The 288,358-nt window shown below is 38.4% G+C and overlaps 5 protein-coding genes across 7 annotated transcripts; 3 read left to right on the top strand and 2 right to left on the bottom strand.

Moving 5' to 3' along the window:
• Positions 1-99,435: 99,435 nt before the first annotated feature.
• Positions 99,436-101,460, top strand: LOC123835924 (CCA tRNA nucleotidyltransferase 1, mitochondrial-like). Its single transcript, XM_045865104.3, is given in 2 exon segments — positions 99,436-99,857; positions 99,860-101,460. Coding segments are annotated over 2 exon segments (1,311 nt in total). The 5' UTR covers positions 99,436-99,482; the 3' UTR covers positions 100,796-101,460.
• Positions 101,461-114,620: 13,160 nt separating this feature from the next.
• IQUB (IQ motif and ubiquitin domain containing) lies at positions 114,621-178,990 on the bottom strand. The gene is made up of 13 exons (XM_045864331.3): positions 178,850-178,990; positions 172,809-173,242; positions 169,600-169,734; positions 166,250-166,411; positions 165,991-166,163; positions 165,272-165,427; positions 154,296-154,506; positions 140,919-141,094; positions 132,913-133,083; positions 130,095-130,271; positions 126,460-126,708; positions 118,752-118,937; positions 114,621-115,045 (listed from the first exon to the last, which is right to left on the bottom strand). Exons 2-13 carry the CDS (start codon positions 173,236-173,238, stop codon positions 114,863-114,865), a joined length of 2,409 nt encoding a protein of 802 aa, XP_045720287.1. The 5' UTR covers positions 173,239-173,242; positions 178,850-178,990; the 3' UTR covers positions 114,621-114,862.
• A 5,079-nt stretch (positions 178,991-184,069) lies between these two features.
• NDUFA5 (NADH:ubiquinone oxidoreductase subunit A5) lies at positions 184,070-216,366 on the bottom strand. 3 transcript variants are annotated; one of them, XM_045864327.3, is made up of 6 exons: positions 216,246-216,362; positions 201,094-201,273; positions 200,730-200,774; positions 194,810-194,926; positions 189,368-189,433; positions 184,070-186,244 (listed from the first exon to the last, which is right to left on the bottom strand). In XM_045864327.3, the coding sequence occupies exons 2-6, from the start codon at positions 201,112-201,114 to the stop codon at positions 186,143-186,145; spliced, it is 351 nt and encodes a 116-aa protein (XP_045720283.1). In that variant the 5' UTR covers positions 201,115-201,273; positions 216,246-216,362; the 3' UTR covers positions 184,070-186,142. The 3 variants fall into 3 exon arrangements, with proteins under 3 accessions (XP_045720283.1, XP_045720286.1, XP_045720285.1); XM_045864330.3 differs by lacking the exon at positions 200,730-200,774 and having other exon boundaries at positions 216,246-216,366; XM_045864329.3 differs by lacking the exons at positions 200,730-200,774; positions 201,094-201,273 and having other exon boundaries at positions 216,246-216,356.
• Positions 216,367-224,968: 8,602 nt separating this feature from the next.
• Positions 224,969-255,456, top strand: ASB15 (ankyrin repeat and SOCS box containing 15). Its single transcript, XM_045864326.2, has 11 exons — positions 224,969-225,054; positions 230,250-230,322; positions 236,536-236,644; positions 238,457-238,509; positions 238,600-238,731; positions 240,234-240,392; positions 244,761-245,006; positions 247,129-247,300; positions 248,940-249,510; positions 250,030-250,183; positions 255,274-255,456. The coding sequence occupies exons 3-11, from the start codon at positions 236,538-236,540 to the stop codon at positions 255,444-255,446; spliced, it is 1,767 nt and encodes a 588-aa protein (XP_045720282.1). The 5' UTR covers positions 224,969-225,054; positions 230,250-230,322; positions 236,536-236,537; the 3' UTR covers positions 255,447-255,456.
• A 15,327-nt stretch (positions 255,457-270,783) lies between these two features.
• On the top strand, positions 270,784-277,280 carry LMOD2 (leiomodin 2). The gene is made up of 3 exons (XM_045864325.3): positions 270,784-271,134; positions 275,048-276,373; positions 276,899-277,280. Exons 1-3 carry the CDS (start codon positions 270,862-270,864, stop codon positions 276,923-276,925), a joined length of 1,626 nt encoding a protein of 541 aa, XP_045720281.2. The 5' UTR covers positions 270,784-270,861; the 3' UTR covers positions 276,926-277,280.
• The last annotated feature ends 11,078 nt before the right edge of the window (positions 277,281-288,358 follow it).

Below are 288,358 nucleotides of genomic sequence, written 5' to 3'. Positions count from 1 at the left end.
TACTATATCCAGAATCTCAACACTTTCAGCATTTCCATAGCCTTCATGCTGGTCCAAGCCACTTTCAATCCTGACTGGATTATTGCAATTATTTCCTAATAGGGCTTCCTGCTTCCACCCTCACCGCCCGCACCCCCCCCCGCCCCGCCCAGTTTCCTTCAGTCTGTTCTCTACAGAGTAGCTGGAGAGATCCTCGTAATGCATCAGTCGGATCATGTTACTCCTCCACCCAAAAACCCTCCATTGGTGTCCCATTTGCACTCAGAGTAAAAGCCAAAGTATTTTTTTAAGATTACTTATTCATTTATTTGACAGAGAGAGAGAGAGAGAGAACACAAGCAGGGGGAGGGGGAGAGGGAGAAGCAGGCTCCCCACTGGGCAGGGAGTCTGATGCAGGGCTCAATCCTAGGACCTCGGGATCACAACCTCAGCTGAAGGAAGATGCTTAACTGACTGAGCCACCCAGGTGCCCAAAGCCAAAGTCTTTAAATTGGTCTAAAGACTCGGTGTGTTCTGCTTGCCCCCCACTCTCCGCATTGCTGACCTCATTTCTTTCACAGGTCTTCTTGCTGCTCATAAAACAATATGACTATGATCCTGCCTCTGGGACTTTGCACTTGCTGTTCCCTCTGCCTGGAATCCTCTTCCCTCAGATGCCTTCTTTTCTCTCTCTTTCCCCTCCTCACTGGACACCTTAACAGTGAGGCTTCATCAGATTTTTCTCTATAAAATCCAGGATTTGTTTTTTTACATAATGAATCAACACAATCTATTCTTAAAGGTCCATTATAATGCTAAGTTAAAGCTCCTTTCTTCCAGTCTGTCTTTTCAGATCTTCCTAACTGGAGAGTAACTTTGTGTTAGGAAGCACGGGAGTGCACCATTCAATTTACATCTCTAAGTTTCTTTCTAGCTCAATTCTTTTGATACTCTCCTTAGTCTTTAGTGTCTCTTCCATATTACATTAGTACAATGCTATATTTGCAGAATTTCCTTATGCAAAGGAATGTTATTTCTGCTGCGTGCCCCACCTGACAGCCCCAGCCTATGTTGGACCCATCCCTGCTGACTGTATTGACATATGCAGTTATCTGCAGGCTGATCTACTCCTATTATGGAACCAGTAAGGGTCAGTCAGGCAGGAGAGCAGCAGTCTTCATCAAATAATTAATAATAATAATAATAATAATAATAATAAATTCCACACACCTCATGCTCTCCGTCCTGCTTTATTTTTCTCTATTACAATGTCACCATCTGATATACTGTATATTTACTGGTTTATTGATCGCCCTCCCCTAGGATGTAAACCAGGAAAGGAACTTTGTGTTTCTTTTCACTGCGGTATACCCAGTGGCTGGAACAGTGGACTTAGTAGACCCTCAACAGCCATTTATGACAATATTTTAAAATAAATGAATAAATATTACTTATGAATGGAAATTTTCAGGAAGCCAACACAATAGACTTATAAAAAAGATTTATAAACCTTTATATGTATTCCTCCTACTCCTTTAAAAGTACCTTTCCCCTCCTGTTTCATTCTTTCTTTGGAATTGTGCTGAAGATCACCTCTGAAGGGAAAATTAAAGCACCGACACACACATCCACACACACAAACACTCTGAGAAGACACGGAATGGGATCATCATTTTGATCTACCAGTCACAGGATGCTGAAAATAGAATAGGTACTGTGCTGAGCATTTAATATGGTTACTCTCATAGCATCTCTAGTAAAAAGAGTGACTAACATCCCCAAGGCTCCAGGGAGAATGGATGTGATTTGGCAGTCTGACCCCACAACCCACGCTAGTAAGTGCCATACCACCTACCTTACCTATCTTACCACCTACCTCATGCTTGAGATCTCTTCTTGGATACATAGCAAAAGGCCACTGAGTTTGTTTTTATGCTGGTAAAACCTATGTCTCTGTATTGACTTAAGTGGAATTAAAGAATCATTAGCAACTAGGGCTTCTGCATATGTCACTTGATCTTCTAGATGTGTGTGAAACCAGAGGGTTTAACTGCACAGACTAATTTTAATTGGGAAACAGAAAATCAATAATTTGGGAATTCAGTAAAACTGTGCTCAAAAAATGATTTTAACTAATTAATTCTCATATTAGGATTTTGTTTTTCAGCTATCCTGTAATGGAAAGAAAGATAAGGACTTTCTATGAAGTGAAGGGAAGACAGAGAGAGCAACTGTGTTAGGAAAGAAGGAAAGCTCTTAACCCAGAAATTCGAGAGACAGTGTGTGCAGGAGAATGGGAGAAAAGCAGAGACCCAGGGCAGGAGAGGCAAATGTGACACTAGAGCAGGAGAGAGGAATGGGGACGAATGAAGAGTCTGGAGGTTTTCAAGAGTTGTAACCAATGAAATTGTCTGAGTTCACAGTTGGGGTGAAGAGCAGGGAGGGAGTGAGAAATATCTCAGAGGCCCAAGAGGTTCCTACTTGCATGACTGGGTGGGTGTTAAGATGGTGCCATTAGTTGAGCTGAAGCAGATCCTAATTAGTGAGTTCAATTTCACTAATGTCAACTAGTTATCTAAGGGTTAATCATCTCACCATACTGACCTATCAACCTGCAGGTTTGGAGTTTATTTACATTAATATTATTAAAGTATCTCTCAAATGTTAGCTGAAATCTAGATACCCTTTGTCTATTCATCTCTGTTGTGTATCTCTTATAATTGGAATAAAGTTACTTTATAACAATATATCATTTAATATAATGTAATATAGTGTGATATGTAATAATATAATGTAATCCTTGCTATTATTAATAGCTAACCACCACTGAGCATTTATGTGCCAGAAATGTTGTCTACTTCTATCCTCACAACAAACATATAAGTTGGGTAGCGCTGAAATAAGGCTTTGAACAATTAAATAATTGCCCAGTTCACATACAAGTGGCTGAGCCAAGATTCAACTCATGTTATTTGATTCCAACTCAAGTCCCTAACAATTAAGGTATCTTGCTTTTCTTTTTGCTTTCTTTACTCAGTCTCCCCCCAAAATTTGTTAAATAGTTAGAGACATTCAACACTTTTAACTATTTTTCATGTAATTTCTACTAACTATACTTGCTTTAATATGTGTGCATACAAAACATCATTTTTAAATACATGAAAAACAAATTTATTCTTTTAATTCAGTCAAAGGAATTAGAATCATATAGGTTAGCAGATTGGTATAATAAGAATATTTCTTCTTATCCTCCCTCTCTAAATTATGTTTACTTTTTTCTTATTTCTTGCAGTTGAAATTTTCAGACTTAAATATTTGTCTTGACACACATAATTAAATTTAGAACAACTCAAGCTTAAATGGCTAAATCTTGGCAGTACTAAATTTAATGCATGAATTACAGGGATGGCCTAAGATGGCATATAATTTTTGAATATTACTACTGAAACTCCACTCTGTTGCCTGAGTCCACCATGCTAATTTGATAGATTTAGAAAGAAAAAGTTCTTTGATTTGGAAGGACACAGCAGAAAATTGATGAGCATGATTCTGGCATTTTGTCACTCAAGTGAATATGATAATGATGGTATCATTAGGCAAAATAATAATGTGACAGTTTCATATGATGAAGGAACACTTCTGCCACAGAGAATTTAAATGTCGAGCACCTGGATTCCCAGATGTTTACCAGTTTCAGCCACACAAAACCCTCTGTTAACCTGTAACTCTGAATAATAACTTTAAAAGATGTTGGGTAGTTATAGAAAAGAGGCCAAAACACATAATCACTGCTAGTGGTGGAGGAAGTAATATTCCTTCGCCCATTTGTTAAAATCAATTTGTATTTGCTCAATGAGCCTACCATAATGTGGATTACTGTACTTCAGACAAACTGAGAAAATGGAATTCAGTTGTGACCTTCATTTTTGAATAGTTTCAAGTATTCCTTTATAAAGGATGCTTTCATCTCCTGTGCATATCAATTTCTTCAAATGTAGAGTCGTGTGTGTGGGGGGGGGTGTACTGGGGTGGGAGTATCTTTCTAATGGGAGTGGATTTTTCTCCCCAATTAGAAACAATCCCAGCCTCCTCCTTTGTCCCATGATCATTGGTTTATAGAAGCACTGGGTTTTGTGTGGAAGCCAAGTTCCTGAGTACCCAGTGTTTGTTCACCCACTTTTAGGTGTCTTGAAACTTGGTGGAACAGGTAAGTAATTACTAAGCTTCCTCTTTTATTGTACTTCTAAGGTCTTGCCTTCTTTGTAATAACCAAGCAGGTCTGACCTATGGAGAAAGTGGCTTTGTTCGGGGGGTGGTGAGTTGTTTTTAGCCACGTCTTCAAAGCAATCACGTGGTACACACCTTCTTTCTAACAGTAAGCAGCAAATAGTGCCAACTTCCTTGTACCCTTGATGGAATGAACTTCTCATCCAGACAGTTATGAATTCCAGTTCTCTAAGATTCATGTAAGTTTGGAGAAAACACCTAAGTAATCCTGATATGTCTGAAAGTAAAATATCATTGATCATGCAGCCGTGGTTCCATCTTGGCTGCATTTCGGGAGCATTGGAAAAACTCAAAAACAATCAGGCCCGGTCCCTCGTCTAGAGGTTCTGCTTATTTGGTCTGGAGTATGGCCCAAGACTCAGCATTTTTCAAAGCTGCCCAAGGGATTCTAATGTGCAGCCATGGTTGAACTCTTCCACTCAAGAGGCTTAGAGGCCATTCAGTTAACAGGCACTCACTGAGTCACCTTCTGGGCATTGGTTATTTTCCACATGTGTACAGGCTTACTTCACTGACTTAATTACTTATTTAAAATTCTTAGAACACAACAAAGCACTCTTTGTGAATGTCAATTTGTTGAAGAGTACTGTTGTAGGGGAAAACATTTGATTTTGTTTACGTTAAAAAAAAATCAATCTAAGCTTATTTGGAAGATAAGATTTAGAAAGGACGTTCAAGTTTTCTTTCTTGTGACTACTCTCTATTGTTATCATTTTTAGAGGTTTTTAAAAACCAGCAATTCTTTTCTTTTTGGCAATCAGTTAGAATACTTTTAATGTAGAAAAATGATGAATCCTACCAATTGTTTTAGTAGGTGTAGAGACTTTCAAATAAACTGAAATTCAACATGTGAAGCATATTTTGCTTAACTCAATGATATATCAGTTTTCTAGATTTTCTTAAGCTTGAGATAGCATCATTTAAATCTCAGAGCTCAAAATAAGTTCAAACAAAAACTGATTTTCTATAAGTCAAGATTTATGTAAACATTCCTGTCAGATTTCCAAGCTTTTCTGGAAGGGCTCATGGGTTATAGGTATTTACTGCAGAGCTGAAAGCAGGCAGGATTCCACCTGGCCTGCCTGAGTGGTGACTCAAGAGTCAGAGCTCCGGCACTGGGAATAGTAGGAGAAAGGATATTCTGGGGGACAGGACAGCAAAGGGATGGGCTTCTCCAGCTTTGTTGAGAGGCCCAGTTTTACGCTTCCGACACTGAGATCAACAGTCAGTCTTGATTTAAATGTTGTCAAGATTTTCATACTATATGTACCTCTGCCATGATATTTAGGGCTTTTTCCTTGTGCTAAACATGATTTATGTTAAGTTGGAGCTCCCCATTTCACTAAATTACACTAATATTATGCCCAACATAACATCATAACCCTTTTCTTTAAGACCTGGATAAAATGCTGTTTCCAAAGTCTATCCTGACTCCATCCCCTTCTCTAGTTCACTGCTACCACCTTAGCTGAAGCCACCACTCTGTCGTCTGGATTGCCTCATACAGCTTCCCTACTAAAGTTCTCCTCTCATCCACGCCTGCTTACTGCCCACTGCCCACCCACACCCAATCTATTCTTTACACAGTAGTCAAGTGATCTTTTGCTCCAATCATGTTTCTTTTCTCCCTAATTCTCTCCTCTTGGAATAAAACCCAAACTCATTATCACAGGCCTGCCTTCTCCTTCAGCCTGACCTGTGTTCTCTCTCAAACCTCTCAACCATGCAGGCTTTTCAGGGTCTCGAACTGGCAAGCATCTCAGAGCCTCCAGCCCTGACCTCCAGGCTATTGATTTAAAATACCATGTTATCACCGGTAGGTCAGACACAGAGATAAACCCACAGAAATTATGCACTTAGTAGTCTCTCACTTATCTCACAGGATCCTAGTGAATATTAAATATATACTGAATAGCTGACAGATGATGCATTCATATTATGTTCAACCCTCTGAAAAACCAAGAGTATTAGAAAAAAATACATACGTATGTGTGCGTGTATCACTCAGAATATATTTTCTGAATTCAATTAAATATAATTTTAAGTTACTTTTTAACAAGTTTGGTTATAAGCAGATTAGCATTATTGGGCATGGCTGGTAGAAATTTATGAACAGCAAGCAGCAAGAAAGAAGTGACAAGGAGAAATGAGACTCAAGAACTAAAAAAAAAGAAAGAAAGGAAGGAAGGAAGAAGAAAGAAAGAAAGGAAGGAAGGAAGGAAGGAAGGAAGGAAGAAAGAGAAAGAAAGAAAGAAAGAAAGAGAGAAAGAAAGAGAGAGAGAGAAAGAAAGAAAGAAAGAAAGAAAGAAAGAAAGAAAGAAAGAAAGAAAGAAAGAAAGAAAGAAAGAAAGAAAGAAAGAAAAGAACTGGGCTAGGCTTATTTAGTATAATGGCCAACAGCCCTTCCTACATCAATAGCTCCAGGAATTCATCTCTACTATTGCAGCCTCAAGTTTTTATGTTCATAACTATGCTCCACAATTATTAGGAAAGCTAAATTATGATCAGTGTATCCTGTTTAATGCAGTAGAGAAATGTAAAATATATTTAACAGATATTTCCATCTAAAGGATTAAAACTGTCAATCAAACTATTATACTGTAATTACCTAGACCATTCACTTGTGTGGAAAAATCTGTCCGTTTTTATGGCTGCTGTAACAAATTACCTCAAACTTAAAACAGTGCAAATTTATTGCCTTACCGTTTTGTAGGTTAGCGGACTTGCACAAGTTTAATTGGGCTAAAATCAACATGTCAGTAAGACTATGTTCCCCTCTGGAAGTGCTAGAGAATCTGTTCTCTTGCCTTTTCTGGCTTCTAGAAGCCACCCACATTCTCTGGCTCTTGAGCCCATTCCTTCATCTTCAAAGCCAGCAACAGGGGGTCTGGTCTTTCTCAGCACCACTCTGACCTCTTATGCCCATTCTTTTACTTCTAAACTCCCTGTGTTTATAATGAGCCCACCCAAATAATTCAGGATAAACTCCCAATTTTCAGGGATTAGTAGCTGATTTAGCAACCTTAATTTCATCTGCAATCTTAATTCCCTTTTGCTATGTAACCTTAACAAATTCACAACCTCCAGGGATTAGGATGATGATGTCTTTGGGGCAGTATGTCTTGGGGTAGGTCTGCAGGCCACAGGTGTTATGCTAAATTATGTTTGTTTGTTGAAACAACATGGAAGAAAAAAAGTACATTTGAGGCATCATCAGCAAAATAACAAGATAGTCTTCAAAATAATTCACCCCATAGGGTTATTCACCCCATAGGGTTATTGTGAAAATTAAATGAGGGAACACTCGTGAAAAACTTTCTGCAAATTATAAATAACCCTTAAAGTTAAGTGCATGTCATGAGTCTAGACAGGGCAAAGAAAGTCATGGAATCCACACCAGTGTACATTTTAGACTTGCCCCATTGCCTGCTCTTGTGGTGGGGTTCCAGGGTACGAGGTTCTACGGCTCTACAACCATTGTTTTAGCGGTTCAGACTGCACCCCTACCGTTAACACTCCCTTGGGAGGAGGAGCCAGCCGCTGAGAGCAGGGTGGGGTCACAGAAGGATCTTCTACATGAAGGCCTCCCGATTGAGTGGGTCCACACCCAAAGCCCTCCTAGCTCCCTGCCTGCCCAGTAGCAAGGTATCCAATATGATATGCAGTAGCCGTACCTTAGCCAAGTATCAACTGCCCAAAGTGACACGGCTTGTGGTCCGTTCTGAAGGCACAGGTTTCTACCCAGTACGCGGCGGCACGTATGTGACAAAGATGCCAAAACAGAGATCTCTTCAATCCCAGCGTGCTCTCCATATACAATCAGTTTCTATGTGGACTTTGATGCCGAGAAAAAAACCCCACAAAAGCTGGCTAATACTGCAAAGTCAGATGGACAGGTGGTGCCCTCCCTCACCCCCATTTAGCAACCTTAGTGACTGTCAGAGAGAGCCCCATGCAGCTCTCCAGGAGTTTCGGATGGAATCTTTTCTCCTACCTTTCTTCCCCCCAATTCTCTCGTATGTACTGCGGGAAAACATAAAAGATACCTCAGACACGGAGCCCACTTTGAAAACGATTGGGTGGATTTGCATCACCCCCAAAGAAGCCTTGCCGCCACGGTCTTTGGGCCCTGGAGCCGTTAGTGAGGCTGGTATTTCAGCCACGGGAGCAAACCAGAGATGAACTATCTTTGAATGAGCCCTGCCATGTCTGTGAGCTTTTCTCCACTTCAAGGCTGCCTTGGATGTTAGTTCCAGTTTCATCCACAGCTTTAGACTTTCACTGACATAAAGAACAGAACATAAAGAATAGAAGTTACAAGATACGTATTCAACAATCCATTAGGCCAGTTTTAATGACTGTTCCCGAGGAGGAGTTATTTTGAAAATCTGGCTTTTAAGGGTCAGATTCCCTAGTCACCATATAAGAACAACTCCAAAGGAGAGTCAAATGCACGTTGAGGCCGTATAATTTCTATATGTGTTTCTGCCTCCAAACTCCTGCTGAGTAGTTTCCTGGTAAGGAATGCAGGATCAGCCCTCACCTAGTGACTTGCCTTAAGATGTAAAATAGCTAACTAACACTTGCACTCTAAAAGCTGCCTTCTGTATAAAAGCAGCAAATTACAAACCGCCCATAATGATTACTTGGGGGCAGATGTATGTATGTATTTATGTTCATACACATGTATTATACACCTAGTGAACATTGGAAAAATAAAAAAACACATTTAACAGACACGACTTAGCCCCACCTCCATTGAGGTGGCTAAATGAATGCATTGCTTCTTGTTTCATGAGTTCCAGGTGTGTTTTAATATCCTCGGATATATTTCTGGGACACATCCAGAAAGGGTAGGGCTACATTTAGACTCATGCTCTGTTCACCCTAGCAGCAGGCAACCTACCAAATTTAAAATTGAGTTTCTCCCCTAGACTCTAACTTCTACATTTCCACTCCCACTGCAACTGTTACATAGAATTAGGTATGAGACTCATTTTTTCTGCATTCTCCTGTGAAGTATTGTACTATGAATTCTGAAGGAGTGATCCAAATCCCTTAACACTGCTCAGATGGCAGGAATGAAATTCCATACCTTAGGGAAATTACCGTGGAGGAGAGCAAGTGTATTTCCATGTTCTATAGCCACTCAGAAGAAGGCCCGAAGTTTCAGGAGAAGCGACAGAGGAAAATAAAAAGCAACTTTCAGATCTCAGAGCCAGTGAGGGGAAGGAAAGTGTTCTGGGCCTGAGAGAAGAGCAAAGTGACCCATTATGAGGTCATTATTTTACTGTGAGTCCCAAAGGGAGAATTTGGTCTTTCTAGGATAGGGAAAAAATTTTTCTTTAATTACTATAGAACATAATAAAAATGACCTTATATTTCTCATATGAATGATGGGACTTGAGAGAGAAAAATAAATAAATATTTTAAGTAAATGACAGGGTGATGTGGCTAAGTAAATTCTATCATACAGCATTTCATTGTATAAACTCAGAAATCAATTGTGAGACTAAGAGGCCAAAAAATGCTTTCCTTAGCATTTCCTCAGTTTCTTTTGAGCCCTCCCACCTTCTCCTTACATAGTATTAAATCATGCAATTTAAATAGCCTTGGAATTATATTTAAGAACCTAATTTCTATGTGTGTCTCTTTTCTCTGACCTGCAAAGTGCCTCAAAACTGAGGACATCACTAAACAATTTGAAATGTAGTCTCCTCCTACTTCCTTGCATTCCACTGAAAACAATCAGACCTAAATCAGACCGGATAGTGTTTTTCAGGCCAGGTCTTTAAAGGACTAAAAACAAAACAAAATAAAACAACAACAAACAAACAAACAAAAAACCTCTACACTTTACAAAAGGCCAAGCCCACTTGGTTTCAACAGATTTGCTCTGGGAGACCTGGTGGCACAGCTTGAAGCGTGTGGTCCCGTCTTCTAATTTGGTTTCCCTATTGCTGTGGGATTCTGGGCTTGTTTGTTCTTTATTAAAATGAAAGGAATGAACTAAACGATATCTAAATTTTTTTTAGGCTCAAAAATTTAAAGATTCTAGAAAGCTTAAGACTTGTTTTCCTCCAGCCCACCCACTCTCACACACAAATATAAGGGATCTGGCTTTTGTATGGTGTCATTGATTAGAATTGTCTGATTCCAGACAAACACCCCAGGAGCACTGGATCATATGAAGTCAATGGATTAGGAAATTTATTAGCAGCTAAAAGAACAATTTGGGGAAGCTCTGAAAAGAGAGTAATTTACCCATCAGCCCATTATTCATAAACACTGGGGAGTAGAGAAAAAATCATATTTATGAATAGACAGAGGATTGTCAATAAAACAGATGATTAAGATTGAGGAGACAGGGACAAGTGAAAGAGTTCTGAGGACAAAGGGAGAGATTGGACTGGGCAAAAAATGAGGCAAATCAGGATTGTACATGATGACAATGTGAAAAGAGTCAAGAAAACAAGTTTGTTTTTACATTCCTCACTTAGAAGATGACGTTCCTCAGGGCACCTGGGTGGCACAGTCGGTTAAGCATCTGACTCTTGGTTTCACCTCAGGTGGTGATCTCAGGGTCGTAGGATGGAGGCCCATGTTGGCCTCTGAGCTCAGCGCAAAGTCTGTTTAGAACTTGCTCCTCTGCCCCTCTTCCCTGCACACCCACGCTCTCTCTCTCAAATAAATAAATAAATCTTAAAAAAAAAAAAAAAAGATGATGTTCCTCAAGCTGAAAGAAATAGCTGTATTTCACAAACTTTCACTGATTGGGGGATAAAAGATAACATTTCTAAAGACCCTTCAGTGATGAGGAAAGGAAGATCAGAAAGGAAGTAGTGTCTTGAAATCTTAGAATCTTGAAAGGATAATTACAATTTGCCAGGAGGTCTGGGTGGGTAAGTTTATCATCATAAATGGTCAATTTGCAACTCAACCATTACACTTCAGTACATCCTGAGCTTTCTACCTTCCCAATTAAAATACTTACATTTGCAACATATAGGACAAACAATCCTGAAATATGCTTCATGAAACAGATAAATGTCCTTACGCGTGACCAGTAGAAAACAATGAGAAATCATCCACAATTCTCTCATGGATCTGTATTATTGCAAAAGGCCTTGCAAGTGTATATCCTCCTGAGACATCAGAAGCATTAAATTAGTGATGCTGATACAAAAATAAAAAGTCACTTGTCTCAGAGTAGTGATCAGTTTTCAGGCAAGGCAGATTTGTTCTATTTTCTCTCTGTATATTGATATGTTAACATCTCATTCTTTTCTCTATGGTTGAAATCAGCTTCCATACCCAGACTACCTAGAAAAATTGTTCAATTCATCCTTTAAATCTCTGCACAGACACTACTTCCTGTCTGACATTCCTCCCTTACTACTCCCAAACTCCCCACATGAGAGTTTTTGTCTGACATGTTCACTTGTCATCATTTGTTTATCATCCCATCCACTCAGCTATGAGCAACTTGAGGCCAAGGAAGACTTTTTTTAAAGATTTATTTATTAGAGAGAGAGAGCAAGGAGGAGCGGCAGGGGGAGAGGGAGAGAGAGAATCTTTTTTTTTTTTAAGATTTTATTTATTTATTTGACAGAGAGAGAGAGAGCACAAGCAGGGGGAGTGGCAGGCAGAGGCAGAGAGAGAAGCAGGCTCCCCACTGAGCAGGGGCAGCCCTATGTGGGACTCCATCCCAGGATCCCGGGATCATGACCTGAGCTGAAGGCAGTCACTTAACCAACTGAGCCACCCAGGTGCCCGAGAGAGAGAATCTTGAGCAGACTCCGTGCTGAGCGTGAAGCCCAACACAGGGCTTGACCTGATGACCCTGAGATCACCACCTGAGCTGAAACCAAGAATCAGATGCTTACCGACCATGCCACTCTGGTGTCCCGAGGTCAAGGAAGATGTTTTAAGTCATCTCTGTATGTCTGTAACTTGGCATGGTGTGTGGTCAAAGTTGGCATTCAATAAGGATTTTTTTTGAATGAATGAATAAACGTAAAATAAAAAATAGGCATATTTGCCATTTTTGCGGGGTGAACTCTGAGACTCTGGGATACAGCAGAATACACAAGGAGTGAAATAAGTTATCACTCCAGGGCATCTACTAGAGGCAAGGCAAGAATCATACATGATAAATTTTCAAATACATCCACCCACTCTATTTACTTTGATAAATATTCTTGCAGAAGCACCCAGTCATTTGCATAAGTAAATTTCATCAATTCCTTTTGATCACTTTCTAGAGTTTGGAATCAAACAGCCTATCATTTAAACCCTGGACTGCCCACCATTATGAACTTTTAAAAATTTCTGAGCCCAGTTGAAAGAACAAAAAATTATTGGACAATTCTATCATTCCATCACTCACTCAAAATCCTTTCATCCCCATTTCCTCACCTGTAAAATGAAAATAACACCTACAGAACAGGCTATTGTGAGAATTAAATGAGAAATATATAGAAAACATGCATTATATTGCCTAGCACATAAAAGATGCTTTATGTAAATGGTAGCTATCAATGTTATTGCAAAGTTCAGCAGAGGGGTTTGGCCTGAACCAAAAGATACTATATCTCCCTTCTTTGTTCCTTCTTATTTAGGTAAAACATTGCTCAGTCCCTTTTCCCTGAACCTAATTATGTATTAAAGGTTTCATCGGGGCGCTTGGGTGGCTCAGTTGTTACGCGTCTGCCTTGGGCTTGGGATGTGTTCCTGGGGTCCTGGGATCCAGCCCTGCATGGCGGGGAGCCGGCTTCTTCCTCTCCCACTCCCCCTGCTTGTGCTCTCTCTCTCGCTGTGTCTCTCTCTGTCAAATAAATAAATAAAAAATCTTAAAAAAAAAAAAGAAGGGTTTCATCATCCCTCATTAAAATGGGATATCACACTACTTACAGCATGGTCTATCATAATTCTTAGATGGTGATCCTCTAGATAACAAACCAAATAAATTACCATTGGCTAGAGTAAACAAACAGTACTGTTTACATTACCAGCTATGTGATTTGAGGCAAGTTACTGAAATTCTCTGTTCCTTGTAAATTGTGGATAATAATAGTACCTATTTCATAAAGTATTGTCACAATAAAGTGAATGAGAACACACACACACCTCCCAGAATATTGTTTGCATGTTGTGAGCTCTGTGTAAATGTTTACTATTATTACTATTCGCTTTTAGTCGATAAATACTAAAAATACCAAAACAGACAAGGACATACAATATAATCTGGTTAGCAGTCCACTTCTTCCTCAACAGTCTAACTTTGGCAGCCAAAGAGTCAAGGATAGTGAGATCCATTCCTGACTACTTTACTCTTAGAACCACAGCTGGAACCAAAGAATGTTATCTTGCACAAGATACCACATGTCCCCTTAAGTGAGTCAGGAATTATAAGCCTGCCATGTTTTGTTTTACTAAAAATACTTCACTCTGCAACAACTAACTTTTTAATAGAAGAAAAGAATAGATGGTATTTCAAATTTAAGAACCACAGTAACAAATAACTTTCAAAGAGGAATTTCACATTAAGAACAGAAGTGGAGGAGAAAATTATTTACATGGAAACAATTTTCTTACTTTGCTAGTAACTTTGAATTACCATTACCATATCTCTGAGCTATTTTTGATTTCTCCATCAAGTCCCTCTGTTTGTTATATCAAGAGCTTGTTGCTATGGAGATGACAGAGATGGCACAGATTCACCAGCATAACCATTTTCCAAACAACCAAGCATCTATCCCTCCCACAAAAGAAATATATGCCTATCTCAGACATCCCTTGTGTTTGCATTCTGAGAAATAAAAATAGATCCCACATTTTCCAATGAATTGGGGCATTCAGTAGTGTGAATTTCTTATTAAAACATTAGCTACATTTAAAGAAGGTGGATCTACTGATACTTTGATATATATTCAGCATAAATCTTTACTAACCACTATATTTAATAGAACTTTTACAACTCACAAAATTATTAACACATACACTATATTATTTGATCCATGCAGCCTCCAGTGACGTAAGAAGATGTGACTTATCCTCCCCTCTTATAAGTGAGCATATGGCGGCCCCAAGAGACTAATCTGCCCAAATGAAAATGGCAAATATTGGAACTTGCCCCGAAGCCCCCTGAATGTTCCTCTTCAACTTCCTGCACCTCCCCATATCTCAGGGTACAGCTATTTTCTAATCTAGTAGTTAATTACAGTTCTCTGACTCTATCATCTTAACCTTCCTCCTTCTCCTAACTTTTATTGACTGGTCACATGTACAGACAGTGTTTCAAGTACTACTTATGTATCATAGTCATCACATGGAGGTAAATGAAGAAGTCATAACTGCTGGGAAAAGCAACACATTAAATTCAAATATATTTGTAGTATATTTCCTTTTTCTGTTTGCTGCTAAGTACTTTAAGGAAAGCAGAAAAGCTTACTTAAAAACCAAAAGCTCTATAATAAAAGTGTAAGCAAATACACTCTAAGCTATATTTGTCTTATCTATAGTTCCATCTCCAACACCTAACATAGTGCCTGGCTTGTAACAAATGCCCCATAAATATTTGTTGAGTACTAGTTTTGTCACAATTAATGCTTCTGACACACACACACACACAACTTATTTATACAATACACCCATTATATGTTATATGTGCATTTCTACAGCTCTACGTCCTAAAAAATGAAGTGATGCTATATGTTTGAAAGTGAAGTTCCAAGCAATGCATGTGGGTCCCGGAGACGGGTGGTTCGGCAGGCTTCAGCTAGTCCATTTGTTTGGAAAATCAACAGAGAAACATCACTTCTTGAGAGACTTTTATACAGTAGAATATTTGCTTGTTGCAGACTTTAATTTCTCCTTCTGTGTCTTTTCCCTTTCTATACTTCTTATCCCTGCTCTAGGAATATCTCCTTCAAGCACCCTTAGTACTTTGAAGAGCTGCTGGGAAAAGCTGCTTATAGCTATACCAGGCAGAGTAAAAAACAAGGTGAGCCATTAACTTGGGTTTAAGGAGGACATCTAAAAGAGATCAAGTTTGTCCTGGCCCTTTTAGGGGAAGGGAGAATGGGTGGAGATTCAAGCCTACAACAAAAATGTCAGAGAAAAAACATTCAAGATAGACGAGGAGAAGAAATGTGAGAGATCAAGGGGGAAAGAACAAAGTTCTTATATTGTAGCAAAGCTAGTAAATGCCTTCTGGTGCATATTTTGAATGGCTCTGCTAAATGTTGATAACATACAATTTTTTTATTTGTTTTTTAAAGATTTATTTATTTATTTGAGAGAGAGACACACACACAGAGCGAGCACAAGCAGGGGTAGAGGCAGAGGAAGAGGGAGAAGCAGACTCCCTGCTGAGCTGGGAGCCTGATGTGGGGCTGGATCCCAGGACGCTGGGATCATGACCTGAGGCGAAGGCAGACGCTTAACCATCTGAGCCACCCAGGCACCCCGATAACATACAATTTTTAAGTCCAAACTAAAATCAATTTGGTATTCAATTCAATGTTTGACTTTTTACTTTCCCTCATTTTTGTCCGTGTGCGCCCTATGTTTCCCTCTAATCAGGGAAGTGTGTTGGTTAGCTAGTGCGGGTGACTACATGTTGTTTAAGGAGAGGAAGAAGAGCCTAGAAAGAGCAGACCTAACACAGGACTCCCTAACAGGCACCCTCTGCTTAAAGGCTTTCTCAGCCTATGGACCCATGCTCAGTGCTTGGTTAATATGAACACATTCCTTTTGTATACTGGCAGATTTTAAGCCTTTCATATCGATTCTTAGTAGATCCTTTTGAAAATCCGTGAGGTCAACACAGCAGGAACCATTCTCTTCCTTTTACAGATGAATAAACTGAAGACCTCAAAGGTGAAATAATGTGTTCAAATTGCCATTAATAAGTATCAGAGTCAGGTAAAACCGAAGTGTCATTACCTACATGCTCCTGGGGAAATGGAAGTGAGCAGAAGAGCAGCCAGACCTGTTTAACAAACTGTTAAAAGACTGTTCAGAATATGACAAGATAAAGCATAAAGAAATCAATGTGTTGCCTGAAGTTATGCTATTTGCTTTTTCATTCATTCAGTCAGTATCTTTATTTTACTTGAAACACAGAGACCACTGTATTACATATACAAGGGGATATAGTGATGTTAGCACATGGCCCCTACCAAGGAGGTTATATATGTGTTTCAGAAGTAGGTTGAAATGTAGGAGGGAAAACTGTGTTTCAGGGGCCCTTGAAATTGAGGGCTTGAAATACTCCGAGACACAGGTCCCAAGTTCAAAGAGACCTTCTGTTTTCCTTGAATAGACTTTTCTTGGTTCTGAATTTTTTTTCCTCTCAAAAAAAAAAAACAAAAAACAACCCATAATGTAAATAATTTTTTTATTTGACCTTAAATGGTATATGCCGCTAATTCATGTTATGCTAACCTCTGGAGACAGGAGACTCCAGATATAAGCAGCTGTTCCTATTGTAATACAGGGATTGGTTCTTCTAGATCTTAGGACTCAAGACCTTAAAAATATTATATTTACCTCCTAGAGAATGACACGCCACATTGTATCTTTAAATCAGATGAAGAACCAATAATTAGAGTTGTGGAGAAGAGTTTAAAAGGGATTAAAAGAGTAGTATAATTTTTTCTTGTCTTCTTTGTCTGTTTCTCAGCTACCAGACATATACACTTGTAGTTATTTATTTTGGGCATAAGGGGGGCTGAATATGAGTTGGTAGAACTGATCAGGTTTGTGCAAATCCATGCCCACTAAGGGGAAAGAGAAAGGGAAACAAAAGTTTAGTATACATATCTAGTGATATACATGTCCTGTAAATTTTGTATGTGATGGGTAGTGCATTTAGTGAACATTTTGAATTTTCCTACTGTCCTTTTTGCAAAATGTAAAATTACACTGAGAACTACAAAGACACTCAGAAGTCTTTACATTAAATTGCTGAAAGTTTGTGTACATCTGGAGAAAGCATAGTTAATTCTGGTAGCACTGATTCAAAACAGAAACCAACTAACCAACCAAAGAAGGAAATAGAGCATAACCCACCAAAGATGAAGATTTAGTGGCTACTGTGAAAATCTTTTTTTATTATTAAAAAATATTTTATTAGGCAATAAAAAATAACATGTCATTTACTGTAAGCCCAGTGCTTATTTGAATTATTTTGATTTTCATGACAACCTTATAAAATATATACTACCACTATTCCTATTTAGAAGATGGAAAAAGAAGATTTGAGTATTTAGGTAACTTGACTGAGGTTACAGCTAAATCATAAGTCTCTGGCCTACCTCACTGTCTTGAAACACAAGAAACAATAAGTGTTGGTGAGAATGTAAAGAAAAAGGAACTCTTGTGCTCTACTGGTGGGAATGCAAACTGATGCAGCCACTGTGGAAAACAGTATGGATGTTTCTCAAAAAATTAAAAATAGAATTACCAAATGAGCCAGTAATTCCACTACTATTTACCCAAAGAATACAAAAACACTGGGGTGCCTGGGTGGCTCAGTTGTTAAGCATCTGCCTTCGGCTTGGGTCATGATCCCAGGGTGTTGCAATCCAGCCCTGCTGGAAACCTGCTTCTCCCTCTCCCACTCCCCCTGCTTGTGTTCCCTCTCTCGCTGTGTCTCTCTCTGTCAAATAAATAAATAAAATCTTAGGGGGAAAAAAAGCATACAAAAACACTAATTCAAAAAGATACCTGCACCCCTGTGTTTACTGCAGCATTATTTACAATAGCCAAATTATGGAAGCAACACAAGTGTCCTTCAACTGATGAATGGATAGAGAAGAGGTGGTACACATATACAATGGCAGCCATAAAAAAGAATGAAATCTTGCCATTTGCAACAACACTGATGGATCTAGAGGATATAATGCCAAATAAGTCAGTCAGAGAAAGAGAAATACCATAGATTTCACTCACATATGGAATTGAATAAAACAGACAAAAAAATAAAGAAGAGATAACCAAAAAAACCAGACTCTTAACTATAGAGAACAAACTGGTGGTTACCAGAGTGATGAGTGAGATAAGTTAACAGGATTAAGAGTACACTTATTGTGATGAGCAGTGAGTAATGTATAAAATTGTTAAATTACTACATTGTACTCCTAAAACTACTATAACATTGTATGTTAATTATATGGAAATTTAAAGAAAAAGAAATAAGGCAGATTACCTTCAAAATTACAGGTTACTTCTCAGCAGGAACAATGGAAGCTAGAAGAACTTAAAGTGACATTTCCCAAGTTCTTGAATGAAGTGTAGCTACTTACAAGAACATAGATTATTTCACAGAAAATAATGTTACATTGAAGAATCCAGACACAGAAGAATGTTTTCATTTCTAAAAATGCAAAAATAGGAAAAGCCAATCTGCAATGGTAGAAGCAAGAATAGTGGTTATCTTTGGAGAGCAGAAGGACGCTTTGGGGATTGGGAGGAAGCACAGGAAGCGTTCCTATGATGCTGGTAATATTCTGTTCCTTGACCTGGGTTGTGGCTACTTGGGTGAGTTCCCTTTATGATAATTTATTGATCTGTACTCATGATTCAATATTTTTCTGAATGAAGGTTTCTTTCTCCCCTTCCTCTTTCCTGCTTCCTGGAATGCAGTTGTCATGAATACATCTCCAGAAGCCACCTTGGTCCTTGAGGAGGAGGGCAACACACTGGCATGACAAAACAGTGATTTAAAAGGCATAGGATTCTGGGGCGCCTGGGTGGCTCAGATGGTTGAGCGTCTGCCTTCGGCTCAGGTCATGATCCCAGGGTCCTGGGATCGAGTCCCGCATCGGGCTCCCTGCTCCTTGGGAGCCTGCTTCTCCCTCTGCCTCTCTCTCTCTCTGTCTCTCATGAATAAATAAATAAAATCTTAAAAAAAAAAAAAAAAAGGCATAGGATTCCAAGTACTTGATGGAACTTCCAGATCAATCTGGGCAATCCATCTCCCAAACTCATTTACCTGAGAGGAAATAAGCCTACAATCTATTTAAGTCTATCTCCTTTGTATTTCCATTTTATATACAACCAAACCTAATCTTAACAGATAAAACTGATATGGCACTCTTACACCATGACACCTATTTCTCCTTTCCCCATTTTCCCAATTTAGTTACATCTCAATTTTTTATCAGTTCAGTACCAGCATTTACATTATCATTACCATAGAAATACTATAAGAAAATACACTTCATTCTCTATGGCACAGCATAAATTGGGGTATTTGCTCACTTCCTCTCTGGCCATACTAATGCCTCAGCACAGAGTTGTCCTTTCTTTTAGTTGTCTAATTATGGTGTTCCATCAAAGAACCATAATTTCAGTGCCTAGAAACTGCTAGGTCAGATTGTTGGCTCACCAATGGCAATGACTGAGTAGTAAACAAGCAAGCAATCTAACTTCAGGAACTTATTATAGTAGTCCAAGTACTAGTCAGGGTTCCTTTCTGTACACTTAAGGCTACCAATTTATTGAAAAGTAATTTATCATAAAGTATGTTTGACAGTAATAGACTGGTGGTTTTTAAAAATTTTTTTTAAGTTTTTTTTTTAAATTTTTATTTGACGGAGAGAGACACAGCGAGAGAGTGAACACAAGCAGGGGGAGTGGGAGAGGGAGAAGCAGGCTTGCCTCTAAGCAGGGAGCCTGATGCGGGGCTCGATCCCAGGACCCTGGGATCATGACCTGAGCTGAAGGCAGATGCTTAACAACTGAGCCCACCCAGGCACCCCTACACTGGTGTTTATAAGGATATGAGTAAGAAAAAGTCCTTTATATCCAAAACAAAGAACGTCAAAATTATATCAAAATTTTCTTCAATAAGAAAATATTGAAAATGCTATTGTAGAATATTTAAGAACTCAAAAATGTTTCACATATGCATTTAAGTAGAAGGAAGAAAATGATAAAACAAAAAGTTTTATTAAAAAAATGGAAGAATATATTCCTAAAACATTAATGATGATATCTCTGAATTATAAGTTATAGTTAAATTTTATTTCCTTATTAATGCTTTTTAATGTTTTCCATTTTTTTTTTACAGCAATTGTTTTCCATTTGAAAGCAGGAAAATATGTTATCACAGAAAACTGGGCAGAAATTATGAAGAAAGTTCTCAATGTTAACATAACCACTTTGGACTCCGTGGTAAAACAAGAGTGAAGGCTAAAACACTGCTCTGTATATCCCTGTTGTTTTATGTAATAATTAGAAAATGCCAAGGGAAAGCATTTAAATACTTGAAACAAAAGCAATCAGAATCTTAAACGCCAGGATGGAAATGCCCAATTAACTTAAAAATAAAAAAACAAAACAAAACTTCCCCATTGAATTTCATGTTGTGATTAGAACAAATGTAACACTTATTGTGTGCTTGGATTTTAAAAGACATAATGTAGCAACCCAAACCATAAAAACAGTGTGAATTCAAATTAATTTGCATAAGTACATGCAGTAAACATCAGCTGAAAGACATTGAGAAGAAAAAACACAGACTGTGTGTTAGGTTGAATGGCAATATTTCTAGAGGCATTTGCACAGTTTACTACAAATATCCATAATAATGTAATTCCCACATATATAACAAGTTCCTACTGTGTGAAAAGCATTATGCTAGTCCCTGTGGAAAATGCAAAGCTGCATATCCTCTGCCCTAAAGATGCTTATAATCTCTTAAGGAAAATAAACACAACCAATCACGTACAAGGCTGTCTGGGAGGTGTTAAGAGAGCAGTGTAAGCAAAATTCTGTAAGAGTTAGAAGGGAAGAAAACCTTGTCTTCATTAATCATCTGAAATAAGAGATGAACTTCTCAAAAACAATGTTGGCTGATGACTCCTAATTGAAGTTGTTAAACAAACCTAGTGTGGAAAGAAAGATGATGTAAATTTCCCAAAAGAGTCTGGAAATGGGGACAGAAATTAACAAAGTAAGATTCAGTTTGTTGGGGAAAAAAAGGGGGGGTGGGGGGGTGGAGAAGACACATCTAAAAAGTAATTTAAGAGCATTCAGTTTCCAGTGGGCAGAGTCCTAGAAAACAGCTTTACCTAAAACCTATGTGCTAATGGATCACACATTATTGCAACTCAATGTTACAGCCCAAAGGCCTAAAGTCAGGGTATTCTGTGGGTGAAGAAGATAAAGGGGCCTCCAGAACAAAACAGGAAAAGATTTATTCTAGTGAAATCACAATTAGGAAAAACATTACATTACCTCAGAAAAAGGCAATAACCACCAAGATAACCAAGATAATGGTAGTACTTAAATAAAAACAAAGTGTAAATATAGTGGAAGGAAGAAGTTGAAAAAGCCAAAATTATATGAGGAAGAAAAGAAACCAACCAATGGTATTATGCCTACCAGCTAAGACAATAACAAAACCATGTACAAGAACCTGGTAGCTTTATTAATTATTGATGAAATTGGACTGCTGTTGAAGCAACCAAATCAAGGACAGAATAAACCAAACCTACTGTACTCTTGCTGATTGAACTGTTTTTTTTTTAAAGACATGCATTTAATGGTATCAAATTAAGTAAAGTTTTGATTCCTAAGTCAGGAAATTACCTGAAACAGTAAAGCATGGAGTAAACTGTCTTTAATCATGGTATCTAAAAGTATCTGGAATAGTTCTTGGCTGGTAAGTAGTCTTTTTTTTTTTTTTTTTTGAGAGTACCCCAGTACTCATTTCTCTATGCACTTCAATTCACTGCTGCATGGCTGCAAGCTTCTAGCTCTGGTGAACTTTCTAACAAAGGTATTGGTTGGGAGTAGCTTGATCTCTCTGGCCAAGTAAAGTAGGGGACTCAAGCACTCCATTTTTCTTATTGGGAGATTTTTTTTTCTTTCTTTGCCCTGCCATCTATATTATGCTTTTTTTATTGCAAAATAATATTAGCCTAACTTCCATATATTATTTAGAAAGAAAAGGTTAAACTGATACTTGAGATTTAAACATCTTTGTGGTCATGCCATATGGCCAATTTAAAATTATCTTTGATTCACTCACTCAACCTAAACAATTACTTAGTTAATGGCAGATGTACATCATTATACATTTGTCAAAACTGTAGAACTTTCTGTGCAATAGGAAGAGTTAACCCTGATGTAAACTATGGAGTTTAATTAGAAACAAGGTATTGATATTGGTTCACTGATGGTAACAAAAGCACCACATTTAATGTAAGATGGCAATAACAGCAGAAATTACAAGCATGGGAGAAAGGAGGTACATGGGAACCCTCTGTGCTATCTGCTCAATTTATAAACTTAAAACTAGTCTAAAACTAGTCTATCATTTTTTTAAAAATAAAAGTAAGTTCACTGAAAATAACATTCAATAAAATATTCTTAGGCTGTTCCCTGAGCCCATTCAGCAAAAGAGAGAGATTTATAAGCCAAACTTTAAGTAGTGTCCAAGTTTGAGAAAGGTGAATGCATCTAAAACCCCTCCATATTCAGTATTAACCTCAGACCACCAGGATAGGACTCGGAAGCACCAGATGAATTTCAGAGCATCTGCCTAATTTTAACTAAAGTAGAACTGAGCAGCTCTTTATGTCCTGGATGTCCCAAATATCATCCAGGATCAGCTCCGTTTGGTATATTAAAGTCTTCTCCTTATTTCAGAAGAATCTGAACTACCATCCTACCTTCTGCTTCTGCTGTATATTTTTTCTAGTTGCTTATATCTAAACCTCTGGTTCTGACTTCTTATCTGAGTCACCTCGACATCAGACCTCGAAAACATGGTTTCCACAGAGCACTTTTTGTGGTCCTGAGATGGTTCACAGGATATAACAGTACTACCAGTTTACAGTGAGTCTTTAACATTCCTTAACTATGTTGCAAATAATTAGTGGTCAACATAGATGAAAATATAGTCACTCTCCACATTTTAACAACTTGACAATAAGGTAAAAATTTATTAGTTTAATTTCTATTAGGTCAGACAGTAAGATAGAAATTTTTTTAAAAACAAAAATGGGGGGAAATGTTACAAGTTTCTTAAGCAGACATACAACTCGAATTAAAATGAGAAGTCTTTACAAGAGTGTAGAATATGTATAGTTATAACAGATGTAACAGATGCTAATCTATTCCCAGATATCAGATCCTAGGGTATGACTTTGTTGAAAAGAAGACCTTAATTCTGGGTGCCATGGCTAGGGATTTTAAATAATCACTTGGTTGAAATAATAGCATAAAAAGGGCTAGACAAACCAGGAGAATTCTAGAAATAAGCTCAGATAGTGAAGTAATGCCAGCCAATGTTGGTTTATTACATGTCCTGGTGATTCACAAGGTCAGTGCCTGTCCCGTCTGCCAGTGGGCCAATCCCCTGGACACTGTAGCCCACTGTTGTCAAAGCTCATTCTTTTCTTAGACCTCCTGTCTGAGGTTTTCCTTTCTACACCTCAGACTTGAGCGTTTTCTCCTCACTTTTTGTATTATGCTTGCTGATGCTTCCAGTTTTTAATATCACAAATCTTTATAAATTTCCAAGATACTTGCTTCGAGCTTAAAATCTTTTTAATTAGTCAGGAGTTGGAACATGTTCCAGCATATCACTTGTTAATGATTACCTTATTTCCTATGAAATAATAACCCTCAAGGAATTACTACCTCTGATAATAGAAATAAATCTGTAGGCTGATGCCACTGGTTGTTTTAATAACTGACTAGATTAAGAAAAGCTATTGACTTCATTTTAGGACCGTGATTAACTCTTAGGTAACAGATGGCCAGACTGTCATTGTCATGACCAAGAGGTTATCATTGTGGAGTTGCTATTATGTCCAGGACCATACTATTTCTATGTCTGATTTTTGAGGATTTTAAGCTCATAAGCAATTAGAAAATAGGTCTTTGCTCTCTAACATACCAAACCAAAAATCATGCATTCATTCACAACACAATACTAAGAAACTACATACAAAGGTAAGCCAGACGAGACTACATTTTCTGAAAAATTGACCAAGTTGAGTCTCCTGGGTCATCTACTCTACAGTTTACTGTAAGATGTAAAATCATGTGGATTGTATACATCAGGCTCCAAAGTGAGTTTATTAATGTTCTCTAGCTATCCAAATATCAGGAGAGAGGAAAGAGTCAATGCATGTAAATGCAGGGTGTTTCTGACACCAAAGCCTGGAATCTACAAACAGAAGAGCTGTGGAGGCACAGAAAAATTCCCAGGAGGTTTGCTCTGCTAATGTTAGTTTTTAGATAAACACCACAGACATTCTTTTTCACTTCAATCAATTCCTTTTCCTCTGAGGATGCATAGATCTTTACTAATATAATCTTTATTTACCAGCAGCACTCTCCATTTTGCAAATTCTACCCTATTGAAATATAATATCAGGAATAAAAATATTGAGGAAACTGCCATGATCAGCCCACGTTTTCTTGAAACCAGTATGAAATTCACCATCTGTAAATGTTAGAGGAAGATATAAAAATAAAGTTACCAGACCATCCATTGAAGTTATTAGAAAACTTGGTAGTTGTCAGATTAGAGATGACAAGACTGAGTAATATCAGAGCAGAAAATAAGTTCTACTCTGAAAAACAGAAGTGTCAGTTTCTGTCTTCTTAGTCCTAAAATGTTGATCTGTCTCCCTCACCTTTTGATTTATAGAGACAAGAGGCACTGTGCCTGTTGAATAAGCTTCCATCTATAGTTTAGGAGGATAATTAAAACATGAGTAAGAGTTTAACTTTGATTATTAAAGCCCCATATTTCTAGTTCTCACACTGATTAAAAAATAAAACAAAACAGTGCTTGGCAGAGAAAACTCCTACTTGCTCTACTAAGAGGCTGAACCACGGGGAATTGTAAATAATCAATGTATATATAATATCCTAACAGAGGTGTAGTACTGACCTCTCTTAGATCCACTTGAATGACTGAAGACAATACAGTATTGGTATGAAGCGAAATCAGAGGCAATGATTGTAATCTCTGTACACATAATGCTCATTTGGTGGTAGTAGCAGAACTGAAGCCTATGTGTTTTGATATATGGATTTTTAATTATTATTCAGTTATGCCAAGGCCAGCAGATTAGGAGATCACTGCCAATGAAAAGATAGTTTGTTCTGTTCATAGGTCCCAAAAGACAGGGCATCACCATATCATGGGGTGGGGGTGGGGCACACGGAGAGGCAGCAGGATCAGTCAGGAGCCACAGTGGGAGGGGGATATATGAGGACAAGCTTTTACTGTGCTTTTCATGGGAAGGAGCAGGTGAGATAGGGTAAGCAGGTTTGAGATTGAATAATTTCAGTGGACTCTGGGGCACAGGGCCTCTCTCTTATTGTCTGATACCTGGTCCTCTGGTTCCTGGGGTGATTAGGGCAGATGGATAGTGACTGAGAGTGTGAGAGCCTAATAAAGCAGGTGGTCAGGGATGTGGGCTCTCGGGTGGTTAGTTTGCAACTGACAAGTGTGCTGATAAGCAAGTTCTTTACTATCTCTATAAGTTGGCTAACTCTATAAGGCACAGGCTCTCCGGGCTCAGAAAGGCCCCAGATGTCAAAGTGTCAGAATACAGAAAATAAAACAGAGAGCTAATACATTATATATTGTCCAGTAGACCCCCTAGGTGTCAAGAGTCATGTGTTCCTATCACAGCTCTGTCAGTAATTATTTATGCAATCTTTTTTTTTTAAAGATTTTATTTATATATTTGAGACAGAGAGAATGAGAGACAGAGCATGAGAGGGGGAGGGTCAGAGGGAGAAGCAGACTCCCTGCTGAGCAGGGAGTCCGATGCGGGACTTGATCCTGGCACTCCAGGATCATGACCTGAGCTGAAGGCAGTCGCTTAATCAACTGAGCCACCCAGGCGCCCTATTTATGCAATCTTGAAAGGTCACTTCTCTAGCCTTTAATTCTTCCACTGGTAAATTAAACATTATTTGACTAGATAAATCTTTAATATATTTAAGTATGTATTTAACATTCTTTAACCTATGATCGCATGTCAAAAGGAGATGCTTATTACATTCAACAAGATAACACTCTTGCTCAGGACAAAAATTTGGACTATAAATCCCTGGTAAATTTAGTCTGATATAGGAAAATCAGGTTTGAGGACACCTTTTATTTTATTTTATTTTTTTAGCCAATCTCAGAGTAGACAGGTTGTTACTGCAACATGCAGTCTAAAAATCCTGCAACTTAAAAGCTAGAGTACCTCCTCATGTCTCAAGGTTTCCTGTAACCACATTGAACTTGACTGCCAAGGTTTGTAAGCACCACCAGGTCTGGGCCTCCTTCAGTAGCCCTATCTCATTTTCCCTGATTGCTGACATAAATAAGCAGCAACTATATTTTATCTTCTTATTCAGCTTTTATATAGCAACAAGGATATGGAGAGCTCACCATAAAATTGGTAACTAATAAACTTATGCATAGCTACTCCTAACTAGCCCAGCAATAAAGTGTCTTAAAGCAAAATACAAATATAGACTTGAAACTGTAACATGGAATTCAGAATTGTTCTCAACCACATGGGAAGGTCCTATTGTATTCTGTATCACACCTGAAATGACATATTCCTCAAAACTCTGCTTGGTGCCTCTGCCATGTTAGCCCAGGTTTGTGATCCTTGGGAAAACATACACACTTCTGTTATTTCTTTTTTTTTTTTTTTAAAGATTTTATTTATTTATGCATGAGAGACAGAGAGAGAGAGGCAGAGGGAGAAGCAGGCTCCCAAGGAGCAGGGAGCCCAATGCGGGACTCTATCCCAGGACCCTGGATCATGACCTGAGCCAAAGGCAGACGCTTAACGACTGAGCCACCCAGGCGTCCCCACTTCTGTTATTTCTAATAGTTAAGTAGTAATCCTTCATCTTTCCTACTCCTAAACAGAAAATCCTCAGCTTAGGGCGCCTGGGTGGCTCAGTTGGTTAAGCAACTGCCTTCGGCTCAGGTCATGATCCTGGAGTCCCGGGATCGAGTCCCACATCGGGCTCCCTGCTCAGCGGGGGGTCTGCTTCTCCCTCTGACCCTCTTCCCTCTCGTGCTCCCTGTCTCTCATTCTCTCTCTCTTTCAAATAAATAAATAAAATCTTTAAAAAAAAAAAAAGAAAGAAAAGAAAATCCTCAGCTTAGACATTATTCAACCTCTTTAGGTTTAGGTTATATATAAGCACATTTTTGAAATAGAAAGTCCCAGTGGGGGGGGGTGTGTGGGGGGGGGGTTAAGGGGCAGCAGGGGGTAGGGGTTGGCGAATCAGGTCACAAAACAGTATATATGATCATATTTTTGTAAGAACAAGTAGTAGATATATTTAAGAGTCTGAAAAAATACATAGCCAATTATTAATAGAAATTATCTTTTAGTGATGAGATTGTGATTTTAATTCTCTTTTTTATATGTTTTGTATTTTCTGAATTATTTGAAATGAATATATACTTTTTTAGTATAGAAAAAATGAAGTTATTTCTATTTTGCAAAAAAATATTCCTACATCTTAGAAAATTGAAGATATTATTGAATATTATAAAACTTGGGTCAAATGTAAAATGTTAACTTTCTTTTAGATTTATAGATCACTATGTCCCTCCATCCCACTTTCTTTAGGACTTTCAGTCCCTAATTATTAAAATCTTTGGCATATGGATAATATTGAAGGCAACAAAACTAGATGGAGACTATACATAGAGATGGTTCTTGATCATAGCTCAGTAAAGCAGCCCTCTATTCTTTAGGCCACAAGAGGTGAACTAAAAAGAGAATTTCAGTAGTAAAAAGAATTAAAATAGTTCATCAGCTACGGCCAAGGTCTCAGTTCAAACAATTTCTCAGCCCTCAGCTCCTCAGAAGTTGCCTAGCAGGCAACTGGGTCTGATGGTTGTACTTAAAAGTTTCATTTGTTTGCTTAGCGTATCACAGTAATCAGGTCATGGTCCCAAGAACACTCCTTTTACCAGATAGTTTTATATCAGGCACGACAGTTTTGCAGCCACAGACTGTGCTGGTAGATTCAGCCAGGCCTTCTTCTGCAAACCCAGGGTTCACAAACAGAGGAGCCTGGGAGAAGGCACATGACTAAAGCATCACAAATCTGTAACCACTACTTTCACAGTATCTTCAGATTTGCTCCTGTGGTGATGGCTCAAATACTCCAGTGACAACAGCTTTACATACAAATACTAGGATTTCTAAGGTGGGATTAAAGTATAGACAAATCATTCTAAATATGGCATTTAAGTAAACCATCTACACCTCCCTGCTGAAAGCTATGGGGAAGCTCATATGGCCCAGCAACTTCTACCATCTGATATCAAAGGTGCAAAATAACTTGTTACCTTGATGCTTTGATGTCCATCCTAGCTTCAAAGTCCTAGGATTAAGGTGGTATGTAAAATTTGAAAAGTCAGAGAATAAAATAAGGTCCTCTATAAGTCACTGAAGTGGCAGTCAGTCTTCATTTAATGTCCTTGTGCTCATTCCTATTTGTTATCTACGTTAGATTCTGCTGTTCTCACTTATTTCTGTGAGTTGTTATAAAAGAAAAGATGAGAGATATTACTTTAAATTGGAAACTTTTGCAAGGAGCCATATTATAGGAGCACTCATTGCCTATAACACAGCAAACCTTCAAAGTCTGTATTTTAACTGTGAAGCATGTCAAGAACATATATCACAAATATTTGACCATATGTGCTTAGGGTTGAAATTATTTTCTCTAATTAATTTTACTTTGAAATCACCAGTCAAAGCTTAATGTCAAGGATGAAAACATGTTTAAATGTGCTAATCTGCATAATTCTCCTTTACCTGAGTTTTATTGGCCCTGTTCCAAAAAAAAAATGAGACAACTGAATGGCCTTAAAAGAATGCATTTTGTGGTGGGGGGTGGGAGGGATGGGGTGGCTGGGTGATAGACACTGGGGAGGGTATGTGCTATGGTGAGCGCTGTGAATTGTGTAAGACTGTTGAATCACAGACCTGTACCTCTGAAACAAATAATACATTATGTGTTAAAAAAAAATAAATAAAGGAGAAGATAGCAGGAAGGGAAGAATGAAGGGGGAGAATTGGAGGGGGAGACAAACCATGAGAGACTATGGACTCTGAGAAACAAACTGAGGGTTCTAGAAGGGAGGGGGGGTGGGTGGATGGGTTAGCCTGGTGATGGGTATTAAGGAGGGCACGTACTGAATGGAGCACTGGGTGTTACATGTTACATGAATCATGGAACACTACATCAAAAACTAATGATGTATTGTGATCAACATAACATAATAACAAAAAAAAGGAAAAAAAAGAATGCATTTTGATAAGTGGAGCCGAGGCTATAATGCAGGTATAATGAGTCATAGACCACAGGGCTAAGTTTTATCTAGTCAGTATTTTTATAAATTTTAAGATTAAAGATCTCTTAGGTATGTCAACCATGGCATAATTTTATCGGATAGAATGAAGAGATAATTGGTGTGTTGATAATTAAACTTGAGGTCTCTGCCAATGAATTCAATTTATGACATAAGAGTGTCATCATGGGGTAAAATCATTACCTATAAAGTAAAAAGGTAAATGTTTTAATGAGAATTGTGGACAATATACTGGCTGACCAGATTACATAAAATATCTGAAAAGATTATAACTAATGTAAAAAAAATAATGATATTTGATAGAGTCATCACTTAAATTATTCATTCATCATCAAAATATGCAAAATGGTGACATATCTTTGTTTTAAATCCATGCAATACTGTACTGTTAACCACAAGGCACAATGTTGTCCTGCAGGTATCTAGACATTTTACAACTTGAATAGCTGAAACTTTTTCTGTTGAACAGCAACTCCCCATTTCCACTGCCCCACCCCTTCCCCTGGCAACCACCTTCCTACTTTCTGCTTGTGTGAGTTTGACTGCATTAGGTACCTCATCTCAACGGAACTATGCAGTATTTGTCCTGTGATGGGTTCATTTCACTTAGCATAACATCCCCAAATTTTGAGATATTTATACTCCTGTGTTCACCACAGCGTTATTCATACTAGCCTAGATGTGGAAGCAACCTAAATGTCTACTGATAGATAAATGGATAAAGAAAATGTGTTATATACATACAATAGAATATTATTCAGACTTAAAAAAAAGGCATTTATTTTTAACTTTAACTTTTTATTATGGAAAATTTCAAACCACAGAGCAAGATAAATCCCCATGCTCCCAGCATTCTGATTCAATAATCATCAACCCATGGCCAAAATGGTTTCATCTCTCTCTTTCTGTACTGAAAGCAAATCTCAGTTGTCTTACGATTTCATCCATTAACATTTCATATGTATGAATGTATGTACCTAAAAGATAAAGAATATTTTTATATATATAACCATAATACAATTATAATTTCTACAAAATGAGGTAACAAACCCTCAATATCATCAAATATCTTGGAAGTTTCATATTTCTAATTATTTATTTAAAAAAAATATGTTTTACAGTTGCTTCTCTGGATTAGAGTCCAACTCCATATATGGATTCATGTTCCCCTGAAGTCCATAGTTCTTGAACTGGTAGTTGGAAACCCTTTCCATGTCTTGCTCATGCTGCAGCACTTACCTATTTATCATACTCGTTTCACCAAATGCTATCTCTGATTCTTCTACTCTTAAGCCACAATTAATATCCCCCTTGTAGTAGCTGGAATAATGACCCCCCCCAAAGACATCCACATCGTAATCCCCCAAAACCAGTGAATATGTTGCCTTACATGTGAAAGGGGAATTAAGTTTGCTAATCAACTGACTTTAAAATAGAGAGATTATCCTGGATTATCCCCCTGGGCTCAATGTAATCACCAGAGTCCTTAAAAGCAAAAGAGGAAAGCCCAAGGGTAGGTCAGAGTGATGGGATGTGAGAAGAACCTGACTCATCTTTGTTGGTTTTGAAGCTGGAGGAAGGAGGACACAAGCTAAGGAAAGAGGACAGCCTCTTACAGATGGAAAACTCTGCAAGGAAACTGATTTTCCCAGAGAGCCTCCAGAAAGGAATATACACCTGCTGACACCTTGATTTTTAGCCCATGAGTCCTGTGCTGGACTTCTAACCTAGAGAACTGTAAAATAATATATTGTGTTGTTTTAAGCTACTAAATTTGTGGTAATTTGTTACAGCAGTCATAGAAAATTAATACACGATTCTTTTTGTTCATGTGGTACTTTGTGCCACTATTTAGTTGGAGGTGGTAAATGTAGTGCATCAGAGTAAGATTATACCTGCATTCAAATTTCTGCTCTGCTACTTCTAAACTGTATGATCTTTGGCAATTAAAGGAACCTTGCTGGAGCACCTGGGTGGCTTAGTTGGTTGGGTGACCGACTCTTGATTTGGGCTCAGGTCATGATCTCAGGGTCGTGAGATCAAGCCCCACATGGTGCCTGCTTAGGATTCTCTCTCTTCCTCTGCCGCCCCCCCCCCCACCAACTCTCTCTCTCTCTAAGTGAACAAAACACAACGAACCTTACTTAACCTCACTTTATATCAGATTGTCTGTTTATAGCCTTCCATGGCATATAGCTCTTTTGAGGTATTTATCACAATTATAACTAAATAATCAATTGAGTACTCAATTAAATGTCTCTTTCTCTCCTAAGATAATGGTCTCCCCAAAGGAAGGAGCCCTAACTATTTTGCTAATTACTTGTATCCTTAGCACAAAGTCCAGTGCTAAGAAAAAACAAGCCTTCGAAAATATTTGCCAACTGAATGATTTGATTAAAAGTCCACCTTGGGTGTGATGTAGACAATACTGCCCAGTAAAATACCAGTACATTCAGAATGTACAAATGAATTCATTGTACTAGTATAATCCAGGGACTTAAAAAGCCATGACTCAGGAGATTTCACACTCTCCTCTTTTCAACCCCCATTTTCTAAATTATTTTATTTTGTCCCCTGACCCCCACCTTGGCCCTACCTTTGCTTTCCTAACAAGGAGGATTTTCCTGGTAGGTGTATCTAGGACAGATGGAAGAGTATCCTCACCTTGATAAGCTCCCCATAAGTCTAGGGTCTGATACTCGTATTTATAGATAAAAAATATAAATTTAATGTGATAAATTCTAAGGGACTGATTCAGGTCAATCAAACAAAAGATCATTCATTGGTTTACAATAAGAACTAATCTAGGGGCAAAAAAATTTTTTTTCCACACTGGATCACCTCTTTTTTACCCAGTAGGAAAATTTACTAGGGAAAAGTATTTTTAAGTTTTAAAAAAGTGAAGAAGAAACAAGTACTATGTACCTAACAACTTATAAATACAAAGCATATATAAAGGGTACTCTTACAAGAAAGTAATACTCATAAAAGAATGATTCTTACTTTTATTTGAATGTATGCAGAATTGGTATTTGCTGGTCAGTGTTCAGGTATAAATGGTTAATAGATCATATACATAATTGTCTTGCATCCAGTCCAAAGGAAAAAAAGAAGAAAAATCTTTTAAAATTTATAACATTGTCAACTTTGTACAGTACATCTTGTTTCTACATCTTAAAGACCTTCCTTTCAATCAACACTTAACTTCAGCCATTCTCTAGAAAGCTTTGTTATAAATGGATCCCTGCAGAGCTCTTGATATAAGCCTTATTGAGACTGTTAGTAGAGACTCTATAGAACATGCTGGTGATTCATTGCTCTAGATTTCTGGAATTCTAGCCTTGAACTGAGCCCAACCTCCAAGAAGCCACATACTTGAGTCCTTATAGAAACAGTTTGCTTTCACTGTGTTGGCTCTTCAGCAGCTATGAAGGTCGTCTATAAGGAATAGTTAAGGGAAGAAAGTGGCAGCATCCTTTCTAAAAGAAAGTGGGAGATGCTGTTGCTTATACTGTTCAGTATTCTGCACAATCACAAAGGCCTGAATTATCAATCAGTGAAATACGAGTCTTTCGCAGCCTCAAGCTTTATTAATGATTAATGATTAGCAAAAAAATCAAAGCAATAATACAAGCAGCATCTATGAAGCTCCAAATATCAGATGCAGCTCTTAGAGGACACTTTTCTGCACCTGGGTTCATTTGGTTTCAGAATTATGCCATCTATTAGGTGTCAGCCAAACACAGGAAAACCACTGAGCTTGGGATCTCTTATATATCTCATTAATCACATAGATCTGTTCTAGCTACATAATTAAATCCTATTCTTCATCACAGCTACAGCACAGAATTCCATAAATTTCAGATTTATTAATAAGAAAATAGATAAACCACGTATACCCTTCGGAAAGTATTCCTGTTAAACTCTCATTTGTCTTTTAGCTGTATATTCCATAAGTCATTGTAAAAGTTCAGGTCAATCTTACCTCAGGAAGCCCTGAGGAAAGAGGAAACTAGTCACAGACCCACTGTTAATGTTTCCTTCCCTGTTCCCATATAAGGATCCTTCCAATAAACAAACTTCTCAAAGAATTTAACAATAGGGAAAAAAAACACTCTCTCTCCTAAAAAGATGTTCCATAAATAAATAAATAAATAAATAAATAAATAAATAAATAAATAAAAGTAGAACTATTACTTCAAAAAAAAAGAGATATGCTTATTTTTCTTTTTCTTATTTTTTTTTAAGAGAAGAATGGGGTAGAAGGGGCAGAGGGAGAGGGAGGCCCCATGCCTAGTGCAGAGCCCGACACAGGGCTTGATCTCACAATCCTGAGATCATGACCTGAGCCAAAATCAAGAGTCGGACGTTTAACCATTTGAGCCACCCAGGCACGCCAGGATGTGCTTACTTTTAAATGACAATGAGAATTACATAACTCAATATATTTCTCTCCTCTTTTTTGGCTTTTGCTTTTACAATATCACGCCTAATATGAGCACATAACCTTTAAACTGTTTATACCCAAGGTATTACGTATAATTATCCTCAATCTCATACACCATTATGGTTTTTTTCTTTGTAAATGCATCTTTTATTTTAAGCAAACTCAAAAAATTTTGGAATAAATATATTACAAATAGCTAAAAGTTGTATATTTATCTAGGAAAAAATATAATTAGCTTCCTTTTTTCCTTCATGAAAGCTCTTGTAACTACAGTCATTATCACTGACAAAACTAATTTCTGATAGAAATAGTGCTTCTTTTCACCTGTGTCTCTTCACCCTCTTACACTTCCTAATCACCAATTACCATCTATAAACACAGAGTCAAAGGTCATGGAACTTACTTCCTGTTACTGGATATTGTCCTTTCCTACCACCTTTCCCCAGGCTAAAGTTCTCTGAATTAACTATATTACCCTGCACTCCACAAACCCAGGGACCTTAATCAGCTGTTGTCTGTTCACTCTGAAGTTCCAAAGTTCCTGGACGCTAAAAGACATGAGGAAACAGAAATTCTAATTCATGAGGCTTGAGTAGCTGCTTATGGGCCGATGGCATGATCATCATATTGAGAGGAATGAAGAGTGAAGTCTATCAGTGAGTGCCACACAAAAAGAAGGAAGAGTAGGAATACGTCCTATAGTTTATGATTGGGCAAAGAGATTAAACAGAAGTAGATTATCAGAAAGAAAAAAGAGAGACCAAGATTCATTCTAAGAATATAACTTTTCTCTTTTAGGTAGTCCATGCATACCAGAATTCTAAAATACTGAGATTAAAGGGATTTTAGACATCATTTTATCCAGCCTCCTTACTTAAAACCATTAAAAAAAATTTTTTTTATTAACATAATGTATTACTTGTTGCAGGTGTACAGATCTGTGATTCATCAGTCTTACACAATTCACAGTGCTCACCATTGCACATACCCTCCCCAGTGTCCATCACCCAGCCACCCCATCCCTCCCACCCCCCTCCACTCCAGCAACCCTCAGTTTGTTTCCTGAGATTAAGAGTCTCTTATGGTCTGTCTCCCCCTCTGGTTTCATCTTGTTTCATTTTTCTCTCCCTTCTCAAAACCATTTTAGATCAAATTGAGATGAAGAAAGATAATAGAGGCAAGGCAAATCTTTCCCTGTACTTTATAAATCTTTTATAGTTCTTTTTAATTTAGTTTTGTTTTTTCTTTGTCTTACAGATTTTTGAGGGCAAATTTATCAATCTTTTCCCTAATAATTTCAAGGTAAGGTTTAGGCATAATTAGGAAAGTTTTTCCATTTTATAGAGGAATTCCTTTTTTGTTAAGTACATGTATAGTTTCTTTTTCATTTTCATTATTTAAAATATTCAGATCTCTGATAAATCAGAGGAGTTTATTCTTTTTTTAAGATTTTAACATTATTTGAGAAAGAGAGAGAGGGAGAGAGAGAGCACAGTGGGGAGGGGCTGAGGGAGAGAGAGAGAGAGAATCCAAGCAGACTCCCCACTGAGCACAGAGCCCCTCTTGGAGCTCGAGCTCAGGACCCTGAGATCAGGACCCAAGTAGAAATCAAGAGTCAGATGCTTAACCAACTAAGCCACTCAGGCACCCTGAGAAATTTATTCTTGTATATGGTTTGAGATAAGGATCCAACTTAATTTTTTTCCAACATTTCTCCAGTTAACCCAATATAATTTGTTGAATTATCTTTTCCCCAGTGATTTAAGATGCATATGTAGGCTACATAGTATGTTTTAGAATCTACTAGTGCTGGCCTCCTCACTTCCCATTGCCCTTTTCTTCCTTTACCCCTCTTTATAACTATCAGAGCTTGATTGATTTTTTTCATATGAACTTCAGATTCAATTTATCTAATTCTGTTTTTTAAAAAACCTGGTATTTTTATTTGGGTCTTATTTTTATCTTGGATTGATGATCTTGTCATCCTTCCTTTCTAAGAAAATGGAATACCTTTCCATTTGTTTAAATATATTTCATAAGTGCTTTATGTTTTCCTTATACATTTTATACAGTTGTTAGCTTTATACCTTCCTCTCTCATTTTTTAGTTGTGATATTTCTATTTATTCAGAGGACTTAGCATTTACATTCTAATCTTATCTTTATTTTACTCTTAGATGTACAATTAAATATATGCAAAAATACACACTAGAAGCATTTTGGCTAAAATTACCTCTTGATTGGATGAAGACTGTTCTCTAGCAGATTCCTCAGGAAGAAAGAACTTGTGAATGCAATATTCCCTGAGTTCTTACATGGTTAAAATGAGTTTTCTATAGCTGTGAAAATTGAAGGACAGCATATAAAACTCCTGGACCACACATTCTCCCTTGAACTTCTTAAAAATGTTACTCTACTTTTATCTAACATCATATACAGTTGTTGACAATTTCAGAGTTTTTGAATTTCTGATTTGTGGTTGTCTTTTATATCTTCAATTACTTGTTTAACCATATTAAATTCACTTTTCAATATTGTGTTACAATATTCCTTTGCTTTATGGTTTTTTCTCAGGGCAAGGCAATTATTATCTTACACAATTTTTCATTTTCTTTTCCTTTATTTTTTTTAACAAGATAATAGTGCTCACCATCTCATTTAGAGCAGGGTAAGAAATGTTTCAGAATCAAAGTCAAAAGTTGCACAATTTTCCATTATTACTGCATGGTAGCACTTCGCCTCTCTTACAACTTGATTTTCTCTCCCTGGGACTCCAACATCTCTTTGCTATCAAATAAACCCTCTGGCTGATTGTCCATTACTTATTTTCAATTATTGTTTCTAATGCTGTCTTCAGTTTCAGAAATGATGAGAAATTGAGCATTTTTCCCTTGGGGAATACAACTTGATGCTATCTTTCTAGCTGAGCTCTACATATCCAAAATCGATACCCCAGTTTCTTCCTACTTTCCCTAAGTTTTAAAGAAAAATTAGAATGCTGTAAATAAATGTGGTACCAGATGCACTCCAGCAAATGATAGCTCTTAGAATAGCATCTGAAATGACAATATGTACTCACTTGGAATTCAGAAATGAAAATGTCCCAGTGCCTTGCTTCATTACTGAAGGGAATCAGCCTTAGAGCACAGCAATTGCCTGTTCCCACCAGCTGACAATGAAATGAATACTCTGTAGGAGCTGAGATGATTGTGGCATTAAACTTAGCAGTCTCTCCATGATCCTGCAAGATTGCTACTGAATCTAAACTAAATCAGTTCTGAGAAGAGTCTGTACAGAACTTGTTCATCATTTAAAATCTGGAGAGGGAAAAATGACTGAAATCAAATGAGTTAGGAAAGATATTATCAACTAAGAGACAACTCAGGATCTGTTTTAGATCAAACTGAGAAAATAGGGCAGAAACAGCCAAACAGCCTGAGGAGAGTTGACATTGTGTGCAAAAGCCTAAGAGATTGTTTTATTATTGTCATCAGTTGCAATGATGATGATAATAATAGTGATCTGGTATTCAGTGAACACAAAACAATGCAATAACAACAGCATTGGCCATAGAAATTAAAGCATAATGCGGCTTCCCTGGCTGGTAAGCTTGGCATCTAAGTTACCCAGACTATAACCCATAGCAGAGACACCAAGGGAATGAAGAGTAGGTGCCTAAGTTAGGGTGAGCATATAACATGACATCACACGGAGAACATCAGTCTTAGCCTCTTATCTATTCTCTTGCTGATAAGGGTAATGAGTCAAAAGATAAGTCCTGGGGTATTAGGAGTAAGAGGAGCAAGGTGGTGGTGGTAGGAGGAAGAGAGAAGAATGCTGATATCTCTGGGTAAAGCTTTTTGAATACGTCTCACTTAAAATTCACAACAATGAATCATTTAGATACTATGACTTCCATTCTACATAGAAAGTAACTGATGTTCAGAGAAGTTAAAACTGTCAAAGTGCCAGGCAGTGAAGTGAGTAGAGTGTCAACTGGAAGCCCAACGAGGCAGAGCCATGACATTTCAGATGAAGGGCTTGAGCTGAAGCTGAACAGGGAGATGAAATAGAAGACACCTGAGGATGGGATCTCCTCCATTTGGAACTTCCTCACCAATGTGGCCCTGATGCAAGTCCTCCTTTTGTCTTAAAGAAATTGGAGAGTATATAAAGATTGTGCATCCCATGTGAATACATGACATGAAGAATCTTGTTACAGCTTTTATTCTTATCTGCAAAATGAATAGGCCCCAGAAAGCTTATGTAAGAGATTCTTTGAATGTACATACATAAAAAGTTTACTTGTTAAAACCAACTTTGGCTCTGGTAACTAATCTTCCTAGCTAAAATACAAAACTATTTGCAAAGTATGAAAAAACTTCTTGTGGTCATAGTGCACCTTACATCTATGGTATTCAGCCTCTATGAATGTTGACCAAATTGTAAATTATGCCAACTCCATTTTCCAACAACTATTAATTAAGTGAATTGTGTCTGATATGGCACTGTCTTGTCTGTGTCTGTTTATTTGTTTACTTCTGTCCAGAGTGTATTTGTACAAGTCTCTTGCAATTAGTTATGTTTTGTGAAAACACACAACTACAATGACACTTAAGCATAGGACCATTAGTCTACATTTTTAATAAAGGTATGATTTTTTTGTACACTTGATTCATCAAGTACTGACAAATATGACTAAATGTCCCATTATGCTTTGGATTTGTCTATTTCTTTTGCAGATCTGTCAATTCTTGCTTAGTATATTTTGAAGCTTCATTATTTGATACATCCAAGTTTAAAATATGGTGTATTAATACTTTTAAAAATTATACTCTGATCTTGTTTATCTTTTTTTAAAAGATTTATTTATTTATTTGAGAGAGAGAGAGAGAGAGAGAGACAGTGTATGAGCAGGGGAAGGGACAGAGGGAGAGGGAGACAGACTCCCCACTGAACAGGGAGCTCCATCCCAGGACCCTGAGATCATGACCTGAGCCAAAATCAAGAGTTGGACACTTAAACACTGGGCGACTCAGGCACCCCTTGTTTATCTTTAATAATTTTTTTTTTGTCTTTCAGCTTTCTCTGTATGTTAATGTAAGTATACTAATTTTCATTTTGTTAGGAATATCTTTTTCTACTCTTGACTTTTAAATTTTCTTTGTATGATACTGATATTAAAGTACACCAGCTTTTGGTTGGTTAGAATCTTTTTCTATTTTTTGGTTTTCAGAACTTTTGGATCATTATGTTTTAGATGTACTTCTTATCGATAAGATATAGTAAGTTGCCTATATGTGTGTTTTTAAATCTAGTCTGAGGAAAAAAAAAACTAACTGGTTCAATCTGCCAGTTTTTCAACTGAAGCATTTATCCATTTATATCCATGATAATTATTGATATATTTGAATTTATTTCTGTGGTCTTAATTTTGCTTTTAATGTTGCTTTTTCCTCCTTTCTTGCTTTTCCCCCTCTTTGGATTATGTTTTTTTATTCCATCTCTTTTAACTACAAATTTGGAGAATATATACCACAATCCAATTCTGTTCGTAGTTATTTTAAACTTTCTATCATGAGCTATTAGCTTCATCTAGTCTGAAATCAATAAAAAGTCTCTATCATCCTCTCAAATAATGTAAACACCTTAGAACTCCAAACATGTCTGACCTATATGATACTGTCATTGAGTGTTTTAGTTTTTTGTGGCTTTCCTTGTATCCCACAGTATTACTGTTGTTGTTCCTGGCTTATATTAGGTGTTTGGTGATTATTTGTTAAATTAACGATTAACAGTTAAATGTATGGTACACTGAGAGCAGCATAATGTCCACTAAGTTGTAAATCTTGATATGAGTCTGCTCTGGGTCGCCTGTGTCTGCTCATCTCCTCTGTTCCCCACTTTATTTTTCTGGTTCTTTCTTTTACTATCTCTTCAATAACCATTCTGTTGTCTTCTCCCATCTTTTTCTATTCTCTGTCTCTCAGACAAAATCAATAAAACTCTGCAACATTTATGTAGCAATGCTGGAAAAAGGCAGGGTTGGTTGATTCGGTACAGCACTTGAGCACCAACGTTGTGCTGGCCTCTGCGTTAGCACTGGGACTATTATACTTACCTAATATTGCCTATTGAAATCTTGATTTACAACCTTAATTTCAGCTCTTCAAAATGCTAAGCGTTACTTAAATGAAGTTCAGTACTTATAAGGTATTTAGTAAAACTGCTTAATTCAAACGATACACACTGGTGACTATTTTAAAGGTACTATCCCCTGACAGTAGTAATGAAGCTCAGTGTCTACATCTATCCATATTAAAGTGTCTTTGAAGAGCATTTTTGTCCTACTTGTATATACCAAACCTGTGTCTGAAAGAAATCAAGTTCAATCCCAGGTAAATGAGGTTGGAAACATTCAGGGTGGTATGGTGATAGAGCAATTTGTAAGGCCTAGAGTTAAAAATTATTAAAGGTATATTATTCAATTTTTTTTGAAATTGCTTGCTGGCTAGAGTCTAGTGTATTTTGTTTTAGGTCTAACTGGATTTTTTAAACACCCAAAGATGGGAATTTGTAATGTCAACACTGACACGACAATAGCTCTATTGGACCCAACTATTCAATCTTCCAACTGAATTTCTTGTTTTCCCTCTTATTTTGTTATACCTTTCAACACTATGACTTACCAAAAATAAATAAATAAATTAATTAATTAATTTTAAAAAGCTCTCTTCCTTTACTGGACTTAGAAATATTATTTTATGGGGCGCCTGGGTGGCTCAGTCGTTAAGCGTCTGCCTTCGGCTCAGGTCGTGATCCCAGGGTCCTGGGATCGAGCCCCGCATCAGGCTCCCTGCTCAGTGGGGAGTCTGCTTCTCCCTCTCCCCCCCCCCGCTTGTGTTCCCTCTCTTCTATGTCTCTCTCTGTCAAATAAATAAATAAAAAATCTTAAAAAAAAATATTATTTTATGTCATATCTCCTTTTTCTAAAAAATAAAACCAAGAGCCCTTTGCCCTTCATCTTCTCAGATTCCTAGATTCCTTAAACAAGGTCTGTCTTCATCCAAGCATAGCCAACAGAAAGTAATCTGCATTTCTTATGGCAGCAATCATGCCTGGTGGATTTGATATTGACTGTGGCAGATTTGATAGATTTACAGGTGCTTCACTGAAAGTACATCATATCTCATCAATGTTTTAAAACAACAGAACTGCATGAAATACAAAAGAGAGGCTTGAGGTATAGAGTAGCTATGGTGTGCACAGATCAAACAGAAACAAAATCATAGGGGCCAATGGTTAATTATGCTTGCTAACAATTTACCTTCATGTAGGCAGGCTGAATAGCTGCCTGCATAAAGCCATTATTAGATTTCCATGGTGCCTTTCCTGTCCCCCAAAATACTGCCCTCATATATTGCCATTTTACCAACATTCCTGTCTCCTCCATAGCCTGAAATTCCCACTATCTCTTTGGGGTTATACAACTAATTAGTTATTTTCCTTGAGGCACTATGAAGATTTATGAGAGAGTTAAATGAAATGGAAGAAAACTTCTCCTCATATATTAGCATGAATTATTATGTGAAATTACCTCGCATCACCTTGAATACATTGGAGGTCCTAGGGAGAATGAGGGCACTAGGGTACTCACAGGTTAACAAAAGGTGGGGATTTGATAACTCCAATAACTGAAATTGCTAAAGATCTTTACTAGTATCTTATTTTTTTTTCCTAGTTCTTGTTTCCTATAGCTTGGTAAAGTTATAAATGAATGCTGCACATAGGGTATGAAAAGTTCTAGAGACATTTGGCTTCTAGTAGGTAGTTAGGATAAAGGAAATTCACCTTAATCCAGTCTCAAGTTGAAATTGAGCTAGTGTGAAGCAGACTTTAGCCTGTGTGTGAGCCAGTCTATTTCTGGTTTGTCCTTACTATTACGGAGTTATTCCTCAGGAGTTACAACTGAAATCCTGGGTTGTTAACTAGGTCTGTCCTCCTTAGTTATCTCTGAATTCCATTTTTGTCTCAAAGCTCTGGTCAGATTTCAACCATCATTTACAAACTGGCAGATGCCTGAGGGGAAAAGCAGCACTAAGTGTTGCATGCACTCACTTTTCCGTCTCTTCAGCAGCCTGGCCCTCAAATCCTTGCTACCTTGGAATCTCTAATGTCTTCAAACAGATAATGTATGTGCGTGTTTTAATCCAGCTTTTCACCTTCTTTGTTTTTCTTGGGAGAATGATTGGTCTGCTATAAGCTAGTCTGCCGTAGCTGGAAGCAGAAGTTGTGGTGGGTAACTGGAATTAACATAGCATACTGAGAGAGCAGTGTGGAAAAGGAAAGACGGAATTAGTTTTCATTTTAAATCACTATTATGTTAATCTGTAATCTGATAAAAAAAAATATTGTTATCTGTCATTCAACCCTGTCATGTGGTCTCTGGAGTTCTCACTGAAGACACCTATAAAGAAATAAGTATTGTCCTAATAATTTGTTGTATATTTGTTGGTCTTTTAGAGGGGGGAGGGGCAGAGGGAGAAGGAGAGAGAGAATCCCAAGTGGGCTCCATGCTGAGCGGGGCTCAATCTCATAACCCTGAGATCATGACCTGAGCTGAAATCAAGAGTCTAACACTTAACGTACTGAACCACCCCAGATGCCCCTCTCCTAATAATTTTTAACAGCTAAGTATGAGTAGTACTTCTTTCATAAGCTTGGAAAAAATCATAGATCTGTGGAATTGGAAGAGACCTTAGAGAACACACTCTAGTCTCTCATGAAGAAGCCAACTTGCCCAGGGTCCCACATTGTTTGGAGGAATGAACAGTAAGTGTCTTCTTCTTGTCCAGAGCTCTTTCAACAACACTCTATTGCTTGCAGCAAATCAGTTATGTCATGGAAAGATTTCTGTTGACTGACAATTCTTGGATTCTATAGCTCTAATGTACCCCCCTCCGGGAGAAAAAAACTTTTATGGTTGTTGCCTATTAATCTCACTCCATCCCATACCCTAAACTTTCTCTTTGAAATACTGGTCTAGGGTGTCAAAAGATGACTGTGATTTTCAAACTTGCATGGTACTGTATATAAGAGGGTGTTGTATGTAGGAATTTGAATAGAATGGTTTGTAAGACAGCATAAGAAGACTGGGTGGAGAGAATGTTTTCACTGGATGAAGCCATAACAAAGGCTAAAGAGCTATCATGTTAATATACTTGTTGAATTAGTTTAAGAGCATGAATCAAGCACATCATCTCTAAAATTGTCAATTCCAAAATTTTGAAAACAATTTCAATGATAAATAGGTAAATTTTTTATAATGGCTTATTTATACATATTTTCAATTTTTTCAGTTCCAGCTGATTGAAAATGAAAGTAAGTTTTTATTGCCATCTTCAAGTTCTAAGGCATATCTCCTATTAGTCCTTAAATTACCTCCAATTAGGTGTGGGTATGTGTGCAGTGATTCTTAGAAGTCAAGCTGAACAGGCTAAGTATTTGAAGTCATTATGTCCTTAAAATGGAGAACAAATATTTCTATGTGGGAACATCAAAAAAGAAATTAAAGATCAATTTACAGGATGAAAAAAAAAATCTTATTAATCCACAACTCTTTCAACCTGCCTGAGAATCCAGATTTTTTCCTCAGTATAATAAAAAAACAAACACTGGTGATTGGAAGACCATAAAGCCATCTGATTTTGTGTGTGTGTGTGTGTGTTCTCAAAGTCTGTCATGGATAAAGCTACATAAAATTAGCAGATATATATGAACAGTGTGATTCAAGGAAAGTTGTAAGGCTATACCTTTTGGTATCTATCCCCTAAAAAGCTCCCAAAGTTTTACTGTTTTAATATGTCCAGAAATCCCTTCTATTGGAGGAATAAATGGAAATCCTAATACCACTAAACATGGGACCTGGAACAGGTCATTTTTATGCACTTAGTTTCTTGCACATATTTGATGCTTAGATATTTTTGTTGTTAACACAGAGCAATTTGGCAAGTTCTGTATTGCAGAGTTCTGAGATGATAGAAGAAAGGAAATACTTTTCAGTTAGAAAGGACTATGAAAAGGTTGGCAGGGAGGAGCATTTGAGGGAGGAAGCCTGAGTATACATGGCCAGGAGATGAACAGAACATAAAGACATGCACTTCCTCATTTTCCCTGGTGCCAACTCTGCTAGGTGGTCTCCTATTTTGTAATGTTCTCTCAAGTAATAACTTTCTCTGACTTACACTGTGGGTTCCTTGCACCTTTTTATACTTTCATATTTAAGAATCTTAACAGCTTCCAGTTCCTTTCTCTTCTTAGTTCTAAAGACCTTTATTTATTCCCAAGCACAACCAGGGACCACACTAAGAAGTGAAAAGTTAAAATGTAAAAAAAAAAATAAAAGAAAATGTTAAAATGTTGCCACTTATGAGCAAAGTATTAGTTACTTATGTTTTACTATCAATGAAAGAAGAAATAACATTAGGGGCAAAGGAATAGGTGTTGTCTTCTATTTCTGAGCTAAATATGTATTCTTTCCTCATTCATTCTGAACAGGGTTCCTGGGAGACAAACGGATATAATTATACCTTGTAACTATTACCATTTTTGTGGTGTAATATTCTTTTAAAAATTTCTCTGATGATTCTAATAATTGCTCTTTTCATATTAAGATCCTCTGGTTCTAAATATTTGATAAACATTGCATCAAAGCTTTTATTATTTTTGGTGAGTAACTGGGAGAACAGTTGGTGATTAACCAGTCTAAAACTCAAAGATAGATTTTAAAGTAATTATGGCCTTCATAAGAGTATTTTTGCAATGAAATCCATAATATACATTTCATTCTGGATATAGTGAGTCTCTTCTGTAGTTGTAGCCTTCTTTTATGTGAGGGTTGTTAGTTTGTTAGCTGGTTATACAAAAGTAATCTGAGCACTGATTCTGACTCCTTGATACATTTTACTTAAAATATTCCACGTGTATCTGTATAGTAAAGGAAATAAAATTCTGGAGAAAAGGTTGTGTGTGTGTGTGTGTGTGTGTGTAAATGGGCATATATACTAGGGCATACCTATTCATGCAAATACTGTAAAATAAGAATTTTTAATGAGCATACCTCAAGAAACCGAATACTTATCTAGAGATAGCATCTAAACATGAATTTCCAACATGCTTCTTCAAAGTCCATTACTGTTTAAACCCTAGAAGTAGAAAGCCTTTTGCTTATATAGTATTGCTTCCTGTTAGGTATTTGACCACTACCTAAAGTTCTAAGAGCTAAACTTCAGAGGCACATTAGAATTTTGAATGTTCTGAGATTTAATATGAGCAATTACCTTGCTCTTCTGCCTGGCTGATAAATCATTTACTCCAGCGGGAAAATTTTTCTTAAAAATGTTTCTTTTGAAAAAAAAATCTCAGAGTTGAAATAGAAGCACTGTGTACTTGCTCCAGATACAAACCTACGAAAATAGAAAAGTGGTTGTCTTTTTAACTTAAAACCCAGTGGGAAAGTGGGGGAAATGAGTTTAAAGTAAGAAAGATAGATCTAAAATTCTTCCTGCTATATAAAGGAACAGAACAAATTACTGGACGGAGAGAGTTAAACTTCGGTATTAGCGCAAGTGTATAAATATATTCTATGCCAAAAGGCCTGGAGGGCAAAGTAACACTTTGTCCTGGAGCTGAAGAGCCATTCCTATCCACTCCCCACCCCCAAGGTTTAGCAACAGGACAGCGCTTTGGGGGTCTGACAGTCCTGAGTCCAGGTTAGAGGCATTCCAATGATAACCTATGTGTATTTCTTATACAGAACGGAGAGAAAAATGGTTTTCAGAACCAAAATCATAACCAGAAAGATGTGTTCCATAAAAGAGGGAGCCAAACTGACCCCATACCTGGAAGTTTCTCTTCCTGTCTCAAAAGGAAAAGTTAGTATCGATTTTCCTTTTCATCCTGTCAACCTAAACAATGAAATAAACTAAGGTAAATTCAAAATTGTCCAAAAAAGAGAAGTTTCTTCAGGAAATAGAAGAGGAATTGCAAATTGAAACACACGAACTGTAGCGAGCTACTGGGAGTCCTTTGAGGGTTTGGTGTAGGCTGCACTTCTGGGCAGGAAATGTAAAGAGAGGAGAGTTCGGTAGAGTTTATAATATTAGGATCTTCTTCAGTGATAATGAATTGATCAGTGGTTACCTCCAATCAACCTTGGGAAACAGTCTGAGTTTCTCTTATGATTTCCAGAGGCACAAGCAAAACTGATCCAGGTCAAGTTAGCCTTGCAAAACAGACTAAATTAAGCTTTGTTTATATGACTACACTGGTTTTATCTGCTCAGGAGTTTTTCAGGGCTGGTTTCCATTTGGTTTTGACTTTAACAATTCTATTAACTCACAGACTTCCGTATCTCTCAACAGAACGTTGCATGTTTACCCCCACACGTGCATCGATGCTCTCACGACATTTCCTTGGCTTGTAGATGCATTCCTGTCCATCTCCGCCTTCATCTTCCTGTGGCCCACGCCATTGCACGGTGATGCTCAGGAGACTGGCCTTGGACTGGACCCTGTGTCCAGCAGATGACCACGAGAACCACTTCTAAAAGTGGCTTCCCCTTCATATCTGTGGAGTGGGTCACCACGCCTCCCTTGAGGCCATCAGTCAGCATCATTATGTTTGGTGTTCATTATCTAAACTCTCCAAACTCTTCAAGAAGAGCTTTAGTGCTTACTATGTATCTACAAACACACAGTTTGTGTGTTTCAATTTGCAATTCCTCTTCTATTTCCTGAAGAAACTTCTCTTTTTTGGACAATTTTGAATTTGCCTTAGTTTATTTCATTGTTTAGGTTGACAGGATGAAAAGGAAAATAGATACTAACTTTTCCTTTTGAGACAGGAAGAGAAACTTCCAGGTATGGGGTCAGTTTGGCTCCCTCTTTCGACTTGCAGTAATCTACAGCAAGCAAGACACCCATGAGCACTGACCCTTTAGGGACATCCAAAGGGATATTAAAGTGCTGTCACTGAAGGTTTAAACTTTGAAATGTAATAGAAACATTATTGCCAGTGTAATGCAATTCTCAGGATATAAACATGAACTTACATTCTCAGCATTTAAGCCCACTTTATGCAAAGGTCTAGACTGAAGTGTCCCCAAAATTGAGAAGGAAACAAAGAAAAAGAAATACAATAGGAAAATTCATTATCTTAGTTATTACAGCAAAACTATACTGGTTTGTGACTTATCAATCACCGATGAAAGATGTGAACACCACCAGAAATCATCCTTTCTGCAGAGACGTCAGTCATAAATGAGGTTTCATCATTTATATGCTTGTCCAAAGTGCTAATTAAAAATACAGCTACCGGCTCTGGCTGTCTCCAGAATGCTAATTATGAATTAAGTGGTGAGCAGATGCTTGGAAATAAAAGTTCGCCCTGTGCTGCCAGGAGCCTAAGGACAAAGCTAACAGTCATGATAAAACAGTAGTAGTTTAAGCACAAGATTGTCAATACAGCCACAGTTGACCAATTTGCTAAGCATCGATGGAGATCAGCCATGACATACAAATATGGATGATTTTAAGAGAAGAAACTGTCTCTGATACATCATCCTTTTTTGCTTTTCTTTATCTGGGTCTGTGCCTCCTCTGAATATCTTAAAGTAGCAACCCAAAATTAATTCACAGGAAAAAAAGAAACAGGCTAGTAAAAATTGTATTTATAAGCTCACAGCAAGAAATATGTGCTTAAAATGGGATTTATTCTTTCTTATTGCTATTGGAACGGACACTTAATTTTCTCCCTAAGATGAAATGAAACTTTTAGAAAATTTACAGCTGCTGAGAGAACAGTTTCTCACATGCCAGGCTATGTTAGTCAAGTTGAGAATAAATCATCAAAGAAATCTGACTAGTATTACAATGCTGTTCATGCAAAGTAGTATTTAACTTTCTACCCACATAAAGCAACTATAGGACAGCTATCATGAATGAATTCACTGCATTCTGTAAAATAATATCCCAGAATCACTGACAATTAGCATTCTTTCTCTTTCCTTTTGCTTATTCTTTTTGTACCTTCCCTTTTCCTCATCCTCTCTCCATTGCTACTTCTCTAAAAATATTTTCCTTATCCTGACATTGGAAGGTTGGCTTGGCTACCCTCCTGCCCTCAGTTGTCTTCCCCCCTCATTTTCCCTCTGTCACTGGGATTAACTCTGCTTCCTTGGAAGCCCCTGTAGGTGATAATACCAAGGATCACAGATGTGGCCTCCACCTTTCCATGCTGTAGATATGACATTATTAAATGGTATTATTCATTTAGATTGAGAACGATGACTGATATTCTTCCTACAAATATGCTTAGATTCTTTCTACAAACGCCCTTTTTGCTTGAATGCATATTGAGATTTTTTTATCCAAACAAATTGAAAATTATCTAATAATTACATAATTTAAAAGCTTTGAGATGAGGATTATCTTTGTCATTTTGTGGCCTCTAATAAATGCTTCACCATTGATTGGGAAAAGAGATTTCTGGTTAATAAATTATGAGCCCACATTATAATAAAAAAAAACCTTCAGTCAATTAAACACACCATTATGATGTAAAAACAAAATGTAATAATATTATTTTTTTAGTGCTTACTATGTGTCAGAGACTTTGCTTTGGTTATTGTGCTATCTCTGTGGCAGCAATGAGCACACTCAGGCTCCAAGAAGACACATCAGTTGTTCATGTTCTACTGTCCTCAGCCTCTCAGAGCCTCAGGCAGCAAATCCATTCTGTTTGCTCCCCGTGACTTAATGATATATCAGACTAACATGAGGGACATGATTTTCTTTTGATAGAACATAATCCATTGTATAGCCAAATATTTTATCACAGACTTTTACTATATTTTTATATCATTCCTCTAGTTCTCCCTAGTAACTGGCTCTGGGTTTCAGATTCTTAAACCATATGACTAAAATCTACACTTCTTTTTCTTTTGTGCTGCGTAAACCTCTGTTTGCAAAGCTTACATATATCAGGAGAGGCCAAACTGCCACCTTGGTAGCAGATTCTGCTAAAAATTCTTTGCTAACTCATGTTCTGTTTAATCCAAGGGACTTTTTCTTAGTCATCAGGGTGGCGATTCTGAGGGTGAGGAAATGCTGTTATTAAGGGAAAAGTCTAGCTGAGCACCTAATAGCTGCCCTCTGGAAGGAAAATGACACATGTTTTTATTTTAGGAATTCAACTTATCACAGGATAGTCATGTGAAAATGAAATCAAGTTAATCATCTCTTTCTATGAAAATGTGCTCCTGGTCATACTAGTTAAACATTAGGACTTACAGAAATCAATTTTCTAAACTGCCTACTTCAGGAATTATAGCAGAGGGGGAAAAGTATATTGAAATCATTCAGAGGTAAAGTTGTGTAAAGAGAAGGGTCCTTGTGCTCACATGGGAAGTGTGGATCACTTGAGGGAAGACTCCATTATCAATCTGATTCCTCATATTCACTGTCTACAAGGCTCAGAGAGTCAGTGGTGATTCAGAGGATTAAAATCAATCAAGAGAGGCATGAAGTGTTGTTTGCCTTGGCAGAACCCTTAACCCCTTAACATCACAAACCTTGTCTTGTTAATCTTAGCCATCACCAGAGTCCAGGAGAGAACTTAGGTAGCTACTCAACTTATATTTGTTGAGCTGAAACAAAGTGAGAACTAAATGAGTTAACCATAGTAAATGCTTTTTTAAGCATGAAATTATATATGTGTGTGATATTACAATTTAGAATATATAATTCTAGAATATATAGAATACATATTATAATTTAGAATACATAATTCTCTTTTTAAGATTTTTAAGATTTATTTATTTATTTGAGAGAGAGAGAAAGAAAGTGTGTGCGAATGGGGGTTGGGGGAAAAGGGACAGAGAGAGAGAGAGAGAATCCCAAGCAGACTCCATGCTGAGACCCATGCAAGGCTAGATCTCAGATCCTGAGATCATGGCCTGAGCTGAAACCAAGAGTCAGATGCTTAACAACTGAACCACCCCAGTGCCCCTAGAATACATAATTCTTATTGTAACTTTATATGCATTTGGTTACATAATTTCTACAACCCTGGAATGTGTACTATTTTTATCCTCCACTTTATAGGTGGGAAAACTGAGGCACAGTGAGTTTAAGTAATTTTCCCAAAGTCACATAGCTAGTAATGGACTCAGCCAGGATCTGAACCCAGGATTCTCTTGCCCCAGAGTCCATGCTCTTAACCATTGAGCAATACTTGTCCTGCATAAAGTCTCATAAGACACTTAAGGCACTGTGTACTTGGTCATACATACAGTTGTCATTTCCCTAATTATGCCGTGAACTCTTGAACTCTTTCAGAAAGCATCTGAGGACTACTCACTTTGAATCTGATCCAGCAAACCCTTGAACATACTGGTCTGTTCACAGTTGAATAAATATATCAAAAGAAAATCCTCATGTAAGGGGAAAAGATAACCACAGTGGGAATCTTCAGAGGTAGCTCAGAGGTATGGAGAGAGGTTATGCTTGAGTTCTGGAGTCTCAGAGACAAAGGCATCATTCACACAAACATTTTATGACTATAATCCCCTAAGAAAGGGAAAGTAGGATCATTTACCCAAACTAGAACCTAGGCCAAAGCAAGGGACCCTGAGCTCTTTGGGTAGAGCTTGAAGCACCGGAAAGGAAAGGAAAGTCTTCTCAGGGTAAGGCTTAATTTGTGGTAACACTCCAAAAATGTTTGGAGCAAGGACAACAGTGGCCTGCTCAGAAATTTCTGCCAAGCGTTAACATATAGAGGAATCTTTTCCTATTCGGGCCTTTCATCTTCCGCATTAGCAGGTCGATTACTAATTTATCAGATTAGTCAATTCGCATCTGTGGAATAACATACAGAAGGGGAAGGCTGTAGAGGGTGAATGGAAGAGGGAATGTAAATGGCATGAGAATAATGGCTTTCAGATATCAATGAGCCTGATGGTGGGAGGTGGCCTGCAGGGCTGAGCATGCCTCTGGTGATAGGGAACCTGAAGAGATACCTAGCCCTTACTTGTAAGTGTAGGTTATGAAGGTATTTTTGGTAATGTACATAGTGAATAAAATATTTTACTAGGTATAGAACAAGTAGCTATGCTTCCTTGGATCTTGGTTTTCTCATCTGTAAATAGGAGGGGATTGGACTAGATGACTTGTATGGCTCCTTCCAGCTCTAACGTGTAGAATCTACTACAAGGTCATCAGGGCCATAGTCAGCTTGAATCACTCAGCCGTCAAAAACAAACAAAAAACCTTTGCCAAGAGCTTGCAGACTGAGAAGTTTGAAGGCTTACCCCAGCCCACTCCCTATCCAGTACACCCTTTGCCCTTCAATAACCATGAAGGCACGCATTTTATCTTCAAAAGCTACCCAGAGTCAAGGTATCTTAAGTACTCAAAATCATAAAATTAAATTCAAAATCAGTAAAAATATCCTTAAGGAATTTAAAAAGGATATGAATGGTTACACTCATTTTAGAGATCCCTTCAATTACTAAAATCCAAACACTGTAAAATCAAAAAATAACTCTCTGTTGTACAGTATTCTGCCACACTGAGGTTTAGCACTGTATCAAACAGGAAAACAAACATACTGAAAAATTATCTTATGGGTTTCCTAAGGGACCAAAGTTGTCTGAATTCAAGTCCACCTTCTCTTCCAGGAGAGTTATAAATCTGAGATGAAAACAAGTCACATACATAGAAGGAATCTAGAATCACAGGCAATTTATTTACAAATATGTACTGTTTCTACACCATATGATCTGAACGAAGACATCAAAAAGTGAAAACAACAGCAGGTCTTGGGCATAGCCATCATAGAGATAGCTCCGTTTCCAGGTCTGGGCTGCTCTTAGTGGAACATGCACTCACAGTCTATTCCATCACAGGCACAGGCACTCCTGGCTCATTCAGTTGGACATCTGACTCTTGATTTTGGCTCAGGTCTTGATCTCGGGGTCACGAGTTCAAGCCCCGCCCTGGGCTCCACCCTGGGTGTGGAGACTACTTAGGACTCTTACAGTAGGGGAGATAGGGTGAACTCAACTCCTCTAAAACAGAAAGTGGTTGGTTTTAAGGTACTGGGGTAAGCGAGCTAGTGGGAAAATGCTGGTGGACATTAGCTGAGAGACTGTCAATATGATTAGGACATCTGTTAACTGGCACCTAACAAAGTTAGGCTCCTACTCTTCCACAGAGACTAGGAGACAGGGGCCCTAACTTACTTGATGATTACATTTCAAAGGTCCCAAGTCACTGAGGAAGATATTCCTGGGTTGTACAACTGGCAAATCTAGGAGAAGATTTATATCTCAAAGGGGCAGAGGAAGAATTTATAATTGCAAGGTTTCTAAAGTAAATGCTCTAAGAAAAGGGCAGTCAGGGGCCCATAATCAGGAAGACTGTCTAAAGTTTAATCAAGCTGAGGGGAATGTTAAGGCCATTTTAGTCACTATGACTAGGGACACCAGATAATTAGGTCCCTTTTTTTTAGACACTCATCCTAGGAAACTCTCTCCTCTTCATTCAATCCAGGCTGGTTGCTCTCTAGGTCTAATGGCACAGCTGTCAACCTGGGACTTTACCTTTCCTCTTTCTCCTTACCTGGAGATCCCAATTTAGTAGAATATATTGATTTGGTAACATACACATACATCCTTCATTAACAACTAAGACACGGCAAAAAAAAAAAAAAAAGTTTTTGAGACTTTAAATGTCTGAAAGTGTGGTTTCCTATTGTCACTCTTGACAAATCACTTGGATGGGTCCAGAATTCTAAATTAAAAATCATTTTTCCCTCATAATTTTGAAGATACCCTTTCCACTGTCTTCTAACTTCCGATGTTGCTGTTGAGAAGTCTAATGCCACTTTGCCCTCAGTTCCTTGAATATCAATTTTTTTGACCTCTAAAGGATTTTAGCAAATTCCTGTTATCCCTGGTGGTCTGAAATCATGTTTGTTGCATCGGACTCTCAATGATCCTTTCCCTCTGAAGTCACACATTCTTCAGTGATGCAGATGTTATTGGATAAATTCTTTGAAAATTTCCTGCCCTCTCTTTTTCTTTTTTCACTCTTTTGGGAACTCTTATGAGTCAGATGTTAGAGCTCATTGATTTATCATCTAATGTCCTCTCTTCCTTTAAATTTCTTTGCCTTTTTGCTCCACTTTCTCAATTATTTCCTGACTTTGTAACTCTTTTATTGATTTATTTTTTGTATTTTTCATTTCTGAAAGCTCGATGTTTCTATTGCTGCTTTAAAAATATTCTGGTTTTGTTTTATGAATGAAATATAATCAATTCTCTGAGAATACAGACTTAAATATACTGTTTTCAAAGTCCCCTGTTTTTTTTTTCCTCTGGAGTTTCTTATTTTTGACTAAGTATTTGGTTGATTTGTCTTTCAACTGTCTTTTAAGTTGGAGACCTTATCAAACTGTTGGGTAATCCTTGACTGACCAACCATATTTACGAATGTGGCACTACAGAGCTACCTGGAAGTTCACTTTAGCAGACTTCTGGAGTGTTAAAATTGGAGCACAGAGGTTGCATTAGAAAACCTCCAAGTATCAATATCTTTGCTAGATATTTTTCGTGCACTGTTCCTTGTCATGTCTTTTTGCTATTCTTCCCTTCCCATTCTGTGTCCCCAGAGGCTGACCCTGAGAACTACACACCAGGGCTCCCTAAACAATCAGACTCAGGGTATTTTCCTCTGCTTCAGCAAGGGGTCTCTAGCAGTATCTGTAACTCTCCACACTTCAGTTTACGCCGAGAGGGCTCTGTTGCACTGTTTTACTCTTCACTAGCCTTCATTTCCCTCCATTGTGTCTTTAACTCTGGGGATATAATGACTTCTTACTGTTGCTAGTTGCTAGGTGACTCAACATTCCTCATTTGTTCATGTACAGAGTATAAGTAGTTCCTTCATTAATGTCTCTTCATTTGAATCATCTAGAGTGAATCTGCTCTCCCGCTAGGATAGCATCCATGGGTCTTTTCTTCAGAACACTTCAGTTTCTCCAGAGAAGAATTCTGTTAATATTTATCCAGGAAAAAGGGAAAGCATATATTTGACTTTGAATGCTCACACAGCAAGTAGCAGTGGGGTGGGAGTTCAAGTGTCCATATACAGTCTTTATTATTAGTTTATCATTTACCATTTTATTGCAGTCGCTCTTCCCTATCTGCTGTTATCCCTGGTATTTTTGAGATTGACTCTCTACAAAGAAAATTTCCAGTTTCTTGGTAGGGTTAAACTACTGGAAATGGAAGAAAGGATCATTAGGCCTAATTGACTCTCAAAGAGGCTTTTAACCAATTCTTTTTGTTTTCAGCCCCATGTTTCATCCCCATCTTGTGTAGTAATGGGTGTCTCTAAGTCCTGAATCTTTGCCAAGTTCCATGATGTGGGTTTATCTGCTTCTTATTGATATATGCATCCAATGCTATAAATTTCCCTCTAAGCACTGCTTTCTCAGGATCCCCAAATTTTGATAAGTTATGTGTTCATTGGGGTGCCTGGATGGCTCAGTCATTAAGCGACTGCCTTCAGCTCAGGTCATGATCCCGGGGTCCTGGGATAGAGCCCCGAGTTGGGCTCCTTGCTCAGCAGGAAGCCCGCTTCTCCCTCTCCCACTCCCCTTGTTTGTGTTCCCTCTCCCCTGTCTCTCTCTCTCTGTCAAATAAATAAATAAAATCTTTAAAAAAAAGTTATGTGTTCATTTTTATTTATCTCAAAATATTTTTAAATTTCTTTTGAGTTTTTTTCTTTGACCCATGCATTATTTAGAAGTATGTTGTTTAATTGCTAAGTATTTGGGGATTTTCCAGCTATCTTTCTGTTACTGATTTCTTGTTTAATTCCATTATGATCTGAGAGTAGATAGACATTGTATAATTTCCACTCTTTTAAATTTGCTAAAGTGCATTTTATGGCCTACAATGTGGTCTATCTTGGTGAATGCTCCATGTGGCTTTGAGAAGAATGTATATTCTGCTATTGCTGGATGAAGTACTCTATAGATGTCCATTATGTCCAGTTGATTGATAGTGTTTTGAGTTCAACTATGTCCTTACTGATTTCCTGCCTGCTGGATCTGTCCGTTTCTGAATAGAGCAGTGTTGAAGTCTTCAACTATAATAATGGGTTAATCTATTTCGCCTTGTAATTCTATCAGTTTTTGCCTCATATATTTTGATGCTATGTTTTATGTGCATGTATGTTAAGGATTGCTGTGTCTTCTTGGAGCAGAGGGGAAAAACAAAAAGATCAAATCGTGACTTTTATGAAGTTTACCAAGTGTTTTGTGTTATAAAGTCTCTCCTTTATGTTCTCCAAAAATTTTCCAAACAACACTATAAAACGTTTTATTCACTTATGCTTTCTGGCATGAACAGCATTTTAAGGGCAAAGTGCTGAATCCCACTATGAGTTCATGCTGCACATGGAGACAAGCAGCATTTGGGTTCTGCTGCTCTTTATTTTCCTTTCTTCATTTCTCTTTCCTTCTCTTCCATTCAACAAATACTAAAGACATTTACTTAGTTATCATACTAGCTGCTATTAATCATAAAATCTGTGTTTTCAATGCATTTACAATATAGTTGTAGATACTGAGAATTGCATTGACATTATGGAAAATGGAGGAAAGTGTCTGAAGTTTTGCAGCAGAGTAATGAACAGAGCACTTGGTGTGGAGATGAACAAATGATAGTCTCCATCCACAAAGGGCCTACATTCCAGACAAGGGAGGTTAGAACATAAGGATTAATAAAAGAAAAAAGTAGAAAAGAACATTCTATATAATGCAAAGGTATGTGCAGGGACAGTGAACCTGAAGCTGAGTGACCCATTCAGGGCAGACAAGCCAGTTAGTGTGGGTGCAGGGAAGGGTACAAGTGAGGAATTGTGCAAGGTGAGCCCAAGGGCAGACTGTAGAGAAACTAGTACATTTTGAACTTCATCCTGAAAACTGTGGAGAGATTTTTAAGAATTTTAAGACGAGGGGTGGGATATAAACAGATTGAGATTATTAGAAGACCACTTGGGAGCATTACTGGGGACAATGAAGTGGGGCAAGATGGGAGGCAGGGGACCAGAGGAGAAGTAATTGCAGTCTGGTCATCATAACTACTCCCATGTTGAAGGGGCACTCACAGTGGTAGGGGATATAGAGATGAAGGAGAGAGTAGGAAAGATATTGCAGTGGGTGCTTAAAATCTATAAAATCTGGTAATGGGCTATTGGGGCAAAAGAGAAAGGAAAATAAAACCATGAAGAAAGATCTAAGATGATTCTTGGATTTCTGGCTTTGGTAACTGATTTCAAGGGATTCAAAGGTCTTTTAGAGATCTTAAGTTGCACACAAATGATGTTTGGAGAAATGAGATTCAAGAACAAAGAGAAAAATCAGATTGAAGTAACAGGACTAATGAATATTTGCTTATGTGAGAAGATTAGAGGCTAAACATTTCTAGTTATGACTCAAATTTAATTGAGTTCCTAATGCTTTTTCTAATACCCACAACTCAGGGAGTCAAAGGAAGCTTATAAACTCCAGGAGAAAATGTAATCCCTGTGCTGGAACTGAGGCTGGGTACATTTAAGGGGGCGTGGGGAAATTACACTAGGTCCCTCACTTTAACACCTGGGAAAATAACCTACTGGACTGCCCAGTGCCCACATGGGGGCAATATTAATAGTAACAGGAAATGTCATCAAGTGTTGGCCTTGTAATTGCATATAAAATGTAGCTAGATAGGCAAATCTGTAGAGGCAGAAGGTAGAATTGTGGTTGCAAAGAACTGGAGGGGAGGCAGAAATAAGGAGTGATTGTTAATGAGTAATGGGATTTCTTTTTGAGGTTATGAAATATTCTAGAATATTCTAGAATTCAAGAGTGATGATGGTTGCACGACCTTGTGAATACACTAAAAACCACTCAAATGCATACTTTAAAAGGGTACATTTCATGGAATGTGAGTTATATCTCAATTTTTTAAAAAAGGAAAAAGCCAAGTCTCAGGGCCTACATGCCACCAACCAGACCAGTTGAGGCATCCTCTCTGGTCCTAGGACCTTTGAATTACAGCACTATTCTCTGAGCTAGGCTCAGCTCCTTTTACTAGAGACCTTCTGTCTACTTTAAACAAAGTAGAAGCTTTGTTTAAAGTAATGACCTTTATAACACTCCTAGTCACCTATAGCTTTGCTTGTCCTTAGGTGGGAGATTATTATCCAAGAACCAAAATAGAAGGGACAGGGAGAGAATCATTCCAACCAGCCCAGATGAAATGTATCTGCAGCTTCTAGCTGATGAGTGGCCTTTTTCTGTAGGACGCAGTGACACACACACACACACACACACACATCCCAAGCATATATATACGAAGAAACTGCAATCTCCATTTCCTTTATCTTCATTATGTCTGAAACCTAATCAATTTTTCAATTAGGTTAGAAAGTAATGATGTATTGAAATTTTGTTTTAGTAAGACTAGAATGGATTTTCCTTACCAAAAATTAGATACTGCATGTCTTTAGCTAGCATGACACAATGAAAAGATCATAGGCTTCAAAGTAAAAAAGATATGTTGTTGACCTGGTAGTGTGTGGCCTTGGACAAGTTGTTTGGAACACTGTAAGCCTTTGTTTCTTTAACTCTAAATTGAAGACAAAACACCTCAAAGGATTACATGCCATTAAATATGCCAAGTATCCAGCAGCAACTGGTAATATGTTTTCAATCAACATAACTCCATTCTCTGTTATAACAAGGTATAGTTCTCTGGTCTTTTCACCTACTCTCTCTGTCTCTCTCGCTCTCTCTTTTACCCTTTCTATCTACCTTTCTCTCATTCTCCTCTTCCCTCCATCCCTCTTCCCCTCTCTTTCTCTCTTTTACATTCCTTAACAAAATCTAGGGTGTCTGACTCTTGTGCCAACAAAGAGACACCAAAATCTCAGATTCTGTAAGATTCTTTGAACGTCTTCTTTTGCAAAAAGCAGAAAATCATCCACCACATTTTAATGTTTACTTGTTTCTCTGAGTCATATAAGCATGAACTAGAGGAACATGCTGGTAGCTCAGTGATTTTCCACTGCTTAGGCATAATAATGCAGCTGATAGTTCTCTCTGGCCCTTCCATCATCACTTTCAGCCAAGCCATGTTCAGTTAGCATATCATTTCCTTGTTGGCAAGATGGGTACTTTAATATGCAGTAATAAAAAAAACAGACAGAACCCAAACAGGAAAATAGAACACCTTTTTAATAACTGAAGCATTAAATGAGGAAGCGTGTTCTTTCATGAGAGTATATTACTTGACCTTCTACAGAGACAAGTTCATTGGATTTAATTTTAAGGAACCAATCACATTTTTTTATAGCCAGAAATGGTTTGATTTGACTGAAGTCTGGTTAGGATGAAAAGAGGCTATTAAAATGATTCTTAGCATTTTTTTCTAAAGAATGGTACATTAATTGCCTGCGGATATTTATCCCTCAAATCTCCTACTCTATTAGGCTCAAACCAGAGTTGTAACATTATGATGTTTTTATTGATGTAATTAGTAACAAATGTTACTCGTTAACTTGGTTATAACCAAATTGGACATTTGACAAATGTACTCAGGGCCTTGCTCCAGTGAATTAATACAGATATAAGGCAACATATTGACCTCAAAAGATGAAATAAAGAATATTACTGTGGAAAGAAAAAAAAATGAAGAAAGCACTTTACCAACTTTTGGAAAAGCAATAAATAATGATTTTTAAAACTAATTCTTTTTAGGTTTCTCTGAACACTATGCTGAAATAACTTAAGACATCTATTCAATATACAACATCAATTGAAATATTAAAAGATAGTTTAAAATACCAGGAGCAAGAAGAACACTATGAAGAGCAATAATACATTACATGCAGAGATTAGATCATGAACAAAATAAATAACCCACCACTTTGCTCCACTCCTCATTCTTCAACCAGCTCCTGTTTAATCAGAAAATCTAAGGAGTAACAGCAATGAAACTTTCTGCCCTATTGTAATTCTACAAATTGTAACTTTGAAAATCATACTCAGATGTGTACCAATGGATCTCAAATGTGAAAAGGCACAGGGAACTAGCTTCACACATGTAGTCTAAGGAGCCAGAATAAGATTTTAAATTAGGCTACACTCAGCAATGTCCACAATAGCCAAACTGTGGAAAGAGCCAAGATGTCCATTGACAGATGAATGGATAAAGAAGATGTGGTATATATATACAATGGAATATTATGCAGCCATCAAAAGGAATGAGATCTTGCCATTTGCAACGACATGGATGGAACTGGAGGGTATTATGTTGAGCGAAATAAGTCAATCAGAGAAAGACATGTATCATATGACCTCACTGATATGAGGAATTCTTAATTGCAGGAAACAAACTGAGGGTTGCTGGAGTGGGGGGTGGGGTTGGAGGGAGGGGGTGACTGGGTGATAGACACTGGGGAGGGTATGTGCTCTGGTAAGCGCTGTGAATTGTGCAAGACTGTTGAATCTCAGATCTGTACCTCTGAAACAAATAATGCAATATATGTTAAGAAAAAAAAAAAGAAGAAGAAGAGGGTAGCGGGAGGGGAAGAGTGAAGCGGGGGAAATCGGAGGGGTAGACGAACCATGAGAGATGATAGACTCTGAAAAACAAACTGAGGGTTCTAGAGGGGAGGGGGGTGGGAGGATGGGTTAGCCTGGTGATGGGTATTAAAGAGGGCACATACTGAAGGGAGCACTGGGTGTTATATGCAAACAATGAATCATGGAACACTACATCAAAAACTAATGATGTTGTATCATATGATCTCACTGATATGAGGAATTCTTAATTGCAGGAAACAAACTGAGGGTTGCTGGAGTAGGGGGTGGGGTGGGAGGGATGGGGTGACTGGGTGATAGACACTGGGGAGGGTATGTGCTCTGGTAAGCGCTGTGAATTGTGCAAGACTGTTGAATCTCAGATCTGTACCTCTGAAACGAATAATGCAATATATGTAAAGAAAAAAAAAAAAGAAGACGAAGAAGAAGGTAGCAGGAGGGGAAGAATGAAGGGAGGGAAATCGGAGGGGTAGATGAACCATGAGAGACAATGGACTCTGAAAAACAAACTGAGGGTTCTAGAGGGGAGGGGGGTGGGAGGATGGGTTAGCCTGGTGGTGGGTATTGAGGAGGGCACATTCTGCATGGAGCACTGGGTGTTATGCACAAACAATGAATCATGGAACACTACATCTAAAACTAATGATGTAATGTATGGGGATTAACATAAGAGTAAAAAAATTAAAAAAAAAAAAAGAAATACAACAAGCCACAAAAAAGAAAAAATAAATAAATAAATAAATTAGGCTACACTAACTTGGAATTTGTCCATGGGCTGAGTTGATATTTACCTTCATGTTATTTGAAATCAGACTGTAGCAAGGATTTTTCTTTTATTTAAATAAATGGTTAATTTTCAAGCTTTAAGCAATATCCATTACTGTGCTAATCCCTGACCCACATGAACAGGTGGGGGGGGATGGTAGGGAAGTGAGGAGCAGTAAAGGAGGTGGACACTCGTGTCAACCAGACATAATCATTAGGTAGCTTGAGAAGAAATTGAATTCCACAAGGCTAGAGTAGTTACTGTTTTATCCCATTTTATAGATAGGAACTGAAGCTGAGAGGGTGCTTGTGCAAAGTCCTATAGCTAGGAATCAATTTTTTCTGCCTCCCAAGCCCACATTTTTCCCATTAGGCCACCTTCAGAAAGACAATGCAAGATTCTGATCAATGCAACAGTACCTGATCAACAAAACACCTTTATGAGAAACCCTCCTCTAACAAGAAAATTGAGAGCAAGCCAGGGTGGCCCAAGGTTCCCCACTCCTACTCTCACTAGTACTCCTCCACGGAGGCTGTACTTCTCTCTCCTTGGTGCCTCTTGGATAGCAATGTGAGCTGAGGTCTCAACAGGTAGAAATGAAGATGCCCCATTTTTCTTCATATGAAAAGGTCACCTGTTATGCACTATGTGAGGGTTCAGAGAAATAGGATACAAACCTTGTTAACCAGATGCTTATAGGCTGATTAGAAGAAAAGGGCAGGATCATCCTTGCTTTTATCCTCCCAAAATAAATATAATGAGAATTTCAGGCAATTATGGAGGAACATCAGAAGGGATGTTTTGGGGCAAGAGTACTTTCAGTGGTCCTACATATTAAAGCACACAGGTGCGAGTCAAATTCAAAATGCATGTGGGTATGTAGATCCATGTAGATGTGAAAGCATTACTCCATTCCTTTTTCTGTACCCCCTTTCTTGTTTTTAGTACTTTCACACCTCCTGTCCTATTGCCCATCTAGGGTCTCCAGCTGCCTATGCCTTACCTTGACCGTGCAGGGCAATTGGTCCTCAACATCTTTTGTCTTATTCCTCATTCTCAGTACTCTACTCTCTCTTGAAAATTCAAACTTGGGGTGCCTGGGTGGCTCAGTCGTTAAGCGTCTGCCTTCGGCTCAGGTCATGATCTCAGGGTCCTGGGATCGAGCCCCACATCGGGCTCCCTGCTCGGCAGGAAGCCTGCTTCTCCCTCTCCCACTCCCCCTGCTTGTGTTCCCTCTCTCACTGTGCCTCTCTCTGTCAAATAAATAAATAAAATCTTTAAAAAAAAAAAAAAAAAAAAGAAAATTCAAACTTAAGTGTCGACTCTCCCAGATAAAAATTATGCTTTAACAGGATCAATGTTGCCGGCAATATTAGCCATCACGTTAAGCTATGTGGATATTTTTAAAAGATGACAAAAATCACTTTCAAAGGAGTGCTTATTATGTATTCTTGCTCAGACCATATCCTAAGACAATGGTTCCTAAACCAAACTATCTTAGGATTTTTTAAATTAATTTTAACTTCAAAAACAGTGAATACAATCAATATTTTTAGCCAAATAACTAACTTGTAGAGACCTAAACAGCCTTGCTTAAATTGGTCGAAAAAAATCATTTTAGACACTATAAATGTTTCAATGTTTTGCCCATGATTCAATCTGCCTAGTTAAAAAGAAATTTATGTTGGCTTTATGTTCAAACTTTTACTGTATTTTACAATTACTGACCTTTAATACATATTGAAAACTGGGAGTTACATGGATTTGAGGTCCTACTATACCTGCACACATATGAAACAAATAAAGCCTTGTCAGTGAATCCTGCCTTATAGAAAACTGAAAAAATAGAAGTCTAAACTATGGTTGCCATCTAGCAAAATTGCAGCAAATCCTTGATAACACAGCATGTAGGTAAGTTATTTAACCTGATAGAACCAATCTCAGCCACTCAATAGATTTGCAAAAGGGTTTCAGATCCAAAACAAGGTACATTTACAAACATTGGTAAGAAACAAGTGCTAACTATAACCTGCATAAACATGATTGGCTTTGGCATTTTCTTAAGAAATACCCCTCCAAGGAAAAGATTTCTAAATAGGTTGCTCAGACAACTATATTCCCTAAATCTCAATAAGCAACTCCCTATGCCTTATAAAGCAAAGCATTTTGAAATATAATTAAGTTGGGAGAACCATAATCTTGGAAATTCTTTAATGAGAAAGTACAGTATCATAAGGACTAAAGTTTTGGTGACTACAGCATTCCAAATATATTCAATAGTAAAAATTCACCAGTGTGTTTCCATCACTGTCTAAGGTCTGGTTAATTCTCATTTAGAAATAAAGGCTAATAATAGAGATTGGTGATAATATTCCTCAATGTTAACTATTATTATAATTGTCCCAGGAGATTGTATGACACCCTACTCTGTAACATCATAGTTACTGAGGAACCTTCTAATATTGATTTAATTTTGTAAAAAACTCTCCTATAAGAAACAAAATTTGCTGACCAGCTCCATGGGATTTTAGTCTACTTCTCAGTTGTTTTTTGTCATAAATTAACAAGTTGGCATTATTGTATACAAACCAATTCCTTCCAGATGACTCAATCTTCTAGAACTTACTTACCCCTAACTAGAGTGAGAAAATTGGGTTTTAGTACTGCAAATTGGAGGACATGTGATAACCCCATCCAGGAGCACTCTCAGAAGCACTGAGACTCAGGCTCTGAAAAGCAGCTCAGTCTTTTGCTTGCACTTTCCTCATTACCACAGCAAATGTTAATTTTATGATTAAGCGTCATTATTTTCATCTCTTTTGCATTCATGTTTTGGACTAATTTCTATTGTCTTGGTCTCACTTTTGGAAGAATAAATTGCACACTTATTTACACTGATGTCTTAAGAAAGCAAATTCGAAATTCTCTTACTTTGAATAATACGTGCCAGGCACAATTTTAGAAGTAATGCCCTGAATTCAATCAGCAAATGAAAGGGAATAAGTCCAAAAACATTATGGAGCTCCCATTTCTGAAATGATAAGGACTGTTTGTGCGATGACAGCTGGTGTCTCTCATAATGCAAACATTTAGGGCATTTAGGGTGACAGAGCCCAGGCTGGGACTTTTGGTCAGGCAGAACATGTTCAATTCATAACCTGTGTAGGGGCCAAGGGCAGGCCACCCCAAGACAGTTCATTTCGCATGAACATTATTTTGCATGAAAAGCAACCAAAACTCAGCAGATTCAGGAAAAGCTTTTAACTTCCCCTTCAACTGTCAGCTTATACCAGGAAGAGAGCTATTGACAGAGATTCCTCTTTACCTAAGAAATGTATCTGCATAATTAGGCAGCCCTTGTTATCTAAACATCTCCTCTCACCTTCCTGCTAATCGACTCTCTTCCCTTTGGATCCTCAGACTCCTACCTCTCTCCTTACCTCATATTAAGTGTCATGTTGCCTCACTGTCTTTGGAATTTCATGTTTGTGTGTATTCTAAATTTGACTTTCTCTTGTTAATCTGTCTCATGTCAATTTGATTCTTAGTCCAGCTAGACGGATCTTAAAGGGCAGAAGAAAATTCTTCCTCTTCAACACCTGCTTACTCACAACTACCAAAACCTATGGAAAGCCTTTTAAAAAAATTGTAGAATTTTGGAACCAGGTAAAACTTTAGTGGTGAGCTAAGTCAAATGCTTAATACTTCTGATGAGAAAAAGTTTTGCCAGAAGTTCCAGGATGTGCCTGCCATCACACAGTTTCATAGGAGAAAGCTGGGACCTTCGGACTGTTGGTTTAAAGCTCCCTATAGCTCCACCCTCGTTTCCATTTTAACTTGCACTGAGGGGCAGAACTCATGCCCTTTAATCCTTGCTGCGGTTTCATCACTTAGAAGCACTGTATTAAGCAAAGGTAAATAATTATTTTATGTAGATTTAATTAACCTCAAATTGACCAGCACAGGCCCCAAACTTTATTCCCCTGAGTCAGTCTAATACGAGCAATTGACTTTTCAGTTCAACATGTGTTTTGGGGGGTATATACATCTTCTTAGGTTAGGAGAGAAGGAACCACTACTCTGCTGAGCAGAAAGTTTCAACTGCTAGAAAGAAGCAGAAAGGAACCAGAGCTATCCCTATGAATAGGATAAAGGAATTGCTCACAGGAAAGATAGTTGGAAACCAGGTTGACATGTACCGTCTTTACTTTTAGGTTAAAAAAAAAAGTCTCTGAAGAATTACTATCCTGAGGGGAACTGAACATGTGCTTCTTCATTTTAAATAGTTGCAAATTGTATCTGAAGAATCTTTTTCCACAATAGATAAACATTAAATGAAGAATGATTCTCATCTGGTATGTATCCTACCATATGTAAAAACAACTTACAAGGAACAACAGCTTTCAAAATGTTTGAGATCTTTTAATTAATTAACTACAGGTTATTTTTTTTTTAATGGCATCATAGACTGTTTTCTTTGAGAAATAGGTTTTTCATGGGATGTCTGGATGGCTCAGTTGGTTAAGCGTCTGCCTTCAGCTCAGGTCATGATCCCGGGGTCCTGGGTTTGAGTCCCGCATTGGGCTCCCTGCTCAGCAGGGAGCCTGCTTCTCCCTCTGCCCCTGCCTGCCGCTCCCCCTGCTTGTGCTCTCTCTCTCTAACAAATAAATTAAAAATTCTAAAAAAAAAAAAAAAAGAAAGAAAGGTTTTTCTACTATGTGTTCTTCCACAGATCCAATGTAATTAACCCATTCTGTCATTTGAAAATACATCAGGAAAGTGTGAGAGACCAGATAGCCCAGGGCGATTTGCCTGTGGGGACAATTCAATGCATAGATCCTGTGGACCTTGCCATTAGGATCACTCATATGCGGAACAACACACTTGCCTCAAGCTAAATGAATGTCTAAGGTTAAATGGTGCCAGGCAATCCCAAAGTCACTACTGAGATTTCAGGGTTTGTTCTGGAATTAACGCATAACTTTTCTTGATATCTCATTCATTCATTTGTAAAACATTTGTCTATCAATCAAATGCCAAGTACTGTGCTTGGTCCTAAGAATACCAAGTTATTCAGAAGTCCTGTACTTAATGAGCTCAGAGGCTAGTTTGAAGAGTTCTTATTTAGCACCAATATACCAGTGTTATTTCAAGCTAGTTTCCATTCTGATTGGTCAACACCTGTACTCTGCTGGTTTTTAAATGTTTTGAATATCCTCTATCACCTTGTTGTTTGTAATTATAAATCTAAGGAACATGGAAGAACTTAAAACTATGCCACTGCATGAGTTTTAATAGAGGTATATACAAGGGCCAGTGAGAAAACCCAGCAAGGAGTATGAAATTCACATGATGGCATTTGAGAAACCTTCATAGCGAAGACATTGGAGCCTTAAAGAATAAGGTTTGGGAGTGGGGGAAGGAATGGTGAAAGGGACTCAAAGGACTAGGGTAAATCTGGGTACTACTGGAATTACCAGGGCATACTCTTTCTAACCAAGTAATATTTGGATGCAGCTCAAGTCATACTACCACACAATATATAATTAAATATAGCAACTCATTTGGATGTTTAGATGTTAAAATGTTTTAAGCATTTAGATGTTTAAAAGATAAGACTACTATTCATATTTTTCCAAAATATTTAAAGATATCTGGGTGCACTGTATAAACATAAATAAATAAAAATGGGAAGAAAGCAGAAAATAGCTAAATAATAGGAAAGCATGTAGCTCCAAAAATTGGTAAAGAGCTTCTTAGATACAGAGTCTTCCTCTAATTCCCTCTTTCTGGATGCCAGCCTTCACTAGTCATTAAATTGTGGAGTATGCACAGGAGGGACTATGGGGAGGATGGATGTCTTTTGGCTGCCTGCCATTCTCTGAATTGGGGCTGATAAAACACTAAATACAATAATAATGGTAAATTATTCTGTCTTGTTCCAAATGATTTTTTAAATTTTTGGAGAGCTTTCAAATGCTTTTGAATTAAAAGAATGATTGCAATCCTAAATTTTAGGAACGTGAGAAAACTTAAAATGATCCTATTATTTTAAACTTGAGGTACCTTCATTCTTAATACATATTATTTTACAAATCCTTCCATATTTCGAGATCTAAATAGATTTTTTAAATGTTCTTTGAGACTTAACTTCTTTATTTTAATAGAAATTAATATAGATGCTTACTTAATATAGACTCTTATTTAAATGTATAAATTAAAATATATGCAAATATCCAGTAACAGAGAATATTGCATATTAGCTTGTTGGTTGAATTGTCTTCTATGAGTAAACAAACTTAGAGCTCATGAATGATACCAGATGGAGAACCAAAAGTATCAGTGTTTGCTGTATTTTGACTGCAAAGACAGTGAACCAAGGAGCTTAACGACGCACCATGCCTCAACCCTGACCTCCAGAGGCCATTCTAAGAATGGCAGAGGGTTTCTAAGATTTAACCATTGAGTGAACTTTATTAAAACTATCTAATTTGTCCATGTGCTTTAGTTAACCTGTCCCAGATCACAACAAACAAATCAGAAAGCTGCCCCATCTTAATCCAGAAAGAACAATTCTAAATTTCTTTCATTTCCAAAGTAATCCTCAATATTTTCGAACTGGCTGAAATTTCTGACCCATTCAAGTACTGCCATCAACACTTTATTCTCTCTTCCTTCTATTATTTATGAAGAACAATAATTCTCCTTTATGAAGAATGACCAACATTCTCCTTATTTTATTACCAGCAAAATTAAGATTATCAGTAAAAAGGGTTCTCAGTTTTCCTGAATGAACTTTTAATCTTTTCCCACAGGTCTCATTTTCTAATCTTTACTTATTTTTATGAGTCTACTCTAAGACATTTATTAGATTATTGGCATTAAAGATCACGTGTCAATGATGAAAGAGATGAATTTATTTATCATACTTTAGGGAAATTTCATATTTCTATACCCATAAGCTACCAAAAGACCATCCTGGAAAAGTACAGTTTATTAAATGAATTAGCTCCTAATGCTATTTTAACAAACAAACAAGTTACTAATAAGAATTAAATGACATGAAGAAATGTTAAAGTGTTACTCTGACATATAATATGAACAGGAAAGTGTCAGATGCCACATAGGATCTTATTTTCCAGGAATTGACAACTAAAGCTTATCCTGGGCACATATGGCCTGTATTTTAAGAATAGAAAACTTAGAAATATCAGGACCAACACTTTTCTGAAAGGTTGTTCAGAAGCAACATTATGACAAAACTCCACATAACTACCACCATACCTCTATCACTACCCACCCATCCCCAAGATACATAGAATATGAGTCCCATAAGTGATCAGATTTGAGGGCTGCAGAAGGTGGTGTTATTAGAATCTACCACCTTGCAGAGTGTGATATTTATAAGAAATATATGTAGAACCAAAACAAAAACAGTCATTTATGTTGGTGACAAAATGGAGTTGACCAACACAGGTCCATTAAAGAAAAATAAAACTTAACCTTACCTAACATAAATTGCAGGAATTTACAGCTTTTCTCAGAAATCAACAGAGGATACCAGTCAATCCCCAGATGCCAGCCACTCCCCAAACACCAAGTCTGCTCGCGTCATCTTTCGACTTCCTTGTTCCCCTCAGTTACCCTAATGCAAATAAAGAAGAAGACCACTAGGCAACCAATCAGCTGAAAAAGCCAAATAACTTCCACATTTACCCCATAAAAACCCTTTAGTCTGTGAGCAACTCAGAACTCACAGCTCCCATAGCCTGTAGTTTCCCAACTTGCAGGTCAAAACCCTTGCAATAAACTTATCTTTCTGCTTTGTTTTACTCTGAGTGCAGCTCGCTTTTTGACATATATTTCTGTTCATTCAGATGACTAATATATATTTCTCATGTATATTTGGTCTTCATCTATGGTTCCTGGCTCATTGCTCCCAAAACCTCTAGAATTTCCTGAGGGATAAGAGCAATGAAAGCACCTTTTGTTATAATATTTGGTCTCCTGTTACCAGTTCCTGAAATTGATTCAGAGCCATAAAGGTGAAATGGGCATTTTATTATTCATAATAAGCCTCTTTCCACCACAACTGGGTTTATGTTTATGAGGTAACTTTTGGAAAGCACCTAGAGATGGGGATTGGTTACCAGGGAACCCAACCACGTGATTAAGGTTTGGGACTTCCAGTCTTACCCCATGATTTCCAGGGAGTAGGGAGGGAACTAGAGGTTGAATCAATCAGCAATTGCCAATGATTTAATCAATAATGCCTATGTAATGAAGCCTATATAAAAGCCAAAAGGAGAGGATTCAGCGAACTTATGGCTTGGTGAACATGAGGAGATTCAGGGAGAGTGGTGTGCCTGGTAAGGGTATGGACGCTCTGTGCCCCTTTCCCATACCTTGCCCTATGTACCTTTCCATTTGGCTGTTGATTCGTATCCTTTAATATCCTATGTAATAAACTAGTAATCTAATGAGTTAACAGGTTCCCTGAGTTCTTAAAGCTGCTCTAGCAAATTAATCAATACCAAGGAGGGGGTCATGGGAACTTCTAATTTACCAGTAAGTCAGAAGTATAGCCAACAACCTGGACTTGCAACTGGTACCTGAAGTAGAGTAGTCTTCCGGGACTGAACCTGAGGGATCTGATGCGATCTCTGAGTGAGGATCATCAGAACTGACTTGAACTGTAGGACACCCAGCTGGTGTCCAAAGCATTGCTTGGTGGTGTGGAGGTAAACCACCCTCCCCCACAACATTAAAACCAGGTACAGAACCCCAAATACTGAGGTTCACTACCACAACCTGAGGTAAAGAGGTAGATACCTCAAAAAGATGTGGTAAGTCTTCTGAGAATCTTGGTGCCTAGGAGAGCTGATTGAACTTAAGCATTCTATAGTGGGATGGAGGTAATGTTGGATTTACTACATGTCCACAAGGAGCAGCAGTTACAGCCAACCAAAGAATGAGAAATGACTTCTCAATGCAACCAAGAACACAGCTGTCTTTGGCAACTCTTTTTCTCACTCCATCACTAAAGGAAGGAAAAAATGGGAAATTTGCATATTTCTCTCTCTCTCTTCCCCCCACCCTTCTCTTTCCCTTCACCCTCTCTCTCTCTGCCTCCCTCCCTCCCTACCTCTCTCTATTTTTCTCCAGCCTTGGTGAGATTTACCAGATAGATAGATAGATAGATAGAGATATAGAGAGATACGTACACAGCAGAAGAGGCAGAAAGAGAGAGCTCTCCAGCCTTGCTAGGGTGCTTACACTATTTTAGATAGATCAGATAGATAGATAGATAGATAGATAGATAGATAGATAGATAGATAGAATAAATATGAATCAACACTGTCTTCAAGCAGCTCACTCTCTGATAGAGTAAATCAATGTTTATTTTAAAATAAAATACTGAAAAGTCACCTGTATAAATGATAATTTAGCAATTTGTTGAAATATATAGCCAATAGACCTGCTTTTTATATGCCACACCTATAAAAACCACTTATATGCTAGTGTCTTGAAAAATGGCCATTTCAACTCTGTTTCTTCAATATGGTCTGACTCATGTGTGAGCTACCTAACTGCTGGTCCATGGTGACAGGATGCAAACACCAAAAGCTGTTTGCAGTCCTTCTCATTTGTTCTTGAGCTCCTGCTTTAACCCACTTCATCTTTTTATCTTGATTTTTGGCTTTGGTCTCATTTTTTAAAACTTGCTTGCTACTATGGACCTGGCATTTATTTCTGATTTCTTTGACTTACTTATGGCTCTGACTTGGATCCCCAATCAGTTCTCTCTGGTTACTTACCCTGGTGGAATACTAACAAGAATGAGCACCTCTGGGCTTAAACCCCCAACTCCAATCATCCATCTACACTTAACCTTCTCATGGAGGTGGCTCAGACCAAGTAGCACTCACAGAACAACATTAACTACTTATACTCCAGAAAGGTGTCTACTTCATAGTTTGTTTGTTTGTTTACCCTTGAAGGTCTTGATCTGATAAAAATGGCAGAAACCAAAGGTTATTGACAATCTCCCAATCAACATTCTTAATCTAAAAAAGCACATCAGATACTGAAATGTAAGGGTTAAAGAAAAGAATAAGGAGTCATGATGACAGTCACAGTCTCCCCAGTGGTTGGAGTTGGGGTTCTCCTACAGTGGAAGGAAGGCTCCGAATTCAGAAGGAAGTCAATTCTGAAGGTGAGGTACAAGTGAACAGAATAACAAAATTTTGCTTAAGGAATAAAAATTCGCAGTCAAATCATTTCCTGTGTCCTTGTCAGTGTGTTTTCTTGGTATCCATTGTGTTCACAATAGTATATAAAGGGGGGAGGGACAGCCTCCAGGACCCACACAAATCAGCTTCCCAGCCCAAGTTGAGCTTAAGTCAAGACCTCGGCAATGGCGATAGAAAATAAGTTGGAGAAGAATTCTACTTGGCATATCAAGTACTCTATTTCTTTGGAGAGAAAATACCATACCTTGGGCATAATAGCAAATATTGGCAAATCTTAAAGGATATTTATTAAAGTGTTCTATTTTACTATAGATATGCCTTTTAGTATAACTAAGGGAAAAATTTTTTTAATCTCCTCATAAATGCTTTCTCACAAATAAGAACTGAGGAGAAAAATTTTGTTAACCTCTTTCCTTGTGCACCCTTGGAAAAGAGTCCCTTCCCACAAGAGACATGAAGGGCTTGAGGGTATGATTCACATTACCAAGCCACTGGATTAATTTCCCATTTCTTCTGTGTGTTACAATGGCTTTCCCAACCTGAGAGGAACATTTCATTTTTGGTGAACATTTTTATTTATTTATTTTATTATTATTTTTTAAAGATTTTATTTATTTATCTGACAGAGAGAGAGACAGCGAGAGAGGGAACACAAGCAGGGGGAGTGGGAGAGGAAGAAGCAGTCTTCCCGCTGAGCAGGGAGCCCTATGCGGGGCTCGATCCCAGGACCCTGAGATCATGACCTGAGCCGAAGGCAGTTGCTTAACCAACTGAGCCACCCAGGTGCCCCTTGGTGAACATTTTTAAAAATGAGTTTTGTATTAATGTTTTGCCAAGTTTGTATGGATTAGCCAATTAAAACACAAGACAATCATTTTCTGGAATAATCATTAATTAAATTATTTTAATAAAGACAAGAAAAACATTTTCCTTGAAATACCTTTTTTAATTAATAGATTTGTTCTTCAAGTTGTAAGGCATTAGGATTCACATCTCGCCTCTGCTTTATGGCTAGGCATCATTTTTATCATTAAGGAAATTATGACTGGCATTCAACAATAAGAATATTGCCTGAAAAAATGAGTGTTTATCTCATTAAGGCTTTCAAAATGACTTCTGAGATGATGATATATTATTTTATATTCCAGGAAAAGAAGAGACAACTGTAACTATAGTTACCAAGTGTATCAGGGACCTCTGCTTTCCAGAATAGCCTCCAGTCTAAGTATTTATTCAAGGAAGTTATCATGTGAACACACTTAGGGGCAGGAGGTTAGAAAAGACTTTAAATGCACCTGTTACAAACATTTTAATATGTAATATTTATTATCTTCATTTTTTTCATAAAACACTACGTACTTCAAAAACAACTTTTAGGAAATATCCTTCCTTGAGTTGTCTAGGACAAAAACCATTAGATGGCCTTAGTACTAGTACAACAGGTGTTTGTCTTCTAGACCTTACATGCCCAGTATTTATTGCTCATAGATGGCCTTGACTTGCTTAATATTTTTAACTGGGAGGAAAGAACTCCTATTGTTTTAGCAGACAGAAAATGGAATGCCCAGCTCACCCTGCCTCCAGAAAATACTCCCTCTACTTACTTCATGAGGATATAAAATTCCGGTGTGTTAGGTCACTTCTGGAAGTAATGGTATCTACCCATGAGGCTGTGCTACAGGCTGTATTATTTATTCTACATATTGGTACTCGATATATTTGACTTACTCAGAGAATAAAAAAGGTAGAGGGGCGCCTGGGTGGCTCAGTCGTTAAGCGTCTGCCTTTGGCTCAGGTCAAGACCCCAGAGTCCTGGGATCGAGCCCTGCATCAGGCTCCCTGTTTGGCGGGGAGCCTGCTTCTCCCTCTCCCACTCCCCCTGCTTGTGTTCCTCTCTCACTGTCTCTCTCTCTCTGTCAAATAAATAAATAAAATCTAAAAAAAAAAAAAAAAAAGGTAGAGTCTAAAATCAGGTACCTGAATTTGAGTGCTGGATACTTCATTAACTAGATTTGTGAGCATGACCAAGTTATTTAATCTCACTGAAAGAGTAGTATCTTCCTCATAAATCAGTTTTGAGTTCTTAATCCTCAAGAAATCAGTATTCTTGAGGATTAAATGAGATAATTCAAGTATAACACAAAGTATAGAAATAGCAGACACTCAATAAATGTTCCGTATTATTGTTTTGTTAATGATGTTACATATGCATATCATAGCTCAGAAGTTAAAATTACATTAAAGAAGATATCCATGAACTTACTTAAATTGCTATATAAACCCAATTGTTAGGCTTCCCTGCATCAAGTGTTGCCTTTCTTTGGTACATTTGACAAATGGGTTGTGGGTTGTCTTATGTCCTCCCCTAAGTCATCCTCTTAGCACTCTGTGGCTCTTCTGGGCTTCCCTTGCTTCACTGAGATCTACTGTCCTTCTTGATGCAGTTTTAATGCCACAAGCTGGGCAAAACCGCACTTTCCTTAACTCCTCATCATGGCACTGTCCACATAATGCACAGGCTACAGAAGTATACCAGAAATGAGAAGGGTAAATTAAAGAAATTAGAACATTGGGGAAAAAATTTTAAATTACCTGGTAAGTAACTGTGGCTGCCCACAGTCCTAGGAAAAAGAAAGTCATTTTTTTTTCTTCACAAATCACCTCTCTGCAATGATAACCCAGTTGTTATCTTTGCTTCTCTGAGTTGACAGCTGCCTTTCTTCCTTCTCCTTAAAGAGTCTCTCTTCTTTATACTTTCACAGAGCCAGTATCCACCACCTTTTAGAAAAACATCACCCTTTCCTGTTCACAGATTTTTCTTCTAAGGATCCATTTCCCTTCTCTTACTAATGTGATTCATAGAACATAATGTACTCTGACACCTTTCCCAAAGATGTAGTTATTCAATTTGGAATTACATCTTGAGGGATAGCTAGTCGTTAAGCACACAGACAGTAGAACAATCCCGGTTAAAAATTTAACTCTCCAAGGCTTAGAATCTTCCAAAATATCTCTACCAGTGTTAAGAGAAGATAATCTTTCTTATCCTTCCAAGATAATCAGTAGGAAACTATTAAACACATACACACACCTCCAAAGGGGAGTAGCGGGGATTAGAGGCAGTATAACACTGAGGAAGGCGTTTTCCACAAAGATGACAGCCTGTTACATTACTATGCACAGTGGCAGGGTTCCCTTTTGTCATCTATTTGAGATATCTGGATTACAATCCTAACCTCAGGCTATTCACCCTGGTAGGATTTCAACTCCCTTTGGAGAACTTCAATTATCCCGACTGTCTTAGCCAGAGTTGAGGGGAACCAAGGCAGTCTACCTAGGGCCGTTGCTATTACTCGCCAGGAGCCAATACAAGTCGTAGTATACAGAAAGGCTCTTGATTTTGTGACCAAATTATTAAGTTATCTTATTAGATATAATAAGTTTCAGTTTATTATTTTAGATTTTCTAGGTATAAATAACAGCATTCTAAATTATAACTCAGAAGTTCCTTATCTAATATTTATGCCTCAATTTTCATGACCACATTCTTAGAGGAAGCAATCTTAAATATACTCCTTAATTACTGATGTTGTTACAAATATAAAGGTTCAAATATTTGTCAAATATATTTATTTTTTTAAATGACCATTAATCTAATAGAAATAGTTTTGATTTCAAATCACACCAAAAAAAAAAAAAAGAATGAATGAATGAAATGTATTCAATCAAAATAAATACATATATTCAGTCAGGACAAAAAAAAGATAAGAACATGGTGAAGAAGGCATAACAAAAATTAAATAAGACTTCTATTTCTGAACTTGACAGAGCAACTGGTATAAGCAGGGTTGTCACTTGTGCTGTAAAAACTACACAATTGGCCAAAATTATATGAGGTCACTGTTTTCAGGTAGTGAACAACAGGCAGCACAGGACTATGATTCTCCAGAGAACAAAAACACATAATGTGAGCCTCATAATAGCCCTAGACTTCTGCCTGGAGGTATTTTTCTACTCTGACTCAAGGAGTGGGCACTAAGAGAAGTAACAGAAGAAAAGGCAGCAAAAATTGGAGTTCCGAGTTGCTAAAGAGTTTAGAATTTAGAGGGAAACTATCAGAGTTATAATGGTAGAGGACAAGCAGAAGTCTGCATAGAGACTGAACTTGGGTCATTAGGGTTGGCTGAAGATGCACAAGGTAAGACTTTGGGAAACTGAACAGAGATTGTCTGCTACAGGACAAAGAACTTTGAGTTCAACAAGTTCTGAAAAGGCATTTTCCAAGTGATTTACATTCATTTCAAGTTGATCACAAGGGAGATATTATTAACAATTACCTTTATCCAGCCTAATCAGAAAATGTAAACAAACACACAGGCTACTAGATGGAGAAACTAAATGAGAATGCAGTTAAATTAGCAAAGTAGCAAATTAACCCAGAGTGCACAACAGTCAGGTCCAAGAGGATTACACATAAAGAGCTCCAATGAGTTTCTTTATACTTGTTTTAAGAATTCTTTTCTAACTTCCAGGGAAAATAGCAGAGTAGGAGGACCCTACACTCATCTCAACCCCTGGATACAACTAGATAACACTTGCGTCAGAGCAAATAACCCAGAAAAGGACCCAAAGACTGGCCGAACAAACTCCATACCTAAATGTAGAGAAGAGGCCACAGCAAAGAGGGTAGGAAGGGTGAGGACATGGTGGAAACCTAAACCCCAGTTACCTAAAGGCCAGAGGGAGGGAGCCACAGGTATGGAGAGGAGCAAGAAACAGACTAGCATACTGGGGAGCCTACAGGGGGAAGAGAAATCTCTGTGGCATTTGGCTTTGAGAATCAGAAGGGCCAAATTTTGTGAGTGCTTGCAATCAGCGGGACTTGGGAATCTGGAACTTTGAAGGCCAGTGGGCTTGGCTGGTGGGGAGTTGGTGGGGGGCCGGGGGTGGAGGGCAACAGGGGGCTGAGCCCCTGCCATTGAAGGGACAGCACAGCAAATGGCTGTGGAGATGCAGCCTGGGAGCAAGAGTTTAGGGGGTGCCTGGGGCTCACAAGAGGGACAGTTGGTTGCTGATCTTAGTTCACTAACAGACTACTCCAAGAACAGGGGAGCTGGCCAGTACCATTTTCCTCCCCTGCCCCTCATCATAAACATATAGCGTCCTGCAGGAACCAGCCCAGAGCTAGCACTCACTATCTAACCTGCTTACACTGCACCCACTCCCTCCAGCCAGGCCTGCCTCAGTCCTGGTGCTGCAGATCCTCTCCCCCCAGAAGACCAAGGCAAATCTTGCCAACACTGCATCTCCCAACCTCCCATAGAGGATGCATGTACCTTGTTAAAACTGCACCCCTAGCCCGCGCATGCTTTGTGGATGGTAAGGCCGGTCCACATCTCCATGAAAGCTGCTCATCCCCTGTGGAGGAGGACCAGCGCCACCTAGTTAAAAGTGCACCTCCCACCCACTACTTTCAAAAGCAAGAGACTTAGCTGACTTTCCTAACACAGAGAAACAGACATAGAGACATAGGCAAAATGAGGATACAGGAGTATGTCACAAATGAAAGAACAGGACAAAACACCAAGAGATCTAAGTGAAATGGATGGATATAAGTAACATGCCTGATAGAGAACTTAAAGTATTAATCATAAAGATATCCACTGGACTTCAGAAAAGAGTGGAGGACATCAGTAAGATCCTTAAGAAAGAGAAAGAATACAAAGAACCAATCAGAGATGAAGAACACAATAAATGAAATTAAAAATACACTTGACGAAATAAATAACAGACTAGAAGAAGCAGAGAAATGGATTAATGAACTCGAGGACAGTAACAGAAAGTAATCAAACTGTACAAATCAAAGAAGAAATAATTATGCAAAATGAGAACAGACTCAGGGAACTTAGTGACTCCATCAAACATAATAACATGTGCATTATAGGGAACCCAGAAGGAGAAGAAAGAGAAAAGGAAGCAGAAAATTTATTTGATGAAAAAATAGCTGAAAACTTCCCTGATCTGGAGAAGGAAACAGATGTCTAGATCATGGACGCACAGAGTCCCCCAACAAAATCAACCAAAAGAGGTCCTCGCCAAGACACATAGTAAATAAAATGGCAAAATGTAGTACTAAAGAAAGAAAAATAAAAATAGCAATAGCGAAGAAGACAGTTACATATTTAAGGGAAAGCCCAGAAGGCTATCAGTAGATTTTTCAGCAGAAACTTTGCAGGCCAGAGAGTGGAATGATATATTTAAAGTGCTGAAAGGGAAAAATCTACAGCCAAGAATACTTTATCCAGCAAGGCTATCATTTAGAGCAAAAGAGGAAAAAAGAAAAAAAGAGAGGGAGCAAGAGAAAGAATGAGACAAACCAAGAAGCTGACTCTTAACTATAGAGAACTGGTAGTTACTAGAGGAGAGGTGGGGGGGGGGGAGGGTGAAACAGGTGATGGGGATTAAGGAGTACACTTGTCTTGATAAGCATTGGGTGATGTATGGAATTGTACACCTGAAACTAACATAACACTGTGTGTTAACTATACTGGAATTAAAATTTCCAAAAAAAAAAAAAAAAGAGGGAGAGAGAGAGAGAGAGAGAGAACTATTTTCTAGTAAGTCATGTAGAAAATATAGATCGCGATTTTAGATATCTAGCTAATAAATATCATAGTAGATTTGTGGCTCATTTCTCTTTGTGTGGATCAGTTCTTAATTTTGCTGGACAATCAGAGCAAGAAAAACCAAAGAGACCAATATGGGCTGTGGTTTCCTCATATGTAAAGTAGAGGTAAATATAGGTGGGCTTCTAACATGAAAGGTACTGAATGAATACATTTTGATTATTTAGATTTATACTGCCAAAAGGGGCTATAAACTGCTTATAAACCATAATTTTATTATATTTCCCTGATTAATTCATTCAACAAATGATTTTTAGTATTAATATATGACAAGTACTGTTTTGGGCATAAGAATTAAGCAGTGAACAAAACTAACAAAAATCTTTGCCCTCATGGAGCTTGAACATAATCACAGTGTAATTACGTTAACATGATCTAGAGGACTGAGTTGGCTTATTTTATTTTTTCCTAGTTAATATTTTTAGGAATAAGTTACCCTTTTCATTTTTTTTCAGTGGGTCTGGCTTTATTCTTTATCTTAATATTTAGACTGCTTCTTAAAGAAAAATTACATCTGATTTATTAATAATAAAGTATCAGTAAGTAGTTCAAACATGCATAATATACTTGAAAATTGTACACACTGAAAATTTATTCTGGAAATAATTCAAAAATGGATAAAAGTATTTCACCAAAAGGATATTCATGACAGTTTTATTAGGGCATGCTTTATTTTTTTAATTCACATTTAAGTTTTTCTACAATGACTGTGCAGCGCTTTTGTTAGAAAAAGAATATTTTAAAATTTTAAGCATATTTCCTTATATGTCTATAGAAAATTAAGTCACAAATAAATAAATACAAAACTTGCTTTTAACATAATATTTTCTTGAACCTAGAAGTCTAGCTTTAACCTAGATAAATGGTGCAATTAGTTGAGACCTCTGACTGAAAAATGAGGACATTTCTTAAAGCAATGGACTGGAGAAAAAGCTTTTTGTGAAATAATTCGTTGGGTAATCAAGCTTTAACTTAGTCCTCTCTGATGTGCATTATAATATATTTTTATATGAAAGAACCATAATCTGTAGAAAGCAAGTTTTCTGTTGCTTAAATTGAAATACCATTACATCAGTGACAACTGTCCTAAATTGAAGAATTGCGCTGGATGAATAATTAAACCCTTCACTGTTAACACTCCCCTGAAAGGAGCAGCTGAGGAACTTTTTAAAAAATGAAGTCACGTAAGTACAAAGATGCAGATTCACATATCCCATCTGACTGTCTTCAGAAATTTAAAAGTAAACTACTATTGAAAGTCAGTCTAGTGTTTGTAGGTATAGATCTCGCTTTAAAAAACTGAACTAAAATAAAAGACACAGAAAGGCTTAGCCATTGAAACCTGTCAGTGAATTGGGCCCAAAGTCAGCCCCCTTTTTGTGAGCGCACTGTTCTGTGAGTTGCTATGCATTAGGTTTGAGATTATTGGTACATGAAGGATTAACAGAATACACCGTGTTTCTACATGCCCAGAAATGTGGGCCTTGGTAACAAGAAATATTTGGGTTCTTTTATTTTTAGCAAGTTATATTAGACTGAAGAAAATTTTCTCTAAATTTCATTTCAGTTTAGAGTTTGGTTCACTGGTTGCTAATATCTGGATTTTTTTTTTAAACGGAACTTTAAGAAACTCCATTTCTTTTTGCAAAGGTATATTAAGCTCTAATTATGGGTACAGTCACTGATTTCATCAGCACAAATAATTGCTATTGTAGTATAAAAAACTACTACCTGGACCTTTTAGGATTATGATTCTATAAATCTAGTGCTCTTTAGGTTCTTACCTCATGTTAGAGTGTGTTCTCTAAGTATTTTGTATTCAACAAATACTTCCTGAACATCTACTCCAGACTACTATGAACACTTAGGCACTGTGTGGTAGGCATTTGGAATTTGAAAAGAAGTAAGATAGACAAGATCCTTGCCCTTTGGAAAATAGATTAAAAATAAATGGATTATGTAGGTCTTGATGCATGGTTTTTTTAAGGATTTTATTTATTTATTTGAGAGAGAGAGAGCACTCATGCATGAGTGGGGGGAGGGGCAGAGCGAGAGGGGGTAGGGGCAGAGCGAGAGGGAGAAGCGGACCCCCCCCACTGAGCAGGAAGCCTAGAGAGGGGCTTTATCCCGGTACCCTGAGATCACGACCTAAGTCAGCAGATGCTTAACCAACTGACTGATGCATGTTTTAGAGGAAACAAATAGGGAGCTGAGCAGAGAAAAAGAGAGAAGAGAATATACTTTAGATGGGACAGTCAAAGAGATGAAATGTAAGCTAAGACTTGCAGTCTAAGAAGGCGTCCAGGGGGGAGTAAGGATGGGTGGAAGGAAGACAGGAAGAGAAGGGAAAGTATCCCACATAGAACAAAAGTCCTAAATGAAACAAAGTTCATTGTGTTCAATCGACTCAAAGAAGATTGGAAAGAGGTAAGGTTAGCCTCCTCTATGTCGTGAAGGCCTTCAGTTTAAGATTAGGGACCCTCATCTCAAAAATGAAAATTCACATGAAATTTTGTGTACAATTTTAGGGCTTTTCAAAGAATAACATTCATACCTGATTTGTCCTTAGTAGAAAAGACCCAGACCACTTCATGTGAGTGAAACACTTTCCTTCGTTCAAAGCCTCCCCGCAGACACCTGGAGACAATCTCTCTACTGGAGAGCCCAGCAGGCTGCCCTCAATTCCCCAATATACAGGCACAAGCGCCAATGAACAACAGAAGGAAGTTTTAATTGACAGCGTAGAAAAATTCAAAGATGTTTCTCTTCACCAAGCAAGTTATGGTTTCTCAGTAACTTCATAATGTCTGACCATGAGTATTCCCACATGACACATGGGTCCTGGTTCAAGATTTTTTCATCTTTCCTCAGTGAGATGCTCCCACCCTGTTCTTTTTGTCCTGTTATCCAGAGGCAGACCCTAACATGCAGGCCTCCATTCTTCATGTGGACCTCTCCACAATCTCCTGAGCACTTAAATGTATATTGGCTGAGGATGTACAGAAGTCCTCATCCAGGCACATCAGCATGTCACTGTATGTGGAGATAAGACTCCAGAGTGAGGCTGCTCATCCTCAAGAGTGAAGCCACCCAACATGTTCAGTGCTAAGTCTGCCCCCACCCAAATCTGTTTCTTCTGCTAGCTCCTGGGACTAGCCTTCAAGTTCCTCAAGCAAATTTGAGGACTGGGAAGTGCCAAGTTCAGAATCCTTCCTCTGGCCACAGAGTGTTACACATACATCCTGACTCATTTTCTTAATACCTACAAACTCCTGAGACCACTAAAATTACCAGCTTTTAAATCTTATTATAGCAAATATCAATAATATGAAAACAACATGAGATTTTCCTGCACCAATCGGTAGCTGAGTCATTTCAAGTCAATATTCTGGGAAAATAAAGTATTCTGAACAAGTCCTTTAAGATTTGCAGTAATGGAACTAATGAATAAATAGCATTTCATTGACTATGCACTCAGGCATGGACTCCCTCTCCTAGTACAAGACTTCGACTTCTAATATGTCATCGTGGTGCCAGTATAGGCTGAATTGTATCTCCCAAAAAGATATGTCGATGTCCTATCCCCAGTACCTGTGAGTGTGACTTTATGTGGAAATGGTGTCTTTGTAGAGATATTCAAGTTCAAATGCGGTCATCCTGGACTAGGGTGAACTTTAACCCAATGACTGGGGTCCTTATGGGAAGAGGGAAATTTGGACAGAAACACCCAGGAGACAAGGTCAGGAAAGACAGAGGTAGAGATTAGAGTCACGCGTCCACAAGGCACGAACACCAAGGATCGCCGCAACCACAGAGGCGAGGAAAGCAACGTGGAACAGATACTCCCCCAGAGCCTCCAGAAGAAACCACCCTGGCTGACAACTTGATTTTGGACTTCTGGCTTCCTGAACCGTGACAGAAAACATCTCTGCTGTTTGAAGCCACCATGTTTGGGGCACCCGTGATGGCAGCCCTAGGAAGCTAAAACAGGTGCCAGTGGCTTTGTACAAAGGGAGGGCCAAACAGGGTATCTTCTTCATTATACTATGCGTAATGTCATTTGAAAAAAGAGAACCAAAAAATCTAACAAAATAGGAAGGCTAAATCCAGCTGATAGTCATTTTAATGCTTGAACTTCTATAATTCTGACTCTTAAACTAGAAAAATTGTGTAGTCAAGCAATCATCCACACAAGGACCAACTTACTAATGTAAGAACTCTCCAAAATGTGGCAAGGTAGCCTTACAGTCTGGGTTAGGAAACCTTCACCTGTGCTCCTTGATGAAATATCATATTGATATTTCTTTATACCAAAGGAAATTTTTGGCCTAAATTTTCCATCCTGCCTATCAAAATCAAGTTCAACAAAATTGCATGTATTGTATAAACATGGCTTTACTGTTCATATAATTGTGGGGTTTTTTTTCAGAAACTAAATATTTAAAATCCTTTAAACAAGAGAAATGTTCATTTCCCTTCTAGGATACATATATTTCTAGTGTAAATTTTTTAAACAAAGGAAAACAATATAGATCTTTTCAACAAATGTATTTTAACCTTGAACCAAATAGAAGCAATTTAGTATTTTCTTGGAAAGACATGTTCATATAAAACAGAAAAAGAAAAACAATGGAAATGGTTTAAAACAAAGAGCTTGCTTGGTTTAAGACAAATATAAATAAAGCAAAACAGAAAAGGTCTCACCCCCTACCAAACACCACAGAAAAATGTCAACATAGCAGAAAATGTCAAAAGAGAAAAAAATTTAACCTTCTCTAATTCCATTCATTTCTCACAGACTTCAAGAATCTTTCCTTTTTAAATAAAAATTGTCTTATTTTTTTCATTGCAAGAAAGAATATAAATCAATCTGGCACTGCCCTAAAACCAGACTAACACTAAACAGGAGCAACAAAAAATGATCTTCCCTTTCCTAGCGCTGCCTTTCCTTCAAGGGCCTTAGAGCATCAAAAACAGAGACTACCTACAATCTGAGGCTATTCGCTAGAGAACAAAACAAGGGGAATTTAAGTCCACCCTTCTCTTTGCTCAGGGCAACAGAGCTGAGTGAAAGGACTGCCATTTTCACAGACCCAGGGGTGCCCTTCCCCTCACATAATCTTTGCAGCATCTCAACAGAATGGTTCAGAGCTGACCTCAGGAGTGAGTGGGTGGAGCCAATACGACTTCATTGCTTACTAGCCATGTCACCTTGGCAAGTTATTTAACTTCTGAAGCCTTAGATTTCTCACCTATTGAACAAGACAATAATATTCCCAGGGTCATAAAATAATGCAAGTCCTTGGCATGTAATAAGGAACTCAACAAATTATATATCTATTGTTAATTATATAAGTTTAGGATATGGAAAGTGGAAGTTTAAACCTTTCTTCTGGGTCTCTCCTCTACAACTATGTTCATATATTTGTTACCCACTCTACCTCCTGACATTCTTATCTATTTTGTCTTAGCTATTATATTAAACAGCTAAAATTCCAGTTATGAGGTCAGATGTCGTTGAGAGAAGAGTTCCTTAGGCTGATAGAGATTTACCTTCCAATTTCCAACAAACAGTGAGAGACATTCAGGCCTCTACATTGATGCTGTATCAGTGGCCTCGAGAAGGCACTAATGTGAGTGAGGAGAGAGTGAATTAGAGACACAACTGGAGCCTTCATTATGCCCATCATTAGATAAACATCCGGGGAGTTAGTGGCTAGACGAGTGTCCTTTCTGCCAAAACACTGGTGCTTTTTTTAAGATTTATTTTTTTATTTCAGAAAGAGAGCGAGAGAGAGAGCTCATGAGCAGGGGCAGGGGCAGAAGGAAAGGGAGAGAATCTCAAGCATTCTCCCTGCTGAGTGCAGAGCCTGACATGGGGCTTGATCTCAGGACCCTGAGATCGTGACCTAAGCTGAAACCAAGAGTCAGACACTCAACCAACTGAGCCACCCAGGCACCCAACACCGGTGCTTTTTGACCGAAGAGCCAAAAGTCTCAGGCCGGACTGCTAGTCCTTAGTTCTTTAGGCACTAAGCCTCAAGAATGTACATTGAATTGAAGCTACAAGGTCACCCATGTCCAACACAAGGGAAGCAAGTTGATTCTGGGTACTTCTCTCGAATGTCAACTAGTGTGTCAACAACCTTGTGATGGAGTCGTTGGGCCAAGTATCAACTTCCCTTAGTACAAATAGTCCTCTGAGTATTTGGCCCATTATATGAAGGCATCAATTGTATAAGAGTTTCTTATATTAAGTCACAGTACTACAGAGCTGGTACTGCCATGGCCAACTGGGACTTAACCTTACAGGGGCCCCTGACAAACCACATAGAATGCACCTCAGGATTAGTATTTAAAATCATAGCCCAGCTGACATCACCCAGAGAGATGGAGATGGGAAAATGAGATGAGGAATAGTAAGTTCTCCTATAAGGTCAGGGTATCAAAGGGAGTGAGCTGGGCAGAGAGGAGGTGGTGATCTCAGAAGGATACTTGAAATTGAGATTATAGAGTGTTATGTCGTAGTTCTTACATTGGCCCTTTTATTGTAGGACAGCTTCTTCCCCTTTCCTGATGAGGAAAGAAAGCCCAATTAAAGTAACTATTGGCTCCTCTCTGTGCCTCAAATCACTCTACCCCTGTGCAGATTAAATGGTTTATAAGAGCAACCCATGCTTGACTCAGCTCCACCCTTCCTCCTTTTGGAAGCACCTCCTCCAGAGAGCGCCAAGTTCTCCTCTGCCCTCTGTGCTGTAAGGTATGCAGGGCTACCCCATGGTAGGAGGAAGGGGCGGAAGAGAGGCCTGCTCCCACACAGTGTTGCTCAGGACAAGGTGAGAAATTTGCCTGATTCTTGGGTTCAAAATTGGAAGTTCATGGCTTATGAACCTAAAACTCCCTGAGGGAGGTAAGAATTGCTGCTGAGCATTTGAAACTCAAAGCTGACCTTATTCTAGAATATATGCCTCTTTGAAGTGGTAGAATCAGCAGTTTACAAAAAATGTTCCTTAATTAAGGAGAACAAACTTAAGAGTCAAATGTGAGTGAACCTAAAGCCCATAGGGGAAAGATCCTTCTTCTCCTAGTGACTGATTTAAAGGGCTAAACAGGACTGTGCTGAAGCTGAAAGGTGGAAGAGAATGTACCATCCAAACAATCATCCACTCTTCCCTGAGGACCTGGATGCCGGCACGGAATTTAGGGAAGAACACGGTGCTAGAGTAAAACAAAGATTCCACTTGTGCCTTTGCCACTTGCTTGTGAGCTTCTTTAAAGCTCATTTTCTCATCTATAAAATGTGTCAGTAGCACCGAACTTGCTAGGATAGTATGAAGATTAGAAATGTGTGTGTAGGGGCGCCTGGGTGGCTCAGTTGGTTAAGCGACTGCCTTCAGCTCAGGTCATGATCCTGGAGTCCCGAGATCGAGTCCCGCATCGGGCTCCCTGCTCGGCGGGGGGTCTGCTTCTCCCTCTGACCCTTCCCCTCTCATGCTCTCTGTCTCCCATTCTCTCTCTCAGATAAATAAATAAAATCTTAAAAAAAAAAAATGTGTGTGTAGATGTATTGCAGCACCTTATGTTGACAAAGTTCTCATATGATAAATGGAAGCTGGAAGAAGATGCCTGCTTATAAAATGGGCAAAGTGATAGGGAGGGATTGAAAATGATCACATCCTGATTTAAACCTATGCCAAGAAAAGAGAAATACAGGAAACTTGCTTCAGTTGTGTATCATTTGCTTCCTCTGGTTATTCACAACATAGAGAAGTTTAGTTCAGTCCTGGAGACACAAGCCAGCTTCCTATGGACAATGTGGGGAAAGCCAGGCCTCCTGAAAGAAGAGGAAGTTGCTTTTGTGGACCTTGATAGATAAGCATCAAGGAGTTAACTGAGAGTTTTCAGGTTAGAGCAGATCTGAGAATATACCTCGCATTAATTTAAAATCCAAACATGATAAAATGTGGACTTAACTGAACACTTCATTTTTATTTTCTGAATCATTATTAACAGATATCCCTGAGTCTTCACTGAAAAATACTCACAAGCCATATAAAGATGTTTTCAAATGTGCTCAGCTAAACAAAAGCATGTTTAAGCTAAATTATTCCAATCTTTGATAATCCTCATGTCCTAATATTTCTCTATTTTAAACTTAAATTAGAAATTTCAATAATGTACTGAGATAAAATGTTAAACAATATAGTAACCATGTAGAAAATGAATATTGTCATAAAAACAAGAAGAATATTGATTTTTTTCAATAAATATTGATTGCATGCCAAACAAGCACACTGATCTTGATATAAGAGATACAGCACATAGGCCCTTCTTCTGGTTTCTCCTTGATGCTAGAGGGAAGATCCAATTTCAAACCAATTTGTTCAAGACTCAAAGACTGTTTGGAGAGCTGTGGCAAGTTACAGAGTTCCATCAAGGAGTCAGTCTGCTCTGGCATATACAGAATGACCTCTCCTTTTAGAGACTTGGATTTAATAATAATAGTTCTACTTTTAGGTTTTTGTAAGTTGCCTCCAAACTCTGTACCTCAGGATCTTGGTCTGAAAGATGGGTAGATTAAGCATCAGAGACAGAATATTTTACAAAGAATAATTTTTAATTAGATTGCAAAAGCAACCAAACAACCAAAAAGCAAACTACTGAAAGTGTTCAACCTCATGCCTTAAAGAAGAGTTATATTATGAAGAGAATTGGTTTAATTCATGCTATTCCCATCTGCCTTTTAACAAGTTTAAAAAGCTCCTTAATACATTTGATATTTTCTTGTCAAAGCATCATTTCTGTTTGTTTTCTACTCTACTGACACTAAATGGGTGACAGATATTTCTTTTCTGCCAAACTAGAGAAGAAAATTCACTAGGTACATTTTGTTTTCCTTTGGGTATCTCTAAAGTTTACTTAAGTAAACTTTATCTCCACATTTACTTTAATGAATCCCTTTTCAAGGATTTTCTCTGAGACCATGACCACAGCTTTTCCCAAGGATACCACCATTGGCTATCTGTCAGTTACAAAGCAAACCCTTTTGAGTTTGCTCAGGTTGTACACGTATATAGCCAAGGATCTCTGAGATCTTTGCTGACATACACAACCACTAAGCAGATATAACATGTGAAAATTCAAATTGACCTAAAAGATAAATTGAGAATATTTCTTCTTTATGAAAGGAATTGCTATAGGTCTTCTCCTGCCAACTCTGATGCATATCACCAAACACATCTTTAAAAAAAAATTATTAAATACTATGTGTAAGTTCACTCTGTTAGGTCCATTAAAGAATGAATGACTGCTCCCCAAAAATGTACAACTGATTTGGGTACAGCTACATAAATGACTAACTATAACTCAGAAATTTTAAACCAATTACAAATAGGGGTTTAGACAACACGTTGTAAACATGGAGAAAAGAGAATAATACATTCTGGTTGAAATACTAGTAAAAACTTGGAAATTATCTTTCAGCTAAGCAGTAACATACCAGAAACATTTTTGATAAATGGCACAACATGCTGTCTTGGTGGCCTGTTCTGGTCCCCTCCAATCCCCTTTACTGCCTTGGTTGATGCACCCAAACCCTAGTTTCTATGGAGTGCTTTAGCTCAGAGTTCACTCTACTGATCTCTGGAAGAGGGCCTGTGATTGAAACTAACTTTACGCCACTTATCCCATTGTCAATGCCAGTAATTGATTGGATGGGGGTACAAAAGCCCCACTGCCGTGTCCCAAGGTGGGACAGTATTTGTGGTGGAATTCACATTCCAGAATTCCCCATCATATCATGACGACACTAGACTCTTCTGAAACTACCAGGGATTGGATTTTTCCATATCTCTTTCCTCTTCCCGATACTCTCTTTCTCAGATTTTACTCAAAGGAGCTACAGGCCTCGGCTCTTCCAGCTAAAACCAGGAAAGTATACCTGGGAAGGGTGCTAATGATGCTTGCTGGACCAAACAAGAGTGGCAAAATGTAAAGCTGAATTAAGCAAAATTTATCAATATGGAGGTCCTCTCCTGTGAATCAAAATCTAGTGTCCTGGCAAGAGTGCCAGTCCCAAGCACACTTGGGAAAGTGCTGGCTTCCATCAAATGAACAGCATTGGCAGAAGTGCCCTGGCAGAGCACGGAAAGGAATCAAAGGCTCAGGGGAGTGGGCTTGTTAGAATGAATCTATTATGCAAATCCCCCAAACTTACAACAGACTGCTTCTTGGAAGGCCCAGAGGACTCTCCTTTCCTTGGTGGACCTAGCTACTGGTCTGGTGGCCAGGAGGGACGGTTAGGGCGGATCCTGAGGGCAGCAAGCCTTGTCCTGCAAGGTACACCTCTCCACCCTCTCCAAGGGTGCATTACAAAGGGATACCTGGTGAGTGTGGCCAGATGCACGAAGTCTGAAAGACAGTAGAGGTCACCTTTCCCTTAAAAACATTTAAAATATACGGAAAATAAGTAGAAAAAAATACAAGGGAATTTAAATCCTTCCAAGAAAATCAGTGAGACTAAAGAAATAAGTCTGAATTAATCAGAGCTACCCTCTCATCCTTAGAGAAGGGCAACAACAATGGACAACGATCCAATTCAGAGGTTTTGGCGTCAGGGCCAATTCAAGACCTACATCACCCAGTCTCTTCCCTTTAGCCCAGCGATCTCGGAGTGGGAGACTAGGGACTTAGCACATATACACAAGACTCTGGAAGCAGCACAGAGCTGAACCTCTCCATAGCTGTGAAAGCTCTTAGCCATCAGGAAGGAAAACACTGTAGATGGCATGAAGTGTACCATAACAAGAGCAATTATAGCAAGAGTGATTACAGCCTCAAGGATCAGTGCTTCTGTCATTCTGTCACAGAAGGAGCATGTGGAGTCATTGAGGCATGGTGTGTTGGGAAGGAACATAATGTTGGCCCCAGAGAAAGGGGCTCTGTATCCGTGAAAAATATGGCCCTTCTCCTAACAACATCCGTCACGTTTGCTTATGCCCAAAGTGTTGTTACTGTTACTTTTTTCCGAATATATTTTAGACTTTCATTTCAAGATATCACACACACACACACACACACATCTCCCATCAACCCTATTATAGCACTTGCTGAGACATATGGGAAGAGTGAGGGGCAAGATAGCATTGGGAAAAGTAAAAAAAGAACAGAGCCAACCCAGACTGGTTCTCATTATTAACCCAGAGTTCACTCAGAATGGAATCCAAGGAGCAAGAATATTTGCAAAAGCTAGTTGTTAGTTGTCCTCATAACATAAATCTCTTGAAGTAAACTCTGTCCAACTGGAGATAATATTAAATCAGTACAATATATACAAAATAAAGTGCTCATTATACTGCACATGCTAGCAGCCCCACTCCAAACACCATGCAAGATCTGCATGTCCTGGATTTATCATTAAAACTGAAAGTTAATAATTTATATTTGAAACCCACTGTGCACATTGTCTCTAAAAAAATAAAACAAAGAAATCTGGTTTGATTTAATCTGTCTCATTCCTAGATTCGCTTGTTACAGCAAAGCAGCCACAAGATAGCACCACAATCCTTTGTGATTATATGCTGACCATCGAACCTCTCTGAGCTATAAGTTTGTCATCTGAAAGATAATTTTTTCTCTACTAATCAGCTACCCTGTTATCTGACATTCGCTGTCTCTCAGTCATCAATGCCAGCATGATGCTATTAGCAATGTTTGCAGCCCTAGATCCTGAAGATGGATCACATCTCAGAGTTGTGGGTGATTTTTTTTTTCCTCAAGAAAATTCCAACATTTTTCTCAGAACTTCATTTCCATACCTATCTTTTTGGATCAGAGTCAGTGCTTTTCTCCTTGAATGTCCTTTGGCACAGCTGATTAGCTAGAACCTGCTCTAATTTTAAAAAATGGCCTTAATGTCAAGATAGTTTTGAATCTCTATCAATGTCTTTTAGAATTTATTTCCTTTAATGCCTCCTTTTCAGAACCCATGACTCAATTCAAATTAGCTTAAAAACTAAAACATTTACTTCTATTCCTCATAACAGTAAAAGACCAAATATCCAGGAAAAAAAATCTTCCCTTTTAAATACCCTCCTAATGCATACCTGGTCAATGAGAAAGCTAAGGAAATTCACAAGCCCAAACCACAAAAAAAGCACAAATCTAGAGAGCTGAGCCTGCGCTAACACTACAATTTCTCTGAGCCTGCGCTAACACTACAATTTCTCTAAGGACATGGGTCAGTCCCTGGAAGTTTTTGGTTTAGCTGAACATAACGAGGTGAGAAGACAAAACCAAGCCCTCTCATCATGTGGGAAGATGAAACCAGATAAATGACCTCCAAAAGTCAGCACTCTCAATGGGTAAAGTTAAAAATCAAGCAAACATAAACACAAAGGGAGCAGGTAAGAAAATGTACCTATCTCAGCCTTGGCTGGTAAAAGGGGTTGGGTAGAGGAAATGCCTCCTAAGAATTCAAAACCACAAACTCACACTCATGCAAACTTGGGGCTGGAATTCACATTTCCAGTGAGGCCACAACGTCCCAAACTGAAAATTCCGGCGTTGGTGGTATAGTGGTGAGCATAGCTGCCTTCCAAACTGAAAATTCCGTTTGCTTCTGACTGGCAGTTCCTCCAGGCATCTGACAGAACTATCTACGTCCTCTATGAAGAGAAACATTCTCCCCGTAGGCCACTTAAAATTCCCAAGATTAAACTCAGCCAAATGGGAACTAAAGATCTGAGATCCTAGGGTTTGAGGGATTAAATGGCAGTCTGTGGGGCAGCCAGTGATTCTGGCCTTGGGTTTCTAAAGAGTGAGAAGAAAGGGAAATAAACCTGAGATCCCCACAAAGACCCACACTTACCATCAAACTATAGGATAGAAGAAAATCTGCCTACTTGAGGCAAAATCTCAAAGGAAACTAAAATAATATCTGTTCCCTCCATGGCTCAGAGTGAGTGGAAACTAAAATACAGAAATCCATAGACTTTAGGGATACAAATAAAATTTACTTAGAAGAAATAATGGAAGAGCCGACTATATTTACTATATTTACTCTGCAAAAAATAACATATCTAAACATCTAAACAAAGAGAAGTGCAAGACTCACATGAGTAAAACTATAAAGCATTCTTGAAAAAACACAAAAATAAACCTGAATGAATGGAAAGACACTGATGAGTTCTTAGCTTAGAATATTCAACATCATAAAGATGTCTATTTTCCTGAGGGAAATTTATAAATTTAAAACAGTCCTAATAAAATACCATCATATTGTTCTTAAGTTACAAGTTGATTTTTTAGCCTATTTGTCAAAATGATTAAAAAGAAAAGCCAGGAAAACCTTGTGAAAGAAAAACAATGTGAGAAAGATAACCAAATTTTAGAACATGTTATAAAGTCACTCTAAGTAAAACAGTGTAGTATTGATGCATAAATAGGCAGACTAATGAAACAATTTAGTATATCAGGATATAGACCAAAAGGAATATGAAATCTCAATATATAATGAAGGCATCATCTGAAATCAGAGAGAGAAAGAACTTCTAATAAGTGTGAGACAACCAAATAACAAATGGTAAAAAGATAAAATTGAATACATTCTTCAGATCATAGACCAGGATAAATGATAAATTGATCAATCTCTAAATATGAATAACACTCCTAATGTGGATATATAAAAATATATATATTCTACGTAATGTGGAGAATATTTGTACACACACATACATATCTATGTATGTGTGTGTATACATATATATAGATACATGTACGCACCAGCTTTCACTGAAAGCTTCTTTGGTAAGTGAATTGGTCCAGATGAACCACTATAAAATGTTAAAATTCACCACCTACTGAAATACTTGTGATGGTCTGATGATACAGTACATAAAGTATTACTTTTTTTTTTCCAGATTTTATTTATTTATTTAACAGAGAGAGAGCACACAAGCAGGGGGAGAGGCAGGCAGAGGGAGAAGCAGGCTCCCCACTGAGTAAGGAGCCCGATGTGGGGCCCCATCCCAGGACCCTGGGATCATGACGTGAGCCGAAGGCAGACACTTAATGACTGAGCCACCCAGGCACCCCAAGTACATAAAGTATTACCAATTAACAATATTAAACAATGAACTCTCAAAAAATCAATGATGAGGTGAAGAGAATGATGAAAACTATATCTTCTAATTCATTGTGCTTACCTGAGGATGGTTAGATATGTAAGATGCTTTTCCAATATTAGGTTGTAGGATACTGGAAATGTGTATATTAATGGTGTAATAAATTAGCACTTTACCTACTAAAGAGAACAAGCATTTTCAAGCACATTAGAAGCATGACTTATATACAGAACATATGGCTGGCATGCAGCAGTCACACAAAGGATGCTAATAAATCTAATTGCAATTCATTGTTGACTACTAATTAGTGAAATTCCCAAAGTAGTTTTCTTTAAATACTTAGATGCAAATACCATTTATATGGAAGAGAACTACAACTACATTGTTAAAATTTTTCCTAGCTAAGCTTTTATTATTATAAAACAAACTTTTTTACTTTCTCTTCCTTGCCTGAGAAAATCAATCCCAATTACTAACATTTTATAAATTCTACTGCTACTCAGGAGCGCCTGGGTGGCAGTCAGTTAAGCAGCTGCCTTGGGCTCAGGTCATGATCTCAGGGGCTTGGGGCTGAGTAGCCTCAAGTTGGGCTCCCTGCTCGGCGGGGAGCCTGCTTCTCCCTCTCCCTCTGCCTGCCACACCCCCTGCTTGTGCTCTCTCTTTCTGTGTGTGTCAAATAAATAAATAAAAACTTAAAAAAAAATTCTACTGCCACTCATAATACATCATAAGTTGTAATAATCACTTTCTTATGACTTAAACAAAGATTCAAATTAATTCAAAAGTGAGTTAGAGAGATTGCCCAGAGTGGTCCAAAGAAGCTTTCAAGAGAAAAAGAAATTCAAATAGAATCCTGCCATAATCCTAACCAAATAAGACCCAAAAAAGAACCAGATGAACCCAAGGAAGTGAAAAAAGATAAGCCACCCTTTCTCACAGAGTCCACAGTAATTAGATCTAGATAGAATGCAGATCAGGATATTTCTGTGTCAACAAAAAGATATAGCAAGCAACCACTAGTTCATTTGTTGGGATTTTGAATAGCTTTCCACATCAAGATCAAAAAGATTCATGTTTAAATGTTTCAGTGCTCATCTTGTCATTACTAGTAATGCCTTCATCTTGAAACCAAATTTTCCCCTAGTACAAGCCAGCTGTTGTCTCCCTGCTTAGAACTGTAATTTGTTAACATTAGAATTACTAACCGTTGGGTGCCTGGGTGGCTCAGTCAGTTAAGCGACTGCCTTCGGCTCAGGTCATGATCCTGGAGTCCCGGGATCGAGTCCCGCATCGGGCTCCCTGCTCGGCAGGGAGTCTGCTTCGTCCTCTGACCCTATCCCCTCTCAGGTGTTCTCTCTCTCTCATTCTCTCTCTCTCAAATAAATAAATAAAATCTTTAAAAAAAAAAAAAAGAATTACTAACCCTTGAAATTAGAGGTTATAGACAGCTCATACACTAGGAGAAATCTCTCAGTGTTTCAGCAGACTTTTCTAATCTTTTAAAGTAATCCTCCTTATTATGGCTTTCTGAATTTCATAAAATATATTGTCCTTGCTTGGAGCTTTGGCAGGTGGAAAACCTCCCCGAAACTGCACAGGAGACTCCTGAGAAGAAGCAAAGAAGGGTGAGCTTGAATAAAGCATAGAAAACTATGACTAATGAAGCCAATAACAGTGTTCCATTATACAAGAGAACTGTTAAAATTCATTAGAAACTTGTAGAATAGCAAGCATTGAAGGCACTTAAGCCCAGCGCTCCTTTCTATACCCTTACAACTCTATAAATCCCACCCCCTTTAATAAACTGAGGCTCTCAGGTTCAGATCTTCAGGCTTTTCTTCCACTCCCCCCATTGCTCTTTCTACAATATGTGTATCAACTTGTCTTTTTGGCTCCTTTCTCATGCTGTCTCTTCTATCCATCCCTCCATTTCTGTTTAACCCTGCTCTAATCCCAGTCTGAGACTCTGTACTTCTCCCAAATGTCCCATAAATTACAGCTAAAGATATAAAGAAAAGTTACAATGATGATCACTTTTTGTATCAAATCAGATGGTGACTCTCATTTGCAAAAAGCATAGTACATGTCCTCCAGATAATGCTGCAAAGGAAATTGGACATACCAATTTTTTAAATCTGAAAACCTTGATTGAATTCAGAAATCTTGGCTCCACAACTTTTTTTTGAAAGTGCCCCTATTTTTGGCATATGTATTCAAGCTACCATCACTGTGGAGCCGGAACCAGGAACCTAGATTCGTTGCTGACCCTGCTGGAGATTTGCGCACTGCAGCTGAGAAGGGGCTGCCCCGCTACCTCTACCTGCGCTAAAGATAAAACTAACTCTATAGGGGCGCCTGGGGGGCTCAGTCATTAAGCGTCTGCCTTCAGCTCAGGTCAGGATCCCAGGGTCCTGGGATTGAGCTCCACATCCAGCCCTGCATCGGGCTCCCTGCTCAGCGGGGAGCCTGCTTCTCCCTCTCCCACTCCCCCTGCTTGTGTTCCCTCTCTCGCTGTGTCTCTCTCTGTCCAATAAATAAATAAAATCCAAAAAAAACACAAAAAACAAAACTAACTCTATACTGTACTAACTCTATGGAGCAGCTGTTTCCGGGGCTGCTGGATCCAAGGTCACTGTTGAGCAACCTGAAGTTATCTCCCACTACCAGAGCCAGAAGCAGAACAGTGTCTCTCTTCTTGCCACCTTCTAATTTTGCTTTAGTACCTCCCCACTGACAGCCATCTATCTGACACCTAACCCTCAAGGGGTTCTAGAAAGCACTTTTGATCTTTCTGGAAACAGCAGAGCATGGGAAAGAGAGGGGTTGCAATCCAGTACTAGCCAACAAGTACCTGGTACACTTACAGATTTTAACAAGAAAAAACAGGTAGGAATGATACGATTTAAGCAAGCTCCTATCTTAATAGCACTGGGTTGATACAAGTATATATAGTTTCAAGAAAAAAAATTTAGAGAACAATACATAGTAAAACAGGCTGTTGACTCTAGTTAGCTTTTAGAGTCTGTTTAGAAAAATACATAAAAGCCAAGTTCATGCTGTATATTGTTAAATCAATCTTCAGAGTTAAAGGGATTTTCTAATGTGGAACTTCACTTCTTAGTGAAATAAGAATTTGAAGCATTTATTATTTATTTATCCACTCAACATCATTTAGGTACCCACTCAACACTTTGATAAGGGAAGGGCTACATGAATTGTTCTAACTTTGGTGGATAATGCACGAGGGCATCATCTGCAGCTTCACAATTGAAAGAGATAGTCTCCTAATAAAGAATTAGAGCATACTATAATGAATGTCGCATAACAGCTGTCTGTACAAAACACAATGGGGGCAGAGAGATGGGTTAAGAGAGAACATTTGAGGGCAGACAAAATAGCATATGCAAAGCCTCAGATGCATGAAAACAATTGGTATGTTTGGGAAATGCTACCCAAGTGTTTCACAATATCAGTTTTACCTTGTAATTTTCCTGCATCTAAAACCCTACAGTATTGTCCCTTCACTCCAAAAGGAATCCCAAAGTCCTTACAAGGCCCTGCATGATCTGGACCCTGGCTACCACTTAGATCTCACCTTCTCCTACACTGGCTTTCTTGCTTTTCCCTCTGCCCAGAACTCTCCACCCCAGTTATCTGCCTGCCTTACTCCTTCACTTCAGTTAGGTTGCTGCTTAATATCACCTCATCTCATCAAAGAGGCCCTCCATGAACTTCTCACTTTGACTTTTCTTAATGGTATTTATCTCTAGCTGAATTATATACTTATACTTTTATATTTAAATATTTATATATATTTATATACTTACATGCTATATTACTTATCTATTATTTGCCCCCCACCCCCACATGCACATGGGGGCAAGAACATTGCTTTATTCACTGCTGCACTTCAGCACCTAGAACAGCCAAGTACATAGCTGATAATAATTATTTGCAAAATGAACTAATAAATAACTGAATGAACAACTGAATTGACAGGTAGGAGAAAAAGGTAAAGAGCTGGATAGAGTACCCTGGTGGGAAAACAGAATGTAATATGAGGGAATCGGGCTCTGGTATTTGAGGTCCGAGAAGGGCCAGCCAAATGAGTGAATACGTGGTAGGGTGAAAGAGAGCCCCAGTCACTTTTTCCAGGGTCTGAATTTTGCCCACCGTTGGCCCTTTGGCACATCAGTTTGGCTTTTAAATCCAATAGGAAATGCTTTTGGTATACTTAAGAGACATGCAAGAAAGAAACTACATCATCACACTTCACACTTAAGCCTTAAAAATAAAATCCAAGATATTTGCTCCCAAATACTGTGGCCAGGATAAATTATGCTAGAGATAAAAATATCACAGAACTCTGGTTGAACGGCTACCTTGTGAAATCCTATGCCCATCCTCCCTTCCCAATCACTGTCTCCCACAATAATCACAGGGAGATCTCCTAGAGATACATGTAGTGAACAAGTGATCAGTTCCAAAGGGGGGCGGGGGGAGGGGGAAGGCAGGACAAAAATTAGAATGATGACAAAGCAAGTAAAATTAACACCAGAAAGACAAAAAAACCTTGGAACCCAAGTCAGCCTGGCAAGCCCAAGCAACAGCTCCACTCAAACAGCTGCTGTTCCCTGGTGTGTTTTGAGGGGGATGGAGAGCACTGTGCCTTTGTCCTTCCCAAAGAACCTCTCCCAAATGACACACTTGCTTAGGCTCCTCTCTAGCCCTCGCCCAACACTCTCTCGTTCCCTCCCTCTGTCTCCCTAACCTTAGTCCAAGCTTGTTTATCCTGGTGCCTTGCCAAGAACAAGATGTAAATTCCACGTAAACAGGAAACAGGACACTGAAGTTCCTCCTTGACCTAAAGAGTTGGCTTCCCTGGCTTAGTTAACAGGAGTACTAGTGCATAGATTTTCTAAATTTATTTAAAAACATAAGACATTTAGCAGAGAACGTCAGGGAATCTAGATTGGGAGGCAGGATACCTTCTGCTGCCCTAGAAGGGTTTCATAAATTGGTTGAACAACTTGTCTTGCTAAAATCATTATAATAATGTGCATTATTTATATAGATAAGCACAGATAAAAGTGAAATTAAAACACCATTAATTAATTTCACCATGTTCTGTTTGGTTTTGCTGTGCTTTATAGCTCTTGAGAATGAAAGGCCTGGGGAGGAGAATGAAGAATGAAGAAAGTTTATTAAAAATAATGAATAATTTTTCTGGTTCTAGTGAAAGTCTCCAATTCTCTGCCTGCTGCCAAATGAAATGAGGCACACAAGACCAAAGAATTACCCCTATAATTGAGTTGCTAGATTTAGCCAATAAAAATATAGCAAATAAACATTTAAATTTAACTGGACGTTCTACGCCTATCAGTGCCAAAATTACCTTTGTAATGTTACTGCCATCCTATGTGGGAGACAGGATACAGCTACAATAAAAAGATTACTTTTGCAGGTCATGGCCACTGTTTGCAATTTATCTATTTAATACTGTTTTCCCAGATGGTCAAATGAGATCGTCTTATAACTTTAAGTTTGGGGACAGATACTTGGCTTCAATCTTTTGGATTGCCATACATGTCTTTCTCCTGTGGAAATGCAGTTTTGGCTCCTGTGGATATTAAAATGTATAAAATCATCCTTAAAAATAAACTGAGATAAAAATAAGTGATCTTCCATTATCCAAGCTTATTATAGGATCTCTGGGATCCATATGTTGATTCTAAAGATAATTTTCAGAAGCCATATCCATACATAAATTTACACTGGCAACATTTATTTCTTCCTGCTGTAATGCTTTAAAATTCAAATGCAAAGAGACCATCTTTAAATTATCTTGCCTTATGAGTGATATCCTCTGTTAAGGCCTAAATTTACCTCCAGCCCACATAGATCCAGTGCTCACAGAGTTTGCTGCTATGAATTTTAATAGCTGGAATGAAGAATAGTGGCATAGAGCTTTGAGAAATCACTTGTGCTGAAAAAAACAGCCTCACATCAGTTTAGATATCCTTTCTGAACATTTAGTTTCAAAAGAGGGAGATTTACAGAGGAACCAATTGCAGACTCAGACTCAAGAAGAAGTAACAGGCATGAGTCAATATACCTATAGCAAGTAGCCTGTGTTTTGTCACCTGAAATCAAGAATGGCCTTGGGGAAAACTGTGTGGTGCTTCCCAGTAAAGCTGGAGTTAAAGGGAGTTGGGGTGGTGTGTCCCTTTGTAAAGAAATTTCAAAATTTATGCTAGTCTCTGTGGAAATAAGTAATAGACATCAGGTGAAAAAGTTAACCATGCAATTTCTAGGTATCAAATGAGAGGTTATTATACCAAAAATGGTAAAAATGGTTTTCTATCCTCACTTACAGTGGAACAGAGCACATAGGCCTTGTCTGTGACATGAGAGAAGTTGTTTAAATGATAGGAATTTCCCAGCAGGGAGGACTTGTAGATTGTGGAAGGGGTTAAGAAGTTAAGCTGTCAGGGTTTCATTAGTGAAAGCATTTTGGAATCTATATTCACTCATGTATTGGTTACTTCTATTTTTTAGAGTGATAAATAGGAAAATGTACTTGATCACTAGCCCAGTGCCTATTGCCAATGCTCTTCCCAGTAACCAATGCATTCCCCAATTAAGGGACAGGTAACAAGAGTTCATCTTCATGGATTATGGGGCACCTGGGTTCATCTTCATGGACTCTTGGGGCACCTGGGTGGCTCAGTTGGTTAAGCATCTGCCTTCAGCTCAGGTTATGATCCCAGGGTCCTGGGATTGAGCCCCAAATCGGGCTCCCTGCTCTGTGGGGAGCCTGCTTCTCCCTCCCCTGCTCCCCCTGCTTGTGCTCTCTCTCTCTCTCTTTCTGTCAAATAAATAAATAAAATCTTAAAAAAAAACCATATTAACCCAAAATAAATAGAAACAATAAATTAATAAAAGAGCAGATATCAATGAAGTAGACAGCAAGGAATACAGAAAATCAATTAAAGTACCAATAAAGAATGGAGAAAGGATATCCCTTTCAACAAATGGTGCTAGCACAACTAGATATTCATATTTAAAAAAAAAGAAACTTTAACCAATCCCAATCTCACTTAATACACAGAAATTAATTCAGATAAATCAAGGACCTAATGTAAAGCTAAGACTACAAAGCAAGTAGAAAGAAACAATACCTGCTAAACGTTAGGGAAGGCAAACTCTTCTTAGGACACAAAAGCATTAACCACCAAAGAAATAAATGATTATAATTTTATAATTTCATAGTAAAAACTGTTATCATGAAAGGACACAACTAGTACAATTAAACAGAGAGCCACAGACTGGAAGAAAATATACACCATACATGCATCTGACAAAGGACTTGTATCCAGAATGTATAAAAAAACACAACTAAATAATAAGAAAACCTACCCAACTAAAAAATGGGTGAAGCGGCAGGGAGGGCGGGCGTGCGGGTGCGCGCCACAGGGAGGGCAGTGGGGCGATGGAGCCTCCTGGGGAGGGTGCGAGCCTGTGGCGGTGAGAGGCGTTCTCTCCACTGCGGAACAGAGCTCAACGTGCAGGTCGTGGGGCCGCGTCCCTGCCACGTTCCAGTAACTGCAGGCTGAATCATCAGGCTTCCCCGGCACTTTCCATTCTTTGGGGCCGGCCCCCCGAGGGTCTCACTAAGCTTTTTCGGTCTGGCACGTGGTGTGAGGGGCGGCACACGCCTCTTCAAGGCCAGGGTCCTCAGCGGGTTTTTCTAATTTTAGGCGGAGTTGGAAGGACACTGTTTTTCTTCCCCACGTGGTCTGGAGGTGCGGTTGGTGACCTTGCCCCCAGATGCTGAGGTGCCTGAATCCCTGGTGCAGGCCATTACTGAGCGGTAGTTGGAGTAGGCTGTGCCTTTTCAAGCAGTATCTATTTACAATGAAGTTGCAGTCTCCAGAATTCCAGTCACTGTTCACAGCAGGATTGAAGAGTCTGACAGAATTATTTGTCAAAGGAAATCATGAATTAAGAATAGCAGGAGGAGCAGTGAGGGATTTATTAAATGGAGTAAAGCCTCAAGATGTGGATTTTGCTACCACTGCTACCCCTGCTCAAATGAAGGACATGTTTCAGGCTGCGGGTATTCGTATGATAAACAACAAAGGAGAAAAGCATGGAACAATTACTGCCAGGCTTCATGAAGAAAATTTTGAAATTACTACACTGTGGGGATTGATGTTGTCACTGATGGAAGACATGCTGAGGTAGAATTCACAACTGATTGGCAGAAAGATGCTGAACGCAGAGATCTCACTATAAATTCTGTGTTTTTAGGTTTTGATGGTACCTTATTTGACTACTTCAATGGTTATGAAGATTTAAAAAATAAGAAAGTTAGGTTTGTTGGACATGCTAAACAGAGGATACAAGAAGATTATCTTCGAATTTTACGATATTTCCGGTTTTACGGGAGAATTGTAGACAAACCTGGTGACCATGATCCTGAGACTTTGGAAGCAATTGCAGAAAATGCAAAAGGCTTAGCTGGAATATCAGGAGAGAGGATTTGGGTGGAATTGAAAAAAATTCTTGTTGGTAACCATGTAAATCATTTGATTCACCTCCTCCATGATCTTGATATGGCTCCTTACATAGGCTTACCTACTAGTGCAAGTTTAGAAGAATTTAATGAAGTTAGTAAAAATGCTGATGGTTTTTCACCAAAGCCAATGACTCTCTTGGCCTCATTATGCAAAGTACAGGATGATGTCACAAAATTGGATTTGAGGTTGAAGATTTCAAAAGAAGAGAAGAACCTTGGTATATTCATAGTTAAAAACAGGAAAGATTTAGTTAAAGCAACGGATAGTTCAGAGCCACTGAAACCCTATCAAGACTTCATTATAGATTCTAGGGAATCTGACGCAATGACCCGCGTGTGTGAACTCCTGAAGTACCAGGGAGAGCGGGGTCTTCTGCAGCAGATGCAGCAGTGGTGCATTCCTCCATTTCCTGTGAGTGGCCATGACATCAGAAAAGTGGGCACTTCTTCAGGAAAAGAAATTGGGGCTCTGTTGCAGCAGTTGCGAGAACAGGGGGAAAAAAGCGGCTACCAAATGGAGAAAGACGAACTCCTAAGTTACATAAAGAAGAGCGAAAATTGATGAGAGCTGGCACTAAATAGCAGAAAATTGGGGGCAAGGCTAGGTTTTCTTCTCTCCCTCTCAGTGAGATTTAAGAGACTTGAATGAAAGCCAGCTTGGAGGACCTTCTCAGATCAACAGAGGTCTTTGTGAGTTTCTGGCAGTAAACTCAAGTCTACCTCCTCTTAAATCTCATTTATATCCTTGAACCTTCTGCTGCTTCTGGAATAGTTCCTGCTGTGAATAGTATAGTTGACTTCCCCTGTCTAGGGTTTAATTTTTTTTTTTTCCCAGTGTAGCGCATTACTGATCTTAAAAAGTGGTAACTATCATCTTTAAGAAAAAAGTGTTTGTTTGCTATTGAAATAACTACATTATTTTATCAATGTCTTTAAGTGTTAGTTCTTACTTGAATTTAACACATTTAAATGAATTTAATTTCAACACAAAATAAACTTGTGTTGAAATTAGTTGACGGAATATCCTGTATAAAATTATGAAGACCAGGTATGTCCTGGGTGGCTGGCATTCATACACCTGAAACTTGTTCTAGCAAGCTCTAAGTTTTAGTATGTAGTTGATACCTTCCTTTGTCATAATGATTTCTTTATGCATGCTAAGCCTGAGAAAGACTGGCTTGACAGTTACTCTTGAACCTTTAATAAACATTCCCTTTGGAATTGGAAAAAAAAAAAATGGGTGAAGCACTTGCAGAAACACAATCAAACAGAGTGTATAAGAATGATACAATAGGAACATGAAAAGTTGTTCATTAGGCAACAGGGAAATGTAAATTAAAACTATAATAAGATGCCACTTCACATCCAATAAGATGACAAAAAGACCTACACCACTAAATGCTAGTGAGGATTCACAGCAAATACAGTTCTTATACATTGTTGGTGGGAATGCAAAATAATATCACCAATTATGGAAAAAACTGTTTAGCACTTTGTGCTACAGTTGCAGATACACCTACCCTACAACCCAACAATTTCAATTCTAGATATTTCCTCAATAGAAATGAAAGTATATGCCCAGAAAAAGACTTGGTAAAGGAAAGTTCATAGCAACTTATTTATACCAGCCCCCAAAACCTGGCAGGAATCCAAATAAAATACCATTCAACAATAAATATGAACAAATTGCAGATGCATTCAACATCAGTGAATCACAAAAATATTATATTACACAAAAGAAGCCAGGCACAAAAGAATTCTTTATAAAACTCAAGAACTAGCAATGCTAATCTTTGATGACTGGAGTCAGAATGGTGATTGTCTATGGTGGGTAAGAATGGACTGTATGGGACCACAAAACTACTTTCTGAAGTAATGTAAATGTTCTATAACATATTGGTTATATAGGTATACACATTTTTCAAAATCCACTAAATCATACATATAGGGTCCATGTATTTCACTGTTTACAAGTTTTACCTCAACAATAAAATGATGCAATAAAAATAAATTCCTTACGTACACTTCACCCATTGCGAATAAAAACTGCAACTATAGGTATACTCAGGGACTTAGGATCCTATTTATGAGTCATAGGTTGTCAAATTTATGTCTTGTGTAATATGGCTTTTATTAAAAGAATAACATGACTACTTTTGCTATTTCTTATCATAGCATTTTTATTAGCATATCGATGCTTTTAAAACAAAGTACTATTATGATTTATCAAATATCCAAGGCTGCTTTCTTTTTCCACACTTGCATACCTGAAGGGATCCTGACCACTACTGTGACATTTTGGCTTCCACAGTAGGTTTTCCCCTAACGGTTATTTACAAGTGGTTTAAAAGGCAGATCGAGATAAGTTCAGTCGAATAATAATGTAATTTAAAAGCTGGAAAAAACAGCAGACATTAAATTCATCCTAAAGATAGTTAATATCTCTGGAATTTTCTCCAAAGAAAATAATCACAAAAATATATTGTTACTATAAAACAGCTGGGGTGGGGCACCTGGGTGGCTCAGTCGGTTAAGCGGCTGCTTTCGGCTCAGGTCATGATCCCAGGGTCCTGGGATTGAGCCCCATGTCAGGCTCCCTGCTCGGTGGGAAGCCTGCTTCTCCCTCTCCCACTCCCCCTGCTTGTGTTCCCTCTCTTGCTGTCTCTCTCTGTCAAATAAATAAATAAAATCTTTTAAAAAATAAATAAATAAATAAAACAGCTGGGGTTTTTGTTTAGCAGATAAGAATTCTTTATTCTTTATTCAAAGCAACTTAATTTTTTTTTTCAACTCAAGAGTCTTTTCTGGCTACTTGCTGTACATAATACAAATTAGTTTCTTACAATGCAAGACCAACTCCAGTTGGTTTTATTCATATCAACTTAAAAACAGGTAAGGAAAATAGAGCTATCACAATATGTAATATTTTTATTCTAATAACTGGTATTTTAAAAACTTTTACATTAAGAGGATATTTGTAAATTATAAAGGCTAAAAAGTTAAAGACCATATACAGTTCTTTGTTTCAAAGTCAAAGCAGTTTCCCAAAGTTTGAGAGATTTACTGGCTTTACAAATTAGAAAAGAGAGAATTAGTGAGTTGTTGTCTTCCTAAAATTGCCTAGCTGCTTCTAATTCAGGGAAGATAAATACAGGTTAGGAAGACCATTGGAAGCTGCCAAACACAAGCATTAGTCAGGAGCCAAGCTGAGTGGAGGAGAGAACCAAGCAAACAATTTGCAGATAAAGCTGTTGTGAAGATGGGTTTTTCTGAGGAAGTGCCACAGAAGTTCATAAACTCTTGAACACCTGTAAAGCTCACAGCTGCAAAGTATCACAGTAGTTGTTCACTTTATACACCTGGAACATTCTCAGAGTTCTGTCTCTTTTGAATAAAAGGAAACAGTAAAGACAAGGGATGACTCATGGGTCAAATTAGCATCCACTGGCTGTTGGGCAAACTCCCGGAGAGCCATGTCACTATCTTATAGTTAACAAGCATGTAGGCCACACACAAAAAATGACCAGTCATGAGAGGACAGATCTAATTCTGAGTGTCCCCCCAACAACATATTGCATATAAAATCATAAAAGAAAAAAAAAATTATGCTGTCTTAAAAAACATTTAAAGGAAGCAAACTTTAATCCTTCATTTAACATTTAATATTTCCTTTCCCCTGTATTTTACATATACCATCTATATTTTAACAATCCTGCAGCTGAAGTATTGCCAACTTTACTTTATAGATGAGGAAGCACAGAAAGATTGCAACTTTTGTCTATCCATTTACCTGGGTTCCTCTAGGGCATGGATAGTATTTTACTTAACATTGTGGCCCCAAGGCATAATAACTAGTCCATAGTAAACCTGAGAACTATGTGCTGAATATATGAGTAAATGAGTGAATGAAGTACAACTGGCTGGCCTTAAAAAATAAAATAAGATTAGAATTAAGTAGAGACATGGGAGAGAAGGTAGAAAAAAAAAAACAACCAAGGGTAATATCCAGCATGTGAAAATGCATACTGTGTAGATAACAATTTGAAGAGCTATTAGGAAAAAACAATCCAGTCTCTTTCTTTCATTACTTGTTCTTGCACCTAATTCAATTCACAGATCCAATACTAGCATGAAATACCAAACTCCAGTATATTAACTTATTGGAGAGTCAGAAAATACAGACTTCGACTTGTGCAAAACTTTTATACTCTGTTCAGTATCAGTTTGCTTCTGCATCCCCTATATTCATCTTCACACTAGGTCATTTGCATCCGCAATGATTAAACATTGCTCAGTTCAGTTTTTGATAAGCTCGTAATTTCAGTTGACACGATGCAAATGTATCAGCTCTCTAGATTCTGAGGTCACTTTTAACATGTATTCGTTGAGACTGTAATTTAATTCTACATTGTATATGGGAAAGAAGAAGGTCAAATTCAGTTTAGATTTCACAGACGTCTTGCAACAGCTGTACATAAAATGCTATGAAAAGTAGACACTGTCATTGTCACTAACCGTTCATAGTTGAGCAGTTCGTTGTTTGGTATATATTTTCCTTTCCTGATTACATAAATGCATAATATTTATGGGGACTGTAGTGGAAATATTTCTTCCTGAATCATTAAGACTGAAAACCGAGTATAGGTATATGTTTTTTAAATTGACTCTTATCTATTTTATGTGTATTATATGTGTAATATAAGAAATGTTTTAAAAAATCTACAGTGAATTAAATTTAAGTTTGTAAAGGATTGTTAGAATTCTTTCCAAGCCAAGAGCATCCAGGGGGCTTCTGATACAGCACGTAAAAAAGCTTAGAAGTCCCCACATTTTATTCAAAATAATAGCAAAATGCATTCAATTGTGTGTGTTTGTATATATCACCTATATGCTTATATATATGAGTGAAATGAATAACAGCAATGATACAAGGGATGGAAGGGAGGAATTAGGATTATTTTGTTATGGTTAGGGACTTCAACATCCTTCTGCCAGAATGTACAGATCCAGCAGCCAGAAAATCAGTAAGGACATAGTAGAACTCAACACTACCACCAATTAGCTGCATATAATGGACATCTACAGACTACATCATCCAACAGAATATACATTCTTCTCAAGCAAAAAGCATCCAGTATATTATTCTTTTGACTAAATTTTTTCAATTCTCCCTCTGAAAGTCTTACCTCTAAATATATATATTACCATTCTACAAAATTTTATGTGTGATAGTTTTGAGAGTGCAAAATGATATTTTATAATGCCCATATGGAATGATGCATTATTCCCATAAAGCAACATGGAGTACTGCCTCAATTAGGGCACCATAGCATACTATCTGGAATATCATTTGGAGTTGCCAGGGACTTTTGTGAGACCTGATGAGAATAAAATAATCTTAAAATGAAAAAAATTATGAAAATGTTCTTTCTCAACCAGGTATTGGTAACTCTCAACTTGTAAAAGATAGAAATTATGACCTGTTCACTTAGACACACTTATCTGACCATTTGTGCTCTCTAAAGAATTGTGTTGTGAGTCTCAAATTCCAATTCAGTGGGAATATTATTGTGTTCCCTGGAGGAATTTCTTCTTTGTGCATTAAGACCTACAAATCCATTGAGTCCAAGGTTGAAGGAATGGAAAGTGATAATTTTACATAGATTATGTGGCATAATAGTGAAAGGGGCCGCATTCAGCTTTTTCCTTTGGTTCCCAGTTCTGTGTACTTTTAGGATGGGGAGACAGCAACATCCACTAGTCAGCTCTGCCCATTTTTTTCCCCAGACAATGCATTCTGGCTGTGAAGGAGACAGCACATACTGACTAATGATTTAAGGCATATACTACATCCTGTAAGGCAGCACTCCAATACTCCAGGGTACTGTCACTCAGATGATGCCATAACTGAGCCTTCAGTAGGCCATTCTAGAATTTTATCAAGCTAGATATTTCTAGGTAGTAAGGACATGGTAAGACCAGTGAACTCTGTGAGCATGAACCCATTGTCTCACTTCCTACTCTGTGAAATGAGTCCTTGGTTGAAGGTAATGTAATACATGACATCATAGTGATAAGTAATGCTTCCTGTAGGTCCATGACAGAATTACTAGAAGCAAGGAAGACAAATCCGTATGCGTATTAAACATCCATATTTGCGAGAATGCCCTCTCCCTGATTTAAAAAAAAATCCGGTATACTCAACTATCCATCAGATCACCAGCTGCTTTCCCTGGGGAATATTATCAGCTTGTAGCTTATTATTGTCCTCTACCATTGGTAAATTAGACACCCAGCTGTGAGGGTAGCTAAATGAGCCTTGGTGAAGCAAAATCCCTGTTGTTAAACCCATAGATGAGTCCCATCCATACTGTCAAGGTTAGTTTATACATGAAGTCATTGAGCAAACCCCAGAAATCTAGTAAAAGAAGCTGACTGAGATACACAGGACGATAACCTCGAACGCTTGATTGACAGCGTCCTCTGTAGTGGGATGCCATCTGGAGTGCTCTTACCTAGGACAGGCTTACCCACACACATCTCCCCCAAACTCCTTATCACCAATATTTAAATATTATTCTAAGTCTCCTTCCAGTTGATTAATCTTTTAGGCACTGCCCATGGATCTCTGTGGATCTATACCACCAACTATGTCCCACTGCACAAAAAGTGGATAATGAGATGGCGCCACTTGAAATTCTTCCCTCAGAGAGAATTCTTTATCTGTGTCTTTCATGGCCTTCCAAAGCGGAGCTGTAATACAGTGGAAGCATATGTGCAGACCTTTCCCTAAACCAGACCATCTATTGACACTATGGTATGCAGATCCTCCAAACGCCAGTTTTCTTTTCTTCCATTTAAATGACCAGAGGGAACTCTCCATGAGCCATAGTTGTTTGTTGAGGGCTAAGTGGGAGATCAGGAGGAGCATATACCACAGGAGTCTGAAGTACCTATTTCGTGTGGTTTACCCGTAACTTCCAAACCTGCAAGGGCATTCTTGGATATACAATTTCCACTTTACATTGGAATGATGCTGTGTACATTTGACTTTATGACAGGGTGAATCTGATAACACACAGTTCATTATGGGCATTTTTTAGTAATATAGTCACTTAGTGAATCATCCAGTGATCAGTATCCTCATAAGAGAAAGAAGAACAGAAGATAGACACATAAAAAGAAGGAGGCCACATGTGACCATAAGGGCAGAGATTGGAATAATACAGTCAAAGAAGCCAAGAAATTCCTGGAGCCACCAGAAGCTAGGAGAGGCAAGAAAAGATTCTCTCACATAGCATCCAGAGTGTGGCACTGCCAACACCTTGATTTCAGACTTCCGGCCTCCACAACTGTGAGAGAATAAATCCTTGTTGTTTTAAGCCACATAATTTGTTGTAATTTGTTATAGGAGTCCTAGGAAATGAATACAGCTGCCCATTTCATTCCCATGGATCTGATTATCATTTAATCGTTATAAACCCCTGCAGGGTCAAATCACTTGGCTCCTAGGGCTTTTTATCATAACTCTGCTCTCTTTTTCTCTGATGATTAAACTTCACCAGTTGGCTTTTAGCATTGGGGATCACATTGTTCCCATCAAATCAGGTTATCAAATTCTAGTACAGCATGTCCCCTGTCATCTCCAGCCTATAGGGAACAACTACCACAGAGCTTTTCAAGGATGCTGGTAATCCACTCATGACTGCATTTCTTAATGCCTTGGTGAAGATCCTCTTGTGGAGTACCAACACCTCTAAGAGGTGTCTGAGAAAGTCACACATAATAGAGCCCACCCCTACAACCCATTTTCCTGAGTAATGTTTTCCAGAGAAGTTCGTACATTTTGAGCTCATCAATATATGCCATTTTTGAGTCCAGGCTTCAGTTAACACATCTAGCAATTCACAGGGCCTCCAACCAACATATAAAATCCTGAATTCTAGGCAAGCACGTGAATTTGGCTTGATACAGTCTTTTGTTTTATCCTTTTTGGTCTAATAGTCTTAGAATAAACTCTTATACATGCTCCCCTGACTCTTAATAAAAACTGACACAATCCTACAACTCTTTCAGTATATAGGCTAACTCATACCAGACCATACCTTGCTTGTTCTTCCTCACCACTCTCCTTACCTTAGCATGAGATCTAGCTGCGGTGCACACTTAATTGACAATACAACTCTATAAGCCTTACACTCGGCTCTAGACTTAATCCTCAGCCACCTCTGCCATGTAAACACATGAGATCAGTAATTTCTGTAGAGTTCTCATAAAGGCTTTCTAAATTTCTCTCTGGGCCTTGTGTTGGACCTTCAAGGCTTTCAGTTTATCCTTTCCCTTATGAACCCTTTCTGGTGTAAGAAATACCATCCTATGGTGCAATCTTTGTCATCAAAGTGACTAACTGGCTCAGCCATTTGATCTCGCTATGCTTATCCTCCACATGCACCCCAGTCTATGCCACCACTTGTGATATTTTGAGTAATCATGATGCTACCACATGCTGCGTATCACCAGTGTCCTATTTCCCCCTGGCAAGGAGGTTATCCATATGTTCTTCTATTATGTGAACAGCCAAAGCCTAGATTCCATTTTGAAGTCTGTTTGCTGGGATCGTTCCTGGTACCAATCACTGTTTTTGTCAGGGTCCAGCAGGTACACTCAAACTGGTTAATTTGAGAAGTATTTAGAAAAAGATTTGTTTACAAAGGGAAGGGCACTGTTTAAGGAAATCAAAATGAAAACCGGAAACACCTTAAACCTAACTAAAAAAGAAAGCAATTCACCCATAAGCTGACGGAGTAAAAAGAAGGAATGAACCTCAGAATTCAAAGAGAGCTATAGAGTAGAAGGGCTGACCATGCAACCAGAGATATGGTCTTAGGCACATAAATGCAGTCACTGACAATAACAGATCGAAAAGACAGAAGAAGCCAGGGGAAAAACACCGTACCTCTGTCTGTCTTTCAGACCTCAAATGTCCTGCTGATGCTTCCCATTGACCAAAGACAACTGGAGGACATTACATAGTCACTGATGCGGTGCATAAAGAGCAGCCTCTCAGGGCACAAAGCAGAGAGAAGGGTGGAAGGTAGATCTGAAGAAGCAAATGAAGAATATCCAGCAAAAGCCATGTTATTTTATCTTCTCACATTTTTAAATTTTATTTGCTAATATTTTGTTTAGGATTTTTGCATCTATATTCATTGTGAAGTTGGCCTATCACTTTCTTTCTTGTACTAAGCCTTGTCAAATTTTGATATCAAGGATGTGTTGGCCTCATGAGTTTGGGAGTATTCATTCTTCTTCTATTCCTTAGAAGAAGAATATCTATAGAATCAGAATTCTTTGTTCTTTCAATGCTCAATTGTGACACAAGACAATTTTACTCACATTACACTTTGGGCAAAGCATGTTATATAATCCTGCCTCATTTCGAGAGCATGGAGAATTGCAATCAGTCACCCAGCGCTCCTGGAAAGAGAAAATAAACAACACTTTCTACCTCTTGACTTACTGCTCTTTTTTTCATTTTTAAAGTTATCTGGGTCAAGAACTGTGAAGGGTCTGAGACACTAACCAATTACAAGCTAACAAATTTGCCTGCCAGAATTTCATAGATGACAGCGGAAGACATGAGACTCCTGGGTCAGAGATGAAGTACAATTCATTGTTCACAGAAATAGCAGCAGCCAGAATATCAGCATTTTGCCCTAATTCCCCCAGGGTGATATAAAGTCCGGATGACACAAGCACACACATTGCAGGGTAGAAATACTAGGCGTAGAAACTCTGAATCTTTTATAGCGAACAGTAAACACTATCCCTATCTTCCAAGACTGCTTGCTATACAAACATCCTTCAAAATAAGTCTAAAGAAAAGAACTACTATCTCTGCTCAAAAGAGATGCAGAAGTGCAAGAAACCTATGGAGAATGGTTTTTCAAGTGACTTTTTAAAAACTTACTTTTGTATCTAACAGAGATTAATTATTCATTTATATTGTGAATAATAATTTATCAATATAAAGTAACTCCCTTTGCTCTGTTATTTTTCTTCTCAGTTTCATCCTTGAAATTAATATTACCAACATTTTTTGTTGTGTGCTTATATGTGACTATTACAATTTTACTAAATATCATTACTTTTAACCTTTATATGTCATTTCATTCGGGGTACATATCTGGTACAGAGCATTTAGTTTACTCTTTTGATACAATATAATAACTATCCTTTACTAGAGAACTTTAACATATCTGAATTTATGCACTGTGATATTTTTAACCTGTTTTTTCTCTAATATGTACTTCTTCCTGCTAACCTTGGAAAACAAAACCAAAACCCTTTATTTCACAATAGTTCTCAAGTTTGTTGTTGTTCCCTTTTTCTCTCTAGAAATGTGTTTATAATTTCATCCTCATTCTGCTAGCAGTTGCCTTTAAATTTTTAAACTAAATATTCGAATATCTACTTTCCTACCTATCTGTTGACCCTTCTCCCATTAAAAAGACTTGGAACACTTTCCATGAGAGACTATGGACTCTGAGAAACAAACTGAGGGTTCTAGAGGGGAGGGGGGAGGGGGATGGGTTAGCCTGGTGATGGGTATTAAAGAGGGCACATACTGAATGCGGCACTGGGTGTTATACGCAAACAATGAATCATGGAACACTACATCAAAAACTAATGATGTAATGTATGGTGACTAACATAACATAAAAAAAAAAAAAAAAACTTGGAACACTTTCATCCCTCTGAACCCAGACATTTTATTGGAATAGTCAGGCTATTATTTTTGTAGATTTTTTTTTTGCCGTATAGATGCTCGAGGAATTATTTTTGTTCATTACATTGTTTCATACAAATGATCATTTAGAAAGGATCTTGAGATTGTAGCACTCACTGCCATTTCTCATTTATGATATCATGCCCATACCTTACTTCTACAGTCTTAAGGTCAGGCTGGAGTACAGAATGGGTACGCAGAGATTCATGATATGCTTTCCGCTTAACAATGTCTTTCTATTGTCTTCATAAATATTTGCCCCAAAGTAAAATTCTTAAGTCATTTTTTTTTACCCTCAAAATTCAAAATCCTTCAATAGAAATGTTCCTCCCTTCTGGCATTTAGTGTTGGAGAAGAGAAATCTATGATGTTGTTATTGATTTTATTTTCTTGTGGCTAACTTTTCCTCTCCAACTTTGAATGCTTACAGAATTTGTCCAATATTCTTGAAATTCAGAAATACCATGAGATTGTGTCTATGTGTGTGTCTATATTAATTTTCCCAGTACTTGGTAAATTCTTTACACAACTAAAGTTATATGTCTTTTTATCTTAGGAAAATTGGCTTAAAGTCTCTCTTTGCTAATTGTTTCTTCTTTTTTATTCCATTCTAGGCTCATATTATCTCTAGTGTAGTTAGGGCAAGATTATTAAACTTATTATTTTTGCTCATCTACTTCATTAATTTGTCCTTTTCCTCTAAATTCTAGGGAACTATCTTGAGCTAATCCATCAAATCTTTATTTTAGATTCATCTTTAAAGTACCAAATCTGCTGTTCATTGCCATCTATGTGTTGTTTTTTGGTAATTTAGCAATTGTTTATCTTGTGTAATAGCAATTTTCCCCAGTATCATTTTTTGCCCAAAGGATGAAAAATGCTATCAAATATCCTTAACATGAATCAAGAGATTTGATAAATGAGTATTTGTTCTCATTCCTCAGAAGGGTCCCTTTTTGATTTTTGAATCTCTATCTCTTGTCTATCTAGTGACTATTCTTCATCAGCTTGTTTTTATAATTTGCAGATATGAAATTCTGTCCTATTATATTATTTAGGCATCTGTCTATATAACACAGTCCTCATTAAGGAGAAAGAAGGAAACACTTTCTATAGTTTCATTTGTTAGTGGACCAAGGGAAGTATCATCATCAGGTCCTAAACTAGAGGAATGCAGATACTATGAAGGCAGGAGAACCAACTGCTAAACGAGCTGTTGCTTCCGGTATGCTAGAGTTAGGTTTTTAGTGGGTAGCAACCTGACTTTTCCCCCACTGATGGCTCTCTAACCAGATACCTCTTCTAGCACCTTCTGCTTTGGATTTTCAGATAGCTGTCTAAATTGAGAACTGTACTTCCAGAAGGATTAAAAAGCGTTTACCAGATTATTGGAGAAAGTCTGTTCTTGAGCTGTTTTTCCCCCTTAGTGGTTATTCTCCCAGTCCTATAGGTACTGCCCCTTTCCCTACATGAATTCAATTGCTCTAGCTGGTCCACCCCTCTCTGTTGTATTCCACAAATCTTCCATACCAGGAGCAAATGCTATCTAGTCAGTTGCTTCATCCCTAGGGTAAATAATGGAATTCCCAAAGACCCTTATTTGCCCCTATCTGAATATTTCTCCCTTGATGCTTGCCTCCCCAGCCCTTTCTTCTCTAAGGTAGGATGTTCTCGTACACTGTCTTGTGAAAATCTGGTCATTTACATTCCAGTGTAAACCCACTGTTGTCTGCTTTGAATTGCTACCTGTTTATTAGTGATCAAAATGGTCTCCAATCTAATCCCATCTGTAATTTGCCATTTAGAAAGTTCCCAGAATGTCTGAATTGTCCATGGAAACCTGAAAATAACATCATTATAGCACTTCCCTCCTTGATGTTTATTTCCTTAAAAACAATCACCATGTGCCATGATTTTGCTAAATAAAAAAATAATTGTAGGGCACCTGGGTGGCTCAGTTGGTTAAGCGACTGGCTTTGGCTCAGGTCATGATCCTGGAGTCCCGGGATCGAGTCCCGCATCGGGCTCCCTGCTCAGCAGGGAGTCTGCTTCTCCCTCTGACCTTCCTCCTTCTCATGCTCTCTGTCTCTCATTCTCTCTCTCTCAAATAAATAAATAAAATCTTTAAAAAATAAAATAAAAAAAATATTTGTAGATGTCCTAGAAAATATGTTGCTGAAATACTGGCAAATATTTATGTAGAACAAATATTAATATTTAGATTGAATTCCTTGAGCACTAAACTGAAGAGAACAGCTCATTAACTACTGATGGGAATTAGGAGAAAAATTCTCCCCTCACCCCTCTCTCTCTCAAATTATGGTGTGTGTGTGTGTGTGTGTGTGTGTGTGTGTGAAATACTGCTACTTGAGTTATAGAGCTTCACTTTAAATTCTTTCTCTCTAGCAAGATATCTTCGATTTAGCCATCCAGATCCTCTATCCCTATTATCTACTCCACTCTTTGCCCTGAAACTGCATGAATTATGCCAACAGAATTCTATTTCTCCTGCTTTCCTTCTGTGTTCTACCGATGGGAAATGCAAGCAGGAGACTAGAGGAAGGGAGAAGCGTGAAATTAGAGTATTTATTTCTCTAGTTCATGAGACCACCTGGGTTGACTATCCCATGACAGTTGGTTTCTGATTCTCTCAGTGATCATCTTTATACCAAGCATTCTCAGACATCTCCCTCCGCAGGTTCATTTAAGACTAGGGGTCGAGACAGCTTATCTCATATTGGCCCTGAGTTCCTGCACTATTCCTTTAGTTTCCCTAAATACTGCCCACATGTTATAATAAGTCCTTTGTAAATATACCCTCCTTGAATTTTCCTATTTTGAGTGTGCTATTAATTTCCTATTAAGACTGACACACATACCCTGTTCATCACTGTAGGTCTCTGACATGCATGTAGTCAAGGTTATTCCTTTGGCTTATTGGGGATGGGGCTGTTACAGTTTACTTAACCAAGTTTGTCCTTCCTCCAGAATGTCATCATTGCCCCATTGGGAGTTTTCTTCCCATAGGATAAAATATAGTTCTACTGTTTACCCTGTTTTCCAGCATGGAATGCGTTTGTTTGTTTGTTTAGAAATAATTCCAGTTGTTTTACTGGGATTTTAGGAAGGATGGAAGGTAAAAGTAGAAAACAAAAAGTGAAGATTCATTGGGGCGCCTGGGTGGCTCAGTCGTTAAGCGTCTGCCTTCAGCTCAGGTCATGATCCCCGGGTCCTGGGATCGAGCCCCGCATCGGGCTCCCTGCTCGGCGGGAGCCTGCTTCTCCCTCTCCCACTCCCCCTGCTTGTGTTCCCTCTCTCGCTGTGTCTCTCTCTGTCAAATAAATAAATAAAATCTTTGAAAAAAAAAAGTGAAGATTTAAATCGCTGTATTAAAACATAGCATTTTTTATCCTACCTGTAAAGATTTTTAAGAAAGAGAATTTTATGTTTCCTATCATCCATATACTGACTATTCTACAACTACATTTAACCTAAAATAAATTATTTGAGTTGAAAGTTAAAACTAGCTTTTGTTTGTGGTTTTATAGCGTACTTGAAATTTCTTAAAAATTTTAATGTGAAAATATGAAAAATAAAATGTTCTCTTTGCCTTAAAATATTAATTTCAGGAACAAAACTGTATTTCAGTTTTCACGAAATGTCTAACAATAAAACATTTATATAGGGATGTTTTGTCTTCATACAACTTATGATACTATGAGAAACAAAAAACAATTAAAATCAATAAAAAGATAAAATTCTATTTCCATACTGTGTAGCCGCTGTATTCCTCTATTAGCAGTGGACAAAAATGCTGATCATCAAGTAGTCCTGGATCTTCTAGGGACTAGACCTCTGGGACACTATAATCTTAGGAGCTGTTTCTGAGTGATATTTCTTTCTGATCTCATCTATTTCACCATCATCAAGTACAAATGAAGCCAGCACTGGAATTTGAGAAAAATAGTTCTTAGCCAGGATATGTTTGTGTTTGATCTTGTGAATAAACAAGGGTTCATATCCCTGAAAAGAAAAGAAAATCAAATTCTATTAAATGTCACAGATATATTTTGCCAAGCAAAAAAATAAAAACACTTTCATATCTCGGTGCCTTTACTTATCTGTTCTCTCAGCCCAGAGAACGCTGCTTCCTACTTTGTCTGTCATCTTTCAGGGCTCGGCTATGATGCTCTAACCTTGAGGCCTTTCCTGACTCTCCCCCTCTGACCTCTGAGTCCAAACTAATCCCTCCTTCCTCTCACTTGCAAGTACTATTATGTATTTTAATTGTAATATTTAGTTCATTCTGCCTTCAATTTTACTACCTGCTTGAGAGTCTCTCCATTATAAGAAATACTCCTTGAAGGTTCAAACTGGGTTTTTTTAATATAAGTGTCTCTCAACACCACCCAAGTTCAATTATTTTTGAATGAATGATTTTGTCACCTTGCTTCACTCTTTAAATCTACTTCAACACTGATACAATTACCAGCTTTTGACTGAGTTATTTTTTCTAAAATTGGTACTTATATCCCGATCTCCAGGGTCCAAAACAAAGATCTCAATGGTATTTTGACAGTATAAACTTCTCTTTGCTCCCCTTTTACTGCCTTAGATTCCCACCTCATGAGTCCATTTTCTGTTTTCTAAATAGAAAATAACCTTTCTGTCTTTATCAAGCCTCTGTACCTTTCCACTTTAATTCTTAATTAATGTTTAGGCTTCTTGTCTCTCCACAGCTAGCACAGAACTTTGAACTTTTTCTGTTATGTAGCAATCCACCGTATAAGACCATCTGTCTTCTAATGAGAGTGGCAGACTGCTTGCTGCCAACCCAATATCCACTCTCTATTCCACTGGTATTTAGAGGCCTGATTTTGTATTTTGTGATGTGCTCAGCTTTCCTAGCCTTTATTCTAGTGAGGGGTGGGCATGTGACAAGTTTCAGGCCATTATACATATGTGTATATATAGAACAGAAGCCATTGGACAAAGCTTACAAGAAAGCTTTTTAAGAGAATGCAGGAGATGATGTAGCTATTTTATCCCTAAGAGTCCACAAGCATGAGAATGAAAGTCAAATGTTAAGTACAGCTGAAGAAAAAGTTAGAGGGCGTGGGTTTCTGAGAGCATTGTGGAGCCACCATCCGGACCCCAGACTGCCAACCTCTGGACTTCTTGCTTGATGGACACTAACTTCACATTTGATTAAGTCATTATCAATTGCTTAGTATGTTATTTGCAACCAAACTTGAATACAACTGAAACAATGAAGAATTGTGTCCATTACACATCCTGGTTTTTCTCCAAGCTCATAGCACAGTATGAGGAAAGCACATTCAAAAGAAAATTCTGGTTGAATTAATAAATACCATCTATTTCCTTTATTAATCTTATCAACCCTTCTTTTCAACCAAATCACAAATACAACTTGTACCTCCTCTTAAAATTTGTCTTCTAAAAGTAAGACATCCCTCACTAAAGATCCTTCCATTGTGTCAAAACAAAGGTAAAGAAAGCCTGGAGAAAAGGAGCCAAAGCACACAATATTCTGGCAGAGAGTATTATGTAGGAGAATACTGGGCTTGTTTTTAAGTTTCCTCTCTACAGACACATATAACAGGGCAAAATACTCATCCTTTGCACTAAGTGTGTTCTACCACTTCTTAGTCCTTACGTCATTAAGAAAACTAACACATTTCTATTACGCAACATTAAATTACATGTGTACAGAACTTTATAGGTTTTCAAAGCACCTTTATAGAACAAAAATGTAATCATTAAAGGTAAGATAAGCATAGTATGGTACATACAAGCACAGGAACAATAAGCAACTTTTAAAGAATAATATGGAAAGATATCCAATATATATTATCCCCTTTTCATATTATCTCCTTTTTACAGATGAGAAAACTAGGGCACTGAGACATCAGCAAATTTGCTCAACCTCTCTCAGCTCCTGAGTGACAGAGCCAGAATTCAACGAGGGCTGCTCTGATCCTCTGTATTGATTTCATGTTTTTAGCTGACCTTTATAAAAATTTATGATGCAAAGAAGGCAGGTCTTAATGTCCTATAGATTGATTATTAGTGACAGAAATGGGGAAATACTGGGTCAGGTCTCCTGACTTTAAATCCACTGTTGTTCCTACTTTGACCAATGTGCACACCACAAGAAACTGCTCTGCCTCATTTACGTTCAGAGAACAGAAGTCTTTTTCCAGGCTTTTCCTATAACTTGTGTCATGACTGCAGGGAGCCAAGATTATTTTAAATTTTGAGCAATTTTTTACTTACTGGGAAAGCAAATATCTCTGTGCATTAAGGAAATTCTAGAAAGGCTTTAACTTGTGGCAAGATATAAACTGTTCTTTAACGAGGCTGAAAATTAATACTTAACAAGATTAATGTAGGCCAAAACCATAAAAAGGCATTTTTTTTTTTTTTAGTTTGCCTGGTTGAGAACCTTAGCTCTATTTATAGAAATTCAGTAAGATCAGTATCCTGAAATTAGAAATGCATGTGAATAGAACATTTAATTTGGTACTGCAGTAATTTGATTGAATACACAAAGGGAGTGTGTGGATTAATTGAAGCAGTAGAATATCAGCTTTGGGAATGAACTTCAATCCCACTATGGGTCCTAGATGAAATAATATTGTAGTGTTGGCTATGCCTCCAGTGATTAAATATTTATGAAGCAGTTGAGTTTACTAAATATAATATTTAACACAGTTTCAGTTTCATGCTGCTCTTTCTTTCGATCCCTAGAGTGAAATTTTTCTTAGCCTGGCTTCTACTAGAAAATTATTCAAAAAAGCTAAAAATTTAACTAGTTTCTCCTCCTTATACCTTCTCCCTCCCCAATAAAAACACAAGCAGGGAATAGCACCATTCAAAATGACTATTAAATTTGAAGTCATTTCTTTCTCTTAACTGACATTTTGAATGAAATTAATAGTATAGAAATTTAATCAATAGAAGGCAGAGAATCAGTATCAGCTGTTGGAATCCTAAGCTTGCTCAGTGTCAGTGAAGCTCTCTGATGAACTCAATTCTGCTCATCAAAATGTTTTACAGATTGCATCTTGTAAGTTACTAAAATTAAATGGTATTGAATTTTTACAGCGCATTCCCCACTCCTAGTCAGTTGGGAGAAAATGAAAAATGGAGCCTCAAAACCATATCCCATCCGTATGATTTCCATTTAGAGCACAAGATTATGAGAAAAATTTGAGAATTTAGTGTGCTTTTTAGGCAGACTCATGATGGTTAATCAAAGAAGGGCAGATTCTAGGTTATATAATATCTATCTGGTATTTCATTTATTCATTCAACAAATACTCACTAAACCCCTAGTCTGTGACAGGCACTGGTGTAGTTTATTAAGAGATATAGACATGAATAAGCTAAATAAAATCCCCGCCCTCACGGAATTTACCATGGAATGACATGCTCGAACTTGCTATTATTAGCAGAAAGGGGAATCAAGTTTAGATACTTGTAAGATGTTTGGATCTCTTATCTTGTCTTTTTCTATGCCTTAGCTTCCTTTTAATTTTAATCTCAGCCATACATACCATCCACACATTTTGTTACTGTTATTCATTCTCTGTTTCTTAATCCAATGGAAGTATGTAAATTATTCATGGAATGTAGTAAAAGGCAGTCAAGTTATCCTCTAATATTTTCAATGATTAAATTAATTCCTCAAATTCTACTTTCTTACCTCTTCAATATTTGTTAGCTTGAGATGAGCAACACCTTCATCTTTGGTAAGAAGAATGCAGTTCCAGGGGGACCATTCCAAGGACTTATCCCACCTGACCATGACCAGATCGTTGAGATCCTTCCAGGCACTGAGCACTGACTGCGATGCCCAGATGTTCTCTACCAGGTACTGAATATCTTGTAGCTGCATGTCGAAACAAGTTTGAAAAATCATGTTTTCTTCTAAACATAACACTTCTTTAAGATTATTCTATTACTTGAGGAAATAATCACATTGAGTATATGTTTAAAAGAGAAACATTATTCATGAAGTTTTTAGTGCTTCTTACAGCTTATTTTTTGCCAAATCTCTGCTCACTCTGCCCAAGCTACATTATCAGTTTCACAGTCAAGATTGCATCTTTAACCCAGAGAAAGCTGCATGTATTTCTTCCAGTATGCTAATTTTACCTTACATGTAAATGGTATTCAGTGTTTTTCAAAATGTATTTGCCACTATCCTTATCCTTATCCTAACCCTTATCCTCAGGGTTATTGTAGGTCATTTTTTTTCCACTTTACAAATGAAGAAACTGAGATTTGATAAAGATTAAGCAATTTGCTTAGTGTTATTAAAAAGACTGTTGTTTTAATGAAAAAAGAAGGAAAATGGGGGAAATGAAGTAACGGTTTAAAAACTTTTTTTAAATCGGAGGGGGAGACGAACCATGAGAGACTATGGACTCTGAGAAACAAACAGAGGGTTCTAGAGGGGAGGGGGATGGGGGGACGGGTTAGCCTGGTGATGGGTATTAAAGAGGGCATGTATTGAATGGAGCACTGGGTGTTTTTTTTTTTTTTTTTTTTTTTTTTTTATTATGTTATTTTAGTCACCATACATCATTAGTTTTTGATGTGGTGATCCATGATCCATTGTTTTCTTTTTTTTTTTTAAAGATTTTATTTATTTATTCATGAGAGATAGAGAGAGAGAGAGAGGCAGAGGCAGAGGGAGAAGCAGGCTCCCCGCGGAGCAGGGAGCCCAATGCGGGACTCGATCCCAGGACCCTGGGATCATGACCTGAGCTGAAGGCAGACGCTTAACCGACTGAGCCACCCAGGCGTCCCGTGATCCATTGTTTTCATATAACACCCAGTGCTCCATGCAGTACGTGCCCTCCTTAATACCCATCACCGGGCTAACAAATCCTCCCTCCCCCTTCCCCTCTAAAACACTGTTTGTTTCTCAGAGTCCATAGTCTCTCATGGTTCATCTCTCCCTCCAATTCCCCCCCCCCCTCATTTTTCCCTTCCTTCTCCTAGTGTCCTCCAAGCTATTCCTTATGTTCCACAAATAAGTGAAACCATATGATAATTGACTTTCTCTGCTTGACTTATTTCACTTAGCATAATCTCCTCCAGTCGCATCCATGTTAATGTAAAAGTTGGGTATTCATCCTTTCTGATGGCTGAGTAATATTCCATTGTATATATGGACCACATCTTCTTTATCCATTCATCTGTTGAAAGGCATCTCGGCTCTTTCCACAGTTTGGCTATTGCGGACATTGCTGCTATGAACACTGGGGTGCATATGGCCCTTCTTTTCACTACATCTGTGTCTTTGGGGTAAATACCCAGGAGTGCAATTGCTGGGTCATAGGGTAGCTCTATTTTTAAATTTTTGAGGAACCTCCACACTGTTTTCCAAAGTGGCTGTACCAACTTGCATTCCCACCAACAGTGTAAGAGGGTTCCCCTTTCTCCACAACCTCTCCAACATTTGTTGTTTCTTTCCCTGCCCATTTTTACATTCTAACTGGTGTAAGGTGGTATCTCAGTGTGGTTTTGATTTGAAATTCCCTGATGGCTAATGATAATGAACATTTTTTCATGTGTCTGTTAGCCATTTGTATGTCTTCTTCAGAGAAGTGTCTTTTCATATCTTCTGCCCACTTTTTGCTTGATTATTTGTTTTTTGGGTGTTGAGTTTGAGAAGTTCTTTATAGATCTTGGATACCAGCCCTTTATCTATAGTGTCATTTGCAAATATCTTCTCCCATTCTGTGGGTTGCCTCTTTGTTTTGTTGACTGCTTCCTTTGCTGTGCAGAAGCTTTTTATCTTGATGAAGTCCCAAAAGTTCATTTTTGCTTTTGTTTCACTAGCTTTTGGAGATGTATCTTGAAAGAAGTTGCTGGGGCCGATGTCAAAGAGGTTACTGCCTATGTTCTCCTCTAGGATTTTAATGGATTCCTGTCTCACATTGAGGTCTTTCATCCACTTTGAGTTTATCTTTGTGAATGGTGTTAGAGAATGGTCGAGTTTCATTCTTCTGCATGTGGCTGTCCAATTTTCCCAGCACCATTTATTGAAGAGACTGTCTTTTTTCCACTGCATGTTTTTTCCTGCTTTGTCAAAGATTATTTGACCATAGAGTTGAGGGTCCATATCTGGGTTCTCTATTCTGTTCCATTGGTCTATATGTCTGTTTTTGTGCCAGTACCATGCTGTCTTGGTGATCACAGCTTTGTAATATAGCTTGAAATCGGGCAACGTGATGCCCCCAGCTTTGTTTTTCTTTTTCAACATTTCCTTGGCGATTCGGGGTCTTTTCTGATTCCATATAAATTTTAGGATTGTTTGTTCCAGCACTTTGAAAAATGTCTTTGGAATTTTGATCGGGATGGCATTGAAGGTATAGATTGCTCTGGGTAGCATAGACATTTTAACAATGTTTATTCTTCTGATCCATGAGCATGGAATATTTTTCCATCTTTTTGTGTCTTCTTCAATTTCTTTCATGAGTGTTTTGTAGTTCCTAGAGTATAGATCCTTTACCTCTTTGGTTAGGTTTATTCCGAGGTATTTTATGATTTTTGGTGCTATTGTAAATGGAATCGTTTCTCTAATTTCTCTTTCTACAGTTGTGTTGTTAGTGTATAAGAAAGCAACTGATTTCTGTGCATTAATTTTGTATCCTGCCACCTTACCGAATTGCTGTATGAGTTCTAGTAATTTGGGGGTGGAGTCTTTTGGGTTTTCCACATAAAGTATCATGTCGTCTGCGAAAAAAGAGTTTGACTTCTTCTTTGCCAATCTGAATACCTTTTATTTCCTTTTGTTGTCTGATTGCTCCTGCTAGGACTTCTAGTACTATGTTGAATGATAGTGGCGAGAGTGGGCATCCTTGACGTGTTCCTGATCTTAAGGGAAAGGCTCTCAGCTTTTCCCCATTGAGGATGATATTCGCTGTGGAGTTTTCATAGATGGAATTTATGAACTTGAGGAATGTTCCCTCTATCCCTATACTCTGAAGAGTTTTAATCAGGAAAGCATGCTGTATTTTGTCAAATGCTTCTTCTGCATCAATTGAGAGGACCATATGGTTCTTCTCCCTCCTCTTATTAATGTGTTCTATCACACTGATTGATTTGCGAATGTTGAATTACTCTTGCATCCAGGGGATAAATCCCACTTGGTCGTGGTAGATGATCCTTTTAATGTATTGTTGGATCCTATTAGCTAGGATTTTGTTGAGGACTTTGGAATCCATATTCATCAGGGATATTGGTCTGAAATGCTGCTTTTTGATGGGGTCTTTGCCTGGTTTGGGGATTAAGGTAATGCTGGCCTCATAGAATGAGTTTGGAAATTTTCCTTCTATTTTTCGAAACAGCTTCAGTAGAATAGGTATTATTTCTTCTTTGAATGTTTGGCAGAATTCCCCAGGGAATCCATCAGGCCTTGGACTCTTGTTTTTTGGGAGGTTTTTGATCACCGCTTCAATCTCGTTACTGGTTATTGGCTTATTCAGGTTGTCGATTTCTTCCTGTTTCAGTCTTGGCAGCTTATAGGTTTCCAGGAAGGCCTCCGTTTCATCCAGATTGCTCAGTTTATTGGCATATAGTTGTTGATAATAATTTCTAATAACTGTTTGTATTTCCTTGGTATTAATTGTGATCTCTCTTTCATTCATAATTTTATTAATTTGGGTCCTTTCTCTTTTCTTTTGGATAAGTCTGGCCAGAGGTTTATCGATCTTATTAATTCTTTCAAAGAACCAACTTCTAGTTTTGTTGATCTGATCTACTGTGTTTCTGGTTTCTAATTCATTGATCTCTGCTTTAATTTTAATTATTTCTCGCCTAATGCATGGCTTAGGCGTCGTTTGTTGCTTTTTCTCTAGTTCTTTAAGGTGTAGAGTTAGTTGGTGAATTTGGAATTTTTCTATTTTTTTGAGTGAGGCTTGGATGGCTATGTATTTCCCCCTTAGGACGGCCTTTGCAGTATCCCATAGGTTTTGGACCGATGTGTTTTCGTTCTCATTGATTTCCATGAATTGTTTAAGTTCTTCTTTGATTTTCTGGTTGACCCAAACATTCTTGAGCAGAGTGGTCTTTAGCTTCCAAGTGTTTGAATTTATGCCAAATTTTATCTTGTGATTGAGTTCCAGTTTTAAAGCATTGTGGTCTGAGAATAGGCAGGGAATAATCTCAATCTTTTGGTATTGGTTGAGACCTGATTTGTGACCCAGTATGTGGTCTATTCTGGAGAAAGTTCCATGTGCGCTCGAGAAGAATGAGTATTCTGTTGTTTTAGGGTGGAATGTTCTGTAAATATCTATGAGGTCCATCTGGTCCAATGTATCATTTAAAGCTCTTGTTTCCTTGTTGATTTTCTGCTTAGATGATCTGTCCATTGCTGAGAGTGGAGTACTGAGGTCTCCTACAATTAACGTATTGTTATCAGTATGACTCTTTATTTTGGTTAACAGTTGGCTTATGTAGATGGCTGCTCCTATGTTGGGGGCATAGATATTTAAAATTGTTAGATCTTCTTTGTTGGATAGACCCTTTAAGAATGATACAATGTCCGGGCGCCTGGGTGGCTCAGTTGGTTGGGCGACTGCCTTCGGCTCAGGTCATGATCCTGGAGTCCCGGGATCGAGTCCCGCATTGGGCTCCCTGCTCGGCGGGGAGTCTGCTTCTCCCTCTCCCGCTCCCCCCCTCTCGTGCTCACTCTCTCTCTCTCAAATACATAAAGTCTTTAAAAAAAAAAAAGAATGATATAATGTCCTTCTGTGTCTCTAATTACAGACTTTAGTTTAAAATCTAATTTGTCTGATATAAGAATTGCTACCCCAGCTTTCTTTTGAGGTCCGCTGGCATGGAAGATGGATCTCCATCCCTTCACTTTCAGTCTGGATGTATCTTTAGGTTCAAAATGAGTCTCTTGTAGGCAGCATATGGATGGGTCCTATCTTTTTATCCAATCTGCAACCCTGTGCCATTTTATGGAAGCATTTAGGCCATTCACGTTGAGAGTGATTATTGAAAGATATGAATTAATTGTCATCATGTTGCCTGTGAAGATGTTGTTTTTATAGATTGTCCCTGTAAATTTCTGTTGTAGATCACTCTTGGGGTCTTTCTCCTTTTATAGAAGCCCCCTTAATATTTCTTGCAGGGCCGGCTTAGTGGTCATATATTCTTTCAGTTTCTGCCAGTCATGGAAGCTCTGCATCTCTCCATCCATTCTAAATGAAAGCCTTGCCGGATAAAGTATTCTTGGCTGCATGTTCTTCTCATTTAGTACCCTGAATATGTCTTGCCAGGCTTTTCTGGCTTGCCAGGTCTCTGTGGATAGGTCTGATGTTATTCTGATGTTCCTCCCTCTGTACGTAAGGAATCTCTTCCCCCTAACTGCCCTTAAGATGGTTTCCTTGGTTCTAAGATTTGCAAGTTTTACTATTACATGCCGGGGTGTTGGTCTGTTTTCTTTGATCTTGGGAGGGGTCCTCTCTGCCTCTAGGACACGAATGTTTGTTTCATTCCCCAGATTAGGGAAGTTCTCAGCTACGATTTGCTCAAATACATCTTCTAGTCCTCTCTCTCTCTCCACTCCCTCTGGGATTCCAATTATTCTGACATTGGAATGCTTCATGGTGTCACTTATTTCTCTGATTCTATTTTCATGGATTCTGAGTTGTTTTTCACTGGCCTCCTCTTTTCCTTTTTTATCTATTATATTGTCTTCTAGGTCGCTTATTCATTCTTCTGCCTCAGTTACCCTAGCTGTTAGATTATCTAGATTGGATTGGATCTCATTGATAGCATTTTTAAGTTCTGCCAATTCAGCTTTCATTTCTGCCCTTAGAGACTCTATGTTGCCATTAATTGATTTCTCCATTCTAGCCATTGTCTTCACAATTGCTAGCCTGAATTCCATCTCCGTCATCTTGGTTATATCTGCATCCATTTGTAAATCTGCAGCATAAGTCATAATCTCTGCGTCTTTTCTATTTTGGGGGCTCCTCCTCCTAGTCAGTCTGTTGATGGGTGTTTGAGGGAATGTATACAGTCCAAATGCTTGACCAGAACCCAAGCAAGATGCACCTGTTTTCTTGGGACCTTAGGATTGCTGGCCTCTTGTTTTCCCAGCCTGTCTTCTGGGGGAGGGGCCTGCCGCGCTGTTACTCAGGCAACCCTGTTTGGGCAGAGTTGCCCTGCGCCCCTGTGGCGGGGGATGGGGTTAGTGGGAATCAGTCTTTGGGGCTTTTGTTCTCTGGCGCCTTTCCCTGGCGTCTTTCCGCGTCTCTTCCGTGAGTCAGAGCAGAAGAGACCGTTTCCAACTCTCTGCCTCAGAGCAGAGAGACCGTAGTCTGTTCTTCAGTGAGCTCTCCAGGCCACACCATCTCCATTTCTGTCCGTGCTGCTATAAACTGCAGCATCCTGGGTTGTGCGCCCCTCCGCCATGCTCCCAGTCCTGCCTCCAGGTCGGGGCACATCTCTGCCCTTTGTGCTTCTAAAACCGCCAGCCGCCCCCAGTTTGCAGGCAAGACCCCGCCGCTCCGGGTTTCTGCCCCGGGGGCTGTCCTAAAGTCCTTTCCCCGCTGCTACTGGTCTGTGAGTCTGTGCCCCGTCCCCAGCGCGCGAGGCTGTCGCTCACCAGTGGTGTAGGATCCCCACGGCCAGGCACCCTCCCGCTGCCGTTTATCCTCTGATATCTGCCCGCGGAATCACTGCTCCCTGCTTCGTACCTTGAAACCAACCACCTGCGATATTCTGTTTATAGAGATCCAGATCTTCTTACATCTCAGGCTGGTTTCATGGGTGCTCAGAGTGGTCTGGTAGATATCCAGCTCAATTCCGGGGACCAGTTGAAATAGGGTCCCCTACTCCTCCACCATCTTTCCTTCCCCCCAGCACTGGGTGTTATGCGCAAACAATGACTCATGGAACACTACATCAAAAACTAATGATGTAATGTATGGTGATTAACATAACATAATAAAATAAAAAAAAACTTTTTCTTTTAATCTAAACCAGAGTAGCTAAAATTCTTGAAATTTTTTTTTTTTTTAAAGATTTTACTTATTTGACAGAGACACAGTGAGAGAGGAACACAAGCAGAGGGAGTGGGAGAGGGAGAAGCAGGCTTCCCGCTGAGCAGGGAGCCCGATGCAGGGCTCGATCCCAGGACCCTGGGACCATGACCTGAGCCGAAGGCAGATGCTTAACGACGGAGCCACCCAGGTGCCCCTTGAAATGGTTTTTTATCACGAGGTCTGTATAGACTTAAAATTGCCAGAGGGGCAAACTTCACAAAGTATAAGCATAAACAAAGGAACCATTATTTTAAAAGGTTTCTGTGGGAAAGCAGGAATCTTTTCTGTAAAATCAGTGAAGAAATTTCATCCATGATTGGCAACCCTTACTGATCATACCTGCATCAGGAAAGCAATTTTGGAATCATCTTCATAATCAGCTTCTGAATAGTAGAGCCGCTGAAGTAAACATTTGTACTTCAAAAATGATTCTCGTTGTCGAGTCTCATTGTCAAGGTAAATACAGTGACGGCACCGGTATATGCGGTGTAAGGTGGATGAGACAGCAAACTCTGTGGAAGGCAAATAGAGCTGGCAACCGTGGCAAAAGTAAATCTTCTTATAAAACTTCAATGGGTCTTGAGGGACCTAAATAGTAAAAAACAAAAAAGTTACAAAAGTCAGGCTAAATACTAATCAACCGAAGCACTGAGGGCTAACTTATCTTAGAATGAGATAAAAAGTTGGTTAATTTTTAAAGTCCTATTTCCCTTAACTTCCTATTCTACACAAAATTTAAATTTCAAGCAGTATTCATTTATCCTGCCAAAATGTTAAGGAATCTGTATTATTTTTAAAAAGAATTTAGATTTTTGGTGTCATGCTATATTAATCTTACAGGCTAGATTCAAATATAAGTAAAAGCCCACTAAACTAAGTGTTTTTCTCATTTCATTTATCTTAACACTAAATTTGGATTGACTCAAAGATCGATATTCAAAACTTGAAACTCTGCATCATATAGTGGTTCTATTTTTAATTTTTTAAGGAACTTCCATACTGTTTTCTGTAATGGCTGTATCAATTTAAATTTCAGAGAACAGAACACAAGGGTTCCCTTTTCTCCCTATCTCTGCCAACACTTGTTATTTCCTGTCTTTTTGATACGAGCCATTCTGACAGGTAGAAGAGGATATCTCATTGTGGTTTTGATTTGCATTTCCCGATGATTAGTGACATGAAGCACTTTTTCATGTACGTGTTGGTCATTTGTATGTCTTCTTTGAGAAAATGTCTATTGAGATCTTTTGCCCATTTTTAAATTGGGTTAAAATTATTTTGCTATCAAGTTGTAGAATTTCCTTTTTTTTTTTTTTTTTGGATATTAACTCATCAGATATATGGTTTGCAAATATTTTTTCCCATTCTGTACGTTGCCTTTCATTTTGTTGATTGTTTCCTCTCTGTGCAGAAGGTTTTCAGTTTGACACATCCCATTTGTCTATTTTTACTTCTGTCACCCTTGCTTTTGTTATCACGACCAAAAAATCATTGCTAAGGTCAATGTCAACAAGATTTTCCCTATATTTCCTTTTAATAGTATTATAGTTTCAGGTCTTATATTTAAATCTTTAACCTATTTTGAGTTGATTTTTGTATGTGGTGTGAGACAAAGGTTGATTTTTTTGCATGTGGCTATCCAGTTTTTTCAACATCATTCAGTAAAGAAACTATCCTTTCCTCACTGTACATTCTTAGCTCCTTTGTGGGTTTGTTTCTGGGCTTTCTATTTTGTGGCACTGATCTATGTGTCTGTTTTTGTGCCAGTATCATACTGTTTGAACTATATAGCTTTGGAATATAGTTTGAAATCAGGAAGCATGATGCCTCCAGCTTTGTTCTTTGTCGAGATTGCTTTGGCTATATGGGATCTTTTGTGGTTCCATACAAATTTTAGGGGTTTTTTTTCTCTTTCTGTGAAAAAGGCCATTGGAATTTTGATAGGGACTGTATGGAATCTATAGACCACTTTGTATAGTATGAACATTTTAACAATAGTAATTCTTTGAAAAAGATTTCTTAACTACAAAATAAATGCCAAAAGCATGATCCATTTTAAAAATGGATAAATTCAACTTCATTGAAATAAAAAGCATCTGCTCTATTAAAGATACTGTTAGGAGAATGAGAAGACAAGCTGCAGACTGAGGGAAAATATTTACAAATCATGTATCTTACAAAGGACTTATATATAAAATATATAAGGAATTCTCAAAACTCAGTAATGAGAAAATAAACACCTCAACTTTAAGAAGGGGGGGTAGTGGCAACAGATATGTGCAGATACTTCAACAAAAAGTTATATAGATGGCAAAAAAAGATGCATGAGAAGATGCTTAATATTATATTCATTAGGAAATCACAGACTAAAATATAATGGAATACTACTATACATTTATTAGAACTCCAAAAGTGAAAACAGAGACTGGCAATACCAGCTGCTGACAAGGATGCAGAACTAGTGGAACTCTCACATTACCGTTGGCGATGAAACAGATGAAACTGGCTTAGGTATAACCAAATAGTCAATTTTACCAAAGGTAAATTTAAAAACTGAATAAAATGGTATGTTATGTGAATGTGTAGAATATTAAAATCTATTACTGCAAATGTATAAAAGCTGAGTTAAGTATGTAGAGGACTAGAAGGTAGCTTGGGCAAATAAAACACTAATTTGAATAAGAAATAATATAATGGGCAATTTTTCTCTTGGAGTTTTGTTATATATTATATATATATATATATTTTAAGATTTTATTTTTAAGTAATCTCTACACCCAATGTGGAGCTCGAACTTACAACCCTGAGATCAAGAGTTGCATGTTCTACAGACTGAGCCAGCCGGGCACCACTGACGTTTTGTTATATTCTCTTGCAATACAATTAAGTTTTAAAAATCCATTAAAGCAGCACCTGGGTGGCTCAGTCAGTTGAGCATCCCACTCTTGGTTTCTGCTCAGGTCCTGATCTCAGGGTCTTAAGATCGAGCCCCACATCAAGCTCTGGGCTCAGTGGGGAGTCTGCTTGGGATTCTCTCTCTCCCTCTCCCTCTACTTCTCCCCCTGCTTGCACATGCTCTCTCTCTAAAAATAAATAAATCTTTAAGAAATAATAAAAATAAAATAAATAAAGATCCATTAAAAAAGAAAATATAAAAATTAATTTTATTTTTCTAAAAGGTTTGACCAAATACTGAGATCTTATATCAAAAAAGCAAAATAGATATTTAGCTGGCTTCTTAATAAATTATAACTTTAAATATAATCACTAGAATAAAACACTATTTAGAATTCTTTAGTAAACCACTCCTTTCCAAACTTTACTAAAAGTGTTTTAAATAGTTTTGGACAGTAAAAAGGCAATAAGATACTTTTCTTGGCTCTAGACAGCAAAATCCTCGTAGAAGCCTAAGCCTGTTGGAGCTGGAAAAGGTAGTTTAATTCAAATACATGTTACATTTGAAGTTCTCTGAGGATATCTACACAGATCTGTTCAGTAATAACTATGACTAAGCAATAAGTCTTACAAGGAAACACAAACAAAGCACATGTAAAATCTCAGAAATGAAAAGTTTAACTCTCTCTGAGGCCTCATGAAGGAGGGGACCCATGAATTAAATGTCAGAAAATGAACAAGAGTTAGCTGAGTGGAGTAGGGGACAGCATTCCAGGTGGAAGTAACAGTATGTTCGAAAGCATGACAGGGTGAGAGGTCAGGATTGCACTGTGCAATATTCAGTTTGGTTCAGAGAGGAGGGAAGAATTCAAACTTAAAAATACAGACACAGAATAAGTTAAATGACTAAGTTTAATATATTGACATAAAAAACAATCATTCAAAAGAGATTTCACCAACAAGATGGTCTTCCACATGGACCCCAAGTAAAGCATTAAAGCAAAATTTGAATGTACTTCAATTTACTATAGCATCTCTCAGAATCCTGAGAAAGGAATACAGGAAAAAAAGTAGAGTACCTTAAGATGTCTTGCAACTTCTGGATTAAATAGAGGTGTTTTGATATAATGAGAAAAGAGTGTTGCAATTCTTTTTCTGAGTCCTTCAAGATTATGATGTTTGACTCCTCTCATCATAAGGTCCACCTCTCTGTCAATCAGTTCTAGAATTTCCTGAGTCAGTTTACATTCATGTTCCTATACAAAACAAACATATTCAGTATAGAATTTTTAAAGTCACTAATTTAATTTTCAAAATTACCACCAAACAAACTGAAAACTATATTCCAAAAGAAAGAAATTCCAAAAGAAACTGGTAGGAATGTACCAACAACTAATCTGGAAAAAAAACTTGACATTATCTAGGAGAGCTTCAGATATGTGTAATCTACAATCCACCAGTTCCACTCTTTAGAGTGCTTTAGAGAAATGTGCATATAGAATCATTGTTCACAAAAGTTCAAAATTAGAAACAACCAAATATCCACAAATAAATTGATGACATAAATAAGTGATGGCTTATTCATACAATACATATACTGATAGAATATCAAATGTATGGAAATGAGTAAACTACAGCTATATACAATAACAAGCTTAAATCTTACAAATTAATGTTGTTGAGCAAAAGCAGCAAGGCACAAGATAATACTGTATCATTCCATTTAAATAAAATCTAAAAATAAGCAACACTAAACCATATTATTTAAAGACATATATATAGATATAAGTATATATCTATAGAGAGAGAGAGAGAGAGAGAGAGATACATACATACACATAAGTAGCAAAACTATAAAGAAAATCAAGGAAATGACTGCTATGAAAGTCAATATTCTAGGGGATGAGAGGGTGAACTGGGATTATAAAGAGAAAGGGGGATACTCACAATGTTGGCAATGTCCTGTTCTGGGGTCAGAGAAGGTTACATGGTTGGTGACTTCATATTTGTTAAATTGTGTGTGTGTGTGTGTATGTGTATAAAATACATTTTTTCTGCAAATTTGTATAATTCACAATTTTTTAATAAAGTCACAGAAATGAGTGTGGTTGAATAAGAAAGCCCCAAGTAGAAGTTAAGTGATTAAGGTAGGATTTATGAGTAGTAAAATAGAAGTAAGTTGATCCAATTGCTCAAGAGAGGATTAAAAGAAACACAGTTTGAATGAAGGAGTCAGAACGTGAAGGCAGTGTGACTGTAAAATAATGTTCTCCTGTACTTTTTAATACATACTTGGTAAAGCTAACTCAAGAGTCTATATCTGGGGCCCTTGACCCTGAAGGCATATTAGAATGACCTGGGGAAGATTTTTAAAGGTTTTAAGATTGCCCTCATACTTGAGGATCTAATTTAACTTCTCTGAAATGGGGCCTAGATACCATCCCTTATTCATTTATTCTCATATTCTCTCTCTCTGTCTCTGTCTCTGTGAATCTTGCTCTCTCTTTCAAGCTCTCCAGATGATTCTAATGTGTACTCAGGTTTAAGAGTCCCTGGTCTCTCTTAGTAATTGTCATCAAAGTAATACCTATTATTCATTGAGGGCTCCCTATTTGTAAGCACTGAGATATATAGATTATATTTATTTATATTTTATAAATAGATATATATGTACATATATACACACATATTTATAACCTCCAAGCAACTAATTTTACAAATGATGAAATTGATTTTCAGAAATGTTAAATAACTTATCTAAGATTATACAGCCTAATGAATAGATCCAGAATTTGAGTCATGCTTAAAGGCTTTAATCCTCCATCAAAATATTGTTAAATAAATGTACATGTAGATATATTAGGTTAAACACATTGTTTAAGATATGCACAATTTATTTTTTAAGTCTATCCTTTGTTTTTGTTTTCTATTATTATTATTGTTATTAACAAGCTTATGTTCCTAAAAATGTCAGTTAGGAGGATTTCTACTGTATTCCCTACCTGCACTCTTTTTTCCAATCTGGCTTTTTTAATGCCCACCATGCATATCATGTTCATTTCCAACCTCTGGACCTCCTGCTTCTCTCTTTCTTCCTATCTCTATCTTCCAATGTTAGTCACTACACAAACATCTTTAAAAAGGTAATCCAGAACAAAGACAGTCAATGCCTAATCAAGTCAATGCCTCTGTTCTCAAGATGAGGAGAAATGGGGGGGCCTGGGTGGCTCAATGGGTTCAGTGTCTGCCTTCAGCTCAAGTCATGATCCCCAGGTCCTGGGATGGAGCCCCACACTGGGGAGTCAGCTTCTCCCTCTCCCTCTGCTGCTTCCCTCCACTCCTGCTCTCTCTCTCAAATAAATAAATAAAATCTTAAAAAAAAAAAAAAAGAAGGGAAGAAATACAAGAGATCTATGGAGACTTACCTCCCAAGAAGAACGATTTACTCAACTAAAGTGTCTTAAATCAATAAATAAAGAGAAAAAAAATTAAAATACTCCAATGCTGCTTTAAAACTGCTAAAAATAAAATTTTCACTGGAAAGTGTCAAAATACATAGACAATTGCTGCTTTACTGAACTGAGTGGAGTATTAATTCCATGCTATATATTTGTATCCATTGCATAGATATGGGTATATTTATGTTTAGAATATTCATTGTGCTACATTTATATTTATTATGTATCATAATGTATAGTTTGAGAACTTTTAGATAAATATTAATGCATAAGCCACATCCTCCCCAAATTATACCAAAACAGTAGAGCTGTTGACAAAATAAATTCATATATATAAACATTGATTAATCATCTTTATAATTAATACAAAACAGTTTATTTTAGTATTCATTTTTTTAATTGATAGTGATACCTCAAAACTAAGAGAAAGTTAATATACCTTCACAGTATGTTTAAGAGTTAGGAGTACATCCAGCCTTTCATCTTGAGAGATATTTTTCAGCATAATGCATTTATAGATGTTCTGCAGCTCTCTGGCTCTGATGGTGAACTGTGTATCCATCTCAATTATTTTGCCACTAAATGTTCTCCATACCTTTGGAGCTGAACACTTAAAAATAATATAAGTTTATAATTATCAGTTAATTAAAGGTTAAAAAATAATTTTGTTACTTCTACTAAAAGCTACCTTAGTATCATGTGCTTTATGAATAAAAGTATCACTAAAACTTGAGGAAATTAATTGAAGAATTTGTAGACCATGGGAAAGTAAAACATTCTAGGAAAAAAGATATAAAAGAGCTATTTAGTCTGTGGAAGTGCAAACATTTCTACAGGATTCAGAATTTGCTACTAGTTTGTACTAATTCTTATGTTGAATGGCTTAATGGGTATATGGAATAACTCATTGCCCTTTGGGAAAGGCATGTTATTTGGAATGTTTAAAAAAAAAGGATCTGCTTGGTTCAGTTACAATTTATAGAAATGTGTCTTGATCATGCTTTGCCAATTGAAGACAACTTTTGCGGAGCAATTGTTACAATCCTCAATGCATTAGACCTACAGATACTGCAAAATGGGACTCTGTGAGTTATGGTTTTGTTTCCAATAAACGTTAAGTCTATAACAAGTTCACAGTTCCTCACAAAGCAGGTGTCGATAGTCAAACTGCTATATTTAGCTATCTTAGCAGTGCTGTGGTCCCTGCCTCCTGATGATGGCTAATATTCTCACTCCCTATTTCCAGATCTATTCCAGATTTATTTATTTGGCAGAGAGACACAGAGAGGGAACACAAGCAGGAGGAGCCGCAGAGGGAGAAGCAGGCTTCCTGAGGAGCAGGGAGCCCGATGCGGCACTCGATCCCAGGACCCTGGGATCATGACCTGAGCCGAAGGCAGACGCTTAACCGACTGAGCCACCCAGGTGTCCCCTTACTAAGACTTTAAGAAAAGATGCATTCACCTAGAAATTTCACTGTGAAAACTCACTATTTTCTCTTCTTCTTTATGGTATAAAGCTGCTCAATTTCTTTCCCTGATTTTAATCTATCAGAAACAAGGCTATTTTGATCACGACTATTAACTGTCCAAATGCTGGATTTTTTATAGGCTGAATGGTAATTGCTTTGGAGACCTGCAGTCCAATTTATGCCATACTTGCAGCCATTTAAATCTTAGATTTTATATAATTTAAAGTTTAAATAGAAGCCCATGTATGGGAACAAATCATCAGGAATGCAGACTAGCCAAACAAAGAAATAATATAAGGCTGTATTTAAAATGACAGTTATCATGAGGAATTTTTAGTTGCAGCCTTAAATTACTTTTAAAATTTTTTACATTTCATATTAGCTAAATTACATTGAAAACTGAAAAGTACCATCTAAAAACAACTATATTTGATATGTTTTCAAAGTAATGGCAGCATTTTCTAATCAAAGGCAAAATAAGTGCAGTTCAGAGCTACAAATTTTCATCAGAAACTTTAGATTCTCAGTTCTAGTTTTAATTCAGCAAATGAGAGGCTGCAACCCTATAATTAACGTATATTTTTAAGGCGTAAATCTAATATTAAACAATGTACTGCTACTTAGCACACTGATAGAATTAACTAAAATTTATTAAGGATTATAAAAGGGAAATAGCTCAACAAGAAAGTATCTTGTAGAGGGGCCTGGGTGGCTCAGTCAGCTAAGCGTCCTTCTTCAGCTCAGGTCATGATCCTGGGGTTCTTGGATCAAGCCCCTTGAGACCCTCGTCAGCATGGAGTCTGCTTCTCCCTCTCCCTCTGCCACGCCCCCTGCTCATGTGCTCTCTCTCTCTGTCGCGATCTCTCTAACTAAATAAATAAAATTTTAAAAAAAAGAAAATATTTTGTCACTTATTATCACTTAGAATAAGTAATAAATAAATATATATGTATTATATATTTTTATATATACTATATATATATCTATATATATATTGTTTTAAATAGATACAGCCTTCCTTGGAGTAGGCCTCAGAGTGTTACTAAAGTTTAATGTTTGTTTCAAAGCTCCTTTTAAAAGTTTTAAGGAATAAGCAATCTTAGGCTAAGTTTCATATTGTGATATTTTAAAGTCTAACTGATATCTTAATCTTTCCACAAATTTTCTTCAGGGTGGTTCTACTAAATGCAATTTCCTTTCTTCCAGTAATGTGGACAGTACCTTTTGCTCTGCAGGCGGTAACTTACTTCATTTGTAATAATCCAAGTATAATTACCTTTTAAAGGAAATGCCTAGTTCATCTACTAAATTGTATTTTAGCTGATAGACTGATTTAACTCCACCTCCCCTTCAAGTTTTTAGCCCCATATAATATAGTATGATGTGGTAATATCTTGGATTTTTTCCAAATATACTCAACATCCAAAACCTTCCCACCCTCCAATTTTTAACTCAAACCCTACCTTTCCATAAAAATTCTTAACTACTATGTTTTGAACCAATGAAATTGCTAGTATCCGAAGTGCTATTGTACTTGTAAACACACACACACACACACACACACAAACACACACAAGTATGCAGCATCTCTATTTCAAATCACTCAGGGCAATGAAATTTAAATCCAAATTGTTCTAGAGTTATCTTGTTTGTTAATTTTATTTCTCCCGAAAGATTATAAGAAATAAACTTCTCATGTAGTTCTGTATATCTGATAGGGCCTACCATAGTCATTCATTCATTCAACAAACATTTGTTGTGTTTACTATATATTAGTCAGTGTACTAGGCAGAGTAAATAAAATACTATACTGATTTCAAGAACTCTCAAATCTAATAATATGTAAAGATAAGAAAAGAAATAATTAAAATAAAGGGTAATTATGCTTGATGATTGCAGGTAAATAGGTAAGTAACCACAGGTTGCTATGAAGCAATTACTTGGTGAAAAGAAAATCGTGTCTAGGATAAAACCTGAAAAATAACCAGGAATTAGCCAGAATAAAGGGAACTGTGCGATATAATCAAAGAAGTCTAGATGTGAAGCTTGACTTTCCCCAGTTAGCACTAAAAGATATAAAAAAATTCTGTTTCACAAAGCTGTTTTTATACATGGATGTATTTCTGCCAACACTGATAACCTGATCTTCATTCAGTTCTAAGCTTCTTTGATTTCAGGCCTTAAGGTATTTTTTTTTTAATCTGACACAGGAACATGCGTCAACTTTACTTATTTCTCTTTCCTCTTTCCTTTTTTCTTTGAAAGCTTTGGCTGTAATAAGAGATGTACAACAATCATGGTCTTAAATTGCTTCAGAAGACAGGAGTGTAATAAATTCCATCAAGCTGCCAACAACTGAGCCGGGGCAGACTCCGGAGGAGAGAAACAGAAGAGCAGCAGGAAGACGTTTCAAGGAAGGGAAGGTGGAGGGTAACAAAGCCCCCGAGAGCAGCAGGCTTCCACGGAAGAGAAGACATGACCGCCCTGTGAAAGGAGCGCTCTATTCCTCCTAAACTCATACTCAGGTCCCCAAGGGCACGAATTAAGAAGCCTGGCCCCCCAAAAGCTACTGCGTAGTGATCAACTTCTTTTACACAGCAAAGGGGTTTTGTTCGTACACAGAGAACACCCCTGTAAACCGCGGTGCTCAGAGAGAAGCAAAAATCCATTGTATTTTTCCATCCCACTAGCTGTTGGCCACCAGAGTTCAGGAGGGAGAAAAAACATTCAAATAACAGAGCTCACAAGGACTGCGGTTTTGTAGCTTGTGACTGTGAGAAGTGGTATGGGAATCAAAGAAATAAACGGCCTTGACTCTAGAGGAAATGTCTTGCAGAAATTCAAATTGTCTCTTTAACACAGTTTGGGTGAAGAGAACCCAAGATACATTAGAAACTGGCTGATGGTTTTTTATTCGAATTTCTTGGCCTGCCTTTTTTTCATCTCTGTCAGCTTGTGAGTTTTTAACATTTGATAACCTGCCGCCGAGGTCAATGTTTGATGGTTAAAATGACAAATTATTTAACTTCTATGGAGAATGAAGACTTAATATGAATCCATAATAGCTGATTAGTTTAATGCCTTGACTGGACTAATTGGAAATCCTATCATTCATTACTCAGAGAAATTCTATGTTCAGGATAAGATTAAAAATAAAATATTAGTTCAGTAAACCACATAATATTTAGATACAATGAAGTTAAGCTAAAACCAAACATAAAATTTATTCTCCAAAGTTATTTCCAAATTATAGGAAAATAAATATTTTCTTTATATATCTATATGTTATGGTGCTAAGTGTGGATCTTAAAGTCTGCATTATGGCTCTGGTTGTTAGTTTTGACATTTGAAAAAACTCTGACCTTGTCTAGCTTCAGGGATTAAGTATAAGCTACCTTTTCTTAATAATAAAAAACAAAAACTAACTGTAGGATAATAAGTTACTTCAAGTTTTATGAAATCAGCACTGTCTCCTCCTGAATATTAGAGACAATGCTAGGTATGGGGTAGGGGAGAGGTAGACAGGCCTAAAGAGGAATAGATATTGTAGAAGTATTTCCAAGGAAAGACTATAAAATCTATCTCTATTGTTTTCTATGATGTTTAGTATAGCATCCTATACAAAAAGTTTATTTAAATGAATTTAAATAGAATAACGAAGATTTTATAATTTACTGTAACAGGTTAAAAGTAGGCCAAAGTCACTGTTAGTCAATATTTTTAACGACTAGACTAATTAAGCTATGTAATGGATTAGGATCAATTTCAAGTGTAGCAGTTCCAACCTGTGGATGTGTTCTCCCTGCCTTATACAACATTTTGGTCAAAACGGAGGTAAAATTCCCTTGTATCAGCTAAAATGTCCATTTCCTCTAAATCTTAGCCTAAGGACTGGTGAGATTAACTGTATAAGCATTAACAAGAAGAATTTAAAATAGTTTATAGGACGGGTGCCTGGGTGGCTGTCGTTAAGCATCTGCCTTCGGCTCAGGTCATGATCCTAGGGTCCTGGGATTGAGACCCACATTGGGCTCCCTGCTCCGCAGGAAGCCTGCTTCTCCCTCTGCGGCTCCCCCTGCTTGTGTTCCCTCTCTTGCTGTGTCTCTCTCTGTCAAATAAATGAATAAAATTTTAATAAATAAATAAATAAATAAAATAGTTTATAGGAAACAAAGCATCAGAGAAAGCCTAAGTAGGAATTCCTGTAGACATTCCAGCCTCAAATAAGGAAGGGTAGGTGTCACTTGTCTTCCCTGTCCACTGTACCTCAGAGGCCCCCAGCTCCTTCAAACATTCTGGATCTCTGCTGCCCTAAGTCCATGCTGTCCTCATTGGTAAGGTTAACAGTCAGACACATAAGGAACACAGTTCCTGGTGGTGAAGCCGGATTCAAGATAAAGAAACTTGCTAAAGGAATAAGTTTAGTTTGAAATATGACTCTGGAAAAGTATGCATATTATGTTTCCATCTTTCCTAGAATGAAGATGTTCAAGAACCTGAAATGGCAAATCTACATTGCATAATTTCTTGATAATACCTGAAATATGAAATTACACAACAATTACTTCTGTTCCTTAGTTTTCCTCCCTGCCTTCCTCCACAAGCATTTAGTAATACTCAATGATAAGCACTGTGCTGGATATGAGGATACAGAGATAAAAGCTCCTGCTTAAGAAACTCAGTATCTAGGAATGACTCAGACATGTAAATAGATATAATAAAAACTGACCATTATGTACTAAAACAGAAGTGAAACAGGGTCTCATGAAAGTGTATAGTGCAGGCTAGAGTAGGACGATCAGCAGACCCCTTCAAGAAGAAGGGGCATCTGAGCTTGTTTTGTAGGGTGCGTAGCTAGCTACTAAGGAAGGAGGGAAAGGATGTTCCATGTAGAGGCAACACTGGATGCAAAAGCATGGACAGCACACGGTCTTTCTGAGGACGTGCAGGTAATTGAGCATAGCTGGAGCAGTGTGGCCACAGTGTGCAAGGAGAGATGACACTGAGACAAGAGGACAGGTGAGGTGTGCTGGCAATCGATTATGGAAATCCTTCCTCCCTGAGGACAACAAGGAGGGGCAGGAGCAGAGCTGTGTTTAGTGAGGTCACTATGGCAGCGTAGGGATGACAGGAGGGTACTGTGAAGGGAGACTGGAGGCTGAGAGCCTAATTTGGAGACATAAAGTAATCCAAATGAGAAGGAAATCCACATTCAACTGAATCACTGTCAAGCTCACACACACAAGACCTGTCTCATGACAGTCTCTGAGGGAACATAGGGAAGCAAAAGAAAGGACCCGCTCCATAGCATCTCTTCAAAAGCCTCCCATCCTTTCATTTTCCAGCAGGATCACAAGGCATTCCTTATGAATGAACCTTATGAACCACAGATTAGCTGTGGTTCAAGTCTTTGCCTACTGGCCTGTTTGGGTACATGCAAGGTCATCAGGGGGCCATGGCAGAGCCATTTCCCCATACGCAGCAGTAGTGGCTTAGGAGGAAATAAAGGATTGAGAAGATTATTAAAGTAATAGAACAAACTGGTCAGTGGTTGGATGGGATGTCAAGAATAATGCCCAGGTGTCTGCCTGAAATAAATAGATGATGAAACATTCATGAAGATAAATTATGTGAGTGCTACAAAACAGGATCAGTTTGGAGATGAGGGGCCAGGGAATGGTGAGATGATTTAATTTCAGTGTTGACATGTCAACTTAAGGTGTACTCTTGGGACACCCACAGAGCAATAACAATAGGCAACTGGATATGTGATTTGGAAGCTCCTACGAGAGGTCTGGTCTGGACCTGCAGGGAGTTCCAGGCTGTAGGTAGTAAAAGCCACAAGAAAAATTGAGATCAAACAGGAGAGTATATTAGTAAAATGAGAAGAGGGCATTTGTAGTATCAAAAAAACATGGCTTTTAAGAATGAATGTTCTTAAATAACAAGAACCTTACGACTAGAGTCACTATAGGCAAAGATCTTGAAGAACACTATCCCTTTTCTTCTTGTGTCTGGATTGGCTTTTAATTGTCTGGAAAGATCAGGATTACAAAAGGAGATTGGTCACTATGGAAACAGGCTATGCAATCAATATCAAACAGGCAGTTTCAACACAAAAAGATAATTAGTTTTTCCCTTAATTGTATGTTTTCATGGTTTTCAATAATCATATATGCTTTTGATCAGAAAGTTCTAGTCAGTTAATGACCTGGTGAGCAAAAGCAAAAACACTAGTCTATAGCTCTTTTCCCTGGGTTGCTTTCTATGAGGCATCCTAAACCCAGACATTTTGTGACTTCAATAACTCTCCATTTCATCAGGGTGTGCAATTCATCTAACTTCCACAGCCAGCCTAAAGCTAAATGAACAGTCAGAAGGAAGGTATCTTTATTTTTTCCTTCATGGCCAAAACTTTTTAGTTAAGGGCACATATTGAATGGAGCACTGGGTGTTATACGCAAACAATGAATCATGGAACACTACATCAAAAACTAATGATGTAATGTATGGTGATTAACATAAGATAATAAAATAAAATTTAAAATATATATATACCTAAAAAAAAAGAACATATTAATTTCATGTTAATTGTCAACTGTTAGTCTAAGCCACAGTTAAAAGTCTAAAACTGTGGGCGCCTGGGTGGCTCAGTTGATTAAGCGACTGCCTTCGGCTCAGGTCATGATCCTGGAGTCCCGGGATCGAGTCCCGCATCGGGCTCCCTGCTCGGCAGGGAGTCTGCTTCTCCCTCTGAACCTCTCCCCTCTCATGTGCTCTCTCTCATTCTCTCTCTCTCAAATAAATAAATAAAATCTTTAAAAAAAAAAAGTCTAAAACTGTATCAGAAAAAAGAAAAACACACACACAAAATTTAAACATGCAAATTCATACAATGTAAGTCTCTTCTTTAGTTCATTATTCTACATAAACTCAGGATACATTCTTACTTAAATAATTGTTACTTTACTAACCTTATCCAAAAAAGCTTGTATCAATGCTTCCCGGTTTGCTATATATGCGATGTATCTATGCCTCCCAATGGAAGCAATTATCTGGGTCTCTTTTTCCAGAAGTTCACACAAAGCAGCTTTCCTTTCAGCTCCAGTGAAAGACTGGTTAATGCGTGCAAATTCTTCTTGCTTCCAGACTAGAGGAATAACATGAATCACTCTTGAGTTTTTAAAATCCCACACCTTTTCAGAAAATTGTTTACCATCATATCCTGACAAACAGTATTTTATGTCACTTTAAATAAAATTATACACGAATATAAGCATTCATACTGTACACCTGATGTATGAAAAAATAGGATAAAATGGAAGCTGAGAAACTTAAAGCAATAAAATTAGAGTCAAACAAAGAGAAGCCAAAGGAAATCAGCTCAGGTAATGTCAAATTATGCATCCAAGTAAGCACGTGCTCTCCCCAGGATTGAAAAATATATGGTTTGGGTTTGTAGCAGCCACGAACACGTACTATTTAGACCCCCCTTCAAGAGAATACCTGCTTTTGCTACTTAAGCAAAATAAGGCAGTCAGAGAAAGACAAATACCATATGATCTCACTCATATGTGGAATTTAAGAAACAAAACAAATGAATAAAGGGAGGGAAAAAAAGCGGGGGGGGGGGGGGTGGCGGCAAACCAAGAAACAGACTCTAGAGAACAAACTGATAGTTACCAGAGAGGAGGTGTGTGGGAGGAGAGGGAAACAGGTGATGGGGATTATACACTTATTGCTGGCTCATTTGGTGGAGGCTGCAACTCTTGATCTTGGGGTTGTGAGTTTGAGTCCCACCTTGGGTGTAGGGCTTACTCAAAAAAAAAAAAAAAAGAAAGAAAAAGGAGTACACTTATGATGAAAAAAATAAAACAAAATGATAAAAAAAAAAAGAATAACTTCCCTCAGGAAGATACCCCCCCAAAAGAAGATACACAGAGGGTAACATGTTATTTCCTTCCCGTGTGTGTGTGTGTGTGTGTATACATAAATGTGGTTAATATTTTGATATATATGTATTTCCCATATATATATAAATGTGTTAACTATTTTGATATATGTGAAAATACCTATCACTGAATTGATTTTTACCTTTCCAGCTAAATTACCCTGTCAGATGACTCAAAGTTCTTAGTTTTAAAAATAATGATTACTGTTTTTTTTAAAGATTTATTTTAGGGGCACCTGGGTGGCTCAGTTGGTTGAGCAGCTGATTCTTGATTTTGGCTCAGGTCATGATCTCAGGGTCCTGGGATCAAGCCCCACGAGGGGCTCTGTGCTCAGCCAGGAGTCTGCTTGAGATTCTCTCTCTCCCTCTGCCCTCGCCCTCCCTGCTGCCCCCCACCCCCCCGCTCATGCTCTCTCTCTAATAGTTGTTTCTGGTCTTCTTCTGTTGTAACCACTGCCTTTGATGATATCTAGTTTTAAAGTTTTATCAGACTCTTTCTTCTTCCTCTCAACTTTCAATTTGAAATCATCCTGATCAGGCCAAGGACATGCCAGTGATATTTTTATAAGAATCCACTCTGTCCCTTACTGGGAATACACTATTCAGACACTGCACAGCTTCGTCTGTTCAAAAAGAAGATTTTTAAATTTAAAAGCTAAATTGTCTTCAGCAAAAGGGTTGTAAATTTAAGGGCTAAATTATGTTATGAAAGTCCAGGAAATCTATGATTGATGAGTTTATCCTTTAAGAGTAGTTCTCCCGGCAAGATGGCGGAGGAGTAGGAGACCTGGATTTCGTCCCCTCTCAGGAATTCAGCTGGATAGGGATCAAACCATTCTGAACACCTACAAACTCAACAGGAGATCGAAGAAAAGAAGAGCAACAACTGTCTCAGCAGAAAAGCGACCACTTTCTGGAAGGTAGGACGTGCGGAGAAGTGAATCCGAGGCGATATTCGGGAGGATAGACGGCGGGGGAGGGGCCTCCGTCGGCCGCTTCCGGCAAGTGATAGAGCCGCGGAGCACAAAATCGGAACTTTTAAAAGTCTGCTCCGCCGAGGGACGTCACTCTGGTGGCTAAGCGGGGGGTGGAACCCTCCGGGACAGTGTGGTCTCAGGACCCTCGGGGTCACAGAAAGACCGGGGGTGCCTGAGTGCGACAGAGCTCCCAGGTAACGGAGCAGGGAAGCCGGCTGCAGAGGCGGAGCCCAGGCGCGGGCTCTCAGCTCGGGGTGGCCATAAACCGTGATCCGCGGAACAGTCGGGCCCCTGCTCCTCCAGCAGGGACCCAACAAGCGGCAGATCGGGGAGACTCACCTTCCTCCCCCGGGAGGAGCCGCGCGGGAGTGCACCGCAGGAATCTGCTGGGTTTGAAGACTCCACCCGGGGTCGGGTGCCAGAGATAGAAATGCGGTCACAGGCCGGGTAAGCACGGCGTGCGGCCGGAGACCGGGGAGACGGGAGTGACTGACGGCTTTTCTCTGGGGGCTCACTGAGAAGCGGGGCCCCGAGTTCTCGGCTCCTCCGGGGCGAAGATTGGGAGGCCGCCATTTTCACTCTCCGCCTCCAAAGCTGTACGGAAAGCTCGCAGAGAACAGAAGCCCCGGAGAGCAAACCCGAGCAGATTACTTAGCAGGGAGGGGGCAAGGGCGGGGCAATTCCGCCTCCGGCAGAGACATTTGGAAACCACGGCAACAGGCCCCTCCCCAGAAGATCAGCGAGAACAGCCAGCCAAGACCAAGTTTACCGATCAATGAGAACGGCAGAACTCCAGAGCTAGGGGAATACCGCACATAGAATTCATGGCTTTTTTACCATGGTTCTTTAGTCTTTCAAAGTTAATTTTTTTTTAACTGTCTTTTTTTTTTTTTTGAATTTTTCTTTTTCCCTTTTTCAACCAACATCTTATCAATCCCTTTTTTTAAAAAAAAAATTTTATTTTTCATTTTTAGAGTCATATGCTATCCCTTCATAGTAGTTACCCATATTTTTGGCTTATATATATAAGTTGTTCTCTCTTTAAAATTTTGAGATAGTTTCTTCTAACAGATTAAAATATACCCTAAATCTCTAGTATATGGTGTTTTCTATTCCCCTGCCTGATCACATTCTCTCCCTTTTTTTTTCTTTTTTTAAATCCTCTTCTTTCTTTTTTCAAACAACTTCGTATCAATTCCTTTTATAAAATTTTTTATAATTTCCATCTTTACAGTCATATTCCATCCCTTCATCATATCAACCCTTATTTTTGTACATATATAAGTTTTTCTTTCTTTAAAATTTTGGGAGGCACTTTCTTCTAAAAGACCAAAATACACCCCAAATCTAGTGTGTGGCACTGATCTATATACCAGCCTCATCATATTTGATCACATTCTGGTTTTTTGTTGTTGTTGTTGTTGTTGTTGTTTTGTTTTGTTTGATTTGTTTTTATCTTTATCTTTTTCTTTTTCCTTTTTTTCTTTTTTCTCTCTTTCCATTTCTTTTCCCACTGCTTCAGGTCTTTTCTGATTTATTTAGAGTATATTTTCTGGGGACGTTGTTACTCTGCTAGCATTTTGTTCTCTCATTAATCTATTCTCCTCTGCACAAAATGACAAGACGGAAAAAATCACCTCAACAAAAAGAACAAGAGGTAGTACCGACTGCCAGGGACCTACTCAATACGGACATTAGTATGATGTCAGATCTAGAGTTCAGAATCATCACTTTAAAGATACTAGCTGGGCTTGAAAAAAATATGGAAGTTATTAGAGAAACCCTTTCTGGAGAAGTAAAAGAACTAAAATCCAACCAAGTAGAAGTCAAAAAGGCCATTAATGAGGTGCAATCAAAAATGGGGGCGCTAACTGCTAGAATAAATGAGGCAGAAGAGAGAATCAGTAATATAGAAGATGAAATGATGGAAAATAAAGAAGCTGAGAAAAAGAGAGATAAACAACTACTGGATCACGAGGGCAGAATTTGAGAGATAAGCGATACCATAAGACGAAACAACATTAGAATAATTGGGATCCCAGAAGAAGAAGAAGAGAGAGAGGGGCAGAAGGTATAATGGAGCAAATTATAGCAGAGAACTTCCCTAATTTGGGGAAGGAAACAGGCATGAAAATCCAGGAAGCACAGAGAACCCCTCTCAAAATCAATAAAAATAGGTCAACACCCCAACATCTAATAGTAAAACTTATGAGTCTCATAGACAAAGAGAAAATCCTGAAAGCAGCTCGGGAGAAGAGATATGTAACCTACAAGGGTAGAAACATTAGATTGGCAACAGACCTATCCACAGAGACCTGGCAGGCCAGAAAGGACTGGCAGGATATATTCAGAGCACTAAATGAGAAAAATATGCAGCCAAGAATACTCTATCCAGCTAGGCTGTCATTGAAAATTGAAGGAGAGATAAAAAGCTTCCAGGACAAACAAAAACTAAAGGAATATGCAAACACAAAACCAGCCCTACAGGAAATCTTGAAAGGGGTCCTCTAAGCAAAGAGAGAGCCTAAAAGCAACACAGACCAGAAAGGAACACAGACAATGTACGGTAACAGTCACCTTACAGGCAATACAATGGCACGAAATTCCTATCTTTCAATAGTTACCCTGAATGTAAATGGGCTCAATGCCCCAATCAAAAGACACAGGCTATCAGACTGGATTAAAAAACAAGACCCATCGATATGCTGTCTGCAAGAGACTCATTTTAGAACCAAAGACACCCCCAGATTGAAAGTGAGGGGGTGGAAAACCATTTACCATGCTAATGGACACCAAAAGAAAGCTGGGGTGGCAATCCTTATATCAGACAAATTAGATTTTAAACCAAAGACTGTAATAAGAGATGAGGAAGGACATTATATCCTACTTAAAGGATCTATCCAACAAGAAGATCTAACAATTGTAAATATCTATGCCCCTAACATGGGAGCAGCCACTTATATAAGGCAATTAATAACAAAAGCAAAGAAACACATCGACAACAATACAATAATAGTGGGGGACTTTAACACCCCCCTCACTGAAATGGACAGATCGTCTAAGCAAAAGATCAACAAGGAAATAAAGACTTTAAACGACACACTGGACCAAATGGACTTCACAGACATATTCAGAACATTCCACCCCAAAGCAACGGAATACACATTCTTCTCTAGTGCCCATGGAACATTCTCCAGAATAGATCACATCCTAGGTCATAAATCAGGTCTCAACTGGTACCAAAAGATTGGGATCATTCCCTGCCTATTTTCAGACCACAATGCTTTGAAACTAGAACTCAATCACAAGAGGAAAGTCGGAAAGAACTCAAATACATGGAGGCTAAAGAGCATCCTACTGAAGAATGAATGGGTCAACCAGGAAATTAAAGAAGAATTAAAAAAATACATGGAAACCAATGAAAATGAAAACACAACTATTCAAAATCTTTGGGATGCAGCAAAGGCAGTCCTAAGAGGAAAATATATAGCAATACAAGCCTTTCTCAAGAAACAAGAAAGGTCTCAAGTACACAACCTAACCCTCCACCTAAAGGAGCTGGAGAAAGAACACCAAATAAAGCCTAAACCCAGCAGGAGGAGAGAAATCATAAAGATCAGAGCAGAAATCAATGAAATAGAAACTAAAAGAACAGTAGAACAGATCAACGAAACTAGGAGCTGGTTCTTTGAAAGAATTAACAAGATTGATAAACCCCTGGCCAGACTTATCAAAAAGAGAAGAGAAATGACCCAAATCAACAAAATCATGAATGAAAGAGGAGAGATCACAACCAACACCAAAGAAATACAAACAATTATAGGAACATATTATGAGCAACTCTATGCCAGCAAATTAGATAACCTGAAATAAATGGAGGCATTCCTAGAGATATATCAACTACCAAAACTGAACCAGGATGAAATAGAAAACCTGAACAGACCTATAACCACTAAAGAAATTGAAGCAGTCATCAAAAATCTCCCAAAAAACAAAAGCCCAGGGCCAGATGGCTTCCCAGGGGAATTCTACCAAACATTTCAAGAAGAATTAATACCTATTCTTCTGAAACTGTTCCAAAAACTAGAAATGGAAGGAAAACTTCCAAACTCATTTTATGAGGCCAGCATTACCTTGATCCCAAAACCAGACAAAGACCCCATCAAAAAGGAGAATTACAGACCAATATCCCTGATGAACATGGATGCAAAAATTCTCACCAAAATACTAGCCAATAGGATCCAACAGTACATTAAAAGGATTATTCACCACGACCAAGTGGGATTTATCCCTGGGCTGCAAGGTTGGTGCAACATCCGCAAATCAATCAACGTGATACAATACATTAACAAAAGAAAGAACAAGAATCATATGATCCTCTCAATAGATGCAGAAAAAGCTTTTGACAAAGTACAGCATCCTTTCTTGATCAGAACTCTTCAGAGTATAGGGATAGAGGGTACATACCTCAATATCATAAAAGCCATCTATGAAAAACCTACAGCGAATATCATTCTCAATGGGGAAAAACTGAGAGCTTTCCCCCTAAGGTCAGGAACGCGGCAGGGATGTCCACTATCACCACTGCTATTCAACATAGTATTGGAAGTCCTAGCCACAGCAATCAGACAACAAAAAGAAATCAAAGGCATCCAAATCGGCAAAGAAGAAGTCAAACTCTCACTCTTTGCAGATGATATGATACTTTATGTGGAAAACCCCAAAGACTCCACCCCAAAACTGCTAGAACTCATACAGGAATTCAGTAAAGTGGCAGGATATAAAATCAATGCACAGAAGTCAGTGGCATTCCTATACACCAACAACAAGACAGAAGAAAGAGAAATTAAGGAGTCGATCCCATTTACAAGTGCACCCAAAACCATAAGATACCTAGGAATCAATCTAACCAAAGAGACAAAGGATCTGTACTCAGAAAACTATAAAATACTCATGAAAGAAATTGAGGAAGACACAAAGAAATGGAAAAACGTTCCATGCTCATGGATTGGAAGAACAAATATTGTGAAGATGTCAATGCTACCTAGAGCAATCTACACATTCAATGCAATCCCCATCAAAATATCATCCACTTTTTTCAAAGAAATGGAACAAATAATCCTAAAATTTGTATGGAACCAGAAAAGACCCCGCATAGCCAGAGGAATGTTGAAAAAGAAGGGCAAAGCTGGCGGCATCACAATTCCGGACTTCCAGCTCTATTACAAAGCTGTCATCATCAAGACAGCATGGTACTGGCACAAAAACAGACACATAGATCAATGGAACAGAATAGAGAGCCCAGAAATGGACCCTCAACTCTATGGTCAACTCATCTTTGACAAAGCAGGAAAGAATGTCCAATGGAACAAAGACAGTCTCTTCAACAAATGGTGTTGGGAAAATTGGATAGCCACATGCAGAAGAATGAAACTGGACCATTTCCTTACACCACACACAAAAATAGACTCCAAATGGTTGAAAGACCTCAATGTGAGACAGGAGTCCATCAAAATCCTAAAGGAGAACACAGGCAGCAACCTCTTTGACCTCAGCCGAAGCAACTTCTTCCTAGAAATATCGCCAAAGGCAAGGGAAGCAAGGGAAAAAATGAACTATTGGGACTTCATCAAGATAAAAAGCTTTTGCAAAGCAAAGGAAACAGTCAACAAAACCAAAAGACAACCGACAGAATGGGAGAAGATATTTGCAAATGACATATCAGATAAAGGGCTAGTATCCAAAATCTATAAAGAACTCAACAAACTCAAAACCCAAAGAACAAATATCCAATCAAGAAATGGGCAGAAGACATGAACAGACATTTTTCCAAAGAAGACATCCAAATGGCCAACAGACACATGAAAAAGTGCTCAATATCGCTCGGCATCAGGGAGATCCAAATCAAAACCTCAGTGAGATACCACCTCACACCAGTCAGAATGGCTAAAATTAACAAGTCAGGAAACGACAGATGTTGGCGGGGATGCGGAGAAAGGGGAACCCTCCTACACTGTTGGTGGGAATGCAAGCTGGTGCAGCCACTCTGGAAAACAGTATGGAGGTTCCTCAAAAAGTTGAAAATAGAGCTACCCTATGATCCAGCAATTGCACTACTGGGTATTTACCCCAAAGATACAAAAGTAGGGATCCGAAGGGGTACGTGCACCCCAATGTTTATAGCAGCAATGTCCACAATAGCCAAACTGTGGAAAGAGCCAAGATGTCCATCGACAGATGAATGGATAAAGAAGTGGTATATATATACAATGGAATATTATGCAGCCATCAAAAGGAATGAGATCTTGCCATATGCAACGACGTGGATGGAACTGGAGGGTATTATGTTGAGTGAAATAAGTCAAACAGAGAAAGACATGTATCATATGATCTCACTGATATGAGGAATTCTTAATTGCAGGAAACAAACTGAGGGTTGCTGGAGTGGGGGGGTGGGGTGGGAGGGATGGGGTGACTGAGTGATAGACACTGGGGAGGGTATGTGCTCTGGTAAGCGCTGTGAATTGTGCAAGACTGTTGAATCTCAGATCTGTACCTCTGAAACAAATAATGCAATATATGTAAAGAAAAAAAAAAAAGAAGACGAAGAAGAAGGTAGCAGGAGGGGAAGAATGAAGGGAGGGAAATCGGAGGGGTAGACGAACCATGAGAGACAATGGACTCTGAAAAACAAACTGAGGGTTCTAGAGGGGAGGGGGATGGGAGGATGGGTTAGCCTGGTGGTGGGTATTGAGGAGGGCACATTCTGCATGGAGCACAGGGTTTTATGCACAAACAATGAATCATGGAACACTTCATCTAAAACTAATGATGTAATGTATGGGGATTAACATAAGAATAAAAAAAAAGAAAACAAAAGGCAACTTACTAAATGAAAGTATTTGCAAATCATATATCCAATGAGGGTTTGATATCTAAAATATGTAAATAACTCATGCAACTCAATAACAAAAAAAATCAAACCATCTGAAAAAAAAAAAAAAAAGAGTAGTTCTCCCAACCAAAAGAACTTTAAAATTTGACAAAATCCATATATCCAAAGGCAGTATATGAATGAAGAGAAAAATTGCTTGCTTGTGGAAATAATCACTGAGAATATTTATCTCATGGGATTATATAGATGTTTCCAGAAAGCAAATAAAAATTGAATGATATAAGTAAGCCTATTTTACTTCTAGTTTTACATTAGAAACCTTTGGGACCAGTAATAAATTTAGGCCACTAGGACACTACTTAAGCTATCCTGCCAACCTCAAATAGCAGTTTATTGCTCTCCTAGATTAATACTTAAGTCCTGGGTGAATCTGGAGATATAGACATATATGTACTCAAATTCACTTATATTCATATATATTGACTTTACATTTTGCTTAAATTATTAGTATGATTTTTTAAAAGGGAATGAATGATCCAGTGAAGCTAATTAGAAATGAAAATAATGGGTTTTAATTCCAATAAAATTCTCCATTAGATGAACAACCTCCCTGTAAATCTATAGTAAGGAATGGAACATGACATCAGAGAAATACCATGTCCTAACTACCAATAAGGAATAGAAACACACAGGAATCAGGAGTAGATGGACAAAACTTATTTTCTATCTGAATTAACAGTTTCCAGACCTATACAGAAAAGACATTGAAGAAAACAAGAGAAATTCTGCCCACTTTCATAAAACATATGTTCCATAGGGATGATGATAATAAAAACAAAAACAAAACTGGAATACTGAATTAGTTTTCTAAGACTGCCATAACAAGGTACCATAGACTGGGTGGCTTAAACAACAGAAATTTATTGATGTCCTCACCGTTCTGGAAAATAGGAGTTCAAGGTCAAGGTGATGGCAGGGTTAAGCCCAGGGCCTCTCTCCTGGGCTTCTAAAGGGCCACCATCCTCCAAAGTCTTTACATGATCTTCTGTGTGTGTGTGTGTGTGTGTGTGTGTCCCCTAATCTCCTCTCCTTATAAGGACATCAGTCATACTGGTTAGAGCTTGTCCATATGACCTTATTTTTTTCTGAATTATTTTTTCAAAGGTCCTGTCCTCAAAGTCAGTCATATTTTGAGGTACTGGGGGTTAGGACTTCAACATATGAATTTTGGAGGAACACAATTCAGTCCATAACAGATGTCAATAGCCACCAATATTTTTAAAGAAAAAGATATTAAGGAACTAGTTCATTATAAAATAGAATATATCTATTTTATCTCCTTAATTTATCTTCCTGGACAAATCATCCAGTTTCCAGGGTCTGAAGTTCAACTATAAAATGAAATGATAGGACTAGTCCTAAAGTCTATACACATTCTAAAAAAAATTTTTTTAAGATTTTATTTATTTATTTGACAGAGAGAGACACAGGGAGAGAAGGAACACAAGCAGGGGGAGTGGGAGAGGGAGAAGCAGGCTTCCCTCTGAGCAGGGAGCCGGATGCGGGGCTCAATCCCAGAACCCTGGGATCATGACCTGAGCTGAAGACAGACGCTTAACGACAGAGTCACCCAGGTACCCCACATTCTAAAATTTCTGAGATTTAAACTTGCGATTTCCAAATAAGAAATAGCAGAACATACAAGATTTTGTCCATCACTAGCAGTTTATATGCATCTGCTTTTTAAAATTCTCATTCACAGACTGAAAGCCTGAATGGAGAGAACCAAGAAAGATTCAGACTGAATGCCCAGAGCCCGATTATGTCAATGGCCTCCAGAAGCTAGAAGTCAAGGTACCTTGAGATCAAGAAGTAATAATTAGAGAAGAGTCAGAAAATGCTATCAGCACAAGTTAAAACAAGGCAAGGGGTTAGGGGATTCAATTCAACAAATATTTACTAGATATAATGAGCAAGGATCTTATCAGGCACCCTTGGTACAAATGTAGACAGTTAAGAAAGTGGTGTTTACAGAGAATCATGGACAAGGAAAAGAGGCTCTGAGCCTAATTCGTGCTGTCAAGAGAAGTTTCCTAAAGATAATGACTCTTATGCTGAATCTGAAGTAAGAGTGACAATTCAGATCAATGAAGGAGTCACCTTCAACACACTGCTATAAGAAAAAGAAAAAAAAAAAAAACATAAAAATAAAATAGTGTTGCCTGGAAATGGCCTTGACTTTGATCCATTATGTTATCTTACATAGTTAAATTCATTTTCATACATAGTTAAATTCGTTTTCTTAAAATGATATAATTTGCTTTTATTACTGAAGGACATAATACCCAAAGGAAAAATAAAACTTCTATTAGGAGTTGTAATTCAAACTAAGCAATTGTCACTAGGAGCCACAAGAGGGCAGCAGTTTCAAAGACAACAACAAAACAACTTACAAATTATCTGAGAGTTTTAATTTATAATTTTAGGGCTGGAAGAAAACTAAGAAATGCTTTTTTTATGTAAGAAATTTCGTTTTCTCCCACACAAATCATGTGTAGACATACAAAGTATGTGTGTTCCATTTTAATATAGAAAATCTGTATAAAATTATTTACCATGTAACAGTAACTTATATATGCATAAATCTTTGCACTTCTAAAGTATTTTTTTTTTAAGATTTTATTTATTTATTTGACGGAGAGAGACAAAGTGAGAAAGGGAACACAAGCAGGGGGAGTGGGAGAGGGAGAAGCAGGCTTCCCACCGAGCAGGGAGTCCAATGCGGGGCTCGATCCCAGGACCTGGAATCATGACCTGAGCCGAAGGCAGACGCTTAACGACTGAGCCACCCAGGCGCCCCAAAAGTACTTTCATAAATGCAATATTTATTTTTACTTTATAAAGCCTGTGCAGTAAATATGCCAGAGATCATTAAATCCTTTTATAGATGAAGAACCTGAGGCTTAGGAGAAGTGAGTGACTTGTCCAAGTTAACAGCCATTAGTAAGTAGAAAAAGAAGAACCTCATTCAGTATATTTTCTGTTGTTTTGCACAACTGCCTGTCAACCGAACAAAATAACAATAATATCCTTTGATTTGTTCATATGTGAATTTGGAAAATTATTTGGATAGAGTTCTACTATAACAGAACTTCAGTTTTATGCTTGTTAATAAGACCTTTCACAGACACTTTGCCAACAGTGCTGTCTTTTAACTCTTAACACTTAGAAACAAACTTTGTTTTCATCTGCGAGAAAATGAAAATAGAAGTGAAGTTTAAAGTAAAACAAAGTATTTGCAGAGGTCAACGATCAGGAGAAAGAGAAGGCAGATGTAAAGCCGAGGGAGAAGGCTATTACCTCAAACACTGCCACATTCCTAAAGCCACTCAATTTTGCATGTTACCAAAGAGAAAAATTTATTAATGTTACTTGTTAGACCTAGTGTTTAATTGTTTCATCTTCTGGTAAATAGCATGTTACCATATAGCTATTTAAACAGACCCAATATCTGACACCTATAATTGTATTCAATTATATGTTCTGTTACTCAAGCTAGAGATGGCTCCATTACATCATCTTTGGGTCCCCTTCATCAACCCACTCATTCATTCTATCAATATTAGTTGGGCATTTGAACTAAGCACAGAAAAAGAGATCATCAAAAAAAAAACCACCAACAACAAACTAAGTTATTCTCTCATGGAGCTTATAATCCAGTGGTGAAAATTAATGTTAAACAGATTGTTTAACAAAATGTTAAACAAATAAATTACAAACTGTGGTGGTGACATAAATGAGAAGTTTGGGGTACTCTGGGAACCGTGATGACAACGGGACATCCAAGTTCTACTGTCAGTCACAGAAGCCTCTGAGTAGGCGACAAAATTTCAGCTGAGATTGGAAGGAGGCAATGGGAAAAGGCTTCAAGAACAGTATATCTTCTGCCCTGAGGAGGCACTGCTTGGCCAGTCAAGTCACTGAAGCTTTTAATTGTGTCAGTGACTAGCACACCTCTTGTGGAAGAAATAAGGCATAAAAGCCACTTGTGTAGAGAATATACATTTATACTGATCATTAATGGGTGGGAATTAAAAGGTATTGCCCATCCCGCCTCTAAAGAGCATGTTGCTCCTAAAGAGGATGTTGAAGTGAGGGATTCCAAATGGCTCAACTCTGAGTTTACAAACTCCCAAGACCATCAGAGAACCAGATTGGACAATACTTTCTCTTTTTACTTCACAGGGATGATCAAATGAGATAATATACTAAAACCACATAATTTACAGAGCAGTATGCACATTTTACTTACCCATTGTTAATATAAAAGCATTCCCAATTTCATTCCTGCCTTAATTCCTGTCCCAAATGTAAAACATTATTTATCTCTTTAAATTCTCCAGTCCAAGATTCCCAAGACACCATCCTGAAATAATAAGGTCTTATTTCTGTCTTTAGTAAACCTGTTTTTCCTACTAGTGAAAAATTATAAAATTAGTATTTTATGCAAAGGCTATTTCAAACTTACGTTCCAGTGCATTATAAAGAAGCTCAAAATCTTCTTTTGTTTGAGGATTATGCCTCCGGTAATAGTCCAATTTGATCCATTCTTCTTTTTCTCGTACCTTCCTTAGTTCTTCCTCTGCTTCCCACTTCAATCTTAACATTTTCTGTCTTTTTAAATTCTCTACCACAACCTTAGCATGCCATTGTCTATAGTAAGTCTGTAGCACTATTACCTATAGTTAAATTAAAAGGAAATAAAGTGTTTATTATCAACTATATCAGATAATAACAAAAGGCAATGGTGATTATTTCTATTCCAATGTGGTAATTACTAAAAAGTACCGAGAGTCTAGATTTAGCTCTATGCCAGATATCTCGCACACATTAGAACATACAAGCTGTGGATAATGCACATCAGCAATCTGGCTTTGAAATTTAGCAAATACGCCTTCCTAGGAGGCAGCAGTTAGTACAATGCTTAAGAGCATGGGCTCTGGGGGCGCCTGGGTGGCTCAGATGGTTCAGCGTCTGCCTTCGGCTCAGGTCATGATCCCAGGGTCCTGGGATGGAGTCCCGCATCGGGCTCTCTGCTCAGCAGGAAGCCTGCTTCTCCCTCTGCCTCTCTCTCTGTCTCTGTCTCTTATGAATAAATAAATAAAATCTTAAAAAAAAAAAAAAAAGAGCATGGGCTCTGGAGTAAAATTTAGTCTAAATCTTCCCTCCACTACTCACTAGTGTTTTTGATTTTGGTTTATTTTGCATATAAAGTCCTTAGCTTAACCCTGATATATCACAAGTCCTCAATAAATACTACTATTGTTATAAATATTGTCTCTAGTTTATCTTAACTATCATTAGCTTAGGCTCATATTTAAAACAAAATTTCGTTAACTAAACGCAAGGCAGGTAGGTTATGTGTAGAACCCACCAAAGGCAGGTTAGATAAAGGAGAGACTTAAGCAAACAAGTATTTATTAAATATATAATTTTGAGATAATGAGAAATATAAATATGTCTGAGGTTATAGTATAATACTAGATCCTCAAGAAACTTGCAACGCAGCTGAGAGTTTATATTTGTATTTACTAAAATCATAAATAAAAATAAAATGTGGAGAGGCTAGATCAAAATTGAGGACAGAGAATATGCTGACTCATCCCTTTACCATATCCTAATCCTTGGTAATTACAGAAAATCATATAAGCAGAAATCAATAAGGACACTGAATCATACTAAAGGAGTCCTCCAAAGGAACAGAAACTATGAAGAATCCCTTCAAGAAAGGAGACAGAATAAATTGAAGAAAGAATCTATGCCTAATCATGCAAGGGAAAGGTGGAAAGGCAAGCTAGAAAATACAGAAGATTCTTTTTTTTTTTTTTTTAAAGATTTTATTTATTTATTTGAGAGAGAGGATGAGAGGAGAGAGCACATGAGAGGGGGGAGGGTCAGAGGGAGAAGCAGACTCCCCGCCGAGCAGGGAGCCCGACACGGGACTCGATCCCTGGACTCCAGGATCATGACCTGAGCCGAAGGCAGTCGCTTAACCAACTGAGCCACCCAGGCGCCCCTAGAAAATACAGAAGATTCTATAAGACAGCTTCAAGCCCTAAATCAGTGGATCCTATGAGCAGAAGAGGTGTTAGGGCAACTGACAAGGTGACCGCTTGAGAAATGCAAAAGGAACAGGCTTCTCTAGAGCAATTTAGGTAAACAGCAACAAAAATATTTGCCTCTAGGCAAGAACAGTTAGTGTCCCAGAGGCTGGTGACACCCAGGATGAATAGAAGCTCCCTCTTCAGAAAACTCTCTCTCTTCCAGAATCAAGGCTTGGCCATCCCCTAAATCCACTGTGGTAAGGCTGTAGTAAACAAATATGCGTAGCACACTGGACATCAGGGACCTCAAATACCCTACCTACACACACTCGAGAATAACCAAACATTCGGGAAGAGCCCACAAAATATAATGCTCCTCACTCAACAAAGAAAAGTTTACTATTGTGTGAAACAGAATTACTAGAACAGTGGTTCTCAAAGAGTGATGGTCAGACCAGCAGTTTCATCTGGAAAACTATTAGAAATGCAAATTCTCAGGCGCCACCCCAGAGCTACTGAATCAGAAATCCTGGGTAGGGCACAGATTCTGTATTTTACAAGTTCTCCTGGTGTTTCTGATGCATGCTAAAGTTTTAGAATGACTGGTAGAAAGCTCTATGATATTCAACAAATTCAACACCTAGGGCTTCCTACTTTTATGCCCTAGGTGGCTGGTTCATTTCTCATCATCTTTCAACCAGTAGAAAGGGAGAAAAAGACAAAAGAATTGCAACCCAGTCACTTTACAAGCAATATCCAAAAGTGGCACACATCGTTTACCCTCAAATTTCATTTTCCAAGCCTTAGTTACTTGGCCTTGCCAATATACAAAAGAGGTTATGAAATGTAGTCTGCAGTGAGGCAGCCATGTGCCCAGCTAAAGCTTTACCACAATGGGAAGAATGGATATTGGCTGAGAATAAGTAGTTGACTGTAAGCTGATCTGCAGAATGTGCAGAGCCTAAGAGGGAATTAGTAAGCAAGAAACAGGTGAGAAAATCTTTTGGAATGTAGAGTAAAAGGTCGTAAAAATTATAAAGAATAAAGGAAAGTTAAGAGACATGGAAGATAAATGCAGACATTCCAAAATATGTCTAAGTTCCAGACAGAATGAAGAAAGTTGATTAGAGAAATTACTCAAAACATAATAAAAGAACATGTCCCCAAACTAAAGAAAGACATGAGCACTCAGATAGAAAGGGTTCATGACCAAGTCTCAAGCATATCACAATAAGATTACTAAGCATAAAGTAAAAATCCTAAAAGCTTCCAGAAAGAGGAAACAAATGAGAAATTGATGTCAGACTTTTAGTCAAATATTGCTTCAAAAGTCATAAAAAAAAAATCTTGAAAATAAGTTTAAATCTAACTTTCTACACACACTCAAATTAAACTTTAAGAATGAGGTTGATTCAATAGGACTAAGATGATTTATCTCCCATGCATAATCTCTGAAAGAATTACTAGAGAATGTATTCCAGAAAGAAAAATAAGTTAAAAGGGAAAAATTAAAGAATTGAGCAAAAACTTCCAAGAGAGCTATCAAGCTAAACACATATTATTTGGGGCAGAAAAATCATATATATCAATGTAAATATATGAAACAACAATAAGCAGTAAAAATTATGTAGGAAATTATAACTATATAGTAAATTATATATATAATTGTAATTCCAGATCAAATCTCACTCGATAAGAGGAATGAGGGAGGAGGACAAGGAAATGAAAAACAGAAAAGCCTGTTAAAGATTTTCACTTCCTCAGTTTAAGTAAGTCAAGGTAACATTTCTCCATCTGCTTTACAACTTTAAAATAATTGACACATTTACTCTTCTCTCATGTATTCTTTGTTCCTGTATGTTTATATTTTTTTATTCCTCTAAAATCATTTTACTGGAGTTTGGAAAGTGTTGTAGAGATTTCCATCTCCTCACTTAATATCCATTCTCCCTAACTTCCTTACTAAAAAAATTATTAAGGAGCAACAGTATGAAACTTTAAAAATGAATTTATCACACACTCGCAGGGATATCACCTGATGCAGCTCAGGCCAATAAGATGTAACTGGAAGTCACTGGGTGGGGCTTTCAGGAAAAACTCTTGAAGGTAGCATACATGGTGCATGCTCCCTTGACTGCTCCCTTCTTCCTGCATAGAATGCAGACACTATGCTGAAGGTTGACTAACCATTTCATTATCATATAGTAACAAGCTCATGATAAGTTTAATGGAATGGAAAAGTAAAAGGAGTTAGGTTCCTAATGACATCACAGAGCCACCAACCAAGTCCCCTGTACAGTAAGAAAGTAAAAATTAGTTTGGCCTGAAAACATAAAAATCTATCAGGCTGGAATAACAGGCACTAATAAAGTAAGCTATGAAGTTAACAGGAAACAGTATTTCTTCCAAGGACATTCTACAGCTATAAAATGTCCTAACAATTCCCTCCTTGGAGTAACTACTATTTTCTTACTCACTGAGAAACTTAGTTCTCTAAAATCATCATCTATCAGAAACTCTGCTATTTGAAATTAGATAACTAAGAATGAACTATCCCACTCTTGCCAGGAGGACCTATGTCACTTTGACAGAGAAAAGCAGCCTTGATTTACAACCATTATACTGAACTTCAAAGAAGAAACATTCTTCATCTCTCTTAACTTTGTTACCAAAGGACAAAGCTGAAGATACCATGCTCCCTGATTTCAAACTACATTACAAGTCTATAGTAATCAAAACAGTATGGTATTGGCATAAAAACAAACATAACAGATCAATGGACGAATAGAGAACCCAGAAATAAACCCATGCATATATGGTCAATTAATTTACAGCAGAGGAGGCAAGAAAATACAGTGGAGGAAAGGACAGTCTCTTCAATAAAGGGTGCTGGGAAAATTGGACGATCACATGCAAAAAAATGAAGCTAGACCATTATCTCACACCATACACAAAAATTAACTCAAAATGGATTAAAGACTTGAATGTAAGACATGAAACCATAAAACTCCTAAAGGGAACATGGGTGGTAAGCTACATGACGTCAGTCTTGGCAATGATTTTTTTTTTTTTAAGATTTTATTTATTTGAGAGAGAGAGAGATAGCAAGAGCAGGAACACAAGCAGGGGGAGTGGGAGAGGGAGAAGCAGGCCTCCTGTGGAGCAGGGAGCCCGATGTAGGGCTCGATCCCAGGACCCTGGGATCATGACCTGAGCCAAAGGCAGATGCTTAACGACTGAGCCACCCAGGAGCCCCTTGGCAATGATTTTTTAATCTGACTCCGAAAGCAAAGGTAACAAAAACAAAAATAAACAAGTGGGACTACATCAGACTAAAAAGCTTCTGCACAGCAAAGGAAATTATCAACAAAATGAAAAGACAACCTACTGAAGGAGAGAAAATATTTGCAAACCATCTATCTGAGGAGCAGTTATTATCCAAAATATATAAAGAACTCCTAAAACTCAAAAGCAAAATAACAAACAATCCAATTAAAAAATGGGCAGAGGATCTGAATAGACATTTTCCCAAAGACATACAGATGGCCAGCAGACACATGAAAAGATGCTGAACATCACTCATCACCTGGAAAATGCAAGTCAAAACCACAATGAGATATCACCTCACACCTGTTAGAATGGCTATTATCAAAAAGATAAGAAGTAACAAGTGTTGGCAAAGAAGTGGAGAAAAGGGAACCTTTATACCCTGTTGGTGAGAATATAAATTGGTACAGTCACTATGGAAAACAGTATAGAGGTTTCTCAAAAAATTAAAAATAAAACTACCATTTGACCCAGCAATTCCACTTCTGGGTATTTATCCAAAGAGCAAGAAACACTAATTCAAAAAGATACATGAACCCTATGTTCATTGCAACATTATTTATAATAGCCAAGATATGGAAATAACCTGTCTATTGCTGATGAATGGACAAAAAAGATGCAAGATACATATACACAATGGAATACTACTCAGCCATAATAAAGAATGACATCTTGCCATTTATAACAACATGGGTGGACCTTAAAGGGAATTATACTAAGCGAAATAAGTCAAAGACAAATACCATATGATTTCACTTAACACGTGGGAAAAACAAATGAACAAAACAAAAATCACAGATGCCACGGACAGAATGGTGGTTGCCAGAGGGGAGGAAGATTAGGGCACAGGTGAAGTGAGTGAAGGTGTCAAGAGGTAAAAACTTCCAGTTATAAAATAAGTAAGTCATAGGTATGTAATATACAGCATGGTGACTACAGTCAATAATATTTTGAAGCATACTTGGAAGTTGTCAAGAGAGTAAATCCTAAAAGCTAACCTCATATGGTGACAGATGGTAATTGGATTTACTGTGATGATCATTTCACATGTATTACAAATATCAAGTTGTGTTATATACCTGAAAAAAATATATTATGTGTCAATTATACCTCAATAAAAATTTTAATTTTGAAAAAACAAATAACAAAATATATGGTGTACTGGACAATTTTGAGTTGGTCAGTAAGACGGTAATTCAAAGAATTTGATATAGACTAATTTAGAAAATTAGTCAATCTTTGGCCCTAATAATTAGATGCTTTCTTCTGAATCTCAAAAAGAAGGACTAAAAGAACAAAGAACATCTTCTGATTTAACAGCCTTCAGCACCCTAGATGGACATTGAGTGGGGAGGAACCTGTTTATAATTCTCATAGTGGTACACAAAATGTGGCCTATGATTCTAGTGCTGGCCCATGGACTGCTTCTTACCTTGTTACCAGGCTACAACTGTCTTCAAGAACCCTGCACCATGATGTAAATCAAACACACTATTTAATTTAGTTGACTTTTTTCTCATAGCAAGATTTTTTCAATGAAAGAAGCACTGAATTGACATATTCTGGCACAAATTCTTTAACTTTTCACATACTTGTGTTGCACTAGCCTGACAGGCTTAAGTCTTTGTCATCATCAAGGACTCCTTCTGTTCAAATGGTACCCTGAGCAGGAGACCCAGCAAAGCTGAGTCATAATCCAAGAGGACCCTAACACTGAGTCTAATCTGCCAGAAATATCCAGCAAGGAAGAAGGAGGATTGCTAGTCAGTACTACTTTCTTCATTATTAAGTAGGCTTCTTTTCCACTTTCAAATGCCTAGTGTTAAAAGTATGCAATTTAGTTGAGCAATTTGGGGTAGGAAGAAACTAATAGGTATTCTTTAAACTTAACCCAATCCAGAAGCTATTCAGTAAAGAATTCAAGACACATAATTTGACACACAGTATGCTCACAATTGTGTTTTATACATGTGGAAAATTACTGAAAGGAAATATTCTAGCCAATACAATAATATGAGAGAGTATTATTTTTTTAAAAATTTCTATTTCAACTTCACCCTTAATAAAAGCCAGGCAAATTGTCCTGGTTGGTCTCCCTCCTTCAAGTTAATGAGTCCTGTTGCATGGGTTGTAATTTCTTTGCTTCCTCATGGAGGTAGGTTCCTCAGGACACATTCAGGTCAAACACAGGGCTGTTGACAGTGATCTTGCAGGTGGTGAGAGTATGGTAGTTGTTATATGAGTGATCTGGTAACAAATGAGCTGGAGCATGGAAGGAAGCCTGTGTGTTCTTAGGCCTCCTTGCTCTCCAAACTACATTGCTGTGGAGCAACCAATCCAGCCTACCTTCCCCAGACCCTAAAAGCCTGTACCAGCTACAGTGTCTGGCCGACTTTCCAAAGATGATGCAAGAAATGGACAGGGCATACCTTCTCAAATTAAGAGCAACCACCTTACCTACGGGTTGCCTGCAGCCTCAATTCTATACAAGTTCAGACATCTGCCAAGCTCCTTTAGGAAAATACACAAGAAGACAACAGTGACTGGACCATACATATAAATGATTACAGATTACAATTTTAGGAACACGTGTGTGTGCATGCATGCACATTTCTGATAAAGATCCAAGAGATTCATATTTTAAAATAGATTTTATGTATATTAAAATATCTCTTATTTCAATTGTGAAAATTCTGTCATGTCAAAATAAGTCACTGAAAATTCTATTTGGACCTGGGAGCAGGACTACCAGATTGGAAAAGTAAAAGTCTCAGCAAATACTCCGTCCAAAAAGGAATGATAAAACTGGACAAAATTGTTTTTAAAAAATAATAACCATCTCAGGATCCTGGAAATTGACCAAAGGCATACATCAAATAAATGTTTATTGAAGAAAAATTACTAAACCTCAAGTAGGAACACTGATAGTCTGTGGCAGTTCAACTTAGGGCTGCTCTCATATCCCCCTTCTCCTCACCCTGGTTTCATCTGTGTCCACTTTCAGGGGGCTGAATTGATTTAAAGTGAATCAAGGAAAAACTCCATACGCCCTAAGCAATGTCGCAAACAACAGTAATCTCAGTGCAAAAAAAAAAAAAAAAAAACCCACAAAAAACTAAAAACAAACCAGCCAGCAACTCAGCTGAGATTGTATTCGGGAGCAAGCAATAGATAGGCAGACTAGCCAGAAATTAATCAGGGAGATCAGGAAAAGGAGATAGCCATAGTGAACCATGATAACCTCCCAAATATCCCTTGTAGCCTGAAGGCCGAACACATGTACAAGGATAAACACATACTCAGGAGAGAGTGGAAAAGGCCCTCCCTATTTCCATATCCCAGGCTGTGAGGTCTTGTGCAGAAGAAATGCAAGAAGAAAACCCAGCAGAAAGTAAAAGCCAGGATAAACAGAAACTGAACTTGTCTGAACTTTGAATGCATCCTTTAATCCACACATGGGTCCATTAGTGAAAGTGGAAGCTTTACTAGATCACGGAATTTGAGTACAACCTCTGATCAATCATTACCTAACCATTAGGCTATGCTAAACCAGGTGCAACCCTCAGGAAGCCAGACTTAAAATAGAAAAACGGCAACAACCAAAAAAAAGAAAAAAAAAATTGAGCAGAGACATCAATGGCTACCTACTGTGATAGAGACAGACTCTGAAGCAGGTTTCAGCAATGGCACTGTTGATAGTCTGGAACAGATAATTATCTGTTGCAGTGGGGTTGGAGTTCCTATGCTTATAGGATGTTTAGCAGCATCCTTGTTCTCTACCCATTAAAGTACGGTAGCATCTCCCCAATGTCATCATAATCAAAAATGTTTCCAATAATGTAAAACGTTGCTAATAAGCACATGAAAAGATATTCAATATCATTAGCCATCAGGGTATGCAAAATCAAAACCACAATGAGAAATCCCTTCACACTTACTAGGATAGCTATAATGAAAAATACAGACAGTAACAAGTGTCGATGTGGATGTGAAGATATTGGAATCCTCATACACTGCTGGTGGAACATAAAATGGTGCAGCTGCTTTGGAAAACAATCTGGCAGTTCCTCAAAAAGGTTAAACATATACTTACCTTATCATCAAGCAATAACACTCCTGGACATATATCCAAGAGAAATGAAAACATATTCCACATAAAAATTTGTACACAAATGTTTATGGCAGCTTTATTCCTAACAGCCAGTAAGTGGAAACAGCTCAAATGTCCATCAACCGATAAACAGACAAAATTCAGTATATACATTGGCATGGATACAATAGGTAAATCCAATTGAGTATATACAATGAAATATTATTCTGCAATATAAAAGAATGAAGTATGGGTACATGTCAAAACATGGATGAGCCTTGAAAACCTTATGTTATGTTTTAAAAAAGCCAATCACAAAAGACTACATATTGTATGATTCCATGTGTAAGAAATATCCAGAATAGGTAAACCAATAGAGGCAGAAAGTAGATTAGTGGTTTCCTAAGGCAGAAAACATTGGAGGGCAATAGGGACTGATTGCTATTGGGTCCAGGACTTTTTTCTGGAATGATGAGACTATTCTAAAATGTTGTATAACTCTGTTTATATAGTAAAAATCATTGAATTGTATACTTTTTTTAAAAGTATATATTATATTGAAAATAAGGGTTTAAATGGGGAAAAAAAAAAAGAATTAAGATGTTCATTAGAAAATACCTATTTAGGGCACCTGGGTGGCTCAGTCGTTAAGCGTCTGCATTTGGCTCAGGTCATGATCCCGGGGTCCTGGGATCGAGTCCCGCATTGGGTTCCCTGCTCAGGGGGAAGCCTATTTCTCCCTCTCCCACTCCCCCTACTTGTGTTCCCTCTCTTGCTATATCTCTCTCTGTCAAATAAATAAACAAAATCTTAAAAAAAAAAAAAAAAAGAAAAGAAAATACCTATTTAACATAAAAGACAGTAAAGGAAGAAGAGAGGACAAGAGAGACATCTGACATACAGAAAATAAATAGCAAATGGCTGATATAATCCAACCTTATCAATAATTACATTAAATATAAATGTATTAAACACTCCAATCACAAGGTAGAGATTATCTGACTGGATAAAAAGACAAGATCCAATTATATGCTGTCTATGAGAGAGATATTCTAGATTAAGACTCAAATAGGTTGAAAGTAAAAGGACAGAAAAAGATAGGCCATGCAAACAATAACATAAAAGGGATGGAGTGGCTATATTAATATCAGAGAAAACAGACTTTAGTGTCCTTTTGGTTTCAATTACTCTGGAAAGCTCCCTAGGTGATTCTACTGTCCCAAAGATTAAGGCCAAGGTATAGAGAAGACAAAGCTAATAATGGCCAAAGGTAACACACAACCCTTAGGAATCCCTAAGGGAAAGGGAAGGATTAGGAGCATTTAGGATTATGGTTCCTTTTACTGGGGGGAGACTGGAGATAAAAACTGCTTTTAATACCAATGAAACATAACTTACACTGATAAAGATTCTCTCCTTGACCAAACTCTAATCAGGCTCCTCTGAGCAGTTTTTCAATTAGGCCTCAACTGTTGGGCTTCTGTGATCATCTCTGCATTGTTCAATTTTAGCAAAAGCCTGTTAAGTCAGTTTAACCAGAATCCCATCCTCAATATTTAATGAGGCTCCTTAACTTACAATATATCCCCACAGATGATGCCTAATCAGTTTGGCCTGCCTTCAATAAAATATCCTGTTAGAATGGTTTAGCCAGAATCTTCCCTTACCCCTGATGTTTTCTTAGTAATTTTCCATACATTGACCCCTACCCTACTCCTTGGCTATAAATTTCCACTTTTCCTTGTATGTAGAGTTGAGCCCAGTCTGTCTTCCCTACCACAAAACTCCACTGTAGTAGCCCCTCTTAAATAAAGTCTGCCTTACCATCTTTAATATGTGTTATGAATAATTTTTTCTTTGACAACACCCATGCGGGTTGTTTCGTAAGCTAGTGTGGCTTAAGGAAACACACAGAGACACACACAGAACAACTGGCTCATTTATTTCATTTTTAGTATTCACTCATAATAAAAGTTATCTTACCGCCTGTAATCTTTGAGCATGGTATTCTGCTGCCGAAAAATATTTTCCTGGTGTTATCAGTTTATCAGTCATATTTGATACATACACACCAATTTTAGTCATCTGTGTGGATGTTGTATTTGTAGTCTGTTGGAGCTTTTTTCTCTGAAAAACTGTCTAAAATAAAAACATAAAAATTTAAATATCCACTATATACACACCTAAGTGAGTAAAGAGCACATTTTTCTGTGTTCAGTTAATTTTCTATTATTATTTGAACTACCATATAATTCCTTGGAAGATTTTAACTTAATTTTTTAAGTTTTTATTTAAATTCCAGTTAGTTAACATACAGTGTAATATTAGCTTCAGATGTACTATATAGCGATTGAACACTTCATACATCACAACAAGTGTACTCCTTAATCCCCATTACCTATTTATCTATCCCCTCACCCCGTCCCCTCTGATAAACATCAGTCTGTCCTCCATATTAAGCGTCTGTTTTTTGGTTTGCTTCTCTCTCTCTTTTCCCCTTTGCTTGTTTGTTTTGTTTCTTAAATTCCACATATGAATGAAATCACATGGTATTTCTTTCTCTGATTTATTTCGCTTAGCATAATACTCTTTAGCTCCATCCACATCATGGCAAATGGGGAAATTTTTAATTTTAGAGAGGTACACAGAACATCTGTTGATTCTGCAGTTTCAAAACCTACAAATAAAAATAAAAATATTACCTGGGTATCCCTACAAAATACATTGTCTTTTTCGGGAATCTTTTTAGGTACAGTTTGTGTTCCAGCATTGTGATATTCTATTCCTGTTATTTTATGTCTGAATCCACCAAGAAATGGTTTGTGAAAGTCAGATTTTATAATCTCAACAGCTACCTCCTGGTACTCAGTAATACCTAAGGAGGTAAAACCAAGATTGAATGAAAGTTCACCTACAAAGGGACTCTAAAATACTTTATCTAAAAGACATTGCATAACTAACCAGTTTGTACTCTGACAGTTATGATTTGAGAGGCATCATTTAATCCATGTATTCTTTTGATTGGAAATAGATCTGGATCTGTAGAAAAAATTTCCACTTGTACAATATCTTGTGGCTTAACTCCATGTTGCAGTAGAGTCTCATTATTTTTAAGAATCATTCCTAAAAATGACATGAAATTAGAAGTGTTATGACAAAGAAATAACTATACATACTCATTTTAAGGGGATGGAAAATGTCAAAGATGATTATATGAACACATATAGTTCAATTACTGAATAGAATATTGATGATGTCCACCCCTTGCTGAAATGTTAGTACAGAAAACACCACAACGGGAAAAGTTAAGTGCAAGAATTCAGCATTATAAGTAAAGCTACAACGCTCACAGGATTTCTTATCAGAAATACAAATACATAATAAACCATGCAACTCTGTAACTATTTAAAAATAAAAAACATACTCTATGAGCATACTCTAAACATTGACTCTCTAAAAAATCACAATGTGTTATATGTAAATACAGGCAATATCTATATCAGGGAAAATTTGATTATTTTCATACCCATTCCTCTCTCCAGTGCAGAAAAGCATATACTCAGAGTTCCATCCTTCCCTTTCTGTTTCTACAACCAGGAACTCATGTAAATAAATTCATGAAAACGTGGAGTTAAGCCTCAGGTTTGTGCTGGAAAAAGTGTACATCACTTTATTTCTACATTATTTTATATCTTTTTTAATTCTCTCTCCTTTCATTGGTTTATTCTGTAAATTTACTCAAAGTTTACTTATCTATTTTAAGGAATACAAAACTATGTATAATGTTATTGGCTGCTGTTTTGATAGAATCTCTATCACTCTTCCAATGCATGGTCTTCCTAAATTACAATTAGTAATTTGGACATAGCAAAGATTTTGTTACACTCGTTCTTAGAAATATATCAGATACCACCAGTCTATTTTAGCTATGTTTAAGAAAGCACAAAGATCCATGAGTTTCAATTTCACACCCCAAATTCTTAACTTAAAAAATTAACATGAATATTATATGGACTATGTGATAGGTTGCCCCAGAATATATCCATGTCCTAATCCTCTGAACCTATTAATGTTAACTTATATAGCAAAGATGACTGCAAATTTTATTAAGTTAAAAATTTTGAGATGGAGGGGCGCCTGGGTGGCTCAGTTGGTTAAGAGACTGCCTTCAGCTCAGGTCATGATCCTGGAGTCTCGGGATCGAGTCCCACATTGGGCTCCCTGCTCAGCGGGGAGTCTGCTTCTCCCTCTGACCCTCCCCCACTCATGCTCTCTCTATCTCATTCTCTCTCTCAAATAAATAAATAAAATCTTTAAAAAAAAAAATTTGAGATGGAGAGATTACCCTGGATTATCTAGGTGGGTCCTAAATGTAATCACAAATGCCCTTAGAGAGGAAGGAAAGGAGATTTGATTACAGAGGAGAAGATGATAAAACAGAAGCAGAGAGAGATTTGAAGATGCTCTGCTGCTTGCTTTAAAGAAGGAGGAAGGGGCCATGAGCTAATGAATGCACGATGTACAACTCTAGAAGCTGGAAAAGACAAGGGAGTAGATTCCCCCCAGAACCTCCAGAGGGAGAACAGCCCTGCCCACATGTTGGTTTCATCTCAGTGAAACTGATCTACGATTTCTGGCATCCAGGACTATAAGAGAAATCATTTAAGTTATTAAGCTTGTGGTTAATCATTACAACAGCCATAGGAAACTAACATAGATTCCCAGGGCCCTCTTCATTCCTCTAGTTTGTATAGTAGACTTAGTCCCACCAAATTTGAACTCCAATTCTAGTACTAGAAAAAAACACCTGTGTTAGAGAGCAGTTGACATAGAATCAAGCTCTTTTATTATCATGGCTGACATAAGCCTGTTACCTAGTGGTGATGACTGGCACCTACACATAAAGGTTGGTTATGAAGTACAAAGAACAGAGAGTCTCAGGTACCACTGGCTAGCTACTCCAGTCTCAAAGTGCTCTCTCTTCTCCAGTTTTGAACTTCATCTTATAGTTAATGCCAAGCAAGCAGTTTCAAATTCCCTTTTGGGAGTCATACCTATATTTAAGTTCAGATTCTACCACTCATTAGCTGTGTGAATTTGTACAAGCTTCCCAGGCTGTAGTTTCCTTCCTTCAAAAAAAGTTAATAATAATACCTACCTTACTGTTGGTTGTTGTATGGACTGAATGATAATGTGATAATGCAGGCAAAACATTTTGTAGATGGACTAGCACAGAGTACATCTCAACAAATTAACCATCATGAATGTTATTACTAATAACTATTTAAATTTTAGCGCTGTTTCCCGACCCAGGCTTTAATAATCAGTTGTTTGAATACATGAGCATCTTAGTATTACAGCACATTCATTATAATAGTTTTCTAAAAATAATTTTGAAATTGAACTGATTGTTTTCTCTGATTTGACGAGGAAGAATTTAATAGGTATGGCTTACTCCTTTTTAGTGTTTAGGATTTTCCTACAAAAAAAAAATGTTTTTATTTCCCTGGAAAATTTTTTGTGGCATCTTTATAAGTTAATACCAAAACTTCAAAACTAAAATATTAGCATCTGTGCAGACATATTCTATAGAAACATTTATTTAGCTATGTTGCTCTCGCTCACTCTTTCAGTTACAAGGACTACGTCCTCTCGTGACACAAGGCTACTATAAAGTGGGCTGCTCAATACTGCCCATAAAATATAAGTAAACTTGGACATCATGGGAATGTGAATTGACCTCAGTGTATAAAGATGGATAGATAAACCATTTTTAGTCCTTTTCTTATTCTATACATACTCATTCCTCATCAACTTCTTTTAACCTCATTGTCTCCCACTCCCCACACAGAATCGACTTCTAGCCGCTCTAAGCTTCTTAAAACTTCACCCAGAGTCCCAGATTTTCTCACCTCTTTGGGACTTAGCACAAATATTATCACTTTTATTAAATGAAGCATTCTAGACTCTCCCAGTTTCTTTCCTCTCTGTTCTCCACAGTTTTTTGTGCATATCTCCATTAAAACATTTACACATTATGTGGTAACTATTGCATACATCATCTTTCTGACTAGTCTGTAAACAATTTGAGAGCAAAGATTTTGTTTCATGTTTCTTTACATCTTCAGTTCTTAGCTAAGTATTTAGAACAAATATGTCCTCAATAAAAATGTGTTGAATGAATGCATAATCACAATATAATGTTCAAACAGTAGATATCAATATATTTCATTTAACAAATCAAAGATCTTGATTATTTACAGGATAAAACCAAAGAAGTCTTAGTAAGTTTTATTAGCTTCCAAGCTTACCTGAATATCTTATCTGCAGTACATTAGATGGGATCTTCAGTAGGTATGAAAAATGATCCTTGAGGTATTTTACAATGATGTCTATTTTAAAAGGCATTATAATTTCCTGGCCCAGAGGAAAAAGTACAACTTTTACTGTATATAAAAAGAGAAAAGAAAGAACCATAGTCAAAAGCAAGGGTCAGCAACCTACAGTCCATAAGCAGATAGAGAATGATGGAGCAATTTTTAGTCACATAGAATGCAGATTGCCTTTACCATGTTCCCCAACTGCACTTCCATGGTAAGAGTTACTTTTTAATTTCTATGAGAAGTGACACTCAGATTTTCTTTTGCAGATTAATCCAGAATCTCAAGAATTAGCATCAGTGGTCAGTACCTGTTCCCCCATCCCCAGCTTCCAGTTCCGATCTTTTTTCTATTCGCTGCTCTGAGGATCAGTGCACGTTCAGGATCACCTCTTCACTCAGAATACCACAAGAAATAGGAAATAAGACTAAACTGCTTTTCAAGAGTCCCAATATTTGGTATTATCTGGGTATTAATTGGTACTAATCTGGTATTGGTATCTGGCATTATATTACTCAGATATAAATATAGGAACATTTCAGAAAAATCAAGCATTTTTGTGTACTGAGTATTGGGACAAGAGACCCAGAGACCTAGAGAGTGTCCCTGAAGTTATGATGTGCATGTGCATTCTTTGATTACATATTGATAGCATGCGTCAGTAAAGCAATGCATATTCATGAAATTAAGAAAATCCAATAGAGAAATTTTCAAAGAAAAAGGTATCTAAGGGGCGCCTGGGTGGCTCAGTCGTTAAGCGTCCACCTTTGGCTCAAGTCATGATCCCAGGGTCCTGGGATCGAGCCCCGCATCGAGCCCCGCATTGGGCTCCCTGCTCCACGGGGAGCCTGCTTCTCCCTCTCCTACTCCCCCTGCTTGTGTTCCCTCTCTCTGTCAAATAAATAAAATCTTAAAAAAAAAAAAAAAGAAAAAGGTATCTAAGTCCATTCTTCTTCCCATAATTGATTTATGTCTATAGTTGTCAAAATGTAAAACAGAAAATCACTGTTCATTACAAATATCTAGAATAACTACATACAAATCTACTTTTCACAAAAATAGACATTATGTGGTTCACTACCCATTCTATAAAATAGAAAATCAAGGCATTTACATGTTGATAATAAAGAAACACTTTTTTTTTTTTTTTTTTTTTTATTTATTGGAGAGCGAGCGAGAGAGAAACCTCATGAGAGAGGAGAGGGTCAGAGGGAGAAGCAGGCTCCCCGCTGTGCCGGGAGCCCGATGTGGGACTTGATCCCAGGACCCCGGGATCATGACCTGAGCCGAAGGCAGTCGCTTAACCAACTGAGCCACCCAGGCGCCCATAAAGAAACACTTTTTAAAAGCTTATTATAATGGGGTAAATTTTTTTCTTTTACATCTACAGACTTTAAATTTTAATGGAGAAGATGTAATAAGTAAGATGTAAGAAGTGAGTAATAAGTAAGATGGAGGGCAGAGTGTACACTGTTGGCAGAAAAAGTTTTGTATATTTCTAGATTCCTAATACATGAAAATTTTCATAAAGCTAAATGAGACATTTATCAATAATCCCAGAATAAAATTTAACTAGGCATTGTTGATGCTGAGGTTCTTTGAGATTGTTAAAACTTATTTTCACAGCTATCAACAAAGAAAATACTCTCAGAGATGTTAAATTATCACAAAGCTATTTCAGTTGTTTTATAGATTCAAATTTCTATGATTAATATATTTTAACATTTTCATAGCAGTGACTTCCTAAGCTTTGGGAAGGGGAGGTGTGTGAAGGAATTTGTGAGCCTCAGAAAGTACAGGACCAAGACAACTTTATTCTAATCACCATGTGCTTGTTATATACTACAATATCAGGCAATCACAGAAATATCAAAAAATGGAGCCCAGGGGGTGCCTGGTTGGCTCAGTCAGTAAAACACGTGACTCCTGATCTCAGAGCTGCAAGTTCGAGTCCCACTTGGGCATAGAGATTACTTTAAAAAACAAACAAACAAACAAACAAACAAACATGTCTTCTTGACTGGATTATTTGTTTTTGGGTGTTGAGTTTAGTAAGTTCTTTATAGATCTTGGATACCAAGGGGAACCCTCTTACACTGTTGGTGGGAATGCAAGCTGGTACAGCCACTCTAGAAAACAGTATGGAGGTTCCTTAAGATGTTAGAAATAGAGCTACCCTACGACCCAGCAATTGCACTACTGGGTATTTACCCCAAAGATACAGATGTAGTGAAAAGAAGGGGCACCTGCACCGCAATGCTCATAGCAGCAATGTCCACAATAGCCAAACTGTGGAAGGAACTGAGATGTCCTTCAACAGAAGAATGGATAAAGAAGATGTGGTTCATATATACAATAGAGTATTACTCAGCCATCAGAAAGGATGAATACCTACCATTTGCATTGACATGGATGGAACTGGAGGGTATTATGCTAAATGAAATAAGTCAAGCGGAGAAGGAAAATTATTATATGGTTTCACTCATATGCAGAGGACCCATAGGGGAAGGGAAGGAAAACTGAATACGAAGAAATCAGAGAGGGAGACAAGCCATGAGAGACTCTGGAGGCTGGGAAACAAACTGAGGGTTGCAGAAGGGAAGGGGGTGGAGGGATTGGGTAACTGGGTGATGGGTATTAACCAATAATGCAAGACAACAACAATTTTTCCAAAGCTAAATATAAAGTTAACCCTAAGCAGAAGTATGGAAATATGTAAAAGTAACAAGATATGAAGAATGAGCACTGGATATGAAATTAGGAAATCTGGAGTCAAGTTCCATTCCAACTCTTTCTTGCTAACTATGAACAATTAATTCCAAAGAGGCATGCAAAAGAATTACAATTATACTCAAAAATTTGTCCATTTTCCAAGGTCCCTAAACATTTTAAAAACCTACTTTATTTAGAAAAAAAATGGATCAATACCAACTTAAAATTTAATGGTATTCGTCTATTTAGGGAAAATAGTACAGAATAGAGTACCTTCACACTTAATTAAGAGATCAAGTGGCAGTAGCTACAGAAGTTTGGTGGATAAAGGAAAGGGAAAGTAATCAAATCTTCAAGCAAAACAAATCTGAAAAAGCTACCATTCTTCAAAATGAGGAAAAGAAATGCCTATCTTCCCTAGGTAATACCTGTTGCTAAAGGATCTTTCACTGATGCTTTCAGAGATTCCTTTATGGCCTTTATCTTATCCAGAAATGCCAGGGATCCAGCATTTGAATACTGTTTGGCTGACTGCATTGCATTATCATCTTTAGTTACATAGTGCTCTGTAGAATTTCTGGGAGAATATGAAACTTGTTTGGGCAACAAAGCTTCTTCCATGAGTTGTTCTTCATCTTCTGGTTCCACATTTGATAAGCTCTGGTAACTTTCCTCCTTAACATGTGTTGTAGGGCCCTCACTGGATGGTTCAACTTCAGATTCATTATCTTCTGTTTGATCTGACTCTGGAAACTCTTCTGGGGGAACTGGAATACTGATAATCCCAAAAGCATCTTCATTTTCTTCTGATGCATTAACAACATTCTGAGAATCAAATTCTTCTTCCTGATCAGACATTTTCCTGAACCAAGAAAAATAAATACATTTACTACACATAAAAATTTCTACACCAAATATCAAATTCATTGGTGGTATACAGCAATGTTCGTAACATACTGCAATGTTGCTCATTATTTTTTTAAAATACTGATTATTTTAGTAATGGCATCAGGAAAAAGCATTGGTGAATTTTTAATAAAAACACCACAGAAAGTAAAAATTATACCAAAAGAGAACCTCAAAACACAATCAATTTGGGGAAAATCTACTGTCTAGAATATACTGAAAAGTATTTTAAAATATATTGTCACCTCTTCCTTATTCAAAGAACAATGCCTTGTGAAAGGACTTATTTGAATAGCTTTTTTTCCTGAATACAAACTAACACAGGATTTATGCTTCTGGGATTACAACTGATTAGAAGCTCCAAGGAATCTGCCAGCTCCACAGCAACCATACCCTGGATAGCATCACTCTGCAGTAGTTTTGTTCTCACAAACTGTAGCAAGTCTCCAATGACCTTTGTTCCCCAAAACAAACACATCAACAAACAAATGTGAGTTGCTCTTGGAGCTGACTGGGGCCTGAGGCACAGCAACCAAGAGCTTTGGCTTGGGAGACAGTATGACAGCATCCAGGACTGGGGCCAGAGTGGGCTAGGGCAGCCAACAGCCAGGCTGCAGGGGCAGGAACTGGATCAGAGCACTGAGGAGCCCGGTACAGCAGGGAGCCTAAGTATAGAAGCTGGCAGCCAGGAAGGGAGGATAGAAGTGGCCTTGAGGCATATTTCTGTGGCAACAGCAGGGGCTGATAAAAATTTAGAACAGTATTGAGGTGGGAAAGCTGTGTTTGGGGCTAACAAATTAAGCACAAATCCTTATAGAGAGAAAAAAAATAACCTTAGTGAAGTTCTCTGGCTACAAGATGACAAATTTCCAAAAATGTGGAATATCTGGAATAAAAATATGTATTTGTTGAATTCAATGAATATAGCATTAGAGTTGAAGAGAGAATTAGTAAACTAGAAGATAAATAAAAGGATTTTATATAGAATGCTGCAAAGAGATAAGGATATGAAAAATAGAGAGATTAAGGGCCATGCAAAAGAGAAAAACTCCAGCATATTTTACTGCTAAGTATATCTCGCTGTGAGCTGAGAATGGTTTTGTACTTTTAAAATAAAAAAATAACAAAGAATATGCAACCAAGACTATATGTGGCCTGAGAAGCCCTTTCCAAAAAAAGTCTGCCAGCCCCTGATCTACTGTATGCCAAATTGGAATCCCAGAGAAAACAAAAAGATAGAAGAGAGAAAATATTTTTAAAGGTGATGGCTGAGAATTTTACAAAACTGATGAAAAATATGGATCCAAAGATCCAAGAGGCATAACATAAATATAAGGGATACCCAATGGGATAAGTAAAAATAATTCAAAGCCATATACACTGTAATTACATTACAGAATAACAAAGAGAAGGTCCAGAAAGCATATAGTGATAAAGGACATATCATCTACTGTTTTGAATGATATTAATTTGCTAACATTAATACAAAGGAAAGAAAAGTAAAATCACTGCAGATTTCTCACCAGAAATATAGAAGCCAGGGTAACAATGGAATAATTAAAAGAAGATAACTATCAACCTAGAATTGTGCACCTAGCAAAATTCTCTTTCAAGAAAGAAAATAGAAATATTTGCAAATAAGTTACCACCAAATACCTGCTCTAAAGAAAGTTCTAAAGGATACACTTGAAGGAAGAGGAAAATGGGCTCAACAGAAGTCCAAAGTGCAAAAGGAAAGGTGAACAAATAAATTATAAACATACGGGTACACACAAATACTGTCAACACAAAATAATAGTAGAAAACTGAAATATTAGACAACAAGAATATGTAATTGGGAAGGGAAAGATAGAGTGAACTGTTCTCAAATTCTTATAGTGTTTACAAAATTGAGGAATATGATATTCTTTTTTTTTAATTTTGATAATTTATTTTGTTTATTCTATAATATTTAATAGTATCATTTCAACACGTAACCAGTATGAAAAGATTATTAGTGAGATGTTATGCATTCTTTTTTTTCTTTCTGAAGATTCAGAATCAGTATTTATTTTATACTTACAGCGTATCTTTTTTTTTAATATTCTTTTTTATTATGTTAATCACCATATATTACATCTTAGTTTTTGATGTAGTGTTCCATGATTCATTGTTTGCGTATAACACCCAGTGCTCCATTCAATACGTGCCCTCTTTAATACCCATCACCAGGCTAACCCATCACCAGGCTAACCCATCCCCCCATCCCCCTCCCCTCTAGAACCCTCAGTTTGTTTCTCAGAGTCAATAGTCTCGCATGGTTCATCTCCCCCTCCAATTTCCCCCCTTTCATTTTTCCCTTCCTACTATCTTTTTGTTTTTAAAAAAAAAAGTATAATGTATTATTTGTTTCAGAGGTACAGGTCTGTGATTCATCAGTCTTACACAATTTACAGCGCTCACCATAGCACATACCCTCCCCAGCCACCCCATCCCTCCCACCCCCCACCACTCCAGCAACCCTCAGTTTGTTTCCTGAGATTAAGAATTCCTCATATCAGTGAGATCATATGATACATGTCTTTCTCTGACTGACTTATTTCGCTTAGCATAATACCCTCTAGTTCCATCCATGTTGCTGCAAATGGCAAGATTTCGGGGTTTTTTTTTTGATGGCTGCATAATATTCCATTGTGTATATATACCACATCTTCTTTATCCATTCATCTGTTGATGGGCATCTTGGCTCTTTCCATACTTTGGCTATTGTGGACATTGCTGCTAAAAACATTGGGGTGCACGTACCCCTTCAGATCACTATATTTGTATCAGGGATATGATATTCTTAACCCTAGACTTTGTTAAATTAAATAGGCATAGCTGAATTTCAAGTACAACCAATGAAAAAACTGAAATAAAGTTTTACACTTCCAAAATAATAAAGAAAAAAACAAAATTAGAAAAAAAAATGAATAAAAACTCAATTTTTAAAAAGCTCAAGAAACCTCTTCAGGTTCTCACCCACAAAAAATTTTCCTTTTCGCTATTTTCTCCTGTAACAGGGCTTAATAGTCTGATTAGAGAGAGAGCATTATAAAGAAGCCCTGACTCCTAGCAACATACTCATCCCACCCCTTTGGAGAGGCTGAGGTAATGTTTTTGTTACTATCTGGTGGATCATCCTCCCCGCAAATGGCCAAGATGTCATCTTCTAAAACAGCAACAAAATTGAGAATGTCTGCTCTTCAAAAAACATAACTAGAATAATAAAAAGACAAATCATAGCCTGGGAGACAATTTTTTGGACCAAGGACTTGTAACCAGAATATATAGAGAACTCTCGAAACTCAGTAAGAAAAGAGTAACAGTTTAAAAATGAGTAAAATAGTTAACAGGTAAGTCAACAAGGAGTATATACAGAAGGCAAAGAAGGGGGGCCAGGACTAGAGTGGCACAAGTGTGACTTGTGTGGACTGAGCCACACTTGCAGGTGCACCTGAAGTTAAATGCCTCCTCAAATTTGGAGCCTAGTTGCCTCAATTGCCTCAGTCTAGCCCTGGCCCCGAAAACAAGCACCTGAAAAGATGCTCAGTATCATTAGTTATTAAAGAAATGCAACTTCAAATACATATTTTTAGCCCAACAATATCAAGTGTTGCTGAGTACGTAAACAAGTGGAACTCATAGCTTGATGGTGGAAATGAAAATTGGTACAGCATTTGAAATAACTGTCAGTCTTCTTATAAAATTAAACATACACGTATCATATGACCCAGCAATCTATGTTCTTTACCCAGACAGAATGAAAAACTACATTCATACCGAATTTGCACACAGAAGTTTATAAAGCCTTTATTCTTAATCACCGAACTCTGGAAACAACACAAATGTTCCTCAGTTGAGGCATGGATCCACATACTAAGAGACATTCACAAAATGGACTACTACTCATCAATAAAAAGGAATAAACTACTGATACGACCTGGGTGAATCTCAAATTATGCTAAGCCAATTCTAAAAGCTACATACTTTATGATCAATTAATGGGAAAAGCAAAGCTGATGGTTCACAACCTCTAGAGTTCTCTAGGGTAAAATCCGATACTGAGCTCCGAACACGGACTGCAAGGAGAAACCAAGGAAAGAGGCAGCACTCCAGACTGGTAGGTGGCAAGTTTAATAAGTGAGGGAACTTACACACAAAGCTTATCTTTGGCAGCTGCAAGACAGTAGATCTCTGGACCCACCAGCCAGAATCTTAAAGAGTTTATATAGAGAGGCCTTTACTGGGTTCAGTCAGGAATCCAGTCTAGAGGTCTCAACAGCACATCACTCTCTCAAGGCTGGATCCTTGAAGCAGCCCCCCCTGGGGCTTTGGGTGGGAGGTCCATTCTAAGGACAGGGGGGGAGCCTGTGATTGCCCCAGTTCAGTTCTCGGGTCAACCAGCAACCACATCTCCTCCGTGACCGCCTCCAACAAAAACACATGCCCATAGCACGGAGGACCATAGGGGAAAGGTGGGAAATCTGAAGGGGGAGAAATCAGAAAGGGAGAAGAACCGTGAGAGACCATGGACACCAGAAAACAAATTCCGGGTTTCAGAGGGGAGGGCGGTGGGGGGATGAGATAACAGGGTGATGGGTATTAAGGAGGGCACATGTTGTGATGAGCACTGGGTGTTATAACTAATGAATCACTGAACACTACATCAAAAATCGATGATGTACTATACAGTGGCTAACTGAACATAATAAAAATAAAATAATAAAATAAAATAACACATGCCAGGAGCTACCATGTCACAGGTGCAACTAGATATTCGTATAAGGATAGAATAACTGTGGAAGATAAAGGGCAGACGGGAGGACACGGGTGTAAAACAGATTTTCACTGCACATTCATTCTTTTTACTGTTTGAACTTTCATGTTTACGTTTACCTATTCAACTGTAAATGTTTTAATCTTAAAAAATTGTGCAAAAAGCAAAAAGCAGTCCCTATTATGATTGCATACCAAAAATGTCCCTCTTTCACCAACAATGCATGATTTCACTGATGTATCTAGAATGTTAGTGTGACTAGTAAGGCAGGGGTCCAGCTTTGCCTTCTACCAAATAAACCTGTTGAATTTTTAAGTTTTTTTGGAGGCACGGCAAAGACCATGGGAGGAGAGGAGAGTGCCAAGGAGGAAAGTGTGAAAGCCCTCTGTTTACTAGACTGGAAATGTCACCACGGATGTCTACACGTCTTCTAATGCCAGATCTGGGTTACACGCACGTCTTACTTCTTTACTGTCACTGTGATAAGCACTCCGGGTGGGAGATGAGGTACACCTCCCACCTTGATGCTGCTGCTTCCGAACCCCAAATCTGAGATACAGAACCAGAAAAGGAACCAAGAAAAATGGGATGCTTTGCACAATTTCTGAAGTAGAGGTGGGACATTCTCCATCAGCCACGCAGTCCCCAGAGCTCAGGCGGGACAAGCGCCCCGCACAAAGTTCTGGGAGTCCCGCGCCGTAGTCCCCGGTTCAAGGCCGGTCTGGGGTGGGGCCAGGAGAAGGCAGCCCAAACCTGTCCTCCTACCTGACTGAGAAAAGCAGCTACTCGGGTCGCAGAGGTTTCTCAGGAAGCGCTCGGAGGAAGCGGCGTCCGCGCCCGCCTTCTTCTGTGTTGCGGCTATATCCTAGCAACGGCCCTGCAGCCACCTCCTCCCGCCAGGCTCAGGTCCCGCGAGAAGAGGCGGTGCTCTCGCTGGGAAGAAACGCAGGGGCGGGAAGGGGCGGGGCCAAGGGGCGGGAAGGGGCGGGGCCAAGGGGCGAGCGGCGGGGGGAGCAGTGAGGCAGGGGGAGGGGCGGGAGGAGGAAGGCGGCCGGGAGGGCTGTCCGGTTCAGGTTACCTATCCCAAAGTGAATGGGACGCTCTTCTCCAAACTCCCTTACACTTGTGAACGGCACAGTTCTCTGAACCAAACGCTGACAGCAATTTGGCTTAGATATAAAAGATCGGGATTGGCGAAAATGTAAATATAAAGTGAGAGTGAAGACCTTGACAGGGGAACACAGTTGTACACAGTAGGTGCCTACTTGCATTTATTAAGCTTAGAACTTGGCTCTTAGCTTCCTGGCAGCCAAAGAAAAAAGGGAGACAGGAGCTATTCCCCTTTTTAAGTCAGGAGAAGCAAAACTTCTGTTAATCACGGAATTATAAAGGTGTTTTTCTATCACTATAAATTCTTTAAGGTTTTTAAAGAAGCACGTTATTGGGGAAAAGGATCAATTATGTTCCTATTGCAAATGTAGTGCTAACTATCCTGTGGCTTCATAATAATAGCTAATATTAAGTATTACTTGTTACTAAGCACTTCACATATATTTCTAATTTAATCCTTACAAGGATTTTATTGATTAGCCTCATTTTACCAACGAGGAAACTAAGGCTCAGAGAGGTTTAGTCAGGGAGCCAGGATTAAACCCAAGCAGTCTGATTCCAGAACCTCGATTTTAAACCACTATTTTATGCTGTTTGATTTAACACCCTTTGATATTTAAAAAGCATGTAAGATTAAGTGATGAAAATTTTTGTTGTCTATAGTACAAGTCCATTCTTCCTTCATAATGTTCATTGCCTTCATTCATTTATAGCATTCTGCTCAAATTGCACTCATCTCCCCAATAACTTCCTAATGTCCAATTTCATTTTTGCCCAATGTCCTCATCCCATTTTATGACAGATTTCTTACCAGAAGAATATAAAATATGCATTACATTCTCAAATACAAGTCTTTAATAATGGTTTTAAATAAAAGCAAATGTGTTTAAATCACTTCATGAATCCACCATTCATAAAGAGCAGAGAAAAGAGGGGGAAGCATTCATATAACTGCTAGGGTTAGTCCTTCATGGGCAAACCAGGTAAATCATAATGTATCTTAAATTTTATTAGTAATGAGAATTCCATTGGTTTTAAAAACACTCACCTTTCTGGGTCTTTTCTTTAAAATGTATCATTTGCTGTCCTCAATGTTAGGGACGGTATGAAAAAACTGGGTTTAAGCATACAGGCAAGAGATGGAAGGAAGAAAACCTGGTGGTAGAGAACTTTAAGTACTTCCCAGTGTTAAATGTGACTTGATAACCACTGTATGTTCATATTTTATTTATAGTTGGCTGTAGAGATGATCTTATACAACTCAATCTTAAAATAATGAGCCTAACTTAATTGGTAGGTTTCTGAGGTAGTGTCTGCAGGTGGAAATGGTTATTACGTATCAAAATCACACACACACGCACAACCCAAACACACACACGTATATACACACACACACAAATATATAGTTGTTTGGTTATACAAAATAAATGTGAATGCAAACTGAAAACCAATAGGAAAAAGACTCTCAATTCTGAAAGTGGTAATTTTTAAATTTCATATTTTACTTTTCACAGTAAACTTATGCATTTTCTCAGGATTTAGTGCCCAAAATGACTTATCTTTTTCATGAAACATCTACCTTTATCTCAGTATTTATTTATACAATAAGTTATTTCTTTTAATGTGCTTTTATTTCTATAAAGATGCCACCTAGTGGCTTTATGAAATCAAGCATCTCAAAGTATTTCCCATTGTTACTCCAAGCTAAAATGTATTTTGATATAAATGAATGAATGAGAGAAAATATTAGAAGAATTTAGAAAACCTGAAAGTAATGCTTTTGGACTAAATTTGGATCGTACCTCTATGACCTTGTTAGGAGACTGTATAAATACAGATCTATAGTCCCTTTTCTGAAACCTTAACAGACAGATGTGAATTAATTCAGATTTTTGAAAGGTAATATGGGCATATACTGTATATTCTGTAACACTGTCAGTAGGTCTGGGGAAGTAGTACAGAATCAAATACATTAAGAATTCTGTGGCAAAAATATATTCATATTCACACTAAAGTGAGATAAAGACCACAAATAGCTTTATGTTAAGTCAGGTCAGATTTTGCTTCCAAATGAGTTATCAAAAAAGTTTGGTTTTACCCAGTTATAGAAAAAAAGAGTAAAATGAAATATTCTGTCATAAAATGGTAATGTTTATCTTTAGAAATGCCTAAAAAAGGGGCGCCTGGGTGGCTCAGTCGTTAAGCATCTGCCTTCGGCTCAGGTCATGATCTCAGGGTCCTGGGATCGAGCCCCGCGTCGGGCTCCCTGCTCAGTGGGGAGCCTGCTTCTCCCCCTCCCACTCCCCCTGCTTGTGTTCCCTCTCTCGCTGTGTCTCTGTCAAATAAATAAATCTTTAAAAAAAAAAAAAAAAGAAGTCATTGGCCTTGATTAACAACAAACATTAAAAAAAAAAAAAGCCTAAAATGTTCACCTGAAAAAAAAAACACATATTTGAAGATCATGAGAAATCCCAAAAAACAATCTCTGCAATGCTTCTCATTTAGTCATATACAGAAAGAAGCTAATCCATCATAAATTCCATTTAAGAACACTACAAAAAATTAGCTACTAATATAAACTTAAAGATCACTTTGGGAAAACTCATTATTAGCAATGCATGGCAAGCTAAATGTATGAGTTTTAAAGCACATTCAAAAATTGCTTCCTTTTTTGCTTCTGCGTGTGATTGGTATGTTCCCTTTCCCCTGCCCTATGGTTATGGAAGCATGTGTTGAGATGGCATCATCCTCAGCCCAGATCTCTTATGTGACTCTTTTGAGAACTGTCAACCCTCATTAGGCATGTAATATGAATAAGAAACAAACTTCTGTTGTGTTAAGACATTAGGATTTGGGGGTAGCCTATTCTAATTCACTGTTTTTCTCACTACTTTCCTTCACTAACTAGAGTTTGGGCTTATTCCCTCTAAATACTTTAAATTTCTCCAGTCCCCATCAATAATTTAAATCACGTATCACATTTCCACTTCGATTTCTTGTGAACTCTATTAAAAATAAACCTCTTCATCCCCCTGTAAGCCAAACTTCTATCTTCTCATTTACTTTTTTCTCAAAACATTAGTATTACTATTACTGTAGCATAGGCTGCAATCTCATTAAGTACTGAGTTTTAAAGGAAATTCTATCCCCAGATGGAAAACACTCATAGTATGTTCCTCGATTTACTACTTTACCCTAGACACCAGAACACACTTGCCTCGGTTTCTTTAACTTTTATTTGTTTATATAACCACGGAGCCTGGGAGGAAAAAGAAAAAGCGGATATGAGCCAAAATATGGAAATTTTCTTATACAGAACATTGTTGATTTCCTTCCTTTGACAGAAAACATGAGGGTATAGCATCTGCCTTCCAGTGATTGACGCCTGTAGATAATGGGGAAGTGGCATACTCTGCTCTGCAGTTGGAGCACATGTGAAGCAAGGTCCTGCAAGACCTGAAGATCTTGTCTTCTGAGAACAGTGAAACTGATCTCTTAGACTTCATGGGAGAGTTCCTGAATAAACAGAACATAGACTCTCTGGAATACCATCTTGGCAGTCAGAAGGAATTATAAGAGCTGGCCCAAAGGGAATCTGTTTGAAAAGCCTGCTAAAGTATCAGGTGAAGACTTAACCTCTGAAGGCAACACAGCAAGCCTCCCCATTGTAGTAGGTTCCAGTCAGCTATGAAAGACTGCTATCACTTTTACCTAGTATCTTAATCCTCATTGTTGTGCTTAAAAATATATCTGCTTTGCAGGGGCGCCTGGGTGGCTCAGTCGGTTGTCTGCCTTTGGCTCAGATCATGATCCCTGGGGCCTGGGATTGAGCCTTGCATAGAGCTCTCTGCTCAGTGGGGAGCCTGTTTCTCCCTCTGCCTCTCCCTCTGCCTATTGTGATCTCTGTCAAATAAAATCTTTAAAAATTTTTTTAAAAATAAATCTGCTTTGCATTATAACAATAGCAAAAAGGTCAATTAGCTTCACTTCTCTAATTGCACTTTAAGATTAGAAAAGGAAAGGACAAAGATAAGCTCCTTTTCTTCCATCCCTCAATTCTAAGGGGAAGCTTGTGGGGGGAGAGAGGAAGGAGGGGCAGACGGTAGAATAATGGAGAATGAAGGGACACAATAAAACCTGAGGCCTGGTGGTTCACAATGGCTGCCACTGCCGACATATCCCTTCTACCCAGGTAAGACTACTTCTCTAACTTCTGGTGTAGAAACGATGGCAGCCCTCAACACTGAGTGTTACTCCAGTGGGTGCCACATACCCTGTTCGCCCACGATAGTCATAGTCTATACCTGTTACCCTTATGAAATTATTAATACTTCCTTTTTCTCTCAAAATCATTACAGGTTGAATGAAAAATTGTATGATCATCCTAGATACAAATCATTTCCATTCCAAAGGAAAGAATGGGATAAATTTGAATATTCTGCACTCAGTTCACAGATAGAAGAAAGGGAGCATCGACTTTGCTGCCATTTTCTTGTTTGCAAAGCTCAAACTGATTAGCTTCTTTTTCTTTTGAAGTGTCTGGTATATGATTAATCTGAATGAAACATGAGAGCCTAGGAGGAGTTGAAATGAGCCATTCTGAAAATTACTCAAATTAGTCTAGAAGCCACTCAGCAACACTGAGGATCTGAAGAACTATTTGTAAAGTGGTAAGGAAAGCCTGATCTGGAAGTTATAGGAAGCAACCAGAAAATATTTGAAGGAGTAAAAACTATCAGGTGTAAGGTATATGAGCAGTTGGAATGGCAGTTAATAAATGTAAAAACATGGACCACACAGCAATGCCTTTTAAATATGTACCCCATTTACATTATTTTCCTATAATCCATATGAAGATTTTTACACAAAATGAAATCCAGTTTACTACCCCTGTTCCTATTTATTTTTTATAGTCATTTTGACAAAACAAATCAAGAAAGCAGGAAATAAGTTCTTTTGGTACAGGCAAGAGTGACAGCAACCCAAGAATATTCATAAAAAATAATATAATGGTTAGGAACATGAGTTCTGGAGCAAGACAGTCTAGGTTCAAAATTTAGCTCCACATCTTACTAGCTATGCGACCTTGGTTATTATTACACCACCTCTTCACCTGTTTTTCCAAGATGCCCCATGTTGCCTACAATGGCCTACAATTGCAGAAGAGCACTACTCACACGAATCCTGATTTCCTTACCTGGAGAAATGGAGATGATTTGCAGGATCACACTTTTAAGAGTTGTAGTGCAGATATAAGAGTGAAATTAGTCAAGTACTTAGAATAGTACCTGGCAAGCATTAACAAGTATTAGCTATTATTATATTATTACTATACTACTACTATCCTACCACTAGCATTTCTAGAGCAAACATTAATACTGTCCCCTTTTTATTAACAGCTACAGGAGCCCTGTAGGTGCAATATATGACACCCAAGAATCGTGGAAGGTGAAGCTAAAAAGTCTGATAGACATATCAAGCCATCTTTCTGTTTTCATGTGCTCAAAGGACCTGAAAAAAAATGGTTGGTTAGGAAATTTGCTTGAAAGTATCTATACAGATATGCTTTAGGATCATGTATTTTTTTACATCTATAAATATAATGTATTATAGTTAAAGCAAATATTTAGAACTGAAAAGGAAGTTATAAATCATAAGTTCTACTTTTTTTTATAAAGAAGGAAATAGGTCAATCTGAGAGGTTGACAACTTGCCTCCACTTGAGTTGATAGCACTAGACCCCTGGGATGAGAACCCCTGGACTTCTGACTCTCTCTAAAGCTTTTCCCACTTCCCCCAAAGAAGCTTTGTCTTGCATTCTGACAGCTGAAAAGTAACTCAATCCACTTCATTTAATATTTATTTACCATTCAATTTACAGCTCTGTAAGGAGAGAAATATATCAGAAAAAAAACCCACAATTTTCTCTTTCTGAAAATTCTGAATGATTCTACTTTGCCCCAAGGGATAGCAAAAGACACAAAAATATATGTGTATAAACACACACAAAAGTACTATCTTTGAAGTTAAAAAATACCAAATATAAGTATTTAGAAATGATAGGGTCTAGGGTGAAAGGGTGAGGACACGTGAAAAGTAATTTATGCCAACTGTTTCTTTCCTTGAATTAGCACTTATCTTGGGTTTGATACCCAACTGCACTCATATTGGAAATTTAGTGAAAACTACCTAGTGATTCCACTTTGAAGTTACAACCCATGTATGAGTACGATGTTCTGAATATAAGCCTATGAAAAACTTTAGGAACTCTTGATGTCTTTCCTTTTACATAAATTCTATCTCTATCCTCATGTACTTTGGGTGATTAGGAAAACTAAAGGCTAAGAACAAAAAGCTAACTTCTTTAAATGAGACAAATGGAAAAGTTTTTCCAACTACCACTGTAAGAAATTTTTTCTTTCAAGAAAGAAATTTTTCTTTCAAATACCAAATCAATTTCCTCAACTGTACAACTATAACTCGATGGTTTTTACTCTTACTACTTCACTTTTAAATTTGTCTAAACAATAATAATAATTAAGTATCTTTCCTGGTTTTTTTTTCAGGATAAAAATCATTAAATGATGTGTTGAAGATACCACTATAAATACTTCACATTCTGGTTATGGCTTCTGCATTGAAAATCTATGGAATTTTTCCAATTAACTTTCAAATCTTTCCACAATCTCCCTGTAAAAAAAAAAAAAAAAAAAAAAACAACAAAAAAACCCAACAACAAAAAAATCTTTAAGACAGCTTAAATGAATGCTTTACATATCAAAAATGGATTCACAAGTCCCTATTACCATAGTCATCAATTTTAAGAAGTGTCCTAAATATGCTCTGTATTAGTTTTCTTGATTATGTCAATAATATAGAAACATTTTTAATATAACAGAACATTTAATTACATCTGTTCCCATGAACACACTAGTCATTCAATGATGATTATATTGGCCACTTCCATTGGTTGGCAGGAGGCTCTTCCACTAAAGGCTCCCATGGTTTCCACTGTAACATTTTTCTGGCCAGACTTAGTTCATTTTCAGCCTGTTAATAAAAATATTTAAAAGATCATTTGATTACACTGTTCAACAGGTATTTATCATAGCTAATGATTGAAATACAATTATTAGAACTATTGTCAACATATTAATACCTAATAAACCGTTCTACCATCAAATGTTGAACATTATTAATAAAATTATCTTAATTCTCATAGCTATACATAATCATGAGTAAGAAAGGATGGCTTTTGATTTTTTCTATTTGATTAAAATTTGCTATTAGAGTGTTCAAAAGTTTACTTGGTGAATTTTCAATCTTAATTGTCTGTTTCACCATTAGACTACAAATTCTTTGAGAATGAGAAGTATGTCTCTTCATCTATGTTTTATCATGGGCCACAGTAAAACACAACAAATTCTACTAAAGGATCCATAATACATATATAAAAGTAAAAAAAAAACAAACTAAAAATATCATTACCTTTACTAGCTATAAAACGTTATTTTCTATTATTTTTTTACTTGCTAGTCACAACCCATCTGATTTCTTGACCCATAATCACTTAAGACCCACAGTTTGTAAAACAGTGATCTATGGAGTATAGAGTATCATAGGTGCACAAAAATTATTTATTGATTGAATTAATTTCCTTAGTCAGATTATTTTACATTTACTTGTTTCCCTTCAAGCAAATTTATAACATATTTAACAAATATTTTAGATATCTTTTTATTCCACATTTTTATACAACAAAAAGACCTACGACAACTCTAGCCAACTTAGAAGAACGGTGTTAAACACTTGTCAGGATGTCAGAGAAGGAATTCAAATACAGAGTAAGTGCCAGGTAAGTGCAATGCCTCATTATGCCAGTGGGGCAAAAGAGCCAAACTACGATTAGCAGCAAGTCTAAAATGTATACAAACAATGAGTTAAAAAGTAGATTAATAGAAATCTGAGGGTAGAGGGATTTACTAATGCTGAAATGAGAAAATAGCATAAATACTAACTAAAAATATCCCTAAAGATGGCTGTTTCCCTGATGGCCCTTTGGCCTGGGTCTCTTGACCATTCATGCTTTCTTTAAGCCCCCAAGGCATTGTGTAGTGTGAGGGCCTGAACATCACTGAGGTCAACCCCAATTCAGGTAGCTGACCCAGCTGCATGAGACCCCGGTTGCCTACTCCTACCCTCCTTCCTTGGCTTCTTCTTTTTTTTTTTAAGGTTTTATTTATTTATTTTTGACAGAGAGAGACACAGCGAGAGAGGGATCACAAGCAGGGGGAGTGGGCGAGGGAGAAGCAGGCCTCCCGCTGAGCAGGAAGCCCGACGCGGGGCTCGCGACCTGAGCCAAAGGCAGATGCTCAATTGACTGAGCCACCCAGGTGCCCCCTCTTCCTTGGCTTCTAACACACACCCCTTTTCCTTATTCCTCTCATACTATCCCTCTAGAAATGGGCTGTCCAAAATGGTAGCTACTACCTACATGTGACTGAGTAGGCATTTGAAATGCAGCTGGTTCAAATTCAGATGTGCTGCAAGTATAAAATACACAAAAGATTTTAAAGACTTAGGGGCGCCTGGGTGGCTCAGTCGTTAAGCGTCTGCCTTCGGCTCAGGTCATGATCCCAGGGTCCTGGGATCGAGCCCCACGTCGGGCTCCCTGCTCTGTGGGGAGCCTGCTTCTCCCCCTCCCACTCCCCCTGCTTGTGTTCCCTCTCTCGCTGTGTCTCTCTCTGTCAAATAAATAAATAAAATCTTTAAAAAAAAAAAAAGATTTTAAAGACTTAGTATAAAAAAAGAATATAAAATATGTCAATATTTTTATACTGATTATATGTTTTAATATTTTAAATATATTAGGTAAAGTAAAACATTATTAAAATTTAACTTTAATACTGCCCATGAAAATGTGGAGAATGGCACAGCTGACATAAAAATACCTATTGTACCCTGAGACTGTAACTGCATGATAAATTAGTGTATAAGTTAAACTAAAGTCATGATCAAAGAGATCTGACAGAAAAGAAAGAACAGAAAAAGGACAATAATAAGTTAGTAGCAAGTTCCCATATGGTACAACAAACAGCTGGCAAATGAATAGAAGGCCAGGAAAATAGGCCTTTGAATGATTGAAATAGTCTACATTCATAAAAAGCTGTCTGAATGCCCTATTCCTCTTTTAACAGTGCCATCTAACTATTCTTTTGAATTTGTATATCATGTCTATTGGTGATATACCTCCCTAATCACCAATACTACCCAATATTTCCTTTTATTTGTCCTTTAATAAAACTCAAGAAGAAATGGTTGTATTTTCTTAAAATACAAAAAATGTACAAATTAAATGAAACAGAACTGAATATCAGACGGCTTCTAAGGGTAGACATCTAAACCTATAATATTGGGGCGGGGGGGGGTGATTTACCAAATAAAAATTTTAAAAATCTCTACATGGGAGAAAATATTGAGTTGAAGTCAAAAGGCAAAGAAGAGGCAGAAAAAATGTGCAGATAATATAGCAAAATTTAGGTTAGTATCTCTTTTATTTTAAAAAACACTCAAGAAATATAGAAGAAAAACACTAAAAACAAATGATAGAGTAAAACCACTAATGATATAATTTATAAAACATAAAATACAAGAACATATTTTAAGTTTAACCTTACTAGTAACTGGGGAAAAAATGTACAACTTAAAAAGAAAAAGGCATAGATGTGTTAATCAAAGTCAAAAATAAAAATACATTCTAACTTTATGATTTTATGATTCAAAAAATCTGTATTTCTCCATATTCAAAATATACTAAGCCTTTAAAACATAAAAGTATGTATCTAAAAAGATAAAATTATTCAAGCAACAGTAATATTGTGTTACTAGTTTGAGTTAAAGGCAAAGAAGAACATGCTGATTAAATTCAAGGTGTATCCAACTCCAAATTTCCTAAAGAAGCCTCATAAATTCAAGTTATAATTATTGATAAATATTTAATTGACATATACATGATAGAAATATTTCCTATATGTGATTATTCTTATATTTGAGAATTGATATAAAGAAATTTAGTTTTCCCTTTTTTTCTGGAATGTCAGTTTTGTGTCTCTAAGTATTGTGCCTCTGACCATTTAAAAAGCCAAACATCTAAATATTCAACTTTTTCTTTACCTGAAGAATCACCTCTTCTAGCTGGCCACCCTGAAGTTGGTCTTCTAATTTCTTAACATCTGGTTGCTGTAATTTAAGGGAAAAAAAGATTTAAAGAAAGGAGCACAGTATCTGAATGTTTTAATATCCTAATTAAAAAGACCCAAATATAAAATAGCGCTTACTATAGCAAACATAATTAATTTTTTTTCATTAAACCCTTACTAATGTTTCTCAAATATCTGGTGGAAACCCATTTTATCTCTCTACTATTTTATTGCTTTTCTGCCTTAATATTAACTTGCTTATCAAGAGTAAGAAATATGATGTCCAACTCGGTCTTTCTAAAATACAGATTTTAAAATACCACTTTATTTTCTTAGTATTTCCTATATTTCGTCTGAGAGCATTAGTATTCGAAATAAATGCTATCCTATGACCCAGAATTCCACTCCTAGGTATATACCAAACAGAAATGTATAATACATTAACCAAATGGCATGTCCAAGAATGTTCACAGCAGCACAAATTATAACCCCAAACTAGAAATAATTCAAATAATCATATATAGAATTAATGAATAAATTATAGTATTTGGATATAACAGAATACTACATAGCAATGAAAATATACGAATTAAAACTATACATAAAAACATAGATGATTCTCTCAAACATAATATTAAATGAAAGAAACCCACACAAAAGAGCACAGACTGATGATTCCATTGATAAAAAGTTAAAAACCAGGTGAAATGTATCTGTGGTGACAGAGGTCAGAAGAGTAGTTATCTTTAGGAGGGTAGTAACTTGGAGGGGAGAAAGAGAGGGTTTGGACATTCTGGAAATGTCCTCTTTTTGATTTGGTGTTAACATGGGTGTGATTACTTTGTGAAAATTCATCAAGCTCTACACTTATGATTTTTGCACATTTTAGTACATTATTCTTCAATAAAAGGCTTTTTAAAGAAGAAATGCTAGGGTGCCTGGGTGGCTCAGTCGTTAAGCATCTGCCTTCGGCTCATGTCATGCTCTCAGGGTCCTGGGATCGAGCCCCGCATCAGGCTCCCTGCTCCGTGGGAAGCCTGCTTCACCCTCTCCTACTCCCCTTGCTTGTGTTCCCTCTCTTGCTGTGTCTCTCTCTGTCAAATTAATAAATAAAAATCTTTAATAAAAAAAAAGAAATGCTAATGTGGTACCTAGAAAATACAATGACATGTATTTATTGCTAGTAAACTGAGCTTTGTGAGATCCAGAAACCATGTTCTATACATACTTACACTTATATAAGTAAGGTGTAAATAGGATGGTTTTTTGGCCCACAAATGAAATGAAAAGAGGGAGAAAAAAACAAAGCTATTTTCTACAGGAATTGCATGCTTCTGCTTCTGGGCATCTGCTGGCTGACCACGGATATCTGCATGGCTTGTTCCTTCATTCCATCCAAGTTTTTGCTCATATATCACCTTCTCAGTGAGGCCCAGTCTGATAATAATTTATATTGTGGTAGGCTAAATAATGCCCCACAAAATGTACATGACCTAATCCATAAAACCTATGAATGTTACCTTGTGTGGCAAATACTTTGCAGATGTAATTAAGAATTTTGAGACAGAGAGATTATCCTAAATTCGCCAGGTGGGCCCTAGCAATTACAGGTGTTCTTGTAAGACAGAGGCAGAGGAAAATTATGCATAGAAGAGAAACTAATGTGACCACAGAGGCAGAGATAAGAATGATGTGGCCATAAGCCAAAAAATGCTGAAAGCCACCAGAGCTGGAAGAGTCAAGGAACAGGGTCTACCCTAGAACCTCTAAAAGGAATGCAGTCTTGTCAACACCTTGATTTGGGCCCTTGGTACTAATTTTAGAATTTTGGCTTCCAGAAATGTAAAATAAATTTCTATTGTTTTCAGCCACCAAGTTATTTAGAACAGGCAGAGGAAGCAAATACATATTATAACATCCCTCATCACCCAGATACACATCATTCTCTCTTCATTTTCCTTCACTGCATTTAACTACTTTCTTTTTTTTTTTATAATTTTTTTTTTAAGATTTTATTTATTTGAGAGAGAGAATGAGAGAGAGAGCACATGAGAGGGGGGAGGGTCAGAGGGAGAAGCAGACTCCCCGCTGAGCAGGGAGCCCGATGTGGGACTCGATCCCAGGACTCCAGGATCATGACCTGAGCCGAAGGCAGTCGCTCAACCAACTAAGCCACCCAGGCACCCTAATTACTTTCTAACATGCTATGTAATGTACTTCTTTGTTTACTTACTTACTTCTTTGCCTCCCACCATTAATGTATAACCTCTAAGAAGGCAGGGATTTTTATCCGTTTTGTTCATTGTCATATAAGCACTGGCTTCCATGCCTACAACCATACATGGCATATAACAGGCATTCAGTTGTTTCTTGAATAAATGAAAAGAGTTGGAAAGGAAGGGGGAGGAAAGCAGAGTAACATGTTTGAGAAAGATTGTTTAACTCAGAATTAACTGAGCTTTAAAGCCAAACTTCAAAAGCAAAACAGGGAAGGTGGTCACTGTTAAGAGACCCAGGAGAGTGAAGAAAAGAAGGCAAGGAAGGTTCATTATTTTCAACTCAAGAGAATCTTGTGCTAGGAAAACAACTCAAAATTTGTCTTATTGAAGGTAAGTTAATAATATGACCTCTATTTATCAGTGGCAGAATGTAATTAAGCTTAATAAGCTACCATGTTCTGATCACATGTGCTTGCAATTATGTTAAGCACTGTACATGTATTACCTCATTCAGTCCTAACAATAAGTATTCAGGTAGGTATTATTATACCCAACTTTTAGATGAGGAAACTGAGACAGAGAAATGGGTAATATGCCAATAGTCACTCAGCAAATAAGAATTAGAGCTGAGATGAAAATTTTGGACAGGCCACAAACCAATACTTTTCACCAATATTCTATCTTCCTAGTATAATCTGAAAAAATATTTACTTTTATTTCCATATTTGGCTTAGTAAGTAGATACTTTAAAATAATGACAATATTTACTGAAGACTTTGTGTAAGACTCTATTGAGGGTTAAAAATCTGTAATAATTTTACCAAAAATAGGAATCAGTGATACAACTATTATGCAGTGCTTGGGATTGTTAAAAACTACTTGTATGTAGCCTTCTGGATAAACAAACATTTCTACGGGACCTTATATAAGCACCAGGTACCATGCTAGGTTCTTGGGATACAAAGATGAATGCAAACATCAATCATAAGTAGCTTATGGACTAGTAGAGAGGACATAAATAAAATACAGTGTGACAGGTACAATGGAAGAAAAGCAAGGAAGTTGTTAATCTCTACTTGGGGAGATAAGGAAAGGTTTCACAGAGGAAGAAGTAACGGATCTTGAGGCCCAAGTAAGAACTGCCAGGAAGACAAGGTAAGGGCATTCCAGGAAGAGGGAAGAGAAAATACAAAGAAACACAAAAATAAAATTGCATGTAATTCACATAACTATCAGCTGTTTGGTATTCTGAAGTATAGGGTACGAAATGGAAATGACAAGGTAAAACTGAGAAGATAACCCAGAGTCAGATCTTGGGGCACCTTCCATACCATGCTAAGGACTTTATCCTGTAAGCCAGTGGTTCCCAAACCTGGCTGTACATCAAAGACTTGCAGATAAAAGTAGTTAGGTGAGTTTCATACAATTAACTCAGCAAACATTCTTAAACTCGGCCTCTGAGAAACACTAACCAATAAACCACAGGAAGGTTTTTAAGCAGGAAGAACCTGGATCAGATTTATATATTGAAAAAAAAAAATCACTCTATTGGCAGTGTGGGGCATATAATGAAGTATGATGGAACTACACACAGACCAATAAGTTACAAGACAATTAAAAGGGCCCAAGTCAGAGAAAACTATTTTAGAACTAATAAGTGAAAGTAATGATAGTAAACTATTCTTTGGTTGACACTGGCTAAGACGGAAAAGAAAAATAGGGCAAAAGTAAAGGAAGATATAAAGATATAACAGTTTTCTTTTTAAGATAGGAATAAGTTAAATACATTTTGAGGCTATCTGAAAGATAAGAAGATCAGAGGCTAAAAAGAGAAATAGAGAAAAACGATTGAAGTGGAATAAGGTTATGGAGAAGGAAAGCAGAGACTCAGAATTGAAGAGCTTCACCTCATGAAAGAGAAAGGGAAATTTCTTACTCTGTGATGGGAAAAAATTCATAAGCCCACTTACCTTAAAGAAAACATGAAATCAAAAGAAATGTTGAACTTCCCCTTAGAGACTTTAATTGTAAGTCACTTTCAGAATTGCCAAACTAAGAATAAAAGTTCTAAATCAAATTGCATTGTTTTGCTGCATACCTAGGGAAAAATAATTATTCTCGTTGGGCTAGGGTTTGGTAACATAATAATAAGAAAATATATATTAGAGCCACTTATTACATACATGTAAATTACTTTTAGAGTTTATGAACATTTTTGGATAATCACAAAAGTCTGTGAAATAATTGCTGGTGTGAAAATTTAATAATTTAAAAATTTAATTGCACAAGAGTGCAATATAGTTTGGTATAAAAGAACTAGCAGCAGTCTATGGTGTGTCTGGCTAGGGCCTTTGATTTAAAACCTGTAAAATGCTTGTATTAGTCTGCTAAGGTTGCCAACAAAATACCATAGATTGTGTAGCTTCAACAACAGAAATTTATTTTCTCACAGCTCTGGAGACTGTTAGTCCAAGATCAAGGTACAATAGGGTCAGTTTCTGATGAGAGTTTTCTTTCTGGCTTGCATATAGTTACCTTCTCATTGTGTCCTCCTTATATGACTGTCTCTTCTCATAAGAACACTAATCCTACTGAATCAGGGGCCAATCTTATGACCTCATTAACCTTAATTACTTCTATAGATGTTCTACCCATACTGGGCGGGGGGGGGCAGTTAGAGCTTCAACATATGAATCTGGGGAGGGAGGGGGGAAATACAGTCAGCCCATAACAATGTTTGATACAATTTTTGGTAATTAAGAGACTGACTTGGTTTTCTTTGCAACAAAGCACTTTCTAAAATAATAATTTCTGGGAATTTTTTTTTAAACACAACAGACATTTTTTGTTTTGCTTTCATTCTTCTCTACTCTGAAACTAAAGAAAAGAGGTAAGGATTGATGTATCTATACAAAGTCAATAATCAACAAAGGACCTGATAGGGAAGAGAGGTAAAAGAACAATGTGAACTTAGAGACCTGATGTTATTCTTTCACTCTGGTATTTAACAGTGGCTTGCACATGGAAAGCACTTAGTAAACAGGAGTTTGCTGAATAAAGGGAAAAAGGATGGAAGGAAAGCATAGAAGAAAGAATAGAGGAGAGGAAAGCATGTAGAATATGCAAAAAATAAGCAACTGAACTTTTTTGTTAATATTGCATTGAAACCATAAATCCAAATCAAGACAGCTACTTACCGCTTTAACCATACTCAGCTTCTCATTTGTAATCTGTTCTGTATACTTTCTGTATGCTGCGTTTTTAGGAATTTGCTCAAGAACATCAAGAATCTTTGTATACAATATTCTTAGCCTCTGAAAAGACAAATCATATACATTTCCAATTTAAAATATCATCAAAGGGGCGCCTGGGTGGCTCAGTTGGTTAAGCAACTGCCTTCGGCTCAGGTCATGATCCTGGAGTCCCGGGATCGAGTCCCGCATCGGGCTCCCTGCTTGGCGGGGAGTCTGCTTCTCCCTCTGACCCTCCTCCCTCTCATGCTCTCTGTCTCTCATTCTCTCTCTCTCAAATAAATAAATAAAATCTTTAAAAAAATAAATAAATAAAAATAAAATAAAATAAAATATCATCAAAGATTCAATAGAACACTTTAAAAAGTCTCACAAATTACCAAAAAAAACACCTCACATCTGTTTTTTAAAATGCATTTAACTCTTTCTTGTTGCAATTTCTTCATGTCTATGCCCTATCCATCACCTTTATAACTGAGGAAAAATGTGAGTACAGTAGACCCTTGGACAACGCTGGGGTTAGGGGGCCGATCCCTGGCATGGTTGAAAATCCACATATAACTTATGACTCCCCCAAAACTTAACTACTAATAGCCTACTGTTGACTGGAAGCCTGACCAATAACATAAACAGTTGGTTAACACATATTTTATATGTTGTATGTATCACATATATTCTTACAATAAAGTAAGCTAGGGAAAAGAAAATGTTATTAAGAAAATCATAAGGAAAAAATATACTTAAGCACTGTACTGTATTCACTGAAAAAAATCAGCATATAAGTGGACCCATGCAGTTCAAACCCATGCTATTCAAGGGTCAAGTGTATAATAAATATGGATACTTTTTATGTTGCATGAACAAAAGTTGTGTATAAGCCAAAGGTATGATAAGAAGTAAAAATAAAACTGCATTCTAATGGTGAACGCTGTGAATTGTGCAAGACTGCTGAATCACAGATCTATACCTCTGAAACAAATAAATTATATGTTAAAAAAAAAAAAAGAAGAAGATAGCAAGAGGGGAAGAATGAAGGGGCAGGAAATCGGAGGGGGAGATGAACCATGAGAGACAATGGACTCTGAAAAACAAACTGAGGGTTCTAGAGGGGAGGGGGGTGGGAGGATGGGTTAGCCTGGTGATGGGTATTGAGGAGGGCACGTTCTGCATGGAGCACTGGGTGTTATGCACAAACAATGACTCATGGAACACTACATCAAAAACTAAGATGTAATGTATGGTGATTAACATAATAATAAAAATAAATAAAATAAAAATCAACTCATTTTGGGGTGCCTGGGTGGCTCAGTCGTTAAGCGTCTGCCTTCGGCTCAGGTCATGATCCCAGGGTCCTGGGATCGAGCCCTGCATCGGGCTCCCTGCTCGGCGGGAAGCCTGCTTCTCCCTCTCCCACTCCCCCTGCTTGTGTTCCCTCTCTTGCTGTGTCTCTCTCTGTCAAATAAAATCTTAAAAAAATAAAATAAAATAAATAAAAAATCAAATCAAATCATTTACTAAATCATTTTTTCTCAAACTGATATCCTAAGCACTACAAATTCGATTTTTTTTCAATTTTTCTTATTTGAATTTCTGTAGAAGTAAAACATACAAACAATGATTATAAAGGATGATCAAACTTAACTAAATATAGTCATAATACTTCAGCTTATGATGATTGAGTTGGTATCATGTGAATGAAGGTTTCACCACAGGCTTAAGAGAAAAGGAGCACGAGAACTGAGTCACTGTATAGCCTGTATTAAAGCACACTGAACTTCAAGTTCACATACAGCAGTCAGTAGTAAAGTCACATGGTAAGAAGCTGTTATAGCAGATCCTAACTCACAAGTGTTCATAAGTAGTAAGTATAGTCATAAATATACATACATGATGAAGAATTTTTTATTATTTATTTGTATTTAATTTGAAATTTGTTTTAGTTTAATTGTACAAAATCCATAGGTGTTAATACCTAGTTTCATTCATATATATTCACAATATACATACAAATAAGCAAATAAATCTTCAGGGCCTCTAAGAATTGCTTTTCCTAAAAAGTAATCTGCATATTTAGACATTATATATTTGAATATGATGTTCCATAAGAGCGTACTGTAACTATACTAATGTAGAAATTATTGGATAACATATAATCTGAATTATATGTGGGTTTTTTAGCCTCATTTTTTTTTTTTTTAAAGATTTTATTTATTTGACAGAGAGAGCGAGAGCAGGAATACAAGCAGGGGGAGTGGGAGAAGGAGAAGTAGGCTTCCCGCTGAGCAGGGAGCCCGATGCGGGACTCAATCCCAGGACCCTGGGATCATGACCTGAGCCGAAGGCAGACACTTAACGACTGAGCCACCCAGGAGCCCCTAGCCTCACTTCTTCTTAATTTTAGCAAAGGATATGGCAATAGAAAGGTCAGGTTAAGAGACTTCAGTTCTAAAATGGAGATGTTTATAATATTTGCTTCACAGGTTGTTGTAGAACTTAGAACAGTATCTGGCACACATTAACTTTCAATAAATGTTAGTATTATTCTATTGGAGGGAGTCACTTCAGCAGGTATCAGAGAAAGTTTCAAGAAAAAGAACTATCTGAGATAGACCTGGAGGAATGGTAGGACTTGGATGCTCTTTTAAAGACGTAGGAAAAGACAATTTTATACATGGAATACACACATAGGATTGAATGGCAAAAATAAAAGGAACATAAAGCCATCAGTATATAGTTCTATTTTCCTTAAACTGTGCTGTTCAATAGCCACTGACCAAATATGGCTATTGAGCACTTGAAATGTGGCTAGTCTGAACTAAGAGTGCTATAAATGTAAATATACAGTGGATTTTGAAAATCTAGTATAAAAAAGTATAATATACTAATTTTTATATTGATTATATTGTGAAATATTTTATTAAAATAAATACGTATTAATATGCTTTAAATATATTAAATAAAATATATTATTAGTTTTTACCTTTTCTGTATTAAAAAAAGTGAGTCCTAGAAAATTTAAAATTACAAACATGGTTTACATTTATAACCCACATTATACTTTTATTGGACAGCATGTGGCTAGAATATAGAATACACAGGAAATGTTTAGGAGATAAGCTTAGAGAAAGAGTCAGACTGTAAGTGGTTTTGTGTGCCAGGTTAGAGCATTTGAGATTATCTATGGGCAATTAAAAGATTTAGGGAAATTGCATGATTTGTGCTTCAGGAAAATTAACCAGGTAGTAGTGACTTAAAAGACTGGATGGAAGTGAAAAAGGCAGAAAGGCCCGTAACAAAGTTGCTGCAATTCTCTAAACAATAGCAGAGGACGAAAATGGGGTAACAGGCAGAAAAGGAAAGACGTCAGACTGGAGAGCTGTTACAGAAAAGGATCAACAGAACTTGTCACTGGAATTAACATGAAGATACAGGGGAAAGAGAAATATCAACTGTGATGTTCAGCTGCCAGCCTAGAGAGTAGAAAGACTCTGATACCATCAGGAAAAATAGAGTCCACAGTAAAAGAAATAGATTTAGAAAGGGAAAACCATGAGTTCCGTTTTAGACAATAATGAGTCATTATGAACTCATAAGTACACAACATTCATTCAACAAACCTTATATTTGCTGAGCACATACCATGTGCTGGTTATTGTTCTAGCAGTGAACAAAATAATAAAAAATCCCTGCCTTCATGAAAACTTATCTTCTAATACAGAGAGTAAATGATTAAAATAAATTAGTAGTATACAGTGTGCTGAATAGTTATCTGGAGGGCCTTTGTTAGGACTTTTCTATTGAAAGTGAAATCAAAAGCCAGTGGAGGGTTTTGCAGAGTGACATGACCAGGCTCACATTTGTCAGGCTGACTCTAGCTTGGTTGAAGAAAGACCAAACTGAAGAAGTGACAAGGAAGGAGAGGCAGTTAGGAAGCAAATGCGATTATCTACAGCTTAATGATGGTTGCTGAGAACATGGTAGTAGCAGAGGAGATGGTGAGAAGTACTCAAAATCTGGATATATGTTAAAAGTAGAAACTTTTAATATGGGGTGTGAGCAAAAGAGAGAAATTAAACATGAGCTCAAAGTTTTTGACCTGAGTGAACACAAGAATGGAACTGCCATTCATTGAGGTGAGCAAGCCCGAAAAAAGAGCAGGTTTTAGGCAGAAGAACAGGAACCCAATTTTGGACATTAAGTCTGGGTCGCCTGTCTGACATTCAAGTGGAGATATCACTAAGCAATTAAATACAGAAGACTCTCATAAAGAGACGTCAGGGCTTGGCACAGAAATCTAACAGTTATCAGTGTACAGATGGTATTTAAAACCACTAGATTGGGGCACCTGGGTGGCTCAGTCGTTAAGCGTCTGCCTTCGGCTCAGGTCATGATCCCAGGGTCCTGGGATCGAGCCCCATATGGGGCTCCCTGCTCAGCGGGGAGCCTGCTTCTCCCTCTCCCACTCCCCCTGCTTGTGTTACCTCTCTCGCTGTGTCTTCTCTGTCAAATAAATAAAATCTTTAACAAAAAAATATTAACAATAATAAAACTACTAGATTGGGTCCAGACAAGGAGACAAATATAGAGAAAAGTTCCAAGAACTAAGTCTTAGCACTCCAAAATTTGTAAATTGGGATATGAGAAATAACCAGAAAAGGAGAAGGCAAAAAGTGTAAGGGGGATAAATGACAAACAAACAAACAAAAAAACCCCAGGACACTGAGATGTTCCCAAGCACAAAGTGCTTGATGGAGACAGTGCCAAATGTGGCAAGAGCTGTTACTGGGTCAATTAAGATGAGAAACATGAGATGACCAATGGATTTAGCAGGACGGAAATCATGGTGACCTTGAAAAGAGCAGTTCTGGGCTCCTGGGTGGCTCCGTCGGTTGGGCATCTGCCTTCGTCTCAGGTCATGGTCCCAGGGTCCTGGGATCGAGTCCCGCATTGGGCTCCCTGCTCTGCGGGGAGCCTGCTTCTCCCTCTCCTCCCCACTTGTGCTCTCTCTCTCACTATCCTCTCTCTCACTCAAATAAATAAAATCAAAAAAGAAAAAAGAGCAGTTCTAGGGGCGCCCGGGTGGCTCAGTCCTTAAGCGTCTGCCTTCGGCTCAGGTCATGATCCCAGGGTCCTGGGATTGAGCCCACATCGGGCTCCCTGCTCAGCGGGGAGCCTGCTTCTCCCTCTCACACTCCCTCTGCTTGTGTTCCTGCTCTCGCTACCTCTCTCTGTCAAATAAATAAATAAAATGTTTAGGGGAAAAAAAAAAAAAAAGAGCATTTCTGGCCAAGTCTGAGTGGAGTGAGTTCAAAGGGGAGTAAGAGAAATTGGAGACAGTTAAGTACAGATAACTCTTCCGAGTTATCTATAAAGGGGAGGAGAGAAATGGTGTGATTATTGAAGGGAAGAAAGGGATCGAGGCAGGAGGTTTTGAAGTTTTCTTAGATGGAAGCACTCCCACTAAAAGGGAAAACTGATGACACAGGGGGTTAATTGCTAGAGCGATATATTCGGTAAGCCAAAGTGTATTGGAATCTAAGGCAGCTAGGCAGAAAATGTGAGGCGGGGTTAAAGGTGGAAAACGGAGATATAGGTACGGGAGGGCATTCATTAAAGTACAAGTGAAGCCACGAGAAGGCTACGGAAAAACTGAACAAGAAAAGTGGCTTAAGAACGCGGTCATGGCACACGCACGCACGCATACAAACACACGGCACCGATCAAAGTAGATACTGCTCTCGTCTCAAGACAGCTCTCAGGCTGAGCTGTAATTTCACGCTTGAAATACCCGCATCCCCTGAGCCTGTCCCACAAGGTCACAGGGTTCTAGTCGTCCTTGGGAAGTCAGGAATGAAGCAGCACGTACCTCGTGTGGACTCTCACATACAGCCAGTCCCACAAGGCCGGTGGTCTGTTCAAAAACAAGACACGATTCACGCTGTGTATCCCGCGCGCCCACCACACTAAAGAAAGGCAAAACCACCAGTCCCCTGGCTACAGCTGGCCTAAAAGCAGCTATCGGTCTCGCAGAGCCACCAGTTTGGAGCGTTTTTTCTGCCTCTCCGAGCGGAGCTACCAAATCTGTCATCCCTGAAGGCACAGCAAAATGGGTCCCCCCAAAACACCGGCAAGCCCGCGCCAGTTGCGGCCACCACCCGCGGGATGAGGGGCTTTCGGGCTGACTCTACCCCCACCGTCTAAATACCAACGGTGACCTCCATTCACCTTACCTTCTTCAGCAAACCCGCCATGACGGCGCCGACAGGACGGGGACGCGCAGCCCTCTGGGAACCTCGCTCAGACCCGCTCAATCCAGCACCGAGGCCGCCACACCGTCGTCACCTTGGAAACAGCTTCGTTCCGCCGGGCTCAGGATTTCCACCCAGGCAAAGGCTGCGCCCCGCCCATTTCTAAGGGGAAAATTGACGCATGCGCAACGAGTACGCAAGAGTCTAAAGCAGACGGTGGAGGAAGCTGTTTTACGTCTCGGTTCTTGCTCTTACTACCGTTGACGGCTTGCCCAAAGGTTGAGGGCAACACTCCAAATTTCCAAAAAGCTCCGACAGAACCTGCGCTCGGCTTAACCTTTGGCGAATTCCTCAATCTCCCTTCCATAGTGTAGTGTGTAGTGAAATGAGAGTAGTTCTCTGGCGCTATCATCTAAGTGGTCTCATGGCAGCAAAGGTTAATTCATGGCGCAAGCATATCGGTGTTCTCAGTCTAATGCACCAAAGCAGTTTGCAGTGTGAGGCCATTTCCTGTCTCAACACTTTCCCACTTCACTTTCGGAAGTACATCATCCACTTTCTCATTTCCCCAGGTGAAGTGATAACGGACCGTACCACGTCTCCCCAGTTATCTCTGCAAACATTTATCGAGTACGCATTATGTGTTAGTTACCGGGACATAATTTGTAAGACAGGATCCCACGTCCTGGAATTTACTAAACAATGATGAAAACATGCATTAATATTTGGTAAGTGTTCTAAAAGAGGTTTGTGCCAAGTGCAGTGGTAGCAGGGAAGAGGAAATAACTAACCAAAAATGGTAGGTAACTGGAATTAAAGTAGGCATTTGCTAAAAAGTCAATGGCAGAAAAGCACAAAAAAATTGAGTGAACACGTGTACAAAGAGATATATATATATATATATATTCTGGGTAGCAAGTGGTGTAACAAATAGTAAAACAACCCGTAGAATGTTAGAAGATATTTACAACCACATAAAATCATCAAAAGATAAGTGGCACCTGGAATACATAGGAAACTTCTATAAATCAGTAAGAAGATAACTGATAACCAGAACAGGTCTCCCCTCTTCCATTCTTACCTCCCACTCTGGAATATATTAAATGAGTTAACATATGTAAGGCGCCTGGCTCAGTGCATGGAACACAGTACCACACACGTGATTGTTATTTAATTTTTTATTTCATGGTTATTATTCTCAAACAAGTAATACAATAATCCTTTTAGAATGTACTGTGCTCAAAATTCTCGCATGGTTTTTCACTCAAGGTGTAAAAATCAAAGTCCTTTCATCTGCCTATACGGTCCTGCACCAGATAGCCCCACAGCCTCTCATTTCTCAGACCTGACCTCCTAATCCCCTCTCCCTGCTTAGGTAGCTGTTCTTCTAACCCTTTTCTTGGAAAACACTTCCACCCAATGGGTACATGGCTCCATCTTTCAACTCCTTCAAGTCCTTGCTCAAATATTACCTTCTAATTATGGCCTGCCCAGGCCATGAGATTTAAAATCACAAATTACCATGTACTCCTTGTGTTCTTCTCTGTTTTGTTTTCTTCATAGTCATTATCCCCTTCTAATATGCTAATTTATCTTACTTATTTTGTTACTGTGCATCACACTTTCTAGAATATATAAACCATATGCAGTGGAAATTTTTTCCTACCATATCTGAAATGCCTAAAATAGTACCTCATACATAATAAGCACTCAATAAATATATTTCTAATGAATACAATAGAAAAACAGGCAAAGGAAATGAATAGGCAATTGACAGAAATAGAGACAGGAACAGTCAATAAACATGAAAAAGATCCAACCTCCCTAATAATCAATAAAATCCAAATTAACTATAATTTTACTGCCATCTTATGAACAAAAATTAAAGACCAACAATACCAAGTGATAGCAAGGATGTGGAGCAACAGGAAAACTCATACACCGCTGGTGGGAGTGAACTGGTATAATCACTTTAGGGAATAATTTCACAATAGTTAGTTGAAGATACGCAAAACCTACAACTGAGTGTTATAGCTTGAACTATGTCCCCCCAAATTCATATTTTGAAAATGTGACCTTATATAAAAATAAGATCATTGCAAATGTAATTAGTTAAGATGAGGTAATTAGAGTGGGCCCTTGTCTAATACGACTGATGTCCTTATTAAAAGGAAAAATTTGGACACAGAAATGTACACAGGAAGAATGGCAAACGTAATGCAAAGATGAAGGCAGAGATAGGGATGATGCTTCTATGAGCCAAGGAACAACAAAGAGTGCTAGAAAATCACTAGAAGTTAGGGGACAGGCAGGGAACAAATTCTCTTAGCCCTTATAAGAAACCAACTCTGACTTGATCTCAGACTTCTAGCCTCCAGACAGATGAGCTAATACTTTTAATGATGTTTAAATCCCTGAGTGTATGGTATTTTGTTACAGCAGTCCTATAAACTAACATTGAGTAATTGATTGATTTGATCATATGTTCCTCTCTTCTATTAGGATAGCTGTCCCTAGAAATATGAGCCATGAGGATCATGTTTTTTCAGCTTCATATTCCCATTATGGGGGTCATAATCTTTCCAGCTCAGATTATTCAAGAATTAGGCTTCACCATAACTTCCATCACAATTTCTAACTTCTAATATTTAAATCATTCACCATGACAATTCAGGACAGAGGAAATATGTATTAACACACATGCACGTATGAATGGCATTCTAAAGATACAAGCAGACATGTGTATGGATGTATACACATACAAAAATACAAACTACTGAACTGGAACAAACCATCTGATGCATCAATTTGCTCCTGCAACAGTGATATTTATATTTGGACACACTAGATTAGATTCAGGAAACGATATTAGGATTGAGAGGAAATGTCATTATTTTTCAAACCAGATAACACTGAAATAATCACCGGAATTTAAATGAATGGAAGTTTATGAGGTCACAAACTTTATTCTTTGTCCCTCCAGATTCTAAGAATTTTTGTCATTGTGGATGTGTTCTAGAATGTAGAATCATGTGATTATAAAAGATGCATGTATTTTCATTTGTTGTAGCTTTGGGAGTTCAGGCTTCTGCCGTACCGTATTTGCTGAAGACACCACAGTTAGACAGACCTAGCTGATCCTGGCTAAGGTACTGCATAGCTAACCATTTCTATGTGGTGGGAAGATGTGTAGGTTTTCTGAGGCAAATCCTTTGCAGTGCGAGGCTACGTATGGAGGGGGCTTGATAGTGGTGTCCTATGGCTGGTGACAGTAGAATTGGCTACAAAGAAATCAACCTTGGCACCTGTGATATCAGAAAGGGATTTGGGAATATCTTATTGTGAGTAGCAAGGACATCAAATGCATGATAGTCTCAGCTGGGAGAGAGTTCCCAGAGGGTAAGTGTTAGAATCCTCCTAAGGAAGGAGACAGATGTTAGGAAGTTCTGTAAACAAAATTAGAGCAGGCCAGGTGACTTAGAACTAAAATCTGGATCTCAAGTTTTACACAATATGCTGTGGAGGACCCCAGCCTATCCAATAAGGAGGTCTTGTTTCCCCAAAATTAAGTAACTGGAAGAGTTATGACCTTCTACCTGCTTCTTAATGACAGAGGCTCTTCTGTGAAGGGCTGGGTCTTACCAAAGTTAGGTAGTTAAAGTGTTTCTCTAGAATCTAGGGCTCTGGAGCTATGCTCCCCAACCAGTTACTTGAAGGAGGCATGAAAACAAATGGCTGAAAAAGAAGAAAGCATCTCAATTTTCAGGGCACGAGGGGCTCATTCCTAATAATGTAGAGGAGATAAGTACTACCTTGGCCAGTTTACTCTTAGTTTTCATGGTCAGGGAGCAGGGGTAAAAATAATGTCCCCTCAGGGAGTATTCTTTCCTCTCCCAGACTTAGCAAGAAAGAAAATCATTTTTTTTCAAGTTAGTTCTTAGACCGAAATATTAAAATTTGAATTGTTTGGATATTACCCATCTCTTTTGCCTCCATTCATATCAGGCATATTCAAAACATTTTGGATTTTTTCCAGGCTTTTCTATCTATGCTACGGATATTTGTAAAAAGCATCCCTAACCAGATAATTTTCGATATGTTTTCTATATGGTGGTTTTTAGAACCTCACTCTAAACTGGGGTAGAACTTAGATGAAAGCCATTACCAAGTTTTATCCTAGTGCCTGTCAGCTTCCATGTATTTGAGTTACCTGATGTGTGAAAATGGGGATATCCGACACTGCCACCCAGATTTAGGATAAGTTTAACATTGAGGTTAAACACAGGTATCTCTATTGAAAAACAGAACCTATGGAAGGATCGAGCAATAAAGATTTCTAGGGGCGCCTGGGTGGCTCAGTTGGTTAAGCATCTGCCTTCGGCTCAGGGTCCTGACTGCATGGATTATGAAGTCATAACTGGCTTTCTACGGAAAACAGAGGCAGTTTGGGATATTTTGTAATGCGTCTATATTACAGGATTACTTTGTAATGGAGAGAGGCAAGTTGCCTGAATGTATAAGATGATCCCTGTTTTTTACTACATTTTATATTACATATTATAAATTGCATAATATTATATATTGCAAATAATGGAGCTCTTGGGAATTAAAGCTGGGTTGATAATGAAATTCTTATTTATTTGAGGGAGATGGTGAGTCTGCTTCTCCCTCTGCCCCTGTCCCTGCTCTTTTTATCTCTCCCCCCTCCCCCCATCTCAGGGATCTTTGTCAACAATACGGAAAGCTTATAACTACTGCCATTGTCATGGGTGGTAGTGCTTTTCTTCAGACCATTGCACCATGCTCACAAGTCTCAGACTGTCCCTTCCAAGAAAGTTGCCAGGACACTGTACTAGTTGGCAGTCACGTGATGCCTTTTTTTTTTTTCCTTCACGTGATGCCTTCTTGACTGGCCTTTATTTCTGGGATATTCTAGGCATGAGCAAGAAAAGCTGAATATAGTAAGAAACTGACTTCCTATGTCCTCACTTACTCCAGCAGGTACGCCCGCTCACCTCTAGCCCTGGGCTTGAGCCCACCTACCTTGACAGATGATGGTCTGAGTGGGTATTAGTTCTGCAAGGGACACACTGCAAGGGGGATATTAAGCAATTTCTCCCTCCTTATCCTTTATTTAGAAGAGGCAAGTGGGCTTATATATCATTACTTTTTCAGCCCTGCCCATTTCCCATTCCCATTCTCATATGTATACCTCTCCCCTATGGTCTTTTCTTCCAAATCATTGTGAACTGAAAAGGATTCTAAGCAGGAATGTAGCTTTATGGCGTAGGCAGTTCCTTCAGCTTCACTGGTCCATCTGTGAAGCTCACAATGGTTGGATTAAGTCATCATTTCCTGACAGGTGGTTCAAGAACCCCTAGCTGTTCAAGACTGCATTCTGGGGCATTCAGGTCAATATAAGTTGTAATGGTATTTGTTTTGACTTCTATTTGTAGGTCATAAATAAACACTTTAAAATTTTCCTATTAGGGGCCCTTGGTTGCTCAGTCGTCAAGCGTCTGCCTTCGGCTCAGGTCGTGATCCCAGGGTCCTGGGATCGAGCCCTGCATCGGCGGGAAGCCTGCTTTTCCCTCTCCCACCCGCCCTGCTGTGTTACCTCTCACCGTGTCTCTCTCTGTCAAATAAATAAATAATCTTTAAAAAAAATAAAAATAAAAAAATAAAATTTTCCTATTAAAACAAGAATATCTGGGGGCGCCTGTGTGGCTCAGTCGTTAAGCGTCTGCCTTCGGCTCAGGTCATGATCCCAGGGTCCTGGGATTGAGCCCCGCATCGGGCTCCCGGCTCTGCGGGAAGCCTGCTTCTCCCTCTCCCACTCCCCCTGCTTGTGTTCCTGCTCTCACTATCTCTCTCTCTGTCAAATAAATAAAATCTTTAAAAAACAAAAAAAAACAAGAATATCTGAAAGCCTCCAAGGGCACAGCAGATGAATATGTGCTGTGCTTAGTGGAGGTCAGATGAGTTTGGGAGCAATTTATCACACTTGCACATAGAAAGCCTCAACAGTTTTGACTGTTATTTAGAATTAAGTTGCTTTTAATTTTCGTCAGGATAGTCAAGGCACAGAACACTTCCTTTACCGTAAGGATCTCTCATGTTGCCTTTTTTTTTTTTTTTTTTTACACGGGGCTTGAACTCATGACCCTGAGATTAAGACCTAAGCTGAGATCGAGTCAGATGCTTGACCAACTGAGCCACCCAGGCGCCCCTCTCATGTTGCCTTTTTATAGCTACTCCACCTCCCTCTCATTCACCCCCTTTTACCCCAGGGAACCACCAGTCTGTTTTCCATCTCGAGAATGTTCTATAAATGAAATCACACAGTATATAACCATTTGGGATTCTCTGTTTTCACTCAGAATAATTCTCTGGAGATGCATCCAGATAGTAGATGTACCAATAGTCTGTTCCTTTTTATTGCTGAGTAATGTTCCAATGTATGGATGTATCACAGTTTGTTTAACTACTCACCTGTCAAAGGACAACTGTTATGAACATTCATGGTCAGATTTTTGAGTGAACATATGTCTTCATTTCTCTGGTATAATTAACTACGCAGGAGTGCAATTGCTGGGTCTACTATAATTTCATGTGTAAGTTTTTAAGAAACTATTAAGCTGTTTTCCAGAGTGGCTGTATCATTTTACATTCCTACCAGAAATGCACAAGTAATCCGGTTTTCCACGTCCTTGCCAGCATTTAGTGTTGTCACTGTTTTTGTTTTTAATTTTCGTCATTCTGACTGGTGTAGAGTTATGTCTCATGGTGGTTGTAATTTCCATTTCCCTAATGGCTTGTTGATGTGGAACATCTTTTCATGTGTTTATTTGCCCTTTATATAGAGTCTTCTCACCAAAAATAAATAAATAAAGGTAGCGATATGAGGTATGGGCGATAGATGTATGAATTACCTTGAATGTGATAATCATTTCACAATATGTACATATATCAGATCATCGCATCGCACCCTTCAATATATATAATGTTGTCAATTATACCTCAGAAAAGTGAGCAAACTAAAACATCACCAGCACACCACTAAATTTAGAAATAGTTTAGTTTCTGCTTCCTCTTTGCTAATTTTGAGAGCAAAAACCAGATTTTTACTTCTTGTACTTTCCCACAGCACTCTCTATGGAGCTAGTGGTATTGTAGGCAAACCTGACAAATAGACTTGAGTCAACTGCCAGATTGTCAGTGCACTGAGGGAGTCATCAGAAATTAGAAGTGATGGAAGAGGTGGGATTTGAGAACCATAAAACATTCTCTTTTTTACCACCAATATTCTGGTTTTATCGTCAGTATTTCAGACTTAAAGATCACGGAAGGAAAACACTGAAGAAGGCTCTGAAGACAAGTCCAGAAGATCCTGCATACGCTATTCTCTGTTCTTCACATGCATATTTTCCTCTTTAAGCCTAAATGGCCTGAGGCTGTACTATTTAGTGTTTATTTGTTTTTTTAGTAATCTCTATTTACTCTAGCAGTTCATTCATACAACGAGGCAGTTAATTCCTTAACCCACTGTACTTTGTTCAAAAGAACTTGTATCAAATAATATTTTTTTCTTGAAGAACAGAGTCATGTCTTATCCAGTAATGGGTGGTTCGTATCATGTTTAAGTACTTCCAGTCTCATTTTCCTTTACAGTACTCTATTTTTTCTATTTCAGTCTCAGATACTTTACTGGATTCACATCCTACTCTGTTAACTTCCAGCTCCCTTGGGCTCTATTTACGACACAAATGGGAGAAAAATATGGAGAGAAAGGTAAGAATTCTCCATGAATGTGTGAAATTGATCCTCTTCCTTAATCAATAAGTTAGGCTCATTTACATTTAATGATATAACAGGTGTATTTGCTCTGATTTTTGTAGTTTTTAAAAACACCTTTTCCTACACGGTCAGCTTTTATTTCTCAGGTAGGTCATCACACATTTAGAAAAACATGCATTTTTTTATTTAGTGGTTGACTTTATATTTGTAATATTACATAATTCTCTTGGTTTCCAATTTTTTAACAGTTGCTGTTAGTTCCCTACTAGGAAAAAATTGATGAAATAGTCATGTTCCTTCTTCCACCCCACCCACCCCCTGCCTCCCTGGGTTTTCTCTACCACTCAATTTTAGTAAAAAAAATATTACTTTTCTCTGTGTTCACCTTTATATGTTACATGTTTTTATACTTCCATGATATGGTATGTCAAATTTACTTTTTATCATTTTATTCCCAGCCACACCGAGGCAGTTAATACTGCACTAACCTTCTATTCCTTTCTGTCCCAAATTTATGTTAGCTGTATCATTTCTATGTTGTCAGGGTACGTAACATCAACAATCTCTTCTGTAACTCTAATTCCTACCTTGCTTTTATTACTAGTGCTACAGTAAATATTTTTTTCAATATTCTCTGCTAATCCATATGTCAAAGTTACCCCAGTCATTTATTGTTTTGGCTAAATTAATCCTTTAGCAGTTTCTTTAAGAAGGTCTCATAGGAACAATATACAGTATTTTTTGAATTTTACAAGTGGATCCTTGAGGGACAGTGTGACCAGATACAAGATTATTGGCTCATGGTTTTTTCCCTTGAGGATCTTTATGTGCTGCTTTGGAGAAATTTTATGTCAGATTGCTATTCCCTTTATATATATATATATATATATATATATATATATATTTTTTTTTTTTTTTTTTTTTACCCTAGCAACACAGTTTTCTTTATCTTTAAAATCCAGTAGCATTAGTAGATTATACCTTTGTATTAACTTTTTAGGTCATTTTCCCCTGACACACAGTGCATCCTGTAGCTACTTATATTTAAATCTTTTCTTTCAGGAAGTTTTTATTTATGTCTTTCAATTCTTGTTTTGCTTCTTTTTTTTTTTTTTAACTTCTTCCTTTAGAGTATCTGACTGTGTTTGTTGGACCTTGACTGTTTTAAACATGAAGATATATAGATATATACTCTACTATCCTTTTTAATGCTTTTAAATTTGTCATTCTATTTTGTTTTCTTTTCTCATTTTTATCCCCTGTATTTCACACTGTGTCCTCTTCAGGGTCTACCCTCCCTAGAGAAGTCTTCCAAATTTGATCAAAAAAGCTTGCTGGTTTTTTGTTGTTGTTGTTGTTGTTGTTGTTGTTTACTTTCTGCTTTTCTATTTCCATATGTTCACTTAGTTCTCACATTTCTACTTTATAGTCTTTTCACTGATGAAATTGTGTCATTGTTATTTCACTTAATGATAAAATAGATGACCATAATTTTCATCTATTCAATGGCAACACCTTCTGTATGAGTGTAATTTATCTGTTGGAAAGTTCTGCTACTCTCATCCTTATCTTTCATTGTATTTACCTCTATCCTATAAGATTTCGGTATTTATTAATCATTTTAAAATAAGTTGGATTTTCCTGGGCTGACTATGTTTGGGAAAGGACAGAGAGATTGCTTCCTGCAACTATCACTCCTCTGTGTGGTTCTTGGTGTAGCTCCCTCCCTCTGGTTCTCTGAACCAAACCAGATACAAGAAGAGTTTGTGCCACCACCGTCCTGTCTTTAGACACCACACTTATTGCTACAGTCAAAGGTAATAGCTTTTACTACAGAACTCAATCTGAACGTGAGGGCTTCACCTTTAGAAAATGTGTATGTGCTGGTGTTTTTAAGATCGGCTGCCACCGGCCTTCTGGCTGTTCTGTACTTCTTTTTACATCCTCCTGCAAAGATTTATTTCTAATCTTTATGCTTCTAGCAGCCCTTACTTTTTTGTGAAGTCTACTAATTATTTTAGTCTGGTTTTGCTAAGAATGACGTTTACATTTGTCTTGTGGTCATTCTCCTTGTTGCTTTGGCATAATTTTCCAGGAAAAAAAAAGAAAAAAATAACAAACGTATTACCCATGTTCAAACCAGAAAGCTTATTGTCATCTATTTTGATTGGAAAACTATTCTTTTATTAATGTCCTATAAGTTTACGATTATAGTTGTAAAAAATAGCTATAGCATAACTAACTCATACTTAATTCACCAAATGAAATCTCTGGGTTGTTTTTTTTTTTTTTTTCCATATTGTTGGCGGGTTTTTACCTCACAGACCTATGACTAATATTTTGAGCTTCAATGTATGGCTTTACTATGTTCTTGATAAATTCCATTGTTTGATTTTCCCCATCTTTCTAGCATATTGAGATAATTTTGTATTTTGATAAGAACATGGGCACTTGTGTTCTATTATTTCCAGAGATATGTTTCACTATTATTTTCACTATGTATTTCACTATTTTACTATTATTCACTATAATATTATTAGCACTGTCACCCTTCTAGAACCAAGCGCTATGTTTTACATTAAGTAGTTCTATAAATGACCTGGTTTCCCTTAACAGCTTTCAGAAAACTTAAGGCCCGATTTTGGGTTCATTTAAGACAGGTGACCCCATCATAATTCTATGCACTTTTACTTTAGTTCCACTTTTTTTATTCAGATCCATTTTAATTCATGCAGTTTTGTCCTATTCTATTTATCATCCTAAGTCAACTCTAATTCTTTCTACAATAATTCTCTCCTTCCCAGGTTTTGAAAACCCCCAAATTTTCTGCTCATGGCAATATAACTTAAAATGTTAATAAAGACATGGAACTTCTTGAACAACAAGGTCAAATCGACATCAGCCTTTTAGTAAGATTTTCTTTGGGTATGGTTATTCAGTCTTGAACCCACTAACCTTTTCTTCATCCATGTTTCTTTACCTCATCCTTAGGGTTCCTAGGTGAGTTTCTGTTGAAGGCCTTGTGGAAATTATGACCTCCATTTACGAGCTAGTGTTCCTTGTGGAAAAAAATGCCAAGCATTTAGCATTAGTTGTTTCTAAACAACTTAGAAATTGTTTTTATAATATTGGATAAATAAAAGAGTACATGAGTGGTAAAATAAGGTTCATATGATAAAAGTTATTCACAATCCATACCGGATAATCTATTTCTGTCCTAACTGCTCATAGATTTGCTGCTTATATTTTACATCAGTTAAAAAAAAAAATCACCACAGCATTTAACCATCCAAAGTCACCTTATGCCTTTTTCATTCTCTGTCTTGCTCCCAACTTTACCAGCAGTATTTCTGTGATCAGAACTGGGTGTTCTTCAGTCTCCAGGAAATAACTTGCCTTGACCTACATACCTGTTATTTTAATATTTTCTGTTCTCCTAAACTGTGAACATACCTCTCTTTCCTGCTTCTACTTCTCTTTCTCTTTAAAGAACTGTTCTTTAAACAGTCATCTCTATATTTTTAGTATTCATTCATTCATTCATGCATGCATGCATGCATGGGAGCTCAGTTAATTTGAGGCTTTAGTTTTCCTAACATTATCTATATATGTATCTGCATTATAGGGACTTTGGCCATATTTTGGATATGTCCTTTTAATATTAAAGCTCATGAGAGAGATTGCTATGAACTACAGAAATTTCATTCAATGCCTCACCCTTTCCTTTCTCAGTGAAACCTGTGTGTGCATGGTTATAATTTTCTGTCTTATATAGTCCACCCTCCCTCTTGTAGATATTCAGGCAACTGAACCATTGCCATCAGTAAACTTTATGAAGCCTTATTTCTCCTATTTCTTATCTGACATATTCGGTTTTGTCTTTCTTAATACAAATCTATGATAACACAATTTATATTCAAGATATTTTATATGCAAAGGTAAGAAACAAGAAACAGTATTAATAGTGTTGTCTAATATATGAAAATGGGGGTCATGTTTATTTTACCAGTTATATTTGAATACATTGATTCCATTGTAATATGTCTTCCTTAATAATGGCAAAGCTTAATTGGGAAAGAATCTTAGATAAAAATATCTTGTTAGTTAGAATTAAAGAAGAAGAATCTTAAATTTATTTTTTAAATGAATATTGTTAAATTTCTATATTGCTATAGACTCACTGCAGAGGTTATAATAGTTATGTTTGTTCTCTGAAGTCTTTTTTTAATACCAGTTCACTTCTATGTAAAATGAATTCTCTATAAATATTCTCAGAAATATTCAGAATGGCTTTTCTATTTCTTTCTTCTACTTAATTTTTGCTTAACTTTAGCCTGAGTGTCTAATAGACAGTCAGCCAAAGTGAAAGTTAAAAATTAACTCTGAACTAGTTTGCAACCTGCCTGCTACCAAGAGATTTGCAGTTATAACTTGTTTGGCTCCTGGGAGCTGAGTTAATTATGGCAAATCACACTAATTAAATTATTCACTGGGTCTTTATTAAAAACAAATCAATTGTATTATAGAATGCATTGTGGATTTGCCTTCAGACTCCCAGCTTCTCATTCCCTGTGTTATGAAATGCCTATTTAGACATTTAGTTTAAATGAGAACATGAAACATGGTGAAGCTGCAGGTTTCTTTTGCTTTTGTTTAGGTCCCCAGGCCTTTAATTTAATTCCCATTTATTGCACTCCTGCTTTGCACAAATCCTACAGGTTACATCCTGTGTCTTCAGAGGTTACAGATAAAAACCCAATGTAAGAAATGCACATAGCTAATTTCAGTATAAGGCAAACAAAAAATATATAATCAGAAAATAAAGAAGAAAAGAAGATGGACTCTGACAGGATTGGGAAAACGTCATAGAAGTGGAGAAGGAAGAGTGAAGGTGGGTCTGAAAGGAGCAGGACTTCTATACACAGAGTTGGGGAGTGACGACAAAGGACACTGGAGATGGGTGACAGTGTGAGTAAGACATGGGGGAAGAATGTGCATAGCCTGTGCAGAGAGCATACAAGTTAAGCTAAAGTAGCAGGGGAAGTCTTGAGGTGCATGGCAACCCTGGGTTCTCCAATGCAATGCTCAATGTGTTTTTGATTTAGCTACTTGTTGAGGTGCTTGAATCATTGAGCCAAGCAGCCATTCAATCAAACTTGCCAGGCACAGGGACAGCTCTGAGCTGGCCGCTGCTTTGGGCCACTTGAGCAGGAGTTCCTCAGTAGTGAGAAGACATTGCACTACATCTCTCGCTCCAGCATGGGGATGGAGACAGTGATCTGACATGTAAGCACCTGCGCGCACACACACACACTCACACTCACACTTCCAGGAGGTCTCTTAGCACATGGTCAAGTCCGTCTGGGTTACAATCCTAGCTCTGCCCCTCATAGTTATGAGAACTTGGACAATTTACTTAACCCTTCCTGAGGCTTACTTCCCCATTGAGAAAGGACCGTGATAATATAACACCTACTTTGCAGGAGTGTTGTAAGGATTAAATGCACATACAGGTCTGCATCATACGGAACCTTTGTGCAATTTAGAAAATTTTGACCCTCTCTCCAGGCAGGCACAACCGTTCACCAGAGCACTCATATCAATGAGTGGAGATGAAGATGATTTCATTCCCTTGGTGCCTTCACCCAAGGCATCCCTGTGCAGGGCGCAGCCTGCACAACTGTACACAGAAACCCTGGGGAAAGGACAGCCTAATACTTCGTTACAACAAGACCACAATAAACATTGGCCATCATTCTAACTATTAGGTGGCAAACCATTGCAAAATGCAGAGTTGAGGCTCAGTTGGAGACTATCTGGGTGAGCCGGTGATGAAAAGAGACTGCTGTATTCACAGTGCACCCCTAAGTCTTAGAATAAGTGTTCAAAATACAGAATTGGAAAGCATACCAATGGGTGTCCACTCCTGGGTGACTCTCCTCCCACTAGATGGTGCTGTCCTTCAATGCAGGCGCAGCTTCAGCTTGTTTGGGGGGAACTGATGTCCGTTTAGAAATGGCCTTTATTTACCAATAACTCGGTCGATAGCCAGGTGGTATCTGTCTCCCACAGGCTTCCTTCAGCTCTTTGTGGAGGAGGAGGTGTTCCTTCTCTCTCCACGCATCTGTGTTCCACAATATACTTAAGCACTGCTCCAAGGAAATGACTCTCCCTAGATGGTAGAAAGCTACAGGAGGGCTGTGAGCCGCCATGAAGAAAGCCATTAACTTCCTGACTCTTTAAAGTCAGAAACCAGAACATCATCAATAATTAATTGACCACATAACAGCCTCACTTTAGCGTTTGACCCCCTTCGGCACTGTTTTAGTAAGAGGGGAGGCAGGACAAGATCATTCAACTGTGTGGTTATAAAAAGCTCTTCTTCAGACACCTAGGCTCCAAGCCGGGGGAGGAGGATCCTGCCCAACTTAAGTCCTAAGGTTGTATTTTCATTATTTCTGTCTTCCTCTTTTTTAATGCATTTCATTCTAAGGAATTTGTGAGCGTCACTGCCCAAAAGATAGGTTTCCGACAAGTCCTTTACTTGAGCTTTAGTTGTGTGCATATCACATTATAAGGATAACTTGCTACTTAATAAATTATTCAACAAATTATTTTGTAAAACGAAAGTTTTCTTTTGTTACTGTTGAAGTGCAGTTGGGAATTTACCACATATGTTTACATAGTTTTTCCCTTTTTGTCACTCCGAAGTCTGACAGATTTTGAGGAAAAAATGTGACACTTCGAGGGTATTTTTCAAAAGACTTCTGCAAACCATTTAAAAACAATATAAATGAACTTTTTAGGTAAAGCAAATGGATTGGTTAACAAACTGAAAAGAGCCTTTTGACTGCTCCAGTCATGCATTCTGGGCAACGCTGGGCCAGACATGCTGCTCTCGTTCCACACCCATTTGTGAACAGAACACATCCTATTAAATTCCGAACAGAATCTACATCTCAATTTTAATGGTAACATACCTGCAAAACTAGAAGAGGGAGGAGAAATCATCAAATCAGATCATGACATTTTCCTACCTAAGATGCTCCTGTGGCTCCTTCTTGCCTCCTGTAGTGGTTCTCAGACTCTGACACATTTGGACAAACTTACTCCACAGCGTTTGAAGATTATGGCTTTTTGGAAGGGAAGGATGTGTGAGGATGGGAGGTGGGGTTATACTGGAATGCCCCAAGGGAGTGCATGTTCAATGTTCAGAATATACACACAGCCTTTGAGACTCTGGTGAACAATACCACACACCCCAGTTAATGCCCAGGAGTAAGTCCTTTGTCAATTCCACTGCCCTGGAGGAAGAAATAAAATAAAACATAACTTACCTCGTTTAGTATATAATGTTCTCCATATGCTGACTCCTGCCAAAAACTCCAGCTCATTTACTACAGGCTCCTCAGTGCATTCTGTGACCTTCCTCCCACATATGCCATTTTCCTTCAGTTATGTGTGTTATCTCTGCCCGGAATGGCTGTCCTTTTTTTAGATTATTAAAAAAAAAAAAAAAGTCCTTCTCATCCTTCTCAGCTCAAGCCCTTATCTTCTCTGTGACACATTCTTTGTCCCCTCCTGGAAACTAAATATCACCCTCTTTTGGCCATCTCTCTAGGAAGAACTGCCTTGGAGATTACCGTTGTACCTGGCACATAGCTAATAAATCCATGCCTAGTAAATAAATGAATGCAGTACTATTCAAGGGGAAACACATTGCATTTAGGTTGCTCAGCTCAATGGTAATGTAGGATGTAAATGCTATTTAAGGGCTAACCTGTTAGCCTGTTTTTCTTAAAAAGATTTATTTATTTATTTATTTAAGAGAGAGAAAGGGGGGAGGGCGAGAGGGAGAGGGAGTGTCTTAAGCAGACTCAAGCTGATCGCAGAGCCTGACCTCACAACCCTGAGATCATGACCTGAGCCAAAACCAGGAGTTGGACACTTAACCAACTGAGCCATCCAGGCTTCCCCCAAATAGCCTGTTTTAAAATCTAAGTCAGATAGAAGGCGAAGGAATGGCCAACATCACACACAGAATATTTTAGCAGAATCTGAAACTTTAAAAGTAAAGACTGTTCAAGCTATAGAACATAAAATGTAGAAAGCATTATAGATTCTTAAAATTGAAAGGGAAACAGCTCATCTAATTCCAGGCCTCATTTTAATATTCTCGCTGAGAAAGGGAAGATCAAAAGAGGTAAGAGATGGACCCATTTCCAAATGTCCCAGCCATTTCTGATCTCAGGTTATGGGAGGAGCTATCGTGGGGAATGAGCTCGGAGGAGAAGCTAGAAGTGAGGGCCATGAAGTGCAGCAAAACTCTGAACAGTTCCAAAAGCCCTCACGTGTGGTGCTTAGCGCTCTGGTCCTGCCCTGCACCTCACCCACTTGCTCATCCTGCACTGGGTGATTTTCTAAGGAATTAGTAGAATTGTAAATTCTACTTAAATGTCTATTATATGACATTGTCTCATTCTAAAGCAGTTGCTAGTATAAACTTTAAAAGAACTGATTTTTACAAATCCATGTCCCTTATTCAACATAAGGCTAACAAAATGAGCAGAGAGACATTTTTCAGAGAGAAAAGGTATAAGAAAAGGAAGCAACATTCCCCGATTGAAGGAGCTATATATGGGTCCTATAATCCCCCAAACATAAGAACACTGTCTCCCTTCCCCATACCTAGAAGAGGGGCAGAGTGGGAGAGAGACGGGAAATCACAAAAGGAAGCCTGGATGGTTACTGAGATGATTTTGGAATAGAAAACAAACCTAAAGTTTGCTGAGTCCAATGGTCAGTTCTTAGTCCTCATCTTACTTGACCTAGCAGCAGAATTTGATACAGTTGGTCACTCCCTCATGCTGCAAATATTTTTCTTCCCTTGGCTTGCATTCTATCTTGAAGCTTCGGCTAACCCCAGGCCTCATCCCTTGAATGTATTTCTTTTTACATCTACAGGTATTCATTTGGTGAGCTCATCTAGCCTCATGGCTTTAAATATCACTAATTTATTTCTGCAGCTCAGCCTTCCCCCTACCTCCCTAAATATGGACTCACATTCACCAGCCTATTGAACTTTTCCTTTTGGACTTTAATAGGTATTTCAACCTTTACATGATCCAAACTGAGCTCCTATTCCTCCTCTTTAAACCTGCTCCTTCTGGAACATTTTCCCTCTTAGTTAATGGTAACTCTATCCTTCCAGCTGCTTGGGCTCCATCCTGGTCTCCTCTCTCATAAACCAAATGTTCAATTCAAGCCAATACTCCAACAGATAAAAATCCCTGTATGTCAGAGGGTTCAATTCAAGCCAATACTCCAACAGATAAAAATCCCTGTATGTTTTATTCATTACTGTATCCTGAACAGTATGTCTGGCACATAGCACTGCTCTGAAAAGACTTATCGAATAAGGGAATGTATGATTTTGAGACTAAGTAAGAATAAGTACATATTTTATTTATTTATTTATTTAAGATTTTATTTATTTGACACAGAGAGAGACAGCAAGAGAGGGAACACAAGCAGGGGAAGTGTGAGAGGGAGAAGCAGTCTCCCCGCAGAGCAGGGAACCCCAATGTGGGGCTCAATCCCAGGACCCTAGGATCATGACCTCAGCAGAAGGCAGCCGCTTAACCGACTGAGCCACCCAGGTGCCCCATGACAAAAATATTTTTAAAAGAAAAATGATGAGGGATGACTTGCCCTCCCAAATAACACACCATTCTATTTAGCTATAATAATCTAAATAGTGTTATCCTAGTGAAGGAACAGATGGATATAGGAATGTGTTAGCATTTCCTTGTGTTTTTCAGTTGCGGGATATAATTACCTCAATACGAAATCAAATAATCTTGTACTTGAATTGGATACCAAATCCCCCTCTCGGAGATTCATTTTTTCTGGTTAAATTTTCTGAAAAATAAACTGCTTAACCGTGTTAAGTGATTAAAGAAACACACAACTTGTTTGAAACAGGAAACGCCTCCTTATTCCCTAAATCCCAATTTAGTAAGCACTAGAATTAAGTCCCCAAACTGAGCCATTATTTGTGGGGATTCCTATGTGACATATTTGTTACCAACGATTGTCATGTTCATTTACTTCATAAAGTTTACCACAATTTATTTTCTTGTTTAATATTTACTTCACCAACGTAAAAGTAAATACTTCAAGAATAGGGACCTGGTAGGTCATTGGAGGCCTAGGGCAGTACCTGGCATAGTACATGCTCAACAAATATTTGCCAAATATAGCACGGGTGAGAATCCTGTATTCATCTACTTCTCTGTGTCCTACCATTCTTGACTTTGTAAGATGCTCCATAGCCGGTGAATCGGTTTACTGTTCTATCCCACCCAAAGTCCCCTTGAAAGTATTTGCTTACACTGAGACTAAATGGTTCAGATCTTCAGGATTGGGAAATTACCTAAACATTCCAAGCTGCATAAAAACACCTTAACAAACCTCAAAACTTGGGGCACCTGGATGGCTCAGTCAGTTAAGCATCATGATCCCAGGGTCCTGGGATGGAGCCCTGCCTTGGGCTCCCTGCTCAGCAGGGAGTCTGCTTCTCCCTCTCCTTCTACCCCTCCTCCCCCACTCGTGTTCTCTCTCACTCACTCTGCTCTCTCTCTCATATAAATAAATAAATAAATAAATAAATAAATAAATAAATAAATCTTTAAAAAAAAGAAACCCTCAAAACTCAACTTGATTTTAATATTTTTGATATTATAGGACCTGTGAAGGAAATGCGAATTGCCCTATTTGTATGATAATTGCATATTAGAGCCTCAAATCAAGTCACAACTAAGCCAAATATTTAGTAGAAATACCATTTTGGAAAATCCAGACTATTCTGTCCCATTACTTATACTGTTTTACTAGAGATATATCTAAGTCTAGCAGAAATAATCACGTTTTTCTAGTTTCCTCAAAGAATCACCAAACTTACCTTTTATACTGAAATCATTTGAACACACACAAAACAGTGGGTCAAAGTTGAAGTATAAAAAAATAAAGATCTGAAAGCAAGAGCAGCAAGAAGAGGGTCTTTTAATAGTAGAAAGGATGGATTTACATTGAGATTGTTGGGTTTTAACATGGTAAGTTTTCTTTACCAACTTCAGATAACTTTTATATAACAACTAATATTAAAATGTTCTTGTTCATAAACAAATATTAGTTGATGGAATTTCATGCATTAGTAGCTTCAAAAACATTGAAACATAACAGGTGCACATGAAAAACATCCTTCTTTTCAGAAAGTACAGTATACAATACTGAATTTTCAGTAATTCAAATTTTACTTTGGTTACCAATATAAAGTTCTATTATATAGTCTTGATTATGATTATGTTTATCTTAAATAAGATACTAAGAGTATCAATCCCAATCAATTTGGGATAGATAAGAGATCAATATACAAAAGACAAGAAGAAAAATAAATACTCTCAAAGTACTTTGATGGTCTATTGATGTAAAGCCATTTTCTCTTTTTAAAACTCAAACATGTGTATGTCTTTGTTCTCTGGCCTTCTCCTCTAAGGCTACTTATGCATTATCACTCTTACCCAATTCTGGCTTCTTTTCTACTTATTTATTCTCTACACAATGGTAAACTTCTTTTTATTATTTATTTATTTATTTATTTTTGAGAGAGGGGAGAACGTGAGTGACAGTGGGTGGGGGAGGGGTGGAGAGAGAGGGAGAGAGAGAATCTCAAGCAGACTCTATGCTCTGTGCAGAGCCTGACATGGGGCTTGATCTCACGACCCTGAGACCATGACCTGAGTTGAAATCAAGAGTCGGATGCTTAACTGACTGAGCCACCCCACAATGGTAAACTTCTTAAGGACCAGAACTGCATGTCCCACCTCTCTCCACATGTATATCCTCGCACCACTGCACCATTCTGTGTATATTACAATGTGTGTGTCCACATATAGACTAGGCAGCCAAATGGGATAGTTTCTTTAATGTCCATTTTAGGTCTCCAAAATATAATACAGCTGACCTTTGAACAACATGGGGATTAGGGACGCCAACCCCCATGCAGTCAAAAATCCGTGTATGACTGTTGACTCCCTCAAAACATAACCACTAATAGCCTAGTGTTGACCAGAAGCCTTACCAACAGCACAGACAGTTAACACACATTTTGCATGTTATATGTGTTTTCTATAGTATTCTTATAATAAAGTAAGCTAGAGAAAAGACAATATTATGGAGAAAATACATTTATGGTATTGTATTAAAAACATCTATGTATCAGTGATCCATGCAGTTCAAACCTTCAAGGGCCAACTGAACAATATGATAGTCAGTACTCGATCTGTAGAGTGATTACTATTTTTTCAAAGAACTTCCTAATTATGCTCTCATTTTACTCTCATATGAATGATGTGAAATAACAAGAGCAGAATTATTATATAGGTGGAAACCAGGGCATTGACATTTAAGTGATTTGCCTTAACTCACAAAAACATGGGCACACCTGAAACTAAAATCCAAATTCCCTGCCTTCTTTCAATCCAGGGTTCTTTCTCTTTGATGTTCCTGAAATGTCTTCCATGGTAGTGAAAATTAATTACATCAACCTGCTTTCTTGAAACTTACTATGACTAAGTATTAATTGAATTCAACTTTAGTTAAAATAAATAAGAAATAAATGCGGGGGCACCTGGGTGGCACAGTCGGTTGAGCTTCCGACTCTTGGTTTTAGCTCAGGTTGCAATCTCAGGATCATGAGATCAAGCCCCGTGTTGGGCTCCACACTCAGCACAGAGTCTGCTTGAGACTCTCTCTCCCTCTGCCTCTGTCTCTCCTCCCCACTCTCTCTCTCAAATAAATGAACGAATCTTAAAAAAAAAAAAAAAAGGAAAAGAAAAAACTGCTAACCCAGATGAACAAGTCACAGTGTTTAGAGAGCATTTAGCATATATTTCATGTATGCTCCCAACATGGTGAGCACTTTAGCAGACACCGGGGATAAAGTGCGTATAACTAAGTGCCAGGACAGAACACTTCCCCTTTTTTGCTCACCATTGGCTTAGCATGCTGTCTACAGTGGTGCCTTACTAAAAACTGCTTTCTTGTCACTTGCCTCTTTGCTGCTATATGGAAACAAGATGGCAGGAGCGATGTCAAGGATGCAGCTTCCTCAGAGGCCTGTGACGTCAGCACCCTGGTGGAGTGTGGTGCTGATCCATTCGACTCACAGGTTCGGCTTTTAAGTCTGAGAAACAAAACAAAACAGCAGAAAGCACAGTGAAAGCAAACCACCAATTATCAAAGTCCCTGGATGAACACCAGAAATAAAGTATCTTTTGTCTTTCTCACATTTTTCTGCTGTTTTATATACAATTGAAATAAAATGTGCATTTTTTAATCACAACCCCGCACAACCAAAATAATGAACAAGTGCAAGAAAGGGAGGAAGGAGGAGGAGAAAATTGGAAATACTGTATTTCAAAGTAAAAATGAAACCAAGTGACACATACATAGATGTTGCTTACTAAACTGCAAAATAATGGGACAAAACAAAGCAGCGTTCTCCGAGGAGTTTGGACCATGCCATTTTGCCCAGAAGGCAAAGATAAAATTGCAGTCTGATAAGGCTTTTATAAAGAAAGGGCCGGATCCCAAAGGAATCTGATAAATGGCTTTGTCGGGGTGGGGGTGGATGTGATTGTTTGGCTAATCTTAGCAAGATTTGTATTTTTAACTCACCGGCAAAGGCCTGCAAGACCCATGTTTTCAGGAACACGTAGTACCTGTGAGCAAGTAAGGAGTGAGTGGCAGCAGGTGCCTTAAACATGGAGGCCAGGAAGCCACGTGCTTTCTGGAAGTTAATGTACAATGCTACCCAAATCCTTCGTTCCCCAAATAAGATGGGTGCTTCCAGGGACAGTCCTTCTGACACTGTGCTTCATTCAACCCTTTCAACCTAAGACTCCTCATTTTAGTTGCTGTAATTATCATTGTGGAACAGGACATGGATTTCTTGCCATATAAAGACGCAAGGACATGTATTTGGATGTCAGTATCACTATATGTGCCTTCCTCAGAACAGCAGTTGTATACAAAATTCACAGCTTGATCATACTCTCTGCTTGAAACACTCTTTCCAGGCAAACCCGAAGTCCACTGTTCAAAAATCTGATTCACTTTGTTTCCATTTTGAGAAGATCAACAGGAAAAGCCAACTTCCAAAACAGACAAATATGGAAATGATTATAAGCATATGAACAGATCATTCTTTTAAATATTTGAATTACTCAAAACATGCTTTATTGTGTGTGTAGAGAAGATTAACTGTTCGAGGAATAGGCCTCTTAAAAATGGTGGGTGTCATGGTCATTATATTATTATTTTCATTATTATGGTTATTATTATTATTCATTTCAGATGAAAAAATTGAGTCTCAAAAAATTTAAACAGCAAATCTAAGGTGACAGAGACAGTAAGTGGTAAGGTAAGACTTGTTCATGGGCCTACGACATCAGGAACATATTTTCATTTATTTGGCACCCAGTCTCTTTTTTGTCCTTTGTTATTTTAAGCATTATTTTAAATATTGTGTGATCTAAGGAGATCTATAATAACTATTATATAAATGGATAAAACAGCCATAAATTTATCGGTATAAGAGCAGAAATGTCCCTGAAATGTGCCAAACCACATTTTTAAATGTTGGGTATAGATTTTATCCATAAATTGCATTGTACTCTAAGCCTTCATATGAATTTTTAATATTGTTAGTTTAAAAACGTACTGTATAAAAATTAAAGGGTTTCACAATGCCATTTGTTTTTTATAAGAATTTTTATTGAAAAATTCCAAATTATATTAATAGTTATAAAACATGCACAATGTTCTAACCCTCAACCTTGACCATTTCAAGATACAGTTAATAGTGGTATAAATACATAATATTTCTCAAGGTCTGCTCTGAGAATGACTGAAGTACAGCCTCTTCTATCACAAAGAAGAGCCAGGACCTCTGATTTCATGTTTATGACATTCAAAGTTTGAAAGTAAAACTGTAAATTCACTACAGTTGATGTGTTTATTCATTGACACCAAGTCCAAAAAATGGGTCAGACAGAAGAAAAACAAAAGCATACAGTTCTCCCCGAAGGCTGGGAGTAGTCAGTTCAGGAGAAAGGGAGGGACTGACGGCAGAAATCTAACAGACAGTCTGAAAAGTAATACACACAGTGTCTTTAGACACTAGGGGGGCATTGACGCCCTTTAGAAGAGTTGTTTTAGTTAAGTGCTGGGGACAGAAGCCAGATGGCTTTGTGAATGCTGACAGTGGCCCAAGCTAATCCAAGAAGAGCCATGTCAAAACAAATTTAAGGCCGATTATTTTCATTAGAAAATTAGTAAGACACTCAATTGCATTGGGTTTTTTTAAAACAGGAAATAAACAACCCTCCCCAATTAAAATCCTGATTTTTCTGCTGCTTTACATCAGCTGCTCACTTTTTTTCAGACTATATGTTTTATAACTTGACCTAAAAATCCTTGATCAGATTAGATGTCACTGAATGTCATATCCCCATCGGTGTATCAGACTGGCAGGTATGCAATGCAAATCAAATGAAGGGCAGTAAATTCATACACCAAGAAGACTGTATTTAATGAGATTTGATGTGAGTCTAAAAGATGAAGAACGAGAAATAGTGTGTGTTAAAAATTGATTACAAGTGGATTTGGATCTGTAGACACACAGACTCACAGTTTTGTCTCTTAAACAATTAATTTTAAGATACGTAAAAATTCTACTGAAGTGGTTTTGCTTGGTTCCCTCTGCAGGACCCCTCACTGCAGCTGGGTTGGCAGATCATTTATTTTCATGAGCGCTCTTTGAACCAATCAGGACACAGATAATCTTATTATACCTCTGTGGGCTTATGTTTCTTTTGATGAGAGTCTAGAGAAGTCATGGGTAATACTTTATTGTGTGCCAGGAACTGCTTATGTTTCAGTTGTTCAAGGTCAGATCTTAATTTAACCACCAACTGGGTACTTAATTTTAGATACACAGAGGAACACATTGGCTCCAAGCACTTCCTCTGGTTTAGGAAGGCAAGGCCCTGGATAAGAATGACAAGATGATCATTCCAAAAGGTGAGATTATGAAATATTTGATCTGTACCTCACCAGCTTGCTTATTAAGTAGTTTAGTATTGGGAATATTTTAAAAGGATGGAAATACATGTAGTGGTAGCTTCTCATTACTTTCTTTCTAATTGATCACCCATGGGTTTGCCTTTCTAGGGCCTTTTTAATCAGAGAACAAAGGCAGGGTTATTTTTTGTTTGTTCAGAGAATATTAACTCCATGGCATAGTTATGAAGCATAATAATATCATGAGAAAAACAGATCAAGAATGAGTATGCTTAGAGAAAGTGTCAATATATACACTATGGAATCTCAGAAGGGTCTTAGCTGGCCCTCGTTTCTGAGAAAAATATTAAATGATTTTTGTGACTAATTAAAATAAATTTCTATCAAGGCTTTTTCATCACTTACAGCAAAAGATAGATGCTTTATGTTCAGGTCAAAAAATTCCTTTCAGTTCTTTTAAATCAGATGAAAAAAAGGAACTCAGTAGAATTGGAAATTTACTTCTGCAAAATAAATCATAGAATCTTGGGACTGGAAAGCCCTTAGAATTTACCTGAGCCCATCACCCATCTGGTTTGTAAATGAACACACACCATCTAAAGAACCTTCTACATCTAAAAGGAAATGATTTCTGTGAAATAGCAGTGATGTGGATGAGGAAGTCCTAACTCAGCATTGTGCTGAGAACATTATATTATCGTCATAAAGTATTGTAATTTTACACTTCGGTTGTTTCTGTGGGAATAGCTTGTTTTCAGATGAAAATTTACATAAAATATGTATATTTCCACTAGAATTGTTTGATAGATTGCTGATCATTTGCTTAAACTTTTAGAAAACTTCCGAATATTTGGGTTACAAAATGAGACCTTCTTTTCATGAATTCTATTACAGTAGATGAATCATCAGTTAGAGTAGAGTGGTTAAGCCTGGGTGACCTCTCATGCCACACAACTGGGTTTCTATCCACATCTCCACCACTCACTAGATGTGCAAGTGTGGGCAAATTACCTCACAGCTCTGTGCCTCAGTTTCCTTATCTGCAAAAGAGGGGAAAGTGTGTTATCAAAATTAAATGTCATAACTGACTAAGGTACTTAGCATAATGCATGTCACAGGTAAGTACTCAATAGTTGTTACTTATAATAGTTATTAAATTCAATAAAACAAATTTTTATTGAGGATGTGCCGTGCTTGACTTTCTGCCAAACTTTGGAAAGGAGGGGAGCAACTGGTGTTGTTTCTAGGGAAAAGTCTAGAATGCATTTTTAAAGACAGCAAACTCCCTGAGGGCATGGATCCTATTGTCTTGTGTCTAGCACTATGCCTGGAACATAGCAGACACTGAACACATATTTTTTAATGAATGAATAAGATGGTTTGAAAATCCTTAGGAAAAAAAATAATAATCACCGAGAACTGGTGGGTCAATATTCCTCCTTTATCTTTTTGATTTAGTAGAGAAAGGAAATGTAATAGACATTATGCACCTGTATTTCAACAAAGTATTTGACAGTATTTCTTGATGATGGTTATCAAAAAGGAGACATTAATACTAGATGGTGGAGTATTTGGGAGGATTTGTAACTAGATAAACAGTTTTTCCTGAAAGGTGCTAAATAATAGATCAATGTCAACCTGAAGACCTCTCTGTCCTGTGTCAATTTCTGTTCAACATTTATCATTATTAATGGAGCAGATGGACATATAGAAGACATGCAAATAGATCTGCAAATAGAACAATACTTGGAGGGATAGAAAATGCATTAGATCTTAGCAGACTGGAATCTTTTTTTTTTTTTTTTAAAGATTTTATTTATTTATTCATGAGAGACAGAGAGGGAGAGAGGCAGAGGGAGAAGCAGGCTCCCAAAAAGCAGGAAGCCCAATGCGGGACTCGATCCCAAGACCCTGAGATCATGACCTGAGCCGAAGGCAGATGCTTAACCATCTGAGGCACTCAGGCGCCCCCAGACTGGAATCTTAAAAAAAAGAAAGAAAGAAAGAAAGAAAGAAATGTAATAGGGTTAAATAAAGAGTCCTGCACAGAAATGCAGAGCAATGTGAGAAAAAATATGAGATGTAGAATTTGGGCCAGTAGGGGTCCAAATCAAGCGTGTAACATGATAGCCCCCATATTCATCTAAGCTTAGGCTAAATTAACAGATCTATAGTGTCTAGGAAAAGGGAGGTGGTCACACCTGCTTAATGTTGTGTTGGTCTGACTACAGGTGTTGTGCTCCCATCAGAGCCCATGGTCCAGAGCCACTTTTAGAAAGAAATGGATAAACGAGTGTGTTTACAGGAAAGTGATCAAGATGGCGGAGGGAGGTGAACCCACGGCACAGGAAGAAAAGTTGTCTTGCCTCGGGAGGAGAAGGCTCACTGAGACTTAACAGCCTTCCTGGGGAATGATTAAAGGGCTCTCATGTAGCAAAGGAACAACATTTTATCAGTGTGACTCTGAGGAATAGAACTAGGATCATAGAATAATGATTTGAGGAGATGGATTCAACTTCACTGGTTTTCCTAATTGCTAAAGCTGGCCGAAGATGAAGGGCTCTGTGGGGATATAAGCTTCCTGTCACTTTGGTGGTGAGGGCTGAAGCTGAACAATTACTCGTTGGGCATGTTGTAAATGGAATTTACAGGTGGGGCTACCTAATGGTCAACTCTGAAATCTGGTGATTCTAGAGAAAAGGAAGGAGACGGAAATAATGAGTATGTCAGAGTGCCTGTTCAAGGGTGAGGAATAGAGCTAAAACTGCCTAACAACCCTTAGAATTCTAGTTCCTCATTCCAGAGGAGTTCAACTACAGGAAAATAACAGGTAATGTTTGCTGACGACTCACATCAAACACAGTTAATGAGGCAGCTAATCCAGAGGGCAGGATTTGAACAAAGTTTCAACTGCTACACCCAACTATCTCCCCCAGAAAGAAATCAATGGCCTGTATGTGATTTCAAAATAAAAGATGAAGAAATGCAATGGCTCATTACTGCTTGAGTTTCGAATGGGTAAAGATTTGACTTGAGCCTCAAGCAGGAACTTCTGCCATCTGAAATGAACACGTCCATATAGTAGTATATACATATACCATATATATAGTATAGACATATACTATAGTAGTGTGTTCATATACATATATAGTACATAAACAATGCTTTTGTTAAAGTCTAGAGGCATTTCATTTTTATTATTGTGGCTAATTAATGTAGTCAAAACATTTTACCCTAGCACTCAGTTGTCTAAACCAAATGTAGCTATTTTGTCTGTAACTGGCCTCATCTTCCTCAGAAGCTGCCACTCATTAATTAGTGGAAAATGAACTTTTGGTCTCGTGCAGACAGAATAACTCAGTAACAAAGCCTTTACTTGGATGATTCAGATAAATGGATCAGTCTTTCAGATTTCTGTTCTTCCCCAAGCCAAGAAACTCTCTCCACCAGATTTCACCTGCTTTACTACAAATTTGTGCAAATTTCTCTCTTATCAAAGTCACCACGGTCCCTGACCTGTTTCACTACCTGTAAGGTTCAGCCTGTGGGCCAGATGCCAGGCCAGTTTTCTGGAAGGCTTTGTAAACTTTGGTTCCATAAAGTCAATTTTAGTTTCTTCCAAGCAGCCGGTCAGATCTGATGAAATGAACATCATTCTCATACATGGCACTTTATCTATGGCAATAAATATTCTTCAAGGATATGAATTTTAGTAACTGTAGAGTTTTCCATTGCTTAGATATACTATAATGTCTTATACAAATTTCCTCTTGTTGGACATCTGATTGTTTCTAATGTCTTGGCAGTTAAATATGGCTGAGGTGAACATTTTCACATATAATTTTTTTGTCCATATCTTTGATTATTTCTATAAGATAGATTCCTAGATTTAGAATTATAAACAAAGGGTAGGGCTTTTAAAAAAATCATATTATCATTTGAGCTCGTGGTAAGGGCATTATCTATTAAGTTGCCTTTTCATAGGCCATCTTGCTGTTTTTTTCTATTCTATATTCCTCTAGAAATCCACCTATTTGTGAATCTAGAGCTCCTTCCTGTTCTGTGTACCATTTTCACAAACTAGCATGCATCTTCTTATATCTCTGTTGTAATTGGATTTGACACAGAAATCAATAGTAGAGAGTAAAAATATCTAATGTTATAATATGAAACTAGAGATAAGCGAAACTAATACGATAGGTCTTATCACTAGTGTATTTACGTAAAAACTAAGCCTCAGTTAATGCAGCTCTAAAACAGGAAGTGAACTTGCAAAAACATATGACATAAGAAACACAAGGTGAATCTATTAATTTGCTAGTTTTAAGAGTAGTGTTTATTTGATTATTCAATCATTTATTTAGCCAATAGTTAGTATACTTTGCCTCTTTATATCTTTTCTAGAATGTCAAACTGTATCTCTTTGAAGCAATGTAAAAGTAACACTGATTTTTTTGAACGGTGTGTGTGTGTTTGTGCATGCGTGCGTCTGTGTTCAATTTACCAGCAGAGCAAGTTGTGCTACCGAGGAAGGAGAACTGGTCTGGTTCTCCCTGTCATTTATCAGATTACACCATGTGGACGGAGTTGCTGTAACATCACTTATAAATAAAAGTTACCTGTGTCGACGCCTGGGTGGCTCAGTCGGTTAAGCGTCTGCCTTCGGCTCAGGTCATGATCCCGGGGTCCTGGGATCGAGTCCCGCATCGGGCTCCCTTCTCAGCGGGAAGTCTGCTTCTCCTTCTGCCTGCCGTTCGCCTTGCTTGTGTGCTTGCTCTCTCTCTCCATCAAATAAATAAATAAAATCTTAAAAAAAAAAAGTGAGCTGTGTCTGTGGGCTGGACCCCAATTCTGACAAAATTTTAGCACTCTCTGAAATCTCTTGGTTGACTGGTTGACTCACTGAAATCAGTCCAATGAAGCCATTGATCTGATTGGCCACTTTGTGCCACAGGATTCTGAAAGAGCAGAAGTGTGTCACCACCAAGTAAATACCAAAGTTATAACACGTTTTATTCATACTGATTCCAATACATCCAAAAACAAATAAATAAATAAAATAAATAAAATTACACATATAAATGGTCAAAATGCAGGCAAGTGAGAATGAACCTTGCTTTGAATATAATAACTGTATTTTCTTAACAAGACCAAAACATAAAAATCCTCTTTCACTGTTGCTATTCCTCTGGTAGGAGAAATCCTGATGATTCTCTCTGGGACCTCCAGTAGATGAACACATCACTCTGAAACCGTAGCAGTTTCAAGGTAAGAGAAAATTGCCTCAGGGTATGAGGGTCCCCCCTTCCACACGGCAGAACCTCCGGGTTTGGACTGGGGCTGGGTATAAAACTGTGAAGAAATCTAAATTTTACTGTATGTCCCTTTTCTTATTCCCCCTTATCACCCCCCACTCGACTAGGTCTTAGACCCTCTGCCCTTTTCACCCCATGCCATCCTCTAACCATTCCCAGAGACCCTAGTTCTGCACTGGGAACCCAAAGAGTGCGGCCGGCATTTTAAAAGGTTACACTGGAAGATGGAACAATAAGCCATAAAGAACAGAATCTCTCCCTGATGCAACTGAATGACACTGGGGTGACAGGTGCCGGGGGCAGCGTGATCTTTCTGGACACAAAGGCCTTCCTTGCATGGAAGTGACTGGACATGCTGGAAACTGTTATGGTCAGCCCCGTTTAGGGCCCACAAACTCATCAATGGTGCAGCATTAGCATGGAACATGGATTGGAGGTAGTTTAGAGAATCCGATGCAGAGAGGCGTCATGTACCCACATTCGCTCCTGCACCATCGCTTGCAACATCACCCCAACCTCTTGACCACTTCAGTCGGGCACCAACTGCTACGTTGATCCTTTTTTTAAAGACAGTAATGTTTGGACTCCAAGACAAAAAGTACAGAATGGAGGCAAGTTTAGGACACTGCAGACCACCCTACGCAACTCAAAGCCTTATTGCAGGGTGCCAAAGAGAAAGATTTATGTGTCCCTGGGAGCTATTTTTTATTTTTGGAAGTTATTGTCATTTCGAGCTGGCTGTTAAGAGCAAGGTCAAAGTGTTTTCTTTAAAGGGCAACAGACTGTGGGTTGTTTTCCTGCCACTTGGGAAAGACCTTAAAAATGAAGGTACCTGTGCCCTCTCCAGACTCTACGCAGTAGCTCTGTGACATTGGGTGGGTCTCCTGACTTCTTGACGCCTCAGTTTCCCCTTATGCACAATGAATCTATAATACCGACAAAATAGAATTGGGGGGTTTAAAGCAAGGCAGTATATGCAAAGTGGGTTCATAATCACCGAGGTTTTTTTTTTAATTACCAAAGATATTCTAAAACTTACATGACCACCAAACTTACCCTGTTCCCACTATCTAAACCTAGGATTTTACTCAGCCCACCTGTAAAGTAAACTACTAATTACTGATACCTGAATAATACATTTAGCATTTGGAAATCCTTAATTCGGTGGGTTTTTACGGGCGTAGGTGACAGGGCTTCTGAGGATCCATGAATTTCCCAAAATTTTTTGCGGAATTTTGAGTGGGCATGTATCCCTCTGGAGAGAGAATCCATCGCTTTCATCAAATGTGTTTTTGACCTTGAGGAAGGTTAACCAGCACTTTATTTTTTTTTATGTATAAATTTCTTTTGAGTATAGTTGGCACACAGTGTTACATCAGGTCCAGGTGCACAGCATAGTGACTCAACAGCTCCATATGTTGTGCCATGCTCCCTGCGAGTGTAGCTCCCATCTGTCCCCACACAACACCACACAGCACCATTACAGTACCATTGACTATATCCCCTCTGCTGTGCCTTTTATTCCCATGACTTGTTCATCCATAACTGGAAGTCGGTAACTCCCTCTCCACTTCCCACATTTTTCTCATCCCCTTCTGGCGACCATCAGTTTGTTTTCTGTATTTATAGGCCTGATCCTACTTTTTTGTGTGTTTATTCTTCTTTTATTTTTTTAGATTCCACATATGAATGAAATCATGGTATTTGTCTTTCTCAGTCTGACTGATTTCACTTAGCATAATACCCTCTAGGTCCATCCATGTTGTGGCAAATGGCAAGATCTCATCCTTTTGATGGCTATGTAATATTCCATGATACATAGCCATTCATCTACCCATTCTTCTTTATCCATTCATCTATCAGTGGTTAACCCATGCTTTAAGTGAAAAGGTTAATTGTCTGATATGATTGTTCTAGTTATTTTGTTAGCTGCTACTTATTGGTAATAAATAAATCTCATTAGTAGGCTTCTCCAGAATAAGATTGGCAAACCATTATTTAGAAAGGATCAGTTAATTTCTCTAGACTGAGAAGTGGAGCCCTTAAAGGAGGTCAAAATATTATTTGGCCTTTCCTCAGATTCCTGGTTGGTGCTTTATTCTAAACAATTTTACATAAAGGCTGACAATAGAGTACTGCCAGCCTTCAGTTGGGATTGAGTCCTGGTTATTTTAAATTTGAGATGCAGATAAATAACTCTCCTCTTGCTCTTCTCATTGCATCTCGATGTCTCTGGGGTCATTCCAATGATGCTCTTTGATTGTCTGTTTGACACATTCGTTCACCTGCACACAGATCTTCATTTCATCCCAAGCTTTCAGTAAAAGGTGGGAGAAAGCTTGTGTTAGGTAGGGGTTGTTCCACATGCTAAGCGTTTCCTCACTATTTCTATCCGGCTGTTGTTAAGGAGACAAAATAGTTAAGAGTCTTAGATAACTTTCTCCTGGATGGTGGTGAAAATGGCATCTAAAAAAAACAAAACCAAAACTTTCACAGATCACCTCAGTTCTATAAGGAGTCTATGGTACTGGAAGTCCAAATTGCAAGCAGGGTTAGAGCTGAGCTGATGATTTAAATAGGTAAAAAGGCTCTGGATCCCATTACTAATCCCAGAGCCAGCAATCCCCCTATCACCACAGGGATACCAGCAAGACAGGCAGCCGGCAATGCCACCGGCTGAACTTCATGACCTAACTGTGCTGTCGGAAGGACTCGGGGCTTGTCTGCTAGTAAGGAGTCAACAATTCTTTCTACTGAGAACAGCCATTTGCTCCCAGCTGACTCGGAGTGGAGGTAGAGAAAAAAGATAGAAAAGAAAAAGAAAGTAAGATACTTCCCTCAGGAAACTAATGATCCAGTGATGCAAAACACAAATACGTGAAGAATTTCCCAGGCAAATACAAAAGGAGGGTAAATCCAGATATTGGAAAAATATCATAGAAGAGGAGATGTTTACAGATAAGGAAGGCCCAAGGGGAACTGGAACATTTCAGCAAGGCTTCCACGGGAGGAACATCTTGAGCCAGGCCTGAGGCAGGGTGGGCCATGAGTGTGGAAGAGCTGGTGGGGCTCGTGAAGGAAGAGGAATAAGATGTGAGAGCACAGAAGTGAGAAAAAGGAAGCCAAGCACAGAGTGGGCCATCACACTTGTTTCGTTGGAAGAAAGACTCCATACCTGAGTACATGGTCAGTTGTACGAATAAAGCAGGGCCCAGCTTATGTTAGTGGGTTTTTAATTAACTCATTCATTCATTCATTCATTCATTCATTCATTCATTCATTCATTCATTCATTCATTCATTCACTCATTCATTCGACACACATTTAGAGACCACAAACCTTGAGATGGTGTTTCTCTAGGCACTGGAGATACAAATGCTCTGCTCTTACTGGCTTACATTCTAGGTTGGGGGGGAAGATACACAATGAGCCAATGAATAATTAATAAAAAGTAAACTACTACTTGAATCCATTTTGTGAATCAGACTCTTCGGGCGCATGTTGGCTTTTTGAATAGACTGAGATATCACTGTGTGAGGAAATGCACGTAGTGGATGCTGTTATTCTCTCATGGGCAGCCTCCCAACATTACTACTATTCTCTCTTTTATGTTCCAAGATGATAGTAGGGCACTGGTGCAGAACAATGAAAATGCAATCAAAACGAGGCCATCAAATTCACGTGCAGGGTGTCCACAGGTTAGGCACCCTGGCTATCGGCATGTGTAGAACCATCCTTAAAGTCTGAGCTTAGCTTAACTTGTACAATGAGAGGTGGTAAAGCAAATATCAACTGTGTTTTGAAAACTGCCCACAGAAAACTGTTTTTTTTTCTCCTTGGGAAGACATACCACTATGTAAAATTTCAAATAGATCATACATTTTGGCTCATAAAGTACCACTAATCAAAAATAATTTCATATGGATCATTAAACCTAGTCATAGAACTACTTTGATTTCTACACTTACTAAATTTCCTTTCTAAGTAAGAGAGAGCAATTGATCCAATAATAATGAGAGACAGTCCTTTAATTTGATCTTTGGAAGACATAAGCCAATGAGAGTCTACATTTTTGTGTTTATCTTCAGAGAAGTGGCTGGTAATGGACAGAGCTATGCCAGAGAACGGATAGAGACTCTCTAGGAGGGTTGGTCTCTGGTCTGGGGATGGAGTAAGATGGTCCCTATTTCAATTGTTCAAACGATGCTCTGAGACTGTCAGACCTTACAACTTGCCCTGTCAGACCAGCCAAAAAACAAAAATTGGGGCCCAAACAATAACCATGTGAAGGTTCAAGTCAAGAAGCATCATGAACATCACTGCCACAGTATTCTTCTCTTTTCTGAAGGAGAGTAACCCAAGCCTAAGACCCTGCCACTTTGGGAAAAGATTGGAAAACTAGCTGCTAAAAGATACCTCTCCTCATTTATTATTCAAAACACTAAATAATTTGGCATCTTTTTGTTTAACTTCCTTTTGTTGAAAAATGCTCAACTCAGTTCAGGAATTGCACAGAGCATAGCACATTGGTGCAAATGAGAAGATGCTGCCTCCTTGGGGCATGCGTAGCACGCTACCAGATTGTACAACTTGATTAGGGGAGATTCAGCTGGATTTCCTCCTCGGCCAGGAAGACTTGTGTAGTGCACATCCTGCACAACCATTTCTGATGGCTCTGATTTGGTTAAAACGAGTGAGTGTGTTAGAGACCTGAAATAGCCATCAATAAATGATGCAAATCAGCCCAGAAGCCTCTCTGGTTTTTTGCTCTTCTTCAAAAGCACAAACTCATTTTTATTCTGCTTATTGTTTGCCAGGTTAATTTACCTGCTGGCAGTTCCCACAACGAAGCCTCTCAATAGAGTTGGTCTTCACCACACCTACGCCTGTAGTAGCAGGTCCAGTATCCCTAACTGTATTAAGGATGCACTTTTGCCAAGGTGTTGAAAGGATCTTTCCACGGCCAGGAATGCAGGTAGTACAAGTTCATAGAGGTGGATTTCCCTGAGCACTGGAAGAACCATGCAGTCTATCACACCCAGCAGAGCCAGTCAATAAGGAGATTCTCCAAGTGCCTATAGCTGTTTTTTTGTTTTGTTTTGTTTTGTTTTTTTGTTTATTTGTTTTTATCACCTTAACCCTCTCCTGTTTTATTTTAAAGTTCTGGAATTTTGAAACTTGTTCACTTCACATGTGAAACTAGACAGTAGTTTCTCAGGAAGAACAGTGCTTGAAGTTCAAAGTTCCTTTCTTTCTTTCTTTTTTTTTTAAGTAGGCTCCGCACTGGGCATAGAGCCCAACATGGGGACTGAACTCATGACCCAGAGAACTCATGACCCCAAGATTGAGACCTGAGCTGAGATCAAGAGTTGGACACTTAACTGAGCCACTCAGGCGCCCCAGTTCTCAGTTCCTTCTGTTTAAATTTTCCTTCATGTCTTCTGTTTGCTCTCGTAATTTCTTGAGGGCAAGGCTAGGCCACTACATTTGTGACTTTCTGTTCTTTCTATTTTAATTCAACAAATGTTCATTGAGAAGCTTCTCTGGGCCAAGCACCTTTTAGAGTCACAAGGGGTGCAAAGATGAATGAGGTAGAGCCCCTCCCTCAAAGAGCACAGAGTCTTAGAAGTTGAACACAAATACAGAATAACTGCAGTTCAAGGCAGCCAACGCAAACTATTACCAATGCGAGGAAATGAATAAATTAGCAAACAAGCAAACACAGCAGACACAGAATTAAAAGTTAGGAATGTGAAAGGCTCACTGTTCTCTATTCCTGTCTCCACCTTACTTCTTCTTGGCTTGAGTTTTAAACTTCTAATGTGCTCTGTAGAGCCGTGTCTTCAGAAAACCAGTGGGCTGAAATTAGTGCAAGTCAGAAGCATGGGGGAATGAGTTCTTAAAAGCTTAACTAAAGAAAGAAAAAAGAAAAAGCCCAAAATTAGAAAATGCAGATACCTAAAGAGCAGGTAATTACAGGTTTCAAAATTTAGGATGGGCTTAATATAGAATACGGATTAAAATGTTCACTGCATTGATGTTTGTTCAATGGGGAAAGATGAATGTATTTTACTTTTTCATTTTGCATTGTTCACATTAACTGTATGTACTGTTCTGTGTCATTTGCTGATAATAAGAAACTGCCTCTTTCAAAAATTCTATCCAGTCATGGATACTAATGATGACCCCGATGAAGACCATCTTACAAGTTATGATATTCAGCTCAGTATTCAAGAATCCATTGAAGCCAGCAAGTCTACATTTTATTCTGAAAGGTAACATTCAAATTGACTGTCCTCAACAGAATTTCTTTATGGCATTCATTTTGTTGTCAGATAAAATGAAAGACATTTCCTGGCTCTTCCTCTAGGAAAATGCTTACTCTTCTTTCCTGGCAGAGAATCCAATGGCTTTCCAAGGGCCACTGTGCATAGAGGCTTCGGCAATAGGATCTTCCACAAACCCCCACCTCTGGTGGAAGATGGAAATAACCTCAACGGGAAATTCTTAGTTGAATTTGATTGTAGAAGATTGCCTATTTTTTAAAAATTAATATAGAATCAAAAAGGACAATAAATTTGAACAAATTTGCAAGTATGGTTTCTACAACTAAAATATAGATAGGTATACAGAAGTCTGCTCTGAATATTTTAAAGCCCCTTCTGCTACTGACTCAGACAACCTTTATAAGTAATGCATTTCATTTTTGCATCTTCAAACTATAAAAAATAATGTGGACTAGCCCCTAAGTCTAGCCCCAAAGAATGGGAAAGAGTTGAGGGCTTTTATTAAAAACAAGCACTATGTAAACCACAGCCTATTTAATTATCTGCTATCCAAATGACAGAAGTTAACAAATTAGACACAAAATGTCAATTTTGTGTTGAATCAATCCTGATTTAGCAGAAGTTACAGAGTCTGAAACTGAAAAAGTAGATTTCTGTCTTGAACAACACACATTATACTTCTAACAAAAATAAACGTTAGTTTGCTTTCTATTGTAGTATTTAGAATCCTGTATTATTCTGAAATTAGTAATACTTTTGAATAGGCTCCATGCTATAAAATTATTGCTTTTGAGCTTCTTAAAAATGGACATAGTACCTTTAAATTAGGTCTCTTTAATTTTTCCCTTATCTCCAACAGAGTTCCCAAGAAGGCTTTCACAATCCTAGAATGCCAGCAGATGTTTCTGCTTAATAGATTTGAATCAATTTGTTATGAAATACCTTGTTTCCTTTGAATAAACACACACACCAGAGAATTGCCATGAGGGTTGAAATCACGACCTGTTGGCCCAACGACTAGGAGTTTGTTCAGTAAATGCTCAGCCTGCTTTCACTTGTAGATAAGTTGATCAAAGGCTCTAACATGCAGTGTGGATCATAAGCTCCCAAATAAGCAATTATTAAGTTCAAAGCAATAAACTTTATTGAGCACAGAGTTTTTAAAATTGGAAGAAGCCTTAGAGATCTTTCTATTTAATCCCATCATTTTATTTATTTATTTTTTAAAGGTTTTATTTATTTGACAGAGAGAGACACAGCGAGAGAGGGAACACAAGCAGAGGGAGTGGGAGAGGGAGAAGCAGGCTTCCCACAGAGCAGGGAGCCCGACATGGGGCTCGATCCCAGGACCCTGGGATAATGACCTGAGCTGAAGGCAGGCAGACGCTTAACGACTGAGCCACCCAGGCGCCCCTAATCCCATCATTTTAAAGATGAAGAAACCACTACCCAGAGAGGCTAATTGGCCTCCCAGGATCACAAAATCATGAAACCTGAACCCAGCTCCTCTGACTCTGACTACAACTGTTTACTCCATTTTCATTGCTTAGAACTAATTTCAGAGATAGCGTTATAATCTTGAATTCTGTCATCTGTACTAATGTGCTTATGTCTAGTGTATCATAAATATACTGTGTCTGATTCTTAGACATTTACATTTTTAAAGTAGATAAAATTAGTTGTGTGCATTTCCTATAGATCTTGATTATTAAAATCATGTACAGAAACTCAATATAAGTTAAGTGTTTGGGTTTTTTTGAAGTCTGGGATAAATACGGCTTATTTTTCTTTCTCTGGCAGATTTGCACCACTAAGTGATCAAAACAGAAAACTTGTGGAAGCCATAAAACAAGGTAAATGGGTGTATTGCCTACAGTGGGGCAGGTTGGAGATTTCACTTTGCTGAGACAGAAATGTGTTACCAGCCCCTGTATTTGATTTAGGTCACATTCTTGCGCTCCAGGAATATGTGAAATATAGATATGCATTGGATGAAGCTGATGAAAAAGGATGGTTTCCATTGCACGAAGCTGTCGTTCAACCCATTCAACAAATACTTGAAGTTGTTCTGGATGGTAAGAGAACATAAAATCCCTTTAGCCAAACCGAAGAAAAATGTAGAAATTTTGAGTGCTCCCAACAAACATAAGCAAAAAGAAAAAGCAGAATAAAAGATTATTAGGAATATGGAAAAGAAAATATCCATGTTTTATACTCAGAGTTATAAAAATTAGTATATTTTATGGGGCGCCTGGTTGGCTAGGTCAGTAAGTGTTGGACTCTTGATTTTTGGCTCAAATCATGATCTCAGGATTGTGAGCTTGAGCCCCATGTTGGGTTCCACACTGGGCATGGAGCCTGCTTAAGATTCCCTTTCTCTCTCCCTCTGCCTCTCCCTGACTCCCACACCCACGCTCTCTCTCTTAAAAAAAAAAAAAGTTAGCACATTTTGTGAGGTTCAGGGTTCACCCTTTGCATCTTTCTACGAATATGACAGAAGTTGGCTCAAAGATGTGGTTATAGGGGTGCCTGGGTGGCTCAGTCGTTAAGCGTCTGCCTTTGGCTCAGGTCATGATTCCAGGGTCCTGGGATCAAGCCCCGCATCCGGCTCCCTGCTCAGCAGGAAGCCTGCTTCTCTCTCTCCCACTCCCCCTGCTTGTGTTCCCTCTCTCGCTGTGTCTTTCTCTGCCAAGTAAATAAATAAAATCTTAAAAAAAAAAAAAAAAGATGTGGTTATAACCTAAAAGTAATAAAAGTTAATATATATCATGAATTAATTGATTCGAATATAAAGCTTTTTGCTTTGGAGAGTCAGTTTTTAATTTATCATCTTGAACTATCTCTTAACAATTTCCAAAAGATCGTTATTGTATAACAAGTATATTTACAATATTTTGTGCTTATATTAATTTTTTCATAATGTAAACATTAGTAAATATCATGTTAAATCAACCCAGAGTTAAGCATTGATAATAATTTTGATAATTCTGATGTTGCAGCACAATATTTGTCACATCTTGGCAACTTTTAACATGTCTTGTGAGTGCCCTATCTTTCAATCAATGTTGCTCCCTCATTCTATGCTCTAGGAGACAATCATAGCTACTTGATAACTAACTATGCAGCCAGCCAGCCAGAAAAAAATAGCTAAGCAGATAGTCAGACAAATAGATATAGAAGATGATGTTAAGCATGGTATTTTCTAACATATTCTGACAGTATTCAAATACATACTTATTCCTACATTCACAGATTTCACTTGACAGAAAACAATTTCAGGTGCAATTTAAATAATACAAAGGATTGAGGAGTTATGTTACAATTTATCAAAAAATAAGAACTTGCAATCCATTAAAAACAACAACAACCCCTTAAAACATAGATTTTGGTTTTCTAGCTGTCAAGTCCATGCTCATCTACTTATACTCATCATCATTTGATAAAGTTTAATCATGTCTTTTAATCTTTTTCATCAATTGACTGTTCAATCTAAAGTACATAATGTTGGATTATTCTGATCTCTGTGATATCCTTTAAGTAAAGATTTTTAACTTTATACAATATTTTCACATCTCAGCATCCTACCAGACACTCTGGGAGTTCAAGACCTCTGATGGAGAAACACCCTTGACTTTGGCAGTCAAAGCTGGTCTGGTGGAAAATGTAAGAACTTTACTAGAAAAGGGAGTGTGGCCAAACACCAAAAATGACAAAGGAGAGACACCGCTTCTGATTGGTAAATGACTTCTTTTTCTAGAGCTTTGAGTTTGAGGCAAAGAAATATTTAATAAGTATGTATTGGAAACCGCTATGTATTGAAGTTATGTGACCCCATCCCCTACTATTCCCTGAGCTCCTCCCCCCTAACACCCATCTCATCTGCCCTATGCGTTTGGTGTTTTAATCCTACAAAGGGGTCAAATGTGAAAGATCCTTCAGCACCCACTAACGAGGAGGGATCCAACCTCGGAGCGTTGTGAGGCCAGAAGTGCCAGTTCTAAAGGAATATTCTCTAGGTAGGGTCCGGTTATAAGTAGGGCTGCATGTGCAGTATGTAGCCAGAAGAAAGAGGCAGAAAGGGGGTTCGAAAGAGAGACATCAGGTTCACATCAGAACAACAAGGTGCCAGCAGATTCTGATCACACAGATGCAGCACTGGGCACCTACAAACGGTTTCACAACAATGACACAAGGAATGATGGTAAACCTAAAGGTGTCATTTATCCGTTTCTTCTCAGTCTGTGTATCCTGCTATTTTTGTTGACCAGTAAAAACTGGCAAGTCTGCTTGCAAAAGTGACATGAGATTAACTACAAATGACCAGAGATAACATTTCCTGCTACTTTGGAATTTGTCACAATAACACTTGTGCTCCTTATAAGTAAACCAGAACTCTTATCCTGAGCGGGTTCTATACACACGAATATTCACCTACGGTTGCATCACCACTATTAATGTGATCTGTATTATTTTTAAAGGCATATACCATATACCAGTGGGTATTTGCAATGACATCCACATATGTGTTGCTGTTTCTCTAGATAGTTCTCTAGATATCTATAGATATTTGATTTCTGCAAAGCACACATCCACACACACACACACTTTTCCAGAGTTTATATACTATCTCACTTTGCAAATGTAGAATTATTTTCTACTTGCTATTCTCAATTCACTTATTTAAGGGACATCTAAGTCATGATTACCACTCATTTGATTTCTTTTTGCCTTATTTGATTCTGTTTTTCTTTAATGCTTACAATAGAGCGTTAAGCATTTACATGCATTTCAAAGTTGCATATGTTTGTTTCTCTACTCTAGCGATATCTTAAGTGTGGGAAAGGAAGTTGGTCACTGAGTTATCAGAGCCAAAATAGAATTAACATCTGGAAATAATACTTTTTAAAAGCTAAATGGTAATATCAGGAGAAGACAGAAGTCTCACGAAGGAAATTTTCTGAAGATGTTCGCTTGTGTCTCCATCACCGATGTATCGGGAGAATGGAGTTTTTCTTGGGTTACCTTCTCCAGGACCTTCTTTGTAGAGCCCATGTCAAGTATTTTCAGGTTCTATAGGTAAATGGATCATCCATGGCACTTTCCCAGTTTTCTTTTTGACTCTATAGGCTACTTTGAAATTTGCTATTTATAGCCCATTAACTTATAAAGGGAAAAATAAGAGAAAAAATGCCGTTCTTTGGATTTTCCGTGTGATGTCATTTTTATTTTTCTTAGCCCAATGTCATCATCTTTGTCTTTATTATAGAATATCCTTAGATGGCCAAACAAATACCACTTTGTGTCCCCCAGGGCTCTTCTTCCCCATCAGCCATCTGGTCCTTCCTCGTAGTACTCTGATGTATTACAGTTATCACAGTTACTTATCTAATTTGTGATCACCTGACACTTATTAAGGGTATTTTGCACTCAGACTCCCTCTCTGCCCACCCTCCAAAGTTGGTGTCACCTTTCTCCAGTTCAGGATTATCCTTGCATGTCTTATGAGTCACAAGATAAATCAGTGCTGATAATAAGACAATTACATGAGCAAAACACATATATCCAGAAAATGAAAAAAAATTACAGAAATTGAAAGGAAATGTGCCAGCAAACTATAAAGTGTTCAAAAGTGCCTATAACCTATGAAAAGTCTCTAATTCCCTAACTCTTCAATTGACGTTTGGTTTTCTTTTTAAGTGTTATTGTTGAAGATATGTAGATATATATTTATTTTTACTATGTAAGTTATTTAAGTTTTATTTTACTTAGTTATGTTACACAAATACTGTATCTGTGCCTTATTAGTTTTCATTATTTCAGACACTTATTGATTAAGAATGTCTTCACAGGTTAGGTTGGGAGGGATTCCCCATGATTTGCATTATTATTTCTATAGGAAATAAATATATTCTTAGTTCCAAAGCAGTTAAATTGCATGTAAGGTTTTATTTTTAAACTTATTTTAAGTTGTGGCTTATATGTGATATTATTTTCATGAAGAAAGACTAATACCTCTAATCAACATGTCTTCTGAGTCAGACAAAAGGAAAATAGATCATGATGGAAGAGATTCATTATTTTAATACATTTTTTTCTAGAAAAAAATGCAATAGGAGCAAGAAGATAAATGAGGACACATATCTCTTAGTTCATTTCACTTACTGATGTTTTTCTCCGCAATGACACCAGCTAGGATGAGGTCATTCACTATAATTAGAGCTGCCAGTGGCCGGTGGGCCATTCAGAGGAAGGCATTTGTCAACAGACTACTTAGTGAGCAAGAGAAAAACTCAAATCTCACCACAGTGATGGCTTGCCTGCCTCCAAATGAAGTAGGCAGAGTTTGTCTTCGTCCTCCTGTGGAAGCCCTTTCCCTCTCCTTGGACTTTGATGCTTTCTGTATTCTGCCTTCTGCTCCCCAGGATGTTCTATGTGGCCCTGCATCTTCTCCTGCCTTCCCAACAAAGACCTGACCTCTGAGTCTCTCTTCAAAGAGAAGACAGTATAGGCTTCTTCCCTAGACTATAGATTCCACGAGTGAGAACTAAGTCTGCCTTTTTCCTGTTGTGCACAGTGTAAGACAGCGCCTTTCATACAGCCAGAGTGCATGAACCGAATGAGTGAATGAATGAATGAAACTATATTTACCTCCATTAGCAGGAAGTAGCCCTCGTCCTTCTGTTTCTTACTAAGATTTTACTTACCGGGACGCCTGGGTGGCTCAGTCGGTTGAGCGTCTGACTCTTGGTTTCAGTTCAGGTCATTCCTCATCTCAGGTTCATGAGACTGAGCCCTGCATCAGCGGGGAGTCTGCTTGAAGAGTCTCTCCCTCTGACCCTCCCCTCACCACTGACTCGTGCACGTGCGTGCGTGCACTCTCTCTCTCTAAAATAAATAAATCTTAAAAAAAAAAAAAGATTTTACTTACTGTTAAGAGAAAAAGACATTACATCTTCCAGAATTATTCATATCTAAACTGGGACAATCTCTTAATAACTCAAAGTCGGGGGAAGGGGGTGCTTTTAACTGTAATTTTATCTATTAGAAACAGCAGAGGGGGAGAGGGACCTCTGATCTAGTGGATCTCTTACATTGTAGTACATTATCTGTCATATACTTCACCTGTTTACAACAGCAGACCTACCCAGATTCTACACATTTTCATTGCTGGGGTGCCTAGGGAGCTCAGTTGGTTAAGCTACCGATTCTTGATTTCGGCTCAGGTCATGATCTCAGGGTCATGAGATTGAGCCCCAAGTGGGGTTCTGCACTGGGCATGGGGCCTGCTTAGGAGTCTCCCCCTGCTCGTGCACTCTTTTTCTCTCCAGAAAACCTAAAAACAGGGGCGCCTGGGTGGCTCAGTCATTAAGCATCTGCCTTTGGCTCAGGTCATGATCCCAGGGTCCTGGGATCCAGCCCCGCATCGGGCTCCCTGCTCTGCGGGAAGCCTGCTTCTCCCTCTCCCCCTGCTTGTGTTCCCTCTCTGTGTCTCTCTGCCAAATAAATAAATTTTTAAAATCTTAAAAAAAAAACCTAAAAACATTCTCATTGCTAACCTGCCATTAAGATCACAGAAAAGAGAAGTTCATTTAATACTCGATGCTTTGTTTGGTGGAGGAAAACAAAAAAATCTTTCCTGGGGGTGGGGAGGGGGCTTGATGAACATTATTTACACATGTAGCCCCAGGATCCTAGAAGTGATGAAATTAGATTAATAACGGTTATAATTTATTGCGCTCCTAGTATACACTGAGCATTTCCATACATTATTTAATTTATACAACCCCATAGTGGAGGCTATTTTCATTTCATTTACTTTCATTTTCTAAAGTTTAGAAAGAGTATACACAACATCCTATTATAGGGAAGAGCCCTGTATTCCATGAATCTCTTACCCCGCCTCAGGCCAGGGTCTTAAAGAGAAGGCAACATCATCTTGGGTATGAGAAATAGAGGGGAATGGAAACGACAATATCCTCCTGTAGAAGAAAAGGGAATAGTAAATATCTACTTTCATAATAAACGTCATAATTCGCTTCATACCATCTGAAGGATCCAGGTTCATATGCCTACGTTGATATTCTTTTTTAAAATCACCTTCCAGCTGTGAAAAAGGGCTCCTATGACATGGTGTTCACTCTGCTTAAACACAACACCAACCTTGACCAGCCCTGCGTCAAGCGATGGTCGGCAATGCACGAAGCGGCCAAACAGGGCCGCAACGACATCATAACCCTGCTGCTGACCCACGGAGGCGACATGCACCTGAGAGACGGATTTGGCGTCACACCGCTCGGTGTTGCTGCCGAGCACGGTCACTGCGATGTGCTGGAACACCTCATCCACAGAGGTACGTGCAAAGGAATCGCACGTTCTGGATGAGTCCCCGTCTCTCCCTTTCCTGTTCTCCAGCCCTCCTTGGCTCCCCTTCCTCTCCCGGGTGTAACTGGGCATCAGGCTTTTGTACCCGGCTCCCCCGGAGCCCCCGGAAAGCGCCTCCTCCGCGACTCAGGGACACCCTCTCCGTCCCGGCCTGCACGTCTGCACGGTCGGCCCGGCTGCGCTCTCCAGCGGCGGCCGGCCTCGCACACACGGCTCGCCAGGGCCTCACACTTGGTGAGCTTCTCGAAGCGGACTTCTCTTCTTTCACACTTTTAGACATTTTTTTTTTTAAAGATTTTATTTATTTATTCATGAGAGATAGAGAGAGAGAGGCAGAGGGAGAAGCAGGCTCTCCGCGGAGCAGGGAGTCCGATGCGGGACTCGATCCCAGGACCCTGGGATCATGACCTGAGCCGAAGGCAGATGCCCAACCGACGGAGCCACCCAGGCGTCCCTTCTTTCACACTTTCGACAACAGAATCGCTCTCAACCAAGACGGAAGGCCCAGGCTGACTTCTGCGCCCTCCATCGCCTTCCTTTCCAAATGCAGTCAACCGCCCAGTCCCGCGGGTGTCTCCCACCTGTTGGCACCGGGACAGCGCCGTTGGTTTGCATCCCGGGCGGGCTCCTCACGTCTTCCCTGGACCACGTGTTTCCCAACCGTTCGGCCCGTTTCCGGGCTGCCGGGCTCCGCGTCAGAGGATCCAGGGGACGTGCTGCAACTCGGCTGTTCTCCCCGAAGGCCAGCTGCGGGGGCTCGAGCCCAACGGTGTACTCGGGAAACGCTCAGCAGCTCCCCACTGCCTCTGAGTCACGCGCAGGGCCCCACTGCATCATCCCGAACTGTTTTGCCGGGTCTGTCCCTCACTGCTCTCAACGTGTGTCCTGTACCCCGGCTGCACGACCCCAGCAGGATTCTGGGTATTATACCCGCATTCCCTCCGTCTGCGCTTGCGCCAGGCCCTTCCCCTCATCTGGAATATTCGCCGACAGAACTCGCTCTCTCGAGACACCTCCCCCCTAAAGCCTTTCTTGATTCTCCCACAGGTTGTGACCTTGCCCTCCTTTGAGCCCTCCTTTGAGCCCTCCAAGGGCTGAATCGAGAATTAAGAGGCCAAATTCTTCAACTGGCTTCTACCACCTCCCTGCGGTCCAACCCTAGCCTTGTTACAACTTCCGGTCCTCAGTTTCCCCATGTGTAAATAAAGGCTAGCACCACATGCTCCCTCAAGGATCCTCTATGGAGAAAAGACTAACATTTTGGCAGTCCCCCGCCATGCAACCCCATTTAATTGTCATCTGAGCCCTATGAAATAAGCAGCATCACTCTAGTTTACAGACGAGGAGATGGATATTCGTAAAAGTAGCTTGCCCGGGCTCTCCCAGTCGCGGCAGAGCCAGAATTCAAACGCAGCCCTCCTTCTACATCATGACTCCTACTTAGTCTTGATGTCACATGAATGTCGCACGGTTTGTGTTCTTTGATATTTTGTTTCATTTCCCCTGTGAGCTGCTTCAGGAAGTCGTATCTATTCATTTTAGGACCTTCTGCTGGGTCACACACAGCACCTAGAGGGCAGTTGTTGAAACGAAAGAGAGGGTTAACGTTGTCGTTTAATTTGAAAAGCTGGGGCACCTGGGCGGCTCAGTCGGTTAAGCGTTTGCCTTCGGCTCAGGTCCTGGGATCGAGCCCCACGTCCGGCTCCCTGCTCAGTGGGGAGTCTGCTTCTCCCTCTCCCGCTCCCCCTGCTTGCATTCCCTCTCTCGACCTCTCTCTCTGTCAAATAAATAAATAAAATCTTAAAAAAAAAATTTGAAAAGCTAACTACCCCTTTCCCTGGGAGCATTTGTCTACAGCGTAAACTGACTTGTTGATTTCTCAGACATTGTTGTGATGCAAAGATTCGCTAATAAAACAAAACATGCACGCATAATTGTTTATTGAAAATAACCGAGAACACAGACGTCCTTAATCCTATATTTTTAAGTCCTAGCCAGAAACGAAAACAACAGGTTGTTTTTAAGGGGACTATCTTGACGATTTCATGATAACTCCAGTTATCGCTATGGCATATGTTTTATATCGCCAGGTGGTGATGTGTTTGCTCTGGCGGATGATGGGGCGTCAGTGTTGTTCGAGGCAGCAGGAGGCGGCAATCCCGACTGCATTTCCCTCCTGCTGGAATACGGAGCAAGTGGAAATGTACCCAACAGAGCAGGCCATCTTCCAATACACCGAGCTGCCTACGAGGGACACTACCTGTGAGTAACAAACCGTAAGATGATCGTTTTCAGTTGAAAAGTACAAAATTGTATATAGTCTCAAGTCTGTCTATATAATACTTCCCAAAATCTGAAAAGAAAAAGACAGTATAAATATTGGTTTGATTTTTTCCCTTTCTTTTTATTCTCACCTACCTCATGAAATTTCACGTGTTATTCCTAACTGCCCTGGTCCGGGGAACATTCCTTATACTACTTTTATAATAAAAAATTTTTCTTTCAGAAAAAAGTAAGTTACAACCGAACATTCTTCACAAGCCACCCAAATACGCCTTTCTGTTTTGTTTTGTTTTGTTTTGTTTTGTTTTTCAATGTGTTTAACAAAAGGCTACAGGGTTTCTAAAACTTTTGCCTTTGGCAAAGGATCTTGTGACAATATTACCAGTATTACTCCCATTTTTACTAATACCTACAGATATTATGATATGATGTCAAATTTATCCTTGACTAGAAAAGTTTCGCTATAAGTTCAGGTTTCTTTATTCAAAAAAAAAAAAAAAAGTTGGATAGATTTTTAAATCACAGTATGTGCCACAATCAACGCATCAGTTGAAGTCTATAATCACTATATTAAGCTACCCACCGTAAGAGGACAGCTTTAGGCAATTAAATATATTTTATAAGTTTAAAAACTTTGAAATCATTAGGCTTTCTCATTTGCAGTGGCCACATTGGCTAAGTGGCCAATGACACATAATTGACGCTAAGTGACATGTTGTTAAAGTTTATCTGGATTTACTCCCAGCGTTCATAAATTCACACATGGTAGCTCTGAATTAGGCACAAGAGATCAAGTTTTCCTTGCCTGTGGCTCTCGTGTGTGTCTAGTTATTCGGTCAAGTGTGAAATTCACAACTGTTTATCACAGGTTCTTAGAAACATAAGCTGTAGTTAGTTATCCCCATTGGACTGATAAAGATTGATGGAATAATACTCTTTTTTGTGGCTGGTAATTCAATTGCAAGTTTATGGAAGCAGGCAGGACGTGCGTGGCCACTCCTGAAACATAGACTACTCAGGAAGCAGTGAAAGAGAAGTGAGGAATGAGAATTCAAAAGGCCTAAACCCTCGTCCTTGCTCCACATCCAACTGTGTGACCTTGGACAAGTCATTTCACCCCTGCAGACTTCCTGTTGCCCCTCTGTTAAATGAGGGGTTGGATTGAGCAATGTCCAAGGTCACTTCCTGTGACTCCATGATTCTCATGGTCAAGATTATGAAGCATTCTTCTATGGCATCAGATGCTCCTATCTTTCTTTTATATTTTTTCCACTAAATAGCTTTGGTTGTTTATAAGTATCATGTTGTTCCGAAAAGGACTGGAAGACGGGGAGGGTTCCTGAGGAACCACAATTCTAGGACCAAATATAGGACCTCCAGCATGTTCCCCGGGAATATTTAGAATGGGAAACTAAAAACAAAACTAGATTATACTAAACTAAGTAGTCAGCCAATGGACAAAGGTTAAATATTACATGTTTTTGTACGAGGTTATCTAGAGAAAATAAAAGAAAGTAAACAACCTGCATTCACTTGTCTGGTGAGGAAGCTGGTTTATTTAAATTCTTCATTTTCTTCAGGCCATGAGGGTATTTGACTTTTTTTTTTTTTTTTTTAGTGCGCTGAAGTATCTTATCCCAGTAACATCCAAAAATGCAATCCAGAAAAGCGGGCTAACACCAGTCCACTCCGCAGCAGATGGACAAAACGTGCAGTGCCTCCAACTGCTCATTGAAAGTGGCTTTGATGTCAACGCCCCGCTCGCGGACCACATTTCTGGGAGCTATGATGACGAACGGAAGACGGCGCTGTATTTTGCCGTTTCTAACAATGACATCCAGTGCACAGAAGTCCTCCTGGCTGCAGGTGCAGACCCAAACCTAGACCCCCTCAACTGTCTGCTTGTGGCAGTGAGGGCCAATAACCATGAAATTGTCCGGCTGCTTCTCTCCCACGGAGCTAACGTCAATTGTTATTTTATGCACGTGAATGACACGCGTTTCCCCAGTGCCATTCAATATGCCCTAAATGACGAGGTGATGCTGCGCCTGTTGCTGAATAATGGCTACCAAGTGGAGATGTGCTTTGAGTGCATGCATGGGAACATCTTTGGAAATTCATTTGTGTGGTCAGAGATAGAAGAAGAGGTACTACCGGGGTGGACATCTTGTGTAATAAAAGATAACCCGGTGAGTTACATCCTTTTCTTCTTCCTGTTGGGTCAGCATCCTAACATTTGCTCATTTAGGGACGTTACAAGAAAAGAAAAATCAACTCTCATATTTTTCTTATTCTTGAATTTGGGTTGGCAATAATATGGGGATATAAGCATAAAACTAGGCAAACAAGATTTCTTCTTTTTCTTGAGCTGGAAACTGAATGTGGAAGCATGTGAAAATATATGCAATTAATAATTTATGCTTCTTTGGTGGAATATTGGGTATGGAAACATGGAAAGAAGAATCATGGAAAGAAACACGATTCTTCCAGGTTATGTTGACTACAATAACAGCAGAGTCCTGCATATAGCTTCAGGGCTCATAGTTTCACAGATACAAGCAATTTATTTTTCTTTTTCGTTCATTACAAGGAGGGTACTTTATTTTCTGTAAAAAGACAAAGACAGTAATTTTTCATAACAAAATTGAGTGCTTATGTACATAGTATAATAAATGTATTACTAAATTAAATTTTATCAATTCTCTCAGTTCTGTGAGTTTATTACAGTTCCTTGGATGAAACACTTGGTAGGCAGCGTTATTCGTGTGTTAATCGATTACATGGATTATATTCCTCTGTGTGCTAAGCTGAAGTCTGCATTAGAAGTACAGAGAGAATGGCCAGAAATCCGTCAAATACTAGGTAAAAAAAAAAAAAAAGGGGTTTGCCTTTGAATTTTTTTTCCTGAAGAATGTATATAGGTGAAATCTCTCAATGTCATCATTGTTACTTTTTCAGTGCTACTTCATTTTCATAATTATCTGGGTTTTTAAATCATCCTTAGTACTTCCTCTGATATAAGATGCTAATTTTTTGCTTTTCTTGATACTTTCCAACTCTTTAATTGTGTAATGAGTACTACACTAAAACTATATTACCATTTTGGCTAGAATTCACTTTTTAAAAGGTTACTCTTATAATACCCTAAGATACCTGGACTGTAGTCTCCATGTGAACAGGCATCTATTTTGTTTATTTTTGTATTCTCAAGGCTTTGCATGATACCTAGTGAGTAGTAAATAATAAACACTGAGTAAATGAGTGAATGGAATGAATTAGAGTTATCCTTTTTGATATGCTCTCTCTCGGGTGTTTATTGACAAATTCTTAACAAAAGTTTGTCTTATAGGCAGGCCATTTTCTATTCTCTAGTTTAAAGTTCAGTTATAGTCATAAAAGTGATTCATACTATAAATACAAAACTAAGGCTGAAGGCAATTACAAAACAATCTGGGCCCTATAAATTCTTCTTCTTCTTTTTTTTTTTTTTTAAGATGTTAAGTGATTCTGAAGCTCACTAATATTTGGGAACCAATCTTTATTTTATTTTTTTATTAAGTAAGCTTTATCCCCAACGTGGTGCTTGAACTTACGATCATCCCAAGATCAAGAGTCGCGTGCTCTACTGACTGAGCCAGCCAGGAGCCCCTGGACCCTATAAAATCTTGAAGCTGACCTGTCAAGGCTCCCTTTCTGAGCCACGGCCCGCAATGGGAATAAAATCGAAACCATAGGACAGAGTCATGAGAAAGTCCACATAAAAGGAGAGGCAGCAAAGAGAACAAGGCAACTTCAGGCAGCAAGCCACTATTTTGGATCATTACTAGAAGATAACAGAATAGGGAGTTCTGTAAAGTCAGAAGAGCTGTCTTGGACCAAGTATCCTTCTAAAACTTGAGGACAACTAACGTCACATCAAAATGAGCAACAGAAAATTATCACAGTCAAGTCTCATATAAATTTATTATAAGAAAATAAAGAAAGAGGAACAGAATAACATCCCCACAGACCAGAAAGCACACCAGAAAAGCATATCCTTAGAACAGATGAAAACTAAAAATTTCATTTCAAAACAAGCTAAACGGCATAAGGAAGATGATCCAAGATATGAAAAAATACAAGTTCAGAATTACAAAAATTCAGAAATGAGGTAACAGAACTGAGGGAAGAATTAGAAATAAAAAGAAAAAAATAATTTCAAATTTAAAGACTGAACTAGAATGAAAGCAAGAACTAATAATGCAATAGATAATATCTTCAGAGAAACAGAAGCTGAAATGGAAGAAAAACGTTTAAATAAAATAGAAATGAAGGAATAGATCAAAGGATTTGAAAGACAGTGCCAGACATTGAAGACAGGCAATAAAGAGTGAAGAAATGAACAACAGGATTCCTTAAAAAGGAAAACCAAATTGAGGAAACAAAACAAATACAAAAACCTATATTACAAAAAAAATCTGTGATAAAAAGAAAAGGCAAAGCTACAAATTACAAATTAATATGTCCTTTGATCATGTAGGCAAAAAGAACAACTGACTTATGAGGGAAAAAATCAGATTCCCTCAGACAATATTGTTTCTCTGATTGCCTTCTGAAGAATCCACTAGAAAATGAGCTTCAGACAAACCAAAATAACTGGAGAAGTAATGACATAAGGACTAGTACTGAGCATTAGACAGAAGACCAAGACCAAGTGTGAGCTAAAAGGGAGGAGATACCATATGTAGGGTTGCATGGTCAGATAATGTGCATATGACACAAATATTTTAAAATGGGGAGAGCACACACAAAAACATTTTTTAAAGATACCAAATTATATGGTGGTGGCATCATATTAATATTGTTATCTGAGAATGAGAGGCATTCAGTAAGTGAGTGATTGTGGGATATTCTAACTCTATTATTCTTTGTATCCTTGAGAATACAAAGGATTGTCAGTGTGGAAGAAAGGAAATACAGATGTAATAGGTTAAAGAAAAATCTTGTAGTCCTGAACTTGAATTGGAAATATCAATATGAACTCAAGCTATTTTACCTGGGTATGTCTGTCTGTCTACAGTAAAGTCTTAGAAATAATGGCAAACTGAGCAGCGATGAACATCCCCAGACTGTGGTCTTCAATGACCATTTCCTAGTAAAAAAAAAAAGAAAGCATGATTTCAGGTCTCAGGAAGGAATGTGCAAGATGAGCCTGGAATATCTGTCATTCTCCATTGCAAAGAAACTGTCTACCAGAGCATGCCAATAGAATTTAGGAGCCAACTTGAAGAAGCTCCTACTGGCCAAAGATGGGACAATTCAGCTTTCAAAGGGTAATTATTTTAGTGAATTGAAACCAACTAAATATGCTTAAATATGATATTTAAAAAATCAGTCTGCTCTAGAGAATAAGAAAATCAATTCATTATCTTGAAAATTGATAAAGGAAAAGATTTGAGCCTTTATTCTGCCTTACCTGTATGATTTGTGCCACTAGTAACCAAAGATTAGATGAGCAAAGACGTCTCTTTATAAAAGTATTCCAAATAATAAATGAAAAAGAAAAAGATGTCACCACTTTGCAGCCCCCAGTCAACTAATGGACATAATCATTGAGCATCAGCTGCTCCTAATATCTCATTATGTGGCCCCTGATGAAAGAACATAGCACCAGCTATAGTTTTGCCAAAGAGATCAAACCTGAGTCTGCTCAAGTCTCTGGATCCAGCCATCAGTTTGTGAGAAATAGAAATGGCAGTGAAACATGGAGCTGCACCATGAAAAGGCAATCAATCAGCAAAATTTAGGCTGTGGGAAAATGCAGGGCTTTTTGGTTCTTCAAAGATGAATTGAAGGAAAGAGAAAGGGATGGAGAAAAGAACCTGTGGATTAAGAGACTTAAAGGTCCTAACAGATTAAAAAATATATATATATTGTCAATACAATCGCATAGGGATAGAACACTTAGATGTTGGAGTTCTAAAGGAAGTGATTACCCGGGGTGCTGGCCTGGCTCAGTCAGTAGAGCATGCAACTCTCGATCTCGATCAAACTCTTGTAAGTTTGAGCCCCGTATTGGGTGTAGAGATCACTTTTAAAAAAACAAAATCTTAAAAAAATAAATAAAAAATAGAGATGACCATAAAAGTCCGAATAGTGGTAACTTATAGGGGAGGAAGGAATGAAAATTGCAATGGATTATGGAGGGAATTCTTGGATGACTGGGGAAATTCTTCTATTCATGGCCTGGCAGGTGATTAAAGGTCTTCATCTCATAATCACTAATAATAATAATTCATGAAGCTATGCATGTATGTAGTTACTTTATATATATATATTTAAAGATTTTATTTATTTATTTGACAGAGAAAGACACAGCGAGAGAGGGAACATAAGCAGGGGGAGTGGGAGAGGGAGAAGTAGGCTTCCCACCGAGCAGGGAGCCCGATGCGGGACTCGATCCCAGAATCCTGGGATCATGACCTGAGCGAAGGCAGACGCTTAACGACTGAGCCACCCAGGCGCCCCATTACTTTATATTTTATTTTGCAATAAAAAGGTTAAAACATTTTGGAGATTATAAGAGGAAAAAAAAAAAACCCAACAACCCAGAAGTCTTAAATACGTAAATTACCCAAAGTTACAGACCTAGAAAACAACAAAGCAAAGATTTGAACCCTTGTCTATCTTACTTCAAACCACTCTCTCCAACAGCACTGTGCTTCCTGTCATAGGCAGAACAGAGTTTGCTTCTAACTGGTAATCAATTGTCCATGTGTTTTTATTACAAAAGAATAACCAATTCTGATAACTGTAGAAAGGCGATCTAAGGAAGAAGAAGACCAGGAAGTTGTGATATTGTTTCAGTCATCCATTAATGCAACTGGAGTGGAAGTCAGTTGAATGCTGTGAGTGTGATTAACCACTGGATGTCAGGATTCGTCCAGACATATGTAAAGCCATATATTTGTTAAAGAAGAAAATAAAATGTAATTTTTTTAAAAAAGATGGGCTTATTTTGCCTATTTCAGTAACAATAATTTTGCCTCCATAGTTTTTGAAAAACATTTTTTTTTTTTAAGATTTTATTTATTTATTTGACAGAGAGAGAGTTAGCGAGAGAGGGAACACAAGCAGGGGGAGCGGGAGAGGGAGAAGCAGGCTTCCTGCTGAGCAGGGAGCCCAATGTGGGACTCGATCCCAGGACCCTGGGATCATGACCTGAGCTGAAGGCAGACGCTTAACGACTGAGCCACCCAGGCACCCCATTGTTCTAATTTTTTAAGAAGATAATTTGTTTATAATCACAAAGGCAATGGAAATGTGATGTCTTTTATTACTGAATTGAGTGATAGTTCATATTATTGAGTGGTTACAAAGTGCCAAGCAGTTTTTCACTAGCTCATACTGCTGGGATAATATGTCAGTGTTGTAATATAGATAAAGTAAGAGTTGAGAATAAAGACTAATATCAAATATTTAAATAACGTTAGATTTTTTTTTAATATAAAATGTTTGGTGTCAGACACTGAAACAAACCTAAGATTGAATCATTTCTATCGCGTTTCCTGGATAATTAATTATGCATTAGAAAGATTGGTAGACGAGAGAGGAAGTAAATAAATAAAACTCTATAGTACTCAATTCTAAAACATAAATAGGAGAGCATTTGCTTTCTTAAGTCAATTCCATTCATTCATTTAACATATCCTGGCTGAACACCCACCATGAGCCAGGCTCTTCCTGACACTGGAAGAAGCTAAATGCTTGTCTTCATGGAGACTGCATTCTGGAGGAGGGGTCTGGGATGCTTAATTACACTTTGAATTTCTTTTAAAATCGCTAGTTGCTAATGGGTACATACCTGTTTTTCAGAATGACACTATTAATGTTATTCTAAAACAGTCTGTATCTTACAGGTTAATCTACTAATATTGTTTTTACTTTTTGCTTATTTTTTCCCAACATTTTAGAGAATCCTTGCTCATTAAAGCATTTGTGTCGGTTAAAAATTCGAAGGCTTATGGGACTCCAGCGACTCCGCCAGCCAGCCTCAATGAAGAAGCTCTCTCTACCACCAACCATCCAAAGATATATATTATTTAAAGAGTATGATCTCTATGGACAAGAGCTAAAATTGCCGTGATTTAAAAGATAATATTTTAAATGTGATTTAAAAAATATTTTAAAATGGGGTTCATTCAGAATTTCTTGGAATCATTTTACATCCTTAAGTGTATTTAAATCCATTAACAATTTTATAACGATCGTGTGTTCTTATCAGGACACCATATTTTACATCTTTAAAGACTTTACATTGTGATGTTTTTAAAGCTGGTCAATATTTTGTATGTGAATTTCTAATAATTATCTTCACTTCCAACAAGTCTTCAAATTATCCATCTCTCCTGCATTTATAAAACAATGAACCACTTTCTCAAACCCCCATCTCCAGCCAGTTGCTGGCTCTTTCCTTTCTTTTATACCCACACGGAGCTCCTTCCAGCCTGCAGATGCACACACGGTCCTCGGGCTTGGGCTCCCTCCACTGCCTTTCTCAAGGTCTTTAATAATTGCCTTCTTGCTAATTTCAATGAGCATTCTTAGTCCTTTCAGCTGAATCCTGCGCATCTGGCACTGCTGTCTGCTCCCTCCTTGAAATGGTGTCCCTTTGTTTTCAGGACACCTTGCTCTCTTGGCTCACCTCCCCTACTGAGCGCTCTTGTCTCTGGCTTCTTTCTGTGTTGCTTATCTCCTGCCAACCCGTTAGGATGTCTTAAGCCCTGTTTTCTTCTTATGCTATGTTCTCTGGGAGAAATGTCATCCACATCTATGGTTTCAGTAACTAACTGTATGCTATTGGCTAGACAATTTATATCAGAAGTTTGACTCTTTCTCTCATCCTATGTAAACAAGTGTTCTAATGGACTTTTGGTTTTTTTCTAAAGATTTTATTTATTTATTTGAGACAGAGAGAGAGAGCACAAGCAGGGAGGAGAGTCACAGGGAGAGGGAGAAGCAGACTCTCCACTGAGCAGAGAGCCCGATGTGGGGCTCGATCCCAGGACCCCAAGATCACGACCTGAGCCAAAGGCAGATGCTTAACCGACTGAGCCACCCAGGCGCCCCTCTAATGGACTTTTAAACACAAAGGTACCTCAAACTCAACATGTCCCCAAATGAACCCACTACCTTCCTCCACAAAGAGGCTCCTTTCCTACATTCTCTAGCTCACTAGTTAAGCCCAATTATGGTCAGTTCAGTTTCTTAAGAAAAAACCTGAACATCAGATCTAACCATCCCATTTTTCTTACCCAATACAGCAAATCACCAAATCCTGGTTAAGTTTGTCCCTTGAAGACATCTTCTTCTACTCAGTCTTACTGATTTGGCCCTAATTCTAGCTATCTATTATCTTCTTTTTCCTGGGATACTCTAGTGCTGCCTAACTGGCCTTCCTTCCTGTTGTCTTGTTCCATCCAACACACAGTCTACCCACAACATCCCAGAGTGATCTTTTACAAATCTAAGTAGAGTTTGACTCCCCTGCTTAAAACCATTCCCATTGCTCTTAGGATAAAGTCCAAAGTTCTTCCTGGCCCTTCCCTATCCAAATCCCTGCCTTCCTCCTTAGCTTTATCTCTTGACTTCTCCGTTTTCCCTCTCCTTTAACCATATTAAACACCGGTTAGAAGTCTGTTCTTTGAACAGTGATTCCCAGATTTTCAGATTTTCTACACCTGTAGTTTTTGCTTTGCTAATTTCAAAAATAGGGTCATCTATTTTTTAAAAATCTATCATCTACTATCACTGTCATTTTATAAAAGAGGGACCATCTTAATGCCAGAAAGCCAGTCGGTCTTAAACCCAGTAATTAAAATTGAATGACTTTAGGTTTGAAAAGACTTACCACACTGTCTTCATTTCCCCATTGATGGGTGAAAATTTCATTCTGCCCCAACAAATATCTGAGGTCCTTTGGGAACCACTGTTGTAGCAATAGACCATGCTCTCTTATACTTCAGGGTCTTTGCATTTCTTTCTCTCTGTGCCTGGAATCCTCTTTCCATCCCGTCACCCCTTCTCCTCCAGGTCTCAGCTTAGACGATCCCTCCCATGGGAGGGGAGGCCCCAGCACAGCACTTCTCAGGATGAACCAGAACCCTGGTTCTCATCCGCCTGCCCCACTAGACTAGAAGCTCTACAAGGGCAGGATCTATGTCTGTTGTTTTCCAGTGTTTTCTTAGAGCTGAACACATTCCCTAGATCACAAAGTTCAATAATTATTTGTTGAATATAAAGAATGAGTACATTTTGTATAATACCCAGACAAAAATAATCAGTGACCTCATCACTATCATGGTAAATTGATAGTTCTGAATCTGTGAATTGGCTATGTAACCTTAATCATGTAATTATTTAGATTTGGTTTTCTTAGATTTTAATAATGTGTTTTTCTTATATTTATTTTTATCTTTAGAGTTACTGTATTTTTCCAATGGCTGGTTTGTGAATTTTTCAAATTATATTTAGCTTCAGTTATCTCTAAAAGATAAATAAGCATAAAAAAAAAAAACCACCCTGTGCAATTAGAGCTATAGTGTAAACTTCCTGTGTTCCCTAGAGGATATATTTTTATATAAATTGTAATGTATTTAATTCATAACCATAATGTTTTGTGTATAGTATTGCATGATTCCTCTATTGTTCTCCTAGTTGTGGCTAAAGACATTGTTACCTATAAGTAGCACTCTAAGTAAATAAAAACTAATACTGGGGATATAAGTCTGCTTTCTGATGTTTCAGATATTAGATAAACCAAAGCATTGACACTTTCTTTAATGTAGTTTTGTGTAAGTACATTCAAGCTGCTTCATATAGTAAATAAAGTCTACTACACTAAAGCTGTGACATTTTTCTTTAATGTGTTTTATGTAAATATATTCATGAAACATTTGAATGTAAAGATACAAGTTCCTGGCGTATGTTAGCGGTTTTGCAAGTGGGTCTTCTGTTACTTGTGAAGCAGGAGAGAGATGTTTTCTATGAACCCGACACAATCGCTGTATCTGAAATGCATTTGATATTTTGTTCTTATATTTTGAAGTTTCCTAATTGTGCTTTTGTTTGTGTGTGGGCTGGGTGGTAAGGGAACTAATTATCTCATTAGGGCTGTCTCTCCCAGAATATGTCACTTTATCCGGGAGAGGACAACAGCTGCTTCTCCCCACTGAGCCGTAGGAGAAGCCAAACATGGTACCGTGGTGCCCGTTGAACCACTGTGGGATTGATGTGCTAGAGTTTTGATGACATCGCCCCACGCTGCCAAGATGTGCATGGTTGTTTGGGTCACTGGGAATTTTGTTTTATGTCAGACAGACAGCCTGCATGCAAAGAAGCAGCTCTGACCTCTCATTTGAGTGTGTTTTGTTTAGTTTTTCAGGAGGCAATCTTGAAAGAGTATTTACATTTCTGACTAAAAATAATTTTATAAGCACATTGGAACCAAGTGCCTCCTGAAGACTGTGGTTCAGTCATTTCAGTTGGTCACAGGACATGTTTCTAGGCAATCGGATGACAGTGCAAAAGATGGGAGAAGGAGTGTGTTAAGCAATGCCATACAGCAAACTTTCATAGGTAACGCTCCCTTTGATGCAGGCTTTTGAAAACTCTGAACATATGGGTCAGACAGCATGGAAACTACAAAGAAGATGGAGTTTTTTATGACCCAGAGAACACACTTAAGCCTTGTCATTGACTTTTGCCACACATTCCTATCCAAATTTTGGTTTCAAGTCACATTATTCTCATGTATATAGTCACCTTCCAAGTCAGAAATTATGTAGGACATATACAAACTCTCAGCAGCTTCAAGTTTTTAATGGGTCAAAAATGAAACACTATATGCCTATGTCCATACTTTCAACACACACACAGCACATCTATGTGACATATACACATATATTCTACATACATACATGAGTGCATTGTAGTGTGGTATTTTCGTGTGGAAATATGCACCTTGTCGTCAAACAGACCTGAGTTTGAACCAGGCTCCACCAATTATCAGCTGCACAAGACATGACATAAGTATACAAACACCAGATCCAACCTAGAGTGAGTGTGTGTGAAACTCGAGTTCTCACCATGATTACTACAGAGCGGCAGCGTCAGTGCCAGACTTGCGAAAGCCAAGAACCTTGGCCTTAGGATATGTCTGCCAATTGTCGTGCTTGCATGTGAAAATATGAAAAATAATGTTAGAGATGTATATGACATCTCACTATCATCTATAAATACTGTGAGAAGATTCACAGAATGAGAACTGCAGAGGATTGTCCCAAGCACATAACACCCCACCTCTGCTTTTACTAGGAAACCCCTGGTCATCAATCGTTGAAACAGAAAGAAAGGTTTCTCAGGGGAGAAGATGTGCGGAAGGAATACTTATCTGACCTCAGTGGCCCATGTTTTGCAACCTCAGGGAGTGCTAGAGATGTCTGGGGATTTGCTGTTTTTGGAAGGGGACAGTCTAGTAATTTGAATCTGGGCACTGGGAGCGCCTGAGTTCTAATATCAGATTGGCTCGGGATGCCACCCGAGGCACTTGATGGGTACTCACATTCTGTGCTTGAGATTCCAGTAAACTGGGGACAGCCATTTCTCTGGCCTTGGAAGTCTTCCATCCCAGATCTCCCAATGAGATTTAAGATATAACTCCTTGGAAGCAGCCCATAGTGTTGAATAAGGTAGAAGGTGTGGAGGGCGCTAAAAGTGATACTTACCTTGGGATTGAGTGGGTGTGAGATAACAGTATCTGGTTCTTTCTGTCTGAAGTGAAGTCGGCACTGGCTTCTCAGAGGAAGTTGTTTGTTTATTTGTTTTTAATGCTTTGTAGAAGTCAAGTAACTAGACAGGACATTCAGTGGTCAACAATCTACATTCCCGAATGTCTGAATACCCCTGATCTAGTTACCCTTAATGGTTTAATATTGTTTCAGTGAAGTGACAGTTTTAATCCCCTTTGACTGGAGGATGATAACATTTGCTTAAGTTTGACTCATGGGAAGGCCCTCAACCTGGCTCAGCTCTGCTCCCAGACCTTTCATCAGGGCTCTGCTCTGCACTGGGACCAGAAGTACCCAAGAGGCTATATTGAATTGTGGATTGGAGCATTCCCTGATCAAATCTGACCTTCTACTTTACTGAGTCCAATTTCCTACAGGGATTCTAGGATATCTGCAAACCCTCTCTTCAACAGGAAACACAACCTTTTGTTTGACAATAAAAAGTAAGGTTTAGAATGCAAGTAAATTTAAGAGAAGTGGAATGATATTAAAAGCCTTTCTAAGTAACAGGCTTTAGTGAGGAAAAGATGGTGAGACCCCTAAGTCAATAGAAGGAAACAGGTAAATATTTCCTACAGATCAAAAGTTTAATCATTTGTTCTATGAATGTGGAAAGAATCTTGAGAAACAGCTAATTTATTTTAATACATTCTCGAAAGACGACTTCAGTAACAGTGCCTTTCATTTTTTCAGTGTTTTACAGCTCACAAAGCATTCCACAGATCTCACCTTACTTGATTCTTACAACTCTTGGAAGAGCAGGGCAGGGAAGGCGTTAATTATCTGCACTAAGGAAAACAATCTTAAGAGTTAACTAAGGTAGTAAATACCAGAGCTAGAGCTCAACCTGAAACTCTTGACTCCAAATCCCAAGCTCTTACCACCCCATCATTTTTAGTTCAGATTAGGAGGGTATTGTTCATAATAGCCAAAAAATGCAAACAATCTAAATGTCCATAAACTGATGAATGAATACATATAACACGGGGCATCTATACAATGGAATACTATAAACATACTACAAACATGGATGAATCTGAAAAACATTAGGTTAGGTGAAAGAAGTCAGACACAAAAGAACACTATTGTATGATTCTGTGTATATAAAATGTCCAGACAAAACAAATATATTGAGACAGAAAACAGATTCGTGGTTGCCTGGGGTTGGAGGTGAGAACAAAGGTTGACTACAGAGGGGATCTTTGTGGGGTACTGGAAATGTTCTAAAATTACAACTTGGTAAATTTACTGGAAATAATCATTGAACTTTAGACTTACAGTGAGTGCATTTTATAGAATATAAATTAATCTGAATAAATTGCTTTTAAAAAACAGGAGGCACATATCTCTCACCAACAGGTGATGCCACGTCTACAATCTCACTGAAGTAGCTCAGCTAAACAATGGAATCATCTGGCTCAGAAGCACTTGGTTCTTGTGCGAGCAGCACATGATTTATTAGTTTTGCTCTGCTGATAAGACCATTAAAAGCAGATGACACAGCATTCAAGGGCAGCACCATGCTTGCTGCCTTAGCCAGTCTTACTGGCCCTCAACCCAGGCAAATGTAGCCTTTCTGCCAACCTCTGAGATTTCATGCTGATTGTAATACGACTTTCCCATCTTTTTTTAATTGTTGTCATTGTTCTTATTGCTATTACAAAACATAGAGAAACATACCAATTGGAGAGCTAAAAATGAAGGTTTCCTGTTCTATTGAGGGCATGAATTGGCAAGGAATTGTGTTACCAGTGGGTTGGGGCTTTTGTAACACCCCTGAAAAACAGCTCCAATTCCCGGGGGACACCGTGGAAAGGGCAACAAGCAGAAGGGGGGGTGGCATTCAGAAATGAGGGCCAGGGGAAAATAAGGCAATCATTCAAGATCTCAAAAACACAGGGGAGCTATGAAGGTAAAAGTCAGTGAGGATCTGTGAGTCTGGGAAAAGACAGTGCCTTTGATGTGATACAATCGCAAATGAAAAAGCTCAGTAGCCAGATAGCAGCTCTCAAGCAGGAACTGTCCCGTGTTTGGGTACACCGAGTCGCCATATTCCTGTACTCTCACTCTGAATTTACCTTTTGAGCCAATCTTCATAGCAGGATGTCAGCTTTTCTGCCCTTTAAGATACCACTTCCCTGCAGGACTTGTCATGAACCTGACAGGGGAGCCATCCCAAGGGAAAGATCCATGTCTTGGGAGCCAGCCCTCCATCTACATCATTCTTTCTGATACCACAGTGAGCAAATCTGTCCAGAAGGGCAATATCAACACTCGAGGTAACAAATAACTAGGTCCTGAAATGAGTGGAAGCTTCAGACCTTCCAGGACACCCCAAGGAAAATTTCCTTTATTAGAACTTCATATAACATATATCAAATATATCAAATCTGCTCTTGCTTTGCAAGTGCAATTCCATACCCATGATCTGCAGCTTAAAATGAAAGACCTGACTGATGAAGTTCAGCTGTTCAGTCCTCATTTTGGAATTTTTTCTGGAAATCGGTTTTTTGCCTTCACGGTTTTCACATTATCAGTGTATCTGTCCATCTGCTTGCATGGGACTCATTTCTACATGTTCGAATTAGTTCAACAAACGAAAATTGGACCTACTCTACACAAGGCAAAGGACCAGATGCTCTATTAAAAATTTCTGTCTTTCATCCCATCTGTCTTTCATTTCGGTACGTTTTGAAATGACACACGAGTAAATCTCAGTATGAGAAGCAGCTTGGACTTCTGATACATAACCACAGTTCTCTCTTACTAGCTGGGTATGCTTAAAGAAGTTTTTGGAACCTCTCAGAGCCTCAGGACCCATTTCCGTCCTTCACGAAGTAGAAGTAATGATACCTCTTTCACCAAGGGCTGCCTTACCCGCGGTAAGTGGGAGCAACACACAATGACTCCGCGGAGACTGTATTAGTACATAAGGCTGCCTTGCACATTGTATGCAAAAGCATGTTGTGAACTGCAGATGTTATACAATTGCAAGATATTATTTTTATAAATAGCTCTAATAATTTTAAATTTGACTCATGCTCACTACCGTAAGCTGGCATCGCTTAGAGATTTGCTTGGCCGCCAGGCCTCAGAGAGAAGACTTGATAAGGGTATTGCCAGTTCTCAGCTGAACCCTGTGGCCTGTTGGGTTGTTGTTGCACAAAGCCTGACCTTTGCCTGACATTCCCCCCGGGGAGCTAATCTGAGACGCACCAGCAGACAGACAGGGAAGTCGGAAGCTTCACTTCCTTAGGGGTCATTACACTAGTCCAGCACCCTTGTGACACACCGTCTGTAGGAAATGCTGAAAACCCAAATCCTTCCGTGTAAGTATAAAATATGTTAGATCGAGTTCAGAAAGCGATCTTGCACCTGTACATTGAAAGGGGTTAGATAAGCCTTAAAAGGCGGGGGGCAAGCGTGGAGGGAGGGTAGAAGTGAGGAACAACTTGTTAAAGAGTAGAGAGACCCTTGGCATTTGTGAGAATAAGAGAATTGCCAGTTTCCCAATTTTGCAAGTGACACGATCATGTATGATTTCCATGTTTCCTCACCAGCAAATTGAGGACAATTTAAATAAGAAAGGTCTCCATGAAATGAGCAGGAATGCCATTCTGAGATATGAACACTTCTGTGGCTAGCTGGGCTCGTTCATTAGTTGGAGACCACACTCAGAGGCAAACTGGCCATAAAGCAGGAGCTTCTGTGCCCCTGTGAGTATTGGGGTTCACAGGAGGAGTAGGGTGTTGTGGGGGGCCGGGGAGCCGAGGAGCTGGGTTACAATTAGGCAGCCCTCTTCTATAAGCCTTTTTGATAAACTGCTTAAAGAGACCTCAGAAGAAAGCAGCTCAGATCACCTAAGACCTAGAAGTTTGTCATGATTCTATTATTGTTTCAAATATAGCCTCACTTTCATAACTAATTTTATATTTATAATTTTATATTATTCCTCTTAAAGAAGGCCTTAACACTGGATAATCTTCAGGCTCTGTAAGACTTGGATCGACTCCTGCCTATACAGTAATTCATCTGGTTTGTTTTTTTAAACATACTTCTTGAACACCTAATAACTATGCAAAGCCTTGGGGACAGTGAGTGGGGCAGGTGTGGCCCCGCCCTTTGGAGAAAATGCCTTTAGGGCAAAGACCAAATTGAAACAAGCCATCCTAAGTGGGATGCTGCGGAATGCAGTCTGTGGGAGCTGGGAAAACTAAACTGGACTCCAGCATCAGGAGAAGCCTCTCCTTGGGAGACGCACTTAAGACCTGAGCCTGGTAGAAGAGGCAAAGGCGTTCCGGGCACAGGGTGGAGCATGGACAATGACCTGGGGATGATGCAGCAGATGTGGGGAGTTCAGAAGCCCAGTGTGAGAGTTGCAGGAAGTGACCCAGCTGAGAGTTGTGATGTCAGCAAGGCCTGGTGCTGGAGGGGCCAGAGGGTACAGTAAAGATTCTGTCCCAAGGACAATGGGAGCCATTCAAGGATTTTAAGCATTCAATGACCCAAGGAGATTTGTGCTTTTAAAAAGTTACTCTGTTGAGAGTACACTTATCTTGATGAGCACTGAGTAATGTACAGAATTATTGAATCACTATATTGTACTAAAATAATGATTGAAACTAATATAACACTGTATGTGAACTATCCCGGAATTTAAAAAAAAAGTTACTCTGTCTATACTGTGGAAAAGGGAAAATGTCAGTCTTCCAAAAAAATGAGGACAGCAGCTTATACTCAAGTTCAGACAAAGAGGAATAGTCAGAAATGAAGCAGGAATTCAAGGGTGGTTTAAAATCCAGGAGTCCAGACCTTGTGATTGAATACGCCCAGGATGGCGAGAGAGGGAGCCAAAGGTCACACATGGGCTCCAGTAACTGGGGAGGGGGGGAGGGCTGGAGGGGGGATGGGGCCATGAGGATGCCACTTTCAGAAATGAGGAAGTCTGCGTGTGGGGTAGGGGAAGCAGAAAGAGGGAATTCAAGATACTGGTTTGGGACCAGTTGAGTTTTAGGTGCCAGAGAGACACCCAGATGCAGATAAATTTTAGCTCAGTAAAATAAAATAACACCTCACTGTAAATCTGGATTTTTGAAGTCCTTTCACATCACTGAAACTACTCATGAAATCTGTGACTGATAAGGTCTGATTGCAGAATAAAACAGAGGACCCGCGGAAATGAGATTTTTATTAAAGAGATTCCTATCATGCATTCATTTCACTCTGTTACGTGGTTATAAATAGAAATGCGTATATATTTTGACATACAAACAATTCCTAAAATGACCAAGTTCTTCCAGCAATTTGAAGGTTATTAGAGAAAACACAGAAACAATCGGTAGGGCCTCAGAACACTTCTAAACATTGAGAGCCAAAAGTACACAACCCACAAGCGAAGTAGTTCGCCTTCAGGCAGAGGGTCTCCTGCCTCCTAGAGTGTTAGGCTGACGTACTTATTACTTACAAGAGGAGGTAGGAGGTCTCCGATGACTGCCTACAAATACTATTTACTGAAATACCAGATCTGCTGGCAGGACGGGTATTGCTGAGTTTTGAAGATGCTGATGAATTTTGCTCCTGTTGAGTTTCCATTAATATTAAGACACTTGCTGGGATTAACAGTTGCCTGTATTTAAGAGGGCAAACTATGGCTCGGGTGTAACATCAAAGACTTCCATTTAACAGTAGATGATAATGAAGTCCAAAACTCCTTGACATGGCCTTTCAAGTAAAAAGTATCCAACATCTTTATGCATCTACCGTGATGCTGTGGCTGTTAAAAAAAAAAAAAATAAGAAGGGATGTCTGGGTAGCGTAGTCGCTTAAGCATCTGCTTTCTGCTCAGGTCATGATCCCAGGGTCCTGGGATGGAGCCCCGCGTCGGGCTCCCTGCTCAGCAGAAGCCTGCTTCTCCCTCTCCCACTCCCCCTGCTTGTGTTCTCTCTCTCACTGTGTCTCTCTCTGTCAAATAAATAAGTAAAATCTTAAAAAAAAAAAAAGAAAAAGAAAAGAAGTAAGGTTGGGGGGCAAGATACCAAGGCATTCTATTGGAAATAGTCCATGAGCCAGGGTCAGTTTCTGCCCATCCCCACCCCGATGCGGAAGAATGCCCCAGGTTTTGTTTTTATTTTTGCTTTCATACTCCTATGTGTTTGTTCAGAGGCTGCTATCTCTGCCTGGAAAGCTCTTTATCAGCTTCTGTGCCTTCTCCAACTCCCCCCACGTGGGCTGCTTTGCTTCTTCCTCTACTCCACGTCTCTCCTTTTGCTGGCACTTTGGCTGAGCTGTCCCTGCACTGTGTTACTGTCAGCTGTCTGCCTCTCTCCCAGGAGTGTGAGCTCCTGAGGGCAGGGACCAGATCAATTTCTATTTTTCTGTTTGTAATCCTAGCTTCCAGCACAGTACCTGTCCACACAGCAGGCGCTTGGTAAATGTGTGTTGAATAAACAAACAGATGATAGCATTTTCAAGAGGATACCAAAAGAGAAAAAAGATTCAAAGGGCCAACTCTGTTTTTACTAAAAAGGAAATCGCTGATATAATGTGAAATCGTGTGTATCTGATTGTGAATCAAGAACCATGAAAATAATTCTCCCCAAGATAGATATTTTTTAAACAAAAGATGCTAATCATCAAAAGGCTTGTATATTATTGACTCTAAAAACAATTCAACCCCCAAAACAATGTAATCAAGTAAAAAAAACCTCCTGAAATAGAAAATGCCGATGCCTGGAAGACATTTGATTGGATTTTTTTCCTCAAGGAAAAAGGGTTTTTTTCTCAAGGTAGACAAAGTTGCAAAGAAATCTAAATTATTCATTATATTTAAGTCTGGCCAGGCTCAGGTAGTCATGTTTAATTGCTCAGCAGAATTTCATCCAATGGATTTAATGTTTGTGGAGAATACTTAGAGGGGATCCAGTGAACTAAGATCATCCATGAATTATAATTGTTATGGTAATCAGAGTAATTTGTAACATATATACTAGGATATCTAAGGACCATTGTTCTGAAGGTACTGTCCTTGAGAGGCCATAATTTTTTTTTCAGTGATGCTGTCACAGAGCAAAACTCTTCCAGATTCATTTCCAAAGTCGTTCGTCAGCCATCCAAGATTTGAGAGAAGAAAGTCACGTACGACTACATTTATTCTGGGTTGTTCCAACGAGAAAATTGAACTATATGGGGTGATTTTCAGGAGATCAGTTTCAACACAATAGAAAAAAATTTTTTTAATGATTTGGGCTATCCAAATAATGAAATGGATTTTTGCTACTGTATAATTTTCACTGGAAGTATTCAAGCAAACCCTAGATGACCACTTACAGAAGTGATAGAAAATTAATGTACTTCAAAGTCCCTTTGAATGCTGAGAATCTGTGATTCAGGAGTATCTAATTGTTCGATAGTCACACTAAATGTATATTATAATCTGCATGCATCAAGCCAGGTGTGTGCTCAAACGTCACCTTATTACAGAGATCTTACCTACATGAAATATTACCCCACAGTCTTCTTTCTTCTCTCTTACCCTGCTCTATTTCTCTCCATAGAGTTTTTTCTGATATGTTTTGGTTTTGTTTATTTATATATTGTTCCCCCCTCCCCCCCCCACTAAAGAATGTAGGGATGCGTGGGTGGCTCAGTCGTTAAGCGTCTGCCTTCAGCTCAGGTCATGATCCCAGGGTCCTGGGATCTGTCCTGCATTGGGCTCCCTGTTCAGTGGGAAGCCTGCTTCTCCCTCTGCCTGCCGCTCCCTCTCCCCCCGACAAATAAATAAATAAATAAAATCTTAAAAAAAAAAAAAGAAGAAGAAGAAAGAAAGAAAGAATGTAAGCTCCATGAAGGAAGGGATTTTGTTGGTTTTCTTCACTGCTCTAACCCCAGCACCTAAATTGGAATCTGGCATAAAGTGTGTGTTTAATCGACTGTCCAATAAAAATAATATTAAAATGTTACAGAAAAATTACAAACATGAGAGAGAGAACAAGAGGAAGGGAGAGAGAGAAAAACACAATTCCACTACTTTTTGGTATTTAATTATACACTCCTTGTATTTTCTTCTCATCTCTTTGCTTTCAAAGAGGTTTATATTTAGTTGTAATCATCATTCATCTCTTTACCTAAAATGTTTTATACAGCTGAATGATTCTCACCTCATTCGCCAAATTTGGCTATAGTGATTTGATGTCATTTCTAAAAATCAAATCCATTTTCATATTGAAAAAAAAAGATGTATGACCAGTAAGGCTACACAAGAGGTGTATGCCACAGCCCAAAGAAAACCAACAAACTCACCATTTCTAATTTCATAATCATCTCTCTCATCAGTATCACTGAAAAGAGTCATAGTTATTTTTGGAGGCAGAATACCATCATGAGTTAAGATCATAATAGCCAAAACATTCTTGCAAAAAAAAAAAAAAAGTTGGAGGACTTTCACCTCCTGATTTCAACATGCACTACAAAGCTATAGCAATTAAAGCAATGTAATATTGGCATAAAAAATAGATATATAGATCTACAGAACAGAAGCGACTCTCCTGAAACAAGCCCTTACATGTATGGCCAATTAATCTTCCACAAAGGCACCAACAAAATTCAATAGGGGAAAGTATATAGTCTTTTCCCAAAGACATGCTAAGCCAATCAGATATCTGTATGCAAAAAGATGAATTTAGACCCTTACGTTACATATATGCAAATATAAGTTGAAACGGGTGACAGACCTAAAATACAAACACCTAGAACTGTAGAACTCTCAGAAAGAAAACATAGGAATGATAATCTCTGATCTTGGGTAAGGAAAAGATTTCCTAGCTGTAACACCAAGAGCTCAAGCAGTAAATGAAAAAAAAAATTGATAAATTGATCTTCACTAAAATTAAAAGCATCCACACTTCAAAAGATACCAACAGACAATTCATAGAATGGAAGAAAATACCTGCAAATCATATACTTGCTAAAGTCCAGAATATATTCTAGAACTCTTACAGGCCACTAATAAGAAGACGACTCAATTTTAAATGAATGTAAGATTCCTTTCAAAAAACTTTTTATCAAAGTAGAAATGAACACATGAAATTATGCTCAACATCACTAGTTATGAGAGGAATGAAATTAAAACTGCAGGGAGATCTATTTCACGCCCACTAAAATGGCTATAACCAGAAAGACAAGCAGGAACAAATTAGGATGTGGAGAGACTGGAACTCACATCATTGCTGATGGGAACATAAGGGGGGGCAGCCATTTTGGAAAATAGTTTGGCAATTTCTTGAAAAGTTAACTGTAAATATACCATATAACTCAGCAATTCCTCTGTCACGTATCTACCCGAGAGAAATGAAAACATATGGCTACACAAAGACTTGCGCGTAAATGTTCACGGCATTATCTATAACAACCCAAACCTGGAAACAACCCAAATTTTCACCAACTGCTGAATGTAATAAACAAAATATGGTCTATTATACATGTATTAAGAAGTGTATATTTCTATGCATACACATTTTAACAGCTCTTTATCTATCTGTATGTTAAAATGATCTATCGATGAAGTCCTGCAAACTGTGTATATATTTTTCACACTCATAAGAATATGGACATATATATATATGTATATATATATGTATATAATTTTCACACTCATAAGAATATGGACATATATATATGTATATATATATGTATATATTATATGTTTATAATTTCATGTTAGCATCTCTTCAGTTTTCAGCCCAGACACAAATCTGGGTTCAAATTCTAGTTCCACCACTTTTTTAGCTCTGTGGCTCTAGGCTAGTTACTTAACCTCTCTGGGGCTGTACTCGTAAAATCTGGAGGATAATATACCCCTGACAGGACTGTGGGATTAAATGAGATAAAATGTTTAAACTGCTTAGCACTAATAAGCCAGACCCAGTATTGTTATCTGTCGTTGTGGAGTTTTATTTGCAAGTCTAGCTGTTGACTAATACTCTTGGTTGAGGAGAAGGAAGCCATGTCGTGCAGTGGAGAAAGCCACTTCTGTCCTTCTAGCTGCCTGACTTCAACGTTTTCACATAAACTCTCAGAGCCTCCATTGCCAAAATCTGTAAAGGAGGATAATCATCTCACAGGACTTGTTACGATTAGTGCCTTGTAAACTGCAAAATACAATAAAAGTTTAAGGTGTATTAGGATGGCCTTCTGTTACCATCAATACCACCCACAGTATGTTTTTAGAAGAACCCGAATAACCACTCATAGAGTGATGTGTAGTCGTTTCTCAACCTCTGAGATTATCATCAAAGAATCTTTTCATGGCCATGGTGGTGGTAGCGAGTCATTTTCAAAATAAATTTTATTCTCCTGTTGCTTGAATATAAAGTGAGAACTGTGTTACTGCCTATCTGAAACACTCTCTGCCTGTCCTCATGAGCTATCAGGCTCAGCTAAATATGTCCCTGGCCAGTATGTTCATAATCCCCACTGGTTCTGAGACCTCCCTCCACCACCGATGTGACATTCTTTGTGTTCAAATGTCTAGCTGACGTCTGCTGCTTAAAACAGCCCATGCTTTCACCCCCTCTCTGCATTGTCACGGCCCTGTATCACCGCTCTTAAAAGGCCACTCCTAGCTCTGGTTGCTGACCACTTGCCTCCCTGCCTGTTTCTGGCCGCCTTGAATGCCTGCTTCTTCAAGCTCCTTGTGGCTCTGACAAAGCAGGGACCATGTCTACCTTTGGCTACAGGAGAGGACTTAGCAAATATGAATCCATCGATGAGGATGAACTTCTCGCTTCCCTGTCAGCTGAGGAGCTGAAGGAGCTAGAGAGGGAGTTGGAAGACATTGAACCTGATCACAGCCTTCCCGTGGGGCTAAGGCAAAAGAGTCTGACCGAGAAAACCCCCACGGGGACATTCAGCAGAGAGGCACTGATGGCCTATTGGGAAAAGGAGTCCCAAAAACTCTTGGAGAAGGAGAGGCTGGGGGAGTGTGGAAAGGTAGGCTCTCGGGTTTTTCCTTAGCTACTCCCACCCTCGGCCCCCCACCCCCAACCCGGGAAACCTGTTTTTCCTAACTTTTCAGTCCGCTTCACTTGTCTTTTCTCATAACCCATTTGCACCTGCTACAGAACAATTCCTCAGGCCACCCAGTGGATCATAATATGTAATACTTTTAGCTGGGATCCTTTGATTGACTTTAGTCAGTCAAGACGGGATTTTCTAGAGGAAAAAACCCACAAGCAAGGCATGGGTTTAGATATATTGCCAAACATAAGTCTAATTTGAGCTGTGAGTTGCTAATGAGGCATGATATCTGTGACTATATATATATATATATATATAGCAGCTGAGTAAATTTATTTCTTTCTATAAAGACAGAAGTGGGTACTCTGGTTGCTTTGACTGTGATGGTGGCTACAGTAAACAAAATTCTTTTTTTCCAACACCGAGAAGTGAGCAGAGGTGGAAAGTCTGTGGGACTGGGAGCCAGGGGACCTTATCTCAAGTCCCTTTGCTGTCCCTAAGTTGTTAGACCTTGAACAGGTAGTCATCTCTGCAGGGTTCCTTTTTCCATCTGTCCCTCGAGGGAGTTGAATCAGGGTTTCTCTTGTAAATCAAGAACCCCTTTGAGATTTTGATAAACTACAGACCTTCTCCTTAAGATAATGTGTGTGTGCTTGTACATACGTACACAATGGGTAGAGGGTGTAAACCCATCCCCACCACAGGACAAAGCTCCAGGCAGCGGGCAAGTGGGTGGGGGCAGAGTGGCCGTGTAAGTGAAGAGCAGTGCAGAATGGACCAGAAGGAAACGGGAGGCTTGGTTATCAGGCTGTTGGCTCTGTAAAGGCTTATGAAATTCATGTTCAGTGCCTGTTGAATGACAGCCTCCGTTCACTTGGGTCCACACAAATTATGCTGCCTTAAGCTCCAAGGGGCCTTGGAGACCAGAGGGTCTACAGCTCCCCTAACCTGAGTATCTGCTGGGTGTCAGGCATAGGTACCAGTCAGTTCACTCACATTATTTCATTTAATTCTCACCTTCTGCACATGAGAACTGAGACCAGGAGAGCTTAAGAAATTCAGTTGAAATGAATAGCATATAAGGAGAGCAGACATTCTAACCAAGGTCTGCTGGTGCCAAGACCACCATTCTCAAAATGTGGGTGCCCAACCCCTCAGCGTCACCTGGGAATTTCTCAGAAGTGCTCATTCTAGGGCTCCCCCAGACCTCCTGGGAGTGGGGCCCAGCATTCTGCGGTCTCACAAGTCCCCCAGGTGATTATGACACACACTGCAGTTGAGGACCACTCAACTAATACCGTACTTTCTCTGAGACCTCTCAGAACTTTAATGACTTGACTAAAGTCAACCAGCTCTTCAGGGATAGACCCAGACCCAGAACCAAAAGGCAAGCCTCTTGCCTCCTTGTTTATGTAATGATGCCAGGGAGGTGATCAGGAGACATAGTTGGCCCCTTCTTGTTGCCTTATTTATTCCCTAAGAGTGCCAACATTTGCCTTCTCTAAACTCACCCCTCAAGCTTCAACCTATCCCCACCTTCCCACCCCCATTCTCACAACGTCCAGATAATACAGGAAGGAGGCAAAGATTTTTTTCGCATCCTCTTACCTCCCTCTCCAGACCCTTTCCTCCCTTCTGGTGTCCTTCTCCTAGATGTCCCCCACCTAGGGCAGCTAACCATCTCAGATCGTCTGGGGCTATCTAGGCCTAAGAACTGAAAATTCTGCATCCTGGGAAACCCCTCAGCCCCAGGCGAGCCAGGACAGTCACTCACCCAGCCCAGGCCCTGTCCTGATCCTCAGTGGCTGGTAGCCAATGTCAGTGTAGATCCATTCAGTCAACAAATCTTTATGGAGTCCCTACTACATGCTAAGCACTGTGCTAGATGAACAAACCAGACATGATCCCTGTCCTCACCCAGCTAACAGTCTTTTGGGGAAAATGACAAATAAGTAATTAAAATAGGTACTTTACTGGGGGCACTACCATGCCATATATGGCAAGGATAATATAAGGGGACAATGCGAGGAGGTGTCAAAGAAGGTTTCCTGGAAGAAGTGTCATGTAGATATTACACGATGACTCACTGCTGGATAACAGTTTCAGATTTTGTCTCTCAGACACATTTTGAGGGGAAAACATCTCTTGAAGATAGAGCCCAAAGGTCTTTTAAAAACCAAAGTGGATAAAATTTAATGGTGGCATGAAAGGCAGTATAGCTTAGATTTTGAGACAGATCCCTTTCCTCCAAATACTGAAACAGCTAAAGCTTCACACAAACACACACACACGCACTTGCACACAGCATCCCCTTTCCTCCTGCTCCTAAAGAAGGTAGTAAATAAAGACCAGACAACCAGCCCAGGAGTGGCTGACCCCTTCCCCAGGCCATCACTTGGTGCCTGCCACTCCAAACAAGTGGATAACTGGAGGCTGTTTTGTGGTAGCAACTGGGCAAACAAACCTGGAGACAGGCAGTGTTTTCCAAAGCTCATTCCACATGCCTCAGGCAGCAGGAGCCCTGGGGGTGAAAAAAAAAGAAAGTTGCCAATGTAGAGGGAGTAACCAAGGCTTTGGGGACAGAGGAGGGCTTGGGGCTTCAAAAGAGACAAAAGAAAGGAGTAAAAAGATTGCATTAGGAGAAAATAGACTCTGTCAGCAATTTCCAGAAAAAAAATTTTTTTTTAATCAGAAAGATGGTAAGAAAAAAGAAAGAAGGGGTCACTCGGCTTCTTAGTATAAAGTCTGATAAGCAGGAAAGACAAAGATAGAATTGAGACTGTGTTTGCCCGAAAGTCTTTCATAACTGATACATGGTAAATAATTTAAGACCATCAGGCTGGGGCAATGGCTTGCTTCAAGATTTTTTACTGTCCTCTGCTGTTTCATGTTATGGTTAGACTCTAGTTAGTGCCAGGGGCGATTATCTTTCCCACCCTGTGTCTTCTGCAGTCCATCTCCTTTAACCCTGCACTAGTATGAGATTTCAAGTTGATTTGCAGCAAAGGGTGACCTGGATGCTTTTCTGCGGAGCTAGGTTTTGACCTGCTGCTTGCCATGAGCAAGCAGCCCTGCCCCCTTGGCTTCCCTTCCCCACAGCAGCCAGGGACAGCCGCAGGTATCGCGGCTATGGGGTCTCTGAGACCCTGTGCCAGGCTCTACCCCAGAGGTAGATGAATGTTGGAAAAACGAAGAACCCCCTGCCTCTGTCTACACGTACGCAAACCAGGGCATAGAGCACCTGGCAACTGTCACAGCTGCTACTGGAGGCAAATTGGTGGAAGACTTTTTGAACATTAAAAAAGGGAATCCATTAAAATGTTGTATATTTTTGTTGTCATTTCTTTATTTGAGGTGGCGAAATAAGGAAGGATAGAGGAGTGATTCTAGAAGGGAGGGTTGAATTTGCTACATTCAAAGTAGACAGGGAGTCAAGTAGTTCCAAACAAGTAGTTAAGAGAATGAAAAATGTACCAAGGGTTTTCCAAAGCTGAAGTTCCAACCCATTTTTCAAATTGGCAAAATGATAGTAAATTTTCTTAATATAATAAATAGAATTCTGGATATTTATTCCACAGAAAACAAAAGAAATGTTTGTTTAAAAAAAACTGTTGAAAGTTATACAATGAAATGTTAACCCTGGTTGCCCCAACTAGAGAGGTCAGAAGCAAGAGATGGACTTTTTCCTTACACGCTTTTGTATTATTTGCCATGTGTTATTTCCCTTTTTTTAGTTACTGAGATATAATTGACATATAACATTGTTTGGGTTTTAGATGTACAACATAATGATTTCATATATTGCAAAACCATGTGTGACTTTTGTAAATTAAAAAAAAAATGTGCTTAAAAATGACCAACTTCATGATGATACCGTGCTCTTCAGGTTGCCGAAGAAGACAAAGAGGAGAGTGAGGAAGAGCTCATCTTCACTGAAACTAACAGTGAGGTTTCTGAGGAGGTGTATACAGAAGAGGAGGAGGAGGAAGAGGAGGAGGAAGAGGAGGAAGAGGAAGGAACAACTGAAAACGAGAAAGGTATTAATGGAACTGTAAATTATGATGGCATCGATTCTGATAACTCTAAGCCAAAGACATTTAAAAGTCAAATAGAAAACATAAATTTGACCAATGGCCACAGTGGAAGGAACACAGAGTCCCCGGCTGCCATTCACCCCTGCGGGAACCCTACGGTGATCGAGGATGCCTTGGAAAAGATTAGGAACAACGACCCTGACACCACAGAGGTCAACCTGAACAACATCGAGAACATCACGTCGCAGACCCTTGCCCGCTTCGCTGAGGCCCTCAAGGGCAACACGGCAGTGAAGACCTTCAGTCTGGCCAACACACGCGCGGACGACAGCGCGGCCATGGCCGTTGCGGAAATGCTCAAAGTCAACGAGCACATCACCAACATCAACGTGGAGTCCAACTTTATCACGGGCAAGGGGATCTTGGCCATCATGAGAGCTCTGCAGCACAACACGGTGGTCACGGAGCTGCGCTTCCACAACCAGAGGCACATCATGGGCAGCCAGGTGGAGATGGAGATCGTCAAGCTGCTCAGGGAGAACACCACACTGCTGAGGCTGGGCTACCATTTTGAGCTCCCAGGACCAAGAATGAGCATGACAAGCCTCCTGACGAGAAACATGGATAAACAGAGGCAGAAGCGGATACAGGAGCAAAAACAGCAAGAGAGCTATGATGGAGGAGCCAATCTTAGGACCAAAGTCTGGCAAAGAGGAACACCTGGCTCTTCACCTTATGCATCTCCCAGGCACTCTCCCTGGTCATCCCCCAAACTCCCCAAGAAAGTCCAAACCGTGAGGAGCCGTCCTCTATCTCCTGTGGCTCCACCCCCTCCTTCTCCGCCACCACCCCCGCCACTTCCCCTGCAAAGGCTGCCACCTCCTCCTCCGCTAGCACCTCCTCCACTCCCAGAGAAAAAACTAATCACCCGAAATATCGCAGAAGTCATCAAACAACAGGAGAGTGCCCAGCGGGCATTACAAAATGGACAGAAGAAGAAAAAAGGGAAAAAGGTGAAGAAACAACCAAACAATATCCTAAAGGAAATTAAAAATTCCCTGAGGTCAGTGCAAGAAAAGAAAATGGAAGAGAGTTCCCGACCTTCTACCCCACTGAGATCAGCTCATGAGAATCTCATGGAAGCTATTCGGGGAAGCAGCATAAAACAGCTAAGGCGGGTAAGTAACCCAAGAGCAGATTTGGGGCACGGATGTAGTACATGAGTGAGCCTCCACTGCACGATGGTACCGAAGTCACCTCTAAAGATGTTTATTAATGTTTAAAATGTTTTAGTATGCAAGAGCAAGCCTCCAAATTTGTAACACCAGGAGCAGGTCACCAGTGAGCACATTTCCATTTGAGACGTGTGCTGGGACCACCTTCTTAGCATCTCCGTTCTGGACAGAGCAGGACTATTTTAAGACACTCCAACACTTAAAAATCCTGATTTCCTTAATAAGAAAATGGGGTAATATAATTTACATTCCAAAAAAGATTCATCACTTGTCAACATTTTTACCTGAGTTGCAAGTGATTTACAACCTCATTTATAATATAAAATTTGAATATCGAATAGCACACAGCAATAATCAATCTATTTCCGAGTTTGTCTCAGAGAATACTGCTTAGAGACATACCCTACAGATATTTTTCACTTTATCATTTGTGTTGTTTTATTGAAAGAAAATCCCCTATTTTTATAGGTGGAAGTTCCAGAAGCTCTGCGATAAAAACATGATCTTTAGAAGAGGATGCAGAATCATTCAGTGGTATTAAATAAGACACATTGTGAGATGTTTCTAAAATACCTTCTTCGATTTGAAATGTTTCCTGACTTTAAAAATAGCCTCACCCATTAATTCCAAAAAGAATTTTAAGAAACAATCGGCATGTTTCTTCTGTAAATATGAAAATAAACTACTTTTTTTTTATGTTATGAGATTTGTATTGGCAAGAAGCAGGTTATTTAAAGATGCTCTTTTATCTCTGGATGTGTTGATAACTCTGAGCTGTAATGAGTTAATGAAATGTGCTGTTATTTTTGTAATCCCAATAAATTTGAATTGAAGTTTTTTTTTTTTTAAACAAACCAATTTTTGTGTGTGTGAGTTGATACATCTGCCAGGTATGTATGTAACATTGCCAAATATTAAAAATATGCATTCTCACCCAAAAAGGGCTTGGGTCCTTAGCATTTTCCTTTCTTTGCTTTTTCATGTCCAAGAAAATTCGATCAGAGCTCTTTCTAAAAAGTCTGAAATCAAAAATTTTCTTTTTAAAAAAAATTTTTAAAAGATTTTATTTATTTGATAGAGCACAAGCAGTGGGGAGGGGCAGAGACAGACGGAGAAGCAGACTCCCCACTGAGCAGGGAGCCCAACGCAGGACTCCATCCCAGGACCCTGGGATCATGACCTGAGCTGAAGGCAGCCACCTAACGGACTGAGCCACCCAGGCATCCTGAAATCAAAAATTTGCTTAAAAATCTTCTTGGTAGTGAGATAAAAGCTCTAGAGAAGACCCCAAAGTGGCCGTTATCATAGTGGGTACATTGACCTTAGACCTAGAATGTCAGCTGACACTCCCACATTCCCAAAAGGCTGATAGGTACCAAGAAGTCAACTCAATATTTACAACTATTTCTGGAAGAAAAAAAAAAAAATGAAGGAAGGCTTCTTGGTAGAGGAAATAGTGTCAGGGGAATTCCTGGAAAATAAGCCCTGAATTCAGAGCTATCTTGTGGCTGATACTAAAGATTCACAACTCTCAAGTTTCCCTTTGAACTGTCCTTAGATGAGCCTTAGTCCAGTGGGCCTCAGCCTTTTTGTGCCCTACGCAAATGGTAACATGGGCGTCCTTGACACACATCCCAGGACAAAGGCACATGTATTTCTGATCCCCAAATATCATTCAATCCCACCTCCCTCTCACTCAAGGAAGGTCTGAATTCAAAAAAGAGAAAGACATTTCTGAGATTACCTTCATCCCACTCCAGTGCTCCACTTCAACTTATGAAAGCTATAAATCTCTTCTAAAGTCCTTTGTATTAACTATGATTAGCAATGTTTCCTCTGTATCCTGCACAGTCTAACAGTGGTCCTGGAAAGCTCTCTGGGCCACTCGTTCAATGATTGTTTGCTCTACATACAAAGCTTTGGATTATCTCCAATCAAGAGGATTATGTTTCACTAGGAAATTTGTCCAATAGTTCTTGGGTCTGTTTCTTTTAGTCTGTTTCTATTGTTCTCTTACTTGGTGAGCACCACCTATATGATCTCTGAAGGAGGGGGCCAGAGGCCTGTGAGCTCAGTCAGTGCCCTGGCTCCATGTGGGGAGTGACTGACGCTTTCTGTACTATCTGAATTGTCTCAGGTATACTTCTCCCCAAAAAATTTTAAAAGGGGCAAAACAAACAAAATATTATAAAGTCCATCATAAGACAGGTATGATGTGATCAGAGACCGAGCGGGGACATTTTTCATTCAGGAAAGACATTGCTAGAAGGTTATTTCAGAATATAGTGCTTAAACATTCAAGGTGCTATGACTCCATTCAGCACAGGACAGGGATGAGTTCATCCTGCCTGCAAACTCATAGAGTTTGTATGGAAACTAATTAGTTCATCCTCTATAAAGAGCTTTCAGCTCACAGGGAGAGGAGTGTCCAGGACCAGATGAAGTGTTTAGGCTGTGATTTATACTTGCACATTAATCTCTTGAAGTACACATCATCCGGGTTTGAAACGGGGCCAGGATGCTGAGTCTTAGTGCGCGTCAGGAACCCAGCTGCCCCAGGCATTTATAACTCAGTGTCAGCAGGATGTTGATTTAATACCTGCCCTGATGTAGTTGCTCCAAGCGAGAGAAAGGTAGAGGTACTAACAGGCTGCTGAGATGCACTGAGGAGTAGGGCAAATCCATAGATTCTTGAAAAGATTCCTTTCATGACAGAGTTAACACTATCTTTTATTTCTCTGAGGCTTGAAAGGTGGAGTCTTATTTTCATTAATCATCAAATAGCATGGTCTAAAAGACTAAGAATTGACCTAAGAATTACAGAACTCAGAAGTATGGTACAATGTTAATGCCTTTGACAATGTCCACAAAGATTTTCTAAGGGCCTACCATGTTCCAGGCACTTTTCTGGACGCTGAGGATACACAGTGAACGAAGGAGGAACAATCCCTGTCCTTGTGTAACTGACATTCTCATGGAGGGAGCTCATCATGCATTTACTTACCAAGTGCCTCTGCTCAGTGCTGGGGAGACCAAGTTAAATTAGAAAGTGTCCTCCACCTCAGAGCAGTGGGAATCCTGAGAAAACCATCCCTTCCTGAATATGTGGTAAGAACTGACTTAAAGACAGGTGTAGGGTCCTATGTGGGCACTGAGGAAGCCTCATCATCTAAAGTTAGTGCTAGCAAACTTTTTCTGTAAAGAATTAAGGAATAAATAGTTTAGACTTTGTGGGCCATTCAGTCTCTGCCAAAACTATTCAAATTTGCCCCTGCAGGACAAAAACAGCCACAGGCAATATGTAACTGAGAGAGCATGTGTGTGTTCTAATAAACTTTATTTATAGACATTCAAATTTGAATTTTATATAACCTTCCTGAGTTAACTTTCCTCTTTCAATTTTTTCAACCATTAAAAAATGTAAATGCTCTTCTTAGTTCACAGTTCACAGGCTGTTGGATGTAGTTGACTTGTGAGCCACAGTTTACCATAGACCCTTGACCAAAAGCAGGTAAGTGGTCAAGAAAAGCTTCTCAGTGGGGTGGCTGGGTGGCTCAGTGGGTTAGGGGTGGCTGGGTGGCTCAGTGGGTTAAGCATCTGACTTGATTTTGGCTCAGGTCATGATCTCAGGTTGTCACATTGAGCCCCGAATTGGGCTCCACACTGGGTGTGGAGCCTGCTTGGGATTCTCTCTGCCCCTCCCCCACCTCTCTCTCTCTCAAAAAAAAGCAAGAAAAGAAAGGCTTCTCAGGGACAGTAACACATGATTTTTTAGCCAGGCTAAAAAAAAAGAGTCAAATGATGGGACTAGGGAATAAGGAAGGATATTTAAGTTTGAGGAAACAGGGCAATACAGAAAATAGTTGAAAATCATAGGGTTTAATGTAATTCTGTAAAAACAAAGATTTGGTAAAGAATTACTACTTCAGTCTTTTTTTTCTAGTATTGATAATTTTGGTGAATTAAAAGTAGAACTATTGTATATTTTCTCTGTGGGCTTCTTTTTTACAAAAATAGCATGTGATCATTAAGAAAAATCAGAATGTACAGGAATCAAAAGAACCTAATGAATCCCCATATTCCCACCTACACAGAGCAACCACTGATGACCCTTTAGTGTATATCTTTTAGAGTCTCCTTAATGCATATTTAAATGTACATATTGCTATGTTTTCTACAAAAAGGGGAAGATAGCATACATACCATTATACAACCCACCATATTTTATGTAAGAAAGTTCAATAACTATTGGATATTTAGATTATTTTGATTAGTCCTCTGATGTTGGATATATAGTTTGTGTCAACCCATCCCTTTGAGTTATTCTGACTTGAAACTCTTCCAGAAAGCCCTTAGAAGAACTGATTGATGAATGATTGGTAGCTAAAAAGCCATTTCCCAGATAGACAAGAATTGGGAGCCAACATTGTGGTACCAAAACTGGAAATTGGGTTTCAACCAAATTGTCATGTTTACCAACTTTCTCATAGCCAAATTATATGCCTATCTGAACCGCAGAGACATGCATTAGTAAGATGCTTTCAAAAAGTTCATACAATTTCATACAATTTTCTACTTCTGAATAAAAAAGGCTAAGAGGAATTGAGAGTTACAGAAGCCCAACCTGAACAACTTAGTGCAAGCTAAGGAATGTGGACTTAATTATGAAAGTCCTGGGAGCATCAGAGAATTTCAAGAGGAGGAGTGACATGATGTTTATATAGGTTTTGAAAATACGACCTGTGTAACCAAGAGAAGGATGGATTCTGTGAGGTCCAGACCATTATAATCATTTAAGAATGAAGTGATACAAATTTGAACTGTGAATGCTGTCTAAGTGTAAAGGGGTCCAAACAGAGCAGAGACTAAGAAAGCACCCACTCCACAGAATTTAGTAACTGGCTAGGTGTAGGGGGTAGGAGGCAATGAAAGAAAGGAGTCTATGTTGACATTTGTGCTCCTGGCTGGGCCTTTTGGGACAGGAGCAGGTGTTGGAGGAAGGAGATGACTTCAGTATTGAGTACATTGTGTCTGAGGTGCCGGTCCACTTGAATGTGTGGGTGGGTCTAGAATGATGGCGGTGGGCTTCCTGCTGCAAATAGGGGCTTGGGGGTCACATGGCTGAGTGGCATTTAAAGATGGGGGTTTGGGTGAGGTCACTCAGGGAGTGTGGAGAATGCAGAGGCAGAGTATAACCAGACAGAAGGAGAGGAGAATCGTGTGGCACAGCAGAGAGTTGCCCTAAGGAAGGAGCCGTTGGTCCCATAAAGTGTCTCAGCAAGTTCTGGAGCCTGATGGTGTTCACTTTCACTGGCAGTCAGGTGAGAGCAAGTCTGTGGGAGCAGTGGAGATGGACATCCGATTGTAGGGCTGGGGTGGGACACTCACCAGGATGAAGGGAGTAGTGCAATGCTTCGTTAGAGGGGATGCTGCTGGTGGGAGAGCAGAGTGTCCCCAAATCTCAGAATAAAAAAGGCACATCCTCCTGGTATGTCATTTTTACTTGACATGAGAAAAAATTATATTATTTATATATTTATATATAAATTTATATATCTATTTTATGTCAAGCAAAAATATTATTTATATACTTACATATAAATTTATATATATATATTTTATGTCAAGCATATGTGTGTACATAAATATATATATCTCCTGATTTTTTAAAGTTTGCGTTATGCTACTTTGTTTTTATGGAAGATGTATAGTAGAACTTGTTTTCTCTGACCAGAAGGAATCCAAAGAGGATTGTCACTTTTACAAAAAGTGAGAATAACCATTCAGTGTTTGTTTGTCAGCGAGCCGTTGCAGAGGTAGCGTGCATGCCAAGCAGCGAGAGGGCCCCCAAGTCCCCTCCCCAGGACCTGCACTCGGCGTCTCAGCATCAAGCCTCCATAGCTTTGCACCATGTCTGTGAGCATCTGTGCTTTATCTCAATTTCTTCTGTACCTCTCTTAGGAAGATGTGTATTAGAAAAGCCTAAGAAAGGTTATTTTTGGGGTCTGGGAATACTCACAAGTTTTTCCACATAAATTAAGTCATTGCTTCTTTGCTTTAGGCCATTTCTGCATGTGGAAGTTTTTATAGGAACACGACTTTAGGATAGTGGGGGAAACCTGTGTGTATGTTCTAGATAAAGTCAACTGGAAATCTCATTCCATCTCTGTGACAGGCCATGGTCTTCTGCAAGATTTCTGAGAATTCCTGGGATGGAGGAGAATTCCTGCTCATAGTTGTCTCCACATCCCTGGTTCCAAGCCCGCACCTTGCAAACCTATGATTTAATGGCCCTGTTCCAAATTATATTGATCTAATGTGGCAATTAGCCCTCTTTCTCCATTTCCACAGCCTCAACATTGCATGACAATTTGGGAAACAAAGGAAGGGCTGACATTAGAGCAACACAAACGACTTCAAACCAAACACGAGACGTTTCTGTTGTGAGAAGTCCTCTGCCTCACTGACCATCACAGATTTTTTCCCCACTGGCTATTTCACCCCACTTAATAGTCTGTATTTTCTTGCTAGTGTATCACTTCCTTCCTCTCCCCTCAAGCTTCTGCATCACTACTGTCCTCCTACGTTACCCCTGGGAATTCCAGATCCGTTTCACTCTATTAAGCACAGCAAATTCAGCTGTCTCTGGTCCCCTCCCAAGGTGCAGTTCCTGTCTACCTTTACACCTCCAAACTCATTAGTGTGGTGCAGATGCCAGGAGCCTTTTATTTAACAGGAGCCGCCCCTAGACTTATGGCTCTGAAGAGAATTTCTTCCCCCCTGGAAGATGGCATATGCTTTCTTTGAACACCACAAAACCCTCAGAGTCACTCACAATCTGTTGGCTGGACTGTTGCTTCTGAGCTGGTTTCTTCCAAACTGGCTTCTCCACTTCCATTCTCACTCCTCCCAACTTGTCTATAACATGCTATAGAGGGATACGTTTTTACAAAATGCAATTCCGATCACAACAGTCACCTGCTTGAAATTCTCCAGGGGTAGCCCATATTCTCCAGAATGAAGTTCAAATCCCTTAGCATGGCAAAACATGGCCCTGATTATGTTTCTGCACCACTTGTCCTCATGTACCCTGTGCTTAAGCCGGACTGAGCGACCTGCAGCTCATCGGACAAGTGGTGCCCCCTCTTGACACACCACCTTTCACATACCCTCTTACCTGCCTGGAGTTCCCCTCCACCCTTTAAATCTGGTTAGCGCCTAATTCCTCCTTCCAAAGAGGCCTTGAAAGACAAGTAGCTTATTGACCCAAGTTGATGTAGACAAGAGCATCCTTCAAAAGAGCCTCTGTTCTCCACATTCTCCTGGATGATCTCATCCAAAGTGCTATCTTTAAATACTACTCATACCACATGACCCCCAAATCCAGCACAAATAAATGCCCCCCGTGATTCTGAATGCAACCATTCACATCAGACACCATGTATTGAAAACTGAACTCATCTACCTCCTTCAACACCTGCCCTTGTTATAATCAATTTCCCACAGTCTCACAATACATTTTGCCTTGCATTATATACTATTTGTGTACATGTCTTAGTCTCCCCACTATCTTTACTGGACTATAGATTCTGGAGACCAGGGACTGTATCTTACCTTTGTGCCTAATAAAGCCAAGCACTCGATACCCGTATTTGAATAGACGGATATATTAGCTACCCAACAACAATGAAGAGACAACATGACAGTGTCTTTTCATCATTCTTCCTGGAGCGGCCAACAGTGGTCTGGGATCAAAAAGGAACATGGTTGAGAAATGAAGTTCTAGACGCAAGACCGGTCCCAGATCCTACACATGGAGCTAAAGGGCTCCAGTGAGCACCCAATGGTACCATTTCCTTTGTGCACGTTGTAGGCCAGAGTTCTAAGAATATTAGCATCCACTCTTGCTGCTCAAAGCCCCCACACCTTTTCTATGTGTGGATCTGGATTTCTATGTGTGATCTGGATCTAGATTGCATAGTGGCTATGCAATCTTTGAGCAAGCCAGGAAAAACGGGAAAATGAAAGTCCTATTCTCTAAATGAACAATCCTGATGTAAACTTAGTCTGATCTTTAAAACCCTAACGACAAATTTGCACTCTAAAGTGGAAGTTTTTACTTGGATACATTATCTATTTGTATATTAATATGCTGCACTAATTTTCAGATGACTAATCACTTGTTCCAGATTGAAACACTGTGTAATTAGCTATATAACCTTTATTATAAACTGAACAGTTTCTTAGCAACGCAACTTTTGTGGGGTTATATATTTTGAAATTTTAAAAATTAGACATGTAATTGAAAAGCATACTAATCTGTGGTCAAAATAGTGTTGACACTAACACAAACTGCTAAATTTTCTCTCTTCCTGAATGGAATCTCAGACGATCCATCTGAGTGGTCACTGTCACATAAACACAAAAACAGATGATCAAAAGTCAGCCTCAGGTTACAATTTGCAAGTTGCCCTCCGTGAATTTATCCTGTATTGATTCCTTTTCAAGCCAGTGGCCGGGTGGTGGCAGCACCCCGGATTAAAAACCAGTACATCCATCTGAACATAATCCAACAAATAGCGGCTCAGAGGAACTCTTTACAAACTCTTCAGCAAAAGTGGGAAAATTAAAGGACATTTTTTTGGATATTGTTTTTGGACTTTGGAAGGAGGAATCAGAGGGAAAAATACATGTATTTATATATATTTATGATTGTCTTTTTAGAAGTTATAGTTTAGTCTTCTGCAGCTTTACTTTTTATTCACATGGTACCATCTGGGAGTTGTGGAGCCTACCCAGGAGACCAGCAGAAAGCTGAAAATATCACATTCAGGAGGAGCAAGGTAATACTAACACCCTCATTTATTTTTCTCTAAATGCTGCCAAGAACGTTTCTGTGACTCTTTTCAGAGACACTCATAGGAAGTTTAACAGGAATCTTGATTTGTTAGGAAGGATAATTATGCTTTTACCTCAGGAGCCATTAGTGGTGAATGTTGTTTTTAAAGAAATGTGAATTTTTTTAACGTAAGCAAAAAAAAGGCAAAACAAATCCAATTTTGGCTCCACATATGATATTCTTAAATTAAAAGTCACCATTGGGGTGATAAAAATATGAAATAAATGGAAATGCCTAAGGAAAGGAGACACACTGGCAGAGATTACTTTGAGTTCAGAGAGAGGACTCTGAGGTAATTCCAAATAAATTCTTGTGTCATCATTTATTAAGCATTTGGGATTACTCAAACATGTTAGTTACCTCATCTAATATTTCAAATAGAAAAAAACATTTTAATGCTGACGGAAAGGGGAACGGGGGTTGGGGATGAGCAAACCAAAGACAGATGATAAAAATACTATATTTTATTCACTGAATACTCCCAAATACGAGCCTGTACACTAATCTCACAACTTGCCTTGGGTCTTGGCTTGCTTCAGTTGCTGCTGGATTAGCTGTGTGATCATATTTTCCTTTCTGTTGAATTTTTTTTTTTTTTCTGGAAAACAGAGAATGACAGCGTTTCCCTTTGGGCTTTGCACGTGCATAATCAGAACAATCCCAAGCCGTCTACATCTGAAGTAAAGCTGCTGGAGTAATATTTTTATTTTTTACCCAGACTATCACTGATCACTTAATGCACCTGCGAGGCAGGGAACCGTAGTGGTAAAGGCACAACCTCTGTATTAAGACAGACCTAAGTCTGAGGCTCAGCTCTGCCAGGTACCAGCTATTTAACTTTGTGCAAATTGTTTAACCTGTTTTGTTTGCCTTGGCTGAAAATTGTGACAAGTTCCTCACGTAAAATATTTTGTGCAGTGTCCAATTGCATGTTAGTAAGTGCTCTAATAAATACTGGATAGTATTAAAATGGATACTTTTAAATATGACTTTCCTCAAAGGAAAAATATCTCAAAGGAAAAATAAATGGGCACAGAGTAAGCACGGCCATGGGGCTTTTGGAAGGCCCCTTAAATGGCTTCATCATTATCATCAAAAAGTAGCCCAGTCTGAAACTGGATGAGTGTCCACTTTATAGTTCACCCTGCAGAAGGGAGACAGGGTTCAGGGTGTCTCTCTGAGGAAGTCAGAGAGAGCAGTGGACACTGGGGATTGCAAACTAAGTGGGCAGGTGTTGACTATGCCCTCTGGGGAAAGTGTTTATTAGAAAAACACTTGTAGCTACACTGGAATTAAAATTAAAACTTAATTTGGGGTGCCTGGGTGGCTCAGTTGGTTAAGCAACTGCCTTCGGCTCAGGTCATGATCCTGGAGTCCTGGGATCGAGTCCCGCATCAGGCTCCCTGCTCAGCAGGGAATCTGCTTCTCCCTCTGACCCTCCTCCCTCTCATGCTGTCTCTCATTCTCTCTCTCAAATAAATAAAATCTTTAAAAAAAAATTAAAACTTAATTAAAAAAAAAGTGAAAGCAAAAAAACCCGCAAAACACTTGTACAGGTTAGTAAATGTATTGCCAATATTTCTTCCTATTACTTACATGTCCATGGGATCTTCACCACATTACTTCCCAATATCAACTCACAAGTTTCAAGAACACACACATGCAAACCCAATCCTATTCTGTGCATTTTATATTCCCAGCCCTCTTAATTACCTGACAATTACTGTTCATTTCTGTGACGGGGGAAGGAAGTAGAAGGGAATGACAGGAGCCATACAATAAAAAATTGTATTAGATAATTTCTAGGAGGAGTAAGCACAAGGGAGGTTATTGCTACCATATTAAGAGAAAGAGTAATGCTGGAGAGTGATTTAAGGGGACAATGCTTTCAGGAGAAACATTAACTCAGGAAAGCAATCCCCGTAATTTTCTGAAACCTGTTGTTTCTTCTGGTTTCCTATTCAACATAGTGCAGTAGTTTCTATCTTTGAGGGAGATGCTGTGAAAAATTGCCAATGGGAATTTAAATCTGGAAACCAAACAACTTGGGAAAAATTTTTCTTTATTTTGAACTTTACACAGCATCATTTTTATTCCTCCAAAAGATTTGCCAGAACAGCTCTGGTAAGTCAATTAATACCACTGTCAAGGTCACATTAATTCAGGCCACTTATTTTAGAAGAAATAGATTACAGTCTACATGTTGTCAGCACCTACATTTTGCGGGACAGTATGTTGGATATTGACAGCCTGCATGCCCAAAATGCCATGCCTAATGGTTGGTCCTTTTCCCCAATTACAAAAGAAAAACCAGCCATGGAGAAATCCTGACTTAGCACTGACAACTCTTAAAGGATATACATATATTTCCTATGTTGTATCAGTGACTTATTTAAACTCTTGCCATATTTATAAATTATACAGTAGACTGATATTAACAATCCTGTTTTCAGTAGCCAGTAGTCGGCGAATCTTGAAACTAGCCTAAGTCTTCACCATTTGACCCGTTGCCAGTCTTGTGGGTAATGATTACAAATACAAATCTTTTCCTTATCATTTTGTTTCCCCCCAAATTTTCTCATTAGAGGCTGAGTGCATTAATGTAAACTTTCTACAAATCCTGACCTATGGCTCAAACGCTATTTCTCAATCTAAATGGAGCCAGTCAAGTCCTTGTGCACTAATTCCTCTTTCTCCTACCTGGGCAAGCTAATTTCTGCAGGTCAGGTGGATCCATGAATACATTTTGTATACATCAATATACATAAATGTTCCTGCTCATGCCCACTAACACAAAGACAGTTTCTTAAATAACATTAAATGGCTCTAAGGTTGCATCTCCAGTGACCTGCTAGAGCGGACCTTGTATTTTGAGACAGGTTTGGAAGGGGCTCACATGCATTGGTAGCCACACAAGAGAATCTCCAGCATCCAGTGTCAAGGTTTTTCCAGCCTCCTTTCCTGTTTTACTGATGCATGCCTGTCAGCCATTCTCTCATGATCAGTCATGAGCATACCTTCTATTCCTA

This window comes from Mirounga angustirostris, unplaced genomic scaffold (genome assembly GCF_029215605.1).
Source record: "Mirounga angustirostris isolate CCGP_5_RB_7025 unplaced genomic scaffold, mMirAng1.0.hap1 SCAF_12, whole genome shotgun sequence".
NCBI lineage: Eukaryota > Metazoa > Chordata > Mammalia > Carnivora > Phocidae > Mirounga > Mirounga angustirostris.
This window is presented reverse-complemented; position numbering and strand designations above follow the sequence as displayed.

What these genes read in the sequence shown, in the direction of transcription:
- IQUB (XM_045864331.3), bottom strand. Translation starts at nt 173,238, where the DNA reads ATGTCTGATCAGGAAGAAGAATTTGATTCTCAGAATGTTGTTAATGCA. An exon ending in TATTTTGTAGGGATACCCAG is followed by an intron (nt 165,428 to 165,990) that starts GTAATATTTTTA and finishes TTTTTATTTTAG; the next exon opens with ACAGTTTTTCAGAGAAAAAA. An exon ending in CTCTTAAACATACTGTGAAG is followed by an intron (nt 130,272 to 132,912) that starts GTATATTAACTT and finishes TGTTTTGTATAG; the next exon opens with GAACATGAATGTAAACTGAC.
- NDUFA5 (XM_045864327.3), bottom strand. Translation starts at nt 201,114, where the DNA reads ATGGCGGGTTTGCTGAAGAAG. An exon ending in TATGTGAGAGTCCACACGAG is followed by an intron (nt 194,927 to 200,729) that starts GTACGTGCTGCT and finishes TTGTCTTTTCAG; the next exon opens with AGGCTAAGAATATTGTATAC. An exon ending in TAGAAGAGGTGATTCTTCAG is followed by an intron (nt 186,245 to 189,367) that starts GTAAAGAAAAAG and finishes TTTTATTAACAG; the next exon opens with GCTGAAAATGAACTAAGTCT.
- ASB15 (XM_045864326.2), top strand. Translation starts at nt 236,538, where the DNA reads ATGGATACTAATGATGACCCCGATGAAGACCATCTTACAAGTTATGAT. An exon ending in ACTTGAAGTTGTTCTGGATG is followed by an intron (nt 238,732 to 240,233) that starts GTAAGAGAACAT and finishes TTCACATCTCAG; the next exon opens with CATCCTACCAGACACTCTGG. An exon ending in GGAACACCTCATCCACAGAG is followed by an intron (nt 245,007 to 247,128) that starts GTACGTGCAAAG and finishes TTATATCGCCAG; the next exon opens with GTGGTGATGTGTTTGCTCTG.
- LMOD2 (XM_045864325.3), top strand. Translation starts at nt 270,862, where the DNA reads ATGTCTACCTTTGGCTACAGGAGAGGACTTAGCAAATATGAATCCATC. An exon ending in GGCTGGGGGAGTGTGGAAAG is followed by an intron (nt 271,135 to 275,047) that starts GTAGGCTCTCGG and finishes CGTGCTCTTCAG; the next exon opens with GTTGCCGAAGAAGACAAAGA. An exon ending in GCATAAAACAGCTAAGGCGG is followed by an intron (nt 276,374 to 276,898) that starts GTAAGTAACCCA and finishes CTATTTTTATAG; the next exon opens with GTGGAAGTTCCAGAAGCTCT.